Source organism: Schistocerca nitens, chromosome 1 (genome assembly GCF_023898315.1).
Source record: "Schistocerca nitens isolate TAMUIC-IGC-003100 chromosome 1, iqSchNite1.1, whole genome shotgun sequence".
In the NCBI taxonomy this organism is placed as follows: domain Eukaryota; kingdom Metazoa; phylum Arthropoda; class Insecta; order Orthoptera; family Acrididae; genus Schistocerca; species Schistocerca nitens.
Genome location: NC_064614.1, coordinates 396364079 through 396652436, shown reverse-complemented (window position 1 = coordinate 396652436; position 288358 = coordinate 396364079). Strand labels below are relative to the sequence as shown.

The 288358-nt window shown below is 39.8% G+C and overlaps 2 protein-coding genes across 3 annotated transcripts; one reads left to right on the top strand and one right to left on the bottom strand.

Annotated features, from left to right (window-relative positions):
- Positions 1 to 20133: 20133 nt before the first annotated feature.
- On the bottom strand, positions 20134 to 20571 carry LOC126249582 (uncharacterized). The gene has a single exon (XM_049951281.1). It carries the CDS (start codon positions 20569 to 20571, stop codon positions 20134 to 20136), a length of 438 nt encoding a protein of 145 aa, XP_049807238.1.
- A 54446-nt stretch (positions 20572 to 75017) lies between these two features.
- Positions 75018 to 276772, top strand: LOC126249490 (mitochondrial Rho GTPase). Of its 2 annotated transcripts, XM_049951145.1 has the most exons (15): positions 75018 to 75519; positions 105774 to 105967; positions 113973 to 114178; positions 134557 to 134607; positions 155113 to 155214; positions 181098 to 181139; positions 181240 to 181405; positions 181559 to 181679; positions 192089 to 192281; positions 195132 to 195267; positions 240454 to 240584; positions 240663 to 240875; positions 240960 to 241156; positions 266981 to 267052; positions 276389 to 276772. In XM_049951145.1, coding segments are annotated over exons 1-15 (1953 nt in total). In that variant the 5' UTR covers positions 75018 to 75517; the 3' UTR covers positions 276516 to 276772. The 2 variants fall into 2 exon arrangements, with proteins under 2 accessions (XP_049807102.1, XP_049807109.1); XM_049951152.1 differs by lacking the exon at positions 266981 to 267052 and having other exon boundaries at positions 276389 to 276771.
- The last annotated feature ends 11586 nt before the right edge of the window (positions 276773 to 288358 follow it).

The window sequence follows — 288358 nt, the reverse complement described above, 5'->3', positions numbered from 1 at the left end:
TGCACTAAATCGTCAAACGCGTATACAAGACAACAATCAAATTCAGAGAAAAAAAATACCATTAGAAGAATGACAATTACCAAATCTACACATGCAAAATAGACTACAATTACTAAATTACAAATTACTACAACAATACTACTGTCTACTATTTTTACAATCAGAAGAATTCCAAGGGACGATCCGAAGCAGCGGTCGCCACGTGCATGGGGGCTTAATTAATATATAATGAAAATAATTTTAATTTTTTGTTTTTAGTAGCTGTTTGTCCGATTACGAAGTCTCGTAACGGTTGGCCCTGACTAGTATTATTACGCTATCTGACTGCATAGAACAATAACAAAGAATGAAATGGAAATTTTCATTAACACAATTAATTAATTAAGTCCCCAGCAACTATAAAACCTACGAAACCAAAGCACAAGTGTAACTGTTCTGCGTGTGGAAGTATAACTCAACGTACGCATCTGGCACGGTTCTTCTTCAACAACACAAGAAATTTTAAATATCATTTATACTGAATTAATTAAAGAAAATAAAAATACCATAATTACTCAAGAGAACCAGAATTACACTCTAATCCAAGAACACAAGCCAGATGCTTTGTTGACTGAACCTGTAATGACGCATTATTTAAAACATGGAAATAATGAAAAATAAATCAAGTTTCGTTACCTTCATATATTGACCAAAATCACTCTAATCATTACAATATATCTCCACACCGACTCGCTATTACCACATCTCAACAAGAACTTTTCAGTATCACATCTCAGCAAGCACTCCCTACTAGCACATCTGAACACGAACTGACAACTACGAGTCCTCGACAGGCACTCCCACTACGACATCTCAATAATCACCGCCAGTGGAGGCGGCAGAACAATGCTCTCTAGCGATCTCTGGCGCTGTGGCTCAGTGTAGCCACCTTTCACAGTTCACAAGACCTTACTATATCAGTACGTGTGTTCTCGACCCCTTCAAACTCGACATGTACCGCTTTCACAGTGACTTTGCTAAGCCAAAATTCTCTGATCCTAAGTTGCTTTATATGGATGCAGATAGTTTCATCTACATCTACATCTACATCAATACTCCGCAAGCCACCTGACGGTGTGTGGCGGAGGGTACCCTGAGTACCTCTATCGGTTCTCCCTTCTATTCCAGTCTCGTATTGTTCGTGGAAAGAAGGATTGTCGGTATGCTTCTGTGTGGGTGAAAGAGGCAATCCATGTGAAGTACTTAGGTACAGTTACGAAGAGTTCGACGTGTCTGATTATGCAGTCGATAACAGTTTTGAAATAACACCTCAGAACAAAAAGATTATCCGCCTGATGAAAGACAAGGAGGCGAATGGTTCGCAGATTGTGGAGTTTGTGGGGGTCGGATCCAAGGTGTATGCCTACCATATAGATGCAGGCGCCACCCAGAGGTGGTCTTAGGTGTGCATCATATCGTCTCAAAGACTTCCACGATCGAAGATTACAAGACGTGTCTTCTCGAAAAAGTAGGTGCAGCTAGGTAATCGTTGTTTCGTGAGGTCATGAAGTTCATACCACACTGCAATTGAAAGCAGGACCGGTAAATAATCAAATGGTCGTTGCTTCGTTATGTCGTTATGAAAAGACACTTAAATTGTGTGTGTGCGTGTTTTACACCTTCTTTCGCCGTTTGCAAGAGCGTGAAAACTATTTTTGCGGCCAGCTAGAAAGCTATGGAGAACTATTGACCATAATTTCCAGTCTGCAAATCTACATTTCTCTCTGTGCTCACTGAAGGAAGATGTTTCTACTTGATGATTACTCAGCGGGATAGGGAATTATGACTGTAAATGAAAGTTTTGTGTTTTAACTGATCGATATATTTAGCAAAAGTTCATACATACCAAATATAGGTTATAGTATTCCAACTAATATCTCTATCGGAAACAACACTATTAATTTCTGCATTTATGTGGCCATATTGTCCATAGCTGCCTTACAATTCTTGAGGGTATTTTCGTTCTATCATTGCAACTACTAAGAAGGTTTTTTTTTTGTAGTTGCAACGACAGAACGAAAATACCCTCAAGAACACTATTAACAGTTCAGAGGCAGCCTCTATGGGAAGTTTCAAGTAAAATGGTGTATCGCCCTGACATCTAATCACCAAAAGTTAATTGCTCACCTTAAAAGTGGAAAATAATGTCGCCACTTGCCATGCGGTTTTGTGAACACTACGGGCGGCACACAAGCAGTTGCTTCTGTGAAATGTAAGCGATCCAGGACGGTGTACAGTCCTCGCGAATTCACTTCCTACTTTAACGGAAAATATTCAAGTCTGCCCAGCTCTGACGTCATCCGAGGCACAACGCACAGGGCGTTTGACTGAAACGGACAAATTGATATCTCAGTATGCAGGGTGTCCTTCCACAGACTCTCTAGCATTATTTATATAGGGGCGCAGCGGCCGCCAAACGGAACATCTGCTATCTACCACCCTAGGCACGGGTAGCAGTATCCAAGTGGCCCCTTTCTCAGACCCGTATTAATTAATAGCTCTATCGTTTAACAATTTACAATCTTCTTAACTTTTATGTAAATAGAGTTACGTTTCCTTTAGTTCCTGAGAAAGTTTTAGTTCGACTACATATAAATTTTGCCAGCTAGAGTATTTAGAATGGGACCGACAATAGAACATGATGTCTGAGCTGCTTCTTTAAGATTCCTTGTAACCACTGTTTAGTTGTAATTAGAACTAATATACAGGGTGTTACAAAAAGGTACGGCCAAACTTTCAGGAAACATTCCTCACACACAAATAAAGAAAAGATCTTATGTGGATATGTGTCCGGAAACGCTTAATTTCCGTGTTAGAGCTCATTTTAGTATCGTCAGTATGCACTGTACTTCCTCGATTCACCACCAGATGGCCCAGTTGAAGCAAGGTAATGTTGACTTTGGTGCTTGTGTTGACATGCGACTCATTGCTCTACAGTACTAGCATCAAGCACATCAGTACGTAGCATCAACTGGTTAGTGTTCATCACGAACGTGGTTTTGCAATCAGTGCAATGTTTACAAATGCGGAGTTGGCAGATGCCCATTTGATGTATGGATTAGCACGGGGCAATAGCCGTGGCGCGGTACGTTTGTATCGAGACAGATTTCCAGAACGAAGGTGTCCCGACAGGAAGACGTTCGAAGCAATTGATCGGCGTCTTAGGGAGCACGGAACATTCCAGCCTATGACTCGCGACTGGGCAAGACCTAGAACGACGAGGACACCTGCAATGGACGAGGCAATTCTTCGTGCAGTTGACGATAACCCTAATGTCAGCGTCAGAGAAGTTGCTGCTGTACAAGGTAACGTTGACCACGTCACTGTATGGAGAGTGCTACGGGAGAACCAGTTGTTTCTGTAGCATGTACAGCGTGTGCAGGCACTATCAGCAGCTGATTGGCCTCCACGGGTACACTTCTGCGAATGGTTCATCCAACAATGTGTCAATCCTCATTTCAGTGCAAATGTTCTCTTTACGGATGAGGCTTCATTCCAACGTGATCAAATTGTTAATTTTCACAATCAACATGTGTGAGCTGACGAGAATCCGCACGGAATTGTGCAATCACGTCATCAACACAGATTTTCCGTGAACGTTTGGGCAGGCATTGTTGGTGATGTCTTGATTGGGCCCCATGTTCTTCCACCTACGCTCAATGGAGCACGTTATCATGATTTCATACGGGATACTCTACCTGTGCTGCTAGAACATGTGCCTTTACAAGTACGACACAACATGTGGTTCATGCACGATGGAGCTCCTGCACATTTCAGTCGAAGTGTTCGTACGCTTCTCAACAACAGATTCGGTGACCGATGGATTGGTAGAGGCGGACCAATTCCATGGCCTCCACGCTCTCCTGACCTCAACCCTCTTGACTTTCATTTATGGGGGCATTTGAAAGCTCTTGTCTACACAACCCCGGTACCAAATGTAGAAACTCTTCGTGCTCGTATTGTGGACGGCTGTGACACAACACGCCATTCTCCAGGGCTGCATCAGCGCATCAGGGATTCCATGCGACGGAGGGTGGATCATGTATCCTCGCTAACGGAGGACATTTTGAACATTTCCTATATATATATATATATATATATATATATATATATATATATATAATGGGGTTTTCTTATACAAAACAATTCTTTTCTTATATATAGTTTCTGAAATTTTGTGACTAGCATTAATAAACAAGTAAAATACTATGTTTCCCATTTTCTTTCTATGTACACATTAATAGAATATTTACATTTTTTCTGGTCTTTTTACAGTGTAGACAATTCTTTCAGTTTACCCACTACTTAATCAATAGTTTTGGACCCACAAACGTCCTCACCCATCCACATACCGACACCCACTCTCCCACCCACAACTGTGTGTGTGTGTGAGAGAGAGTGTGTGTGTGTGTGTGTGAGAGAGAGAGAGAGAGAGAGAGAGATAGAGTGTATAACAAAATATTTAATAACAAACTGAGTCTAACGAAACTATTGTAAATATAAGGGAAAACTGGTAACGAAAAAGACTGTCAGTAAACTTTGAGTTATTTTTTTACATCATAGTTATTATTTGCAAACCCTTTGACTACAGTCTCTATTCGAGTTATGTAGGGAAAACTGTTGCTCTTGTTTATAACAAACCTACACTTCTCCCCATGGAGGTCAGGCCTCGAATGCAGAGGCCCATGCAGAGTTGAGCTAGTTATAAATCTGATAAGGGGGACGAGTGGGGGGAGCAGTTGCCACCAATTTTAAGTCTCATGACACTGAATATAAGTAACACAATTGCTTGTGCGATATCCCTAGGTGACCTTGATGAATCCGGGGAATAGGGAGTGGGGGAAGCAGGCAAATAAATCTGTAACCTGACAAAGGATGTGTAACATGACACCAGATGCTAAAAGATTGTCGTCTCATCCACAACCACCCACTGATAACTACTGATGTAGACACGATTCTTTGTGTGGCTTGACAAAGAAGTGTTCCATAAAGAGTCCAAGGCGATGAATTGCGGCAGTGAGTCTCAACAATCCATCGCAATGTGTTATAAGTTTCACAAGAGGATTGCTGTAACATTAACTAAACGTGTTCACTATGGAAGTCTATTCTTATTTTTTTCTTTTATTTGCACCGCCTCAGCCAGCCTCTGATACATACTGAATCACTCACACATATATAAACCCATGCTTGGCTTACAGTGTTTATGCTGATTGTTAATATACTACTTACATCATCATGTGCTCTCATCATTGTCTTGATATGTCGCTCCAAATGCCGCTATGTAACACATAGCAGTCAGGCCTCCTGTCAAAGTTCCTGCCATGCACTTCTTACATGGCTTAAGTTATAAGAAAATTATGATGCACACTTTTACTTAACGTTGTTCTCTGAATTTTGTTCATAGCTCTAAGCAGTGACCCGCTAACCTGTTGTTTGGCCATAGATACTTTAAGCTACCTGTGCGATATTTTAGAACGTTTCTAAAGATTGTCTTCACACAACGTTCAGAAAGCTATTAAGTGTCTCTATGTATCTGAGTCTGTGGGCTTATTTATCGGGTGGCCATCTTAAAAGATGGCGTGAGTTACCTGGTGAAAGCTGTTGCTCTTGTTGGGAGCTGTTGGAAAGCATTCTGGGCCATTAACTGGCCTGACACATAGGTCGAGGGTACCCCCCCCCCCTCCAATCCCTCCCCCCATTTATCAGTTTGCATAGGATGATTTCCCAGAAGTACTTGGAACAAATGACCTGGCTCCTCCCTGGGACCAGCAGGCGCTTATACAGAGATGTGATGGATGACCGCAGTGGTCAGTTTTCCCAGGGCTTCCTCCAGGCTCACAGTGTCTATGTCAGTGCTCTTTACCCCTGTGGTCCACTGCTGTGGCAGCACAGACAGAGACATGCAGCCTCTCATCACAAATATTGTAGTGACTGTACTGTTATACAGCAGTCATAGTGCTTGGATTGTTCGCAATTTTAATCCATATAGTGGTTCGTAAATTACAACTGAGTCTTTGGAGAATCAGTTTATCAGCATATGATGCGCGAACTCCGCCCCTCTCTAACCTCGTATTTTATAGTATAGCGAGAAGGTGTAGTGGCTTCTGTGATTCTATGTCTTTGTAGAAATAGTTTATTTTTGCTGCACTGTGGTCATTGCAGAGATGTTTTTGTGTGTGGTAGGGACTTATACACCTTGGATTTTTTCTGCATCTGTTTACTAGTCTTAAGAGCATCGTCAGAAACTAATGATAATGTGCATGGTTTATTTGTAAAGATATAGTATTGTAGTAGGCTAGTAGTAATGCCTTGGGTTTCCATTATTACAGCATACATACACACAGTTTCCCAGAAATGTTGCGACAAACTTCGAGGGGTTGCAGAGAGTGTCTTGAAAAACAAATCGAGAACAGGAGTCCGTGTCCAGACATGTCATCTAACGACACTACAGAGCACTGAAGTTATAGGCTCCAGCGCCTGCCACTAGGCCACTCCTTTGGCAGCAGGTTTTTCATCAGTAGTTTATTTTCACCTGAAATCTCCAATGTCTTTCGGTATACGGGAGAAAAATAAATTGCAGATGGAAATCCATGTCCAAAAGCACCGTCCACAAAGGTAACAGAGCATCATATTCATAAAAGACAAGGCCTGTCTACGCAGCAGTTAGCTCCATCTTCTCCACTGGCGATCGTGGTAATCAGTAGCCATCACTGAATAATGAACAACAATGCGAGACGTTCCGCCTATGGTCCGTCTGCATACAGTCACATTTGCAGGGAGGCAGCCTAGTGGCAGGCGCCGGCACCTGTAACTTCGATGCTCTGTAGCATCGTTGGATGACATTTCTGGACACAGGTTACTATGCTCGGTTTGTTCCTCAAGACACCCTCTACAATCCCTTAAAATTTGCTGCAACATTTCTGGAATCTGCTGTGTGTGCAATGTCGTTCATTGGTGTATAAAATGCACGTTTGACCATCAGCTGCTTTTTAATTTAAAACTCAAATATCGACTAGTTTCAGTGACAGACAACCTTCACGGATTAGGGTTAAAACAGTTTAAGCCACATCACATCTGTCATTACTTAAATAATGGCCATGCCTCATGTATAGAGCATGTCATGAATTCCAGTAAACACCAGAGGACTTTACAGGCAAATGCACTAATAACAAGTGTAAACAGAACAGTACTGAAGAGAAGATCAGAGGTGCAAGTATTCACAATATAGCTCTATTATATTATACCTCTGATCTTCTCTTCCGTACTGATCTGTTTACGCTTGTTATTAGTATGTTTGCCCTTAAAAGTCATGTATTGTTTACTGGAATTTATGACAGGCTCTACACATTATTTAAGTAATGACAGATGTGATGAGGCTTAAACTGTTTTAGCCCTAATCCGTGAAGATGGTCTATGATTGAAACCAGTCGATATTTGGGTTATAAATAAAAAAGCAGCTAATGGTCAAACATGCATTTTATACAATACTTGACAGCTGCTAATAGTCACCTTCCAAAAATGTCCTTCATTATTAATCCACAGATGAGCTTTTTGTAATAACAGTTTTTTTTTAATACAGTGGTGTGTTAACTGTCCAGCTTGTGTCTTTGGAATTCTATCGATCAGTCGAAATTTTGTCGAGTTTTAGAAGCATGGTGATTGGGGAGGAGGGGGATTTTGTTTCTTATTGGCCCAGAGAGAAAGATGGCAGTGTTTGCCACTTAAACAATTAGCAATATTTATCTGTAAATGTCTCAGACAGATACGTCTGATTTGCTATGGCAGGAAGCTTCCTCTCTGAATGATTGACCGCCATTTCTGACAGCCACCACGTTAGTCGAGTCAGAGATGATTACATATATACACTGTTTACATATGGCAGATTTTTCTACCACGACTGGGGAGAAGGTCTGGCATAGTGTTCAACAAAAATGTTGTGCTCTTTCATTCGCGGCCAGGGACTGGGTCGCGACGGTGGCCACCTGAGAAGTTCCACACCCTACTGGCATATCATGTGGCTCATTCAGCCTGCATTGTCGTTGTAAGCTAGGAATGTATTTACAGCAGTATTTGACATTTTCACCGATGTGTTGGAATCTGTTTGCTGTTATTACTATGGGCAGGGAATTCCTTGGCAAGAAATAATGCAGGAGTTGTGCCCTTTGTGTCAGTCACCAGACCAGAGGGAATTACACCCATAATTACCCATCTTCTTGGCCATTGCTAGCGTGATGTTTCTAGCTATACACCACATGTCCGAATTTAAGGACTGGGCTATCCTGTGGGTGACATGATTTTCACTGGGGTGTTTACAGTTATTCAGGTGCATACTTTCTGTAGCGCTAGCTAGAAACAGGATCTTTGGTTGGAAGCATCAAAATTTACCTATTATGTCACGCAGTCTAGTGATATGGTGGTGTTGGCTTGGCAGGTGATTTATTTATCACAGTGTGTACTTCTCATACATACACCATCTTTGTTTGGAGATTATAGAATTTCCTATGACTATCATTAATGTCATGTGACATCATTATTCCTACATAGGTGTTCACTTCTAACACTGTGATGTCATACCCCCCCCCCCTCCTCCCCACACACACATACACCACTAATGAACTGGTGGCTTAGCAGTGATAAACAATTCACACCCATGCTGCATTGTGATTAACTTAGAGCTTCTTGACATCGAGGTGACATTACCAAATGTTGACATGGTCTCAGGAGAAATGGAATGGAACTCATGTAAGTGCATAAAATTTTGGGAAAATATGAAAAAGTGTAAAAATATGAAATCTGTAGAAAATATGGGGAAAATACGAATATGGGTGCAAAATGTGTAAAACTTGGGAGGAACTGGGATACTTACACATTTGTGTGCGTGTTGCTTCTGCTGATGTCTCGAATGATGAAATATTACATTTTTATTACCAAATAGACGTCGAGTGACGTTAATTAATGAAATATGTTATTAACAACTAGACACAACCTGATCCTCTCCCTATGATGCGCAGCTCCTTTGTGAACAGCATCCACTGAAGAATCCCAGTTATGAAAATGAACGATTCTGAAAACACATAAAATTGTGGAAAATCCAGAGGAAATATTAAAATGTGTGAAAACCATTCGAAATGGAAAACATGGATAAATATGTAACACTGCGCAAAAATGAGAGTACTTACACATCTGCCATGGTGTGGCCTCTGCTGGCGCCTCAAATGACGTAATATTAAATTGCTACTAACAAACAGACGTAAAATGATATGACTTAACGTAACTTGTTATTAACAATTAGACACAAGCTGATTTTCTCCTTATGCTGGCCACCTCTAGAGCGAATACCTCCCACTCGAGTGTCCCTGTTACAAAAGATGATGATAAGGATAGGAGGATGGAGGAGGGGGTGCTTGATCCTCATTGGTCCAGGGTAGGGGATTGGTTTGCCGCGATTTTATTGTGCTGCCACCGGCTATGCGAGATAGGGAGGGATTTTGCACCTAATTTATATCACGTGACCTCTATCGCACAATTGCCTAAGATGTTTGAGGGATTTCTCTGGGAGACCATGAACAATTCCAGTGGTTACCTGGGAAGGGGGGGGGGGGTGAATGGGGATCACCTGGGACTCGGAGTGTGTAACCAAACACAGAATGTATACCGTGACATTGGATGTAATAAGATCATTTTCTCATTCAGAACTATTGCTGATGACCTACTTTCCACCAGTCTTCAACTGGTAGAAATCGGCTGCCTTCAGTCAAATAGCATATTTGCTTCAGCATCAGCTCGTCATTGTCTGAAATTCTACAAGATGGTAACGAAGATGCCGAAAGAGCATGAGCATGACATGTATGCAGTAGCTGTATGAACCAAGTGTACTATTGCCACATAAATCATGTTACCGGACGTCCATTCGGCAGTAGTCGTTTGTTCATCATGATGCTTGGACGAAAAATTGGAAATTTCCGGTAAGATCTTATGGGACCAAACTGCTGAGGTCATCGGTTCCTAGGCCTACACACTACTTAATCTAACTTAAATTAACCTACGCTATGGACAACACACATACCCATGCCGGAGGGAGGACTCGAACCTCCGATGGAGAGTGGACAAAAAACAGGCTTCTTGTAGGCAGGAATTTGAACGCAAGGGGTAGGGGAACACACGTACTTCTACTTGTTAATTTTTAAATCCCAGTTTTTTTTAACTGGTCAGATTTTTGCCTCCTCTGCGCCTGCATCCATGGTGGAGGCCTGTCTCGCCGCCCCTTTGGTTCAGCCCAGTTCATGTGCTACCATGCACGGACTCTCTAGTAAGTAAATTATATTCATGGGTGGTATGATACAATACGATGTATCACATGTTCCCAAAATTAATTTTGAAGTTTTCTTAACAACTTTATCACTGGAAGTTTCTATGAGGTGAAAAAATTCATATTTCGTTACACAAGCGAAACAGTTTCACAGCTCACATGGTATTTCACTTTTTTCACAATGAAATATTTATATCATGCATCTATAAGCTACAAGGAGAAAAGGACACACCACGAAGTAATTATCTGAATGAGTCGGAAATCAGTAGATTTAATGTACTTGTGCAGACAAATGAATGATTACGTTTTCAAAAAAATTGTTTGATTTATTCAAGAGAAAGAGCTTTACAAATTCACCTAGTCAATAACGCATTGGTCCACCTCTGGCACTTATGCAATCATTTATTCGGCTTGGTATTGATTGATATAGTTGTTGGATGTCCTCCTGAGGTTTAGTGTGCCAAATTCTGTCTAACTGGAGGGTTGCTACTTCAAAATCCCCATATGGCTGGAGAATCCTGCCGATAATGTTCCAAATGTTCTGAGTTGGGGAGAGATCCGGTGACCTGGCTGGCCGACGTATCTTTTGGCAAGCAGAAGACAAACAGTAGAAACCCTCAGTAAGTGCAGGGGGCATTATCTTGCTGAAACGTAAAGGCAGGAAGACTTGATATGAAGTACAACAAAGTGGAGAGTAGAATATTGCCGACGGACCGCCGTTCTGTGTGGACACCGTGGATGACCTGCTATGAAAAGAAATGGCACCCCTGACCACCACTCCTGGTTGTCAGGCCATATGGCAGCCTTCCCACAGCTGTCAAGGGCGCCTCCAGACACGTCTTCAGCCTGGAATCTCATTGACTGGAGTAGACATGTCTTCAGCGCTAAGTCTCGCTTCAAACTAAACCCCAATGGACAGCGAAGACATAACTGGAGACACCCAGACAGCGATCAAATACCAAACTGACTGTTGCCTGTTGTACAGCCCAACAATCAGGAGTGATGGTCTGGGGTATCATTTCATAGCAGGATCCCTTTGATTGTCATCCACGGAGCCCTTACAACACAGAGGTACGTCGACGATATTCTACGTCCCTTTTTGTTGCCTTTCGTGGCAAACCGTCCTGGGCTTACATTTCAGCAAGATAATGCCCCCTGTACACATCGAGACTTTCTACTGCTTGTCTTTGTGCTTACCAATCCTTACCTTGGTCAGCCGGGTCACCAGATCTCTCTTCAACTGAGAACATTTGGTGCACTATCAGTAGGGTCCTCCATTCATCTCGGGGTTTCGATGATCTAACACGCCAATAGGACAGAATTTGGCAAGTATTCCTGAGCAGAACATCCAACAACTCTGTCAATCAATGCCAAGCCGTATAACTGCTTGCATAAGGGTTAGAGGTGAACAAACGTGTTATTGACATGCTCGATTTGTAAAACTCTTTCTCTTGAATAAACCATCCTTTTTTTTTTTTTAAATTGTAATCATTTTATTGTCTGTACATGTAAATCACGTCTACCGATTTCCGTCTCATTCGGATAATTCCTTCGTGCTGAGTTGTTATTTTTTGTTTTAGAGTCTATTTTTCTCAGCCCAAATATGTTAATGTTTCTGTTTTTTCCGTTGCTTGAAGTAAAAAGAATACTTTTCTTGAAAATCTCTTAACGATGGTTTTTATTTTTTAGTAACAACTGACAAGAAATTTCATTTGGCAATCTACGCCTAAATCTACACCGGGTTCAATTCCCGGTCGTGTCGGAGATTTTCTCCGCTCGAGGACAAGGTATTGTGTTGTCCTCATCATCATCGACACTCAGGTCGACCAATGTGACGTCATCTCGAAAGACCTGATACTCGGCGGCCATTCTTCACCAGGTAGAAACTCCAGACCATAAGTGCCATAAGATCATTTCATCTATATGATTACTCTGCAATTCTGCCTGGCAGAGGGTTCATCAAACCACCTTCAAGCTATTTACCTACCGTGCCACTCTCGAAAAAATCGAGGGTAAAACGAACACTTAAATCTTTCCGTGCGAGCGCTGATTTCTCTTATTTTATTATGATAATCATTCCTTCCTATATAGGTTGACGCCAACAGAATATCTTCACACTCTCAAGAAGAAGTTGATGACTGAGGTTTCATGAGAAGATCCTGCGGTAACGGAAAACGTCTTAGTTTTAATGATCGCCACTCGAAATTCACGTATCATGTCTCTGGCACTTTCTTCCCTATTTCGCGATTGTACAAAACGAGCTGCTCTTCTTTGTACTATTTCGATGTCCTCCATCGCTACTATCTAATGCGCGTTTCACAGCGCTCAGCGATAATCCAGATGAGGGCGGACAAGCTTAGTGTAGGCAGTATCTTTAGTAGCCCTTTTGGATATTTTAAATGTTATGCCAGTGAAATGCAGTCTGTAGTTTGCTTTACCCGCAACATTACCTATGTGATCATTTCAATTGAAGTTATCCATAATTGTAATCCCTAAGTTTTTGGTTGTATTTACAGCTTCTAGATTTGTGTAATTTACCGTGTAACCGCAATTTAGCCAATTGCTTTCACTACCCCTGAGGATGACTTCGCACTTTTCGTTATTAAGAGCCCAACCACTTTTCTCGCCATCCAGATATTTTGTCTAAATCGTTTTGCAATTTGTTTTGATAATCTGGTTACTTTATAAGGATGTATTTGACGTCGTCCTCTGCAAACAGTCTAAAAGGGTAGTTCATATTGTCTCGTAAATCGTACAGCAAAGGGAAGCGCCAGGTATTATTTCGGTTTTATTCGGCGACTTTCTGTCATTTATTACGACCTGTGACCTTTCTAATAGGAGATTATGGACCCAGTCTTACAACTGAGACGATACTCCACAGGCAATCAGTTTGACTGGAAGTCGTTTGTGAGGCATGGTGTGGAAAGTATTCTGAGAGTCTAAAGATATGAAATTAATTAGACATCCCTTCTCAATAGCACTCATTACTTCGTGAGAATAAAGAGCTAGTCGTGTTTTTCAAGAACAATATTTTCTGAAGTACTGGTTTTCAATAAATCGTTTTCTTCGAGATAACTCATAATGTTAGAACACAATATATGTTCCAAAATCCTACTGCGAATCGACGTTAGTGATACGGATCTCCGATTCAGCGGGTTACTCCTGTTTCTTATTTGGGTATTGGTGTGAGTTGTGCAACTTTCCAGTCTTTAAATATGGATCTTTCGAAGAGCAAACGGTTGTATATCACTAAGTATGAAGCTATTGTATCAGCGAACTCTGAAAGGAATCTGACTGGTATACCATCTGGATCGGAGGCCTCGCCTTTTTTAAGGCATTTCAGCTGCTTCACTACCCCCGGGAGAGCCTGAAACCCCTAGAGGGCGCATCTCCAGGTGGTGGATCGGGGAACACCTCCCAGATATGGGTGGTAGGAGGGAAATCAGATACCTCCTGCGAACCAACAGGCAGATGCAGTGTCTGACTCAGAGCGAGCGACTGCAAATAGCGTCTGACCCAAAAGTGGGCGGCTGATATCATAGGTGGAACACAATGTAAAGCTACCACATTACTATTCCCAAGGCGCGCTTGACGCCACTTCTATGTGCAAAATAATGATTCTGGAGGTAAAACATCCCCTCCATCGGATCTCCGGGAGGGGAGTAGATTAAGGCTAATTGAAAGTGTGAAGATAAAGAAAAAGAAGAGGAAAGAGGAAAACCTGAGGATTGGTACATGGAACGTTCGCACCCTCTTACAATCTGGCAAACTGGAAAATGCGTAAAAAGAGATGAAGCACAACAATATAGATATTCTTGGAATGTGCGAGGTGAGATGGGGAGGCAATGGTGCGTTAGAGAGTGAAGATTACAAACTATTTTATTCAAGCAAGGAAAAGAATGGAATGAATGGAATAGTTATCACGGGAAAGAAGAAGGTAAAAACCATGATAATGAAGTTGGAATACATAAATATCACATCGTTGATGCTGAGGTTGAAAGGCCACAAGAAAGACATAGTTCTGATACAGGTCTACTTGCCAACCAGCCAACACAGTGACGATGAGATTGAAGAGTGCTACAGCAGAACTGAATAACTGGTGGAGAAAGAGAAGAAAAAGGCATGCATCATAGTAAAGGGAGATTGGAACGCGGTGGTTGGCGAAGGGAAACACAGAGATGTGGTTGGAAAGTTTTAATTGGGTAACAGAAACGAAAGAAGTGCGAGAATGGTCAGATTTTGTAAGAAAAACTCATTGGTTGTTGGAAAGGCGCTTTTTGAACGTCATAAAAGAAGACGGCACACATGGACATCGAATATAGAAATAGCAGATACCAGATCTATTACATACTAATACAGAGTAGATTCCAGATATGCATGAGAAATGCCAAGGCTTATCCAGGAGCAGATATTAACTCTGACCACGACTTGGTCGTAGCAGATGTGCATGTTAGATAGAAAAGAATGTTGGTAGGTAAGGTGAGAGAGAAATTTAACTTGGATGCTCTAAAGGAAGAAGGAATAACCAACGAGCTTGAAGAAGAGTTCCGAGACAAGTGGAAAATTAGAGATAAGACAGAGGACATAAACGAACAGTGGAACCAGTTCAGAGACACCCTGAAAGCAACCGGTAAAGATGTTGTTGGTCTGGTGAATTGCAAGCACAGAAGGAAACCATGAATTACCGATGATATGATCTTGAACATGGCACAAAGGAGAAAATGGAAAAACGGAAAAACTGATGAAGGAAAAAGGCAATACAGAAGACTGAACAATGAGCTGAGAAGGATAACTGAACAGGCCAGGGAAAAGTGGGCGAGAGAAATCTTCTCAGAAATTGAAACACTGGAGAAATAGGGCAAGTACGTAAAGGTTTATCGAGTACCCAAGGAAATAGTATTTCAGGGAAGGAAGAACAAAACAAATATGGAGATAGAAGGTGAAGATGGAACTCTTTTAAGCGACCCACACGCTGTTCAGAAGAGATGGAAAGAATATATTGAAGCTCTCAATGAAGAGGATCAAATACCTTTCGATCTTCAGATTGAGACGGATGAATCAGTAAATGAAGATGAAGAAGGAGATTTTTCCTAGGTTCGGAGTTAAATAAGGCATTGGGAGAACTTAAAACAACAAATCTTGTGGTGTAGATGACATTCCAGCAGATATCTTAAAGAGTTTAAAAGAAACAGGCGAAAATGAGTTGACCTCTCTTTGCAACTACATCTATTACAAAGCGGAGTGGCCAGAAGACTTTCCCGTAAGTATAATAGTCCCAATTCCAATGATTAATAATCAGAAAAAGTGTGAAGACCACAGGACAATCTGCCTAATATTGCAGACAGAAAAAGTAGTTTTTCGAATTCTGAATAGGAGGCTATATGAAACGTTGGAGGAAACATATGGTGAAGAACAATATGGTATCATAAGGGGACAGGGAACTGGAGATGCCATTGGACTTCTAAGAACCATCGGCGAAAGGTACATAGAGAAGGGCAAAGAAGTGGACGCTGTCTTCATAGACCTCGGAAAGGCCTTTGATAGAGCGCAGAGGATGTAAGAGGTATGCGCTGCCTGCAATAGGCAAGGCATAGGAGAGTCTCTGACCAGAGAGCAGTATGTTGTTGCTTGTCGCTAGTCTGGAGTAGTCTGCAGTAGTCTGCGCGTGTCTGCAGTCTGCTCTAGTCAGGACTCTGGAGGATGAGTATTATTGTATAAGGTAAAGAAGCATATAACACTCCCTTATAATTTGGTGTATCCCGTTCGTTTGGGATCTGAATAGCAGCCCAAATAAATAATTAATTAATGTGACCGTGTACCTAATGGGGCTGGAAATCGGGTTGGACTGCTACGGAGATGTTACATTCCATATTGTCCTTCGCAAATACTGTAATAATGAAATGTCTGGTGGCAAGAAGAACAACAACACAGCTTCGCTAATCAAGACCTATATTCGTATCAAAAACACCAAAAGAAGGAGACAGCCACTGCCTTCGTCATACACTGTTAATAACGGCTAATCTCAGCACAGGTTTCTTCGTTATTCATAATCGTCACACGCAAAATCCAATCACTGTAATCCAACACTGTAATCCAAATAATGCCGGCGCGGTAGACGCGGAATCTCAATAACGGCACACAAATATCACTGATCACACTTGTAATTAAACTTCTTCACTTTCCCGTATAATACTAACACAAAGGGGTTAAACCGCGGCGATGGCCACTCCCTTTGTCGATAATTCTAGTAATTATTACAACTGCTGGCTTCTGCACAGCTCTCTGCCCGCCTCGCGGGAACCCACACACACCGCACACTGACTGACTCTCGCTCTCGCGACCCAACACACTATCGATAGTTGCCCTGTCGACCTGTGCTGATGCAAACTTAGTAGTAAGGGCCTGCGGACCCCTTACATCCCCGCCCTCGAAAACTTCTTTAGAGCCGCAGGCGAAAAAGAATCGGCAGGGGAATTAAACATTGCTACATTTGAACAAAACACACAGTGTAAATAATGAAAGAAATTACAATTCATTAAAATAATCCCTCGACTCCGGTAGTGGACTGCCTCCACAATAATTTCTACAAAAGGTTATTACATCACATAAATATGGCATTGTCCAAATTACAATTTTTTATCAAGCAGCAATAGTCCTCTCTAGTCCAATATTAAATGAAACACACAACATATACACTCAAAAATTATTACCTAAACACATGACATGTGAATTACTATACTACAAATTAGTTATTACAGGTTTTATACTCATTCTTAGATAATATTCGATATGAAATATGCAATTCTAATTATAATACATCACCAAACACAATGTAAATAAACATTTCGTTTTTCAAATGTCCTTTTAACAACTAAATGTTCTAAACATGTCCTGCCCAACTACATCAAGGAGCTTGAACACTCTCAGTTAAGACATTTGCCCTAATCGAGTTCCTCTTCCTCATCTGGGTTATCTCTGCTCTCGTGTGAGTAATACCTTTTTATGTTCTCCACATGCTCCTTACCATGCACTCTCTTTGTCCGTGCATATTCCAACTCCACAGTGTTAGGATGACCAATTTTTATAATCCTGTACGGTCCCTTATAAACGTGGTTAAACTTATGTATTTCAGAGTTTATTTTCTTTGATTTAGCATGAACCTTTACTAATACCAAGTCTCCCACTCGGTAAGTTATCGGTTTCACTAGCTTGTCGTGTCTTTCCTGTCTTTTCCTAGCCTTCTCCTTCATACTTAATTCCACTAGCTCCAATTTCCTTTCCCAGGTCAATGAACTTCCTGGTGGGTAGACTACCAACTCACGAAAAATACTATCAGGTTCTTGATTGAGCAATACTTCACATGGTGCAAACCCTGTAGAATCATGTGGGAGGTGATTCCTAACCCGCTCAAATTCTTCCAGATATTCTTTCCATGAACCATGCTTCCTATGACAGTAGGTTCGGCACAAACGGTTCAATTCCTTCATTGTTCGTTCTGCTGGGTTAGAAGCTGGCCTATACCTTGAAATGGCAGTTTGCTCTATTCTGTGCTCATTTAGCATCTCCGTCCACTCCTTTGACCTGAACTGTGACCCATTATCACTCAAAATTCGCTTAGGAATACACACCTTTTGAAAATAGTCTTTCTCAAAATGGTTAATGATGGCTCTACTAGTAGCTTTCTTCAATGGGTAAAATTTTATGTACTTCGAAACCAGTTCTTCCACTACTAAGATTTGTGTGTAATTCCCTCGTGAGTCAGGAAGTGGTCCAAAAAGATCCACTGCAACTATGTCCTTAATTGCTGTTGGTACAATTGGATGCATATATCCTTTGTGCTGTACTGTAGTCGTTTTAGATTTTTGACAGGTGTCACACGTACTCAGTATTTTACGTATACGCCTTCCCATGTTGTTGAAAGCACAATCCAACTTCAACTTTTCCAGACACTTCTTCGGTCCATAATGCGCATTACTATAGTGTGTATACCAAATTAATTTCTCTACCACATGCTCAGGCACACAGAGTTTCCAGTTCTCCTCACTCTCCTTGTTCCTTTTATAAAGTATCCCATTGTGAATATAATAAAATGTGCGAATTCTTTGCTCTCCTGCACACCTGTATTTGTTTTTAATTGTCTTTAATTTCTCGTCCTCGTTCTGTTCCCTGCGCACATTCTTTAGGAACTTCCTTATGAATTCTTCATACTGTACTCCCTTCATCAGGTTAATCCTAACTCCTCCTTCTGGCCTGTCCACCAACATTCCCCTCGAGTCAGCTGGTAATCTTGACAAAGCATCAGGTATTATGTGTGTTGCTCCTGGTTCATAAATTATCTCGAAGTCATAGTCCTGTAATGCCAGGGCCCATCGCGTTAGTCTTTTATGCCTCAACTTGCTTGTAGTTAGAAATGTAACGGCCTTATGGTCAGTCACGACTTTCACATGCCTCCCGGCCAAATAATACCGGAAACGCTTAAACCCCCACAGAATTGCCAATGCTTCCCTTTCAGTAATCGAATATTTCCTCTCCCAAGCATTTAAACTTCTGCTACCGAACGCTATTGTTCTCACACTCTCACCATTTCCGCTCCTCTCTATTTGGTACAAATGTATTCCTAGTCCATAGTCAGAGCTGTCTGCTCCTAAATAAAAATCCTTGGAAAAATCCGGGTGGTACAATATATCTGCATTATATAGTGCTTCCTTGATATTCTCAAACTCGGTTTGGCACTCTGCACTCCAATGCCACGGCATCCTCGCCTTGGTCAGTTCCCTCATACTCGGGGCATTAAGTACAGATCCTTTGACAAATTTTCTATAAAACTCACAAACCCCAAAGAATGCTCGCAACTGCTTCTTACTATGGGGAGTCGGAAAATTTCTAATAGCCTCCATTTTACTAGGATCAGGATAGATACCCTCCTCAGATATTATATGGCCCAGAAATTTTATCTTGGATTTGCCAAGTTCCGACTTGTCCAGGTTTACAGTTACCCCTGCCGTTTCAAAAGCTGCCAAGATTGCATCCAATCTACTCAAATGTTCTTCCCATGATTCGCTTGCTATCAAGAGGTCATCCACGTAGACGGTGACCTTCTTAAGTAACTCCTCACCTAGTATCTTATTCATCGCTCTTATAAATTTGGACACTGACACATTAAGCCCAAATGGCAACACTCTAAATTGATAGCACCTTCCTCCATAAGTAAATGCTGTATACTGGCGAGACCCTGTGGCCAATGGTATTTGCCAGTAACCAGCAGTCAAGTCGATACTACTAAGCACCTTTGCTCCTCGGAATTTTTGAATCAGTTCTTCTATAGTCTCTGGTTTGTCCCGCTCCGGTTCGATGATTTTGTTCACTGTTCGTGCATCCAAAACTATCCTCACCTTTCCATCCTTCTTATCTACAACAAATAGGGGGTTGTTATATTGACTGTTGGCCCTTCCTATAACACCAAGGTCCATCATCCTCTGTATTTCTTCGTCTACTGCTCTTCGTTTCGCCTGGGGAATGGAATACTGTTTTATATTGAACGGTTTATGGTTCTTTATCTTTAGCTTACACTCCACCCCTTTCATGATACCTGGCCGTTGAGAAAATACTTTACAACGCCTGTATAATACGGTGGCTAATTTCTTCTTAGTCCTCTCATCTAGGTGTGTCATCTCCTCCAACTTTTTTCGGATCTAATCCTCTTTATGTCTATCCTCTTGTGCTAATCCCTCAAGGTATATCAACATTTCTCCTCCTAGTTCCTCTTGCCCGTATCCCATATTGGGTTACTCTTCATGACACAAATTTATCCTTCTGAATTCCTCCTCTTCTTCGATTGCACTCCTCTCAGCAAACTTTAACCTCTTCTCTTCTCCCTTTCTTCCTTTGACCTTGATAGTACCTTCATCAAAACTCACTACTGCATCAACTTCATTCAACCAATCTATCCCTAAAATAATTGATGTGTTCAATCCGGCCACCACCAAAAATGTTGCCTCGTATTCTTCTCCCTCTATCTCGAAGGTAATCAACACTTGTTCTTTAATAGGTTTACTCCTTGCACCCAACGCGTTCACAATTCTCACTCCACTCACTGGGGAACTAGGCAAGCTAACATTTGCTTTTAGTATCTGTTCATATAACCTTTTGGATACTGCACATGCTTCACTTCCTGTATCGACTAATGCCTCGATATTCAGTCCACATAACTTGATCCCTATCATGGGTAGCATGGGTTCTTTGGGAATCCCACTTCTTTCCTCCAGTAGATCTTCTCTCAGGTCTCCACCATTGTCGTGTCTTAGTAGGTTTACCCTGGTCCTTGTAGCTCTCACTCCCGACCGGACCTCATCTGGAGTGTCATTCAGTTTTCCGGTTCCTCCGCCTCTTCTATATGCACTGTGTCATTCATTCGCCTATCCCATCTTCTCTCATGATCTCTTGGTTCTTCACTCCTTCTCCAATCATTTCTCCATTGACGTTCACCACCATGGTTCCTGTACCTATGGCCACCACCTCTTCCTCTATAATTAGATGAATTACCAAAATGATTCCTTGGATCGTTACTTCCCCCTCGGTTTTGATCGTTAGCTTGATTGTGTCCCTGTGATCGAACAGATTCCAACTGTTCCAGTATTTCCATCAAGGCCTCTCTATCTTTAATTAGGCTCCCGGATACGGTTTCTTGCATTCTCTGATTCAATCTTCTTTTTATCGCAGATATCATTACGTCATCACTCAGGGGTTGTTCCAAGGTCTCGTTCAATTCCCACAAATGTTCGGCAAACTCTCTCAACGTTCCTCTCCATGTACTAAGTGACTTGCGGTGTAGCAGGTTCTCAATTGCCGCACACTGATGACTTTTGGACCAGTATTTCTTCAAGAATTCCTCTTTAAACTGATCATAACTAGTAGTCCCTTCCTTCTTCCTGACTCCCCAAGTGAAGGCCTCACCTTCCATTCTATCTATTGCAAATTGAATCTTGTCTGAGTCCTTAAGATGTGCTGGGAAAACTCCTTTTAGCCATTTCATAAATATCATTGGGTGCAACCCTCCTTTCGGTCTAAATTTCTGCCCCGTATTATTTTGGACGCACCGATTATCACTGCTCATCAAGGTAACGACCTTACCTCCCCCAACGGTTAAAGTGGCATTGCTAATTCGTTTATCAATTTCTTCTGTCTTGCTCTCCAATTGCTGCACTCTCTTGTTATCCTCTTCTCGTTGCACGGCTATAGCATTTCTCAGATTGATAGCCAGTTGGTTTTGCCTATCTCCTATCCCCTTAACCGCATCATTGCATTGTTTCTGCATCTGCGTCACCTCGGCGATTCGATGATTGCAATTCGTTTCCACTTCGTTGATTCTTTCTCCCAAATCGGCTTTCGGTTCTTCAATATCGTCTTCTATCTTTTTTGTCAACTTTCCTTCCATCTTCTCCATTTCGCCCTGGATTTGGTCTTCGTTCTTCTGTAGCTTCCTCTCTCTCTCGTCGATGTCCATCTTCAGTCGTTCTTGTAACTCCTGCATCTCCTTCTTCAGATTATATTCTATCTTCATTTGCGATGTTTGGATCTCTTGTGCTATAGTTTCCTTAAATGACTCCAGGCTTTCTTTGGTTTCTTGTAAATCTTCCTTTAATAATTTGCAGAATATTTCTTCCCTTTCTCTAGCTTCTTGTGAACTCTTCTCTAACGATGCGTTAGTTTCTTGTAAACGTTTCTCTAACGATTCTCTTGTTTCTTGTGAATTCTTCTCTAACGATGCGTTAGTTTCTTGTAAACGCTTCTCTACTGATTCGTTAGTCTTCTTTATCAAGTCTATCAACATCGACCACCTATCAGCATCCTCTGAAACTAGCCTAGCTCTCGTCGTTTGTCCCGGTGTCTCGGGATAATTAGTGGAATGTGCTAATGGGCTATCCAATGACACTCCATAATCACTGATTCCCGAATCCTCTCTGTCTTCCTGTTCTATCCCTTTCCTTTCAACTACTGCCTCACAGACCTGCTTATCTTCAGTAGACATGTTTGGTTTATTATTAATGCACAGGCAAGTAATACAAAATAACCTCTAATAATCCAAAACACTCCTAACTATCATGAAACTAATCAAACAGTACCTGCAGTCTTTTCTGTTAATCCCAAAATTGATACAACATGCATAAGTACTGAACATAACAACCCTCAAAACCTAATAATTTCAAATAACAATTTCCACATACACAGTTTATGTAAAATGTTTTAAATAAGATAAATCACAACACTCACAAAATCTATAAATGCAAAATCCCCAAAAACAATAAGCATATCTGTATAGTTACCCTTTAGACAGTGCAGTGTGCATAAATAAGTATGCTATATTTCAGAGTATGTTTCGCAAATTTTTCGGAAATTACTGTAATTGGGCACTTTTCCTAATGTAAATATCAGTTAAAAACTGTTTATTTATCGCGAAGACTGCACACTGCAATTTTAATGTTAGGTCAACCAGTCGTCTTCACTCACCAACTGACGTTACCGCGAGTCACGATGTTTTGACGTTTGAGGTGGGCGTGGCGCTGTACTGCTGCTGGAGCTGCGTGAGGTTGCGCTGCTGTTGTGAGTCGTCGTAGTTCTCCGTCGGCCGCTCTGTGGCGCTGCAGGCGGGCGTAGTTTGTAGTTCGGCCGCTAGATGCCGGGACGGCGCTCGGTGTCTCGAAGTCGCGTCGCTCGCCGTGGTGGGATGTCGTGTGAAATCACCTCGCAGAACGAAGCTCTTTGGCGCCACTGCTACACGGGTCTGCGTGACGTCACTCAATAATTGCTTTGCCACAACACATTGTCGTCCGCATAACAGTTTATGGGTCCACACGAAGCTGTCCGATTTTCACTGTTCAAAAAGCAATTTCAGTCACAATATTACTATTAAACACTTCTTTAAGGCTTTCGTGACGAATTCTCAGTTCGTTTTGCTATTTCAATGTTCACACGTGTCTTTCTTTAGTGTTCATTTCTCACAGTTTTTCGCGCGAATTTACGCATTTGCACATCATAACACAGTTTATTGACACTATATTACTATTTAATATGGCAAAAAAAAACAGTTTAGTCACAATCGTAAGATATTATTACTTCGTATTGTTCAAAAATGCACTGTTCTTGTCGCGATTTTAAAGTTCCTACTCTGTCTCAATCCAAATTGAAAAAATATTTTCTTGCGTTAAGTAAGGTAAAATTACCTATTGTTCATTACGATTCGTCCGAAAATTGCACTTGTCCTTTCACGGTAAGGCAAGGGAGTAACACTCCCTTATAATTTGGTGTATCCCGTTCGTTCGGGATCTGAATAGCAGCCCAAATAAATAATTAATTAATGTGACCGTGTACCTAATGGGGCTGGAAATCGGGTTGGACTGCTACGGAGATGTTACATTCCATATTGTCCTTCGCAAATACTGTAATAATGAAATGTCTGGTGGCAAGAAGAACAACAACACAGCTTCGCTAATCAAGACCTATATTCGTATCAAATACACCAAAAGAAGGAGACAGCCACTGCCTTCGTCATACACTGTTAATAACGGCTAATCTCAGCACAGGTTTCTTCGTTATTCATAATCGTCAGACGCAAAATCCAATCACTGTAATCCAACACTGTAATCCAAATAATGCCGGCGCGGTAGACGCAGAATCTCAATAACGGCACACAAATATCACTGATCACACTTGTAATTAAACTTCTTCACTTTCCCGTATAATACTAACACAAAGGGGTTAAACCGCGGCGATGGCCACTCCCTTTGTCGATAATTCTAGTAATTATTACAACTGCTGGCTTCTGCACAGCTCTCTGCCTGCCTCGCGGGAACCCACACACACCGCACACTGACTGACTCTCGCTCTCGCGACCCAACACACTATCGATAGTTGCCCTGTCGACCTGTGCTGATGCAAACTTAGTAGTAAGGGCCTGCGGACCCCTTACAAGCAGCCTCGCGCATATCTAGTAATGTATGTGAACTGTCATCCAATTTCTTTTAAAAAATGCCCTAATAATAATTTTTATAATATAAAGTAATTTTTTAAATAAAGGCATTCATTTCAATTTAAAGAATTTATCCAATGCATGATCATTCCTTTCACGAATCACAAATGTATAGGCCAGCATTGCACGGAGCTGTGCCGAAAATTATTTAGGTAAGAGCAGATATATTCGCCGTTTTTATTGAGGTAAGAATTTTTGCTTTTTTATTCAGAATACAGGGCCGTGGCGCAGCGCTGCTGTCGTCCTAAAATTTACCAGGTTACTGAATTTTTTTTATTTCGGGCTTTAGGAATTTTTCTGTTTCGAACTTAACATTAAATGAGAAAAGAATTTTGTGGGTACATCAAATATGAATGCATTTCTGCACGGAGATTATAAATGGGAACCAATTTTGTTCAGAGGTTACATTAAATTAGAATCACATTCATTATTAATATTTAAAATTCATTAAAATATTTTTGTGGGGAGGTTACAAGGAATAACCTGCTACACATCTTGAAATAAAAGGGAGTAAAGTGGAAGGACAGAAGATTGATCGCAAATCTGTACCTGGATCAGAAAACTTGGGTATGAATAGGTTATGGGATTTCTGAAGACAGCAAGTTTGGGAGAGGTGTTAGATAGAGCTGTTGTCTCTCGTGCGTTTTGGAGGAAGTACCGGAGAGCTGTTTGGATGGGACAAGAGGCGTCAGGATAGGTGGGCGGAAAATTGAATGCATAAGATTTGCAGATGACATGGCGATCCTCACAGAAAATCAAGATACGCTGACTCAAATGCTAAATGGCCTGAATGAAGTCTGTGCAGAGTATAGTATGAAAATTAGCGAAAGAAAACCAAAAGCTTGGTCATAGGCCTAAAGAAAAGAAAAGTGAAAATCAAGTTGGGATCAGAAATCATAGAACAGGTAAGAGCATTCAAGTATTTGGGAAGTTGGATTAAAGAAGACATGGATTTCCAACAAAATATCAAAGTGAGAATGGCTCTGGCGAAAGAGGCATTTCAAAAGCAGAGAAGATTACTAACTAGTTGTTTAAACAAGGAATTAAGGAAGCGACTGGTTAAGTGCTTAATATGGAGAGTGGCCTTGTATGGAGCAAAAACGTGGACTTTCAGAAAGCAGGATGAGAATAGAATTGAAGCTTATCAAATGTGGGTATGGCTTAGAATGGAGAAGATCAGCTCGACTGATAAAGTCAGGAATGAAGAAGTACCGAGGAGAGTTGTAAAAGAACGAAGGATGCTGCTGATGGTGAAGAACAGGAAACTAACCTAGATAGGCCACAATCTAAGAAGAGATTGCCTTCCAGTAGAGGCAATTGAAAGTTTCGTTCTGGGAAAGCAAGGGAAGGGCAGAAGAAGATTCCAGATGCAGGATGATGTCAGCAAGCCACAATGAGAGTACCAAAGAATGAAGAGGAATGCAGAAGAGAGAGAAGCATGGAGGACTATGCAGTCAAAACCTGCCTCAAGGCAGACAACCCAATGATGATGACTACACCAAGGATGTCTATCTCTAAGTTGCTCGTGCTGGCAGTTGCCCTAGATGAGAATTGTGGAATATTTACTTCGTCTTCTTTGGTGAAGGAGTTTCAGAAAACCATGTTAATAACTCTGCTTTAGTGGCACTGTCATCACTATTGTTATCGCACAGTGAAGGTATTGATTGTGCCTTTCCACTGGTGTGCTTTATATATGACCAGCATCTCTTTGGATTTTCTGCCAGTTTTCAAGACAGAGTTTCGTTGTAGAACCTACTAAAAGCTTCTTGCATTGAAGTTCGCTCTAAATTTCGAGCTTCCGTAAAACTTTGCTAACTTTGGGGGGTTTGCCTTCTTTTAAATTTGGTATGCGTTTTCGTGGCTTCTGCAACAGTGTCGGTTGGTTGGTTGGTTGTTTTAGGGGGAGGGAACCAAACAGCGAGGTCATCGGTCCCCATAGAATTAGGGGAGGATGGGGAAGGAACTCGGCCATGCCCTTTAAAAGAAATCATCCTGGCATTTGCCTGAAGCGATTTAGGGAAATGACGAAAAACCTAAACGCAACAGTGTTCTGACCTGTTTTGTGTACCATGGGGTATCAGTACTATCTCTTATTACTTTATTTGGTATACTTCTCTCATCTGCCATCGATATTATTTCTTCGAATTTAAACCACATATGGTTAAATAATCAGACTGTCTCTTAGAAAGGCATCAAGAAAATTTTTATCTACTTCTTTAAATACATGTATTTTGCGTTTATTTTTGGTGACATTGGATGCTACAGTATACAGTCTCGCTATGACAACCTTGTGGTCACCAATCCATGTATCCGTCCTGATGCTTCCTATTTGCTCAGGATTATTTGTTGCTAAGATATCGAGTATGTTTTCGCAATCATTTACACTTCGAGTGTGCTCTTGAACAAATTGTTCAAAATAATTTTCTGAGAACGCATTCAGAAAGATTTTGGACACGTTTTCTGTCTACCAGCGACTTTAAACATTTTATTTACGCCAACATATCAAGGGTAGATTTAACTCACTGCCAACTATAATTGTATAAGCGGGGTAAAGCTCTGAAATGGGAGTGAAGTTTTCTTTGAAATGCTCAGCAACTGTATCACCGGAGTTGGGAGCTCGGTAAAGGAACCAATTATTGATTTATTTCGGTTGTCATGTGTAACCTCCACCCATAATAACTCAGACGAACAATCTACCTCATCTTCACGAGAAGGTAAACAACTTATGACAGCTATAAACACTCCACCACAAACTGTATTTAATCTATTCTTTCTGAACACGGTTAGGTCCTCTTTAAAACTTTCGGTGAAGTGATATCCGGCTATAGCCAGCTTTCCACACATGTAGTGATTTGAGTTACAGGGTTTTCTGTTAGCGTTTGAAGCTCTGGTTCTTTTCCAGCACAGCTACGACAGTTTACATCTAGAATACCGATTGTTGCTAGGTCTGGTTCCCTGTCTTTCTCCAGCATCCTTTTAGACTGGCGCCCTTTCTGTTGTTTCCCAAGAAAAAAATGGCTCTGAGCACTAAGGGACTTAACTTCGGAGATCATCAGTCCCCTAGGACTTAGAACTACTTAAACCTAACTAACCTAAGGACATCACACACATCGATGCCCGAGGCAGGATTCTAACCTGCGACAGTAGCGGTCGCGCGGTTTTGGACTGTAGCGCCTAGAACCGCTCGGCCACTCCGACCGGCGTTTCCCAAGATCCTCTAACCTAAACATTGCCCGGTCCCCTCCACACAGCCTCCCACTAACTGTGTAGCTGCTGCCTGTGTGTAGTGGACCCCTGACCTACTGAGTGGAATCTGGAAACCCACCACCATATGGCGTAAGTCGAGGAATCTGCAGCCTACAAGCTCGCAGAACTGTCTGACCCTCTGATTGAGACCCTCCACCTGGCTCTGTACAAAAGGACCACAGTCGCTTCTGACTTGATGCTACAGATTGTTAAATCTGACAACTAGCTGTCTTTACCACATCAACTAGCCACAAAAAACTAGTGAGAATCTCTTCTCATCCAAAGCGACGCACATTGTTAGTTCCAACATGAGCCACCACCCACTGATCCAACTTAGCAACTGATATTTCAGTCCACGAGATATTGTTTCTTTGCCAAAAGGGTCTTGCTCAAATACTGTGTAGTAGCGATCAACATCTGATGCTATTTCAGGGGACAGTCCTTGCACGTATTTAGTTCGACATCCACGGGGGATGGACATTCTAGAACATTTGTTCGCAGCTCTTACGAAACGATCGTATTGCTCAGGGTATGGGCTGTTACGTGTTACGTCTTGATCAAGAATATTTGTAAACTTCTTCCAATTTGCTTTTTTGAAGTTATATCGGCCACAAAATGGAACAACTGTGGATGTATTGCAGGCAAGATCTGACACATGATTGGTCTAGGTTGAGATTTGGGGATTGGCGAGCATACTATCTTTCTGCACAGCTGGGTGATAGTATCACTGGAAAATATGAGGTCAGGATTGTATCCACCTTTCCATCGTGCACAATTGAAAGATTGTGGCAGCTTACTATCGTGTATAAGTGTCATAGACCCAGAATCCACCCAGTTTAGAACTGCATCTACATTGTCGTCATCTTCACTATAACCCCAACTGGTACTACGGCTGTTAAAGTCGCCTATTACACACTTAGCTAGCTGGCTATGGACATTAGGTGTTTCTTGAAAAATGAAGGCTTCTGCAGGAGGTTTATAAACTGGTGTTACCGTGACACCATGCAGCTCAACTGTTATGATTTAAATATTGTTCTTTGCAGTAATTCCAGTAGAGTTAATATCTAAGCTGGATTTTGCAAAACTGGCGCTGCCATACTGAATGTGAGGTCAATCTGCGACAAGTATCATGCCAAGTACTTTGGGGCGGCTGTCTTGAAAGCCCTGATGTGTCGCCTGAATGCAGAGTATGTCACAACTGCTGCGCTGGCACAGCTCCTTAAGGAGTTCCTCCTTATGGTTGGTTAAGCCCTCTATATTGACAGAGACTATAGTCAAAGCTGGCCCTGATATGGGCAGTTTTTAAACACGCTGGGTTGCCATTTTAATGGCTGATGCCTTTGGAGTGGAAGGATTAGCCAGTTATTACACTGTTACCAGGGGACGCTCGGATGTGCTCTAGATCAGATATATTCACGCCCGGCGGGGAGGCTCCTTCCGTGTCCCTCAAACTGAAGTGATAAACAAGACTGACTGTTGTTGCATGCTACTTACAAACTTTGAATAAGTGTGCTCGTAGCATACCAAGGGGGTATATAACATGCCCTTATGAACCATAGATAATAAATAGTGACATAAACCTTTTTCTAAGAAACATCTTTACTGGTTGCTTTCAGGGTGTCTCTGAACTGGTTCCACTGTTCGTTTATGTCCTCTGTCTTATCTCTAATTTTCCACTTGTCTCGGAACTCTTCTTCAAGCTCGTTGGTTATTCCTTCTTCCTTTAGAGCATCCAAGTTAAATTTCTCTCTCACCTTACCTACCAACATTCTTTTCTATCTAACATGCACATCTGCTACGACCAAGTCGTGGTCAGAGTTAATATCTGCTCCTGGATAAGCCTTGGCATTTCTCATGCATATCTGGAATCTACTCTGTATTAGTATGTAATCGATCTGGTATCTGCTATTTCTATATTCGATGTCCATGTGTGCCGTCTTCTTTTGTGACGTTCAAAAAGCGGGTTTCCAATTACCAATTAGTTTTCCTTACAAAATCTGACCATTCTCGCACCTCTTTCGTTTCTATTACCCAATTAAAACTTTCCAACCACATCTCTGTGTTTCCCTTCGCCAACCACCGCGTTCCAATCTCCCATTACTATGATGCACGCCATTTTCTTCTCTTTCTCCGCCAGTTATTCAGTTCTGCTGTAGCACTCTTCAGTCTCATCGTCACTGTGTTGGCTGGTTGGCAAGTAGACCTGTATCAGAACTATATTTTTCTTGTGGCCTTTCAACCTCAGCATCAACGATGTGATATTTATGTATTCTACCTTCATTATCATGGTTTTTACCTTCTTCTTTCCTGTGATAACTATTCCATTCATTCCATTCTTTTCCTTGCTTGAATAAAATAGTTTGTAATCTTCACTCTCTAACGCACCATTGCCTCCCCATCTCACCTCGCACATTCCAAGAATATCTATATTGTTGTGCTTCATCTCTTTTTACGCATTTTCCCGTTTGCCAGATTGTAAGAGGGTGCGAACGTTCCATGTACCAATCCTCAGGTTTTCCTCTTTCCTCTTCTTTTTCTTTATCTTCACACTTTCAATTAGCCTTAATCTACTCCCCTCCCGGAGATCCGATGGAGGGGATGTTTTACCTCCAGAATCATTATTTTGCACATAGAAGTGGCGTCAAGCGCGCCTTGGGAATAGTAATGTGGTAGCTTTACATTGTGTTCCACCTATGATATCAGCCGCCCACTTTTGGGTCAGACGCTATTTGCAGTCGCTCGCTCTGAGTCAGACACTGCATCTGCCTGTTGGTTCGCAGGAGGTATCTGATTTCCCTCCTACCACCCATATCTGGGAGGTGTTCCCCGATCCACCACCTGGAGATGCGCCCTCTAGGGGTTTCAGGCTCTCCCGAGGGTAGTGAAGCAGCTGAAATGCCTTAAAAAAGGCGAGGCCTCCGATCCAGATGGTATACCAGTCAGATTCCTTTCAGAGTTCGCTGATACAATAGCTTCATACTTAGTGATATACAACCGTTTGCTCTTCGAAAGATCCATATTTAAAGACTGGAAAGTTGCACAACTCACACCAATACCCAAATAAGAAACAGGAGTAACCCGCTGAATCGGAGATCCGTATCACTAACGTCGATTCGCAGTAGGATTTTGGAACATATATTGTGTTCTAACATTATGAATTATCTCGAAGAAAACGATTTATTGAAAACCAGTACTTCAGAAAATATTGTTCTTGAAAAACACAACTAGCTCTTTATTCTCACGAAGTAATGAGTGCTATTGAGAAGGGATGTCTAATTAATTTCATATCTTTAGACTCTCAGAAGACTTTCCACACCATGCCTCACAAACGACTTCCAGTCAAACTGATTGCCTGTGGAGTATCGTCTCAGTTGTAAGACTGGGTCCATAATCTCCTAATATAAAGGTCACAGGTCGTAATAAATGACAGAAAGTCGCCGAGTAAAGCAGAAGTAATACCTTGCGCTTCCCAAGGAAGGCCCTCTGGTGTACGATTTAGGAGACAATCTGAGCTGCCCTCTTAGATTGTATGCAGAGGATGCTATCAAATACAGCCTTATAAAGTAACCAGATTATCAAAACAAATTGCAAAACGATTTAGACAAAATATCTGGATGGCAAGAAAAGTAGTTGGGCTCTTAATAACGAAAAGTGTGAAGTCATCCACAGGAGTAGTGAAAGCAATTGGCTAAATTGCGGTTACACGGTAAATTACACAAATCTAAAAGCTGTAAACACAACCAAAAACTTGGAGGAAACTGACTTCAGCACGAACAGCCAGAAAGCCTGGAAGCTTCTCAGACACCTTAATAATGATCCTGCTAGCGCCAAAGATATTGCCCATCGACTATTATTAAATGGGAAATCGGATAACCGAATCATCAATCCTAAGTCTAATGACATGCATACTTCTGTTACCGACTTGTCTATATCGTTCTGCTCAGAAGAGCTGCAGAGGAAAGGCTGCTGGGTTGGATAATCTTAGGACTGAGCAAATAAAACGTTTTGGTCCTGCAACACTAAAATGGATTCTAGATCTTTTAAACAACTGCTTATGCTTTGGTAGGATCCCCAGAGTCTGGCGGCAAGCTCATGTCATCGTTATCCTTAAACCTGGTAAAGAGAACAGTGATCCTAAGAACTACTGTCCCATATCTCTTCTTTACCATTTGTATAAAATCTTGGAGAGAATGATTCTGAACCGCTTGACAGAAGCAATTGACTCCGCGCTCATACCTCAACAGGCTGGCTTTAGACCAGGTAAAAGCTGCATATCACAGATCCTCAGTCTCTCCCAGTACATCGAAGACGGTTTTGAATCATATATAGTAACTGGTGTGGCCTTTTTTGACCTGCCTGCTGCGTATGACACTGTGAACCATAAACTCTCCTGAAAAAATTTTATGACATCATTGATGACTCTACTTTAACCACCTTAATAGCCAACTTCCTTAGCAACAGGAGGCTTTTCGTGGAATTTCAAGGACGGTGCAGTAGATGGAGGCTACAGAGGAATAGGCTACCCCAGGGCCGTGTTCTGGCCCCTATACTCTTTAATATGCACACGAATGATGAACCACTCCCGCTGTACACCAAGAGTTTTCTGTATACGGATGATCTCGCATTAGCCACCCAGGGAAAGGTTTTCCATGACGTGGAAAACAAGCTGTCAGGAGCACTGGAAGAACAAGGACGGTTCTACAAAAATAATAAATTAAGGCCTAACTCTACGAAAACGCAAGTCTGTGCTTTCCACCTAAAACATCAGTCAGGCCAACGGACAACTAAATATTTCATGGAATGGCACTCAACTTGAACATTCATTCTCCCCAAACTATCTTCGGGTGACCTTAGATCGGACCCTAACGTTCAAAACACATTGTCAAAACACCAAAATGAAAGTGTCTGCAAGGAATAATATCATACGAAAACTAAGGGGATCTAACTGGGATGCATAGCCAGTCACTGTTCAGACTTCGTCTTTATCGTTGTGCTACTCTGTGGGCGAATATGCAGCGCCTGTCTGGCATAACTCCTGCCATGCTAGGCGCGTGGACACGGCTCTGAATGAGACGTGCCGCGTAATCACTGGGTGCCTGAGGCCCACTAAAGGAGAGCAGCTGTATCATCTAGCTGTATCATCTGCCCGACATCAGATTTGAAGCAGCTACTCAAGCAGAAGGATGTAGAGCCTTGACATCTGACACTCACCCATTATTTGGCCATTCGCCAGCACCGTCTGGCTTGAAGTCCAGAAACAGTTTTGTAAGGGCCTATGTAAACAACAACAACACAAACCAAACGGTAGACATGTGGAGAAAAAGAGTAGAGACTGCTCCTCTAGGCTGGAAGCAACCTAAAGAAGAACAACCTCCCGATGATAATGAGAGTTGGTGTACTTGGAAGTCCCTCAGCAGATTACGAAATGGTGTTTGGCAGTGTAAAGAAACTCTTGAAAAAATGGGGATACGCTAGAGGACCCTCAACTTGTGTGTGTGTGAAGAGGAGTAGACGAGGTCTCACCTGCGCAACTGCTGTCTGTGCCCACCATCATGCAGTGAAGAAAAGTTGAAGATGACCACTTCTAACGCCTTGGACGTTGCCCGTTTCTGAGCGAAGACAATATAATTCAGTGTCTGTTAGTCTACAGTTAACTGTATTTATGAATGTTAATTTATGTACAATTACTTCTAACTGTATGGTAACTGTAATGCTTTGAATGTAGCTCGCTTTTGGGTAAAAGCAAGTTAATAGTGGATTTCTTTGTCCTTTTTCATGTTTACGTGTTAATGTCCATTGTCTACTTACATGTTTTATAACTGTTAATTTCTGTTAATTCCCTTGTAATTGATGCCTTTGACACGAATAAAAAAACTTCAATTCAAACTTCATTTTTTATCAAGAGTTTATAAGTTTGTTGCTCATTTTTGTTGTATGATTTTATGTAAACTGTCATCAGACATGAGTACATACATAACAAAAAAACTGTTAACAGAACTACATTAATGAGCAAATATATACATTGCTTTCTCTCACAATCACTTTGTCATTTATTGTGTTATTTGCGGATCGACACATCATTTGGGATGGTCTGCACTATTCAGTACTTTGAAAATTTAACTTCTGCTCCCCCATCCAGTCAAAGGTCACTGGGAAACCAAGGAATACCAGGACAGAGCCTTCGACTAACCTTTTTTCAATTTCGCTTTAAAATATTTGTGATAACAACAAGTGAAACATCGTTTATGAGATGCAATTTTAGTTTTGTATAAAATAGTTTCCATAGTGAAACTCGAGCTACTGTTTATGTTTCACTTCATATCACAGTTCGCAGTACACTCGCCAAAGGTTCATATTACACATTCAGTTTTATATCAGTTTTTCATACAATGTTCCAAAATTTCGAAAGGTTTTTATAAAGGTAAACTTATAGCATTCTGTATTATACACATGTGGCCTCATTAAGCTCATTTATGTGAAAAAGATAAACATATTTTGATGTGAGTCGTTTCTTGTGACCGCTGTGGAAGATGTCGCACGCTACCGCCCTGCGTCGTGTCAGGAACACGCCGTTATCGGGTAGGTAGCGCCCGGCTGGAACAAGAGTCGGGCGTCGTTCTCTTAGGTCCCAGCGCTGAGCCTGCGTGCCTGTAAGATCCTCTGCCCATCTCTGTCGGCGCTTCCTCATCTTCGGTTGTTCGGCTTCGCTGGACAGCTCCTCAGCAGTTGCATGAAATTAATCCACAGCAGCATTACATTTCCATTCATTAGCAGAGGGTTTGGCGGCGGGGAGAAGTCGCTAAATGGTTAGTTTTTATTGTCAAGTGCAGAGCCATTTCTGTAGAGATTTATCACTTCATTTTGTAGGATCACTCTTGTTACACTTAATGTGACACTGCCTAGACAGTTCGTAATAGAGTTTGCATCCACCTGTCGATTATGAACAGCTATGGCTATGTCACTAACAAGTACATGGTGAATGTCTATTAATCGGTGGCTGACCGTTGAGACATGCCATTCTAATAACATTCCTTGTGGCGTCTGTTGCGCATCCTTTATTTAGCGTCCAATACACACACGAAATTCAAATTGCTGCTTGCACACACTTAGTATTCACCCTAAAAATATTGACTGTGGTATGTTGCCTTTTATGTCACTGTTACGTAGGTTGTATCTGTCTCAAAGTTAGTTCACACTTTTTAGTGTCCACACTTCCTATGCAAATTTTACTGCACATTCTCACAACATTTTCACTATAAACCTTTAAGCTCATACTGAAGTTATTGTTCAAAGTGATTTGTTACTTACAAAACGTTCAATAACCACACAAGCGCTTTATCATTGTTCATAAACAGTCACAATTTTGTTCCTTCATTGTTTAACAGCTTGTTTACGAGTCCATAATAAAAGGTATTTACATTTTCAGTTTTACTTGTCTACAGATTGTCTTTATTTGCATTGACATTTTCATATATATCTATATCCTGAGTATGAACACATTATATACATATTTATGATGGCTATACAGCCTTCTACGTCAAATGTTTCTCTCAAAGGGATCCTTATGACCTTCTGTGCAGATTCTGGTCTGTCATTAGAATAGTATTTACATTTTATATAATATAAGAGATCTCCTCTCGTAAATTTATTTCTCATCTACTTAGGACTGCAGTAAATGTTCTCTTCAAACAAAAAACAACACGCAAATATCGATTCCAAAAACTTGGAAGAAACAAATCCAAAAATGCTTCAAATAAGAAGCAGGAACGCTACGACACAATGAGTTAGACTCTTATTATATTAGTGGCTTATACAACCTCTAAGAGCATACAAGATAGCTTCTGGTGCCTCAAAACGCTGTTCTTATTACTTTATGGAACTGTTTTTCTATCGTAAGGTTTATTTCTAGCTTAACTTTTACTTTTTATGGATAAATCTATTACGTTATGGAAAAACCGGTTATAATTAAAACATTAAAACATCATAAGATTCTATTCCCTGTATAGAATATACTTACAGGTTTCTCTTTTAAACAAAATTATTCACTGACATCGTTTAGCGAAATAAATATTCAAGAATTTACATATATACTAGACATAAATATCACACACATGTTATTGTTGTTGTTAAGGTCTTCAGTCCAGAGACTGGTTTGATGCAACTCTCCATGCTACTCTACCTGTACAAGCTTCTTCATCTCCCAGTACCTACTGGAACCTACATCCTTCTGAATCTGTTTAGTGTATTCATCTCTTGGTCTCCCTCTACGATTTTTACCCTCCACGCTGAACTCCAATACTAAATTGGTGGTCCCTTTGTAAGAGGTATGCAATGTATGCGCTGCCTGCAACAGGCAAGACTTAGGAGAGTCTCTGTCCAGAGAGCAGTATGTAGTTAGTTGTTGCTTGTCGCTAGTCTGCGTGAGTCTGCAGTAGTCTTCAGTAGTCTGCGTGAGTCGGAAGTAGTCGGCAGGAGTCTGCGCGTGTCTGCGCTTGTGTGCAGTCTGCTCTGGTCGGGACTCTGGAGGATGAGTATTATTGTAGAAGGTAAAGAAGCAGCCTTGCGCATATCTAATAATGTATGTTAGCTGTCATCCAATTTCTTTTAAAAAAATGCCCCAATAATAATTTTTATAATATAAAGTATTTTTTTTAAAAAAGCATTCATTTCAATTTAAAGATTTTTTCCAATGAATAATTAATTCCTTTCACGAGTCACAAAGCATAGGCCAGCATTGCACGGAGGTGGGCCGAAAATTTTTTATGTAAGAGCAGATATATTCGCAGTTTTTACTGAGGTAAGAATTTTTACTTTTTTTATTCAGAATACAGGACCGTGGCGCAGCGCTGCTGTCGTCAAAAAATTTACCAGGTTACTGAATATTTTTTATTATTTCCGGGTTTAGGAATTGATTTTTGTGAATACATCAAATTTGAATGCATTTCTGCACAGAGATTATAAATGGAAGCCAATTTTGTTCAGAGGTTACAATATTTAAAATTCATTTAATTCTCATTTCCGAGGGGAGGTTACACTGGGTTCATTTTAATATTTTTGTGGGGAGGTTACACTTGGCGACATCCGGCCAGGATCGTATTTCTTTGTGAATCTTCTGATAAGTAGTCATATATCTGCTCTTATTTACTTAAATGTAGTTTGCATCTGGCGCAATGCATTTACTAATTTGTCACTCTTACTTTCACAGATCATCGGTAATTTGTTGCTCTTTGTTGAAATTGTGTTTGTTGCATTTTTGCATTGTCCTTGTTTCATTTGTGCTTAATTTTGATTTGTGAAAAATGCCGCGAAAAACTGTTAACAGCACATCGCGATGTGCAATGAGTGAAATAGCCGACTCGAATAATTTGACCGATAATATTTGCGACACTCAGTGTAATGATGACAATCCTCCATTTACAGACAATCAGTGCGTACCGACCATTAATATTGATTTTGATCTTAGTGATGAGCAAACAAATTCAATTGTGTCGTCTGTCAATTTAACAATTGATGACGCGGCACGTTTTGTTACAATGAACGCTGCTCAGCTTGACACACCCGGTTTCCAAAATTTACGTAATGAACAGTTAAATTTTTCTAACGAAAATGAACAATGTACTCAAAGTACGTCAAATTTATTTGATTCCGATTTAGCGACCAATAGTGCACATCCGATGGGCAGACCTTTTTGTGAATTACAGAACGACCAAATGGTTACAGAAAACGTGACAGAAGCAGATACACCAACACACAGTATAGAAAATAGAGTCGCTAATTTTGACTTGGATCAAATTATGGCAGTATTGCTACAGTTTAAGAAAGAATATGACAACAATCACAAACAAATTAATGAAAAACAAGACAACAATTTCAAACAACTAAATGAAAAACAAGACAACCTTAATGAAAATTTCAAACAACTTAATGAAAAACATGACAACCTTAATGAAAAATTAGACAACAATTCCAGACAGCTTAGTGAACAGATTACAGCCGTTGCCGCACAATGTCATGATACTAAAGAACAATTACGTGAGGAAATTAAGGCTTGTGCTAGGAAAAGTAGTGAAGAAATTAAATCTGTTGCTCAAGAACTAAGGAATACGCAAGCAGCTACAACAGAATCACTTAGAGACGAAATTAGTGCAGTTACGCGACGAGTTTAAATTAATGTCAGCAGAAGTTTCGCGCACACTGGATGCAAAAGTAGACGCGAAATTCGGCCAACAGAATAGTCAAATTGACGAACGTTTTAATCACCACCTACAAAACATTGAAACGCGTTACCGTAAATTTATACAGGAACAGAATAAAGTAAAGCGACAAGTCATGGAAACAATTACCGCACAGAGACAGGAAGATAAACGTAAATTGTTTACGAAAGCAAAAACATACGTAGACAACAATATTGCTACAGTATCAGACGAAATTAGTACTATCAAACAGTTGAACACCGAATTGCGTAATGAAATTTCCGATCTTAAATCAAAAACAGATACACACACAGTAGACTTTCAGACAGTGACCGACAGACTTGAACAATTAGAACTAATACAGGATTCCGATGTCATCAAAGCTGACGTTAAAAAATTGAACGAAACCACACGTAAAAGGCAAAAACAAATTAATGCTTGTGACACTAAAAACGATGATCAGGTAAAAATACTGACTGAAAAATATGATGAATTGGCCAGTCGTATTGATGTTATCGAAAGTAATAATGACAGCAAATCAGACGATACTTCACCGATTTCGTTTAATCAAACACATGAATTCCAAAATTTACAGCAGATGATCAGTGAGATAAAATCGTCCAATAATACATTACGTAAAAAATTGTCAACTTTACAGCAAGAAGTGACAGAGATGAAAAATGTTTCGGTCAATAACATGTCACAGCATACAGCATATTCCGAACAGCCAGTATAACTTAAGTAATTTACAGAGACTACGCGACTTAGAATCCGAAAAGACACAGACAAACATTCTCATGCAATCCTGAACCTGTTCAGACATACAGAGACGATAATTTTGATTACAAGCATTTGCTATCCGTAAAAAAATCTAAGGTATTTAAAAATGACAGAGCACAGGTACACGCTTTGAACTGGATACGACAATGTATTTTTGTACTTTCACCAGCTTGGCCTGTAATGCAGAAACTGGAAGTGGACTGGATACAACAATTTTCTTTTGAATTTTCACCGGCATTGCCTGTAACGCAGAAACTAAAATTTATTTGTAGCGCGTAATAAACCTCAGGGGATTCATTACGCTTCAATGAATATGTGCCGTAGCGTGCACAGGGCCCCGAGCCGTAGTAGTGCTATTTCATCTTTAGTTTTCTGCACTGCTGCTTTCTCTTCTATTATCCTTTATATCTATCAAAACAGCACTTCAACTATCGATCTATCTAGGATTAAGAAGGAGTAAAAAAAAAAAACCTGATATGACAAATTTTACCGAAAGTGACATTTATCATTAGACGCTCCAGAAATGACAACCACCAGAACTTTAATAACAGACAAAATTTTAATTATCAGTATCGTCAAAATTATCAACAACAGGAACCACGTTTTGGTAACAATAGAGGTTTTTCTCCGCAACAGCAACAAAACCAACCGGTTAGCATACCTAACCAAAAATGTAATGTACAAGGTCAACCAAGCTTTAATGTTTCGCCGCGTGCACGTATAGCATCAGCTCCAACAAATAGTAACGCACAGTAACAAGGGAATCAGTACGTACAGAAAACACACTATATCAATTCCTATCGCAGTGCACTGTATAGAAATGACTATCATGACAGACGTAAAAATAATGAGCACAATTTTCAGCGTACGTTTAATAACAGTCGGTCTTATCAGCAGCAAAATCATTCGCAACAACATATTATCATGAATGAACCAGACAGTAGATATCATCCCGAACCTAATACGTCAGGAAGAAATAACAGAACAGTTCAAATAGTCGAAATGCCACAGCATCCTCCCGCAAATAATAGCACGTCAGATAGAATTTGACTAAATACAGTACAGGTTGCATCTTCCAGTAACGCAAGCAATACTTTTGACACAGAGAATCATGTTCACGAAAATGTTATTACTTTTGACGACATCCGAGACACTCTTTTGCAGCAAAGACCAGTTATTCAAAAAACCATTTCACACCCTGTCATCGAAGTAAAAATTGGATCATCCAAATTTTCAGCAGTAATTGATTCTGGATCTCCTATGTCAGTTATAAATGAGGAAACTTTCAACGAATGTAACAAAGAGAATAGCTATCCTACGTTACCATTACGCAAAACTAAAGTAAAAGGAGCAGTATCTAGTAAAGGATTAGATGTAAAATTACAGACACATTTATCATTTTGTATTGCAGGTCATACATTTCACTCAAATTTTTGGATTGTTCCCTTATTGACGACAGACGTTATTTTAGGTACGAATTTTCTGGTACAACACGACGCAATTATTGACTTTCAAAACTCCTATTTAATGTTAAAGGATGAAAATGTACAACTGGCTTTAGAATTTCAGCACTCTTTATCTGCAGAAGAACAAACAATTAATCGTACAGAGGTCATTTCCGCATCACGTAACATAGACTGTCATTCCACATTGTTAACAGATACGTACGTACACACTTACAATACTCCAGACGAAGCCGACTGTGACGTTATACAGATGATTTCTGATAAAGTTAAGTTACGCACATTACGGAACCAGAACATGTTTTCTTATACTGAGACAGAACTGTTATTTTACCAACATGGAGAAACGTATTCGACAAGTTTTAGCGTCATGTAAAATCTGCCAGAAAGCTAAGTCAGATACGACTTCACATATTTCTCCATTACATCCCATTGTACCTGTTAAATTGAGACACATGGCCGCTGTAGACATTTTTGGTCCGATTCCCAGAACTAATAGAGGTTTTTGCTACTTCTTTGACGCTGTTGAACTCAGTACGAAATTTGTTACCTTCACTCCGTTACGCAAGCTACTGCTAAAACTGTTTCGAAAGCATTTTTAAAACATTTTCTATTTCATGTAGGGCATGTATTGAAAGTAATTTCCGACCATGGGTCACAGTTTCGATCTGCTATATGGACACGTATGTTACGAGCTAGAAACATTTCTCCGATCTATATATCCAGGTACCATGCTTCTTCGAACCCTTGTGAACGATTAATGAAAGAAATTGGTAAACTGTGTAGAATATACTGTCATAAAAAACATATTGATTGGGACACACACATACTCTCATTCCAGGATGTAATTAATTCCATACCAAATGAATCTACTATACTATCTCCGTCTGTTATACTGAAAAATGTTGAACCACCTAACAAAATTAAAGGATTAGTAACCTTTCCTACATCTCGTCGACTACGACACCATGAAATAATTGACATTGCGCTGAACAACGTCAAACGTGCCGCAGAGCGCCGGAGAAGACAGCAAAAACAGGTTTGTACACGCCGTGACTTTCACATTGGACAGAAGATATTAGTACGCACACATTATTTATCTAATAGAGGAAAAAGTAGATGTAGTAAATTTGAGCTTCCATATGCAGATCCATATCGAATTCGCAGCATTCCTCACCCCAATGTAGTACATGTCGAAACTTTGAGAACCAGAAAAACCAAAGGGAATCACCATATCTCCAACATCAAACCCTTTATTGAATGAACATACTTTATGATTTATCACACTGTAATGCCATTTCCTGATTTTTTTATGACCACTTATGCAATTGTATTTACATGAACACTTACTGATGATTATCGTATTTTTTCTTGGCAAGTGCCTGGCAAGGTAAGGTTAGCAGGTCGCTCTTCTTGTCGTTACACCTCAGACCGTGCACATTTTTCCAGATAAACTTACACATGTTATGACCACTTATGCAATTATATTCACATGAACACTTACTGATGATTATCGTATTTTTTGTTGGCAAGTGCCCAGCAAGGTAAGGTTAGCAGGTCGCTTTTCTTGTGGTTACACATCAGACCGTGCACATTTTTCATTCTTCATGTATGTATGATTGTTTTACTGTTTTGTTTGTATGCACTATGAAATATTTAAGATATAACAAACACCAGTTGACTTTGACATTTTGCCTTATGATATCTCAACATCGTGACTATTTTTACACTTTTTTTTTTTTTGCTGCTACATTGTGATACTCTGTGTACATTTTTGCATCTGAACACTGTCTATGTTTTTTGACATATTACGTTTTCTGTCATGCTATGCTGTATGCTCAATTATATCACTAGAAACCAGCTTTTATTTAATGGGTATATGATTTAAATGCAAGACATTAATCAGTGTTCATCATTTTCAGAAAGAAATAATGTGTAAAAGAAATAAATTAAACAGAAATGGGAATTTCACGTTCGGAATGAACGAAAGAAGATACAATACCTCGTTACGAAGAGTAAATGGATCAGAATTGACAAGAATTTACTATACACATCGTATGATAGCAGTCTTAACTAATTTTTTCTTTCAGAATACGAGGCGATTGATGTAGGCTGTCAGACAGAACTACACATCTTAGTTTTAGTGATGAAATATGCTAGAAATAAGGAACTTTATACTATGAATAGTTGTATAATGAAGTGACGTTTTTGCAGATGATAATGAATGATGATGAATAGTGATGAAGAATATGCTACTACGGATAATGTAGTTTTTCTTTACAGGTGATGATAATAATGGAATTATGTTGATATAGATAATGAAGTTTCTTTGCAGGTGATGATAGTAATGATAATGAAGTTTTTCTTTGCAGATGAGGATCATGTTGAAGTTTATGTATTAATGCTATGTAGTTATTTAAGTATTTGTTGCAGTTCGTTTCGACAGTATGTCTTATGTCGCATGGTATGATGACTGAAGGTTTTGGAAAGGACAGCTAGAGAACATATATATTTAATACACATTTCATTACCTGTTAATTCGAAGTTCATTACTTTTCAGCATAATATGCGTTTCTTCTTTCAGTTTATTAATACATTTTGTATATTTTGCAGGAGAAATTGACAATGTTAACTGGAATACTCTCTTGCAAATTCTGAAGGTGGCAGGGGTAAAATATAGGGACCGACAGGCTATTTACAATTTTCAAAAAACCAAATGGCAGTTATAAGAGTTGAGGGGCATGAAAGGGAAGCATTGGTTGGGAAGGGAGTGAGACAGGGTTGTAGCCTCTCCCCAATGTTATTCGATTTGTATATTGAGCAAGCAGTGAAGGAAACAAAAGAAATATTTGGAGTAGGTATTAAAATCCATGGAGAAGAAATAAAAACCTTGAGGTTCGCCGATGACATTGTAATTCTGTCAGAGACTTGGAAGAGCAGTTGAACGGAATGGATAGCGTCTTGAACGGAGGATATAAGATGAACATCAACAAAAGCAAAACGAGGATAATGGAATGTAGTCGAACTAAGTCGGGAGATGCTGAGGGTATTAGATTAGGAAATTAGACACTTAAAGTAGTAAAGGAGTTTTGCTATTTGGGGAGCAAAATAACTGATGATGGTCAAAGTAGAGAGGATATAAAATGTAGACTCGCAATAGCAAGGAAAGCGGTTCTGAAGAAGAGAAATTTGTTAATGTCGAGTATAGATTTAAGTGTCAGGAAGTCGTTTCTGAAAGTATTTGTATGGAGTGTAGCCAAGTATGGAAGTGAAACATGGACGATAAATAGACAAGAAGAGAATAGGTTTCGAAATGCGGTGCTACAGAAGAATGCTGAAGATTAGATGGGTAGATCACATAACTAATGAGGAGGTATTGAATAGGATTGGGGAGAAGTTTGTGGCACAACTTGACTAGAAGAAGGGATCGATTGGTAGGACATGTTCTGAGGCATCAAGGGATCACCAATTTAGCATTGGAGGGCAGCGTGGGAGGTAAAAATCGTAGAGGGAGACCAAGAGATGAATACACCAAGCAGATTCAGAAGGATGTAGGTTGCAGTAGGTACTGGAAGATGAAGAAGCTTGCACAGGATAGAATAGCATGGAGAGCTGCATCAAACCAGTCTTAGGACTGAAGACCACAACAACAACAACAATCTATTTTCTAAGATAAGTCGTAGGGTTAGTATTGCTTCACGTGTTCCAACATTTCTATGGAATCCAAACTGATCGTCCCCGAGGTCGGATTCTACCAGATTTTCCATTCGTCTGTAAAGAATTCGCATTAGTGCTTTGCAGCTTGACTTATTAAACTGATAGTTCGGTAATTTTCACATCTGTCAACACCTGCTTTATTTTAGTGATATATGCCTCTACATCCTTACATTTGTCCTCTAGCCATCCCTGCTTAGCCATTTTGCACTTCCTGTCGATCTAATTTTTGGGACGTTTGTATTCCTTTTTGCCTGCTTCATTTACTGAATTTTTGTATTTTCTCCTTTCATCAATGAAATTCAGTATCTCTTCAGTTACCCAAGGATTTGGAAATACAGAAGCGTCCGATCTTACCCGTCGGCTTTGACCCATGACGTCACAAATACCGCGGAAACGACCATAAACAACAATTCCAATATGGCGGATATAAAAACATCGAATACGTATTGTAAACAGTGAAATACACAAGTTTCACAAAAAGCCTAATGACTGTAACGGGACAAGCGTGGGAAATTGGGGGTTTTTGGGTGGGGAGAAACTAAATATGTCGTTATGCGGTGGGGGGAGTCTGCAGTGCCCCCCCATCCCCCACAGGCTTCATTAGTGTCAAATCAATATTTTCGAATCATAGGCGGCCGCTGCCGCGGCCGCATTCCAAAAAAAAAACTCCCAACCTAACCTCAAGTGGGCTACGCTACAGATCAATATGTTCATCAAATTGCTTCATATTACGTATACATGTTCTTTAAACAAGAGTACATCAAACCATGTATTAGGTTTTCCGCGCCGTAATGACGTCACACACCACAACACGCTTACGTCACGGGTCAAAGCCGACGAGTAAGATCGGACCTTTCTGTTGACCCAAGGATTTCTATTCGCCCTCGTCTTTTTACCTACTTGATCCTCTGCTGCCTTAACTACTTCATCTCTCAAAGCTACCCATTCTTCTTCTACTGTATTTCTTTCCCCCATTCCTTGTCAGTCGTTCCCTAATGCTCTCCCTGAAACTCCGTACAACCTCTGGTTTAGTCAGTTTAACCAGGTCCCATCTCCTTAAATTCCCACCTTTTTGCAGTTCCTTTAGTTTTAATCTACAGTTCATAACCAATAGGTTGTGGTCAGAGTCCACATCAGCCCCTGGAAATGTGTTACAATTTAAAACCTGGTTCCTAAATCTCTGTCTTACCATTATATAATCTATCTGAAACCTTTCAGTATCCTCAGGCTTCTTCCATGTATACAACCTTCTTTTATGATTCTTGAACCAAGTGTTAGCTATGATTAAGTTGTTCTAGAAGGCGGCTTCCTCTTTCATTCCTTACCCACATTCGTTATTCACCTACTACGTTTCCTTCTCTCCTTTTCCTACTATCGAATTCCAGTCACCCATGACTATTAAATTTTCGTCTCCCTTCACTATCTGAATAATTTATTTTGTTTCGTCATAGATTTCTTTAATTTCTTCATCATCTGCAGAGCTAGTTGGCATATAAACTTGTTCTACTGTAGTAGGTGTGGGCTTTGTGTCTATCTTGGCCACAATAATGCGTTCACTATGCTGTTTGTAGTAGCTTACCCACATTCCTATTTTTTTATTCATTATTAAACCTACTCCTGCATTACCCCAATTTGACTTTGTATTTATAACCCTGTATTCGCCCGACCAGAACTCTTGTTCCTCCTACCACCGAACTTCACTAATTCCCACTATATCTAAATTTAACCTATCCATTTCCGATTTTAAATTTTCTAACCTACCTGCCCAATTAAGGGATCTGACATTCCTCGCTCCGATCCGTAGAATGGCAGTTTTCTTTCTCCTGATGACGACACCCTCTTGAGTAGTCCCTGCCCCGAGATCCGAATGGGGGACTATTTTACCTGTGGAATATTTTACCCAAGAGGACGTCATCATCATTAACCATACAGTAAAGTTGCATGCCCTCAGGAAAAATTACGGCTGTAGTTTCCCCTTGCTTTCAGCCGTTCGCAGAACCGGAACAGCAAGGCCAGTTTGGTTAGTGTTACAAGGCCAGATCAGTCAATCATCCAGACTGTTGTCCCTGCAGCTACTGAAAAGGCTGCTGCCCCTCTTCAGGAACCACACATTTGCCTGGCCTCTGAACAGAGACCCCCTCTGTTGTGGTCGCACCTACAGTATGGCTATCTGTATCGTTGAGGCATGCTGGCCTCCCCACCAATGGCAAGGTCCATGGTTCATGGGGGGTGACCACATACATTAGAAATGAAAAGCACTTGTGACTATTATATACAAATACTAACCTACTATTTACAAATAGTTCTCATTGAACACTTTTTTTTTAGATCCTTGTATTTTAGATCCTTTTATTTTGCCAGTTTCCACATCGGCCAGTAGGCAGCTGCTTCCATGTGAAATACGATATCTTATATGGTCTGACATAAATTAATTGCCACTGTTTGTTTCTCTTGTCTAACATTGAAGACTTGGTGTGTGTTTTCAGTAACACAAATTCTCCTTGTAGTAACTGTGTGTTATGCTTACTTACTTGCTTATTGTATTTCATTTTTCTAGTTTGGATACTTTGTGTCAAGTTATCAAATACATCCTTTACTATCTCCTCTTTAGTTTTTACTAATTGAGGTAGTTTAGGTAGTTGTACTGACCATTTGTAAAATCTCCTATACATGATGTTGGTATACAGACAAACACACCATCTACCTGAATCCTTTACTATCTCGTCTTTAGTTTTTACTAAGTGAGGTAGTTTAGGTAAATGCATTGACCATTCATAAAATATCCTGTACGTGTATTTGACACACACACACACACACACACACACGATCTACCTGAAATTATATCTTTCATGTCAAATAAAATGTTATTTTCCACCTTGCCGGCCGGTGTGGCCGTGCGGTTAAAGGCGCTTCAGTCTGGAACCGCGTGACCGCTACGGTCGCAGGTTCGAATCCTGCCTCGGGCATGGATGTGTGTGATGTCCTTAGGTTAGTTAGGTTTAATTAGTTCTAAGTTCTAGGCAACTGATGACCTCAGAAGTTAAGTCGCATAGTGCTCAGAGCCATTTGAACCATTTTTGAACCACCTTGAATTGTTTATATTGTTCACAAGTGGGTTCTGATTTAAAGTTAATTTTATGTTACCCATGTCTGGGTCTGGCTCCTGCAAGGTTGTGATGTTTCTGCACATTTTTAGGAATATCTGCTTACATGTTTGTTCCTTAATTAACAGAACTTCACATTCCAGCTATTACCCCATCAATTTTGTTAATTCTAATAAGCCTCTGGGTAACCTAGATAATGTGTCTGCGACGATGTTATCCTTGCCCTTAATATTTATTATTTGAAACTGGCATTCTTGCATTGCTGAAGCGCATGTGGCTAACCTGTCATGCAACAATTTACATGTTAATAAAAAGCTCAATACCAGATGGTCGCAAAAGACTAATTTGTCTTCAATTTGTGTTGTAATGGAATTTCCTCACAACAGACTACAGATAAGGCTTCTAATTCTATCCCTGTGTATGCCTGTTCTCAACTAGAAAGGACCCTGCTTGCAAAACCGATTACTCGTATCTCCTTCGTATCACTCATTTCTTCTATTTGAAACAACATCCCCCTAACCCACAAATGGTTGAAATGGCTCTAAGCACTATGGGACTTAACACCTAATCCACAAGAGGATGTGTCTGTGGTAAGGCAAAAATCATTGTCCATGTTGAGGTGATACAAGGTTTCTGTATTCAACAACACGTGCCTCATTATCTCAAATTCTTTTCGGCACTCTGTTGACCAAACACACGGTGTGTATTTCCATAACAGGTTTCATAGTGCATCGGTATTCATTTCTTGATCTGGCATAAATCGCCAGTGTAATAAAACTAAGCGAATGAGGTTCTTTTTAGTATGAGGTCGAAGAAATTCCTCTCCTGCAATCATTTTCTTTGGGTCAGGTACTATCCCAGTTGATGAAATAACTTGACATAAGAGTTTTAGTCTTTCCCTGCCAAACTTGGATTTTTTCTAAGTTGGCAGTGATGCCAGCGTCAGTATTTTTTTTTCTCAACACTCTTGTTAATATGTCCATGTGTTCTAGCTTGAGTAGGTCTGAGTAGGAATATCATCCACATACAGTGTCAGTTTATATAAAATCTCTGTACCCAGTACTGAGTCTAATGCAGTTATACATACTCCTGGCCTAATGTTCAACCCAAATGGCAACACTCAGACTTTACAGCTCCTACCACTAAAAATAACAGCAGCATATTTCTTTGAACATTCTGATAATGGGATCTGCCAATACGATGCTGTAGGTCCAGTGAGATTTAATATTTCACAGGTTTTCTGGTCTAGTATTCACTGGAACTATGATTTTATTAATATCAAGAGAGTCTAAAATAAGCCTAATTTTGCCCCCTGGCTTAGATACAGCGACTAGAGGATTCATATGATGATAATGATGGTTCAATTTTCTCTGTGGTTAAATATTCAGATTCCTTACATTTGGAGCTAATCGTTTGCAGCTTGGCAGTTAATTCCTGTTCTGTGTCTGAGTAACAATATTCTCATTCATGCAGTTCATGTGTGATACGCAATACCATCAGCCATTCATATTTTACTTGAATCCTCTGGCAATATTTACCATGGATTTCTTTTGTCCGAACCATTTCCAGAACTACTCTCCTATCCCTATTCTCAGTCCCCAGTTGGGGGATCAATTTTTGCTTTCCTCTGCCACAAGACCCTTTACCACAAGAAAAGAACATATAATTGCTTCTTCTCTTATTTTAATCTCCACCTGTACTTGGTGCTTTATAAGTTGTGACTGGATGCCAATAGCACTGGTCACTTTACAGTTGCTAACTGGAAATGTCGGTATTTTGTTACCTTGGCTTATCTTTTTGAAGAATTGCATATCCATAACATTCACTTAGGCTCCAGTATCAATAATTAATGATTGCATTTATGGTGTTTGGTCAATAAAACCTGTTCTGTTCCGACACCCTTCTTGTAGTGAAACATACTAATTTCGTTTTCTGTGTAACTGCTGGTGCTCTCACTCCATCTCACAGCCAACAATGGAGAGCAAATTATGGCTGTCTCTAGTTTGTTCGAAGCGAGTGTCACTAAAGCTTCATCCTTCTCAATTAGTTTAAGTTGCCTATTGTAGCGATGCCAGGGGTTACCAAATTTGTTATAATAGTCAGGAAATTACGCAACGGACAGTATTTTTCAGTACAGGTATTTCGTTCATTCCAAGCAAGTGTCGATTCGTGATGTCACTGTCCAGACACGAGTTGACTGTAATCTGAAGCTGTTATAGCAAACTCATAATTTCTCTCAAGAGATAAAAATTTTATTGGTGTGAAATACAAGTTCTTGAAGTTTATTCAGAATCGGAAATGTTTAATTAGTAAATATATGCCATAACTTATTTGTTTAATATAAAGGTGTTTTGAACTTTGCATGCATAAAAAAGTGTGAATTTATTTGCAGCATTTACTCTGAGCCGGCTGCGGTGGTCTAGCGGTTCTAGGCGCTCAGTCCGGAACCGCGCGACTGCTACGGTCGCAGGTTCGAATCCTGCCTCGGGCATGGATGTGTGTGATGTCCTTAGGTTAGTTAGGTTTAAGTAGTTATAAGTTCTAGGGGACTGATGACCACAGATGTTAAGTCCCATAGTGCTCAGAGCCATTTGAACCATTTTTTTTTACTCTGAGACGAGCTATCACTTAGAGTGCTAAAAGTGTGCGTGTATAGTTCGCTGACCTATGTGGTGAATTTTATTTTGTGATTTTGACCCGAATGGAGAGTAAATCCAGTTTCATTTAAACTTTACATGAAATAGACACATCATGTTATTACAAAAGAGTCGTTTAGCCCACTAGGAAAAACTGTAAACTGTACACTTGATTTGAAATACGTTATGGGAGCCTTTATAATTTATGAAGTAACAGCTTTTTCATGAGATGAGAAAACATTTTATTTTCCAAGCACAGATCACAAAACCAACAAGAATAAACAACTCGTAACCAAGCCGACTACGGCAAAGATAAATATCTATCAGCTGCAGCTTTCACCCGTTGTTTTTGGCGCAGTGGATAAATGACGTCGCCACATCAGCCCCACTCCTTTTGAAACCGGGTGCACCAGGTATGTGGGGAAACTTGAACTTGATTTTTCTACCAGCTCTCGTAAAAACATCTGGTGTAGGCAATGGCTGCTCCTGTTCTGCACTTGCTGCTTCGTTGTCCTCTTCTGAAACCGAGGGCTCGGCGAGACTATCTGCTGTCTCTTTGGCCTCCACGTTTGAGGGTGATTTTGCAGACCGAGGAAGGAGTGTACCCTCTTTGGTGTAAGCAGGTTTAAGCCGCTCAATTGAGACTGTCTCTTCTTTACCATCCTTATCGATTTTGAAGCTGTGACTTTCTCTTGTGATTACCCTGTATGGTCCAGAGTAAGGCGAAACAAGCGGCGGGCGCACCGTATCATCCCTAAGCCACACGTGGGACGTTGCTTGCAGGTCTTTATGTACAAACACTCTCCGGTCTCCATGTCTGACAGGGTTAGTGGGTTTGATATTTCTCATTCTAACGCTGAGTTGTCTCGCGAATTGAGTGCATAGCTCAGGGGCGAACGGCTGTGTAGATGCTGGAACGATAAATTCTCCAGGAACCCTCAATTGCTCGCCATAAACCAATTCTGCGGAAGAGCATTGTAAGTCCTCCTTCACGGCCGCCCTCAATCCGAGTAGGACCAGCGGTAGTGCTTCAGGCCATGAAGTGGAACTACACATTAATGCAGCTTTGAGCGTGCGGTGTAGTCGTTCCACCATTCCATTACTAGATGGATGATAGCTTGTGGTGCGTAGGTGGTTGCACCCGCACAGTAGTAAAAGTTCATTGAAAAGTTGGCTTTCAAACTGCCTTCCACGATCTGTTGTTATGTTCTGCGGAACGCCAAACCTGGAGAACCATGAATGCAACAGTGCTTTTGCAACCGACTCCGCAGAAATGTCTTGTATTACAACTACTTCTGGCCACCTGGTAAAACGATCAATGATTGTGAGCAAATAGCGTTGTTCTGAAGAGCATGATAGCAGGCCCACAATGTCCACATGTATATGTGAACATCTTGCAGATGGCGTCGGGAAGTCAGCAATAGGTGCAAAGACATGTCTGCTGATTTTATTACGCTGGCATGTTAGGCATGCACGCGCCCAGGCACGACAATCTTTTTGTATTCCAGGCCACACTACTTTGGAGGAAACTAACTTGGCTGTAGCTCGTACTCCTGGATGTGATAGGTTATGTAGTGCACTATAAATCTCGCGACGATATTGTTCTGGTATGTAAGGTCGCTCCTTTCCTTTTGCTACATCACACCATATTCCGTCTGGAACATTTGGGACAGACACACGTCTGAGCTGCAGCGCAGTTCTCTGTTCCTCTATTAGACGGCGCAAGAAAGGATCTTCTCGTTGTTTAGACGCTAACTCGGTCCGACGAATTGAATTTAAACTGGCACAATTCCTAGACAGGCAATATGCGACCAGGTTGTCTTTTCCTGAAATGTGACGCCCGTCAGTTGTGAACTATGCAATGTACTCGACTTGCCTGCACTGACGTGGTGAATTGAGCTCTGTGTCTCTTTGAAATATAGCTACTAACGGCTTGTGATCGATAAAAATTGCAAAGTGCCTCCCTTCGACAGACGTGCGAAAGTGCTTTATTGCTAAGTAAATAGCAAGCAACTCACGGTCAATAGCACTCCATTTTTGCTGCTGTCGAGTCAGGTTTTTAGAGAAAAATGCGAGCGGCTGCCATCTGCCATCAACTTCTTGCTGTAGCGCTGCACCCACTGCTGTTTGGCACGCATCAACCATGAGCGCTAAAGGAGCGCTCAGTCTTGGATGTACCAGTAGTGTTGCCCGCGAAAGACATTCCTTTAAGTCATGGAAAGCTGCTTCAGCATCTGGACTCCATGGAATTTTACGATTTCCTGTTGTATTTTTACCTGCAAGTAACGTTGTGAGTGGCTCTTGGGCGGCAGCTAATTTAGGTAAGTGACGTCTGTAATAGTTGAGCATGCCTAAAAATCTGCGAAGTTCTTTGTAAGTTGTGGGAAGGGGCATCTGTTGTACTGCTTCAACCCGCTCAGGCAAAGGTGACAGGCCTGCTGCTGAAACCAAATATTCCAGGAACTTAACCTCGCATTTTCCAAACGTGCACTTTGTTTCGTTAATAATTATGGCATACTCTGTCAGACGGCGGAAAAGCTGCCGCAGATGTTCGACATGCTGATATACAGAACCAGAGAATACTAAAATGTCGTCCATATAACAAAATACGAATGGTAATTCTCGAAGCACATCATTCATGAATCTTTGCTATGTTTGGGCAGCGTTTCTGAGGCCAAATGGTATAAAATTGTACTAAAAAAAACCGAATGGTGTGATAACTGCTGTTTTTTTAATGTCAGATGGAGGCATGGGAATCTGGGAAAATGCTTTGGCACAATCAATCACACTAAATATTTTGGCATTGCTAATCGTACTGTTAAAATCAGTCGCATTGGGTACTGGGTAGCGGTCGGGAATTGTGCGGGTATTGAGCGCCCTGTAGTCTCCACATACTCTCCATGAATTGTCTTTTTTACCGACCATGTGAATTGGAGATGCCCATGAACTATCAGACCTACTTACAATACCTGTTTTTAGAAGTCTGTCGAACTCAGCTCGCGCCGCGAGCAGCTTCTCTGGAGGCAGACGCCGCGGGCGGAAGGCAACGGGTTGACCTTGTGTCGTGCTCATGTGGTGTTGAGTATTGTGTCTGCATTTCCTGGTTGCGTTGACGGGTTCGGTAAGTGATGGAAAGTCTTGAAGCAGTTTACGAAAAAGTGATTCCTCCGACAGTGCTCTGATATTGCCTACAGTATACGAATCGTTACGACTGTCGGGTGTCTTCTTGCGTGACGCACACGTGTGCGCCCCGCTTAGTTGCGGATACGAAATCGTATCGCAATATCCCGACGCGGATGACGCGGTAGAGGAGCCGGAAATCTTCGTGCGGAAAGACACGGGCACATCGCACTGCACTTGAACCGACGCGGAAGACGCCGTAGGCAATATCCCTTCTGTGGGAACTGTCACCAAACGACGGTTGACCAGGTCGGGCATAAGTCGGTAGTTCCGTAAAAAGTCCGCTCCAATTATAGGACTCGGCACATCAGCAACCACAAAAGTCCATTTTGGTTGGAAGTTCAAATTCAGATGAAATGCCAACTGTTTCTCACCATAGGTAGATATTCTGGAATTGTTTGCCGCAGTCAGCACATGTTGCGTTGTTGTCGTGAGTATATCACCTCTCTTTCTTGGATAAACACTGTCTTCTGAACCTGTGTCAATCAGAAACTTCTCACCTGAAGAGAGGTCCAACACGAACAATCGGTGTGATTGGTTGACTGCAGATACCGTGGCGTTTTCACCTCTTTGAATCACGCTATGACTCGGGCGCCTATGTTGTTGTTGACGAACGTTAGCGCCCTTTAACGCCCGCCTTTTAAGTTTGGGTAGCTGCAGGGTTGAATACATTGACGGGCAGTGTTACCGAAGCGTCTGTGGTACCAGCACCATTGATCTGTCAAATCCTGTTGGATAGCATTTCTTCGTCTTTTCCAACTGCGACTTCGTAGCTGGTGGTGGTGTGAAGTTACTTGCACGTTGAGTTTTGCCACTTGTGCTGCCAGTTGCTGTATGGTGGGTTCGGTCGATGAGCACTGCTGTTTGGAAGTATTACTGCATGTTCCTGGCTCAATGACGTCAGATTCCATCACACTACACGTTCTTGGGCCTCTATCCTGGCTGTAGTTGAATTCGGAACACGCAGAAACTTCGGTTAAGGTGTTTGCGATGGTGTCTGCCTTTTTTGCTAAGACTTGCAATGGTAAGTCTGTGTCTGCTGCAATGGCGGCACGGATGTTGGCAGGAAGTTTACGAAGCCATATTAGACGTAAAGACTCTTCAGGTAGGAGTTCCGGGCCGGCTAATGTACGTAAGGCTTTGAGTACTTGTGACGGAGTCTTGTCGCCCAAATCTTCGTATGCGAAAATTTTTTGTAGTCGCAAATCTGGTGACAACGTATAATGCTGTATGATAGCTTCCTTTAGCACAAAGTAATTTTGTTGCGACAAGGTTTCTTCTACTTGCTCTATCACTTCTAAATTTAGATGTGAAACCACTATATTAAATTTGACAATGTTGTTAGACACCCCACGCTGCCGAAATATGCATTCAGCCTGCGTAAACCAAAGCTGGGGGCGCGTCGGCCAGAACGCAGAAAGCTTAACATTTCCGTGTCGCGCGTAGGTACTCCCATCTTTTGCGTTAACATCTGTCGTTCCGTTTTGTGGCGAATCTAAGAGCGTGGACCGCGATTCTTGGTCGAACAGACTGTAGTCTTCAATCTTGATTCCATTGCCCCATGCTTTTGTCTCTGAATTCATTATTCTCGTCGATATATATTTTTTCTTTATGCTTCTACTACGATTTTTCGGGGTCACCACTATGGGAGCCTTTATATTTTATGAAGTAACAGCTTTTTCATGAGATGAGAAAACATTTTATTTTCCAAGCACAGATCAAAAAACCAACAAGAATAAACAACTCGTAACCAAGCCGACTACGGCGAAGGTAAATATCTATCAGCTGCAGCTTTCACCCGCTGTTTTTGGCGCAGTGGATAAATGACGTCGCCACACGTTACACACCAGTGCGTGATCGAGCTTTCCAGTAAATCGCGTATAATAGTTGAAAATGCGTTTGGACTTAATTCACGAAATTGTAAATTGATTTTGAGACATGTGCTGGTTTTGACAAAAAATGAACCGAAAGTTTATTCAAAATATCGAAGTCCTGTTTTAATTGAGACACGTATCACCTTGTTGATTATGTTGCCTAGCAACACTGTAAAGCAGCTTAATTAATTCATTAGAACGATTTGTCGCAATAAGTTTGAAGACGTTACACTATTATGCTCTTACAACTTGAGTGCAAGTTCTTTATCGCGTTCTTTACCACGCTCTTCTAGTTTGAGTGCAACTTGCCTATTGTGTTCTTCTTGTTTAAGTGCGAGTTGTCTATCGCTTTCTGTTTGCTTGCGTGCAAGCTGTCTATTTTTATCTTCTTGTTTAAGTGTAAGCAGCCTGCCACATTGCTCTAATTTGCTTAAAAACTCTGCAAATGGCTCTGGGATTGGTGAAGATATTGATACTCTATCAACTCTCTCAGTACATGTTTGTTTCTACCTAGTAGGTGTTGTTTGCTCTAAACTTCCTAATGCTTGGTTACTGGGTCCCATTTCATGTGCTGTTTGACTTGAGCCCCCTACTTCGGGCTGTATATTTGCCATAACAGCTGCTATTGCATGACTTCCGTCAGTATCTACATCATGAACATTTTCTCTTTGAAATAGAGTTGAACTATCTATGCTTTCCATTTTCCCTTCTATCTTTACCAAAACTGACTATGTCAGCGTATATACAAACTCACTAATAACCCACTGTTACACACAAGATTACAGCAACACTCAAAATGTACAATGAAACTGCTAAAATTATTTCCAGGCTTCGTTTTAGCGTAATTTCAATCGTTCAACAAATCAGTCTGCACCACAAGTCATCAAGCATGCTTTCTTCACTGTATGAAACGCGAAAGCAAGAGTCATGCACTGTGGACCTGACCTAATTTACTTTAACCAGTATTTCGTTTCCTGATTGAGCATAGAATTTTCCTCATGGTCAGATTTTACATCAATTTCTTCCATCATGGTAAATATTTGTTGTCTTATTCTCACACATATACATGTAAGAGAAATTATGGTTTTAATTAATACATGGAATAGATTTATACATCCACATGTACACTCCTGGAAATGGAAAAAAGAACACATTGACACCGGTGTGTCAGACCCACCATACTTGCTCCGGACACTGCGAGAGGGCTGTACAAGCAATTATCACACGCACAGCACAGCGGACACACCAGGAACCGCGGTGTTGGCCGTCGAATGGCGCTAGCTGCGCAGCATTTGTGCACCGCCGCCGTCAGTGTCAGCCAGTTTGCCGTGGCATACGGAGCTCCATCGCAGTCTTTAACACTGGTAGCATGCCGCGACAGCGTGGACGTGAACCGTATGTGCAGTTGACGGACTTTGAGCGAGGGCGTATAGTGGGCATGCGGGAGGCCGGGTGGACGTACCGCCGAATTGCTCAACACGTGGGGCGTGAGGTCTCCACAGTACATCGATGTTGTCGCCAGTGGTCGGCGGAAGGTGCACGTGCCCGTCGACCTGGGACCGGACCGCAGCGACGCACGGATGCACGCCAAGACCGTAGGATCCTACGCAGTGCCGTAGGGGACTGCACCGCCACTTCCCAGCAAATTAGGGACACTGTTGCTCCTGGGGTATCGGCGAGGACCATTCGCAACCGTCTCCATGAAGCTGGGCTACGGTCCCGCACACCGTTAGGCCGTCTTCCGCTCACGCCCCAACATCGTGCAGCCCGCCTCCAGTGGTGTCGCGACAGGCGTGAATGGAGGGACGAATGGAGACGTGTCGTCTTCAGCGATGAGAGTCGCTTCTGCCTTGGTGCCAATGATGGTCGTATGCGTGTTTGGCGCCGTGCAGGTGAGCGCCACAATCAGGACTGCATACGACCGAGGCACACAGGGCCAACACCCGGCATCATGGTGTGGGGAGCGATCTCCTACACTGGCCGTACACCACTGGTGATCGTCGAGGGGACACTGAATAGTGCACGGTACATCCAAACCGTCATCGAACCCATCGTTCTACCATTCCTAGACCGGCAAGGGAACTTGCTGTTCCAACAGGACAATGCACGTCCGCATGTATCCCGTGCCACCCAACGTGCTCTACAAGGTGTAAGTCAACTACCCTGGCCAGCAAGATCTCCGGATCTGTCCCCCATTGAGCATGTTTGGGACTGGATGAAGCGTCGTCTCACGCGGTCTGCACGTCCAGCACGAACGCTGGTCCAACTGAGGCGCCAGGTGGAAATGGCATGGCAAGCCGTTCCACAGGACCACATCCAGCATCTCTACGATATTCTCCATGGGAAAATAGCAACCTGCATTGCTGCGAAAGGTGGATATACACTGTACTAGTGCCGACATTGTGCATGCTCTGTTGCCTGTGTCTATGTGCCTGTGATTCTGTCAGTGCGATCATGTGATGTATCTGACCCCAGGAATGTGTCAATAAAGTTTCCCCTTCCTGGGAAAATGAATTCACGGTGTTCTTATTTCAATTTCCAGGAGTGTATACAATAATTGGGTCTACAAATAGATAGAATTTTTTTGTTTTCAAATTGTTATATAGTTGTGCCTCATGTTATAGGAAGCCAGTTTATGCCACCGCTCCATTTATGTATTATTGTTTCTATAAAGTGAGATTTGAAAACTGTTAATTGTTGTCACAGATTATCTTTAAAAATAGTAATGAAATAACTTCTGTCTATTTTGTTTGACCACAATAATGCAGTTAATAATGGATATTATTGCTTACCAGCTAAGCTCAGTTATATTACATTTAGAATATTTTGTACTACAGTTTTTACGTAAGGGGGAGAGAGGTGTAAAGATTCGCAATTTCTTGCTTAGACTTTTTTAGCATCTGTAGTAATATTGGCAGGGAGAGAAATATTTTACTCTCATATTAGCTAATGCTTTCATTGACTTCCTATAGCACAATTCTTTACCATCGACAAAAATGTTGTGTGTGTCCGTGTTAGTCCATGTCAAGTCTCAAGTTGGGCTTTAAGTCAAAATTCAGTAAGAAAATGTTTAGAATTGTACTGCTGAGCTTCTTTGCTGCAGGGTGTGCGCCTTTTGTATGGTTAGCTCAAACTCATATTTGCAGCATAATGGCTGTGACTGCAGCTCGTTTGTGATGATGCTCAAAAAGCTAAAAACGCTAAATGATGAAAAATCTTGATGAATTCGACATGGAATGGTTATTTACAGTACTTAAATAATTCCAACAAATGCTCTATAATCATATATTGAACTATTTAAGAATTTACATGTGCCTGATTACTCAGACAGATAGTTTGACCATGAACATCGAAAGCAAATGGAAGAGAGAGCGAAACCTGTAATGGCGCTCATTTAATTGTGGAAAATTAGATGATCTCAGATATTATTGTAATGTCACTCTAAGATACATATTTTTAACATATAGTTATTCTTTGATAATTACATTAATTACAAAAGTAATGATTAATAAATAAAATACATATTACATTTTCAACACACAATGATTCTTAGAATTTCGTGAATGTTTGTTAGAATAAGGTTTATGTAAGTATTTATTATTCATCGTTTGTTTGGGCATGTTGTAGTTTCAAGGCTTGTTCGACTTTTACAGGGATGACAGAAAGATGGCATCAGTCCCTAAATGTAGCTCTCATGTGCCACAGTGGGAAATGGACAGAGGTTCTTCTCTTGGTACTCTAGGTCAGACATTAGAGCATCATTACCAAAAATGCTGTATGGGGAGCTGTTACACATCCAGCAAACTTCCTCACACCTGCACCACTGCCATCTGCATAGTTAGTACAACAGCTCTCAGAGTGCATCGCCAAGTTCCATTGCCCACTTCCTTTGCACCACAGTGAACACTCCATTTTCTTCCATAAAGATTTGCATGACTGTACTCATAACATGCTCTAGGCACATCTCATCAGATCGCCACTCAAACCACCATACACTGATCCCTTTTCCAGTGTTGCATCGAGTAGACTAAAACATAGAGATTTTACAAAACAACATAACCGCATAGATCCCTATGGAGTGGATCAAGCCAGTATGGGTACTACCTTCATCACTGCAAGACAGCATACCGACACTACAAGCGTCACCACGCCCAGAGACACCTGTGCAGGCATCAGCTATGGTTACCACACCACTCCATTAACCAGCAGCCATCAGCTAATACGACACTAGAGACAGCAGGCTGCACAAGAGCTGGCTGGCAAATAAAAGTTAATTTTCTGAATGAATTTTCACTCTTGAATGGAATGTGTGTTTTTATGAAGCTTGCTCACAGATTAAGCATGTGTGCTGAACTGGGACTCGAACCTAGGACCTTTCTTTTGCCAGCAAGTGGTCTACTAACTGTGCTCTAGTAACTGAGCTATCTGAGCACTGCTCATAGCCCATCCTCAAAGTTTCACTTGCACCAGTATCTCATCTCCTACCTTCCAAATTTCACCTGTAAAACTAGCACTCCTGGAAGAAAGGATATCATGGGTACATAACTTAGCTACAGCCTGGAGGGATTGTTTCCACAAGGAATTTTCATTGTGCTGCAGAGTGTGCACTGATATGGAACCTTCTGGCGTATTAAGCACAGCTCATCACCACTCCTCACAGGCCTACTTCCACCAGTATTTCATCTCATACCTTTCCAGTTTCACAGAACTTTTCCTGAGAAATTGGCACTACCACTAATAGAGGACGACTTGAAAGTCGTACTTTGGTAGCTCAGTTGGCAAAAGTGCTCTGTAATATATTGGGGAGGGGGGCAGGAAGAGGGAGAAGTCGTGTAGAAATAATCCATTCAGCTACCAAGAGTAGTGCGTCTTGTCTCTGGTACAGAGAAATTACTCTCAGTGTTGAGTTATAAGTGTTCATTTATGAATGTGTACTTGTGTGCCAAAAACACAAAATAATTCTGTATGCTTAAATTCAGTGTACATTATTTTATGTGGTATGTAAACGTTACATACGAAGATATAGTCTCGTGAAATTAAATGAATGTATACACTATTTGAGCAAAAGTATCCAGACATCTATTGTGCACATTAATACATCGTGTGTCCACTTTTCACCGTTATGAGGCTTTTACTCTGCTGAGAACGTTTTCAACGAGGTGTCTGAATTTTTGTGGAGGCAAGGCAGCCCATTCTTCCTCAAGAGTAGCTGGGTAGGGAGTGAAGATATGTCACAATCTTATTTTCATGTCTTACATTCACTCAAATACGTCTTTAATTTGGTGTATAACTTGTATTGCACATCTTTTCAGTATTCACGTATAGCTACTAAAACCATAATGCTTCTCCTCGCCAAGTGCTATTTTATGGAGAAGAATATAATTTATGAGGTTCTACAATAGAAAAATATAATTGACGTTATTGGTTTTTTATTTCACTAGATGTATTGTGGACATCTTTCGATCTGTTCTATGCCAATTCTTGTTGATTTCTTCAATTCCTTTCCAGTTAACTACCACTGGAGCTTTCCTGTTATTTTTATTTATATCCTACACCCTGATATTGTCCAACTCTGTAGCTGGGTGGTCAATGTATCTGCCTGCCAAGCTGATGGCAGTCATCATCATATGATCCTCTTGGTCTGATCTCTGAGTGTATAGTTGACTATAGCATCTATGAATACGTACTTGAGTGAATTACGCTATGAATTTACAGTCTCAGTGCATCTATATAAATGTCATCAGACAATGTTGCTGGTTCTCATGGTTCTTGTTGCAAATTGTGTCGGGGCAGCTAGATTACATAAAATGGCAAGTGAATCAAGTATAGCTCTAAAATAACTTTGCTCTAAAAATTTAAATAAGTGTCTTTACCTCATATCCAGCTGATAGTCAAGAAGTTTAATACAGTGTCAAATGGTTTCATAGAACATTCAGAATAGCCCTGTATGTTAAAAGAATCATAATGAATTTTCCATGGTTGGTTAGTTTAAGCAGGGAGAGGACCAAACTGCTTGGCAACTACTCCTTTATCCATACTTGACCTGCAGTAACTGGACATTAAATTATATCCATTCAGACTTAGCATTCCCATATCAGTGGTGAAATGATGTTCAGAAACATATATTTCATGTACATGATATATAGGCAGCAGTTCATCTAAACCAGTTGGAGGTTCATTGATTTTATTTCTTAATCCTCTAATATTTTGATGTAATAATGTTACTTTAATGTCTTTTATATTTTCACATGTTTAGACTAAAATTTTATATTTACATCCTTTAACACTAATAGCCTGAAATCAGAATCTGCACTATAACAAATACCATTTTCACACCTGTGACTGCAGTGTCCCCCTTAAAAAATTTTGTATCAACCAAGTCAATTTCCCTTTTTGATTCCGTTTGGGACTTAGACCATAACCTTGTAAAACACCATCTGCTAACAGCACCAAGAGAAACTGAACCTATGTTCAACCCCACACCTAAGAGAAGTAGTTGATCCAGCACAGTGATCTACTCATAGTTCATTGGAATATTTTCAGTAGATTGCAGTAATGTTGAGGTTGACTACTTTAAATTGCTCCACTGGCCTGAGCTCAGACTGCACTCATGACAAGAATTGCTTGTTTCTCATGTACAATTTCGATTGTCAGTCAAGAATGTTAATTGTCAGCCACATAGTTGATTGTATATGCACGAAGTCGTCCACATTATGTTTTTCCTATGTATATCAGTCATTTGCTAATGTGGATGGTTTGAGTTGTTTATTGATAAATGATTTATTCTAATGATGTCATGTTCAACCAAAATCAAAGAGCTTGCACATTCATTCACAAAAGAAAATCGATTACTTCTTTACCCAGGTAAAGCACAAGTGTTTGTGTTTACTGTGCTGTGCAACTCTATCATTTGAGAAGAAAGGGAACGTCGAACATCATTTCAAAACTATTCACTCAGGGACTGAAAGGGATTTCCCACTGGATTCAGCTCTAAAGAAATAAAAGATAAGGCACCTAAAATCCAAAGATAATGCTCAACAGATATTTTAAGCCATTAGGCGACAATAAAGCAGCATCTGAATAGTCATACTGAGTTTCAAATATTATTAAGAAACCATACGAAGACAGTGAATTACACAAAAATAGTTATAAATCTCCAGATTCATTATTATATAGTTTCAAAAAGTGAGATAATGTCTGCTATTAAACTGGTATATCTTTCTGAAAATATAGTAAGAGGAGGGTTGAGGTTATAAGTTCTGATGTTATTTCACAACGTAAAATTGATTTTAATCGGTGCAGCTATTTTCCCTACAACTTGTTGAATCAACTGATACAGTCGACACAGCTTAGTTGGCCATTTTTGCAAGAATAGCTTTTGATTATTTCGAAATAAGAGAGGAGCTGGTAAGGATTAAACCACTAACGGGATGCTCTGAAGGACGGGACACATTTTTAACAGTCAAAGATCTTATCAATTCTATAAATATTCTTGTGAAAAAGTTGGTGGGTTTATCAAGTGATGGAGGCAATATCATAACCACAGTTCCTTTCCGAAATTTCTCTCTTACCATTGTGTAACACATCACCAGTCCCTGTGTGGAAAGTTTTTGCGTATGAACAATGTAATGGAAACAGCCATAACAGTATTGAACAAAGCTAGAGCACATGTAATTCAGAGACGTTTGTACAGAGAAATGAGTGATTAACTAAGTTGCCACCAGTATGATGATGTACTGCTTCATATGGAAGTTCATTGATTTAGTAGAGTCAGAGTTTTACAACGTCTTAAAGAGTTGCTTCCTGCCTTAATAGAATTTTTGAAAGAATGAGGCGAATCCTGTGAACTAGAGGATCCAGTTTGGTTACAGGATGTTACTTTTCTTGCGGTCATCACAAAAAATTTAGATATCTCTAACTTGCAATTTCAAGGTAGGTAAAAAGATATTAATGGAACAATTTCAGATGTTGATTCATTCTCTAAAAAGCTGAAACTGTGGGACAAATCTCATTCAAGGGGAATACAAAGACTTTGCTTATTTGAAACAAAACGTTGACAAGCAAGGCTCTTCAGCACTTCCTTACAACAACAAATAATACGCAGTAGTTCTTGCAGGTTTGAGAAATCAGTTCAACAAACGGTTCCAAGATTTCGAAAGCATTTCAGCTGTTGCACAGTGTGTCAAGTCGCCTTGTTTACAGATTGAAGGTGAAAAATTCTCTGCTTCTGTCACTGAGCATTTTGATTTTCATAAAGACACTGCTCGAGAGATTTTGGAACTGTTGATTTTCAAAATGATTTGGCTTTAAAATCGCTTTCTTCAAGCTCTGATGATACCTGGGTTTTTGTTCCTAGAGAATAATATCAAATTTTGGTCCAAGTTGTTCATAAAGTTAAGGTAATGTACAGCTTGAAATGTCTGTGTGAGGTTCCTATTCTAGTATGAAATCTGTATACACAAATAGGCACAGAAACAGACTGACTGATGAACACTTGGAATACTGTACACAAATGACAGCTGCTATTAAAAACTTATTGATGACAAAAAAGGCTGCCATAATTTTCATTGAAGAGAAAACTACCTGTTCTTGCATTTGTGTTTTATTACAAATTACAAGTCAGTTTCTTTCTTATGTAGAGTTCAATTTCAATTTCTTTTTCTTATATACAGTTTCAGCAAAATTTGTTTCCTATTGACTGGAAATGTAAGTTCACAAGTTAGTTAGTTAGTTGGTTGCGTGTTCCATTGATCAATCAACGGTATGGTAGCCATTATGATGTGGAATGTGTCAAGTGCACATGAAATGCACATATGAAACAAGAATTTTTAATATATACCTCATTCCCTTAAATGGCACAAAATGCATATACTGTATTTATCATTTATTTATTGTTATTCAAGAATTCATCTATGGTACAGAAGGAGTTGTCAAGGAGATACGATTTCAATTTATTTTTGAAGCTATTACAGCTGTCTGTCAGACACCTTATTTCATCTGGCAATTTGACGAAAATTTTTATAGCAGCATATTTTACCCCTTCCTGCGCCAAAGATAGGTTTAGCAAAGGATAGTGTAAGTCTTTCTTTTTTCTGGTATTATAATCATGAATATCTTTGTTGTTTTTAAACTGGTCCATGTTGTTGAAAACAAATTTCGTTAGTGAGTAGATGTATTGTGAGGCTGTTGTAAGAATTACCAATCTTTAAAAAAGATGCCTACAAGATGTGCGACTATGAACCCCACACATTATTCTAACCACTTTCTTTTGAGCAGTGAATACTTTTTGTCTCAATGTTGAGTTACCCCAGAATATTATTCTGTATGACATCAGAGAGTGAAAGTATGCAAAGAATGTTATCTTACTGATTTCTATATCCTCAAAATTGGCAGTTATTCTGATCGCAAAAGTAGCTGAACATAGTCGATTTAGGAGATCCAAAATATGAATTTTTCAATTAAGATTCTCATCTATATATACACCCAAAAATTTAGTATGCTCTACCCTGTCTACTGACTTCTGTTGATGTGTTATATTTATTGAAGGAACTGAATTCTCTGCAGCTGAAAACTGGATGTACTGTGTTTTTTCAAAGTTTAGAGTAAGCCCATTTGCAGAAAACCAATTAATGACTTTTCCAAAGACCTTATTTATATCATATTCAACTGGACTTTCTTTTACTGGATTAATAATGATGCTTGTATCATCAGCGAACAGTGTCAGTTCAGCTTCCTGTTTCAAATAGGAGGGGAGGTCGTTCACATATATCAAGAACAGAAGGGGACCCATGATTGAACCCTGTGGAACACCTAATGTAATTTCACCCCAGTTAGATGAAGTGGCAAAATTATTTAAATCACTTGACCCATATAGGTATACTTTTTGCTTCCTGTTCTATAGGTATGACTTAAACCACTAATATGCAATCCCATTTATACCATAGAATTGTAATTTCTGTAACATAATGTCATGGTTCACACAATCAAATCCTTTGGACATGTCACAGAAAATTTCTATTGGTGACATTTTACAGTTTAAAGACTCTATTATGGGGACAGTGAAATTGTATATTACTGTCTCAGTGGAACAGCATTTTTGAAATTCGAACTGTGATTTACTAAGTATCCCATTACTGTTGAGATGGCTAGCCAATTTTGAGCACATTACTTTCTCGAAGATTTTTGAGAATGCTGTAAGCAAGGATACTGGCTGATAATTATTGACATCTGTGGTGTCCCCCTTTTTGTAGAGAGGCCTGACAATGGCATATTTTAACCTGTCTGGGAAAATACTTTGAGTTAGTGATGCATTACACATGTGACTCAGAACATCAGCTGTAATTACTCCACATTGTTGTAATATCTTATTAGAGATGTCATCTACTTCAACAGAACATTTATTTTTCAGAGATTTAATAATTATACTTATTTCACAAGAGGTTGTTAGGTGAAACTTAATCTGACTAAATTTTTTTCAAAACAGACTCTTCCATGTACTGACTAGCTTTTTCTTTTGAACTGTTCTCACCAATTTTTTCTCCTACACTTAAGAAATGATTGTTAAATACATAAGCTACTTGTGTACTGTTGGTTTGGACGGTCTCATTATCTTTAACAGTTATACTACCTACCCCAGTGGTTGCTTTTCCTGTCTCCCTTCTAACAACATTCCATATTGATTTAATTTTATTGCCACAGTTGTTAATTTCTTCTCTAACATACATATTTCTTGATTTCCTTACAACTTGTCTCAGTATGTTACAATAATTTTTATAGTGTAAAACTACTTCTGGATCTTTACTAGTTCTTGCTCTCTCATACAGTTTTCTTTTTCTTTCTGAAGACACTTTAACACCTGTAGTAATCCAAGGTTTCTTTGAAAGGTGTGTGGTGTTACGCTTAGTAATTTTCTTTGGGAATCAATGTTCAAAGAGGGATATAAATTTATCAATAAATATTTTGCACTTATTATTAGCATTTGGCTCATTATATACATCTCCCCAATTAACATTTCTTAAGCTTTCTCTGCAGTTCTGTATAGATACCGGGTTGAACGACCTCACACTTTTACTTAATGGTTTCTGAACTATACACCCTGTTAGGTTTTGTAAGTTAATCAGTTGTGCATCATGGTCTGACAATCCATTTACCACAGGGAAAGCACATGTTTGTATTACATCCTCTTTCTGTACAAATACATTATCTATTCTACATCTACATCTACATTTATACTCCGCAAGCTACCCAACGGTGTGTGGCGGAGGGCACTTTACGTGCCACTGTCATTACCTCCCTTTCCTGTTCCAGTCGCGTATAGTTCACGGGAAGAACGACTGCTGGAAAGCCTCCGTGCACGATCAAATCTCTCTAATTTTACATTCGTGATCTCCTTGGGAGGTATAAGTAGGGGGAAGCAATATATTCCATACCTCATCCAGAAACGAACCCTCTCGAAACCTGGACAACAAGCTACACCGCGATGCTGAGCGCCTCTCTTGCAGAATCTGCCACTTGAGTTTGCTGAACATCTCTGTAACGTTATCACACTTACAAAATAACCTTGTGACGAAACGAACCGCTCTTCTTTGGATCTTCTCTACCTCCTCTGTCAATCGGACCTGGTACAGATCCCACACTGACAAGCAATACTCAAGTACAGGTCGAACGAGTGTTTTGTAAGCCACCTCCTTTGTTGATGGACTATATTTTCTATGGACACTCCCAAGGAATCTCAACCTGGCACCTGCCTTACCAACAATTAATTTTATATGATCATTCCACTTCAAATCGTTCCATACATATACTCACAGATATTTTACAGAAATAACTGCTACCGGTGTTTGTTCCGCTATCATATAATCATACAATAAAGCATCCTTCTTTCTATGTATTCGCAATACATTACATTTGTCTATGTTAAGGGTCAGTTGCCACTCCCTGCACCAAGCGCCTTTCCCTTGCAGATAGAGCATCATCCATGAAAGGATGCATGGAACTTCCGACACTATCTACTAGGTCATTTATATATACTGTGAAAAGCGATGGTCCCATAACACTCCCCTGTGGCACGCAGAGGTTACTTTAACGTCTGTAGACGTTTCTCCATTGAGAACAACGTGCTGTGTTCTGTTTGCTAAAAACTCTTCAATCCAGCCACACATCTGGTCTGATATCCTGTAGTCTCTTACTTAGTTTACCAGGCAATAGTGCGGAACTGTATCGAACACCTTTCAGAAGTAAAGGAAAATGGCATCAACGTGGGAGCCTGTATTTAATATTTTCTGGGTTTCATGAACAAATAAAGCGAGTTGGGTCTCACACGATCGCTGTTTCCGGAATCCATGTTGATTCCTACAGAGTAAATTCTGGGTTTCCAGAAATGACATGATACGCGAGCAAAAAACATGTTCTAAAATTCTACAACAGATCGATGTCAGAGATATAGGCCTATAGTTTCGCGCATCTGCTCGACGACCCTTCTTGAAAACTGGAACTACCAGTGCTCTTTTCCCATCATTTGGAACCTTCCATTCCTCTAGAGACTTGGAGTACATGGCTGTTAGAAGGGGGGCAAGTTCTTTCGCGTGCTCTGTGTAGAATCGAATTGGTATCCCATCAGGTCCAGTGGACATTCCTCTGTTGAGTGATTTCAGTTGCTTTTCTATTCTTTCGTTCGTGTGAGGATTTAGAGAAGGAACTGCAGTGCGGTCTTCCTCTGTGAAACAGCTTTGGAAAAAGGTGTTTAGTATTTCAGCTTTACACGTGTCATCCTCTGTTTCAATGCCATTATCATCCCAGAGTGTCTGTATATGTTGTTTCGATCCACTTACTGATTTAACGTAAGACTAGAACTTCCTAGGATTTTCTGTCAAGTTGGTACTTAGAATTTTACTTTCGAATTCACTGAACGCTTCACGCATAGCCCTCCTTACACTAACCTTGACATCGTTTAGCTTCTGTTTGTCTGAGAAGTTTTGGCTGCGTTTAAATTTTCAGTGAAGCTTCTTTGCTTTCGAAGTAGTTTCCTAACTTTGTTGTTGAACCACGATGGGTTTTTACCGTCCCTCACAGTTTTAATCGGCACGTACCTGTCTAAAACGAATTTTACGATTTCCTTGAACTTTTCCCATAAACACTCAACATTGTCAGTGTCGGAACAGAAATTTTCGTTTTGATCTGTTAGGTAGTCTGAAATCTGCCTCCTATCACTCTTGCTAAATAGATAAATCTCCCTCCCTTTTTTTATATTCCTATTTACTTCCATTTCATGGATACTGCAATGGCCTTATGATCACTGATTCCCTGTTCTGCGCTTAGAGAGTCGAAAAGTCCGGGTCTGTTAATTATCAGTAGGTCCAAGATGTTATCTCCGCATGTTGGTCCTCTATTTAATTGCTCAAGGTAATTTTAGGATAGTGCACTCAGTTTAATGTCACTCGATGCTCTGTCCCTACCACCCGTCCTAAACATCTGAGTGTCCCAGTCTATATCTAGTAAATTGAAATCTCCACCTAAGACTATAGCATGCTGAGGAAATTTATGTGAAATGTATTCCAGATTTTCTCTGAGTTGTTCTGCCACTAATGCTGAGTCGGGAGGTCGGTAAAAGGAGCCAATTATTAACCTTGCTCGATAGTTGAGTATAAACTCCACCCATAACAATTCACAGGAAGTATCCACTTCTATTTCACTACAGGATAAACTACTACTAACAGTGACAAACTCACCACCACCGGTTGCATGCTCTCTATCCTTTCTAAACACCATCTGTGCCTTTGTAAATATTTCAGCAGAATTTATCTTTCTGTACCTATAACGATTTCAGCTTTGGTGCTTTCTATCAGCGCTTGAAGCTCCGTTACTTTACCAACGCAGCTTCAACAGTTTACAATTACAGTACCGATCGCTGCTTGGTCCCCGCATGTCCTGACTTTGCCCCGGACACTTTGAGGCTGTTGCCCTTTCTGTGCTTGCCTGGGGCCATCTAACCTAAAAAACCGCCCAGTCCACGCCACACAACCCCTGCTACCCATGTAGTCGCCTGCTGTGTGTAGTGGACTCATGACCTATTGGAGCGGAACCCGAAACCACACCACCCTATGGCGCAAGTCGAGGAATCTGCAGCCCACACGGTCGCACAACCGTCTCAGCCTCTGATTCAGACCCTCCATTCGGCTCTGTACCAAAGTTCCGCAGTCAGTCCTGTCGACAATGCTGCAGAGGTGAGCTCTGCTTTCATCCTGCTAGCGAGATTGGCGGTCTTCACCAAATCAGATAGCCACCGGAAGCCAGAGAAGATTTCCTCCGATCCATAGCGACACACATCATTGGTGCCGATATGAGCGACCACCTGCAGATGGGTGCACCCTGTACCCTTCATGGCATACATAAGGACTATTTCCACATCTGGAATGACTCCTCCCGGTATGCACACGGAGTGCACATTGGTTTTCTTCCCCACCATTGCAGCCATATCCCTAAGGGCACCCATTACATGCCTGACGTTGGATCTCCCAACTACCAGTAAGCCCACACTCCCGGACCGCCCGGATCTTGCAGACTGAGGGGCAACCTCTGGAACAGGACAAGCAGCCATGTCCGGCAGAAGATCAGTATCAGCCGGAGACAGAGCCTGAAACCGGTTTATCAGACAAACTGGAGAGGCCTTCCATTCAGCCCTCCGGAATGTATTTCGCTCCCTGCCACACCTTGAGACGAACTCCCACTCTACCACGGGTGAGGGGTCAGCCTCAATGTGGGCAGTATCCCGGGCAGCCACAGGCGTAGTCTGTCGGGCGATGCGTGGGATGAGCTGGCCGTCCCCGACAAATACCTATCCAGACCCCCACAGTGATGCCCATTGGTAACAGCCTCAAGCTGTGTGACTGAAGCCAAAACTGTCTGAAGCTGGGAGTGAAGGGATGCCTCCATCCGAACACAGCAGTCGCCGTCCCTATCCATGCTAAATACTGCTGCCCAAAGAACGTCTGAACTAATCCACAGAGAGCACAAACAATTCGACACAAAATTCAAACGATTATTAATTACAAGACTGCCTAGTAAATGCAGTAATAACGCTACTTGCGCACTGCTGACACACTGCTCGGTGGCAGAAGGCTAACTGTACTGTCAGTAACGTACAAAGACTATTTGAAAGAAATAAACAAATGACAGACGACTACGAGACGTTACAAGTCACAGATTTTAAAATGCAAATCTGCCCCTACTAAATACAAAATTATTAGCGTGCTACTCTCCTGAGCTATACATGTAGGAATATTGATCACTGATTCTAAGTTATATGTTGTTAATAGCACTTCTAGTTCACTTTTCCTACCAGAATTACTTAGAAAGTTTACATTGAAATCACCACAGATTAAAAACTTCTTCCTTTTGTCTGACAGACGGCATAATAGGGGATCAAACTTTTTTATGAACATCTTCCAGTCTCGTAATGGGGACCTGTAGACTGTTGCTAATATCAACACTACATTGTCTTGCAAAAGTTCACATGCACAAACCTCAAAGTGCTGATCAACACAAAATTTGCTTACTTCTACAGTTTTGCATTTATACCCTTGTTTTATGAAAATGACAACACCTTCTTTATCCATCCTAGATCTACAAGTGTAAGATGTTAATTATACCCACTTATACTGACACTATCAAGCAATAAATAAATGTAAGATTTTTTTAAAAAAAGAAAGTTCTTGTTTCTGTCCTAGTTTTTTAAGATTTCATTGGGGTTTAGAAACAGTAGATTAGCTCACAAACTTCATAAGTTTGGCGACCCTCGACCTAACTCCATATTGACTCTACCTACTGAGCTGATCAATAGAGACTGATGATAATGTCTGAAAACAGAAGCGAACTCTAAATTGGTAGACATGTCTTAAGGCCCAACTAAACTTTTTGTACAAAATCTTGTTTTGGCCCCTTAAGATGAGCCTATGCATGAGTACCAATCTTAACAGTTGGCATCATTCTCTTACAACATTTCAGCACACATTGCCTTACTGCTCGATTTTTAGATATATTTTTATATACCATCCACACCCTCTGTTTCACTATACTTTTTACCTTACATCTTTTTATTCTGATGCACTGTGTCATGTTGGATTTTATGCATTTTTGCCGAATACTTATATTTATATGGTATCATATTTATTCTCATATTCGTAGTTCTATTTTGTATCGAGGTTACATATCACACTCATGTAAGCAGCTCGGGTCGTTAGACCCTGTTTCCAACTCTTTTTTTTTTTGTTGCCTGCTTTGATTCCCTACCTCATTCCCTCCTAGGTCAGTTGCTTCTGATGCCACAGTCAACTGGCTTCTGGGCATTCTGCACTAGTCACTGGTGTATTGTGCTGTCAGGTGGGCACTGTGGTAGCTCGTCCTAAGAGTGAGTTCATTTACTTATTTATTTACATTATTATTGAGTTCATTTCTGTCCAAAGCCCTCCCTCAATGTTATCCTCTTTGTTCCAGTACTATGCATTTGTTTGATGTGGGCATAGCTCCTCCATAACTGACTGGCTCGACCACAGCCCATTTATGTTTTCATAATAATGTGAGTACACCACTTTTCAGAACTTTACCTTTCGTTTTGTATGTCAACCCATATCACTTGTACGCTAGTAGCCCCTTCTCTAGCTCACAGGTGGTGGCACCTGAAGATTAAGCTTTAGGCTTCGACACTGTCATGAAATACATTAAGAAATTACTAGCAAATGAACCTACTCTCGATAGTGTATCCCTGTTCTGTGTCAGTACAGGTTTCATTTTCAACCCTGTATCACAACATCATTATCCTTTCCAGAATCCTTGCACAAAGAACCTATGCCCCCTACTTCTTATTTGGAAGACATCTGTGACCTTTGGGTAACTTGTTTCCCAGTTCTTCCTGCAATCAATCACTGCTGAAATGCTAGTTAATTTCGAGCTTTTTCGTCTTCTAAATCATAGTGAAGACTGCATGAGGATTTTGATATTTTTCTGATAAGTGTTGTTACTCGAAAGAGATCAAAGCACAGAAAACTATAAATGATACAGGTTTTATAATACCTGGACAAAGAAGAATTCGAAACGTTGCATTAATAAACGAGTTAGACACATTCCTTAAAACTGGAGTTTTTAAATAGTGAAAGTCAGCACTATTGAAGGAGAAAAATACAATATTGTGACGTTTTGTGACACTTAGAATAAAAATATGAGTTAAAGAATAAAGTAAAAACTCCTATGTATGACCTTTTAAATTTTGCTTTATCTGTTTGTCTGTGTATATTTTCTCAATAAAACTAATTCTGTTGTTTTGAAATTTTGGGCTACACTTTCCCTACACTTTCAGTTCTAAGTTGATTAGAATAATCGCCAACTTTGAGGATACAGAAGTCAGTAAGGGGTTATATTTTGTGTGCTTTCATTTAATGATGTATTATAGGATAATATTCTGGAGTAACCTCTCACAAAAGAAAGTAATTAGAATCGTGTATGGGGTTCATGCTCACGTATCTTGCCGCCATCTCTTTAAATAGCTGTACTCTCACAGTACCTTTATTCAATTACCGAATTTGTTATCAATAATACATGTGGGTTTCAGTACAACGGAAATATTCATGAGTGCCACACTAGAAGGAATAATTATCTGCATTACCCTTTACTGAATCTAACATTGCTACAGACAGGGATGAAATATGCAGTTATAAAGCATTTGACAATTTATCCATTGAAATAAATTCTCTGATAGATGGAAGAAGTATTTTAAGTGTGGATAAAATATGTAATTTCTTAAGAGCTCCGTCTATACCGCAGAGAAATTCTTGCATAGAAATAATTAGTCATGTATACATAATGAAATTGTAAATAGCTAGCTTATGCCACGTAAGCCCTAAATATGTCTTCATCCTTTCTTTAAAAGTTTGTTCAGCTGTCGCAATTCACATTGCAACATTTATCATGAACATGATCTAAGGGATATACAACTAACTAAGTAACTATCTGGAAAATGTACTGTATAACTACTGTCAAGAACATTTGTTATGAATGTAGTTTAACTGTTAATGGACTCTACTATCAATGCTAGTTTGTTAATTCTGACAATATAGTCTGACATTTTATATCATAGATTGTAATACACATCGAATTTAAAAATTTAAAATGCTATCATAATCTACTCATTAAGAGGTATAATGTTACGTCAAAAGTTTACACATTAACATAAATATTACATCTAGAAGCTGTACATTATTCTCGAGGCAACATAACTAATGAGACACATATGCCCATACCTTATTCATCCAGTAGTCGAGAATGAGAGCACTTAGTGACTTCCAACAAACCTTACACATAACTCAAAACATTTTCGAAGCTTTTTCCCTCTGACACCTTCAGAAAACGACCAGAGAAAAAATGAATGTCGCTTAGAACATTTTCACTGTTCATTCGGTAAAACGGCAGCAGCAGTCATGACGTTTTAATTTGTTCCTTCTTTACTACCTACGTTTATATCGTTGTACTACATGTAGTTTAAAAGAAATGATGTCATAACAATTAATTTGTGATAAACTAGCTTTTGCTTAAAATGCAGTGCACTTTGCCCAGTTTATATTTATCCAGTGCTTCATAATGAGAGCTCTTAGCTACTTCTAAAAAACTTTAAGAATAATTTCAAACCTTTTGTAAGCTTTTTCTCACTTACATGGTACTCAGATGTTTTAAGCTGTTTTATACATGGAAATTAGGCTCTTTGGTGAATTGGGCTTTACTGGTTATAATAGAAAATAAAATCCAATGCGTTTACGCTTCAGCTTGAGTTTTCGATTTGTTTTGTTGCTATTACACATGAGCTGTCCTCAATGGCTTCAATTTCGTATTGATTTTCGGTATTTGTGGTTTTAATATATTTCTTCGAATTATCTAGTTTTACAACTGAGCTAGTGGGTATTTATTTGACGGAGAGATTTTTTAAGTTAATCTATTTACGCTGATTCTAGGAACAAGAGTAGTTAATATCTCTGACTATTCCCCTGACAACATTCATAATATTTGTGTACTGCAAAGAATGTGTTTTCAGGAACAATTCATTGTAAATAAGTATGCATTTTTGTATTCCCTGCATTCGTTAGTTAATAATATAATATTAATGGGCAGACTACTAGAGGAGGCTAATTTCCATTTTCGCATTACACGCCATTTGTTAAATAATACTTTTGATGTAAACCACTAATGAACATACCCAAGTCCGAGATTGTGTACATGCTTAGCATTCTTTTGTTTTGTTGCGACTGTTGTATTGGTTCCGAAATTGCTTTTCCACTTCTTGTAAGTTGTTCTTTGAAAGTAAGCAGCAATGGCTGAACTTCGAATAATGTGCTGGTATCAGACTTGATCTCTCCTAAATCTATCATTACAAAACCACATGCTAATTTCGAGCCCGAGACAGTATCAATCACACATTGTAATGGCAGGACGACACATTAAAATATTGTGCAGTGTTGAAGGTCCCAGAACTCCTACATAGCAGAAGGTATTTGACCTCTTGTTTCTATCCAAATGTCATTCAGTATTGAGTTTTCTTAGCCTCTCCCCTTTTCTTGAACAATATATTCTGCATACTATGGTTTTTTGTGTATTTTTAGGTGATTGTAACAATCATAATTTCTTAAAGTCGTCTGAAGGATGACCCAAAAACGTTGTGTTCGTTTCTGTCTTGACTCTAGTTTATAACTTATTTTATTCGTTCTTTCGTGTACCGAATAAGTGATGCGTATTTTACGCTGTAGAAGAATTGGTCTATTTCGTTTTTACGACATTTTATATGAAGATATTGACTCATAGTGTGATATTTGTACAGTTTCCTTTCGACTGATTTAACTCACCTCCAAATTAATTGATTTCATTCTAGCACATTGATATTCTCTGTACTTAGATACTGACTACATATCTCAGCCTAAATATCAGCGTATTAAAAAAATCATTCTCACAGTTTCAAGTTTAAAGTAACCCACAGACATACAAATCGAATGCTTATGTGCGCAAAGTACGTCACATACCCTGTCTACCTGCGGCTAATAAGATACATACATTTTGTCTAAATGATTGTTACCTGGTTGTATGTGATGGTAACATTATATACTGCAGAAAATACTGAGTCAATATACACCCACTTATAACTACTTGCACATGTTTTCTAAAATATTTAGTAAGAACTAATTTTCGAGGGTCGTGTCATTGGCTATATTTACGTCGGTCGAGAATGTCTCAGTGCACCGTTTGTACTTACAGGAATTGTATACTCGTCTCTTACTTCCCCATTCTTATTGCAAGCTAGCGCTTTGTTGGTTACATTTTGTTTTCGAATTTTTATGTCTATAATTGATAATCTCTGACGTTTGACGAAAGTTGCAGTGATGCGTCGATAATGACATTGACAAAAACAGGACTATCGATATATGCAAATTTTCGCCGGGGAGGGTGAAGGATTAACTAAATTTGTTTTGGAAGGTTGGGCGAGAATAGTGTGTTGTGACAATAGTTTTTGAATTGTGCTTTATAAACTGTATTTTCTTTAATGTGGTTTTACCCACTGAGGACCTTGCAGTTCTGCACGTTATGACATACTTAGCTACAGTTGTAGGTGTAGTGGTTTACTACAGCATCCAGTGTTGAATGTATTGCGTTAAGCCGCGAAGAGAAGTTTTTCGAACGTTCCTTCACGTCTTCTAGTGTACGGTGGACAGACTGAATCATCATGTCAAGTCATTGTGTTAATAAGTTGTGACACTTTGGACGTCAAAGTATATTGCTGGCTTCATGAAAGCCTGTATAGGTGTTATCAGAATATCATGAGGACCATTCATCCTGAAGAAGGAAACGAAACATTACTTTACCCATTACATACTTCAAGAAGGAGAACTGTCTAGCAAACATTCCTATTGCTGAAGCTAACATGTGAGTATTAAGTGTTTGATAGAGGTCACTAATAACCGGGGCAGGGATAACAAACGCATGGATAAATAACTTACCTGATTTCAAAGTAAATAACAATGAATTGAATTTAGCACATGAAAGTAACGTGAAAGTGAGATGGAGATTTATACCCTTCCGCAATATCCATTCTTGGATGAGTTCGTAGTCATGGTGTGTATAACACAGTCGGTAAGTAAACGCAAGGGCACACTGTTTAACAGTTCGGCAATTTGCGAAACAGCTATGTAGATTGAAAGATTCATTCCAAAGATTTAAGCCTTTTGTTTTAAGTAGTATCATAAACAGGAGTCGCGTTTTTCTGTGACATAGTGATTATTACTGAGCCTTGCGATACCAGACGTCGGCTGTTTGACTCCCGACGTCAGGCATCCAGAGAGAACACAATACAGACTATTTTGCTTTATTTTTTTTTTTTTAATGTAGGTTCTGGTAACAAACTGTTCTGTAGCATACCAGTGATTGGCTTAGCTTGGGAGTTTATTCCACTATTCATATGGATAGCAATTTGTCCTTTCCTTATACAGGTTGTCCAGGTTCATATGTGTAGCAATTTGCCCATTCCTTATGCAAGGTGTCTAGGCTACAGGTATACAAAAGCACATTCTATATTTCAGTACCTATTAAGCTTTGTAAGTTTATTTTTCCAACATAGTACCAAGAGCTCAAACATTTTTATGCTTGTTGGTACAGTTCAAAGTTGGGCTTGTTTGTAGTTTGACAGGTATCAAAAAGGTACTCCATTTCTCTCCAGATATTCATAAGCATTGCATTTGTCATGGTCTGTACTGCGGTGTAGGTCTGTTATCTTAAGTCCACCAGATCACAGAACCCTTGTTCTGTAAACAGTGCCCTTGATATACCTCCATTCACTAAATAAAATCGAGTGTCGTACCAGGAGACCAAGAGGGCCAGGCAATAGGACAACCTCCTCCCCCTCCCCCCCCCTTTCTGATCCAGTGCTCAAGAAACATCTTGTGGAGAAATCTGGTAACATCCTCATGAATGTGGGGTGGGGTCCATCATTTTTCTGGAAAATGTCTGGAGGCATTTGTGGAACTGGCTAGTTTGCAAAACATGTTGAGACAAGTATGCCCTACCACTGGTGTGCATGTGCCTCAGGGTTGCCCATGAAATCATGAGGATCAGATCTTGGAAGAGTCGCTATCAATTGTGTGTTTACACAGCAACATAAAATGTTGAGTTCTTTCGTTATAAGAATTTATTTGTGAATTCCTCTAGCCTGGACATCTTGTACTATGATCACAGTAATGGGTTTCAATTGTGTCCATTCAAAATTTGTGAATTCCATATCATTTTCTGTTACATTTACTACAGCTGTAGAAATACATTTAGTTTCTTTAGTTTCCTGAGTAAGATAGACTATTTTTACTACAGTACTTACTTTTTCTGTCCTTGGATTGACACCTGTTGTCACGTCACACACCATTCCTGTAAACAAATTATAACACTTCTGCTGCTGATTTTTTTATCACTAGGCTAATCAAATATGGCGGCACTTCAAAATCTCAATGATCTTTACAGTGTCAAATGAAACATCAGTTACTAGCTAATTATTTGCATAGTCTTGAAGAAATATTCTCAGTAAATATTATGATACCATTCTTCACAAAAAATTTTTTTTCAATTTCTTAGAGATAATGTAGAAGACTAAGGGGCTTTCGTTTTTTTCCGCTACAGACCCCAATGGTGGTAATGTGCCTGTAGTCATTAGTCCAGACATATCTGATTTACAGAATGAGATTTTCACTCTGCAGTGGAGTGTGCGCTGATATGAAACTTCCTGGCAAATTAAAACTGTGTGCCGGACTGAGACTCGAACTCGGGACCTTTGCCTTTTGCGGGCAAGTGCTCTATCAACTGAGCTACCCAAGCACGACTCACGCCCCCGTCCTCACAGCTTTACTTCTGCCAGTACCTCGTCTCCTACCTTCCAAACTTTACAGAAGCTCTCCTGCGAAACTTGCAGAACTAGCACTCCTGAAAGAAAGGATATTGCAGAGACATGGATTAGCCACAGCCTGGGGGATGTTCCCAGAATGAGATTTTCGCTCTGCAGCGGAGTGTGCGCTGATATGAAGGAAGTTTCATATCAGCGCACACTTTGCTGCAGAGTGTGCGCTTCTATTCTCTTCTTGTCCAAACTATTTATCGTCCACGTTTCACTTCCATACATGGCCACACTCCATACAAATACTTTCAGGAACGACTTCCTCACACTTAAATCTATACTCGATGTTAACAGATTTCTCTTCTTCAGAAACGCTTTCCTTGCCATTGCCAGTCTACATTTTATATCCTCTCTACATCAACCATCATCAGTTATTTTGCTCCCCAAGTAGCAAAACTCATTTACTACTTTAAGTGTCTCATTTCCTAATCTAATACCCTCAGTGTCACCCGATTTAATTCAACTACATTCCAGTATCCTCGTTTTGCTTTTGTTGATGTTCATCTTATATCCTCCATTCAAGGCACTGTCCATTCCGTTCAGCTGCTCTTCCAGATGCTTTGCTGTCTCTGACAGAATTACAATGACATCGGTGAACCTCAAAGTTTTTATTTCTTCTCCATGGATTTTAATTCCTACTCGAAATTTTTCTTTTGTTTCCTTTACCGCTTGCTCAGTATACAGATTGAATAACATCGGAGAGAGGCTACAACCCTGTCTCACTCCCTACCCAACCACTGCTTCCCTTACATGCATCTCGACTCATAACTGCCATCTGGTTTCTGTACAAATTGTAAATAGCCTCTCGCTCCCTGTATTTTACCCCTGCCACCTTCAGAATTTGAAAGAGAGTTTTCCAGTCAACATTGTCAAAAGCTTTCTCTAAGTCTACAAATGCTAGAAACATAGGATTGCCTTTCCTTAATCTATCTTCTAAGGTAAGTCGTAGGGTCAGCATTGCCTCATATGTTCCAATATTTCTACAGAATCCAAACTGATCTTCCCTGAGGTCGGCTTCTACTAGTTTTTCCATTCGTCTGTAAGGAATTTGCATTAGTATTTTGCAGCCGTGGCTTATTAAACTGATAGTTCGGTAATTTTCACATCTGTCAACACCTGCTTTATTTGGGATTGTGATTATTATATTCTTCTTGATGTCTGAGGGTATTTTGCCTGTCCATACATCTTGCTCACCAGATGGTGGAGTTTTGTCAGGACTCGCTCTCCCAAGAATGTCAGTAGTTCTAATGGAATATTGTCTACTCCCGGGCTCTTGTTTTGACTTAGGTCTTTCAGTGCTCTGTGAAACTCTTCATGCAGTATCATATCTCCCATTTCATCTTCATCCTCTTCCATTTGCATAATATTGTCCTCAAGTACATTGCCCTTGTATAGACCCTCTATATGCTCCTTCCACCTTCCTGCTTTCCCTTCTTTGCTTAGAACTGGCTTTCCAGCTGAGCTCTTGATATTCATGCAAGTGGTTCTCCTTTCTCCAAAAGTATCTTTAATTTTCCTGTAGGCAGTATCTATCTTACCCCTAGTGAGATATGCCTCTACATCTTTACATTTGTCGGGTCGACAGAAGCGTCTGATCCCACGCGTCGGCTTTGACCCATGACGTAAGGGTGTTGTCGTGTATGACGTCATGACGGCGCGGAGTTTGGTTTGTGAGTGTGACGTGTTTGTAGATGTCATCGTGTTGTAGTTTGTTGTGCTCTCTGGTGGTATTTTCGGGGTTTTCGTTTGTGTGGTGTAATGGGCTCAGTTTGCTTCTGCTCATTATCCAGAATTGTTAGTGTGTCGACTGTGTTTGTAGTGGAATTCATTTCAGTGAGTTAACGATTTTGTGTGAAGGTTAATTTAGTGTTGTTCGCTGTACATCGTGTGGTAATTTTATTAAAATTAATCAGTTGTTTTTTTTCGGGAATGGATATGACGGATAAAATTAACAGTGCGCAGGTCAAGGGAAGTGTTCGATCCCAGTGTGTGGCTGTGTATGTTGATATTGGTATTGGGAGATGTTTTTGAGCTGTATTGGCCAAGGGAAGTGTTTGATCCTAATTTATGGGATCGGGAGCTGCTATTGAGTTATATAGGTCAAGGGAAGTGTCCGATTCCAGATGATATTGTGTTTAATGATATTTGGGGAATTTTGTGATGTCGGTTTTTTTCGTCATTTTGTGTGGTTTTGTATGGGGGTGGGTGTCTAAATTTGTTTATATTTAGTTTTCCCCCACCCAAAAACACCCCATTTCCCGCACTTGCCCCTTTAGTGTCATTAGGCTTTTTGTGGAAAGTGTATGTGTTTTATTTTTCGATGTATTTTCGTCCTCATAATGTGTACGTACCAACTTTATATCCGCCATATTGGATTCATGGTTTATGGTCATTTCCACCGTATTTGTGACGTCATGGGTCAAAGCAGATGGGCGGGATCGGATGATTCCGTGTTTTCCATTTGTCCTCTAGCCATCCCTGCTTAGCCATTTTGCACTTCCTGTCGATCTAATTTTTGAGATGTTTGTATTCCTTTCTGCCTGCTTCATTTACTGCATTTTTATACTTTCTCCTTTCACCAATTAAATTCAATATATCTTCTGTTACCCAAGGATTTCTACTAGCCCTCATCGTTTTACCTACTTGATCCTCTGCTGCCTTCACTATTTCATCCCTCATAGCTACCCATTCTTCTACCACTTTATTTCTTTCCCCCATTCCTCTCAGTTGTTCCCTAATGCTCTCCTGGAAACTGTCTACAACCTTTGGTTCTGTCAGTTTATTCAGCTCCCATCTCCTTAAATTCCCACCTTTATGCAGTTTCTTCAGTGAAAGTATGCAAAATTAATTATTGTGCCATTAATAAATAACATAAGTCAAATAATACTGCACTCGCACAAATATAGCTCACTTTGTATATGAAGGAAGACACACTGGCATTCACTCATGTGGAACTTGCTCACACATGGCCACTATCCTCTCCAGGCACTGTAGCCCAGCTGCTGGGGTGTGTAGCAGTTTTGGTTGGGGTGGCTATTAGGGTTACAGAAGAGGTGTGTGATGGGGAAGGGGAGGGATAGCAGAATAGAGGAGAGGGGAGATGATGTAGTGCTCCCTGTGGGAGTGTGCAGGTCATGGCTGAAATTGGATGGTGGTTTGTTAGGTGCGGCATCAGGAGACTATTCTGGAGTAGAAGGGGAGGGATAGAAGAGAGGCAGAGAAAGAGAAATTCCTGAAGGCTGAAGTGGGAGAAGGCAAGGGGATAGAGGTGAGAGGAGGACAGTGACTAACAAAGGGTGAAGCCATAGGTTGTATGAGAGAGAAGGATATGTTGCAGGGAAAGTTCCCACCAACACAGTTCAGAAAAGCTAGTGTTGGTGGGAAGAATCCACATGGACATGGGCTGTGAAGCAGCCAATTGAACTTGATCACACGGTGTTGTGTCGCATGCTCAGCAAGTGGATGGGCCAGCAGTCTCTGGCTACAGTTTGCAGTGGCCATTCATATGGACAGCTTCTTAGTGGTTATGCGCACATAGAATGCTGTGTAATGATTGCAGCTAAGTTGGCAGATTACATGGCTGCTTTCAAAGGTGGCTCTGTCGTTGAGAGGGTAGGAAATTCCTGTGACAGGATTAGAGTAGCTAGTATTAGATGGATGTATGGGACAGGTTTTTAAACTAGGTCTTTTACAAGGACATGAGCAATAAGGCAAGGGGTTGGAAGCAAGGACAAAACAGGAATGGACAGGGATATTGCTTGGGTTGGGTGGGCAGTGGAATGCCACTGTGAGAGGAGTGGGGAGGACAATTGTCATTTCAGGGCAGAGAGCATAACTCACTTGCTCCTGTCCTTTGTGGCCAGTCACTGGGTATCTGAAGAATTATAGCTGACATGTGAGAAAGGGACAAGATGGAGAGTGTAATAATTTCCATCTGCCAAGGCCTCAGTCAGAGCCTCAGCATTTATTCACTGCAGATGTGATGACCACTTGTAGCCGGACTGTTGGAAGGGTCTTATCAATGTGGAATAGGTGGCAGATGTTGAAATGGAGTTGTTGTTGTTGGTTGACAGGTTTGATGTGCTTGGGGGGTACTGAATGAGCCATATTTGAGGTGGAGACTGACACTGAGGAGGGTGGCTTTGTGGGGTTTGAGGAGGGTCAGTTGAACAAAATGGAAGAGAAGGTATTGAGAATCTGAATGATTGTGCATAGGATGTCCTCACTCATAGTCTTGATTAAGATGATGTCACCAAAGAACCTGAAACAGGAAATTTTGGATTGTGGGTGGCTAGGAAGGATTTCTCTATGTGGCATAATAGTATTTGGTACAGCTTTGCCCCATGCAAGTGCCCATGGTTGTTCCACGGATTTGCTTGTTAGTGGTACCTTAAAAGGGAAGCAATTACAGATAAGGATATAGTTGGTCCTGGTGTCCAGGAAGTGTAATGGGAAGTGGCATCAACAGTAACAGGCAGGATGCTAGATCTTTAAGACACAGGAATTGTGGAGAGGAGCTAGATAAAATGATAAGTGTGTTTTTAATAGGGGGATAGGTTACTGGTAATAGGCTGAGGGTGTTGGCCCACAAGGGCCAAGATTCTCTCTGTGATGTTGCAATATCCAGGGAGTCTTGAGTGGTTTGGTTTGTGTGTTTTAGGAGTCACATTCTTCGACAGGGTTTTGATCACCACTTGTCATGCTCTGAAGTTAGATACATCCTCCTCACAGTAATATCCCGCCACCCACCCTATACACACAACATTTTTCTGATGAATTCTTCTCGGGTTATCAGCTGAGTGGTGGCGTTGTCTTGTCGCAATGTTTCAATGAGTTTCGTACCCACCATCTTCTGGCAAAATGTGTGTGGGGGGGGGGGGGGGGGGGGGGGGGGGGGAAAGCACGTGTGCATCCAATTGATTTCATTTGCTATCTGAAGTTTCCTTGGTTCCAGTTCACGTAAATAAGATATTTACCCATGAATGAATAAATGAATGGGCATTCAAGTATTCGTGATTAAATATGTTATTTGTGTGAATTGTAGCAGCAGATGGACAGGCTGGAAATCAGAATGTCATATTCAGATCCAGTTTTACATTTCTGAACAACCACAACACCCAATATCATCTCGTCACTACAGAGGAAAAAAGCTAATTGCATATCACAGTGCGCACAGCAAAAGAACAGAACCAAAATGAGTCACAGTCCATGTTTACTGAGTGGAGACAAATTGTGTTATGAAATTTTAACCCTCGATAGCTGATGCCAGTAGGAACCAAAATTATTAATATTGTGTAGGTCGACAACGCACCGTTTTTTAACTATGGAAACTATGTGCTCCGATTGGCTGTGGGATTGCCCTGTTGCTGTTTGTCGGTTGACGGGCAGCGCTATGGTTGTTGGTTTACACATACAGACGTCCCTCACCCCCATCACTGCCCCAATGTGATATGCACACGAGTCGAATAGGTCTTGCTGTTTGTCTCCACCTCATGTCAGAGGTATTCCCACATAAGCTTTTCTTTGGAGCATGCACACGTCACCTGCAATTTAGTCATACAGTAAGCGTGGCAGCACAGCATTCTTTTGAAGAACAACGAGGTATGGTTTTTGTTTATGGACTAGCCGACAGTAATGCACATGAAGCTCGACAGTTGTATGAGGAACGGTATCCAGCAAGACACCACCCACACCTGCAAATGTTTACAGCAATTCACCGGTGACTTGGCGAAACAGGCTTGTTAGTGGGGTATCGTGGTGATGCTGGAAGACTTTGAACACAACGGGATCCTGCATTGGAAGAGGCTGTTCTCGAGCACTTCAAGGAAGCGCCTATGACAAGTACTCGAGCGGTTGGACACGACATGGGGGTCACTCATTGGTTAGTCTGGGAGGTTTTGAGGGATGACGGCCAGCATCTATTTAGTTTCTACTCTGTCCAAGACCTAAATCCTGTGGCAGACTATGAACAGAGGCTAATGTTTTGCTGGTGGTTTCTGTGATGTGTAGCAAGAGATCCCGACTTTCCTGCCATTGTGTTCTTTAGCGACGAGTGCACCTTTCATCTGGATGGCCTTTACAACACTCGAAACGTTTATTCCTGGGCAAGGGGAAATCCTCACGTCACGTATGTCCACAGACACCAGGAACGATTTTCGCTCAACATTTTGGCAGGCATTGTGGGTGGCCATCTGATTGGGCAGGTCCAACTACCTCCTCAACTTACCAGGGCAAATTACCTTCACTTTTTGCAAGAAACTCTACCCGGCCTGCTGGAAGATATGGACATACGGCTACGCATGTGGTTACAGCATGATAGAGCGCTCGCACATAACAGTCATGCTGTGCATGGATATTTAAATGAACTCTTTAGCGGCCAGGTAATTGGCAAAGGTGCTCGCAGGGTGTGGCCCCCACGATCACCAGACTTCACGCCACAGGCCTTTTTCCCTTGCGGATTCTTCAAGGTTCTAGTTCACCCACCCGGATGCAAACCACCTAGAAATGAAGAGGAATTAATGGATCGCGTTTATCGTGCCGCTAGTCACAACAGAGCAATGCCAGGAATCTTCGAAGGAGTTCGGCAAAACACTGTTTGATGTTACCAAGCTTGTGTCATGTCAGAGGGTCACCAGTTTGAGCACCTGCTTTAAGTAAACAATGACCTAACTACAAAAAAGGCCCTTTTCAGGGCCGACACAATTTGTAAAAGACTTCCTGTATGCAAACTAACAGTTGTTGACGGGTTTGTTCCTGGTATGTCTTATCATGAAACTACAATGGATGTGTCAGGACCCCAGCAGATTTGCTCCCAGAGTGGAAGGCTGGCGCACTACCACAGAGCATGCGGGCCGCCTTGGGCACATTGCTATCTCCGGCAGGTGAAGCATTTGTGGTCATGTGTTGCCTAGAGCATCCGGCAACAGGGCAATCCCACCGCTAATCGGAGTGCATTGTGCTAAGTTTCTGTAGTTTACAAACTGTGCGTTGTCAACCTGTACAACATTAGTAATTTTGGTTCCTACTGGCATCAACCATCCAGGGTTAAAATTTGGTGGCACAGTTTTTCTCCACCCTGTATAAATGGTGCACAGTAAACATCGTTGTCATTAGAGAGACAATGCTAGCCAAAAATTTCATATAACTGAATTTCATATTGGGCATGTAGTATCATACAGCATAATTCTCTTTCTGATGGCTCTTTGGATTTGAACATGAAAAAATACACACATCAAAAAAAGTTTTGCGTCACCTCGGTTACGAGAGTTCTGGAACCTGTACAGAAAATTGGAATAGAGATCAACATAAACATCATTTCTGCCTTTTTTATTGCTGATGAAAACCACACATTGCATGCTGTACCACCATACAGTGAGAACTTCAGAGGTGGTGGCCCAGATTGCTGCACACACCGGTACCTCTAATACCCTGTAGCATGTCCTCTTGCATTGATGCATGCCTGTTTTTGTCGTGGCATACTATTCCCAAGTTCATCAAGGCACTATTGGTCCATATTTGTGTTCTCTCTCTCATTACCATGATGTTTATGGTGCACCATTGACATACATGGACTGTAATTGAGCATTCCAGGCAACTTGTTTGTATTTAATTAAAAAAAAAAAAAGACATTGAATATAATAGTTTTGGTTCTGTACTTTTGCTACTGTATGCACACTGTGACATGCAGTTAGAAGATGGATTGGTGTGGGATCGTAGCTTATGCCCTCTGTAGTGAGGAGATGATATTGGGTGTCGTGGATGTTCACAAACATAGTATTCGATTTAACATATGACATTCTGAGTTTTAGCCTGTCTATCTGCTTTTACAATTCTATGTAGCCAGTCATATTGCCTGAAATCTACTGATGAGTTACCTAAATCTACCAGTACCAGACAGCAGCCTAATATGTTGATGTTGTGCCCTGTGATGCCATATTTGCCAAACAGAAATAGAACAGAACACTAAAATATTTACTTTGCTTCTACATTATTTTTTTGGAATGTAGATTGTGATCCCAAACCTATCTGTAGTACACCTAAGGTGTAGCATAGGTTAGAAGATGGCAGTTTGTTGTGAGATAAGATGCTGAATCCAACAAATGTGAATACAAAACCTTAGTTGTGGTGATTTACTGATTATAATGTAGCCTGAGGTTGAGAATAACTGAGAAGGTGACAGCATGGTTGTGAGTTGGCAATACAACCTGATAACAGCTATAATTCTTGTGGAGTATATTCTACATATTTGATTTTGATGAGTGGCTTTTGTCCGCTATCTATCAGCAGGTGCAGTATTTTGTTTATTGCTATGATCATGAAGCCTCTTGACAGGTGATTTACCTCATCTGAGATATTCAGTGTAGATATTTGACAGAATTACCCCAGTACCTTCATCTGTTTTTGACCAGTCACTAAACCAGACCATGTCACCTGAAAGCTGTCGTGGTTCATTCTTCCACTGCCCCTTTTTCCAATTGTTACATGTATGGTTTATTGAAGCAGCTGGAACTTATTGTATGGTCATGCGGCATTTTTCTGACCATTCCTATACCCTCGTTGCATGAATGCGAGATTCTGTATATCCTAAAGGAATTCAGTTATTTCCAGTTTTTAACCTGTGTGTCCATGCTTCGGCAGATGTGCTGCTTATTCTGCCAGTTATGGGTAAGCAGACCAATCTGTGCACCGTGCTGAGCCCCTTAGCAGCCACCTTCTGTTCTGCTTCATTCCACCATAATTTAGTCCTATAAATTATCATAGGTCTTATTATAGCAGTGTATATCTGGTATATACCCCTGGGGTTTGGATCCCAGTTTTTACCACAGGCCCATCTAGTTCTCGTAAGAGTGCTTTCTGCTCTGCAACATATGTTCTGCATATATGATAAATCTATGATAGTTTCACAACCAGGATTATCCCTGGATATTTCACTGCCCCTTCTACTGGTAGAGTGTAATTGAAGAGCATGACATTCCAGTATGTGTGCTGAATTTGCTTCCTTGTTGATGGTACTACAACAGTTCCCTTGGGACCAACCCTTATAGCCTGTTTTCTGCACCAGTTTTCCACAGTGTTTTGTGCACATTGTGGCTGTGTTCCAACAACACTAGCAAATTTGCCAGGTAGTACTAGGCCTATGACGAAATCATCTATGTATCCTTGGTAAAAGTAACCTGTAGTATTTAACTCTAATGAGTTCTTTCACCACTAGGTTCAACAGTAGTGGGGCAAGATCCCCCCCTGTGGAAACCAGCTGGTGGTGTTCATAACCATTTTCTCATTCATCATTGTGGCGTCTACCTTTCTTCTACTTAGCATGGTGTTAATCCATCTGCATATGGTGATCCCAGTGACATGCTCTTCTATAGTTCTAACCATGGATTTGGAGGTTATATTGCTTAAAGCCCCCTTGATGCCCAGGAAGACGTAGAGAGGTACAAGGTGTACAACTTTGCTTCTGCCGTTTTTCCCCAACATTTGAGGCTTTAATTAAACAAATTGGTTACACATGTATCATTCAGAGTATTTTCCACCTCTGGCCACTACTTTCTCCCATCTTTTGGGCGGTGTAAGAATCTCGCATCGAAAAAATTGTTTGTCTTTTGAAGCGATCCACAAATCAATCCAATTTGTGACTTCTTCATGAGATCGGAAATGTTGGTCAACCAGGCCGTGCGCCATTGATCTAAACAGGTGATAGTCAGAGGGAGTAATGTCAGGAGAATACGGCAGGTGGGGTAGGGCTTCCCATTTTAACGTTTCCAAGTGTGTGTTGACCTCTTTCGCAACGTAGGGTCGAGCACTGTTGTGCTGCAAAATCACTTTATCGTGCCTCTTGCTGTATTGTGGCCATTTGTCTTTTAATGCTCAACTCAGACGCATTAATTGCATTCAATAACAAGTACCTGTGATTGTTTCACTTGATTTTAACACATTATAGTACACGATGCCGAACTGGTCCCATCAAATGCAGAGCGTGATCTTGGTGCTGTGAATATTCGGTTTGGCCGTCGACGTGGAAACATGGCCAGGATATCCCCACGATTTTTTGCATTCAGGGTTATCGTAATGAAACCATTTTTTGTACACGGTCACAATGTGATGCAGAAATCCCTTCCGTTTTTGCCTCTGAAGCATCTGTTCACAAACACACAAACGCCGTTCAATGTCTCTTGGTTTCAGATCACACATGACCCAAGTTCCTTCTTCCTGAATCATGCCCATAGCCTTGAGACGTTTTGAAATGGCTTGCTGTGTCACTCCCACTAATTGTGCCAATTCTTCTTGAGTTTGACGCAAGTCTTCTCTCAGCAATGTCTCCAATTCTGCATCTTCGAAAACATTCTCTCTTCCACCACTATGCTGGTTTAAGGTGTTAAAATCACCTTTCTTGAAGTGTTGAAACCACTCACTACATGTTCTTTCACTAATAGTGTCCTTAGCATACATACTTGAGAGCATTGGATGAGACTAAGCTGCTGTTTTCTTCATATTGAAACAAAACACTAATATCTCCCACAAATGACGAGAATTAGGCTCGTAAACTGTCATTTTCAATCAAGAACAACTTTATGATGCAGACCCAAATCGACTAATGTTTGAATGAACTATGTTGACCGAGGTCCATGCTACTGCCTGACGTCTGCAATCTGTTTCTTTTGACCGCTACTTATCGCTGTCGTCACCTATTGGCAAATGGCGGAAGCAAAGTTGTACACCTTGTATATCTTGAAAGTGTAGAGCTTTTACACCTTTCCAATAAGTTTGTGCTGTTTCGCATCATTTACCTGGTTGGTATGCGTGTTGGTTTACATGTAGAGGAACCTCAGTTAACCTCTTCTTCCTAATGTGCATGTTCACGTGTTTTTCTAATCTCTTCAGAATAAAGGAGGACGGACTGATCTATTTGACATCCTTGGCCTTGGTATGGTCAATTCTTCCCGGCTTCATAATGAAAACAACCCTCACTGTCCTGCAAGCATTAGAAACGATTCCTGCTGCTAGACTGACATTAAAAACACATGAAAACTGGAAAGATACCATCTGGGCCAGGTGAGTTGAATGCTTGATAAGTTCCCACAGTCCATTGGATATTTTTTTTTATTTTATTTATTTATCAGTACATTCGGTGGCAGATTCCCAGTTTTCCCTTTGATTACCTGTAAACCAATGTCTCTCAGGTACTGACTCATGGTCTGTGTTATCTGCCATAGTTCATTGAGAGAATTGAGTCTTGGGGACTAATGAGGACTTTATAAAATCTAGCACAAGTAGCTGTACCTTTCACGAATGCAAGGCTGTATTTTACAAGGGGTTCCTGAATTTTTGCCCATTTTCCTTTCTGCCTTGCTAGGCTGAAAAGTCTTCTTACCTGCTTAGTTTGTTCTTCCAGATTGTTGTTCCATCAGGACACATTCATATCTGTTCACTTCTTGGTAACTGGGCAGTTTCTAAATACGAGGTCTTAATGTCAGATGTCACTGCGTTTGCCATTTCCTCAAAATCTACTTGGTTCCTTATTGAAGTTCTGACTTCAAATAAGCATGAGTTTAGATCTTTCCCGTATGGTTCCCAGTCTGTTTTATAGCACACCTATAGGCCATAGTCTGTTTGACACCCATTTTAACCTCAAAACTTAACCTTCCTGCCACAAGGTGAAATATCAGGACTCGTGTCACAAGGCTGCATCGAATACGACACTTAGCTAAAAACTGTTTTTCCCTTTATAAATTAGGTTTGTTTATTTAATAATATTATGGACAAATTACTTTCTTGTGTTCCCCACACACACTTTTCTTACACTTGGCGCATAGATGATGCCCTCTTTGAGTCTTTAAAAGGAACATTTTCCTGGCCTTTCTGATGTTGGAAGAGTTAGTGATTGTGCATTTTCAGGCATTTCTATTCCTAGGATGTTTCATATTTCTTCTCTTGATGTTTTACTAATGTGAGAGTTTGTTCCCCTACTCTTCATTTGTGGTGTAACCAACTCAAAAGAAAATTCATTCAAAAACTCGACCTGACAGATGTTGCTTTCAGTTTTGTGTAGCATATTTACCTTTTAGATTACCTAAGTATTTACTGTGACTGCATCTAAAATACCATAGAAGTATTGCACAGCCCAGCGATGTGACATTATTTTGACAGACTTTGCAAGATGTAACGTCTCGGAAACATTCAAACCCCCTTCAGTCAGATTATAGAATTCGACTAAGGCAGGTTTTTGGGTGATTTGGTCAATTTCGCCAGTGAAATGCATGAATGATATGAGGACAGAAAGAAACGAGCATATTCTGATCATCATACAGAAATTTTAAATAATTCATATTACAACCTTTGGGTTTACCATGGATGGAGGAATCTCTTTTTGGTTCTTCTGGAGGTACTGAGTAAAGTGAGTTTTCTTTCATTTAATTTTTCAATTAAGTCACAGGAGCATAACAAAAAGTCAGTTATCACATTTGTGTTGGTTCCTCTCAGTGGCTCAGTGTGATTTAAAACATACTGTTTTGGCAGGAGTAAGATACTTCCGTGTCTATTCTTTCTACCAACATAAGGAATCCCATCACAAAAATTAATCGTTGCAATTACCTTTGGACCATACATATCTGATTTTAGGCTATATATGTCTGAAAAGGGAGTCCGCCCCAAAAGCTCAAAAGGATCTCGTCAACAGTGACATATTCTGAAGGGCTGTACTATTCCAAACACATCCCAAAATTCCTCGGATGCGGCAAATTTATCGCTTTCTTTTCTATGACCCTTTGTACTTGTATGAAAATGTACTGTACTCCGTAGAAATTAAAATCTATTTGTTTCATCATACACTGAAACAAAAGTGCGCTGTAAATGTGAGAAAACATGTCTGCTATGGTCAATCCAGAATTTTTAGGACCCCAGACAGGAACAACAGACCTATAACAGCTTTGATCTCTGTTGAATCAATTTTCCTGGTGCACCATTGTGTCGACATGTACTTTTCTTTTCTGCTTTACAGTCAATTTCTTCATTGGGTTATTTCACCAATAGGTCAGTTATTCCATCAGTGATAAATAGCGGAAATATTTCATGCTCTTTGACAAGGCCTTTTACCCTCCCTTTAGGTCCTGGAAGATGCATAATTGTTTTTCATTGAATATGTGGAAACATACAACAGGCTTATCTTACCAAATAGTTTTGAAATCTCACCCAAATTCAATATTTCCCATGTCATTAGTGGAAATATTTTATCTGTATAAAAATCTGACATAGTGCCATCAGAGAGTGAAGCAGTGTGTTCCATATCATCATCATCATCATCATCATCATCATCATTATTTTATAAGATTACACCAGTCATTTCACTACATGACTTGTGACACTTTTGCATTTGTCATTTGTATCTTCAGCTGTTTGCTCCAACAGTTCTTGACAAATTTTGTATTCTGTAGTAAACTTTTGTTATTCGCCATAGTAACCTTTAAAACAACAGTAAATAATCATGAAATAGTTCTTTAGGCTTTTCCTACATGATGAAAAATGGTAATGTAGATCACACCAGAGTGTCATAACCGACACTGAGGTATAGTGTGCCCTAATTGTTCCTAAATTATGGGACAAATTGAATGCCAATGATGTACCTTTCCAAGCTGGTGTCTTGTGAACTGCTACCTGATAGGATAATTCAAGGTTGCAGGCCCCTAATACTAGCACTGTTTCCTGTGCCAATGAAAACAAGCAAGACATGTTAGATGTGACACAGCCATTTAGGAAGGTACATACGGTCAGGTACATGTGGCTCCTATGCCACATGCTGTTTTTTGACATAATTACCCATTAGACTGGACCTGAGAGTTTTGTGAATTACGTTTTCTCTTCATCTGTTCCTGAAGGTAGGTTCCCTACCCTGTTCAAGATTTCCAGACTATTTTGTGGTAGACACTTGAGTAGATGCTCACCTCTGCTGTTGGTGTCAGTGCCTCCCCACACCAGGTTTGGGGCATTGGCATCACAGCCAAACATCAGTTGTTCAGTCTGCTCTGAGCAGCTATCTATGAGTCTCCTCACTTCCTGGGAAGGAGGGTTAATGTCCTCCTAAGGAAGGTAAGCTGAGGCCAATCCAATTTCAGTCTTGCTTCATTCCTCCTGTTTTTTCATCCTGATTGTCACAAAGTCCCTAGAACAGAAGTCCGCCATTGTTTTGAATGAAATTCCTTTCTTAACATAAATTTGTTTTCTGAAGTTCTTTAGACTCCTATCATAAATCAACTTACCTCCAGATACTTCCGAGGCCTGAAACACCACACTTATGTAGATAGGGTTCCTTGATCAGGGCTGCGTCCATCTCCTGTCTTCCCAGATGACGACTCAGGGTGCCAGTTGTCCCTTTACTGTGTTGCAGGTTTATCTTCCAACAGTTGCAGCCTCCAACTTTTCACATGTTCACTTCTGATGTCTTCGATTATTCTGATGGCAACCTGTGAGAATCGTAAGTACAGTTTTAGGTCCTATTCCTGCACTGCCACCAGGGATTTTTCACCAACATCCACCATAAGGGTTTGGCCATTGGATACATCTTTTTAGTTGATTAACCTCCAATCCTCTGTTGAGATCTTCTTGTTCTGTGCATTATTTTCTCAAACTGAGTCTTTGGAGAAGTATTCATAAGAAGTTTAGGTATTCAAATTGACACCTTTGAGATCTTAAAAAGCTCAGCCTGTGTCTTTACCAGCAGTTTCGCAACATTCCTCAGAGATATTGTGGGTACCATCTCCTTAATCCACTCCATTGTTCCCAACCCCTCACAGACAAAGGTAAGATTATGTTTGTCCTGATAGACCTTCCTGAATTTAGGTCCTGGATTTGTCTCCCCCCCCCTCCCCCCCCCCCAATCTCCTGGAAGAGAGCCATCTGAACAAACTCCATCTGCTGTGAGGTGATGTTGACCATGGATGTCCATGTTGGATAACCACCATCCTGAAAACTGAGGCTGCAGTACGAAAAGTCTATTTCCCTTTTTCCTGTCTCAGTTTTTTGTGGGTCTGTTTAGCCTGAGAAGTGATAGCATTAAAATTCTCCCTTGTCCTTGTGTTCTCTGTTGTAGAGGTAGAAGGGGTCTGATTACTCCCTCACTCTGAGATAGTTTTTTTTTTTTTTCAGGTGTTAGTTTCACGACATTTTAGTTCCTTTTACTTTTAGGAAGCCATTCTTTAGCTTCCTTTTCTTCTTGTTCTTTGAGGAGTTTCCTCCACTGAGCCCCAGACAAGGATTTGATGTTGACTTGATCCAAGTTCTCAGTGACAGTTTCCATTTCTAAAACTGTATTATCGCCCAATACAGTTGCAGAAACAGCTTTCACCTGTTCCAACCCTGATGCTAGGGTGTATGACGTCTCATCAAATCCCTCAGTTTTTGTTTTGTTTTCTGTGTTGACCATTTTGGACACACGAGAATTAGGGATCAGTTTGGTTGGCACAAGGGGCCCCCATGCAGTGCAAGGCTAGTTACTCAGGGAGGTCGCCCAGTATACCGGAGACTCTGTTAATGATACATCTTCCCGTGTGCCATGCATCACTCGACACACCTTGGGTTGGGTATCTGGGGGATTGGGGAATGACTGTGGGGGTGAATAGGGGAGATATGGGGCTTTGTGGGGAAACTTCACATGATTTATACATAGAGGCCAGTCCGGCGTGGAAGACCTTGCCAGTAGCTGTGCTATTGCCAACATAGTCCTCAGCTTATTGTGAACATGCAACCCCTCTCTGCCTGCAGTGACAGTGTTTCTATAATGCGTTGTCTCCTAGAGAGGGATATTGTCAGGGCCAAAGGCACTGAAATGTTATATCTTGCCTATCCTGTGTTGAACTTTCACTCTGATGGCCAGTAGGAGACATGACACCATCACGATCATGTGCCATGTAGTTTACAAGTTTCATTGTGACACCATAATAGTTTCTCACTTGATTGGTCACCAGAGTTTACTTATGCTCTGTTGCCAATTATAAATGTATTAAGTATTTTACACCTAAAAGAGATGTATTTCTCTGTCACCATCAGACTAACACACTGATAGCAAACCAAGCTATACAGATTAACTGATGCTACATAATTAATGTAGCAATCAAGACAGATGTTGAATGCTGAAAGAACTATGGAACTAATCATCTTGTTGTTTCCTTTCCAATTTTATTGATTGAAGAACCAATAGAAGCCTCAAAAAACTTGAAAATTGTGATCCAAGCATTGATTTACTTACTGTTGACACTTCAAACATAGCCACATTTATCTGTGCGCTCTTCGATTTAATCTCTTACCAATGTATTCTGTGTAAGCAGTTTATGTTCAGATGTGAAAAAAGTAACATTGAAGACAACAGGATAAAGTTAATAATTTGATGTACAAATATGTAGGAAAGTTCTGTAGAATGTGAATAATTTAGGAGTAAAGGAGACCACTCACCAAAGAGCTGATGGGTTGAGTCCTCAGCAGTCACACACAAAAGAGAAAGGAAACTTGCTGTATGTGCTCTTCATGCCTAGGACACAGGGACCCGGGGCAACAGTTTACTTGCCGAGTAACCATTGCTGTGGCATCTGTAGGAGAGCCCCCATTCTGAGTGGGTGGTACCAGAGCAAAAGTTTTGCACATGAAGTGAATTAAATTTTCTTCCAGTGGTGGCTGAAAGGCCACTGAAGTCTCTTCAGATGGGGAAGATTATTATAATGCAGAGAGATAAGGCCTCATGATGTTTCCTTCCCTGACTATGCTGCTGGGAGGAGGGACAAGCCAGATGTCGTAGTGCAAAACAATTCACCCAGTACTTGGTATGTATTTGGATTGATGGGCATTCTTTCACTACAATGAAACCATTATCTTTTGTCAAAAACATTGATGACAGATTTTGGGAAAAATATGAAATAATTCGTTATTAATTAAAACTTTCTCTCCTGTCCAATTTATAGCTCTTGAGGCATGTGTCATCTAGGTGACATACCTGTGACCATTGCCCTGCATAAAGCTTTGAATCTGGTCTGAGGAATCATCTTCCTCAGAGATCTTATGCGTCAAAACATATGAGGAGTTGTGGACTAATCTCCAGCAGTGAGGCGTACATTTTATCTGACATATACAAAAAGTGCACAAGGATAATCGTACAGGTATAGATGCCTTTATCATAGTCTTTGCAGTGTATGTCCTCATAGAGAAAGTTAAGATCTTGGTGTAACATATGATGTGAAGTCATTATGTGTCACCAACTACGAGGTGCTTCAGATGTTTACCCTTTCGGCGTTTGTCATCCCACTGCATGGAGGGCCCAAAATGCAGCAACTGGAATGATCATTCATGACGGTTGTATTTGTGAACATCCACCTTTGTGTGTCAACTGTACAGAACATCACCCTTCACTCTCGCTAGTTTGTCCAGATTGCAAGAAAGAATAGAAGAGCCAGGAATACAAATCTATTGACTGCACGTCTTATACTGCCACACGGAAGAAATATGAAAGTGTACATCCTGTGGCTGTGACAATCAATTACACTAACATCATTACCATCACCTCCCCTACCTCTACCTTCCCCAAACCAGATCTCTTACCAGCCTCCTCAAGTGTGGTTCTGGTTCGTGCTGTACCTTCTTCAGGAACCAATTTCTGCACCCGGTCTGTTCTCCTTCTTCTTCAGCCTCTACTGATGACAGGACTGCCTCTCAGGATCCCTCTCACTGGCATCCTGCAGACCAGAGGCCCGACACAAACAGTGGCTGAATGAGCAACAGACTGCAGGTCTCAGGGCTGTCCGCTCATCATCTACCCCTGCACTCAATGCAGATAGCCCCCTTGAACGAACCATTCCCACCAAAGGTAATGAAGGAAAATAAAAAGAAGAATGTGTTTCGGGACAAGGCTCCTCCAGTGATTCCAGAGATGCTAGATCCCCAGACAAATTTGGATTCTGAGCTGATGTTTGTGGATGTCGTTCCATCCCTACTTGTGACAGGCAGTGACCCTGCAGCTTTACTGGTCCTCCTGCCTTTGCGCACCTAACCTGGCCTCGAGTCATTTGATCATTGAGTGGAATCATAATGGTTACTACTGTCACCTGCCACAACTACAGCTTATTTCCACTTCTTCTGCAGTTTGCATTGCTCTCCAAGATAGGCACTTCATTGATGACATTTCTCCAATGCATTGGGGTTATCCTGCTTTCTGCCAAAACCATGCTGGTCCCAAGATGATGTCTGGAGGAGTCTGTACTTTGATTCGTACAGATATCATCAGTGAATAGCTCTTCATACCTCATTGGAGGTAGTAGCAATGTGGGTGCAAATGACCTCAGCGATTACCATCTGCAGTTTTTACGTACATCCAAGCAGGCCACCTACTTGTGTTGAATGGACCACATTACCCTGACAGCTCGCCTCCCCCCCCCCTCCCCCCCTTCATTTTTTCCTGCTTGGTGCCTTCAAAGCACATCATCCCCTGTGAAAGAGTACAACTTTATCTGGTAGGGGCCTTCTAAATGACCAGCTTCTCATGAATCATGATCTGTGCCGCCTCAGTGTTGGTTCTCCTATGCACTTCAGCGCTGCTCATGGCGCCTTTACAGTTATCGATCTAATAGTCTCTTCCCTTAATATTGCAACTTTGCTGCATTTGTCATTACATGATGACCTTTTGGACAGTGACCACTTTCTGGTGATCCTGTCGTTTCCTTGCCACAGCTGACAGACCAACTACCATGTTGGGCACTTCACATAACCAACGCTGCTGTTACATCTGCCGCCTCTGTCAGATTATATTGATGAAGGTGTACGAGGAATCTCAGATGTTATCATCCATGCTGCTGGAACTGCTATTCCCCTTTTTACAGGTACCCTTGTTGGCCAGTTCCATGCTGGACCATAAACACTGAAACAGCTATTCAGGATCGCTGATAAGCCCTGCAGTGATTCAACAATATCTTTCAGAGACCAACCTTATCACTTTCAGGCGATTTTTGTGTGGTGATGTATGCCTCTTCATCTCATGTATGGATCAGGCTCCGTGGTCTTATGGCCACCACCAATTAACAGCTGTTCTGGGTCTTGCCCTAGGGGGGGGCTTTGTACCATTTCATCCGTTCTTGAAGAATGCCTTGCGACCCACTTTGCGACTGCATTAGCGTCCTTTTCCTATTTGGCCATCCTTCTACTGTAGAAGTGACAAGTTGAAGACATCCCCTTACGTTTCACTTCCCACAAAGCTGAACCCCTTAATGAACCCTTCACTGAGTGAGAACTACTGCAGGCTGTTGCCTCATCCCAGGACACAGCCCCAGACCCTGATTCAGTTCACAGTCAGATGATCCAATACCTGAATGTTCCCCAGAAGCACATCTCTTCAGCATCTTCAACCATACTTGGCTCCAAGGTGCCTTCCCCTTGCAATTGTGGGATAGCATAGTTGTCCCAATTCTTAAGCTAGGCAAGAAACCATCATCTCTCAACAGTTATGGGCTTATTAACCTTACCAATGTAGTCTGTAAGTTGCTGGGTTCTTGAATCTCGGGGTGTTCCCCCCAATTCATAGTGTGGTTTCAAGGATTGACAATCCACAACCAACCTGCTTAGAATGGACGCGTCAGTGTGACAAGCTTTTTCTAAATGCCAACACCTTATTGCAGTCTTTTTTTGACTTGCGTAAGGTGTAGAACACCTCTTGGCGTTATCAAGTTTTATTTATCCTCCATGACTGGGGCTTTTGAGCCACCCTACAGATTTTTACTCAGCAGTTTTTATCCCACCAGTTGTTGGGGGTCCCGGAAGCCTCTGTGTTGAGTGTCACTCTTTTCCTCATCACCATCAATTGGCTAGTGATCCCTGTTGGGCTGCTGGTCAGCCCTATGTTGTATGTCGACCGATTTTGCTTCTGGTACATCTCCCACTCACTAGCTTGTGCTGACTCCAGCGGGCCACTGTGTGGGCTCTTTCCCAAGGTTTCCAAGCCTCTCATGCAAAAACAATGCTCACATATTTCTCCCTTTATATCACAGTCCATCCTGACGTGGAACTCTGCTTAGCACCTGGATGTTATAGCTCAGTCACATTTCTTGGTCCTCCTTTTTGATAGAAAGCTGACTTGGCTGTCCTATATTTGTCACCTGAAGGCTAGCTGCATGCAGATTGTTCTACTCTTATCCATGTTTACAGGACGCTGTTTTCGTCGCTACTCTACTTTGGTTGCCAGATTTACAACTCGGCAGCTCCTTCAGCTTTGAAACTAACACCCCATTCAGGATCGTAGTGTGCATATAGGCCACTGGTGACTTTCCGCCTACTCCCATAGACAGTCTCCTTGCCTAAGTGGTGACCTTCCATCTTCAGATTTGATAGTACCAGCTCTTGGTCACCTATGCAACCACCATTTGACATCATTCACATATCCCATTCTCTTTGCGTACGATGGGTGTCATCGTCCCGATACACTCAAGTTGGATTACCAGTTGAAATGGGTCCCGCTTCCCTCTGCCAAGATCTCCATCTCTCCTCTCTGGATGTGCTCTCTGTGTTTTCTCTTGTATTCCCCTTTCGATGGTGTCCAGCCACAGATTAGGACAGAACTCTTCCAAGGTTCTAAAGTCTTGGTCACCTCTATGAAGTTCCGGCCCTTGTTATGTCCAGTTCGTCAAGAGTGCCATCTTTTACTTCAACAGCCATAAAAGTGTGTACCAGATGGGATATGCTTTTACACCTCCTGCGTACATGGAATGCCATTCGCTGCTGGGAACAAGTAATGTGTTTATGGCAGAGCTGACAGCAATTAGCAGAGCCCCCCATTTTATTAAACGGGTCTCCCTTGACTGTGTTGTTCTTAGTATTGGCTCACTGAGCAGTCTTCATACTGAGAAAATTAAGTCCCCTCTTGTCCTGACTATGTTAAGGCAGGATGATGGAACTATGACACATAGGCCATATCCATCGGAAACATTGTGCCAGGTCTCACCGCAGATAACTCCATATTTAACAAATCTATTAAATGGTGCCCTGAGGCTGGGACTGGTGTCTCTAGTCCGGGAAACAGCGAACACTGTAATTATTAAAAAAGTCACAGATAGGGATCCGTCAGAACCAAAATCATACAAACCAATTTGATTGTTAAATACATTGGCTAAGGTCCATGAGATACTTCTATGTAACCGCCTCCAAGCTCACAGGAAACTCTATGGCCTTAGTCAGTACCAGTTTGGCTTTAGAAGGGGAAAATCTATTAATGATGTGATTAATTGGGCTTTCAAATTTTAGAAAAGACATTACAGAAGTACACAGTTGTGATTCTTATTAACATTGCTGGCGTCATTGATAATCTTTGGTGGCCAGCAATGTTTGCATGATTTCGAGAACTACAGGATCCCTGTAGTCTTTGAGACTATTGTAGGAACAGAGTGGCTGAGTGGCAAGACGGCAACCACAAGGTTGTAAAATGGATGTCCACAAGGCACTATCTGCAGACTCATCTTCTGGAATATCACGATTGAACCACTCTTGAATTTAATCGAGGGAGATGGATGTTCAGAAGGGATTGTTGTTTATGCTGATGACCAGTTATTTGTGATATCAGCCAACACAAGAGCACGGTTGGTAAACAAGGCCAGTGGTATGTTACACACAGTACAACAATGGTGCATCAAAACAAATTATGCATAGCAGCACAAAAAAGTGTACATAATGCTTTAAGGATCACTACAAAGACACCTGACAATTAAAATAAACAACACTAACATAAAATACGAAGTAGTAACTAGATATCTTGGGATACACATTGACAAACGACGTAGCTTCAATGAACATGCATGACTAATCACAAAGGTGAAAGTATACTTCACAAACTAGTGACAGTAAATTCAACATGATACAGACTACCACTCACATACATAAGAATGTACCATGTGCACTTTTTGAGTCGGTATTAGGCTTTGCAGCTAGTAGATGGACACACAAACTCACTCTCGTCATGAACAGGATAATTGTTAGACAGGAACAGAGGAGTGCGTTACTTAGACTATCTGGAGCATCAGTCGATTCGCTGTACGTGATGCTTTGAATATGTCTGATCAATATAACCATCAGATATTTCGTTGCAGCATACTGGCTGAAGACGGGTAGACCTGAGAGAGTGCTGCAGAACATGAGGCAGCCCATAGAAGACGGGTGCCAATGGGTAGACACTTGGCAAAAAGCATGGGACGAGAGTGATAAGGGCCGTCGAGTGTTCATTTATGCCCCATACCAGGGAGCAGTTATGGTTGCACCATGTCAACTCCAGCCGAGGCATGGTTCATTTCGTCACTGGACTTGGCCCTTATCCCACGGACTCGCACCGCAGGTCACTTTCAGGAAGTGATCGTTGCACATGTGGGGAAATTGGTTCCCCAGAACACTTCCTTTTGAAATGCATTACATACAGGCACTAATGCAATAACATAATGGAAACAACACTATATCATCATCTCAAAAGCAGAATATGACATATACAGAAGGCGCAGAAGTGGAAGACAGGCCGACATAGATAGCTCGAGTAGCACATGTACTGACAGTCATACGAGTGACAGTGACAACACTGACATAACATACTCACACAAAATACACATAATGTAAAACACGTGAAACATGCACATCTACTCATCTGAACATTAATCTTATTGTGAAATAATCTAATTAAAAGTAGGAGTAATTAGAATAGTCCGTGGGTAGATATTATTGTAGAATCCACATTACACCTGTACCCAACATTGTTACAAATTAACACACAATTGTAAATGTAATAATATGTATGCAATATAAATTTAATATAAAGTAAGCAAACAAAAACAAAGATTGTAAATACATGATATAAACAGATCTTGTGTATTACACAATTATCCCTTTAGTGACCAGTGGGAACTATAGTTCCCACTTATTTGTTTTCGCTGTAAGTTCAGTGGTAATCTGTGTTCCCACTTCTAATTTTGCTGCCATCTCTGTTAGAGTGTGCTAACTGCATGTAGATTGTCAAGGTGCGCAAAAGCGGTTGTATTCCTACCTTGTCAGTCAATCAATGGAGAAGCGCAGTTCCCCCGTGAAAACTAGCCACTGTTTCGACCGCTACAGCGTTTTTTGTATAGTGTGCTTTCCTTTTGGGTGTGAAGTGACTTGTGTTGTATTTATCTACTTTTATACTTACGAGGGAGATAGTATTCACGTATATTTGCTGGATTTGTCTGAAAATTACATAAATATTACAAGGTAAGTTAGTGGGAACTATTCTTCCCACGGAACTTGTGTGAAGTGCAATGCATATGGCTGCGCAATCTGCATCGTAGTTATTGTTTGTTTCTTATTGTTTAGAATTCCTGGACTGACGCCAGAAGAAGTTTTCAGAATTTTGTACGCATTCCCAGAAGATGTAGAAGATTCAGATATTGATGCTGACTCTGATGATGATTTTGAGTCACTAAATACTTCACATATTTTGAACAAAAATAGTGATAACTTATTGTTTCAAATGAAGACAACTGTTTCAATTTGACAATAGACACTAGTGAAATTGGGAACATGTCTCCTTGTTAGGCAAGTGTATCTGATTTAACCCCAGAAACAGCTGCTGCAACATTTTCTTCTAGTGATAAAATGTGGAATGAAAATATTTCTTATTTTGAAAATCTTCCACTGAAATTAGAAGAAAGTGCAGAAAATATTGCAAATTTCTCAAAGTCTGATAAAGAAATAAAATATTTCGAGTCTATATTTACAGAAGAGCTGTTGCTTCATATTTGCAATCAGACGAACTTACATGCAAGGCAGGAAAGGTGTGTTGTGAAGTCTAGGAAGAAAACAACTAAATTATCTTCCAACTGGCAGGACATTACTGTTCCTGAGCTAAAAGCTTTTTTGGGAATGCATATTTTGATGGGTTTTCATCAGCTTCCACAACTCGGAAATTATTGGAGCAGTGATCCTATTCTTGGAGTAACTGCTATCTAACCACTCAAGACAAAGCTTTGATACAAAAAAATTGTTGAGAACCAGCATTGCAATGACAACAGCACATGTGTCAAAAAGGGAAAACCAGGTTATGACAAGTTACACAGAATTCGACCTATCATCAGTGCAATATCAAATAAGCTTTGTAAAGTTCTGTTTTAGCAGTTGACGAATGTATGGTGGCCTTCAGAGGACGGTCAACACTCAAACAATATATGCCAATGAAACCAGTGAAGTGTGGATATAAAGTGTGCTGCGTGGCTGATGCTAGTACTGGGTACATCAATAATTTTTGACAGCTACACTGGAAAAAGAAATACAAATGATAAGTCTGAATTTACTTTGGGTGAAGAAGTTGTGCTTATTCTAACAAAGGCAATGACTTGCAGCAAAAGGCTGGTAGCATTTGACAATTATTTTACAACAGTACAAATAATGGAAGAGTTACAGTCTCGTGGACTTTATAGCATTGGAACTGTTCGTTCAAACAGGAAGGATTTGCCTGATATGCTGAAAAAAAATTCTAGACTTAGCAGAGGAGAATTTTAATTTGCTGTCAGGTCATGTGTTGCAGCAGTGAAGAGGCAGGATAGTAAACCTGTTTGTATACTATCAAATTACCACAATCCCAAACACATTACGACTGTTTTGAGAAGAAACAAAGATGGAAGCAGAAGTGAAGTATTCTGCCCACTGGCCGTGGCAGAGCATAATAAAATAATGGGAGGAGTGGATAGGTTTGATCAGCTCTGTGAACAGTATGCTGTAGGCCATTGTTCATGGAAGTGGTGGCACAGACTATTTTTCTTTCTTGTAGATTTGGCAGTTGTCAATTCCTACATTGTGTGGAAGCTACAGAAGACAGAAGCAGACCAGCTAACAGAGGTGGTGCAGTGGTTAGACACTGGACTCGCATTCGGGAGGATGACGGTTCAATTCCGCGTCTGGCTATCCTGATTTGGGTTTTCCGTGATTTCCCTAAATCACTCCAGGCAAATGCCGGGATGATTCCTCTGAAAGGGCACGGCCGACGTCCCTCCCCCTCCTTCCCTAGTCCGATGAGACTGATGACCACGCTGTGTCTGGTCTCCTTCCCCAAACAACCAACCAACCAGACCAGCTAACATTTAGATTGCACTTGGCAAGGCAGCTTATCTCTCTGGCTTTTCAAGTCGTAAGCAAAGAGGAAGGCCCATTCATTTTCAAACACCAAAAAGAAGTGTGTCTGGAGTACCAGATGAAGTTCGTCTGGAGAAAGTTGGAACTCATTTGCCTACAAAAGGCACAAACAGAAGATGCAGCCAATGTAGCATCAAGAACAAAAGTAATGTGTAGCAACTGTCATGTACCTTTGTGTGTAGCACCATGTTTCTATAAATTTCATAGTACATCACCTTAGTGAACTCAAAGGACAATATGAACGAATACAAATATAAATGTAATGTTTAACATGTTTTTTGTACTAAAAAATAAAGGATATACATTTTTGAAATTATCAAGTGACGTTACTCCGGAGTTCGGTGGGAACAATAGTTCCCACTAATTTTTTTACTCGCAGGCGAAACTCTCACTTTCAAGATTTAAACTATGATTTTATGAATGGTTTCCTAGCCCAATAAAGTATTCATAAAAAGTCTACAACTTCTGGAAATAATTTGGTCACTAAAGGGTTATACAAAATTAGAGGGTCCACTACCCACAAAGTCCAGTTTTATTCTACAAAAATGTCTTTACAAGATTAATAATAGATTAGTGGGGCTTGTTATATCTCCTTCAGCTATGTAGGGACAGTGTACAACTTAATTAGGTTACATTGAGACAGGATATTGTTCCAAAGCCATGCAGAATTTGTTTACTAACTAACCTAGTGGAAGTAGCTGCTATGTAACTTAACAAACATCAACTCATACAGCACTCTAACAAAAAAAGATTATATCCACATTGAATGAACAAATTGAGTATTCCCGAAGAGAGATGTTCATGTGCATAATGCTAAAATGGGTAGACCATATGTGGACGCTAGATTTGAAGTTCAATACAAAGTTCCCTTCCTGAGGTGGTGTTGGTGAAGGGTTATCTATATCTACTCTTTCCTGTTTCCTTTTATTCTCTTCTTAAATTGTATCATAAATTTGTAATTGCCTACTTCCAAATTCATGCATTTTTCTTTAAAGAATAAGTTTAATTGCTGTAAGTAAATAGAGGATAACATGAAAATGCAGACAAAAGAAATGCACGCAGCTCCACCTGTATGTAGTGCTGCATGGGCAACAATGCCCATGGCCTCAACTGCTTAGCACAATTTTGCTGTGCAGTGGTGGCCATGGGTATTGGCTAAGAGGTCTTGTGTCGAGCACTATAGCCCGCATAAAGTAATAATTTGCAGGCCCTAGTAGTCATACTGCAGCTTAAAAAAAAAAAAAGTCTTCAGGTTATTGACTGATGCAGTTGTTGCCACCATTTGGTCTCCACTAATTGTGATTATCACGGTGAGCTTCATTGTGCTGCCTTCTCAGTTGCATTTCTTGCATCCCAACTCGTGCATTTTTCAAGAAATGAACCAACCGACTGTTTGGCTGGAAGAGCACTTACTTGCTCCCTATTCGCTTCGCTAATCCCAAGTGAGGATTTGCGGGTGCACATGAGATTTCTGCTCACCCAGAAATGGATTTACACTTGGTGTTCTACTGCCCCCATCTAATATACCTAGCACAATCGTGGAGACTACTGGAAGGAAGGAATCCACAGTCCTTTGTTGTCTTGGCATCGGTCATACCAAGTCAACCAATAGTTTTATTTTCTGTAACTAGCCACCCTGATATTGTGGTTTTGGAGCCTTGCAGACAAATGCTCATATCTTGGTGGAATGCCCCTTCATTTTTGGCCCCTCACGTCAAGTATGGACTTCAGGACGCATTGCCTCTAATATTGGGTGATTCATGGATCGTTGACCTGGTTCTCGGTTTTCTCCAAGAAAGTGGATTTTATTCTCAGCTGTAAGGTTTTAATTTACCCCCAGAGCAGGGGCAGGGTGATTGGGGATGGGGTCCCGAGCGAGTTGGCGCAGTCGTTAGCACACTGGACTCTCAATCGGAAGGACGACGGTTCAATCCCGCGTCCGGCTATCCTGATTTAGGTTTTCCGTGATTTCCCTAAAACGCTCCAGGCAAATGCTGGGATGGTTCCTTTGAAAGGGCACGGCCGACTTCCTTCCCTAATCCGATGAGACCGATGACCTCGCTGTTTGGTCTCTTCCCCCAATCAACCCTGGGGATGGGGTATCTCCCACTGTGTGCTAGGTCTGTGGGTTCCCTTAACCATTTCCTTGAGCAGGCTACTCTTTCATCCCTTTTACTCTGTTGTAATTGTTTTTAGATTCGGTTTGCATTCTTTCTGCCGCATACAATTTTCTATTCTAGTTGTCGCACTCTATTGAATAGTGGGTGCTCTTGCCTGTAATAGATTAGGGGTGGGACTGCTGTGGGTGAGACATTTCTTGTTGCATGCTGAGCCCCGGGGTGCTCACCTGCTGACTTCCTTATTTCCTTAATCTTCCTTCTGTTCTTGGCAGAACAAGAAATGCACATTATGTTTTTAGCTTTCCCGCTTTGTTGTTATGAATCTCCTGACTAGATCAGGAAAGGTTCTCAGCAGATGTGTCTATTTCTGGATGCATCATTCTTGTATCAGGTGACTGATGACCTTTTGTATGGTCACTTCCCACCCCCACTCCCTCTCCCTCAGTCAGTCAAACAACCAACCAACCTACCTCCGAATCACCTTAATCGTGTGCCACACCCCGCCGACTCTAGTACCTGTGCATCACGTGCCCAGCCTGTGCACCTGCCATCCCTCCCTCCCTCCACATTCCTAACCAACAAACTTGCTGCCTCCCTGTGAATGGTTAGCTACCCCCCTTCCAGCTTCTCTCTCTCTCTCTCTCTCTCTCTCTCTCTCTCTCTCTCTCTCCCCCTCTCTCTCTCTCTCCCTCCCCCCCACCCTCTCCTTCCCTCTCTCCCTCCTTCCTTCCTTCCCTCCCTCCCTCCCTCCCTCCCTTCCTTCTTCCCTCCCTCCCTCCCTCCCTCCCTCCCTTCCTTCTTCCTTCCCTCCCTCCCTCCCTCCTTCACCACTCCATCCAACATAAACCCCATCCCACCGTAGCCCACCTGCCGACATGCAATCCTGACATTGTGTGTCCAACTGGCACACAATATAGGATCGCTTTGTGTTTGAATTTGTCAGAGTTATTTGAAATTTGTGCCTGCAGGATGTTCCGCTCTGGGATGCGTCGGAATGTTAGAATGCTTCTTGTCGGTGAAAGAGGTGTTGGAAAAACATCGCTTATCCTCTCACTCGTCAGTGAAGAATTTCCTGAAGACGTACCTAGCAAGGCGGAAGAAATTATAATCCCACCAGATGTTACACCTGAACAAGTACCTACACACATTGTAGATTATTCAGGTAAGTGGATTTAATTAAAGCAATGTGATACTTGACAGACCAGTTTGTCTCATTGGTGTTCAAACATTAACATTTGATACATCTCTCTATTGGACATGGAACCGTAGCTATGTCAGTTATTCTCAGACATTAACTTTAGCAGTATAAACCTAGATTTAAGCTTTTTATTTCTTTTGGATAATAATGTAGTATTTCAGAGTTTGGTGTGTAAATATCTTGATACACATGTATTTGTATAACATTACTGTTTGATTTCCTCTGAAATGCATCATGCACTACTGTGTTGTGTAGAAGAAGGGGAGGATGTATAACTTCATAATTTGGACTTGTTGTTTTGAGTGTCAGCTTGCTGAGTGATTTCCTTCACAGGGTCTCAGCTCAGATAAAGTTATTTCCTTTTATTTTTCAGTATTCTGTATTTTGGTGATGCAGTATTTGGAGTAACATTTCTTTTCCTTCTTCACTTCTGAATGTAAAGTACCTTTTCTTTCCCTGTTCAGATGTTTTGTCTGCTGAAAGAATTTCGTAAAATCTCTTGAAGTTGAAATTCAACTACCGTATTTACTCGAATCTAAGCCGCACCTGAAAAATGAGACTCGAAATCAAGGAAAAAAAAATTTCCTGAATCTAAGCCGCACCTGAAATTTGAGACTCAAAATTAAAGTAGAGAGAAACGTTTTAGACTGCACCTCCAAACCGAAAGAAAGTTGCTCCATTGTAATATGAGACACAATTTAGGTCGAATGAATGACGATACAGCTACAGTAGTTTGGTTCGTGTGGTAAGCTTAGCATTTAAGCTTTTTCCAGGTAGTCATTGCTACGCGTCAGACACTCCGTCCATATTTATACGGGTGCGCTTCCTTTTTCACGTGCTTCGTCTGGTTTGAATTGATTGCTTATTTTTCTTTGATCTGATTAGTGCCGTTCTCTTTGTTATAGGTGTTTCCGTCACTCAAAGCTCAAAATGCATTATTGTACTGTGTCGTGCATTGTTTGTTGCATTCTGATGATAAGTGTTTACGACCTGTCGCCGTTCGCGGCATGGCTTGCTTTTGTCTCATTTCGTTTTTGCTTTTTCGTCTCATTAGCAAAACAATGGCAAGAGACTGCTATTTGTTGTTACTTACACTGCTGCTTTCTTTGATAATGATCAACAAGAACCAAATAATAGACTGCATATGATAGAAGTTCTGAATGAAAGTTTAGCGAAAATTTTTCTCCATTTGAAAATCTTTGCAGACACCGCTTTAGTACATTACATTCTGCACAGAAATTAGCGTCATCTTAGATTTAAAAATCTAGTCAGTTACCGTGCTTCATTTCTGACTATCACTATTCAGCATAAGAATAATACGAATATAAAAATGACATGATATATTCTTCCACGTTTGCTGTTGCCTCACTCTAGTTTCGTAGTTTATTAGGCAGACAGGATTTAAATGAGATAGCACAAAACACAAAGGAGTACATGGAAAAATGTTTACATTCGTATTATTCTTATGGTGAAGAGAATACTGCAAGTGATTCACAATTCATAAAAGTTCCTATAAGCAACCATCTCTTCCCACAGGTAAGAAAAAATTCAGAATGTAGAGTTGGCCATATTGACAAGTAGAGTTGGCCATATTGACAACCATTCCAAACAGTCTTGCCAGGCGGATTTTCGTAGTACGTTGAACGGCTGCTACATTCAAAGATGAACAATACAGAATTTGTATTTACTTCGTTGGATAATGTATGAAAATGCAGTGGTCGAAACTCGGGGCGGAGAAAAAAGCTCGTCTTCCACATTTTTTTTTTTTTGTAATTTATTTACTGACGCAGACGTTTTGGCGCCAGTATTTATCTTTGTGCCTGCAAAGCATGCCTGTATAGCGTTACATATATTCGACATCAGAAGTTAGTTGTGGCGGCACCTACCAATATTTTTCAGAACTTCTGCTTACTTTGCACTCGATTCTAAGCCGCAGGCGGTTTTTTGGATTACAAAAACCGGAAAAGAAGTGCGGCTTAGATTTGAGTAAATACGGTACTCTTCAAATTTTTATACCTGTTGATCTTGTCTTACAGCATTGGCCATTAATGAACAACTTAAAAAATTACCCAGTTTACTCCTTTCAATTTTTACAGTGGATTTTGTTAACATAGGATGTGATATACTTTTGAGATGGTTTGTTAACAAGCTCCTAGTTTATTTTCAAGAAAGAAAGCTATATTTGAGATCACTAATGAGTTCTTAAAGAATAAAAAAGAGAAACTATTCTTTTAGGGTTTTCTGGAACCTTGCAAACACAATAAAGTTTTACTTCAAACACTGTAATCAATCTGAGATCCTTTATTTTTGTCTTGAAAGCACATTTTCATCGAGCTTTGGCCGTCTACAACAAATGTGGTAAAGAGATGACCCTGTATTTCATTCCTTACTCTGTCTCCCACAGTTTGAATAATGGGTTGCACTCAAAAAATCAGCAGAACCAAAACAATAGGTTTAGTGTTGAGCCAAAAAATTCCAGTAGTCTTACAAATTGAAAACGAAAATGTGGACATTGTGGTAAACTTCTAGTACTCGGGTACTTTTTCTCTCTTCAGGTAATACCATACATCTCTTCAGGTAATACCATTCACCAAGTGATTAGTAGTAGAATACAAAAAAGTTTCATTTTACTTCGTATGTTTTTGATACTTCAGGATGAAAAATTTCCACAGATTTCCAGCATTATGCTGTGTGAAATACATTTTGTATCTATGGGGTATCATTGATTACTGAACCAGCAAAGAGCCATTTCCAGGTAACAGAAATGAAATTTCTCCATTCTTGCAAACAAAAGGAAAAAAAGTGAGTAAAATAGAGATTTAGCATTTTCATTTAAAAAAAGGTATAATTTTTATGTAGAGAAAGTATTCCTACAGTACCCCTTGAGTTTGTGTGATGGAAATGTTGCTGGGAAGGGACCAAGAGGAAGACCTCTTGATAATTGGGATGAGATCTTCAAGAATCTCAAAACTGGGAACCTCAGCTGGCATCGGTTATAAAAACAAGAATTGTGCTGTGACAAAGCATTGTAAAGGACATTCTTAACAGGCTCCTAGAATAAAGAGGTGATGGTGACACAAGCATACGAAAACTTTTCAAGCTAACAATACCAGGTACAGCCAGAGTATTAACTGGCACACTTAGAATTTGTTCTCAGTCAACAGCTTAACTTTCAATCTCACAAAAACTCATTTATACAGTTTAAAACTAATAATGACTATTACAAGATCCATATACATGTGTATCATTGATCATGTAATGGATGAAATTTAGTGAAATTTTTCAACCTCTTCTGGCATATTGATTGTTCTAAAAAAAATTGGAAACACTGTCAGCAGTCAGTTACGTGCTTCAGTCCACAATCTTCTCACTTTCTTCCGATGTTCACTGGTGAAATACCCTGAGTTGTTCTATTTAAGCTTCCATAGAAATGTGCGGGGTGTTCTCCCACGTTGCTGCATGAGCCGTACTTGAGTTTGTGCACTATTACTATAAGTTGGTAGGTTGCTCCAGGGACCCTCTGTGGTAAAGACTCACCATTTCAGTACCAGAGTAATCATCTTTGTTCATTGAACTAGAAGTATATGGCTGATTACATGGAGAATAGTGTTTCCTAATGACAGGATTCTGTGTGATATAGAACTAGAGACTGGTGTTCTGATTGAAGATATCAACTTACAAATGAATTTCCCTTAATTGCATAATGATAAAGTGTCGAAATTTATCTGTGTGGGCATCAAATTTCATTTTATCGTTGTTCGCCAAATAATTTGTAGAATTGTGATTTTTTTCAATATTGTGTTTATTGCCTTGAATGATGTGATTGTTGCTGGTCTTCCATAGGTAGCACACTTCTAAATAGTGCATAGTATTCACCCCCATGTAAAAGTTGCCTCATTCACATGAAACCCTATAAGCAACAACTTATGTAGGGGTCATTTGCTGTTTGCCAGACACAGAAGTGCCATGGTTTTAGCTGGGAGACCAAAGACAGTTTTAAGTTATTGTTTTCTCTGTCACTATTCTAACTTTTGTGTGCTCTTTGTAGCACCGGACATTCTCCACTTTATTTTTTATTGCCATTTCCTAAATCAGTATAGTAGGAAATACTGTGTTGTTGTTGTTGTTGTTTCTAGAATGAATTTTCAGTCTGCAGTAGAGTATGCACTGATTTGAAACTCTCTAGTAGATTAAAACTGTGTGCCAAACCGGGACTAGAAGTTGGGACCTTTGCTTTTGACAGACAGGTGCTCTTCTTACAGAGCTGTCCATGCACGATCCATGACCTGCCCTCACAGCCTTACTTCTGCCAGCTGTGATTTATAATTGAATAGTTCATTTCTTAGAGCACTTGCTTACGGAAAGCAATGGTCTCAGGTTCAGGAAGTTGTTGTTGTGGTCTTCGCTCTAAATATTGGTTTAATGCAGCTCTCCATGCTAATCTATCCTGTGCAACCCACTTCATCTGCTGCTTACATACATTTGAACCTGCTTGCTATAGTCAAGCCTTTGCCTATCTCTACAATTGCACCCCACACCCCGTCTTTCAGTACCAAATTGACTATTTCCTGATATCTCAGAATGTATCCTGTCAGTATCTCTCTGCTTTTAGACAAGTTGTGCCATAAATTTACACATTTTGATTCAGTGCCTATTGATTAATTATCTGGTCTACCTGTCTCTGTTTCAGCATTCTTCTGCAGCACCACATTTAAAAGGCTTCTATTCTGTTCATTGCTCACCTTTCACATTTGTGCAGTGGCACGGTCCAGACCAACACCTTCAGAAAGAACTTCCGATTATATAAATTTATATTCCGTGTTAACAGTTTTCTCTTTTTCAGAAACGCTTTTCTACCAGTCACCACAATGCTGTCCATATACTTATCGTTTAGGCCACTGTAACTAATTTTGCTGCCCAAGTAGCAAAACCAATATACTACCTTAAGTGTCTCTTTTCCTTATCTGATTCATTCAGCATTGTCTGATTTAATTCGTTACATTGCAATATCCTTGTTTACTTTTGTTGATACTCATGATATAACCTCTTTTTCAGTACACTGTCTGTTTTGACTGAAATGTCTCGTTTTGAGAATTGTGAAGGAGCAATCTACTTTACTTGGTAAAAAAATTTCTAAGGCCAAGACCACATAAATACTTATTTATTTTCCCCAGCAAACAGTTTTGACAGTCTCTGCTGTCTTCAAAAAATTTGCATTATGCAAACGTTTGACAAAAATGCAGCATTTACAATCAAAAAGCACCTTGTGCATGTGAGCATGTCTGTATATGTAACACTGACAGATGATTCTTAAATCTTAAAAAAACACAATATACAATACAATGTGCACTACTGGCCATTAAAATTGCTACACCAAGAAGAAATGCAGATGATAAACGAGTATTCATTGGACAAATATATTATATTAGAACTGACATGTGATTACATTTTCACACAATTTGGGTGTATAGATCCTGAGAAATCAGTACCCAGAACAACCACCTCTGGCCGTAATAACTGCCTTGATACGCCTGGGCATTGAGTCAAACAGATCTTGGATGGCGTGTACAGGTACAGCTGCCCATGCAGCTTCAATACGATACCACAGTTCATCAGTTGCTCGGCTACCATTGACCTGAAATTTTCAATTGGTGAGAGATCTGGAGAATGTGCTGGCCAGGGCAGCAGTCGAACATTTTCTGTATCCAGAAAGGCCCGTACATGACCTGCAACATGCGGTCGTGCATTATCCTGCTGAAATATAGGGTTTCGCAGGGATCAAATGAAGGGTAGAGCTACGGGTCGTAACACATCTGAATGTAATGTCCACTGTTCAAAGTGCCGTCAATGCGAACAAGAGGTGACCGAGACGTGTAACCAATGGCACCCCATACCATCACACCGGGTGATACGCCAGTATGGCGATGACGAATACACGCTTTCAATGTGCATTCACTGCGATGTCACCAAACGTGGATGTGACCATCGTGATGCTGTAAACAGAACCTGGATTCATCCAAAAAAATGACGTTTTGCCATTCTTGTACTCAGGTTCGTCGTTGAGTACACCACGCAGGCACTCCTGTCTGTGATGCAGCATCAAGGGTAACCACAGCCATGGTCTCTTAGTTGATAGTCCATGCTGCTGCAAACATCGTCGAACTGTTCGTGCCGATGGTTGTTGTCTTGCAAATGTCCCCATCTGTTGACTCAGGGATTGAGACATCGCTGCATGATCCGTTACAGCCATGCGGATAAGATGCCCGTCATTTTGACTGCTAGTGATACGAGGCCGTTGGGATCCAGCACGGTGTTCCGTGCTGAAATCTGAACATTCTTTTATGTCTTCTGTACAATGTGGAATAGTTTTCTCACAGTATGTTCTATGGATATCAGTAATACCGAAGGAATGTTGTCTCTTCCTGGTACCTTGTTTTGACTTGCGTCTTTCAGTGCTTTGTCAAATACATCATCCCTCCCATCTTATCTTCATCCATGTCATCATCTCTCCCCATAATATTGTCTTCATTCCACTTCTCTTGTATGACCCTTCTATATATCCCTTCCATCTTTCAGCATTTCCTTCTTTGCGTAGTACTGCTTTGCCATCTGAGCCCTTGTTATTCATACATCTGCTTTTCTTTTCTGCAGAGGTCTCTTTAATTTTCTTATGTTCGACACCTATCATTGCCCTCATTATGCATGCTTCTTCAGCTCTGCATTTATCCTCTAACCATACCTACTTTGCCATGTTGCGTTTCCTGTCAGTCTAATTTTTAGATGTCTGCCTCACTTGAGGCATTTTTATATTTTCTCTTTTCATCATTTAAATTCAATATCTTGTATGCTATTCAGGGGTTTCTACTTGGCCTTGGCGATTGAACCCTGTGCTGCCTTCACTATTTCATCTCTCAAAGCTACCCCTTTGTTTTCTCTTGCATTCCTTTCCCTATTTCATTCAATCAGTTTTCAGTTTATCCAGATTCATCTCCTTAATTTCTTACCTTCCTTCAATTTATTCGACTTTAATCAACAGGTTGTAACCAATAAATTGTGGTCAGCATCAGCTCCTGGCAGTGTTGCTGAGTTTAAAATATTATTTCTGAATCTATTTCTAATTATTACGTCATTTTTCTGAACTCTTCCATTGTCTTCATGTCCATTCCACAAACACTAATGTTTAATGGTCATTAAATCAAGTTTTAGCAATGATTAAATTGTGCTTTGTGCAAATTTGTACCAGGTGGCATCCTCTTTGATTCCTTTCCCCAGTTTATGTTCTCCCACAGTTTTTCCTTCTACCCAGTTTTCTACTATTGCATTTCAGTTCACCCATTACAACTCAGTTCATCATCTCGGATCTGATAGGCAACTTGTACTATTGTATTAAACAATGGAAACTCCAGGATGGAATGTATCAATATTATGAAAAGGATAGTTGCTACTCACTATATAGCTGAGATGCTGACTTGCAGATAGGCACAACAAAGAGACTTTCAGAAAATGAGCTTTTGGCCAGCAGGGCCTTTATCGGAAATAGACATTATACCCATACACACTCACGCAAATACAACTCACACATGCATGACCACAGTCTCTGGTTGCTGAGACCAGATGGCAGTTGTTGTACTATAGTATGCTTGTACTTGCAACAAACTTAAGCTTCCACATCCCATCTTTCCCTATATATTTGAAAGAATGTTGGCTGAGGAGGGGAGGGATGAAAGATAGTGGGGACATTTTAGGCAGTTTGGAAGGTTTGGAAAGATTATTCAAATGTGGGCTGACAAACCACATAACAGATGTTCATAGCGGCCCAAGAGCCTGGCTTGTTTGTTAATTCTCTGATGAGAAACTTTAACCCAATGCTCTGGTTCTAAATCAAGTCTTTTCGATGTAACAGTGTGCTACTCAGTGCCAGTATTATCCTCGCATCAGCATTATATTAAATTTCCTTTTTACTTTCCAGCTGCTGAACAGTCAGAAGAAATGTTAACTGATGAAATTCAACGTGCCCATGTCATATGTATTGTGTATTCCGTGGAGGATGAAATATCATTTGAGAAAATAACTACATATTGGCTACCACTCATAAGAGAATGTAATCCAGATCGTCGCTGCCCTGTGGTTCTTGTTGGCAACAAAGTCGATTTGGTAGACTATTCCACGATTGAAGTAAGTTGTTTACTTGAAAAATTTGCAGAATTAATTTTTTAATATTATTTGAGATTGTCACATTGAAGGGTGTAGTGGTCCACTGTTTGATTTTGTATCATTTGAATTACTCTCTAATTGCAAAGCTTTTTTTTATTTGGTTATAGTCTTAATCAGTTATGATCAGCTTCAGCTCAGTTTGTGTTAGTAAAATGATATTTAAAAAATATGTTTTTTAAACTTTTTCATCAATACTGGCTGTTTTGAAGATGATCATAATTCATTGAAATCCTGGTTATTAGAAACTGGTATAAATTCAATAAATTAGAATGTTAAGAATATTTGGATGTATCCGATATTAATCAAGTGATTTTCATTCTTGATGCGAAAAAAGTGTCCATGATCAAAAACAAATAGTGCACTCATCAGTCATTACGAAAGTAATGTGAAAAATATGTACTGGTTCTGTTTCCATTGTAAAAACATGTACTTCACATTTCCAAAACATTACTGTGTGTTATGTGAAAACAGTTTTACAAAGTGAGTATTTAGAACATAGTTGTGTAGTATTCACAGAAATTTTGAAGAAAGGCTTTTTGATTGGTCTTCTGTTTGTTATTTACCTTGGATACGAAGTCTTTTGTGATGGAGACCATGGACGAAAAGTTCTCGGTTAATTTGCCATGTCAAGTCTGGTTAAAATCTCGAGCTTTCATTATCATCATCCTCATCATAAGCTAAGTCTGATTGTCACAAAACTGGCAAGGTACCCACTTTTACATCTAACCAGTGGTATCTGATTGGCTTAGCTGCTTTTGGTCATTACTGATTATTTATTTAAAATTTGTGTACTTTAGGTGGTGATCTTCAGTACAGCATTTGCCATTTGTCTGCATAGGGGACAAAAATCCATGGTACACTCAGGTCAAATTATCTTAAGCAGGTTGCAACATCACTTTTCCTGTATGGCCAGAAGACTGCTCTGATTCCTTGTCTGTTTAGGGCTCTACTTATTCACTAATTGTTGCAGTACAGAATGGAAACTGTGCTGTGTGTTGACCCTCCTGGTCTGGTTGAAAGGCATCATATCTCAGTTCCCTTGACAGTGTTGACCTAATCTCAGGGACAGAATACCCATTCCTTCTATGGCAATCTATAAAGACTATTACAGATTGCTGTGTTAAACATAGGTGTTGTTATTTGCGCAGGTAGCTGGATATTGGTGCACATGTCAGAATTCTGGAAGAAATGGAGAAACGGAGGAAGCTGCCAGATGGGAGAGCTGCGTGCAGAAGAGTAACCCTCTTTTCATTTATTTTGTTATTCATCATTCTTCTGACAGTTTTGATGCAGCCTGCCACAAATTCCTATCCTGTGCCAACCTCTTCATCTCAGAGTAACACTTACAAACTATGTCCTCAATTATTTACTGAATATATTCCATTCTCTGTCTTCCTCTACAGTTTTTACCCTCTACAGCTTTCTCTAGCACCACGGAGGTTATTCCCTGATGTCTTAGCAGAAGTCCTCTCCCTTCTTTTTGTCAGTGTTTTCCATATATTTGTTTCCTTACCAATTCTGCAGAGAACCTCCTTATTCGTTACCTTATCAGTCCACATAGTTCAGCATTCTTCTGTAGCACCACATGTCAAAACCTTCAATTCTCTTCTGTTCCACTTCTCCCACAGTCCATGTATCACTGCAATACTGTGCTCTGAAAGCACATTCTCAGAAATTTCTTCCTCAAACTAAAGCCTATGTTTTATACTAGTAGCCGGCCGAAGTGGCCGTGCGGTTAAAGGCGCTGCAGTCTGGAACCGCAAGACCGCTACGGTCGCAGGTTCGAATCCTGCCTCGGGCATGGATGTTTGTGATGTCCTTAGGTTAGTTAGGTTTAACTAGTTCTAAGTTCTAGGGGACTAATGACCTCAGCAGTTGAGTCCCATAGTGCTCAGAACCATTTTTTTTTTATACTAGTAGACTTGTCTTGGCCAGGAGTGCCTTTTTGCCAGTGCTAGTATGCTTTTTATGCCCTTCTTCCTCTGTCCATTATGAATTATTTCACTGCCTATGTAGCAGAATTCCTAACTTCATCTACTTTGTGATCACTATTCCTGATGTATGGTTTCTCACTGCTCATTGGTCTCATTTCTGCTTTTTCTCATTACTTTCATCTTTCTTTGATTTACTCTCAATCCATATTCTCTACTCATTAGACCGTTCATTCCATTCAACATATTGTGTAATTCTTCTTCACTTTCACGGATGATGGCAATGTCGTCAGTGAATCTTATCATTGATATCCTTTCACCTTGAATTTTAATTCCACTCTTGAACCCTTCTTCTATTTCCATCATTACTTCTTTGATGAGTAAATTGAACAGTAGTGGCAGAAGACTAAATCTTTTCTTACACCCTTTTTAATAAGAGGACTTTGTTCTTGATCACCTAGTCTTATGTTCTCTCTTGGTTCTTATTCGTATTGTATATTATCCATCTTTGCTTATAGCTTACCCCTATTTTTCTCAGAATTTTGAACATCTTGCACCATTTGCCAAATGCATTTTCCAGGTTGACAAATCCTTTGGACATGTTTTGATTTTTCTTCAAGTGTTGCTTCTATTATCAACTACAACATCAGTACTGCCTCTCTGGTGCCTTTACTTTTCCTAAAGCCAAACTGATCGTCATCTAACATATCCTTCATTGTCATTTCCATTCTTCTGTATACTATTCTTATCAGCAACTATCAGACAAATCCTCCCCCTCATAAGAGGCTTTCAATGTAATCTTTCCACTTATCTGCTCTCACCTCTGAATTTAACAGAGGAATTCCCATTGCACACCTAATGTTACCACTCAAACTAATGGTAGGCGAACAAAATATGACAGACAGGCTGCAGACAAGACGACAGACCCAGTAAGGATGACAATGAAGTGCTACATGAAGCCATCACCACAACGATCACAAGAAGGCCAAGAGCAGCAGAGAGATAAATCTGAGATGCAGCCAAAGAGAGTAACTGGATAACCAGCAAGGTGGCAATTAAACAGCCTAGCACAGCAAGGATAGATCCAGAAGTATCAAGCATGAGCACTAAACTGACCAGCTGTGTGCTGTACCTATATACTGGCCGCGTGAAAAGCCATTAGCCACCATACTCATATGGCAAGATGGTGAAGCTCTTGCAATGCAAGCACGGCGCAGTGTGGCCATGGTGTCACCTAACAGCTATCTAAGTCAGTCTCCGCAGACAGGTATTCAACTTCTGCAGTGCCCTGTGCCAAATTTGCCCCTCCCACTGAAACAAATGCACACAGGTGGAAACAACCTAGACTGTGCATAAGGGGCACAAAGTAGGTATGAGGTTTGGTGAAGACTCAGTCCCTTTGACTGCCACTTGAGAGAATGGAGGGTGGTTTGCTGTGTCTGTAGTGACATCGCCGGAAGGTTCCGCTGATTCTCGTGGGTGCAGAAGGTAGTGCTGACTTGTCCATGGGGAGTCATTGGCAGTTGCCAGTGGTGCCAACCCTTGGATTTCATGGTCACTGAAAAGCAGAGGGGGAAGAGTGACAGCGGGTGTGCCGCCTGTACTCAGGAATGGAGCTGGTTGTGATGGCAGCACTCGAGCCCCTTCTATGTTTTAACAGACATAAACTGTCACATCTAGGTTTCTACTATCATCACTGGCATCCAAATCACAGTACTCCCTTAGGAGTCCCTAGGAGAGAGTCCCACATGGTTGCACCAGGTGTGTAAAACTAAGGTGGCCAAGAGTGGAGTGCAGGAGGGGGCAGTGTCACAAGATGAAGCAGGATCCACCATTGCCACCTGTGCAACAGCTCAGCAGGACTGCGACTGCCATTGAGCGTTGTGTGATAGGTGCTCAAAAACAGGGTGAACAACAAAGTAGGGTCAGAGGATTCAATAGCCTCCTTTGTTTGTTACTTAAAGGCCTGAACAAGTCCTTCCACTTCAGCAGAAGGAGAATGGAACAGAGGGCTGAGAATGTTTTATGTCAATGGTCACAGAGAACTCTTCGAAATCAGACCCTGTGAATTGGGGCCCAGTATCAGAGACCATAGTATGAGATGACCCTTTGACAGTCAAAACATGGACCAAAGTAGTGATAGTGGTGTTGGTCGTGGTGAACACCATGTGTACCACATGAGTAGGCATCAATGACGAGCAACCACATTGATCCCAAAAAGGTGCCTGTGAAAATCAAGGTGGATGCAGTCCCAAGAACGACGGGCTGTAGGCCAGGGAGAAAATGATTTGGTGGTGCTGACGCACACCGTGCAGCCACAGACAATTCTCTCGATGTTGCTATTGAAACCCAGACAATACACATATTGATGAGCCGATACCTTCATACAGGACATCCCCAGTATCCCTGGTGCAGTAAGCTCAGGGAATTATTACGCACTGCATGTCAGTCCTAGTATCCAAGAGAATGATTTCACCGACAACCGAGAGCCAGTGAGAAATGTGTTTCCAGGTATTGGGGAATAAAATTAGTTTTGACCGGAGATTGAGCATTGATGGGAGCCTTGAAATCATCACATAATTTAAGAGAATCATTAGTCTTCCCTATTATGACAAGTGGGATGGCCCATGCACTAGTTTTCACAGGCTCAGTAACTCAAGCAACCTGGATACAATCAAACACTTGCTTCAACGCCATACCACTCAAATGGGTCTGGCATGACAAAAATGAGATGTGGTGTCTGGCTGAAGGGTGAGGTGCACCTGCATATCTGAGGCACACCTCGGATCCAGCTTAAATAGAAATGCAAATGTCAAGCAAATATTGTCCAGTTTCTGGAAAAGGACTGTGGTGGATACAATCTTAATTTTATTGGAGATAGGAAACTCAAAAGGTGTAAAGACACCAAGGCCAAAAATTTAAGGTCGACAACAAACAATGGAATGAGTTGCGTAACAAGATTAAAGGCTGCCGTGAATAAGAACTGCCCACAGAGAGGGACTAGAAGTGTCCCCATAGGTCACCAAACACCTCAGTGGAAGAGACAACTTGGGCCCAGACATGAATAAATTCCCAGATGTTGACCTGAAAATGGATGTCCTCATTATAAATGTGGAGCATGAGAAATAACTTCCGCATTGTGAGATAACAATTGAGTGGTGGTGCTGGGGTTTACAAACATACATAATGAAATTCTAGAGAACAAAGTTTCATGCTTTTATTGGACACAAATATTTTAACAGAAAACTCAGGAGCTGAACCCCCATTTAGCCTTAGAAGAGAATCAATAAAATAATTTTGCCACACAATTTATTTATTTTTAGTACAGCTTTTAAGAAGCATTGAGCAGGGATCTCACCAGCAATTTACAAGAAAGATTAAAATTTACGCACTGAGTTCACCGTCCTGCATTCCAAAATAAATAATTCCGGAATAATAATACTCAACGACCACAGGTAATCCTTACACAATAGACAAGTCTAATATTACTCTGAACTGATAGCTCACACATTAACATTATCAATATACAGCCCTCCTTCCAAAATGTGAACGACACCTTTTTCAAAACAATCAAATAAATAACAAGATACAGAGTACTCAACATAATGTATTTTACTACAATGAAGTCGCTCAATTATGTGAGCAGTAAATGCACTTTTACAAGCTGTAACAGCCATGTGATTCCACATAGGCTAACAGTTGCAAATGGCCATCTCGACCAACATCACCTTTTTTTATGTGGCTGTTTAACTTCACTCAGTCCACAAATAGGCAAATGGCAGTAAACAGCAGTTCCAATGAAATTCTTCATGCCCATTTGTTCCAATAATGGCTTGGAAACTCCGAATGACCAACCATGTGCCCCGACTAGTCCAACGAATCACCAAGGCAAAGACTGCAGCCAAAATTCATCCACTGTCTGTTGCAGCGGAAGTTTTTGTCATCCCACTCCAGAAGTTTCTGTCCACACACTCCAGCAGCACAGACATGACCAATCCCGGGAGCACCTTCTCAGTTGTTGCGGCTGCTGGAGGCGCCACTCAGCAGGAATTCAAATGGGTGGCCATTGGTGCTGGAATCCAACTGCAACCTCCCCCCCCCCCCCTCTTAGAGTGCAGAATACTGAAACACGTACACTGGCATTAGTCATGGAAAAGTTTAATCTGAGAAATATGGACCCTAAAAATTCACTTGGTCTTTGGGTTTTTAATGAGCAAGATGACCAGTGTTACAGAGCAAGGGGTTCGGACACAGCTCAAAAATCTACAAATCTGGGTAAGAGTTTTCCCATCACCCTATCGCTTATCACGTCTCTTCCCAACTCACTACTACAAAATTTTTAACCCAAATCTTGTCACCTGGCCTTAATGAGACTGGCCATCTTCCAACATTGTAGCGGTACTCTAACCTCTTATGTGCTACCTTAAGATTTCTCTTGCCACATTTCCAATTCACCTGTATTTCCGCAGCATCAACTTTCTCCCGCAGTAGGTCATCCAACACCCACAAATTAGATAAGGGAGAATTGGGCTTGAATGTGAACACCAGGACCATTGGGGTTTGCTTGTGAGCCTCATGTGCAGCCGTATTAAAAGTTTACCCCCATCAGGGCAGTGAGCTGTCCCACTAGGTATTGTTTGCATTATGGAAGACGATAAGGGCCACCTGCAAATTTTGATTTACTCTCTCAGCAAATGAGGGATTGGGGTAGCATGCCATTCTAGTAATATGACTGATTCCAGCCTCAAAACAAAAATTATGGAAGGCCACTGAAGTAAAGTTAGGAGCATTATCCATAACTTTTATGCTACATAGCCCAAAGGTGCCAAATATTGACTAAAGGCATCTGCTAGTAATCTGGGATGTCAAGCCATGCGTCGGGATGAACCAAAAAAATCGCAAAAATGGGCCTACGCTTACAAACATATAGCGGTTCTCATCTCGTGACCACGGGAATGTCCCCACAGTCTCCGTGCATCCTCTCTATAGGCCAATTTATTAAATCAGATGCCAGGAACCCTTAGGGGGTATTCAATGCTGGTTTGTTAATGGTGCATGTCTTACAACATGCCACCAGGGCCCTTATCTCTTTGTACATGGACTTCCAAATAAAATGCTCCCTAATCTTCTTTCTGGTCTTGAAAACACTGAGATGACCGCCCACCAGGCTTTCATGAAAGTACTGAAAAACCAGAAGTACCAAATTCTTGGGCAAGGCAATTTGATGTCTGCTCCGTCGTACTGTGTCGCACAGAATGTTCCCTTTCAGACAGTGTAGCTTAATCGATTTCCCTTTCTCTTTAAAGAGAAGTGAACACCACTTAAGATCAGACAAATTATATGATCAGATCCATCTGATCCACCTACTTCCTCAACTGGGAACCGATCTTGCTCATCTCCGAACATTCTGCTCACTGTCCACAATGATATTCTCCGTGCCTCGTATGTGCCTTACTTGCAACAGGAAAACCAAAATTCTCACTGCCCATCTAGTGATGCACCCAATACGCCTTGGTCATGCCAACATCCAGCTAAGGGCCTGGCTATTCATTTCTAACACGAATGGACGGTGTTAGAGATAGATTCTAATTATTCAAACGCAGATAACACTACCAGTGCCTCCAACTCATACGTGGAGTACTTTGTTTCTAGCAGGGAGAGAGCACATGAAGTGTACGCAGTAGCGCAGAACCCTCTGTTCTCCTCGTGCAAAAGGATAGCAGGGACACCTGACATTAAAGCACCAGTCGGCACCATGAACTCCTTGTTAAAACCAGGCATTACCAATACTGGAGCGCTCAATAAAGCTGCTTTCTAACACCTCACTTGCAGCTTCTTGGGATGGGACCCACTCAAATTTTCTCCCTTTCTTCCTAAGATAATTTAAGGGAGCCACTAACTGGGTAAAGTTAGGTATGCATTTCCTAAAAATAATTTAGCATCCCAATATAACGTGCTACTCCTTTTGTATCCTTTGGAGGAAGAAACGAGTGAATGGCTTCCGTACAGCTTTTATCTGCCTCTACCCTCTAGCTGGAAACTAGGTGTCCTAAAATGGAAATTTCAGGTTGGGCAAACTTGACTTTGGCCAGCTAAACAGTGAACCCAGCCTTCCTTAGACACTCCTAAACCTCCCTAATATGCTCAAGATGATGTTCGATATTCTCACTAAAGATCACTAGGTCATCAAAGCAGTGATAAATACATATAAATTTTAACCCGGGAAACACATTACCTAAAATTCTAGATAGGACTGCGGCACTTATGGAAAACCCGAATGCCACTCTGTTGTACTCACAAAGATTCCAGTCGTAATGAAAGCTATCACGGGTAAAATAGGCTCTATTGGCTCGTATTAATCTCTGGTTAATTTCATAGGAGGTATCATTTAGATGCATAACTGTCGAGCCCAGGTACTTGAAATGTTCAACTCTCTAAAACGTATAATTGCCCATTGTTATTGCATTTGGTATAATTTCTTTGTGTGCTGTTCCAGCTGCCATACATTTTGTTTTTTTGTTCATTAATAATTAACCCCATGTTCCTACTAGCCTGTTCAAGAGCTGTAAATGTCTCTTCCATTGCTTTTTGGGTTCTTGCTATTATATCTATGTCATCTGCATAGGCCAGTATCTGCACTGATTTATAGAAGATCATTCCTCTATTCAGAAGGTTTGCATTTCTCATCACCTTTTCCAGGGCAGCATTAAAGAGAAGACATGCCAATGCATCCTCTTGTCACACTCAGTTTTTAATACTCAATGTGTTGGACATCATTCCTCCTATTCTTACACTACCTTGTGTTTTGCTCGTTGTCATTCTCACCAGCCTTACCAACTTTCTAGAGATTCCCAGTTCATCTAGAGCTTGATATAACTGCTCTCTATTTATGCTATCATGACTATAAAGAGGTGATGCGTGCCAACCCCATATTCGTTTGTTTTTCCAGGATCTGTCTTAGGGTGAATATTGCATGGGGGCTTAATTATAAAATATAATGCAAATAATTTTAATTTTTTGCTTCAGTAGCTGTCTGTCCGATTACGAAGTCTCGTAAACGGTTGGCCCTGACTAGTATTATTACGCAATCTGACTGCATAGAACAACAACAAAGAATGAAATGGAAATTTTAATTAACACAATTAATTAAGTCCCCAGCAACTATAAAACCTACGAAACCAAAGCACAAGTGTAACTGTTCTGTGTGTGGAAGTACGACTCAACGTACGCATCTGGCACGGTTCTTCTTCAACAACACAAGAAATTTTAAATATCATTTATACTGAATTAATTAAAGGAAATAGAAATACCATAATTACTCAAGAAAACCAGAATTACACTCTAATACAAGAACACAAGCCAGATGCTTTGTTGACTGAACCTGTAATGACGCATTATTTAAGACACTGAAATAATGAAAAAAAACACAGAATATTTTACCTTCATATATATTGACGAAAAGCACTCTGATCATTACAGTATTTCCATTCGAACCATCTGCTGTCTAGCCCATCAAACAACTGCATAAAACATGGAACAACATCTCGACAAACACTGCCCACTAGCACATCTCAACACACACTGACTACTACGAGTCCTCGACAAGCACTGCCCACTACGATATCTCAATAATCACTGCCAGTGGAGGCGGCGGGACAATACTCTCTAGCGCGATCTCTGGCGCTGTGGCTCAGTGTAGCCACCTTTCATATGCCCTTCCTCCACGGGCTAGAATTTGATGGTATTTTTGCCAGCATTGGTGGTGAAAATACCACCAAATACAGACAAAAATAAAAGATAATATTAATGCGTAAATATCATATAACTAGATAAAATTTTGGCTTTGCACTGACCTTTCAATAACCTAATATATAAAATACAGTAAGCAATACAAATTCTTTCATACATGTGACTTTACATAATAGTTTACACAAGTATTATGTGGTTAAACAGTTCAATCAATAGTGTCAGCAATGACGAATATGTGCAGGTAAGAGTCTCATAACTTTTCACAAACAGTAATACACAAAAAATCAGTTTATACAAATATTCACATAAACGCTTTCCATAGCTCAAGAATAAGCAGTTGACAGTTCCAGCAGTAGCACCCAGCAATGGTCAACAGGTGCAAATACCAACAAGTAACATTATTTCAATAGAAGCAGTCCATCAGTGGCACCCAGCAATGTTGAACAGGTGCAGACACCAACAAGTAACATCTTTTCAGTAGAAACAGTCCATCAGTGGCACCCAGTAATGTTGAACAGGTGCAGACACCAACAAGTAACACCATTTCAGTATAAGCAGTTCCATTAGTGACACCAGCAATGTTGAACAGGTGCAGATATCAACAGGTGACATCTTTTCAGTAGAAACAGTCCATCAGTGGCACCCAGTAATGTTGAACAGGTGCAGACACCAACAAGTAACACCATTTCAGTATAAGCAGTTCCATTAGTGGCACCAGCAATGTTGAACAGGTGCAGATATCAACAGGTGACATCTTTTCAGTAGAAGCAGTCCATCAGTGGCACCCAGCAATGTTGAGCAGGTGCAGACACCAACAAGTGACTTCATTTCAGTATAAGCAGTTCCATTAGTGGCACCAGCAATGTTGAGCAGGTGCAGACAGCAACAAGTGACATCATTTCAGTAGAAGCAGTCCACCAGTGGCACCCAGCAATGTTGAACAGGTGCTGACCGCAGTCCGTAATATTCACTTTCACTAATCACACTGTTCATCAGCAGAAATTAAACATGTCCTAGTGGCACCAGTCATGTAGAAAAAGTGCAAATAACAGTCCATAATATTCCCTATCACTAATCAGTCAGTTACTCAAAGTTCATTAGCACAAATTAAACATTTCCAAGTGGCACCCATTATGTTGAACAAGTGCAGGTAACAGTCCATAATATTCACTATCACTAATGAGACAGTTCAGTCATGAACAATAGTTTGAGTGCACACACAATTAACAAAATTATTATCAATGCTCTTACACTAAACATACAAATCATAATAAACGCACAAATGATATCAGGTAGTTGTCATATTAACTATTACAATACATAATATTTATGGGTGTCAGTGCAAGCCACAACAACAAGTAAAATAATATTTAGGAGATAGGTTGGGATCACTTCTCTGGGATTATAAAAGGAAAACACACTCACTCATCTTTCATCCACATTTAGTGCTCCTGTGTAGTTGAATAGTGTTAACTGTGTAAATGCAATTCTGTCAAAATTTTATGTTCATCATGTGTATCAAGTAGTAGTGGCAGCAATGTATAACAGTCAATAATAGTTAGTCAACGTCATAGTCATCATGTCAAGACCAATGTTTGCCAAGCCAGATCAAAATGTACGGTTGCTGAACAACTGTCAGTGAGCCAAGATATGCAAATGCTTCTTCTCTCAAAAAAAAGTATGTACTGCTTAGTGATTTAACAAAGGGTGTGTAGACAATCTTCCTTCTACTTAAGTGTTCTAGTCTGCCATCTTCATCCTCCTTGTTCCATATAAACCAACAAAAAAAAAAAATATGCTCCTCACTTACTTTACCTCTTATCCACCAAAACTCCAATAATCATCAGCATCACATAATCTCAATACTTCAATAATACCTCTTCAATACGTCGATACATATAAACCTTATCATCAATATCATTTACCTTACCTCTTGTCCATGAAAACTCCAATAATCATCATCGTCACTTAATCTTAATACTTCAATAATACCTCATCAATACGTCGATACATATAAACCTCAGCACCAATATCATTTCACTTCCATAACAACTCTTTCCTCCAGTCAGTCTCCTCGAACAAGTACAGACAAAATCCTAGTGCAAACTTCAATTCGGCATCCCATACAATCTGAAGACACAGTGTCCACACACAACCTCTGTATAATCCATCTGACCCAAATCTTCTACTCATTATAAATTATAAGATACATTTTGGTTCCTTGTCCATCCTTAAATAAAAGAAATGCATACATGACCTCTAACAGCCTTTAGTTCGAATAACTCTCAGTAATTAAGTACGATTACGAAGTGTTAATGATCGTGATATTTCAGTGTGTACACCACTTCAAAAATTATGGCAAACAGAAGCAAACATGTGGAGTATTTCTTGTGTCAAGTGTCACTTCCTATTTCAACTGCTCACGAAGAATGCAGTGTAATAACTGTCAATGGTCTAACCTAGTGTTGGTATGTCATGTTGTTAGCTTCCTTCCTATTAGCATAAATTTATACAGCTTCCATAAAACCTCCAGCTCATGTGACTTCTATGAAGTTTCTCGTACTAATGTCGTTCGTCGAATTATAGCAGTTCATTTTCTTATCTTAAAAATATCAGGCACTGAGCGTAAGCAAAACATGCAATAGCGAGTAAATATACCAGTAGAGAACAGAATGTCAACAAGTGGATGCAACACAATTCCTACAACAAGGCTCTGCCAAGCGAACAATCTATAATTAATACCATAGTGTGACCCAAACTCCATGTTCGTACACCTCATATCAGCATTTCTATATACCAAATTAAAGAGTAGTTATGACAACAAACAGAAATGTATAAATATGCAATCCATACGCACAGCAGCAAACATATATTTTACGTAATAAACAAGTCATTAGTATCATATCAGCATAAGCAAATAAATGTTCATATGTAATCTTAATAAGTAAACATGAAGGCGCAAACAAATACATCACAAAGTATAATCCACATACATAACCATATCAGCACAACTAATCAGGTGACAATTATAATTTAAATAAATAAGCACAGCAGGCACATAATAAAAAAATATGACATCAGTGAAAAAGCAGTGCAGCCAAGCGATGCATAGTATACACAAGTAACAACCCTTTTCATTAATCCATCATTGTCAAAATCAGTTAATGTACGCAAGCACGTCGCTTCACAAGTAAATTCATAGAACATGAAATTTAACACAAAGTATGAATCACGTAATCGCGAGCAGCAAATTACGTCTAAAGTACGTACCTAAGTGGAAATATGTTACCTGAAAAAGAAACTCAATTAATAGTTACCCTTTTTAGTTTATTACTTTTTTTCTTCGAAATTACATTCTTCCTTAAATTTTCTCCATAGCAAGTCGTCTTAACGTCGGACACGCACAGAATTTACCTGAAGTTCTTAAATATTTTATACAACCGTATCCTGAAAAATACTGAACGTTAATAACATAATTCATCAAGTCACTATAGCTTTATACTGAATTTAATCCGAGAATTTAGACTGTGTATTTGTTTACGTCTGTCAGTGCATTCACACTGAGCGCTCGATCAGCTGTAGACGCGTGACGTAGAAAGTGATTGTTTGCGGTCAACGACTGCCTTGTGCGGCGCGCAGACTGACTGTTGCTTTGAGTATGTGCCGCCGCCAAAACACAGCGCGGTATCCTTGTATTCTCTGCATGTTTACATGTAGCTGTTAGTTTCTCTAAAGTATGTCATTCCACAAAAATTTTAACGTTAGATATATGATGTATTCCCTTAGAGCGTCGAGATTTAAGAGTTTCTACTTCAATAGTGTTACCATGAATGATTTTGCGAACTCTATATGGACCGTTATAAAGCAGAAAAAATTTGCGACACAAGCCTTTTCCTTTGTGAGACAAACGGTGAGACTTAATTAACACCTTCTGACCAACTGAAAAAGTTTTTAAACGACCAGGACGTTTCGCTGATTTCTCTCTTCTAGCAGCCGCCGATGCAATATTTTGTAGAGCCAGGTTGACAACTTCAGAATGCCGCAGCTTCCATGAAGGCGGAAAAGGAACGATTTCAGAAATGCGATTTGTTGGTACTTTATTTTTTAATATCAATAGAGGTGGTAAAGAAGTTGAGTCATTAGGAAGTTCATTCAGAATGTTTTGAAAAATATGAAGATACTGATCCCAAGTTCTGTGATTCTGATGACAATAAAGACGGCACAATTTATTGATTTCCTTCATCCATCTCTCTGAAGCATTAGATTGAGGGTGAAAAAGTGAAATAAAAATTGGTTTAATCTTACGATGCCGTAGAGTATGAAGCCACATTTTAGAGCGAAACTGTGATCCATTATCTGATATAACCTTATCAACATGACCCACTTCTTTAAGAAAATGTTTGATGAAAGCGTTAGATAATGAACGAGCTGTTGCTTTGCGTAAAGGTGTAAAACACACATATTTTGATGTCAATTCCACTGCTACGAAAATGTTCGCAAAACCATTAGTAGAACGAACCACTGGACCGAACAAATCGACTGCAGCCATGTCCTTTAATTTCGCTGGAATGATAGGAAACAACGGTGCTCTGTGAGAAACAGTTGGCGGCTTAGCCTTTTGACATAATTTGCATTTGGCAAGAACAGATCGAATACGTTTTTCCATATTACTGAAGTAACAATTTTCTCGTAATTTATGAAAGCATTTTCTGGGACCAAAGTGTGCATAACTGAAATGTGTAAACGAGGTGTGGCCAAATCATCCAATCTAACAAAGTGTCTAAGAAAATTACAGACACCAAGGAAACTACGAACAGCACGTTTTGTGGAAGGAACAGCATAATTGCGAATAGCGTCTAGTTTCTCTGGGTCAGGAAGAATACCTTCTGTAGAAATAATGTGACCGAGAATTTTCACCTGAGAATGACCAAATTCAGATTTTTCCAAGTTCTCTGTAATGCCAACTCTTGCAAAAATACGTAATAATGAATCCAAAATTTTGTTGTGCTCACTCCAAGAACGTTTAGCAATAAGAATATCGTCAACATATGAAGTAATATTGTCACGAAGATAAACAGGTAAAATTTCGTTTAAACTACGAATGAATGCTGCAGAAAATATAGTAAGTCCAAACGGTAATTTCCAAAGTCACTTTTGGGTAAAACAGTCAAATCCGGTTAATCTTTACCTACTGTCTAGATAGATTGATAGTAGAAGAGTTGTTTTTATAGATGCAAAGAATAGTGAAAGAGTAGGCAGCGGTGCAGAAAACTAAAAGGGAAATAGCACCACTACAGCTCGGGGCCCTAAGCACGCTGCAGCACATATTCACTTAGTGTAGTGAATCCCCTGAGGACTTTAATAGCTGCACATAAATTTTAGTTTATGACTTAGTGGCAAATTTGGCGGAAGTGCGTACGTAAATTGATCTATCCATGAACATGGATGTATGTCATTCTTAGAATTGCGGAAGATCTTAAATTTCCGAACAGTCAAAAAGTGTTTATAGTCAAAGTTTTCGCCTCGTGGCGACAAAGACCTACCGCGTCTGTCCCAGTCCCAATGTCGATTATTGTAAAGTTCGCGCACCTGGCGCTCTCTTGTTGCATCCCGTAAATGAAACAAATTATTTACATCGAACCCCTCTGGTATCTGTGATTCCAAATTTCTTTTGCTGTCTTTTCTTACAATTTCGCCTTCGATTTGTTTGACTTGCATTCATAATGCCTCAAATTCCTTTTTAACGCGTTCATTAAATTTTGCCGGATTTTCAACATGCTTATTTATGTTCTGGTACTCTTCAGTTTCCGCAAATGGCAATGGTGCTGTATCATCTGAATCTCTGTCCCCATTTAAACTAAGACTTGTCAGTTTATCTGAAATCTCCTCAACTCTTTCCGATGAGTCACCTAATTGTTCATTCTGATTATTTACGTCTTCCGTCAGTGTCGCGACTCGGTTTTCGGTATTGTCACATTTAGTAGTTAGCTGTTCACACTGTTGCGTTAAGTTATTTATTCTGTCATTTGGTACGGATTCCTCGATTCTTTCAAGTATTCCTTCCTTATCGTTTGCACGTTGTAAATTTAATTCTGAAAATTTTTGTACTATCACGCGATCTTTTTCTTCCTGTTCCCTGTCCTGTTCCTCTTGTCTAATTCCTGTTGAAATTAAACTATTATTGTGAGCCTTCAAAATCGGTTGTACTTCTTCTCTAATTTCTTTATCTGATTCGTCTTTCATGTATTTGAAACATGTCCCTCTTCGTGAGCCTAACTGTGTTTCCATTGTTCCCATATCAGTTTCTAATTCAGATCGTAACTGTGATCCCACTGCTTTCATCTCGGTTTTAATTGTTCCTATTTCTGTTTTAAATTCAGATCCTAGCCGAGTTTCCATTGTTCCTATTTTTGAGCATAACCGTGTTGTCATTGCTTCCCTCTCGGTTTTTAATTCAAATCGTAACTGTGATCCCAAATTTAATATTGCACTCATCAACTGCTGCATCTCTTCTGTCGTTAATCTCGCATTCTGAAAATTTTTCGATTGTGAAAAATTTTGAACTGATTCCGGCCTATTTTCCCGACTTATTAAATTGTTTTCAACTCCATTATTCATCATCCCTTTCTCCTGTGTTGGCGAGTTCGCCATGTTAACAATTTCGTTATTCTCACTATTCATCATTTTTTCCTTTTTCATCGATCGCGTAATCATTTACAAAACATACAAAACTCGTCACAATAACATCACAATAGTATAACACGTTGTCACCAACAATACCATTCACACGAAATGCTTCCCTCAAACACGATTAACGAACAATTGAAATAATTGCACTAAATTATCAAACCCGTAGACAAGACAAAAAAAAAAAAATTTGAAAAAAATACCATTAGAAGAATGCCAATTACCAAATCTACACATGCAATATAGACTACAATTACTAAACTACAAATTACTACAACAATACTACTGTCTACTATTTTTACAATCAGAAGAATTCCAAGGGACGATCCGAAGCAGCGGTCGCCACGTGCATGGGGGCTTAATTATAAAATATAATGCAAATAATTTTAATTTTTTGCTTCAGTAGCTGTCTGTCCGATTACGAAGTCTCGTAAACGGTTGGCCCTGACTAGTATTATTACGCAATCTGACTGCATAGAACAACAACAAAGAATGAAATGGAAATTTTCATTAACACAATTAATTAATTAAGTCCCCAGCAACTATAAAACCTACGAAACCAAAGCACAAGTGTAACTGTTCTGTGTGTGGAAGTATGACTCAACATACGCATCTGGCACGGTTCTTCTTCAACAACACAAGAAATTTTAAATATCATTTATACTGAATTAATTAAAGGAAATAGAAATACCATAATTACTCAAGAAAACCAGAATTACACTCTAATACAAGAACACAAGCCAGATGCTTTGTTGACTGAACCTGTAATGACGCATTATTTAAGACACTGAAATAATGAAAAAAAAACACAAATATTTTACCTTCATATATATTGACGAAAAGCACTCTGATCATTACAGTATTTCCATTCGAACCATCTGCTGTCTAGCCCATCAAACAACTGCATAAAACATGGAACAACATCTCGACAAACACTGCCCACTAGCACATCTCAACACACACTGACTACTACGAGTCCTCGACAAGCACTGCCCACTACGACATCTCAATAATCACGGCCAGTGGAGGCGGCGGAACAATACTCTCTAGCACGATCTCTGGCGCTGTGGCTCAGTGTAGCCACCTTTCAATACTTTCAATATTTGATCTATAGTTGACTTTCCAGGAAGGAATCCGCATTGGTATGGCCCCGTCTTCCTCTGTATGATCGGGAGTATTCTGTCGAATAGTATATTAGAGAATATTTTAAATCCCACATTAAGTAGTGTGATCCCTCTCTAATTGCCACTCTCCATCTTATCTCCTTTCTTATATATGGGACATATGATACCCTCTTTCCATTGGTGGGGCATTTTCTCCTCTTCCCATATTCTGGTGACCATTTTCAGGAGGCTTCGTTCCAGTTCTCTGCCTCCTTGCTTAAACAATTCTGCTGTAATACCACCTGTCCCTACCGCCTTGCTGTTTTTCAATATCTTCATGGCAGTTTTCACTTCTTCTATATTTGATAGGGTAGTGTTGTTGTCTGGGTCCTCTTCACCATTCGTGTCAGTTGGATTCTCTGGTATAGTTATTCTAGGGTTGAGGAGACTATCAAAATACCTGTGCCATCTTTTGCATATTCCCTTCTCTTCACTTATTTTATTCCCTGTCTCATCTTTTATTAAGCTTGTTTTACTGCCAAAAGGCTTCCATGCCGCATTCACCTCTCTATAAATTTTTCTTATTTCATTTTTGCTTCTCATGAGCTCCATTTCTTGGACACTTGCTTTCATCCATTCTCTCTTTTTTTCTTTGGTGAGTCCTCTTTTCAATCCTCCGTTTTTCTTTGTATTCTTCTACTATCCTCCTCGTACAGTGTGATCGCAGTGTCCTTCTATATGCTTTGTTCTTTTTTTCAGTTACTATTTCACATTCAGTGTCCAACCATAATGGTCTTACTTTTCTTGTCGCAATTCCAAGTATCTCTCTCGCCGATGTCTCCACCGTCTTTTTTATAGCTTCCCACTGATCCTCGATATTGTTATATTCTCCAGCGTTTTCCAGAATCTGAGTTATCTTCTTCTGATACTGTTTTCTAACTTCCACTGATTCTAAAGTTGTTATATTATATTTCTGTGCCCTGAGTCAGTCTCCTTTTGCTGCATTAGATATCCTTGCCCTCACTCGTACCCATACCAGAAAATGATCTGTATCTATGTTTGGGACTCTGAGATTACTCACGTCCAATAGGTTAGATTTGTGTCTCAAATCTATCAACACATGGTCGATCTGGTTTACTGTCTTTCCATCCGGTAAGTTCCATGTTCCCTTATGTATTTCTTTATGTGGGAACAGTGTTGATCCTATTACCATATTTCTAGATGCCCAATCTTGGACTAATGGGTGTAAACGCTATTACCAAATGCTGTAATTGATGGTGCACAACAAATCCTGTCCCCAGCTCATGATTTCTTTTGCTGCAGCTATAGAATATAATCGCCTCTTTCTTCTCTAAAACTTCACTCCCTGTCCACCTAATTTCTTGTAGTGCTATTATATTTTGCCTCAGATTCATTATTTGATCCAGCATTACTTTCAGTGCTCCTGGTCGATATAGGGATCTCACATTCCAAGTAGCAACATATAGATCTGATCTACACCTTATATTTCTCTTCTTCCTTGTTTTCCCTCCTTCATTTACTTGTATTCCATCATCTTTGTCCTCTTCCATGCCAGGCCTGTCTTCCTTCATTCGTTCGACTTTACTTTGTAGAAGTTTCGCCACAATTGTTTTTTACAGAGCAGTGTCAACCCTGCGTCCAACCCCTACTGGGGAATGGGTGAGTTTTAATCAGGGTTTTCTTCCTTTAGCCTTTGGAGACCCAACTCCCAACTGCAAGGCAACAATTATTGCTTTGCTAGTTTTGGTCCACCCCGGGTATTTTATTTCCCCAATGTCCACCATATCTGGTGAACATTCCCAATCCTCCACCTGGGGAGGTGCCTGATGGGAGACTAGCAACTCCACATGGGTAAATGAAATAACGCATTTGTAAATTATAGATTGCAGCAATCAGTCGTCCTTTTTAAATTTTATTGTGCAGGTCTAGATTTTGGCTAGAAGCTAGCCATTATCAATGCACTATTATTTTCGCTCAGTGCATGTAATTCCCTGTTGGTCGGGCTTCATCCACAGTTCATTGAATACTGACTGAGTATTCAGTGAACCGTGGATGAAGCCTGACCAACAGGGAATTACATGCATTGAGTGAAAATCATGGTACATTGAGAATGGCTAGCTTTAGCCAAAATATAGATCAGCACAATAAAATTTAAAAAAAAAAATAAATTAAAAAGGATGACTGATCGCTGCAATCTATAATTTACAAGTCAATAACAGTCACTGAGTGCAACAACTTTCTGAATGGAAGACAACCTGATGAAATAACGTATTTTGTTTGACAGGTGTGCTTTTAGGTCAAAAATTACTGCCTAGCACTCACCATCAACACAGTCGTATTCTGTTCCATGTTTTATAGCATAATACCACTGCAAACTGAGTTTCTTGGTGTAGTTCAGTATTGTACGGCACACTAAATCGGCAAAAAGGAAAATTACAAATTATCCCATGTAGCAATAGAAACAGGTGGCATTAAAAATCTGCTAGTAGAGCAACTTACTTCATCTGCCACTTTTCATTGTACTGATAACTGGGACTGGCAGTCAAGATTACCTATTGCTCTAGTCTGTTGCCCTGTTTATCTTATTCAGCCTCACTCAGTAGCCCTAATCTACTTTTATCTGATAAAACAAAACAAAACAAATGAAATCCTCTTAATTTCTAGCATACTCTGCCAGAAAGTATGGCGGAATAGAAGTTAAAATTGTTTTAATACTAGTTGTACAGTTCATTTACTATGACATTGCAAAATGTGTGTGTATAATTCATATCATGACTCATGTGCCTCAGCTGAGTTGATGTTCCGCTCATGTATTTTTCTTAATTAGTTCTTACTGTCTCTTTTCCAGAGTAGTATCGGTGTTATGGATGAATTCCCAGAAATTGAAAGCTGTGTTGAGGTGAGTGCCTTTTTAATTATACTTCTATTATTCAAATGAAAATGAAATCTTAAATTTGTGTCACAATTTCAATTAAGGGAAAACTTGACTGTGACTTAATAAAGGGAATTACACAATGACCACACTATGGGTTAAGAAGCTTTAATGTTTTGCTCTCAGATTTTATTTTTAACAAATCTTTTTGTATTAAACTATCTAGGCTTAAATCAAAGCATTGCATACATTTAGATCAACTTTCATCGTATAATAAAACCTGTTTAGGTCTGCTGCTATCTATACCAATAATATAATCATCATATCCGTCTGTTTGAAACCTCAGATCTCCAAAATTATTAGATGAGTTTTCATGGGCAATGTATAGGCTCTGTTTCATCAAAATGGGATCTTGGAAAAAAACAGGTATCGTGATTTAAAGTTTTTGTCTAAAATGGTCTGCTCAGTTTAGTGGTTTGCATGTTTAATCATGAAGGTGTAGTGTACCAAAGAACCAATAGGAGGTGCTGTTTGTTTCATAGTACACCAAAGAACCGAAATATGGTGCCATTGGTTTTTCTTTTTTTCTCCACTCAGTGACAGATGTATGTTTGGAAGTTTATGTTGGTGCAGAATTACACGCCATAATATTTACAAATAAAAACTTGTCTGGGATATGTGGATTAACTGAGTGTGCTTTGTGTATTAAGAACTTGATGAGCACTAATGCACTGCTTGCTGAACTCGGGTAGGCGCGTCGGCCCAGGATCGAATCTGCCCGGCGGATTAATGCTGAGGGCTGGTGTGCTGGCTATCCTGGATGTCGTTTTTAGGCAGTTTTCCACATCCCCAGGTGAATCCCAGGCTGGTCCCCACATCCTGCCTCAAAGTTACACGACTTGCAGACATTTGTAACACATTTGCACTATTTCATGATTATTTACACTAGACGCAGACAGGGGGGGGTACACTCATTCCATGGGGTGGCGGCAGGAAGGGCATCTGGCCACCCTTTATAATTAACCATGCCACATCCATACTTAGCCCTGCCGACCCTGCGCATGATGCGGGACACAGACAGTAGCAAAAGAAGAAGAAAAGAAGAAGATTAAAAACTTAATGAACTTGCTTTGCTTCTTTCAGTAGGTTTTATCTATATTCTTTGCTAGGAAAAACGAATTTATTAAGTTTGCTTTGTGATTTGGGTGCCTAATGATTACATTTTAATTTCATTTTTGTTTATGAGTAAAAATGTGTGGAAAATGGTAGTCTTCCTTAATACACCAGAAGAGCTAAAAGACTGAGGACTGTGTGGTCTCAAGAATCTGAAGAAGATCGTGAGGCAAGACTTGCTGTGGCTCGAGAACTTCAGGTCTTAATTCGCCCTTTGGAAACTGCTTTCGTAATTGTGCCACATTATCTTGCTCCTCAGAACATTTCACTCACAGAGTCTTGAAGTTACTACTTTCCAATGTATTATCATGGAATCAGAAATTTTGATGGAAAGTAGTGCAGACAAGTGAGTTTTTGTGCTCCAAATCCCACTTATTTGTAACAATTTACGATTTCGCTTAATTGTGTACAATTCCCAGTGAGGTTATGTTATGCCATGACCATAAACAGAGCACAAGGTCAGATGCTGTGTGTTACGGGCGTGGACCTTAGTTCGTTGCTTTTTGCACAGCCATTTCTACTTGGCTCATTCCTGTGTTAATGAAGAAAACAAGCTCTTCATTTGTGTACCCAATTATACTACTTCAAATGTTTTGTACAAAGAATATTGATAAAGTCAGAATTAAATTCCGAGCGTATGAAGTTTTGGGCTCAGCTATAAATACCTGGGCAATGCCGTGTTTCTCAGCTAATCGTATAATAAACTTCTGTATGACAGAAGAACTGAATGAGGAGCTGCAGTGGATAAAACATGGGATTCACATTTGGGAGGATGACATTCAAATTTCCATCTGGCCAGCCTGATTTGGTATTCTTTAGTTTCCCAAAATTGTTTAAGCAAATACCAGATTGGTTATACCACGAAGACATGGCCAATTTCCATCCCCTTCATTCCTCCTCCTGAGCGCATGATGAAGTCATTTCCCTGCTTCAGACTTATTTTTTCATCTAGGATTTCATTTCATTTTAAATTAACTCATTTTAACCCCCGTGGACAGTGTCAGACAAACTTGTTGTAAGAATAATCATAAAAGCTGTTAGCAGCTTCCAGAAAACAAGAATTAACAAAATGAATGCCTCAGTTATCTGCATCACACAAAAATACACGATATGACAAGAAAAAGAAAAAAAAAATAGATGCACCTTGAAGGAATTATCGAAACGGGCGAAAATTGATAGATGTGATATCCATGCACAGACAAATACATGGTTACAGTTTCAGAAAAATTGGATGATTTTTTCAAAAGAGCTTCACAAATTGAGCAAGTTGGTAACACGTTGAGCCACCTCTGGCCCTTATGCAAGCAGTTCTTCGGTTTGGCATTGATTGACAGAGTTGTTGCATGCCCTCCTTGGGGATATCGTGCCAAATTCTGTCCAATTGGCACATTGGATTGTCAAAATTTGGAGCTGGTTGGAGGACCCTACCCTTAATGTTTCGAATATATTCAGCTGGGGAGCGATCTGGTGACCATGCTGGCCAAGGAAGGGCTTGGCAAGCACGTTTAAGACGAGCAGTTGAAACTCTCGCCATGTGCAGGTGGATGTTATCTTGCTGAAATGTAAGGTCAGAATGGCTTGCCATGAAGGGCAACAAGACGAGGCATAGAATATTGTTGATGTACTGCTGTGATGTGCGAGTGTGCTGTGTGTGTGCGCGAATGTATACCTGTCCTTTTTTCCCCCTAAGGTAAGTCTTTCCACTCCCGGGATTGGAATGACTCCTTACCCTCTCCCTTAAAACCCACATCCTTTTGTCTTTCCCTCTCCTTCCCTCTTTCCTGATGAAGCAACCGTGGGTTGCGAAAGCTTGAAATTTGTGTGTTTTTTGTCTCTATCAACATAACAACGCTTCTGTTTGGTAAGTTACAGCATCTTTGTTTTTAGATATGACTATATAAACAAAGTACAGGATTTTTTCACAGCTAACATCACTGAAATTAATAAAAATCCTACCAACAAATATACTGCACAAACCAAAAAAGTGATAAAAAGCTGCCATACAATTCTCACTGATTTTGAGAAAAAAACATACATAGGAAGGAAACATAAAAATTGATTAGCAAATGCCTCGAAATAACACATGCATGGTGTGGTCAACATATTATTCACTTGGCATAATCAATATATAACATACATCATGATCATCACTTCAAGATCAAATTGCACGAATGTTTATGTACTCAGGAGCAAAACTTTATTGTCCAACGTACAAAAATCGGCAATGCAAAAAGTGCGTACATACATGGTCAGAGACCACAATACATAGATACCTAATCCTATACAGCAAACCTCATGTAAGCAAAGGCATAATTACATCTTAGGTATATATAGTGGGTGGAAAGATGATGTGTACAAACTTTATTGTATATGTAAGGTGCAAAGAGCTGCAGTGTCAAAATTACAATGAACAGAGTAAATGCAGCAGAAAGTCAGATGACATCTCAGGCCCAAAGCTATTTTAAATATTGGTACAGAATCTAATCTTAATTCTCATTCTTTTCTCCCCCCCGTCTTCTAATAATGTGATATGTAAAGAGCATCTCTCTGTCAGTCGCATGCCAGTTGCAACCATGTATTATAAACTTTTGAAGACATAGTCAAAAGAGAGTGGAGAGGGGCATCCCAACCTCCTCCTAATACTAATGACAGTTTTTGTACCTACAATATTTGGTGGTATTTATTTTACTTTAGTTTAACGTTACTGGCTGTTTGCTCATCACATACACTATAAAGTGCGTACATTTCCCCTATGTCCAGGCCTCATTTTTTTTCCTCGCTTTATATGCATATGATGTGGTTTTGTTTTTGCTTACAAGGTGCTTTTTGTATAATTAAATTTGGTATGTTTGTATAATAATGCATTTGACCAACTTTGAGAGTACGGTTCTGTTCTTCAACTCAGACGCATTCAGGCCACTTGATTATATTATGTTGCCCCTGCCATCTGTGTTTTATTGCAAGAAATGTACCGCTGACAGTATTATGAAAATGATACATTGTACTCACAGTATAGAGGAGGCAGATGCTACAAAAAGATTGCTGCACAATGCTTTAGGATTAAGGGAGATCACTCAGGAAAAGCAGAAGCATTGAGTTTTCGATAGGTACACACAAAAGAAGAAAAACTTGCTAGCTTTTGGATTTATCCTTAGATGACCCAGAATAAAAAAAAAAACACACACACAAACAAACATACATGTGCGCGCATGCGCCTATGTCCCTACATGGTGCCGGCTCGACTCACAACTCAATGTCTCCTTCAATCCTAAAATATTTGCGTTCTACAAGAACTTTCCTACAACATTTAGATTGCTATGCAGTTAAGCTTTTGGCAACATGACTTCCACAGATTTTTTTTCCCATCAGGTGCAGTTGCAGTTCACAGTCAGGCCTCAGCGCCCAGAGACAATGTGGCCTCAGCGACCAGAGACAATGTGGTGTGTGTGTGTGTGTGTGTGTGTGTGTGTGTGTGTGTGTGTGTGCTTTTTCTACTTCAGATGAAGGCCTTTGGGGTGAGAGCTTAAATATGTAGCAGTCTTTGTGTTGTGCCTGTCTGTGACTAAACACCAGCTCTATTTGGAGAGTAGCGATATATCCTTTTCATAATATTGTTGTTATTCCATTCTGGACTTTCATCTACTACTGACCTTTTTAACTGTAATATACTGTATGTACTGGCACTGTGACTAGACCTACATATTCATTGTAATTTTTCTTTCCACATATATACCTTTGATATCGACAAATTTATGGTAATTTATGGCTGGAACATGTATTTTGTGTTCTGTCATGTGAAACGTGTTATATATCGAGCTACATATGGATTTACCCCATACTAAGTATGCTCTAGCTGCTTCTTATTAGAGATGCTGTGACATGTTGTTCTATTCCACACTTGTGTGGTTCATTTCATTCACAAACCAAAACATACAATGTATTATTTTGTGTGATGTAGGTAACTAGGGCATGAATTTTGTTACTTCTTATTTGTTTGAATCTGCCCATAACTATCTTATTGTTTTTATGACCAGGTTACTTGACAATGCCCAAGGATACAGAATTACCTGATTGCCAATAAAATAGTGTTTTTTTTTTCTATTATGAAAGCCAAATGTCCTAATACAAGAAAAGTTTTCTTTCAAGAAAATTTATGTGCTGTGGCCCCAAGAACAAAGAGGCCTCTCGACATTTTGCATGATAGCAAAATTGTTGCATGCAGAAATAAGCACAGTAGTAATATGCTAAGATGTTATGTGATCATTTCATTTCACTGTGATAAAATTATCTTGTGCAGTATAATTGGTTGTGTAGCGGGGAGAATTTTGGCAGCTGAAAATTCAAACTGAATGATTCTACATACAGGAACTTGCAGATGGAATCAGTCCTTTTATCTATCGTGGATAGTATCAAGGGATGTAAACTGAACTTGATGTTATCTATGTCCAGATTTATCAAATTAAACTGCTGATATAATATGTTAATTGTTCCTGTATGTTAAATATTCAACGGACATTATTTGCTTATTCTAGGCAATAGATTATACCACACATGTTTCATATTAATTTGTAGGATGTGTTACATACACTACACAGACTTGAAAAACTCAGTGTAGACAATAAAATACCCAGAATTTTTTCTGTCATTGAAGCTTTAGGTAAGCTTGAAATTCAATTGTAGCTCATACTGTCTTGGAAACTTCGTCAAGAGGATATAGGATCAATTTTGAGACCAGGCAAAATGTTATATATAATACAAATAAAAGTATGCGATTTATTCTAGTATTATCCATGTAATTTAAAGTGCACTATATTACATAGAAATATACTGATTTTTATGGTTAGTATTCAAGTCAGTGACTCAAGGCATCGGAGAAAATCTTTGATATCATTGGTGTTGTGACTTGGCAAGACAGCCAAGTCACTATGAGAGGAAGCCGAAAGGCACGCGTTTAAGCTCACGCAGGCTGGCGCGAGGTCTGGAACAGTTAAGGGAATTAATAGTAGCAAATAAAGTACGTAGTTGATATAATACTTAACTTTAATCCACAATTGGTGTACATCGCTCTTGACGGTACATGTTATAATCTCAATATCAAATGCTATGGCGCCTTGCTAGGTCGTAGCAAATGACGTAGCTGAAGGCTATGCTAACTATCGTCTCGGCAAATGAGAGCGTAGTTTTCAGTGATCCATCTCTGTCTAAGTTGGCTGTACAACTGGGGCGAGTGCTAGGAAGTCTCTCTAGACCTGCCGTGTGGCGGCGCTCGGTCTGCAATTACTGACAGTGACGACACGCGGGTCCGACGTATACTACCGGACCGCGTCCGATTTAAAGGCTACCACCTAGCAAGTGTGGTGTCTGGCTGTGACACCACAATTGGAATAGCTGAGAAAATCAAAGTAGTCATAACTCCTATGTCTTAATCTGGAGTGTGCTCTTCCAGGCAGATAACACCAACGACCTGTGTGGCTGGATTCACTTAGCATTGTCAGTACCTGAACATGTCTTCCCAAAGAAGAAAAACTACTCCATTTGAGATGTCCCCATATGCAATAGTTCTCCACCAAATGTCTTTATATTAACAATGGAATGTCTGCCTCAGACCTGTGATTAGAGAAACCAGTTCCACAAATTACTACACTCAGTTTGGATTGGTGTTCTGCATTCTTCTGCTGTTTGAAAGGCTAGCTTCAGTTGACTAGCATTTTGCTGTCTATTTCAGAAAGCTTTGAGCAAGAAGTAGTAGTTATTCCTGTGTGTTGTTGTTCATGGGTGAGCTTTGAACATTTAATGAAAATCAGTAGACTACCATCAAATTAAATTTTGGTACATTTCATTACTATTTGCTTTCTTACGCCAAGACAGAGCAATTTCTACCCTGCGAGTGGCTTGCCTTTGTACACTCTAAATTCCTGAGACATTGCACTAACTTTTTCACACTAAAATTTAGGTGCTCCAGCAACCACCGTTGAGTCTTCTTCAGTATTGCAGTACCCTATTTAGCAATGATTTTCAGCTGTTGGAGACACCAAATTTCCATAAGACCACTACGAGATATCTTGACAAGTACTATTAGTATTTTTAGCCATGGAAAACTGCATCCAGTTATTTATCTTAAACTGGATCTGGTTTTGCACCTGAGTATAATGCAATTGCCACTGTAACACTAATAATTACTTCACTTACCTGGTTTTATGGCTTTCTTCTTCAATCTTCCTCATGTGGTTATTAAATGTGGTGAACTGTTATCAACCCTTATATGCATGACCCATATCTTTCGCACATTTACATACTGTGAATCTGTTGCACCCGTTGTATCTAATAAAAGATTTCTAAAGAAAACCAGTATTTTGTGGATAATGTTATTCACGAACATTTTGTTTTAAGGTTTTATTAGTACAGCATGAGACAGCTGAGATCATTTTTAATAGTTTCATTAAGTTAAAAAGAGTATATTTTTAATTTATAAATCATAGAGCCCAGCAATCAGGCGTCTTTTTTTTTTTTTTTTTTTTTTTTTTTTTTACGCAAATCCAGATTTCGGCTAGTGCCTAGCCATTACCAATGTTAAAAATACAAGATATACACGGTCAGGTGATGCAATAAAATGTTAAAACTCTTGACATAACCTCTATGGCTTATATATTAGATTACATACCACTATTTTCTAATCTTGATGAATGTTAGTTCCCTGTTGTTCGGGCACCAGTCACAGTTCTTTGAATACTACTGAATAAAGAAGGTAGGCTGTGCAGAGAATACATCGATTGGTTGTATTGCGCCCTCTATATGAACTACGTGTATAGCATTTAAAGGAAAGTAAAAAAATTCAAATACACGTGGGAATTACATGAAATAAACCATAAATAAAATTCTTTACATTGCTGTCCGACTTATTTCACATTTGCCAGTAAACATAGAAAATATAAGGTCGCTACAAAAAATGCACTGTTCTGAGAATTGTTTGAAAACTTGTTGTTGGGAAACAGTGTAAGGTTTGACCCAGGGGGAACGAAGTAGCTCCTGCTGTCTTGCCAATATTTAGCAGCCATTAGCATAATACTGTACGATTGTAATGGTTATAACATTGAAACTACAGAACTTTCTCCATGGTATGTTAGCTTAGATTCATGACATCATTAATAACAGCAATTCAGTATATTGATTTTATTGTATGTATAAGTAAAATCTGTTTGAAGTGACACAGTCTAGTACTCTCTACATCTGTAATGGAATACCAAGTCAAACCAACTATCCATCTGGCTGACATTTGGCACCGTCTATGAACTATTCAGTAGATAAGCGGAACAACATACCTGTTGTGATGTTTAAATAAAGAGAAAAAAATAATACAAAGATGTTTAAATAAAGAGAAAAAAATAATACAAAGATAAAAACATTTAAATCAAATCAATTCTAATAGTTGCACATAGCATGTGCCTCCTTGTGTCTTACAAATAATTTTTAATTTTAAAAAATAAAACAACTAACTCCCAAGGAGTGAACCTTGAAATTTTCTTATATTTTCTATGTTTACTGGCAAATGTGAAATAAGTCGGACAGCAATGTAAAGAATTTTATTTATGGTTTACTTTGTGTAATTCCCATGCATATTTAAATTTTTTTACTTTCCTTTAAATGATATATACGTAGTTCATATAGAGGGCGCAATGCAACCAATCGATGTGTTCCCCACACAGCCTACCTTCTTTATTCAGTAGTATTCAAAAAACTGTGACTGACACTCGAACAACAGGGAACTAAGATGCCTCGAGATTAGAAAATAGTGGTATGTAATCTAATATATAAACCATAGAGGTTATGTCATGAGTTGTAACATTTTATTGCTTCATCTGACCATGTATTTCTTGTATTTTTAGCGTTGATAATGGCTAGACACTAGCCGAAATCTGGATTTGCGTAATAAACCTACAAAAAAAAGGACGACTAATTGCTGTGTTCTATAATTTACAAATCACATAACGGTTGCTGAGTGCACCCACTTTCCTAATGGAAGGTAACCTGATTTATATTTTTAATCCTGAATAATTGTCTTTCACTGAATTATATTATTAAAACTGAAACATAAGCCACCAGTATTGTTTATCACTAACTGTCCACAAATTGATGATTATGGTATTGACAAAGAACAAATCATTGAACAAAGAAGTATCTCAAGTTTTGCAAATGTTGCACATCATACTGCTCTGATTCTGGCACAAGTTTTATGCACTTGAAGCACACTTTCTTTGTTTTCTTTCCATTGGATCAGGACAAAGTGAATACTTTCTCTCCTGACAACCCGCCATGCTGTTGTTACTGCGGTTCTGTGTTTGACGGTTAGTGATGAACTTCTCAATATCCAGGTATATGGAATTGTGTAGAAAAGGATTAGAAGAGTTTTTGATTATAAATGGTTGGATCAATTCCATTGAAAGTTCCTTGATGAAAAGTCTCCTCTTGTGCAAAAACCCTTCATGTTCTGTTGTGTTAAGAATAAAGATGATTAGAATGCATACATTCATTATGTTGCTCCAGAGAGCCATGGGCCAGCTTTTAGTTTGTCTTTTGCATGTATAATTGTACACTAGCTGATCTATAACATCCACTCCACTCTTCATTTGGTTGTAAAATTTCACAATATTAGGTTTCTATTTTGACTTCTGTTTTGGATGTTGTTCATCTATAGAGTTGCATGATGCATGGTATTTAGAAGTATTACACACTTGTTTTTCTTTGGAAAAAAACTAATCACTGTACTTGTTTCCTGAAGCAAATAGACTTGAATTTCATGTCTACTACTATTTGGATTTCTCTCTTTAGGAATTTCTCTTTTATTCATTCTCATGTTCCCACAGCAGTTAGGTATTTACTCAAGAAATATTCTGCCAGTGGCACACTTGTGAAACAATTATCTACAGTAATATTTCTGGCTGCACCAGCAATATTGCCTGCAAACGTCTTCATTGTGATCAGGCCCGAAGTTTTCTCGGGTGGCTCAGCTGGTTCTCTTCCTGTACACACAATCCCATCAGTGGCATAACCAGATTCAGCTTTGCACATTCAGAATATTTTCATTCCATGCTTTCGAGGCTTATTTGGCATGTATTGCAGAAATCCAGAAAGTCCCCTAAATGGCAATAGTTTCTCATCCACCGTGACATTAATTTTAGTTATAACTGCTTTCGTGCGCAGTTCTGTAAATACATTGCTTGGAGAAAAATTAGTGCACCTGGAAAGACGACATTGATTTTGATCCAGTGATGATGTATGCCACCTGGGGGGGGGGATAGTAGATGTACTAATAGTGGTTTCATTGTCATCCACCAACTGAGGGTGTAGTGACATATCTAGTAGAGCACCATCTGTGTCTACTCTTTAATAGGGAATGCTCATAGCCAGAAGGCTGTGTTGTGCAAACTTGTGAAGCAAGTAGGCAACCATGCCATGGGGATGCACTTGTGCTTCCTGCTTCCAACTGAGCAAGTTTGAAAGGGGTCAAATTGTGGCCTTCAGAGTGGCAGGATGGTCTTTTTGGAGAATTGTCACACAAGTTGGGCATGCTGTGTCAGTTGTGCAATGATGCTGGTATCAGTGGTCACATGAACATGCTCACATCCGTAGATGAGCTTGTTTATGTCCATGCAGCACAGATGCCCTCCAGGATTGTTGTATAGTAACAGTGGCAGATCATACAGCTACCACAGCACATGTAAGAGGTGTGAGACCAGACGTGTCATCAAGAGCTGTTGAGAACCGGTTACTAGCAGTGGTACTACAGGAACCCACACCTCTAGCCTGTCTTCCACTCACACTACTGCATTGATGTCATGGCTTAACCAGTGCCATCAGAGGATCACTTGGAAGATGGCATGGTATGCTGTGGACTTTGGCGATGAAACCAGTTTCTACCTGCATGCAACGGATGGTTGTTCACCCATACAACGCAGACCTGGTGAGCGCTTCTTCCTAGAGTGCATTCGTCCAAGGCACACCGGCCATACGCTAACCCTGTAGGTCGGGGGTGCAATAAGCTGCAGCTCTTGTTCCTTTTCAATGTTTCTGGATGAGACACTAATCAGTGCGTGGTACATGCAGAATGTTGTTAGATCTGTCATTTTGTGTTTCTTGCAACAGGAAGGTGATGTGTTGTTCTAATTGGATAATGCTCACCCACACACTGACTGTGAAACTCAACACGCTCTGCAAGATGAGCAACAACATGCTTAGCCAGCACGATTTCAATCGTGCATGCATGGGATATGATGCGATGAGAAGTCAATACCTTGGACTTCAGAACCATTTGTTCTATTGATGTGTAAAAGTTAATCATTTCACGTACTCCATATGCACTGTAGCAACAATATATGTTGAATGAATTGGAAACCTCTAAAAGGGTGTACTAATTTTTTGGCCGGCACTGTATTTTCCGTACACAAGATATAACAACAAGCGAATCGGTTTGTAGGGGCTTCTCATGTTCTTTTGTGATCAAATCTAATTAATCTTTCTTTCTCCAACATCTACTCATTGACACTGTAACTCTGTGTATGGATTGGAAATCTTTCCCAGAAAGAGATCCTTGATTGGAACATACCAACCTCTGTCTGTTCCAATATGAACCAAAATTCTCCAGAATTTCATCTCTAGTTACATCATGCCAGTTTATTTTTCTTGGTACACAAACTCTTGTTGCCTCTAGGTTTGTGCATTACCCAATTTCATCAACAATGGTTAGAGGGTTAAATAAATCCCAAGCACCTTTGGGGGTGTAAGTGATTGTGCCCTTTGCTGGTCCTGTTATAAATTTCACCAAATTGTGTGCAGGCATTTTATTTTGCACTGGGGGGGGGGGGGGGGGGGGCTTTTATTCCATACCATTAGGAGCAATACACATATGTTATCAGTCTGCTTCCTTGTTCAAAGGTATTAGTACTTACATAACCACTACCGCCACCACCACTATTACTTTATTCTTCATTTAAAGAGTTGCATGGTGCTGCCTGAGGAAGAACTTCATGGTTTTTGTCGGAAGCAGTACTTAGATCTGAAAGGAAATCGTCATTTTCAGTTATCCATTAAATAACAACTGACACAAAATTTGGGCTTCAAAAACATATGCTATCTTCTTCCTTCTCTTGTCTTTAAATAGTGTGTCTGACATTTTATTTAAAAAAGAATAATAATAAGAAGTAACCTAAATACCCTCTTCTTCTGTGGGCTGCAGGAATATAATTGCTGTTCACGCTATTGTTTAGTTTTAAATATGACTCTTACCATCTTTCAAAACAACATTAAATGCCAATCACAACAGTGCTGTATTGAAAATTCCTACAACATTTTACACTGATTCAAACACTCCTAACCATCTACTGCAGTATTTCGTCCTCTTACAGTAGTATGATATGTGACAGTTGAACAGAATTGCAAGTTGTAAGAATACATTTCCTGCAGTCACAAAAATGCCTGTGTGTGAATTCCAACAAAAAGTAATTGACTACAACCCAGACTAATTTAATGAAAATGCACCATAAACCACAGAGTTCATTAGACACAGCTTTTGTAAATATGTGGTACATTGAAGAAAATGTAAGTGACACTTGATACTAATGATACAGATTTCTAATAGCACATTTACTGTGTTTTTTAACATTACGAGAGAGCATATCTGACAGGTGGAGGCTCAGTTTTAAGTCTTCCATACAGCATTAAAAATTTGAAACTCTCTCTGGGTCCACTGGACCCAGTGTATGCGTACTAGGGTTCAGTAGTGTACAGAACACTGCAGAATTTGCTTTCCATTCTCTCACATTTATTAGCTCTGTTTCAATGATCAGCTTTGTTAGAATGTGTGAACATCAGTGTAGTAACGGGTTCGTAAGCTACACCAAAGAGTAGTACTTTCAAAAAGTTCACACTGCTCAACAAATTAACCACAAATCTTCTTGGTGATTGAAAGCTAAACCAAAACTGATGAAAACCATATACTGAAAGTAGATTTTGCCGTTGTAGATGGCTGCATATTGAATCCGAATGTACACACGTTTAAACATTTTGACCACTGGGTGTTGAGTGAATGATACATTGACTGTGCCTTTGTGCTATAGACACACACATTACAGAAGTCACAAAATGTTAAAATACAGGGTTACTGCCATATGGATATTAACATAAAAGATAGAAAAATAAAAGATACAGTAGGCAGTAAAGTAAATTCAGGGTGTATACGACCCGGGACAACCGGGAGATCCGGGAAAAACCCGGGAACTCTTTCATCCGGGAGAGAACCGGGAAAAACTCGGGAATTTTTTAGAATTCCTGGAATTTTTCAGAATTCTGGGAATTTTTCATTTTTTTGTTTTTAGTTAAATTTTTGTAACTGTTACTGGTAAGAACCAATCCTCTAACAAAGAATATTACTGTATCTCGCTACTGCAGGATAATACTAAAGCAATAAAACACGAATAAGAGAAAAAAAATACGAAAATAAATTTTAAGTTGCAAATGAAATGCACCATATACAAGAATAAAACACAGTGCTCATACAAGCGTCTGCCAACAGCAAAATGTGTCAAAGGCTTTAGGAAGACTATGCAGTGTTTCATTAACAATAAATTGCCTCCGATGATCGTTATGTCACAACTATTCACATTAAATTCGTAGGAGCGGTTGAGAGTTCGCTTATGCGCATGTGCAGATGATTCGCATATGAGTAGCACCTTCTCCCACTTCTGGCTACAGAAGTGTGGCAGTTAGGTGTATAAGCAATAGCAGCAAGCAGCCAGATGCTATCCGAAAAAATTTTACTGTCGCGTCTAAGCTGCCAGATTCACGTATGCGCAACAGGCCCAGAACTATGGGGCGGGGGCAAACTAGGATTTCTGCCCCTACGGCAATTTCAGGGGGGGGGGGGGGGCGCACCAAATTCATATTATTGAGGAAAAAGACCTAGTTTCAGAAAGCGCCAAGCATCCAGCGCACGTTTTACATCTACATCAACATCTACGTCCATACTCCATAAGCCACCTGACGGTGTGTGGCGGAGGATACCTTGAGTACCTCTATCGGGTCTCCCTTCTATTCCAGTCTCATATTGTTTGTGGAAAGAAGGATTGTTCTATCAACCCTATCTGGTACGGATCCCACACTGCTGAGCAGTATTCAAGCAGCGGGCGAACAAGCATACTGTAACCTACTTCCTTTGTTTTCGGATTGCATTTCCTTGGGATTCTTCCAATGAATCTGTCTGGCATCTGCTTTACCGACAATCAACTTTATATGACATTCCATTTTAAATGACTCCTAATGCGTACTCCCAGATAATTTATGGCATTAACTGCTTCCAGTTGCTGATCTGCTATATTGTAGCTAAATGATAAGGGATCTTTCTTTCTATATATTTGCAGCACATTACACTTGTCTACATTGAGATTCAATTGCCATTCCCTGCACCATGCGTCAATTCGCTGCAGATCCTCCTGCATTTCAGTACAATTTTCCATTGTTAAAATCTCTCGATATACCACAGCATCATCCGCAAAAAGCCTGAGTGAACTTCCGATGTCATCCACAAGGTCATTTATGTATATTGTGAATAGCAACGGTCCTACGACACTCCCCTGCAGCACACCTGAAATCACTCTTACATCGGAAGACTTCTCTCCATTGAGAATGACATGCTGCATTCTGTTATCTAGGAACTCCACAATCCAATCACACAGTTGGTCTGATAGTCCATATGCTCTTACTTTGTTCATTAAACTACTGTGGGTAACTGTATCGAACGCCTTGCGGAAGTCAAGAAACACGGCATCTACCTGTGAACCCATGTCTATGGCCCTCTGAGTCTCGTGGACGAATAGCACGTGCTGGGTTTCACACGACCGTCTTTTTCGAAACCCTTGCTGATTCCTACAGAGTAGATTTCTAGTCTCCAGAATAGTCATTATATTCAAACATAATACGTGTTCCAAACTTCTGCAACTGATCAACGTTAGGGATATAGGTCTATAGTTCTGCACATCCGTTCGACGTCCCTTCTTGAAAACGGGGATGACCTGTGCCCTTTTTCCAATCCTTTGGAACGCTACGCTCTTCTAGAGCCCTTCGGTACACCGCTGCAAGAAGGGGGGCAAGTTTCTATGTGTACTCCGTGTAAAATCGAACTGGTATCCCATCAGGTCCAGTGGCCTTTCCTCTTTTAAGCGATTTTAATTGTTTCTCTATCCCTCGGTCGTCTATTTTGATATCTACCATTTTGTCATCTGTATGACAATGTAGAGAAGGAACTTTTGATTACTCATATAATTTTGAACGCATCCCTCTTGGTTTTTGAACATTTTTGGTCAAATTCTAAGTTGATTTCTTAATGAATCGTAAGTTGATTTTTGAATGTGTGCATAGTGTAAGTGATGTGTCGCCAGAGGAATCCCCATCGCATCTAGAAATAAACTTTCGTGCAGTCAAAAGGGGATGGGTCTATACGAGCTGAGCGAATAAAGCCAAAAGGGTGAATGACAATTGCTGTTTATGTGCTTGATTGGGTTCACAAATGATCAGCGTTGTTATAATTACTAGCGAATTCCATAGATTCAGACTACCAGAGTGGAAATAAATGACTAACAGGAATAACAGGCAACAAAGATTACGTATTGTCTTCTCCGTGTATCCAAGAAAATGAAATTTTGACAGAAAATTTTTGGCCAGACCGCCACACTACTAAGGGCAGTTAAACAATCCACGTCTAGCAGCCGCTAAAGTTCTATTCTGGAAGTAGCGCGGAAAACGTGCTATACGAACACGTAATAACGTCTAACTGGAGAATAAATGCGGGATAACTAAACTGGCGATTGTGGCTGGGTTAGTGAAGTTAATCAGAGAATAAATGTAGACACTGGCAGGAATAGTTACAGAATTAGTGATGACAAGATTGTTTATTGGAACGAGGAATGAAAAGAAACGGGGACTCTCACAAATTACGGAAGAATATGACAATTGCAAATTTATATAAAAATTTCGTACTACTGCTTTTCGATCTCATGCTTCAGAATCTAGAGAGTATGAATGAAATGTGAAACTATTTTCTAACATGAAACTTTTTGCTTGTAGTAGGCCTAATAGGAATTTGATATTGGTACTTCGTGAATTATAAACTGTCGTGTTATAAAAATGACCATTTGTGCCAAAACAGTCTCGTTTATTTGGTGTTAGTAACAACTGCTGCAATATTAGGCAGACCTATTTTGTTTTATCTAGCAGACAGTGACAAAATACACGTAATCAGATATAGAAACCACACCAGTCTTTGATTCTATTTGTATTAACAGCTTTTCTAGTATTAGACAACGACATTTTGTTTTTCCATATAACAAAACATTGACATACTTTGATGAGGTAATAGATTCTTTCCCAGAAAGGAAAGTACGCCATATAAAGCTGTGGCAAGATTAGAGAGGAAAAAAAGCTAGGACTTAAGGACTGAAGAAATGTGTACTGTCTTGCTTGTCTCTTGTCTTTACTCGTTTTATGTATCATATATTTAATTTTATGCCACACACAAGCAGCAAGTTATTAGCTAATAGGCAGTAAAGACTGCAAATTTTCTGAAGAGTTCTTGTTCTGCCAGTTACAAATAATCCCATCCAGTATTAGTTGAGAATTTTTTTTAAGAGGGGCAGGATGTCAAACCGAGCAGCTGGGAGCAGGAGAGGCACCACAGGACATTTTAATTTCAATTGGCCTGAATATAGTTTGATGGCACCCATTACAAAATACTACAAGTTTGAATTCCACAGAGCGAAATACAGAGACGTGCGATGGAAGAATGCTGTGTGAAGAGGCGTGGCACTGCACTTCGGCACACTTTAAGACCAAATAACATGTCTTACATTCCCTCGAACATATATGTTTTATGTATCAGACTCTTCAGAAAGATGTGCGCTACAAAATGAAGATATTTTTGAAAAGTCGATTTTTAAAATTTTTGGTGTCCTACCTCAAATGCTCGAGGGAGGGGGAGCGCTACTATCTAATATTGTCCCGGTTCGGAAATATCGTAGATCCGGACCTGATGCACAGAGCAGTCTGAGTTGTAGTGGGGAGGTGGCAGTCTCCACATGACCCATGTGACAGTCAAGCGTTAGTCGCCTTGCAGAACAATGAAGTTATTTTTGTCTGTTTGTTAAAGAAACTTGACTTTTATTAATCTTTTCTGCTGAGGCCAATTTATTTGAAACAATATGTTTAATTCCACACTATTTGCTAGTTCCACCTGTTCGCTGCATTTCAAGTTCACGTTTTCATCTTTTGGCACATATGGTATTATGCCATAAAAAAGAATGAAACTTGAGATAATACGGTACTGGTACTCCAAGAAAATTTACATCTGAATCTGGACATACGAATGTGCATTTTAGTATGGTTCACAAAATTCCCATGCTCTTGGAGTATCCTCTCATGTCTTGTTTCTTTTATGACACAGTGTAAGATCTTCCAATGTTTTACACGTACAAACGTATGGGTTTCCTGCGTCATCGTAGCTGTGCAAGCGCAGAGACACCTGTCATCTGGTGCAACTGCTGAAACGAATCTATTTCTATGGTTTTTTGAAAAGCGTTATTGTCAAGTAAAGTAAATTTCCTTTTACGCAAGATGAACTCTGTGTGTGACTGTCCGATAAGTTTCTTAAATCACAGAGCGTTTGACTCTCATTCAAAAATCAAAGCTTTGAGGACGACCATTTAGAATATTTTCCAGCTCAGAAGATCAGACATTTGTGTCGTCGTTAAAAATTTTACTGGCACATTTGTGTGATGTATCTTAAAGTGTAACGCGCACAAAAAAGATCAACATTATGTGTGAAAGCTTAGTTTCTCTTGCAGCTTATTAATCTTAGAGACAAATATTATATGTGAAAGCTTTTCTTTTCTTGTAGCAACACTATGTATAGTGATTTAAACCATTACCTTTTCCTATTTGTGTGTTCGCGCTGCTTAACAGTGATGTTGCTATTGGCTGACTACATCACGTGTCCCATGCTCTGAATATCCGCTGTCATCGGTTGGCGAGATCACTTGATATGAGCTACGACTGGCTTACAAAACCGCATCGCAATCTTGATTTCAATTCTTCGGAAAGTAACATGCGGTGTTTGGTGGAATTCGAATTTATACTTTCGTAATACGAAAATGTGCAGTGTACATGTTGCTGTGCATCAGACATCTTTCCAAAACGTGTTTTTTCCCCGAGTTTCGTTTTCTAAAGTGCTGGGAAATTCTACGCCTGTGTATAAAACCACAACCATTGAAAGGATTGATAAGTTTTACAGTTCCGAGGAAAAGTGTACTGTCACTTAACACAGAAAAAGTGTATTCTCATGTGGGAGAAAGTGTATTTTTAACCGGGAAATCCTGGAAAAATCCGGGAATTTTTTGTTCTCGTCCACGTATGCACCCTGAAATTTTATCAGTCAGAAATTGTATACCATAATTAGAACATGATAAAATAGTAGATACTACTTTATGGATGGTAAGCTCTGATGTGTATGGAGGTTCCCAACGTCTGCTAAGAATCTTCGAGAAAGTGGAAATTTTATACTTGGAATAATTGGTAAACTAACATATTACTTTAGTAAAAGTGTATACTTTTGAAAACAGAAGAATTGGAGCTAGTGTTACAACACTGGATCTGGAAAGAATTCATTTTAAGATTGGAATATTCCGGAACACAAAAATTTTGAATACTGATAGCTTTTGAAGTATTCAGTTTCCAGAAAAAGTAGCATGTTTTCCTAAAAGCAAATAATGAGGGCTTTCAAATAAGCTAAGTTAACAATTTCGGGATGGGCCCGAATCTCGTGGGCTCTGGCTCATAACTGTAGATGTCATATCTGCAGAACTGTGTGTTGTATACTGATAATTTTTCAGGTACATTCAGTAGTAAAGACTGTGAGACTCTGCTGCCTCGAAAGTATTAATCTTAAAACCAACAAGTTTTGGCAGGGTAGAATTTTGATGATGTGCAAATGGTTTACAGGTATCATAAATTATAAATGTTCTTTTTAAATAAAATGTTTCCATTTTTAAATATGAACATTCGAGTTTGCAAAAATATTCTTTATTAATCAGTTTCGGCTTATCCACAAATCATCTTCAGAATTTTTTGGCCTGCTATGGCTGGTGCCAGCAGCTGCTTGGATTTTTTGTCATACCGCGATCGTACATGCTCTCCGTGGACTGTGTTGTGAAAATTTATGAAAATGTTTCCACATGAACTAAATATACTATTGTCATCAGCTATTGGTAAACTACATGTATTGTGACTAATAAAATCTATTGAAATACTGCTTGAATAAGAATTGTTAATTTTGTGTACTATGCATTACTAATGAAAATAGTTAAGAAATGGAGAAGCGGTAATATTAATCTCTGGAGTAGTATAAGAGCAAGTAGAATAATCCCATATTCTTCTGTTACACTTGCAGTGCTCAATAAATGACCAAATGTATAACATCTCCAGTACCTAAGACATGAAGTGAAGTGCATTGATAACCTTATACTGTCACGTGCATTTGCATATGTCTTAAGAATGGAACCAAGCTAAGTACAATTATACAAATTTATTGAGTGTATTGGGTACTAGCTATGACTTGTTATAGGTATAAATCATAATGACACAGGCCTTCTCCTTCCCCCTTCATTCTATTTATTCCGTCTGTTGTGACCAGTTTTGCCAAGTGTAAGGGGGGGGGGGGGTGCGTGGTGCGTGCGTAGGGGGTGTGGTATATATCAGGTGCCTGTTCCCTGACATTTGGACTGATTTTAGGTTTTTTTTCTCTCTCTCTCTCTCTCTCTCTCTCTCTCTCTCTCTTCCCCCCCCCCCCCCCCCCCCCAGCTGAATATAAGCAGTTAATGGTTTTTATTGTGCAGTTTGCAAAATGACCGCTGTGGATAGATATTCAAAAACTGGTGTTCATCTTCATGTAGTTAGTTACAGAACAATAAACTTATCCCTTTGTGGGCTGTTCATTGATAATACTGAGGATTGAACCCGTATTCTTCAAATGATAACCAGACATGGTGCCCCTCTAGCTGCAGAGGCAGACGGCAGTAATCATGTGGAAATTATAAATAAACCATGACTTGTAAAATGCAAGCAGTTTGTTCTTCCATACAATTATCATTAGCATGGTAATAGATGTAACTGATGATGCTAATATAATAATAAGTGTCCATATTTGTAGGCTTGACAGATGTTTGAACTATGAATATATGTGTACAGTATGTAAGTCGCCACAACAGCAATGTGAATCTAGGTATGCTTTTTATTTAGCTATGTTTCTTCTCTAACTTGTTTTAGTGCTCGGCGAAGACCCTGAAGAATATCTCGGAGATGTTTTACTATGCGCAGAAGGCCGTCCTGCATCCAACTGCTCCACTTTACACCGTGGAGCGGCAAGATGTGAGTGATAGAGCACTTAGTTGAGAACTTGATATTAAAATCCTACTGTGTAAGAGTCAGTATTTTACACACACACACACACACACACACACTAAGGAATATTGGTAGAATAAGAAAATGTATTTGGAGTCACAACTTTGTGAGTGACATGAGAAGGAATGATGAACACAGAAGTCGATAGTAAGAGAGAAATGCATGAAGATTATTGCAGTGTCAGGGAAGGAACATAATTCAGTAATAGAGAAGTACAAGCTGAAATAAAAATAGGCTTTTGTAGATTACAATGAGGGCAAGAGAGAGGGAAAAAGTGATCATTAGAAAGTAACACATTGTAATAAAGGAATAGTATGTTGAGATGGATAACTGAGCAAGTAACAAAGAGTATGGGGTAGTTTTACAAGTTCGGATAAATGTAATTTTATTTTTATCTTCACTTTTGAAATGCTGGTTTTATCTCTCAAACAGTATTACACTGTAGCTATACAGTTGGTCCAGTGACTTTCCAGATTTTTTTATCCCTTCAGTAATGTAGGTCTTGTTGAAACTTTTCAAAATCCTGCCTTATTGAGGTGACCACTTTGTTCTTTATTTTTCTTCCCTTCAAGTAATATTTTCAGATTCACTGCCTTTTCAGTAGTTGCAGTGGCATCAGTCTGATCTGGTCTTGTAACATTAGTGAACATTGACTTGCTATACTGGTACTATGAACAGCTGAAGGGGAAACTATAGCTGTTATTTTTCTGGAGGGCATGCAGCTCTACTGTATAGTTAAACGATGATGGCATCCTCTTGTGTAAAATACTCCAGAGCTAAAATAGTCTCCCATTTGAATATCCGGATGAGAACTGCTGAGGGGCAATGTCAGGAACATGAAAACAAAACTAACGTTGTATGGGTTGTAGGGAAGGTAGGTTAGAGAATTTAAAAAGGAAAATTATTTGAAATTTGTTATAAGAGACTGGAATTCACTAGTAGAAAAGGGAAGAGGAGGAAAAAGGGTAGGAGAACATGGACTGAAGAAAGGGAAAAAAGAGAGAGCCTCCCTAGTAGTATTTTGCACAGAGCATAGTTTAATCATCACTAACAGATCATTTAAAAATTGTGAAAGGAGTTTGTATATGTGGAAGATACATGAGGACACTGCAAGTTTTCGGATTGATTACATAATGGTATGAACAAGATTGTGAAGCTAGATTTTAAACTGCAAGTCATTTCCATGGACAGATGTGGACTCTTGATTATTATAATCAATATATATATTCTTTATGAACTGCCAATTAAAACAAAGGAAACTGTAAACAGGCAGGAAGTGAAGGATATGCGACCTGGATAAACTGAAGGAACCTCAAGTTGTTTAGAGTTTTGGGAGCACTAGGCAACATTGGACTGAAACAGGAGGAAAAAGCATTAGACAAACAGGGGAAAAGAATGCAATAGAAGATGAATGGGTAGCATTGAGAGATGAAACAGGGAAGGCAGCAGAGGTTCATACAGGCAAAAAGACAAGGCATAGTACCAATCCCTTAAAAAATAATTGCAAAGCAAGACTGACTTTTTTCTATAAGACCGAACTTACCTTTAAAATTCTCGAAAATCATCATATGAACTTTTCTTCTTCTTCTTCTTCTTCTTCTTTCTCTTTCTCTTTGTCATCATCGTTGTCCTCTTCATATACAAGCAAGCTCTGTATTTCCCTGTCTGTTTGCCTTTCACTGACTTTTTCAGATGACTGCTGAACTGATCTACCACAAGAAGAGAACTCTTCTTCAGTAAAGCATATTTCCTTCTCTCTCCCACACTCTGTTAATCCATAATTTCATACCAGCCTTGTCCATCTAACCTTTGTCATGTATGTGAACAACCTGGTAGTATTTTAGAAGGTTTTGGCATTGTTTGCACTTGAAAATGATATTGGATTATCTTTAGTACTGTAAGGACATGAAAGGGCAACAGTGTAGTCAACTTGTTTTTATAGTTACAGTTTTAGCACCTTTCATGGCAACAGTTCTGTTACCCTGCACATCAAATGTCAGAGGAGTTTCTTCCATATTTGCTATTACGCTTAGTTCCACACAGGTTTTCTTTCGATGTTGAATAATAAAGTGTTGGAGAGATAATATTTTCTCTTCATACACTTGGGGCATTTTCTGGGATATTTTTATTTTGGTGTGCATGCTAAGTCCATGGTGCTTTGTAAACCTATAGCACCAACCAACTCCACCCTTATAGTCTGTTAAGTTCCACTGTAGTGTTAGCTTACAAGCATGTATTTGAATCAGTTTTTTATTGATTCCAGTGCCATTTGACGGTGTCCTTAAATCCATTTCAATATGTGATCTTCTAGTTTGGGCCATTTTGTTTTCAGTCCTCTATTTTTTTCAGCTCTTCTTTACCAGCTCGCCAGTCGTGAAGGGCTTTCTCTGTTGGTGGAGGATCGAAATGCCGCTCAGCTGCACTGTTTTATGTTCTTGTGCATATGCCATTACTTTCAATTTATAGCCCAAAACATATGAATATGCCTTATTTTTTTCCATTATGAAAGTAGCTACTAACAAAAATATTGTACTGTGACCGATAACACAAATCACTTTCAATTCGAGTTCACTGGCACCGTAGACTGCAATGACGCATGATAGGCTAGACAGTGTTCTGGGTTTGTGACGGCATGGCAAGAGGGAGACAGTGTTAGCAAGCTTATGAATCCCCATAACTCATGTTTGTTGCATTAATGTACTGCTGCTGCCAGTTGAATCCACTGTTGCCAGACAGAGATAGGTCTCCCATGGGATTGAATATATGGCCATTTTTAAGTTGGGTGGGCATTTTAAATCAAACACTGGACATTTTATATCAATTTCAAGTATAAAATGCACCTGAATTTGGAGGTAATTTTTCGAAGATAAAAGTGCATCTTATAGAAAGTGTCTGTGAGGCATCATGGAGCTGTCCACTCAATGTCATTGGCCTGCATGGCAGGCAAAAAAGTGGTCTGTCTCTATTACATGGCGGTAAAACCCCAGTCGGCTGCAGCACTTTCTCATGTCACACGAAATAAAAAAATAACAATAACCAATAACTTGGGGAAGAAAACATAAAATTTATAATAGTCCATTAAGAGCAGACTCCAACTTAAAACTTCTGGTATTTTCAAAACAAAGTGATCAAGATAGTACCTGTCTATAAGAGACTTGCCTCTGATGTACTACTGGCGGAATGCACTGATATCAAGACACAAAGTGCAAATGATAGTTATCACAGTGTCATTTGGTCCAAGTGTCAAAAAAACAACTGGGAAAAAGATAATTTTGGGTCTAATAAGGATTGTGTCTCAGTTCAGAATGACATTTTTGAAGATTGGAGAAAGCAGTAGTCCCAAAACACCTTCATCGCCCTCTCAGAAGATGATTTGCTTATTTTGAGGTAAACAATGAATCAAGCAGTGCCTAGATAAGGAAAAGTTGAGTAAAAAGGCTACCTTGGTCTTGAAATTTGTCGAAGAAGAAGAAGAAGCCTTACAGGAGCAGGAAGGGAAAACATATGATGTTGGTGAATTTTAATGGATATATGTCTTGCACTAGTATTTATTCTTTGATAAAATTTTGAAAATGATTTTCCTGTTAGTTTCTTTTTCTAAGTTAAATGCCAACTTTTTTATACTAAGACCTGTAATCACCCTAGGCGCAGTGAAAGAAGATACAGAGTTAGTTGTTTGTTCCAGTAGGTTATAAGCAGTGCCTTGACTCGCTGTTGACATCAGCCATTGATGCCCATCAGAGAGTGGCGCTGTAAATGACCTTGAGCCTACTTGAGGTAGCTCATGCCACACTTGTTGTTCCTGGCCGGCCACTGCTGTGGTGGTTTGCCACCCAGGTGGCTCCAGTGCTGGCTGCACCGCTGCAGTAAGTGAAGGTGGCACATGTGTTGGATTTTACTTAACACAATGGATTTGGTAGGTGCTCTGTCCCCTCCTCCTCACCGTTGCCCTTCTTTATCAGTTGAACTGTGAAAACTGTTGCTGTGTAGCCATGTAATATGATAGTCTTGGCCTGCTGCTCAGGTAGGCAGTGGTCAGTTTGCCAAAGTATCAGAAAGGTTGGTGTCCTGACCTGGGACAAAAGGGAGATCCCCGGGTCCCCCTATCTGCAACAGCATCAGGCTGTGCTGCTGAAATCAGCAACAGGTGATTATGGCGAGGTATCCATCTCACTCAGTAGCAACTGTTGTTGCTCATTATCGTGCAGGAAATCTACACAAGACTTGTCCCATACATCACTTCTCTGTAATCAGGGAACGAGTGTGAATGTCATGTACACCATCAATCCATCTGACTGACTGCCTTACGAGCTAAAATGCTAGGGTATTTATGGAGTAAAGTAGTGGCTAATGTTTACATGACATCACTTGTCGTGATCGCATAGGTCTTACTATTATGATGGTGTCAACAATTTTCACTCTGCCTTTCTTGTTAAACAGGTTTTTTATAGTACAGACCTGGTCATAAAAGCTCTTGTTATGCATTGTTGCATTAGCAATAGTCATTCTTTCATTGCATAATAAAGGTGGTGTGACCCTTTATAAAGGTGATGTGATACTGTTTAGCTGCCTTGCCATATTACATTTCTGCCAAGGTCTGCTGCCTGATTTGCCAGAAGCAGCAGGTTGTTTTTTACCCTGACCCTCTCTCAATGGTGAAATGTTATTTTTCATGCCTGCTTCATGTCAGCACCGCCCTTCGCTCTGGGACTTTGAAGATTTTATCTGTTTGCTGTCTTGCACAAGATTGACATACAACATAGCCCTCTCCTCTAAAAAAATTCGTCCTGAAGTTTAGGAAAATCAAAAAGGAAAAAATCTTAACCTGTAGTAAGAAAAACTTACTCCGCTTACAAAATTCTGTGTCACAATTTCTGTTTCTCTCTCTGGTACAACTCATTACACAGGGATCTCGTGTGGTCGTCTGCTTGCATTATTTTGTGTCTTACGAAAGGATAAACTGCACAAGTGGCTGCTAGTACTGTGGGTATGATAGTGGCTGGTACACTAATGGTAATCGTGTTCTGATTTCATTCATGATGATGATGTTCCTGACCATGTCTTAACATTTGATCAGAACAATTTGCCCATTTTCTGCATCAATTAATTTATTATGACCTTTAGAACCGTAGCATCTACTGTATAATTTAGAAAGGAAATATTCTAAATAGGTAAAATGCTGAAGGAATTTTCTGGACAATACAGTGCTAGTTGTACACTAAGAATTACTGTAGTACTTGTGATTGTTGGTGGTAGATGAAGGTTTACTCCTGCTTTATTACATTGTGTTCTTTTGATTAATATACCACTAAGCTGCAATTCTACTCTTGCCATTCATGTAAAAGTCTTGTTTTTGTAACAGTTCATTATCCTCATTTGTGGCTTGTACCCACCAATAAATACAATGATTTCTGACCCACTGAAAATGTGTTTGTGGCTACATGACTGCCTTCTTACACTCTGATGTATTCGTATTCCCCCAAAAATAGTGTACTTCACTTGATCATTTACCCATTTGAATTACTCGTGCAAGACAAATAGTAATAATTTTGTTAATATGATTGCAAAGATCTTCTCCTGACAGAAATATGTGCATTTCCTGTTGTTTAGATGCAACTAATACTTCATTAACTGAGAATTTAATCCATCTGTCAATAAGACTCCATCCAATTAAATATGCATGTATCGTATAACATTCAAATTGTGACTTAAGGCTAGTCACTGGCAACTGTACATTAATATATATGTGTTCTTTATCAGGGTAAACTTTTAACTATGGAAACATGATAGTAAAATGCTGTAATCCTCTTGTTTATGGAAATAATGTGCTGCAGACCTGCAGGAAATTGCTTTTCTGCTTGCAGTAATTCTTGAAGAAACCTTCTTGGTGTTAACGGCATAGTGCTTCATTGTTTATGTGTAGCATGGTGGACAACTTTTGAATTCCTCCTGATTCTATTCTAGCACTACTTTAAACTGTTCACTAATTTTCTCCCCATACTTTGTTGCCAAATGTTTTTGGATTAGTCTGTATTATACATAAAATCTTAATCATGGTAACTGTTGTATCATTAGCATATTTCTGTAATTGATTTGTTATTTTATGAATCATTTTACTTATATTTAACAATCTCTGCTCCATACCTGTAATTTGGATTTATGCTGGTCCACTATTGTTTCTGTACGTCTTGCTACTTCTTGCACTTGACGTATTGTACTATTGAGATCTGAGATCATCATTATTTTCTGTGTCAGACACAGTTTTTAGTAGCTTACCACCCACACTCAACTATCTTCTCTTGCTCCATCCTAGAGAATATGGGATTGTACCTGTTACTTGCTGCAGCTGTTTTCTCAGCTTATCATAGGAAAACTTAAGTTCATAATGCTCACTCCATATACTCTGTATTGTATAGCCCCACTTTGCTTCCATTAGCACTTCTAAGAACATATCTTGCAAACCTCTCACTTCTTTCCTTAGCTCCCAGATGTCAAAGGTTAGTCTCAACGACCAGCTGCGATTCGTAACGACTACATCTGGCTGCTGCGCATACAAAAACCCATTCTGAAAAGGTTGGTTGCTGTGAAGATGGCCAAAATCGCAACACCCACCGAACTCCATCTAGACATGATCCTCGCCATCACCTGGAGGAAATCCTGTACATGTATTCCTATCCCCCTAAAAAAAAAAAAAAAAAAAAAAAAAAAAAAAAAAAAAAAAAAAGAAAAGAAAAGCTGGAATTCAACAAAAAGAAAAGTACCAAGTACCTATTTTCTTAAATACACTATATGAATCAATGAAAATAAAGCAAAAATCCTACTAGTACTCATGTATTTCTCCATCTCTGACTATGTATTCCTTGGTCTCAACTCATACGGCCTATTCTGTGCTATTTCTTTACCCTTTTGCTTTGTCATTCCAGTACATGGCGTTTGTGCGGGTGCTTGTGGAAAGAAATTTGTATTTAATTCTACTGATATGAACTACAGAAGTTCATCCTGGTAATTGTAGTTTTACATTTACAGGCAACTTTACCTAAATCACTTGATCAATACCCTGAAACTTCATCAAAAACTTTGTCTTAGGTTTCAGAGTGTAGGGGTTCGCAAGTAATTCCACTGACCTGTCCAATACTGTGATAAATTCCTCATACTTAATTTCAGACGCTCTTGACGTTTTTGTGCTTTCTTGTTGAACAGTTTTACTTTTTGCCAGACTTCCTTTAGAGTTTTTGCAAATAGCTTAACGTGTTCACCTTCTCTTCACACCTTTGGTTGAATCATATCAAATGGCTATGGCATTTTGCAACCAAATACAACCTTGTAAGGTGATAACTAGAGTTATGTGAAATTCACGTGCTGCAAATGCAAAATGTTTTGAAAGTGAAAAAAATGATACTCCAACACTACCTGAGTATAATGCACGATGATCTCAGTCAGCTTCAAAGTGCAATAAAATGTGAAAACAACATATTTCAGTGAAATTGCTAAAAGTTGAATATACAGGCACTAGACTTGTACTGTTTATAATATATCTATGACTGTATGTGATATCAGTACATAAAGATACAAAAGAGTGAAAAATACGAACACTTGTTGCATAGCTATATATGTGCAAGATATGACTTACTGCTAACCTGTAGAACACACACATTTATGCACTACAGAGTTACTATGAGTAGATAAAACAAGATACATCATTGAAAAGTGAACACTAAGCCAAGGATGTTTTATTTATACCTGGATAGAATAATGAACAAATAAAAGTGAGGCAAGAAACAAACATCAAAGTTAAGATACATAAGAAAATCACCATCTGCAGCTTACAAAACTTTACTAGATGATTTCGAAGAGTACATTTTCTTGCTTTGTTGCATGTGAAAATATAGTCATGTAGACTTTTTGAATTTGATTCTTATCAGATTTTTTTCTTAACTTTTATTCGCTTTGTTCCCTACCCATATACGAGGGTGAGTCAAATAAAAACTTTAAATTTGTAATAACAAATTGAAATTTTGCGCTGTTACCCTATAAGTTGGTAAGCGTGCTACAGACAGCGTGCAGAATGGCCTGCAGGTGGCAGCATAGTGCAGATGCACACATACCGTCGCAGCATCAGTATAAAAGTGGCTGCCCCACTTGTACCAGGGAAGAACAGCGTTCTGTTATTTGGTTTTTGCATAGTGAAGGTGTGAAACCTATTGAAATTCATGAACGAATGAAGGTTCAGTACGGTGATGCATGTTTGTCACAGCAGCAAGTCTACGAATGGAGTAGGAAGAACGCAAATGGTGTGACTTCAGTGGAAGATGCTCCTCGTCCAGGTCAGGCAAAACGAGTTGTGACTCCACAGAGCGTTGCAGCAGTTGAAGCCATAGTGAAGGAAAACCGCTGAGTGACACTTAATGACATTGCAGCATGTGTACAGATTAGTCATGGGTCAGCACACCACATTGTGCATGATGTGCTCCAGTTTCACAAAGTGTCTGCAAGATGGGTGCCACGGCAGCTGACTCCTGAAATGAGAGAACGACTTGTTGATGCTTGTGAAGAACTTCTTCAGCACTTTGAATGGGAAGGTGATGGCTTCCTTGCAAGATTCATTACTGGGGACGAAACCTGGGTTCACTTCCACCAACCGGAAACAAAGAGAGCAAGCAAGGAATGGCACCATTCCTCATCACCAAAACCAAAGAAGTTTTGAACAGAACCATCAGCAGGGAAGGTTATGCTGCCACTCTTTTGGGGCGAAAAGGCATCATTTTGGAGCATTACATGCCTAGAGGGACAACTGTCACCAGTGCATCATACACAGATCTCCTAAAAAAACATCTGCGGCCTGCAATCAAATCAAAGCGACGTGGATTGCTGTCAGCAGGTGTCCTTTTGCAACATGACAATGCAAGGCCCCACACTGCCCATATAACAGTTGCAACAATCACAGACCTGCATTTTGAGTGTCTTCCTCATCCACCAAACTCACCAGATCATGCCCCCAGTGATTTCCATATGTTTGGACGCAATGGGAGGAAAGTGTTCTGATGAAGAGGTACGCCATGCGGTGCATGAGTAGTTGCGCGAGCTACCAAAAGAATTTTTTTCTAAAGGAATTTAGGCACTTTGTAAGTGCTGGAGGACTTGCAATGAGTGTGGGGGAGATTATGTTGAAAAGTGATACAGCTTTGTACCACGTCTGCACGGTAAATAATATTTAAAAAAATATTTAAGGTTTTCATTTGACTCACCCTCGTAAATACAGCTCCTTGCACAAAACACGGAAATGTTAGTGAGGAAAGCAGCAAACAAACTTCTTGGGAATTATAGCCTGGCGTTGGGGACTCCCCAGTTGTGATAAATAGCAATTGGCAACTTTGTGCCATAGTGATATGTAGTGATATATAGTGTGCAGTGTACTGTTAGCTGGTGCTGACTGCATTGTCATCTTGTTTTGTCACTGAGCTGTGATGTCGCTGCCTGTGTTTTGCAACACTTTTTTTGTGTGTGTGTGTGTGTGTGTGTGTGTGTGTGTGTGTGTGTGTGTGTGTGTTTGAAAATGAGTGATGTTGCGGATGTTGGCCCACTGTGGAGTTACCTTCTGCTTCAGTTTGGAAAAGGAAGCCAATTATCAGGAGCTCATGGAAACTCAAAACACAGGTTTGTGTTACCTGCTTCTTACCCCCACATCCCACCACTCCCCATAGCAAATTCTCTCTGCTCTCTCTCCTCCCCACACTCCCTGATAGCGGGATGCCAAGTTTTAGTTCACAAGTTTGGTTTGGCTGTTCTTTGGCTGTAAATTTTTTTATGTGAAACCCAGCTGAGAGGAGGAAGGACAAATTAGAAAAACACATTAAAAGTGCTAGTCACAAGGCAAAAAGAGTGTCTTCTCCGGCTGCAGGAACTTCATTTAAAAAGCAAGCTGCTATTGGTGAGCTGCAAGATGACGCAAAAAAAAAAAAACTAAAAAAAATTGAAGAATGAATCTATGTGCGTACAACTTTGTTTCTGCCGTTTGCCTATAAGTGCGACAATGGTAAGTAGCGGTCGAAAGTAACAGATCGCAGACATCGGGCAGTTAGCTTGGACCTCGGTCAGCATAACCTCATTCAAACATAAGTACATTTGCGCTGCATCATAAAGTTGTTCTTGATTGAAAATGTCAGTTTACGAACCAAATTTTCGTCATTTGCGGGAGATGTTACTGTTTTGTTTCAATATGAAGAAAACAGCAGCTTAGTCTCATCAAATGCTCTCAAGTACGTATGCTAAGGATGCTATTAGTGAAAGAACGTGTTGTGAGTGGTTTAAACTCTTCAAGAACAGTGATTTTAACTTCGTAGGCCGGCATAGTGGTAGAAGAGAGAATGTTTTCGAAGATGCAGAATTGGAGAAATTACTGAGTGAAGACTTGCTTCAAACTGGAGAAGAATTGGCATGATTACTGGGAGTGACACAGCAAGCCATTTCAAAATGTCTCAAGGCTATGGGCATGATTCAGAAAGAAGGAACTTGCATCCCATGTGAGCTGAAACCAAGAGACATTGAACGGCGTTTGTGTGTTTGTGAACAGTTGCTTCAAATCAAAAACTGATGGGATTTCTGCATCGCATTGGTTCATTACGGTAACTCTAAATGCAAAAAATCATGGGGATATCCTGGCCATGCTTCCACGTTGACGGCCAAACCGAATATTCACAGCTCCAAGATCACGCTCTGCATTTGGTGGGACCAGCTCGGCGTCGTGTACTAAGAGGTGTTATAACCAAGTGAAACAATCACAGGTGCTCGTTATCAAACACAATTAATGCATCTGAGCAGAGCATTAAAAGATAAATGACCGCAATACAGCGAGAGGCACGATAAAGTCTTTTTGAGGCACGACAATGCTCGACCTCACTTTGCTAAAGAGGTCAAAACATACTTGGAAACATTAAAATGGGAAGTTCTACCCCACCCACCATATTCTCCAGACATTGCTCCGTCTGACTATCACCTGTTTAGATCAATGACGCATTGCCTGGCTGACCAACACTTCCGATCTCACGAAGAAGTCACAAATTGGATTGGTTCGGGGATCACGTCAAAAGATGAACAATTTTTTCGATGCAGGATGCGTACATTGCCTGAAAGATGAGAGAAAGTAGTGGCCAGCGATGGAAAATACCTTGTATGATACATGTATAACCAATTTGTTTCATTATAGCCTCAAATGTTGGGGAAAAAACAGCAGAAGCAAAGTTGTACACCTTGTAGTTAAAATGTGTTTGTAGGCAAACATCCCATTGACTAAACTAGACAATCTTGAAGTTAGTTTATTTTTTAATAAATACATATCTGGTGCTGAATTGAGATAGATTTCATCGAGAATATGTCAGACAGTGTAGTGACGAAATTAAAGAAGAAATCAAATATGCTGTGAAGGATGTTCCTATTGTGATTATTACCAATGAAAATTGTGATGAAAATGGTAGGTGTGTAATTGCAGTTTTATTTCGGACAATGACTGTAACATCAGAACAGAAACTGTATCTGGCTCCCTGTAACTTTTTAGATGCTCCTAACAGAAGTACTTCTGCCCAGGCCATAGTAAGCACCCTAAAAGACTACAACAATGTTAAATATGAAAATGTTGTGGCTTTATTTTCAGACTCTGCTATGTACATGGGATCTTCTTATGATGCCCTTCATATATTGACTGGAAATCTGTTTAATACATTTCAAACACTCGAGGCACAAAATGAACTTAATTGGTAACATCTTCACGAAAGAATTACAATTTTTATTGTTAGTGAGGTGAAAATGGCATTTCTGCACTCACTAAATGAAGAGCACCTACCTTCAGTTCAGTTTCATCAAGAGAAATATATTCAGCTGCCAGAAAAACTTTTTCCCAATCCAATAATCAAGATATGGAAATCTTGGTTCCATGCAGTGCAGTACTTTGACACACTAACCAGCAATCATCAAAATTTTCTGATCATTCAAAAAGAGAAATGTTGCCATTGAGCTCATTCTTGATCATTTAAAAAATAAAGCTCATCAGATTTAGTCATCTTACAGTGCAAATTTGTGATGTGAGAGTATCAAATTACTATTGAAAGGAAATTGTGAACATTGTTCTTCAACAGACACTATTAACTGTTTGTGGTGCAAACGTGTGTTTGAATGAATCTGCTGTTGTTAATATATCAAAAAACAGTCCACAATTTGAAAGGACTGCATGTGACAATTTTTTTAAGCGTATTTGTCATTCCATCAACACTTTGTTAACTTTTTGAGATGTGATGAGAAACCTGATATAGTGCAACGTCTTTTCTGTGCAGAGCTTAAATGCTTAAAATAGAGCTTTCTGTGCGACCATTTGCCTGTGGGTGGAATGGACTCATACGTAATTTCTTAACTTTCAGTAAGTGATACAGCTGCTTAATGAGTTCAGACAACAACATATTATGAGCTCAAACATAATGAGATATCTTCTACTGAATGGCCACCTCAATGTTAACTAGCATGGATGCCGAAAACATCAGTCATATGAAACCCAACTCTCACTTTTCTCACATTACATACTGAAAGCTTTGGATCATGGCAGCCAGGTAGATGCTGTATTTCTTGATTTCCAAAAAGCATTTGATTCAATAGCACACCTAGGCTTATTGTTAAAAGTTTGATCATATAAGTTATAAAGTGAAATCTGTGACTGGCTTGAGGACCTTTTGATAGGGAGGACACAATATGTTACCTCGGATGGAGAGTCATCATCAGATGTAGAACTAACTTCAGATGTGCCCCAGTGAAGTGTGGTGGGACCCTTGCTGTTCACATTGTATATTGTTGGCCTTGCAGACAATATTAATAATAAAATCAGGCTTTTTGCAGATGATGCAATTATCTGTAATGAAGTACTATCTGAGAGAAGCTGCATAAATATTCAGACAGATCTGGATAAGATTTGAAAGCGGTGCAAAGAAGATGGGCAGCTTCCTTTAAATGTTCAGAAGCGTAAAATCGTGCACCTCACTAAACGAAATCCTATGGCTTTAATATATCCTGACTGTAAAATATCCTATGACTATAATATCAGTGAGTCACTTTTGCGATTTGCCAACTTGTACAAATACCTGGGTGTGACACTTTATAGGGATGTGAAATACAAGTATCACCTAGGCCCAGTCATGAGTAAAGCAGATAGTAGACTTCGGCTTATTGGTAGAATACTGGAGAAGCGCAATCAGTCTACAAAGGATATTGCTTACAAATCAATCATGTGACATGTTCTAGAATATTGCTCAAGTGTGTGGGACCCATACCAAATAGGACTAACAGGGGATATTGAATGTATACAGAGAAGGGCAGCATGAACGGTCACATGTTTGTTCAGTCTGTGGGAGAGTGCCACAGAAATACTGAAGGAACTGAACTGGAAAATTCTTGAAGATGGGCGTAAACTATCCTGAGAAAGTCTACTAGCAAAGTTTCAAGGCTTTAAACAATGATTCTAGGACTACACTACAATCCCCTACGTATCACTCACATAGGGATCATGAGGATAAGATTAGAATAATTACTACATGACAGAGGCATTCAGTCAGTCAGTCAGTCATTCTTCCTCCACTCTGTATGTGAATGGAACTGGGTGTACACTTTGGTGTGCACCTTACAGTGGTTTGCAGAGTGCAAATGTAGATGTAGGATTTGGAAGAGCTGCTTTATCTGCAATTTGGGCATCTGTCAGTAGTGTGTATGCAGAGAGATACTTCTCAACGTACAATTTAGTTGTAAGTGACAGGTGGTCATTGAAGCCAGACACCATTGAAACAACTTCAGTGATTGCATTCAGTAGATAAACATTTGTGTGTAGGCCTATAATGTGTGTTAGAATGAAAATTAACACTATGGTGTTGTTTTACAAAAACAATCAGTTTCCTTTTTTTTTTTTAACTTATTTGAGTGAAAAAGGAAAAAAGTCAAACTATAAGATAAGAATTATGTATGTATGTGTTGTTTAGGGTTGTTTTAATGCATACACTCTGAAAAATGCTAAATTTTCAAAGTTTAAGTGCTAATTTCATGTAGATCTAGTGATAACCCTGTTCCTGTAAGAGTTTTTGAATTTCAAGCACTAACTACAAAATCTAAATGTGTGACCCAGTCCAGGAGTTGAGAATTCTCATAATGGCTTGGCATCTTTGATATAGTCGTATGAAATCTTTCCGTGCGATCATTTGCCTGTGGGTAGAATTGACTTGCATTAATTTCTTAACAGATACAACTGCTTAATGAGATTAGACATGAAATTTGTTCCTTGTTCCGTAATAATCGTTTGCAATACCCTGAATTTAAGTATCCAGTGATTTACCGTAGCATGAGCTACTGTCCCTGGTTTCTGATCCAGTATTGCTGTTGTTACTGAAGACGTTGAGAAGTGAGCAATAATTGTTAATATACACTTTTTCCCTGTTGTCTCCTCTGAAACGGTCCCAAAATATTGGCTCCTATCATTGGAAATGGGTAGCAGGACTCCAGTAGTGTTTGTAATTGTAACTTTTGATGGCATAAATCGGCACATTCCGTACATGGAATACAGGTATTGACTGACCTACTGTTGAACATTGGCATGCCTGGTTCTCTAAGAACCTTTCTGCTGCTCTTCTATCCATTGTTCTCTTACTCTCATGACATGATAACATATGATCATGTGCTTGCTGTAATATTTCTGTCTGCAAAGCTGCTAGAACTACAACACATGGTTGAGCCAAACAATATCCCATGTTGTATGACAAACTGTGGCTGTTTGCAACACACCTGAAACTCTCTTATTATTTGCTTCCACTTCCTTTAGATCTTTGAGATACAAGACAGAGACACACAATTCCCTAATCTTCTTACTAAGTGCGTTAGCATTTGTGTATTTAATACCAGTTTGTGGATTACATCACAAAAAGATGATTTTTCAAAAATACGATGAAAAATAATGTTAAAAATTTAAAACTAAAAAAACCAATGAAGTTTTGACTTCAAAGCTTGGATATTGCTACATCTTTACGTGACATGCTGATTTAACGACAAAGTAGAAGAAAATTTTTTCGGTGGAATCAACCCTTAAACGAAACATAATCAAATTAGGTATTACCTGCAATTTCACGAGCAGCAGGAGTATGAGTGCTAGTGTCAACAATTTCATTACATTTCACTAAGCGTTATTGGCAGTAGGTATAGGTAAAATTGTAGTTTTTTGACAAAGTGTAGACTTTTGTTTTCATTATTAGCAGCATAGCAAAATATATTTTAGATCCCTTCATCCATATTTTAAGTGAACACTGCAACTTTGTCTTTGTGTACATTAATGGGTAGAAACTGAGGGATTCTATTGTCTACTCAGCTGCAGTCTCTGAATATGTCTTCAAGATTTTTATACCAGAGCGATTTGCAGCCCGTAATACTACGTGATATACGATCGTAAGGCCATTGGAACAGATGAGATGACACTATGCCAAGAAATTCTTCGTCTGCTCCGTTTTACTGAGTACATTAAGCTGATACCGTGTTTGTATACAGAAGAAAAACAATTACAGAACATACAGGATTCCCTCCTCCTTTCCTTAGAGGTGGGGTACTTGAGTGTTTAAGAATTCAAGGAAGTGAGCTAGTTGATTTGGGAGCACCAGTTCGTGGCTGATATATATATCTACAGAGTAGAAAGTTAAAAGTTATCTTTTTCTGTATTTTCGCTGTAGTATATTTATTACATTTCATGTGTGTGTTTGTGTCTAAGAGGTATAATACCTCTTTTTTTTTTGTAAATTCATTCACTCCACAGTGCAGTTTAGAAAAACAAGTCAGTCAGGCCGCAGATGTTGCCTGATATATATTTACGGAGCGGCAAGTTAAGTGTTTTTCTTTATCTGTGTTTACCTCATAGTATATTTATTAAATTTCATGCGTTTTTGTTTTGTTTCTGTTTATGAGGTTTAATCTCGCATTTTTGAAAGGATGAATTCATTCTTTGTGTAGCACAATAGCTGCTCCTGAACAGCCGGCTACATAGCTCATTAATGCATCAGCATCCATTGGTGACACATCAGGAGGATAGCAAGTTGCGTATCTAGGATTCTGTCTGCTTTTCTAGTCTACTTCTTCAGTTAGCCTTGCTAGGATGGTTAGGATGTGTGAATGCTATGTGTGAATCTGGGAGGAGCTGGCTGCAGCGGAAAGTGCTTTTGGCTATGATCAATCACCTTCAGGCTGCTGCCTTGGGGTGTAGTGGTGGAGGAGGTGCTGGCACGTCAGATGGGACACCTCAGGTGTCGCTTGTTTTGCCCACGGGCTCTGCTTCTGAGGCATCTCCTAGTGTACACGACATGGTGGATCAGCCCTCACAGCAAGGTGAGTGATGGTGGTAAAACATTCGCATCATTCAAGGCAGAGGGCCAATGTGAAGACTGGCCGCCAGGCCTTGCCCAGTTACCATGTGAGTGGACAGGTGGCTGCTCCTTCAGCAGGGTCCGAGCAGGCACTCGGAGGAGCAGGGAGATTTCCTAGTTATTGGGAGCTGCAATGTTAGGCGCATTATGGAGCCCCATAGGTAAATAGCACTCTGGGCTGGAAAGAAAGCCAATGTGCACTCTGTATGTCTGCTGGGAGGCTCATCTGAGATGAGGAGGCGGCCTTGTCTGCAGCTATTGAGTGTACAGCGTGCAGTTGTCTGCAAGTTTTGGCTCATGTTGGCACCATCAGTGTGTGTCACATTGGTTCTGAGGCCATTTCAGTTCATACAGGCAACTGGAGGAAGTGGTGAAGACTGCTGGCCTTGCGTGCAGGGTGCAAGCTGAGCTTGCTATTTGCAGCATTGTTCCCAGAGTTGATCAGGGTCCTATGGTTTGGAGCCAAGTGGAGGGTCTCAACCAAAGGCTTCGTCTACTCTGTGACAGTCTTGGCTGCAGATTCCTAGATCTTTGTTTCTGTGTGGGTATTTGTAGGGCTCTCCTCGATAGGCCAGGGATGCACTACACAAAGGAAGCAGCTACTCTCACAGCAGAGTATTTGTGGAGTGCATATGAGGGTTTTTTAGACTAGGTAGTTTGGGATGCCCTGATGAACACTTGTCAGTCAGTACGCAGCATGGTAAGTCAGATGGCATTCAGAGTAAAGACACTTCAACTGTAAAAATTTTGTCAGTAAACTGTTGAAATATTAATAATAAAGTTCCCAGATTTAGTGTCCTTGAGGAAAGTTCTTATGCTCAGATTATTCTTGGCACTGAGAGCCGGCTGAAACTTGAAATGAAAGGCTCTGAGATATTTAGCAAGTTGTGGAATGTGTATTGGAAAGAAAGATTAGAGGCCATAGGAAGGGGAGCATTCATTGCAGTTGACAAAATATTGTCTCTATTGAGATCAAAGTTGAGTGTGACAGTGAAGTTATTAGGTCATGTATAACAGGTGTAGATTATGTTTTCACTGACCACCTGACTCCACTGTTACAGTTATATAGTCATTCAAAGAAAGTCAGCGGTCAGCAACATGGAAGTACCAGATCATCCAACACCAGTTGGAGGCGACTTTAACCTGTGGAATGTAGACTGGGAAGTCTGTGGATTCATTACGGTGTTATAGAATGACAGTCATGTGAAATACTTTTGAACACATTTTCTGAAAACTGTCTTGAGCAGCTGCACCAAATCCAAATATCTTAGGTCTTGTAGATACTTATAGGCCGGACCATATCGGCAATGTCAATATATAAATGGGGATTAGTGATTGTGATGTCATTATAGCAACTATGGTTATGAAACTTAACAAATTAGTCAAGAAAGCTAGGAGAGTGCTTCTGCTAGATAGAGCAGGTAAGCAGTTGTTAGCATCTCACTTAGACAGTGAATTGACATCACTTAGTTCCAGGAAGCTGAACGTAGAGGAATTATGGGCAAAATTTAAGCTGATTGTAAATTGTGATCTGGGGGCAGTACATGCCTAGTAAATGGGTAAAGGCTGGAAAAGGCCCACCACGGTTTAATAATGAAATTCGAAAGATGCTGAGGAAGCAGAGGTTGTTGCACTCTTGGTTCAAAAGAGTGTGTACAAAAGATGACAAGCAAAAGTTAGTAGAGGCTCATGCGTGTATGAAAAAATTTATGCACAACGCATACAATAACTACCACTGTCACTCATTAGCAAAGGATCTGGCAGAGAACCAGAGTAAAGTTTGGTCCTATGTAAAATCACTAAGTGGGTATGAGGCTTCCATTCAGCTCTTGTCTGGTCTGGTGTGATAGTTAAAGACAGCAAAACAAAAGGCTAAGTTTTAAATTTCACGTTCAAGAAATCATTCACACAGGAGAATCATACAAACATACCATCATTTGACCATCGGTCAGACTCCCTTATGGATGACATGGTAATAAGAATCCCTGGCATAGATAAACAACTGAAAATTTGAAAGCAAATAAATCACCAGGTCCAGATGGATCCCAATTCAGTTTTACGATGAGTACTCTACAGCCTTGGCTCCTTACCTAACTTACATTTATCGTGAATCTCTCACCCAGTACAAAGTTCCAAGTGACTGGAAAAAAAGCATAGGTGACTTGAGTGTATAAGAAGTGTAAAAGACTGGACCTGCAAAATTACAGTCCACTATCCCTAACTCATGTTTGCTGCAGAATCCTCGAACATATTCTCAGTTTGAATACAATAAACTTTCTTGAGACTGAGAAGCTCCTGTTCACAAATCAGCATGGTTTTAGAAAGCATCACTCGTGCGAAACTCAGCTTCCCGCTTTTCTCACATGGTATACTGTGGACTATGGATGAAGGGCAACAGGCAGATTCCATATTTCTAGATTTCCAGAAAGTATTTGACACGGTGCCCCATTGCAGGCTGTTAACTAAGGCAATTGGCTCAAAGGCTTCTTAAGTAATTGAACCCGGTATGTTGTCCTTGACGGCGAATGTTCATCGGAGACAAGGGTATTGTCAGAGGTGTCCCAGGGAAATACGATGGGACTGTTGTTGTTCTCTGTATACATAAAGTATTTGACGGACAGGGTGGGCAGCAGTCCGCAGTTGTTTGTTGATGATGCTGTTGTGCACTGTAATGTTTCGACATTGAGTGACTGTAGGAAGATACGAGATGACTTAGACAAAATTTACAGTTGGTGTGATAAATGGCAGCTAACTCTAAATATGGAAAAATGTAAGTTAATGCAGATGTGTAGGAAGAACAAACCTTTAATAATCAGTCTCTATTATTAGTGTCCTGCTTGACACAGTCAAGTCTTTTAAATATCTGGACATAATGAGCAGAACGATATGAAGTGGAACAAGCATGTGAGAGCTGTGATAGAGGAGACAAATGACCGACTTCGGTTTATTGGGAGAATTGTTGGAAAAAGTGGTTCATCTGTAAAGGAGATCACATATAGGATGCTGCTGTGACCTATTCTTGAGTACTGCTCAAGTGTTTAGGGTCTGTACCTGGTCAGATTGGTGGAAAACATTGAAGCAGTTCAGAGGCAGGTGCTAGATTTGTCAGTGGTAGGTTCAGACAACACATAAGTGTTACAGAGATGCTTCGAGAATTCAGATGAGAATCCCTGGAGGAAAGGTGATGTTCATTTTTGACAAGCACTATTGAGAAAATTTAGAGAACCAGCATTTGAAGTGGCTGCCTTACGATTCTACTGTCGTCAACCTATATTGTGCATATGGACCATGATGATAAGATTCAAGAAATTAGGTCTTGTACAGTGGCATATAGACAGTCATTTTTCCCTAACTCATTTGCAGGTGGAACAGGAAATGGAATCGCTAGTAGTGGTACAGGGTACTGTCCACGACGTGCTGTACAGTGTCTTGTAAAGTACCTATGTAGATGCAGATGTAGAAAATGCCTGTAATAGAAACATAGTGACATAATGTGTGATCAGCCTTGGTCCCATCAGCTTGCTTTCAAGGTACAGGATCATGCATCCTGGGAGGAAGAGTGGCAGGAAGAGAGGGTTGATTAGGTTACAATTATTGTAGCTGACTTTCTGGCTGTGGCTTAGTTCTCTCTTGCAGCTACTATGGTGAGGTGAACTCATCCTATATAAATTGTTTGCCATATTGTTCAAGGTTTGTCTGAGGACTTGCTATTTATTTCTTTATTTTGGGAGATGACCTTAAGTCTCTAAGCTGTTCAGGAACTTTTAAAATTTCTTTTGAAATTCTTGTCTCACTATAACCCCTCTTTCCCCTCTTCCCCCACCACCCAAGCCTTCTAATTATAATTATCTGAACTCATCAAAACAATTCCTTTGAATATCCATTTTATAGTTCTTTACTGTACTATCTTTCTCTAGAATGTTTTACCCCTCTTTTTTTACTACTACAATTTCCATTGAATTAATCTATAATGATTACATTATAATCTTGTATATGCTTTAATTACCATGTTCCCTTGTGCCCCATTCCACAATACAACAGCAGTCATCATCCTGAAAATGGAGTACAAGCAAGATACACACCAGGGTAGCTGCAGAATTGTCCATGTCTGTCTAAGTGCTCAACTTCGGTAACATGTGTCATTTCTACCCTCATTAGCAAGTGGTTTCACCCAGTCTTTTCAGTAGCAGCTAACAAAGCATTGTCCATATCTCTGCCCTAAGCTCCCCGACAAATATTCTGTGTGCACAGTGGCTTTGTTTTCTGATCTTCCAGCTGTTTGCGGAACTTTGAGAAGGTGAACCATGCTAGTGAGAAAAACTTCCAGCAGTGGGTAGCATCTCATGTTTGTTATTAAGATATAATTAGGTAACTATGGGACTAGTATCCATATTTGCTGTGCACCCTGAGATTATAAACTTGATACAGTTCACCATTCACCCTTCGGTGAGGATGAACTGGACAGGCCAGGTACTGTGGAAAACACTGTCATGTCAAGGACTAAGTTAATGCCAGAGGCTTCAAGTGTACAGTGAAGTGATAAAAAGTCATGGGATACCTCTTAATATTCTGTCAGACCCCCTCTTGCAGGGCGTAGTGCAGCAACTGGACGTGCCATGGACTTGACAAGTCGTTGAAGTACCTTGCAGAAATACTGAGCCATGCTGTTGCTATAGGTGTCCATAATTGCAAAAGTGTAGCTGGTGCAGGATTTTGTGCACAATCTGACACCTCTCTATTATGTCCCATAAATGTTCAATGGGATTCATGTCTGGCAGCATGGGTAGTCAAATCATTTACTTGAATTGTCCAGAACATTCTTCAAAACAATCGTGAATAGTTGCGACCCAATGACATGGCGCATTGTCATCCCATCATTGTTTTGGAATATGAATGGCTGCAAATTGTCTCCGAGTAGCTGAACATAACCATTTCCAGCTTGCCCAGTGCCTTGTCGACAACTTGAGTCCGTAGCTTCGTGGGTTCTGCACGGCACTCAAAGTCTAGCATCAGCACCAACTGAAATCAGGACTCATCTGACCAGGCCACAGTTCTCCATTTGTTTAGGGTTCAACTGATATTCTGACGAGCCCAGGAGAGGCGCTGCAGGCAGCGTCATGCTGTTAGCAAAGGCACTTGTGTCGGTTGTTTGCTGCCATAGCTCATTAACACTAGTTTTCACTGTGCTGTCATAATAGATAAGTTCATGGTATTCCCACATTGATTTCTACAGTTATTTCATGCAGTGTTGCTTGTCTTTTGGCACCGACAACTCTACACAAACACTGCTGCTCTTGGTTGTTAAATAAAGGTCTTTGGCGCCTGTGTTGTCCGTGGTGGGAGGTAATGCCTGAAATGTGGTATTCTCAGTGCACTCTTGACGCTGTGGATCTTAGAGTATTGAATTCCCTAATGATTTCTGAAATGGAATGTCCCATGTATTTAGCTCCAGCTGCCTTTCTGCATTCAAAGCCAGTGGCTATAATCACGTCAGGAACCTTTTAACATGAATCATCCGAGTACAAATGACAGCTCCGCCAATGCACCTTGTGTGCTCAATTCTATCGCCATCTGTATATGTGCTTTTTGCTATCCCATGATTTTTATCACCTCGGTGTACAACAGCCTCTGCCACAGTGCTGCCACTGCGCAGGACAGCAAGCTAAAGCATGTGAACCATGTCTAACAAAGGTCTTTTCTAGCCGATGCCAGTGATCAATCAACCCTCAAAATCCTCGCATAATGGACACAGTCCACATCCTCTTCTCACCAAATACAACTATATAACAATACAAAAGAAAGTAGTAACCTGTATACAATCAGAAAGGTACAGTGAGACAGTTTTGGCAATATATTGGGCTACAAAACAAATGCTTCAGGCATTACAAGCTTCTTTACACAGAATACAAACTACAGACGATGAATATGGGAGAACAAAAATTAGCACTGGTGCCTTGTAGTTCACCATTCACAGTGATTAAACTCTTACAAGCAAGTCAAATGCAAGCCACTAGCTAAACACAGAGTACAACTGACTTTTCACAGTCAGGTGATAGAAAATTTGTATGACTCCTATGAGTGGCATTTATTTGTAAATGTTTGGATAAATCCATAATGTTTCCAAGCTAAAGACCAATATACTCTGTATGTAATCTGCTTTATCTGCATATGATAGAGGAAAGGAAATAAAGAGGAAGCTGCCTGATAGAGTTCTGCACAAAGCATAATTTAATCATTGCTAACACTTGGCTTAAGAATCACAAAAGAAGGTTGTATACGTTGAAGAGACCTGGAGACACCAGAAAGTTTCAGATTGTTTATAAAATGTTAAGACAGAGATATTGGAACCAGAAGCATTAGGTATTGATTGAACAGTGGAAAGGGATGCGATAAAGACAAGTTTTGTGATTTGTAAAGAGAAAATAGTGAATGCATCAGAGGATCAGATAGGTAAAAGGACAAGGTTATCCATGGATAACAGATATTGAATTTAGTTGATGAAAGGAGAAAATATAAAAATGCAGCAAATGAAACAGGGGAAAGGGAATACAAATGTCTAAAAAAATGATGTTATTAGGAAGTGCAAAATAGGTAAACAGGCATGGTTAGAGGGCAGATGTAGGGATTTAGAAGCCTATATCGGTAGGGGAAAGATAGATACTGCCTATAAGAAAATTAAAGAGACCTTCCGAGAAGAGAGAAGCAGCTGTTTGAATATTAAAGAGCTCAGATGGATAATCACTCCTAAGCAAAGAAGGGAAAGCTGAAATGTGGAAGGAGTATATAGAGAGTTTATACAAGGTAGATGAACTTGAAGGCAGTGTCATAGAACTGAAAGAGAGCATAGATGAGGATCAGAGGGGAGATATGATACTGCGAGAAGAATTTGGTAGAGCAGTTAAAGACCTAAGTCAAAACAATTCCCTGGGAGTAAATGACATTCAGTCAGAACTACTGATAGCCTTGGGAGAGCCAGCCATGGCAAAACTCTTTATCTGGTGTGCAAGTTGTATGAGACAAGCAAAATATCCTCAGACTTCAAGAATATAGTAATTCCAATTCCAAAGAAAGAAGGTACTGACAGATGTGAATATTACTGAACTACCAGTGTAATAAGTCATGTTCACAAAATACTAACACAAATACTTCACAGAAGAATGGGAAACTAGTAGGAGCCAATTTTGGGGAAAATATAGGAACACATAAGGCAATAGTGATCCTAAGACTTGTTTTAGAAGATAGGTTGAGGAAAGGCAAGCCTACATTCACAGCATTTATAGACTTAGAGAAAGCTTTTGTCAGTCTTGACTGAAATATTCCCTTTGAAATTCTGAAGGTAATAGGATAAAATACAGAGAGCAAATGGCTATGTACAACTTTTACAGAAACCAGATGGCAGTTAACAAGGATCAAGGGGCATGGAAGGGAAGCTGTGGTTGTGAGAGGAGTGAGACAGGGTTGTAGCGCATCTTCAATGTTATTCAATCTATACGTTGAGCAAATAGCAAAGGAAACCAAAGAAAAATTTGGTGTAGCAATTAAAGTTCAGGAAGAAGACTCTGTGGTAGACCATTTTCCTGTGTTAAACATATGTTTTAGGAGAGTTAGCATAAGTGATGAATGTTTTTCGTACTTTTTGTACTAACAGTTTAGCTATTTAATGATGGAAAATGCGTGTACACCTTTTAAGTAATAATAGAAAGGAAGTTTTTGAAGGCTTATTGTGGAAACCTTCTGAAAGTTGATGTACTTATGATCCCTTCTTTCTTCAAAAACAACTTAGATGTTCCGGAAATAAGAAGCATGAAAACTTCATTGGTGACTGGAATAGAAGTAGTGTGACATAACAATAACTCACAGAATTTTATAAAAACTGAGGAAATCTGGAACTAGATTATTTGCTTGGACCATGAGTCTTTCCATGGAAACACGTGAAGGGCTGTACAATAAAAAATAGTGGCAACTATCTTTAATAACTCGTTTGGGAAGAATAATGTGCTCAGAAATTATTAAAGGGTTTCTCAGACGCTTTAGAATGAGAGCTACATCAGGCATGAAATAGTTTCTTAACATCATCCTTGTGATTCATCTTAAACTGATTAAGTGTAAAATGAAGCTAACAAGTAAAAATATTTATTAGAGTTCAATATACTATAGAAATTAAATCTCTGAAATAACTGTATTGTGAGGAAAGGAAAGGAAATGTAAAGAAGATAGTAGTATGAAAAGGGGGGGGGGGGGAGATGGAACCTCGTTCTGGATGAGGTTCGGCCTTGCGAGTCCAACAAGCTACCTATTAACGCTAAAAGCAACAGCATGGTCATACAGAGTGTTTACTTACATCAAAATGATTCTCTCAGAAATAAATACATAAAGAGACCACTATCTCATTTGGATATTTACGAGAAAAAGTTGCAACAACATTTTACACATCCTTTCATTCTTTGGAACAGTGAAAAACAAATTTTCTGTAGTTTTGATAGCTGTATTTGTACAGTGTCATACTACTCACCATTTGTAACCCTTTATGCGAAATGTGAATTCCAGAATAACAAGATATCACTGTGAATGTCCTTTACGATACTGCAGGCAGGATCCAAACCAGTGATGTCACAGGCTTCACATGACTCAAATGGAGCATTTTAGCAAGTTTTCAAATAATTTGAATATCATTTCCATTTTGTTTTAAATACTGAAATTCATGAGGGGCAAAAACATGTCATAACCATAAAACAACATAACTGACCACTTAAGATGATTTCTGCAAAATGGTGAAAATACCCTATTCTGTCAGAGACAGCAAAGGACTTGGAAGAGCAGTTGGACAGTATCTTGGAAGTAGGATGTAAGATAAACATTAACAAAAGCAAAACAAGGATAATGGAATGTAGTCACATCTACCAACATTTAATAACAATGAAACCCGTACTAATGTCTTATGATGCAGGTGTCTTAACATTAATTCGGTTGCTAGTATTTGCTTAAAACAATTCATTCCTTTTTTAAAAAAGGGAAAGTAAGTTTCATCTCTCTCTTTTGGAAGGAGTTACTATCTTTTGTAAGGACTTAACTAATTTGAGGTGAAAGTCCCAGTTGCCCACTCCATTGGTTTTCAGAAATCTAAAAACTAAATTTCACTGTAGACTGAGATGCATTCCATTCAGTTTTGCCATTGGGGCACTTTGTCATGGATTGAACATTGGCTACTATTCAATTAACATTATGTAAATTGTGTCCAACAGTATATTCTCATATGTACATAATTTGCAACAAACATCTGTACAGTTAATATTTGTAAGTCTTCTCAAAACTGGAGGATGCACTGTCTTATACTTCTTTTTCTCTCTAAGCTATTTTTTTAAGTAGTCACCAAGAGAAGCTATTTGTGATGGCATAAACTTTATTTAATTGTGTATCTTTTCTTTGCAGCTCACAGAAGAATGTAAGGCAGCACTAACAAGAATTTTTAAGGTACATATTTCAAATAATTGGGTTTAACATTACATAAATTCAGGTAGCTTTCTGTTAATTTGGTGCTTTCATTTTTTAATGCTTAGTTCTTCAATCACAGATCTGTGACGTGGACAATGACGAGTTACTAAATGATGAGGAGCTGAATTTTTTCCAAAAACGGTGTTTCAATGCCCCATTGCAGCCACAGGCATTAGAAGATGTAAAATCTGTCTTAAGACGCAATTTATCAAATGGAGTTTCAGGAAATGCAATCACAAAAAATGGTAAATTTATGATATGTAAGATCTACTTAAGATAAATGAAATTCCATTTATGTGATATGCAGATACTCATTAAAAATATATATTTCATGTGCTAAGTATATCTTGATGTCCTTGAATACATTTTGTATAAAAAAAATTCTATCACTCTTTTAGGTTTTCTGTTTCTTCATTGCCTCTTTATTCAGAGGGGAAGAAATGAAACAACTTGGACTGTGCTACGCAAATTTGGATATAATGATAATCTTCAAATAGCGCAAGAATTCTTGCATCCACCGTAAGTTGATCACATTTTTTATGTCTTTTCCCCTTTCGTCCCCCTTGAGCAGCTCTACTTTTCCATTTTGAATCAGCACCCAAAACATCTAGCCCCCTCCCTCTCCCCCTCCCTCTCCCCCTCCCTCTCCCCCTCCCTCTCCCACTCCCCCTCCCTCCCCCTTCTCCCCCTCCCTCCCCCTCTCTCCCCCCTCCCTCCCCCTCCTCACTCTCCTCATCCCTCTCCCCCTCACTCTACCCCTCCCTCTCCCCCTCCCTCTCCCCCTCCCTCATCCCCTCCCTCTCCCCCTCCCCCCTTATGTCTTCCCCTCTCTCCCCCCCTGACGTATTCCCCTCCCTCTCCCCCTCCCTCTCCCACGCCTTACGTCTTCCCCTCCCTCTCCTCCTCCCTCTCATAATCACTTTGATATAAGGAAGATGATAAGAGACATTAAAGTCACATAGACATGTCACTTGGACTCTTAAGTGTTGTAGGATGGACCATGGATTGCAGCTCAGTGAGTTATTAATGTTCATTGGTTATCCATAGTTTTGCCTTTACAAATGTCTGCTTGTGTCTGCATATGTGCGGATGGATATGTGTGTGTGTGTGCGAGTGTATACCTGTCCTTTTTTTCCCCCAAAGGTAAGTCTTTCCGCTCCCGGGATTGGGATGACTCCTTACCCTCTCCCTTAAAACCCACATCCTTTCGTCTTTCCCTCTCCTTCCCTCTTTCCTGACGAAGCAACCGTTGGTTGCGAAAGCTTGAATTTTGTGTGTGTGTTTGTGTGTCTATCAACATGCCAACGCTTTCGTTTGGGAAGTTACAAAAGCATTGGTATGTTGATAGAGACAATAAACACACAAACACACACACAAATTTCAAGCTTTCGCAACCATAGGTTGCTTCATCAGGAAAGAGGGAAGGAGAGGGAAAGACGAAAGGATGTGGGTTTTAAGGGAGAGGGGAAGGAGTCATTCCAATCCCGGGAGTGGAAAGACTTACCTTAGGGGGAAAAAGGACAGGTATACACTCCCGCGTGCGCACACACACGCGCACACACACACACACATGCACACACACATACATGTAAGAGGGTTAGGTGGATGGCGGAAAGACGGAAAGACACTCTTCTTCATGAAATCCTCACCACTCCACCAAGAGTGCCATCCACCTAACCTTTGTAACCTCTTGGTTCATTCCTATGAAATCCCCAAACCACCATCCCTACCCTCTGGCTCCTACCCTTGTAACCGACCCCGGTGTAAGACCTGTCCAATGCACCCTCCCACCACCACCTACTCCAGTCCTGTAACCCGGAAGTTGTACACGATCAAAGGCAGACATGCCTACACTGTGAAGCGTTCTATGTGGGAATGACGAGCAGCAAACTGTCCATTCGCATGAATGGACACAGGCAGACAGTGTTTGTTGGTAATGAGGATCACCCTGTGGCTAAACGTGCCTTGGTGCACGGCAGCCACATCTTGGCACAGTGTTACACCGTCCGGGTTATCTGGATACTTCCCACTGACACCAAGCTACCAGAACTCCGATGGGAACTTGCCCTTCAATATGTTCTCTCCTCCCGTTACCCAACAGGCGTCAACCTCCGCTAATTTCAATTTGCCACCCCTCGTACCTCACCTGTCATTCAACAACATCTTTGCCTCTGTACATACGCCTCGATTGACATCTCTGCCCAACCTCTTTGCATATACATATGCCTGCCTGTGTCTGTATATGTGCAGATGGATATGTGTGTGTGTGTGTGTGTGTGTGTGTGTGTGTGCGTGCGTGCGTGCGTGCGTGCGTGCGTGCGTGCGTGTGCGCGAGTGTATACCTGTCCTTTTTTTCCCCCTAAGGTAAGTCTTTCCACTCCCGGGATTGGAATGACTCCTTAACCTCTCCCTTAAAACCCACATCCTTTCGTCTTTTCCTGTCCTTCCCTCTTTCCTGATGAGGCAACCCTGGGTTGCGAAAGCTTGAAATTTGTGTGTGTGTGTTGTGTGTTTTTTATTGTCTCCTATCAACATACCGATGCTTTCGTTTGGTAAGTTTTTCAATGATGTGACTTACCAAATGAAAGTGCTGGCAGGTCGACAGACACACAAACGAACACAAACATACACACAAAATTCAAGCTTTCGCAACAAACTGTTGCCTCATCAGGAAAGAGGGAAGGAGAGGGAAAGACGAAAGGATGTGGGTTTTAAGGGAGAGGGTAAGGAGTCATTCCAATCCCGGGAGCGGAAAGACTTACCTTAGGGGGAAAAAAGGACAGGTATACACTCGCGCACACACACACATATCCATCCACACATATACAGACACAAGCAGACATATTTAAAGTTTGGGCAGAGATGTCAGTCGAGGCGGAAGTGAAGAGGCAAAGATGATGTTGAATGACAGGTGAGGTATGAGTGGCGGCAACTTGAAATTAGCGGAGATTGAGGCCTGGTGGGTAACAGGAAGAGAGGATATATTGAAGAGCAAGTTCCCATCTCCGAAGTTCGGATATGTTGGTGTTGGTGGGAAGTATCCAGATAACCCGGACGGTGTAACACTGTGCCAAGATGTGCTGGCCGTGCACCAAGGCATGTTTAGCCACAGGGTGATCCTCATTACCAACAAACGCTGTCTGCCTGTGTCCATTCATGCGAATGGACAGTTTGTTGCTGGTCATTCCCACATAGAATGCATCACAGTGTAGGCAGGTCAGTTGGTAACTCATGTGGGTGCTTTCACACATGGCTCTGCCTTTGATCGTGTACACCCTCCGGGTTACAGGACTGGAGTAGGTGGTGGTGGGAGGGTGCATGGGACAGGTTTTACACCGGGGGCGGTTACAAGGGTAGGAGCCAGAGGGCAGGGAAGGTGGTTTGGGGATTTAATAGGGATGAACTAAGAGGTTACGAAGGTTAGGTGGACGGCGGAAAGACACTCTTGGTGGAGTGGGGAGGATTTCATGAAGGATGGATCTCATTTCAGGGCAGGATTTGAGGAAGTCGTATCCCTGCTGGAGAGCCACATTCAGAATCTGATCCAGTCCCGGAAAGTGGACTGGCTCTCCAGCAGGGATACGACTTCCTCAAATCCTGCCCTGAAATGAGATCCATCCTTCATGAAATCCTCCCCACTCCACCAAGAGTGTCTTTCCGCTGTCCACCTAACCTTCGTAACCTCTTAGTTCATCCCTATGAAATCCCCAAACCACCTTCCCTACCCTCTGGCTCCTACCCTTGTAACCGCCCCCGGTGTAAAACCTGTCCCATGCACCCTCCCACCACCACCTACTCCAGTCCTGTAACCCGGAGGGTGTACACGATCAAAGGCAGAGCCACGTGTGAAAGCACACACGTGATCTACCAACTGACCTGCCTACACTGTGATGCATTCTATGTGGGAATGACCAGCAACAAACTGTCCATTCGCATGAATGGACACAGGCAGACAGTGTTTGTTGGTAATGAGGATCACCCTGTGGCTAAACATGCCTTGGTGCACGGCCAGCACATCTTGGCACAGTGTTACACCGTCCGGGTTATCTGGATACTTCCCACCAACACCAACCTATCCGAACTCCGGAGATTGGAACTTGCTCTTCAATATATCCTCTCTTCCCGTTACCCACCAGGCCTCAATCTCCGCTAATTTCAAGTTGCCGCCACTCATACCTCACCTGTCATTCAACATCATCTTTGCCTCTTCACTTCCGCCTCGACTGACATCTCTGCCCAAACTTTAAATATGTCTGCTTGTGTCTGTATATGTGTGGATGGATATGTGTGTGTGTGTGTGCGAGTGTATACCTGTCCTTTTTTCCCCCTAAGGTAAGTCTTTCCGCTCCCGGGATTGGAATGACTCCTTACCCTCTCCCTTAAAACCCACATCCTTTCGTCTTTCCCTCTCCTTCCCTCTTTCCTGATGAGGCAACAGTTTGTTGCGAAAGCTTGAATTTTGTGTGTATGTTTGTGTTCGTTTGTGTTCGTTTGTGTGTCTGTCGACCTGCCAGCACTTTCATTTGGTAAGTCACATCATCTTTGTTTTTAGATATATTTTTCCTATGTGGAATTTTTCCCTCTATATATATATATATATATATATATATATATATATATATATATATATATATATATATATATATATATATAAACAAAGATGATTTGACTTACCGAACGAAAGCGCTGGCAGGTCGATAGAAACACAAACATAGACACAAAATTCAAGCTTTCACAACAAACGTTTGCTTCATCAGGAAAGAGGGAAGGAGAGGGAAAGATGAAAGGATGTGGGTTTTAAGGGAGAGGGTAAGGAGTCATTCCAATCCCGGCAGCGGAAAGAGTTACCTTGGGGGAAAAAAGGACGGGTATACACTCGCACACACACACACATCCATCCACACATATACAGACACAAGCAGACATATTTAAAAACAAAGAGTTTGGGCAGAGATGTCAGTCGAGGCAGAAGTGCAGAGGCAAAGATGTTGTTGAATGACAGGTGAGGTATGAGTGGCGGCAACTTTAAATTAGCGGAGATTGAGGCCTGGTGGATAACGGGAAGAGAGGGTATATTGAAGAACAAGTTCCCATCTCCGGAGTTCGGAAAGGTTGGTGTTAGTGGGAAGTATCCAGATAACCCGGACGGTGTAACACTGTGCCAAGATGTGCTGCCCGTGCACCAAGGCATGTTTAGCCACAGGGTGATCCTCATTACCAACAAACACTGTCTGCCTGTGTCCATTAATGCGAATGGACAGTTTGTTGCTGGTCATTCCCACATAGAATGCGTCACAGTGTAGGCAGGTCAGTTGGTAAATCACGTGGGTGCTTTCACATGTGGCTCTGCCTTTGATCGTGTACACCCTCCGGGTTACAGGACTGGAGTAGGTGGTGGTGGGAGGGTGCATGGGACAGGTTTTACACCGGGGGCGGTTACAAGGGTAGGAGCCAGAGGGTAGGGAAGGTGGTTTGGGGATTTCATAGGGATGAACTAAGAGGTTACGAAGGTTAGGTGGACGGCGGAAAGACACTCTTGGTGGAGTGCGGAGGATTTCATGAAGGTTGGATCTCATTTCAGGGCAGGATTTGAGGAAGTCGTATCCCTGCTGGAGTGCCACATTCAGAGTCTGATCCAGTCCCGGAAAGTATCCTGTCACAAGTGGGGCACTTTTGTGGTTCTTCTGTGGGAGGTTCTGGGTTTGAGAGGATGAGGAAGTGGCTCTGGTTATTTGCTTCTGTACCAGGTCGGGAGGGTAGTTGCGGGATGCGAAAGCTATTGTCAGGTTTTTGGTGTAATGGTTCAGGGATTCCGGACTGGAGCAGATTCGTTTGCCACGAAGACCTAGGCTGTAGGGAAGGGACCGTTTGATGTGGAATGGGTGGCAGCTGTCATAATGGGGGTACTGTTGCTTGTTGGTGGGTTTGATGTGGACGGACATGTGAAGCTGGCCATTGGACAGGTGGAGGTCAACATCAAGGAAAATGGCATGGGATTTGGAGTAGGACCAGGTGAATCTGATGGAACCAAAGGAGTTGAGGTTGGAGAGGAAATTCTGGAGTTCTTCTACACTGTGAGTCCAGATCATGAAGGTGTCATCAATAAATCTGTACCAAACTTTGGGTTGGCAGGCCTGGGTAACCAAGAAGGCTTCCTCTAAGCGACCCATGAATAGGTTGGCGTACGAAGGGGCCATCCTGGTACCCATGGCTGTTCCCTTTAATTGTTGGTATGTCTGGCCTTCAAAAGTGAAGAAGTTGTGGGTCAGGATGAAGCTGGCTAAGGTAATGAGGAAAGAGGTTTTAGGTAGGGTGGCAGGTGATCGGCGTGAAAGGAAGTGCTCCATCGCAGCGAGGCCCTGGACGTGCGGGATATTTGTGTATAAGGAAGTGGCATCAATGGTTACAAGGATGGTTTCTGGGTGTAACGGATTGGGTAAGGATTCCAGGCGTTCGAGAAAGTGGTTGGTGTCTTTGATGAAGGATGGGAGACTGCATGTAATGGGTTGAAGGTGTTGATATACGTAGGCAGAGATCCGTTCTGTGGGGGCTTGGTAACCAGCTACAATGGGGCGGCCGGGATGATTGGGTTTGTGAATTTTAGGAAGAAGGTAGGGGTGCGGGGTGTCGGTGGGGTCAGGAGGTTGATGGAGTCAGGTGAAAGGTTTTGTAGGGGGCTTAAGGTTCTGAGGATTCCTTGAAGCTCCGCCTGGACATCAGGAATGGGATTACCTTGGCAAACTTTGTATGTGGTGTTGTCTGAAAGCTGACGCAGTCCCTCAGCCACATACTCCCGACGATCAAGTACCACGGTCGTGGAACCCTTGTCCGCCTGTAGAATGACGATGGACCGGTCAGCCTTCAGATCACGGATAGCCTGGGCTTCAGCAGTGGTGATGTTGGGAGTAGGATTAAGGTTTTTTAAGAAGGATTGAGAGGCAAGGCTGGAAGTCAGAAATTCCTGGAAGGTTTGGAGAGGGTGATTTTGAGGAAGAGGAGGTGGGTCCCGCTGTGACGGAGGACGGAACTGTTCCAGGCAGGGTTCAATTTGGATAGTGTCTTGGGGAGTTGGATCATTAGGGGTAGGATTAGGATCATTTTTCTTCGTGGCAAAGTGATACTTCCAGCAGAGAGTACGAGTGTAGGACAGTAAATCTTTGACGAGGGCTGTTTGGTTGAATCTGGGAGTGGGGCTGAAGGTGAGGCCTTTGGATAGGACAGAGGTTTCAGATTGGGAGAGAGGTTTGGAGGAAAGGTTAACTACTGAATTAGGGTGTTGTGGTACCAGATTGTGTTGATTGGAATTTTGAGGTTTTGGAGGGAGTGGAGCTGGAAGTGGGAGACTGAGTAGATGGGAGAGACTGGGTTTGTGTGCAATGAGAGGTGGTTGAGGTTTGCTGGAAAGGTTGTGAAGGGTGAGTGAGTTGCCTTTCCGGAGGTGGGAAACCAGGAGATTGGATAGATGCCTTGGTGCACGGCCAGCACATCTTGGCACAGTGTTACACCGTCCGGGTTATCTGGATACTTCCCACTAACACCAACCTATCCGAACTCCGGAGATGGGAACTTGCTCTTCAATATATCCTCTCTTCCCGTTATCCACCAGGCTTCAATCTCCGCTAATTTCAAGTTGCCGCCACGCATACCTCACCTGTCATTCAACAACATCTTTGCCTCTGCACTTCTACCTCGACTGACATCTCTGCCCAAACTCTTTGTTTTTAAATATGTCTGCTTGTGTCTGTATATGTGTGGATGGATATGTGTGTGTGTGCGAGTGTATACCCGTCCTTTTTTTCCCCCTAAGGTAAGTCTTTCCGCTCCCGGGATTGGAATGACTCCTTACCCTCTCCCTTAAAACTCACATCCTTTCGTCTTTCCCTCTCCTTCCCTCTTTCCTGATGAGGCAACAGTTTGTTGCGAAAGCTTGAATTTTGTGTGTTTATTTGTGTGTATGTTTGTGTTCGTTTGTGTGTCTGTCGACCTGCCAGCACTTTCATTTGGTAAGTCACATCATCTTTGTTTTTAGATATATTTTTCCTGCGTGGAATGTTTCCCTCTATTCTAACCATATATATATATATATATATATATATATATATATATATATATATATATATATATATATATATATATATATGGGGGGGAGGGAGTAAAAGTTACAGGAGGGTGACTCGTAATAAGGTCTATGAGACAGAGTTTGTACTTCAAGGCAGGAGTAGGAAGTGGGCAGGATAGAGATCTTTTTGAGGTAGTGTTGTGCATGTTGCTCTAGTTCCTGGAGGGCAAGAGTTTCAATGTGTGTTAAGGGTTCCAGCTATTTAGGATTGCATAGTAGGAGAATTTTGTGTGTGGAGAGAAGGTTTGGGCTTGGTTGATATTGTTTTGCAGGACTATGTTGGTGTGGGTTAATGATTGGCCTAATCTGAATAGGTGGAGGCCATTGTGGCAACCGGAGATGGGTAATTTGATTGTAAGGCCATTTGGAGGGATTCCATGAGCCGAGCAACAACACAGGAACAGTATGTGGGGCTGGGTTCTGGCTAGAGATAAGGAAAGTTCTCTGTATTGATGCAGATGGAAAGAGCAAGGATCCATGGTGGTGGAAAAAATGTGAAAAATTACTCCCAAAAAAATTCGCAAAAATACACCAAATATGAGTGAAAAGTCATGAGAAGGATGAAATGGAGGCGAGATGGGGAAAAAAGATGGAATTTGAGGGAGTTAATATAGCCAAAGGTGGAAACTGACTAAAATTTGTGAGAAGTCACAGTGAGATCAAATAAAGATATAAATAATAAATCTGTATTTTACTGTGGGTGGCAGGTTTGTGGTCGGATAAGTATGAAGAAGGGGGCTGGCAGATGTGCCTGGATGAGGTGGAATTAGTGGGTGCGGTTTGGGATGGAACAGAGAAAGAGTGCGGAGTGAGGAGGGGTTCATAGGATGAGATCCAAGATCGTGCGGCACCAGAAAGGTGCAGCAAATAACATGCAAAAATACAGGAGAGTGATGCAGGGAGAGTGATCAGTTAGAAGGTATGGATTAATGATATCAGTGGGAGTGATGTGTGACATAAGATGCTGCACTAACAATCAGCGTGGTCTTGTAGCCGTCTGTTCCATACGGCCGAGATGGTTGATACAGTGTGGCTTGTAGGTAGTGCCAACAATCAAGTGGACCACACTGTTGCTGAACATGCTGCCAAACATGACATCCTTCATTTCAGTGATTGCTACACAGTCCGTGCCATATGGATCCTTCCCACCAACACCAGCTTTTCTGAATTGTGCAGGTGGGAACTTTCCCTGTGATATATCCTACGTTCCTGTAACCCTCCAGGCCTCAACCTTCTCCCAACCGGCCCCTTCTCTGTTCCCTTTCCAGCACGATACAGCCCACATCCTCCATTGCACCCAGTCTTTTCACTTCTCTCCTTTTCCGCTATCTCCCCCCCCCTCCCCTCCCCACCTCTCCGCTGCCCTCCATCTAACCTCTCAGTTGCACATAGCGGCCCTACCCTCTTTCCATCTCGTCCCTGCGTGCTCCCCAACAGCACATCACTGTCCGCCACCCCCACCCTACTGCCCCTCCCCTTCCCCGCCCCAGCCTCCTCCTCTGAGACTGCAGTCATGTGTATGTGAGTTGCATTTGTGCGAGTATGTATGTGTGGGTTTGTCATCTAATTTCGACAAAGCCCTTACTGGCTGAATGCTATATTTGTGACTGTCATTTTGTTGTGCCTATCTGCGATTCAACATCTTATGTAATTAATGATTACAAGATATCATGAAAATAAGTGTATTGAAAATGAACAACAAATTACATTAAACATTGAAACTTGAGACCCTCCACAAAATTAAACAAGAGATCTTGAAGGGCAGTCATTTCAGAAATCAGCATCGCAGTTTCTTGTAGCACAGCTGAAATCGAGACTACTGAAGTAACATTTATTCCATGTTTGAGTTCCCTCAATTCATATTCAACAGTGTGTAATGATTTTAATTTCCCCTTTCAACTGAATAACATTTTTCACTTCAGTGTGTTTGCATAAACTTCAGTTAAGAAAATCTAATTCTTAGGCTTCATTACAATCGCATTTATGGCTCAAGAGTGACCGATAAGTGTAGGCTGCATCACCCTAAGAAATAACTGAACGACACTTGAAAAACTGCAATCTTAAATACTGACTTTACCTCGAACTCTCACTGTAAATTGTTCCTGACATCAGTTCCCACTGCGTAGATACTGTTGTCTGTTGCAGAGGTTTCTTGGGAAATTTCACTAATCCTCTCCACAGTAGATATACCCAAGTGATTTATAACAATTTAATTCCTTTGGTATGGGCTGACGCAGCACAGCAGACAGCCACATCCTTGACTGCCCTGAATATACATCTGGAAATGTTGTTGCTACTATTTGACATTTTTATTTTTTATATTCAAACTTCGAATATTCATCTTAGGTAAAGTCTATTTTACATAACTATTGGAGCCAATGGCAGTATCAGAGGTGCATTTTTAGACAGAAGCTCAAACGTTTGTGTGTCAAACGTGAAGCTGCTTTAAATCTCAAATAATCTTCTTTCACAGTGTCTTTACCTCTGCTCACAGTAGTCTAAAACACAAGTGTTTCTTAACAGTAAACTCATTCATACATATTGGCATATGTCATATGACACAGATTTGTCATGGTTTGAGAGAGCTCAGCAGTGCATAAAACTTGAAGGAGAGCTCTTTCAGGAGAGCTCCAGATAAGTTTTTGGAATATTTGGGATTTAAATTACTTCATTTACTTGTTTGGAGTTGCTGTTTCACATTTCATTTGTTGCGTGATTACTTAATGTTTGATTTTCAAGTGAATGAAAAGTTTTTATCAGCTAGAATTGTTGTATGCTAAAGCTTATACTTTCAGTTTTATTTTATCAGTCTTCGAGTGCACAGTGGCTGTACTACGGAACTGAGTCACAAGGGTCAACAGTTTCTTTCTACATTATTCAATCATCATGACAAGGACAAAGATGGAGCCCTTTCACCCAAAGAATCTGAAAGTCTCTTCTCAGCGTGTCCTGTTCCCCTTTGGGGCAATGACGTATGCAACACTGTTGTAACAAATTCTCAGGTCAGTGCTATAAAATTATTTCTTTTTTCTCTTTTTTCAGCCATGGAAATAATAAAACTTTTCCCTCTTTATTGTTAATCCTTTGTCCGTTGACAGTAAAGCAAGTATTATCATAAGAAAAAAAAGCTTATTGTTCAGATTTTCAAAACCAAACATATTATATTTAGCTTTACCATATTATCCACGTTTCTGACTAAATATGTTGTGCTGTGTGTACAATTAGCTATAGCTCTGTGTTACTTTTGCTTTGTAACTTTTGAAAAAGTGGAGGTTTAATAACAATCTAAAGTTATGACATTGTATGTGTTGCTGTCAGGCTTACTACACTGGTATCCAAAATTAAAGCAACAAATGGAAATTTTGCAACATTGCATTTATTTTGCCACAAAACAGTACAAACAAGTGGTAATAAGTAGAAACAGTGTAAAGAATACAGAACATAAACAGCTGCAATATGCATAAAGCTAGGCAAAACTGTTCTTCATTTGTTCCAACTTAACAGATATGCACTCATATTCCAACAACTGGCTAATGTGCTCAGTATCCGTGAGACCATCTGTGGTAGCAACACAGGCCTGACAACGATGGGGTATGCTGTGAATGGTTCCATCACTCTCATGATGAGGCAATAACACCCATTCTTCCTATAGAGCTGCTCACAAGTCTTGGAGGGTGGTTGGTGGACGCTTATGTGATGCAACCCATTTCTCTAATGCGTCTCCAACATGTTCTATGCAATTTCTTCCATTTCCAAGAAAACATCAATCACGCGTGCTCTATGACGTCGAGCATTATCGTCTGTCAGTGCGAAGACTGGGCCCACAGCACCTCACAACAACTGAACATGAGATCCCAAGATCTCATCATGATACCTGACAGCTCCAGATGCAAATCCATCGAGAATCATTCTCCAGACCAAATTGGGAGTCATCTGTAAAAAGAACATTGGCCCACTGTAGGATATCCAGGCAGCATGTTGACGACTCCACTGTACATGTTCTGTTATGTGAAGACACGTCAGAAGTACACATATAGCAGGTCTCTGGCAATAAAGGCCACTCTGCTGAAGACTTTTGTACTGTTTACCTCTTATAAAACATGTCCAGTGGATGCTGCGAGGTCAGATTCCAGTTGCCGTGCAGTACTAAGGCGGTACCGTCGTGCCCTTACAGCCAAAAGTGGTCTTCCCTTCCTGATTTCACATGTAGTGGGCCCTGTCCAGGTCTCAGGGATACGGTTTCGGTCTCTATAAACTGTTGCCACATCTGAGAAATAAGAGCGATTCAACATCGGGCTACATCAGTTTCCTACTGTCCAACTTCCATTCTTCACATGGCCCTCCACTGCAGAGTGTCTGGTAGGCTTCCTCTCTATACCATACTGCACTGAGTGTGACTGTGTATGTGGGATTACCTGGCAAACACTACCCCCTTTGATAGATTCCCCGACATCATCGTCAGCGTGGTTGTCCATTAACTGGAATGCCATCTTCCGTCAGAACACAAGCATATGAATATCTGTTGACAGTTTGCATGAGTCTATCATGAATTATACACAGTATGGGGAAATTGCAGTTTATCGCTTTAATTTTGGACAACAGTGTATTTATTTATCCTGTGTATTCATATATATGTATATATATAAAGGATGCCAAACATTTCAGAATTATGGCTACAGCTATGCATCATATTCCCTTTCAATATGCAATGGACTTACATTGTAAAAACTATCCCATTCACGAGGTGATCGTTGATACTGTATTGCAACCATAGCAGTAAGTGATCATTATCATCACACTTAAATGGTGATGTGAAGAACAGACTGAGCAGCCTACAGCCTACTTCTACTATAACAGGCCTAATATCTATCTGCAATCACTATATGATGATAACCTTGTGTACTTAGTATGTAACATTAACACTTAAGAAACATTAACATGTTTATTATATCTTTGTTGACAATAGTTTTGAAGACTTATCGCATATACTTTATCCTTAATTTAGTGCCATTACAGAACCTTCATGTTTCTTAATGTATATGTCTCCAAGAAATTTACTGTAATGGCACATAACATCATAAACATGTGTCAGTTTATAAGGCAGTTTCAAACAATCGAAAATCCAGGTTGGAATATCAACAGTTCCACAAAGGATAGATTGCTCTCACCATAAAGATGACATGTTGAGCTGCAGAAAGGTGGACAAAGCCTTCATCAGAAAAGAAAAACAAAAACTGCTATCTCTGGCCAGAGCAGGCAGAGATAGCACTCATGTGTCTGAGGTGTGCTTGCTTGTGTGAATGAAGGCTTTGGCCAAAACCTTAGTATATAACAGTCTTTTCATCATACCTGTCTGTAACTTAATGTGTTGTCTTTATGGTGAGTAGCAATCTATATTTTCTATAATCGTTAATTTCAGATTTCAGTTGGAGCATTAGCTTTTGTCATTTTTGTTTTGTTTACTTTCTTAAAACTGCTGCAAAATCTCCTCACAATCTCCAGCCATATGTTTTTATGAAGTATAGATAGAAAATAATCAGCTGTTGTTGAGCTTCTTTTTCTTCTGTCTTCTTTAACCACAGAGCCCAGGTGACATTTTCTCTTAATCCATGTTTGTTCTTGTTTTCTCAAACCCTTTCCTTCCTTTGGCTGATGAAGGAGTCTGTGGCACCTAAAGGTAGCTTTCTTAGTCACTTTTTTTGTGGTAGTCACTGCCACTGGGTAGACAAGCTTCTTTCTATTCACATTTAAGTGAAGTTTCCTTTTGATGGTCATCATTAGTACATTTCCTGACAATAAACTAAGTTTATGTGATTCTACATCACAGTTAATAATTCCGAATTTTCTTACAGGGTTGGATTACCTTACAAGGTTACATGTGTCAGTGGACATTGATCACATTGCTTGATGTGCAAAAAACATTTGAGTACTTGGCTTATCTTGGATACAACATTATTGAAAATGAAAGCCAGCTGTCTGCTGTAATAGGTAAGCAATATATTTATGTGTACTGGGGAAATGTATTTATTATTATTATTATTATTATTATTATTTTACTAGTCTAGTTTTGTAGAACCAAGTTGAGGAACAAATCTCCAAGGTCATGAAATGTGTCAGTACATGAAATTACAACACAAGTAATAACAGATAAAATAAAATGTTTATGAACCCAAAAAAGTACAAGCCATAAGTTTGTGTAAATGCAGTCAACAATATAACACAGGACTCAGATTAATTTTTCAAGGAACTCTTCGACATAGAAAGAGTGACCTATGAGGAAACTCTTCAGCTTTGATTTGAAAGTGCATGGATTACTGTTAAGTTTTTTGAATTCTTGCGGTAGCTTATTGAAAATGGATTCTGCACAAGGGTCAAGAAAGTGCGATCCAAATGCAGATTGGATTTCTGCTTAGTATTAGCAGAGTGAAAATTGCTAATTCTTGGGAATATGCTGATATTGTTAACAAGAAATGACAGTAAAGAATATATATATATTAAAAGCCCATGTCAGAATACCCAGACTAGTGAACAGGGGTCGACAAGAGGTTCATGAACTTACGCCACTTATTGCAAGAACCATCCATTTCTGTGAAAAATATCCTTTGAGAATGGCAAGAGTTACCCCAAAATATAACACCATATGTCATAAGTGAACGAAAATAAGCCAAAGTAAACTACTTTTCATGTCGAACTGTTGTTTACTTCAGACACCATTTGAATAGTAAAAATGGCAGCATTAAGTCTTCGAACATAATCCTGAACGGGGCCTTTCCATGACAGTTTACTATCCATCTGAACACCAAGAAATTTGAACCATTCAGTTTCACTAATCATATGCCCTTTCTGTGAAATTAAAACTTTGGGTTTTGTTGAATTGTGTGTTAGAAAATGTAAAAACTGATCTTACCATGATTTAGCGTTAATTTATTTTCTACAAGCCATGAACTTATGTCATGAACTGCGCTGTTTGAAGCAGTGCCAATGCCGCACACAACATCCTTTACTACCAAGCTAGTGCCATCAGCAAACAGAAATATTTTAGAATCACCTGTGATACTAGAGGCCGTATAAGTTATATAAATAAGGAACAAGAGTCGCCCCACCACTGATCCCTGCAGCATTCCACAATTGTCCATGTTCCACTCAGACCCCACATCATATCACAGTCATTCTCAACACTGTGGATAATGACCTTTTGCTGTCTGTAAGAGGTGAACCAATTGTGAGCTACTCACTGTATTCTATAATGGTCTAACTTCTGGAGCAATATTTCGTGATCAACACAATCAAATGCCTTATTTAAATAAAAAAGATGTTTAGTGTTCGAAATCTTTTGTTTAATCCATCCAGTACCTCGCAGAGAAAAGAGAATATAGCATTTTCAGTTGTTAAACTACTTCTAAAACAGAATTGTACATTTGATAGCAAATGATGTGAAAGAAAATGATCAGTTATTCTTACATACACAGCTCTTTCAGTAACTTCAGCAAATACTAATGGCATAGAAATAGGTCTAAAATTGTCTACATTATCCCTTTGTCCCTTTTTATAAGTAGGCTTTACTACTGAGTACTTTAATCGTCCAGAAAACTGATCATTCTTAAAGGAAAATAGCTAAGTACAGGGCTAACACGTGCAGCACAGTACTTTAATATTCTACTAGGTACTCCATCATGTCCGTGAGAGTTCCTAGTCTTCAGTGATTTAATTATTGACTCAGTCTCCCACTTATCACTATCACAGAGGAGTATTTCCGGCTTCAGTCTCAGAAAGGCATTTTCCCTTGCACTCTGGTTGGAAAAAACACAATCTGCATCAGATAATATGAATTTAGGTGCCCTTCCAATATCCTTTTTCTAGCATAGTCATGTACAAAATTAAAATTGAAGTCACCACATATAACTATTTTTTGGTACTTCCTATAAAGTGAACCAAGAACCATCTCTAACTGGAGCAGAAATGCTGTGAAGTCAGAGTCATTATTGGTGGTTTTGGAAGGTCTGCAGCTATCATTCATTATTTAAGTAATGAAATGCTGCTTCAGTTTTTTCATGCTTAGCACAGTGCGTTTTGAGAATTTTTTCTTGATATCAAGTGCAAATATTTACATAAGTGTTTTGTGTTGTGTTTGCATATGTGTTGTTCTGCATCTCTTGAACTGTAGTAGTCTTTTTGAAGTTATCCAGTACTGTGCTTCCTCAGTTATGAAGAAAACAACACACATGCGAACTATCACTCGTGTTGGTTTTTTTTGTAACATGACAAAAATGTATACATAAATATTGCACTTAACAATGGGAATAAATCCTTGAAACACGTTTTTCTCAGCATGAGAGTATACATAATTCGTGTAGTGTTTAAACCAAAAACATTTGAGCAATGCACACTGAATAAAGGTGTCAACTAGAGCTACAAGCAGCCAAAAGACAAAACACACTAAATATGGTTCAACAGAGGTGTGACAATGATTACGACAATCACAAAACTGTGAATGCGCTGTAGAGAATGTAGTTACTCCTGTCGGCCACCATTCAGAGTAAAGTTTGGCAGCGGCAGGAGATTCAGCATGAATTGTTCCTACTTTTATATATTTACCAGTTTAAATCTGCTAAGTAGAGCACCCTCATGTCAAGAAACTTAACCACATAATGTTTGTAAACACTACTTGATGGCCAACATCATGCCAGCATCATTTTACATCAGTTTTTTTCCACAAATATTTTTTGATAATGCGTAAACTACGGAAAAATTATAAATATGTTGATGCAAAATTGGGTGTGAATTAACATTGTAAACATAGGAAATTTGACAGTAGCAATAAAAAATGTTGTAAACGGTGGGAAAACATTAACTCTGGGAACGTAAAAGAGGGGTTATACTGTACAGGAATTTTCCCACAAGTGATACCAGCACCACCTGCTACACTGTCGCCTATAAGCTTTGCCAGCCCCCCCTTTCCATATCTATTGAGGTCCAGGCCATGTCTAGTGAAACCCGATCTGTTGACAGATTCAACTGGCACCACTGCAGTGTGAGCCATGGCCTCTGCCATCAGTGCCTTCTCCAGCCCTATGTTAACACACCTAACAGCAGCATTAAGATGAGGCTGATCATGACCCTGAAACAGTTACATGAAGTGCACAATAGTGCCTCCAGTTTGAGTAGCTATCTTTACCAGGTCACCCTACATAACTCCCCTATGTTGTTAGTCACCGGAGCCAACCCTGCACTAGGCTTCACAATGCTGGTGACCTGGTACTCACTCCCCAACACTTCCTGTAACTGCTGGTCCACACCTATGCCATGCGAGCTACCTAACAGCAGAACCTTCGTCTTTCTGTTAGAAATTGTAACTGATTTAGGCTTCCTAACTGCTGAGGACTGTTGCATGTTTCCTACACCTACAGCTACAGGAGGCTCCTCTCCACTAAGCTCTGACAGTTGGTCAAATCTATTGGTTGTACACAAAGTACAATTGTCTGAATATCTCCTCCTCCTAGCTGCCATCTTAACAACTGCCAGTTCCCATTCCCAAGCACCCTTCACTCTCCTCATTCTACCTAGTTCCTCCTTTGCTTTCTGTAACTGCACCGGAAGGACACAGATCTTACCCCCTGCTCCTCTATCAACTTATTTCTGCTACAAATTCTGCATTTCCAGGAGAGGATCCTGTTCGAATACCCACTGGCTTCCCCACTGCACTGCCCCCCATGAAAATACTTTGAACAAATCTCACACCATAACCCACTACTCTCAAACCTATGACAGAGCCCGCACTTCTGACTCATGGTAAAATATTAACAGCTACTGAAAACATTAAAAGTCTACATTACCTAAGTTCAGTTATAATGGTAGAACTATTTAAAGAATGAATAATACTGATCTTGAATTTCACTCTCTACTAAGAAAGCAACTACTTTTATTAATCCTATTAAACCACAATTAATACCAATACCACAAAAACTTCACACAATTTCTTATCTAAAACCAAAATCCAAGTGACCACTGGAATACTCAACAAAATTAGATACAGTGAACGAAAGTTTTACCGAAATATTTCACTACAAACAATAAGAAACATCAGCTGAAAACTATCATACTGAATTCAATAAATGACTTCAGTGCACAAACAACTCTATAAACTCAGTAGGCGAAAGTTTCTGAAAGTTTTTTAAACTGTTATTTCAGAAAAAAAACAGCATGAGACACCATTGAAAACTATTAAATTTAATAACTAAATAATAGTGCACAAACAACTTTGTCAGAACTTAAGAATCTCTACAACTGCAGCTCCACTCCGCGAAATGTAAACACACTGCTTATGTTTGGATGAACAATTGAAAACTGCTAAATTTAATATTCGTATACAGTGCACAAACAACTTTGTCAATACTTAGCCTTACAACTGCTACAGCTGCAACTGCACGCTGAGAAATGTAAACACATTGCTGTGACTTGGATGAATGACATAAGGACACTCACAAATAACAGACCACTCACAACAACAACAACACAGAGACAAAGATTGAGATGGCCGGCCGCGGTGGCCGTGCGGTTCTAGGCGCTGCAGTCCGGAACCGCGGGACTGCTACGGTTGCAGGTTCGAATCCTGCCTTGGGCATGGATGTGCGTGATGTCCTTAGGTTAGTTAGGTTTAAGTAGTTCTAAGTTCTAGGGGACTGATGACCTAAGATGTTGGGTCCCATAGTGCTCAGAGCCATTTTTTTTTTAAAGATTGAGATGAGTGAAAATTCACTAATAAGTTACTTTTAAATCAAATTTTAACACAAATAATACTTTATAAAATATTGGTGAGTGATTTGAACAGCAGTCCAACACGTGACATCACACCAAAGAAGGTGTTATCTCTTTTCTCCTGCCCTTTTTTGTCAACATGTGTTTGTTTGGGGGTCGGTCGGGCGGTCTCTCTCTCTCTCTCTCTCTCTCTCTCTCTCTCTCTCTCTCTGTGTGTGTGTGTGTGTGTGTGTGTGTGTGTGTGTGTGTGTGTGTGTGTGTGTACGCTGGCTGTGGCTCTCTCTCTGTTGTACTCATTGAGATTTCTACCATTGCACACTAACACACTGTAGTGTTACAGTTGTGGCGAGTGGGCATCGTAGAAAGAAAAGTCACTTGGAGGTAACAGATTGGCTTTAGATTGGACATAGCATTAGCTCTCTACTGGGAGGGGACTACAGCTCAGTAGCTTTTTTTACAATAGCAGTTATTTATATGTGCATCTGTCATAAATGTTTCACTTGATGTGGTATTTAATTACAACTTGATTCAAATTGTCATTGTTGTTACAATATTTGAGAACATAGACAGTTATTTAGATATTACTATGCAACAAGGTTAGTAGTTGCTGCTAATCAAAAAATATTTGTACTCAAGAACAGCTGTAGTAATGCTTCAAGAAATGGTAAAAGTTAAAGGAGGTGAATTGTGTGGCAGAGTTGCAGGTTAGTTAATTGTTCATCACCTCACTGTGAAGGCAAGAAGAATGTCAAGTTCATAATAGGAAGTAATAGTCCTATGTAGCACAACCACTGTTGTAAAAGGTTAGATACCATGAAGTAGAAAAAAAAATGTATATTAATATAAGATGAAAATTTTTGCGGAAAGGATTGATTTGGTGGGAGTGTGAAAGCAGGCGTGGAGACTTACCTTGGGATAACTGCCTCGCCGGCCGGTGTGGCCGTGCGGTTAAAAGGCGCTTCAGTCTGGAACCGCGTGACCGCTACGGTCGCAGGTTCGAATCCTGCCTCGGGCATGGATGTGTGTGATGTCCTTAGGTTAGTTAGGTTTAATTAGTTCTAAGTTCTAGGCGACTGATGACCTCAGAAGTTAAGTCGCATAGTGCTCAGAGCCATTTGAACCATTTGATAACTGCCTCAAGCAGAACATTTGTCTTTTGAACAAGGAACAAGTGATACATAGTGGCATTAGCTGTTGGCCTCTCCCCATGATTGCTGTATCAGGCATTGCTCTTAGCAAATACATTTCAAATTGTAATCTGATCATACAGGTTAGGCTTTCTGTACTGCACAGTTGGATCTATTGAGAAGACCGTCTTCAGTTTCCTGTGTCAGTCTCTCCACTCTGAGCTTGTTCTGTATCTATAAAGAACAGTGTCCGTGGGACAATACTCTCTAATCTTCCTTTCTTTTCAGACAATGCTCAGTGGCAAGATGGTAATGAATGAATGCCATTACAGTAATCACTTCCTAAAATATAATCACCTGAAGAAGAGCACACTCTAAAGCAAACTACCAGGTGTGGTGGCACAGTGGTAAGATACTGGATTCATATCCAGAGTTAGTTTTTCCATGTCTGCCCTAAATGCCTTAAAACAAATGCCAGGATGATGTCTTTGAAAGGACATGGCCAACTTCCTTCCCTACTCTGAGCCTGTTTTCTGTCTCTAATGACATCGACCTGAAGGGGACTTTAAACCTTAATCTTCCTTCCTTTTTTTTCTTCAAAAGCAAGTTGCATACGTGGGCATTCAGTGTGGCTAATTGGGTACTGTAAAGCCAACTCCCTGTCTTTAACTTTCACAACATTCAGAGCACAGCAGATCAGATTACTAATGTGATTCGCCAAACCAAAGCATTTATTCCAAAGTGTTTTGGCCATGTTAGAAGGCAATATATTGCATGGATTTAGAACTGTCGCTTTACAGTTAGGATGGGCCAGATATCAAGGGTGGCTTCCAGTGCAAATACCTGCTTTGAAAACTACACTAGAATAAAAGATCAAATATTAATTAAATAAAACAAGAGAGAGTTATGCCAAGAGTTCATGTAAACAATCAGCTGTTCCACAGTAACTACTGTAGTATTAGAGTGTGTAGTGAAGGAAGTTCAGTACCATTTACCGCTAATTGAGGGATGGTGCAATAATTAAGGCAAAGGTGTAAGTTTTTGAGGCAATGCCAGAATCATTCCTCGAAATGCACATGATCAATTTCGTGCCTAGTCCTTGTCTAGTCTGAGCTTAATTGCCCCCCCCCCCCCCCCCCCGCCGCCCCGATATGATCTTAAAGTCTACTGTACCTTAAACACTCATATACTAGCCTTTGTTTTCTAATATCTTGATGTTAATGGGACACAAAGCAGCAACCTTCCTTCATGAGGGCAGTGTACTACTGTTTCAGTATCTTGGCTCAGGAAGAGCCAGATCTTATATCAGCAGGAGACTGTAAGAGAAGATCTTCTGTTTCCAACCAGGAATCAAATATTTATTTGGGGGGATCCAGAGCCCCCCCCCCCCCCCCCCCCCAGTCTTGTATGATCAAAGACTGTGGGCCATCTCTGCTGACATCATCCTTGATGGGACATTAAGTCCTGATATTTTTGCTTCTTTGACAGAGTACCTTAATTTTGGCCAGTGATACAAAGCCAATCTCAGACAAGAATATCTTATTGAGTTGGATACATGGCTTTATTGCAATACATGTAAAACAAGAATGCTGACAAAAGTGTTAAAGGATGCCTGCAGGGTGTACAGCATGTAAAGATGGGGCTTACCTTTGCTATCGAGTAGGAACACCTTCTCAAGCCCAGAGAATTGATTGTACCTGCAAAATAATAAATTGTGGGTTGATATGCTAACTTCCCAGCATTTCTAGATACTATTGATTCCTCAGATCTTAAGAAATTTCACTAACACAAGTATAACATATACATGGGGGAGGGACATAGTGGTATACACTGTCCATCCAAAAAGTTCCAAGAGTATTTTATTTTATAAGCACTGCCAGTGCAGTAACTGTGATGGCAGCTCCAACTAACAACTGTACACAACAGAAGTGCATTTGACCAGTCAGTTGTGAGCAGGCAATGTTAAGTAGTGGATGTCATCACTCTTGTGTTGCAATTTGCAGTGGAGCAACATCTAGAAGTAAAGTGTTCCAGACATTCTCCAGAACATTTTGAAGAAGACAAAAGTGGTGTGCAAAGTTTGTCCAACACACCTTGACTTTCTATGTAGTGAAATGTGAGATTTTATGAAATAACATTTTCCACTGTTATCCTCCTAGGCTGGCAAAAGACATTCGTGGGAGCTGAAAACATATGTTAGTATCTCTCAAGTAACGTACTGCAGATATGAAGGAAGAAAGGTGAGCACAGTGTATTAACGAGACGTGATGAGAAACGAGTGGTTGTATTTGCAATAGGGAAGTTTGTGGTGGTTTGCCATCTTTATTTCTTTGTTGTCCTCGGTGTTGATGTACTGGCTAAAAAAAATTTGCACTGGAAGTGCAGTACTGTCTACAGTAAATGATGTAGCCTACAGGTGCACATTTGCGTTTCTCAGTTGTTTACTTTCACTTTTCACAACCCTCCATATACACATTTAAGTGTCAGTTAGGCAATGCACTGCTATCAGGTTCCTTGGAGGTGGTTCTCCTCCACCACAGTACATGAAAAAATTATACAAAATACCCTACTTTGGTACTTTTACTTTTACTTCTGACTTAAGTCTAAGAAAAAAAAAGTTTAAGATTAATGGCAACTGACAGTCATTACTTTGTAAATAGATATATTACACGGTTCTCATAACATTACAATAATTAGCACTAAAATTGAATATAGTACAAAAGATGTGGACTAAAAAAAATTTTAAATCAAGTGCACATTACACTACAAAACATTACTCTAAGTCATAACTGTCTGAAACTGGTTAAACTTGAAAGACTTTTCTTTCCCATTTGCAAAATAGCAAAAACTCAAGATTTGCAGTAGCATAGCATCATTATGTTATGAAAAAAGAAAAGAGTCCCCATCAAATAACTTAATTACTATTCAAATCAAGATTAAGGGGATGGAAGTTGTACCAAATCATTGCCCTATTCCTGTACTCAACTGTGAGCACTATTCTCATTCAACCAGAAACTTAAATCCTCACAAAATGTTACCAAATAGTTGACCTGTCGGAATATTCAAATCACTCTAGCATCACAGTTATCAGTTAATCAGCAAAATTACTTTTCTTCATCCCAGTATTACCACTTTAAGCCCATAATTCTTCAGAACACAAACATAAGTTTTTAGATAACCTATAGATCCAGTGATGCAGAATTATATGACTTGCAAATATTGCTCTTTCTGCTAATCTCTCAATCCAGCTGCAGTATCATGAATTGCACAATATAAACAGTACCCAATGTTGCCTAGTTCACAATTAGATCATCAATATAGTTACACCACATTCGTTTGTATACCGTTATCTGTTGCATTAATTATGTCTGTCAGCACCATTATTTCACTTACACTTCACTTCATACCTTCTTAGCCAGTGGACTGCATTCTCAAAAAATATTCATACTGCAGAGACAGGTTCCCTAACCATTAAGACCCTAACATTACTCATTATTTTTATTATTTCATTACTGTTTCATTATCTAATAAATGAACACCTGCTCTGCTTATGTAAAGCAAAATTGATTCTACAGAGACACACTCCACAGTAACAGATCCTTAGGCTAAGCCAAACTTAACTCTCATTACTGACCACAAAATAATCACTTAGAAAAACTATTACTTGATTGACAATCTAGCCTGAAGGGTGATGTACATACAAATCTTGCGTATTTTTTCCACACATTACTCCAGGCAACTATGTTTGAAGTTGTAAGTCCTTAATATTAGAAATGGCTGTACCATGACAGAGATAGTTAGTTACCTCAATATACTGATGGCATTGAACACAAATACTTCTATTATACCACAATTAATATTAAGATCTAGTATTCAAGATGATTGTTACTGCTCATTGCTACTGCTGCTACACCCATGAGTTGATTACTTCAGATGTTAATTATCCTCCACATATGCTGACACCTTTCATTTCCAGTTTACCTTAACTCTTTGTCTGACAGAAATTCTTTAACCACAGTACAAATTTACTTTCTTCCATCCTCTTATGATTACATTACTTATCACTAACACAACAGAAAACATATATAAACATAGGAACACTGGAGAAACCTTTTCTAAAATATTCCTATACTAAAGCATCCTACTGTATAATAATTCTTATTCACTTACAAATTACAGATAGGATAGAAGAAGAGTTTGACTGCCTCAGGAAACATGAAAAATGAGACAGACAGCTGGGGTAAGCATTTTCGTCACATAATGAATCCAACACAGAATGTTTAACCCCCTACTTGCTAATTGCACAAGGAACTAGTCCCAAATATTACACCAATGCTGAGATTTTGGATCACCAAGAAATTGCACTCCAACAACTGTCCTGCCAATTTCACAGTTAATATTACCTCTTGTTTCACACTCTCTGATAGCTTAACAGTAGCACCAACAATTTTTATTCCAGAAACATGCATCACTACTATACCATCTGTGTTCTTAATAGATCCAGAAAATGCCTATGAAATGCCATTCAAATCAACACTGTCCAATAAACACTTAACATGTATACCTTGTACACTTGCTGTTATTACAGGGTGCCACACTTCCTTTTTACTTACCATATGATCTCCTTCATACAACAAATCCTCATTAATCATTTTCCTGGAAAAACTGTCATCCTGCTTATCAAAATGATTATCAGACACAGTCAAATGACAGATAGTATGGTCCTCTTCCTCATTACCACTCTTAACTCTTCACTAGGCCTAATATTATTCTCCTTTATTCTTCCTTTACTTACCACTTGGCCATCATTATCAATAATGAATTCAAATACCTCGTCCTCATCACTACTGGATTTGTAACTGCTATCATCATTACAACTACTGTCAGAATCAGACCCACTGTCACTTTCACTGTCTTCAAATACTTTGCTAATTGGTTGATCCTTGTCTCCAGTATTAGACCACAAAGCAAAACACCTGAATTCCTTATGTTCCCTTAAAAATCTACTATCCATTTTGGCACTTTGGCCATCCTGAGCAAAATCAACACACTCTGTTTCATCACTCAATTTTATTATAGCAAGTCCCTCCTCTCCTTTTACGGGATAAACATTGCTACCCACACCATCATTCAACATCTCACTAGAATTAGAAATTACTCTCGTCTTACTACTATCATTTACATTACCCTTACCTGTGATTACAGCACATTTATATGAAAGTGGTTCTTCATCACTACCTTCTCGAGTGCAAGCCAAAACTGGAGCATTAGCCAGTTTAAATGGTTTGATCCAGAATTAAAGTCATCTCCTCCCTTTCTTTTACTTGAATTTCTCCTAGCATTTCCGTGCCCATTCTGACAATCCTCCACCCAACCATTCCTTCAATTTCTACTATAATTAGTCATGTTCATCCTATTTACCTGAAATTCTCTCCCAAGTTGATTATTGTCATCAAATTTCCTCCTATGATCTTCCACTGAGGGCTTAACCCTCTCCACTTTATCATCACAATTCAAGAAATCACTACATCTACATCTACATCTACATCCATACTCCGCAAGCCACCTGACGGTGTGTGGTGGAGGGTACTTTGAGTACCTCTATCAGTTCTCCCTTCTATTCCAGTGTCGTATTGTTCGTGGAAAGAAAGATTGTCGGTATGCCTCTGTGTGAGCTCTAATCTTTCTGATTTTATCCTCATGGTCTCTTCGCGAGATACATGTAGGAGGGAGCAATACACTGCTTGGCTCCTCGGGGAAGGTATGTTCTCGAAACTTCAACAAAAGCCCATACCGAGCTACTGAGCGTCTCTCTTGCAGGGTCTTCGCCTGGAATTTATCTATTGTCTCCGTAACGCTTTCGCAATTACTAAATGATCCTGTAATGAAGCACGCTGCTCTCCGTTGGATCTTCTCTGTCTCTTCTATCAACCCTATCTGGTACAGATCCCACACTGCTGAGCAATATTCAAGCAGTGGATGAACAAGTGTACTGTAACCTACTTCCTTTGTTTTCGGATTGCATTTCCTTGGGATTCTTCCAATGAATCTCAGTCTGGTGCTTTACCGACAATCAACTTCATATGATCATTCCATTTTAAATCACTCCTAATGCCTACTCCAAGATAATTTATGGAATTAACTGCTTCTAGTTGCTGACCTGCTATTTTGTAGCTAAATGATAAGGGATCTATCTTTCTATGTATTCGCAGCACATTACACTTGTCTACATTGAGATTCAATTGCCATTCCCTGCACCATGCATCAATTTGTTGCAGATCCTCCTGCATTTCAGTACAATTTTCAATTGTTACAACCTCTAGATATACTACAGCAGGGCTTCACAACATACGTGCTCGCGGAGCAAGCTGTGAGCAGCAAGGCGCGAGCACGGAGCAGCGCGAGCACGCTACCCCCACTACCGGACCAGAGCGGAGAGTGGGGAAAGTCACGTGGTGCACACAACAGCTGCCGCCAGTCAATGTAAATCCGCGGCCACCTGCAGGGATATCACTCACGAATTATTACTGCGACAAATGAAACAAATAAAGGAGAATGTACACGTGCCACATAATTTTATTAGCTTAGTGTATGCCTCTACATTCGCATTAATTTGTGAACTGTTACACAATAAAAGGTGTCACTGAAGTGTGGGATTCTTGATTATCTTGTACTTTTTGCCCTTTACAATTGCGTCTATGTTCGGAGTAATTGTTCTTGTGCATTTTAGGCGCAGCGTGCAGTTTAAATTTCGATCAGACAATGCGTTTCTCAGGCGCGTGTTGTTACATTTCATTGCAGAGAACAGTTGTTCACAAACATACGTGGAACCGAACATTGATATTATTGTAGCCGCCAGTTTGTGCAAACGAGGAAATCTATCCTGAGGGAAGTGTCTGTAGAATTCCAAAATGTCTTGTTCTGAAATTTGCCTCTGTAATCTCTGTCACACTGCAGGTCAATAATTTCTTGCTGCAGGTCAGGACGAATCTCTTAAATATTCGCTGAATATGGAGAGAACAGATCAAAATCACTGTCTAGTGCTGTCAGATCTTGAAAGCGCTGATCAACTAAACTATGTGAATAACGTTCACAGTCTTTTTGAACATCTTGCACGGATTATAATTTAGGAAAATGAGCTAGGTTTCCTGTTTCCAGCTGACTCACCCAAAGTGTCAATTTCATTTTAAAAGCTCATATTCGATCTATGAAGTGAGTAATTAGCAGATATTTACCTTGTAGTAAAATGTTCAAAGCATTCAGATGGCTAGTTAAATCTGCTAAGAACGCGAGATCACATTCAAACGTGCGCGCGCATTTCCCCTCCCTCCCCTCCCTCCCTACTCCGCGACCTTACACCTGCTCGCGAGCACGTGCCTGAGCAGACGCGAGTACTCGCGCTCAAAATCGGCCAGTTGTTAAGCCCTGTACTACAGCATCATCCGCAAAAAGCCTCAGTGAACTTCCAATGTTATCCACTAGGTCATTTATGTATATCGTGAATAGCAACGGTCCTACGACACTTCCCCTGCTGGCACACCTGAAATCACTCTTACTTCGGAAGAATTCTCTCCATTGAAAATGACATGCTGCATTCTGTTATCTAGGAACTCTTCAAACCAATCACACAATTGGTCTGATAGTCCATATGCTCTTACTTTGTTCATTAAACGACTGTGGGGAACTGTATCGAATGCCTTGTGGAAGTCAAGAAACACGACATCTACCTGGGAACCCCTGTCTATGGCCCTCTGAGTCTTGTGGATGAATAGCACGAGCTGGATTTCACAGGATCGTCTTTTTCGAAACCCGTGCAGATTCCTACAGAGTAGATTTCTTGTCTCCAGAAAAGTCATTATACTCAAACATAATACGTGTTCCAAATTTCTACAACTGATCGACATTAGAGATATAGGTCTATAGTTCTACACATCTGTTCGACGTCCCTTCTTGAAAACGGGGATGACCTGTGCCCTTTTCCAATCCTTTGGAACACTGCGCCCTTCTAGAGACCGACATTACACCGCTGCAAGAAGGGGGGCAAGTTCCTTCGCGTACTCTGTGTAAAATCGAACTGGTATCCTATCAGGTCCAGCGTCCTTTCCTCTTTTGAGTGATTTTAGTTGTTTTTCTATCCCTCTGTCATCTATTTCGATATCCCCCAATATTTTCATCCGTGCGACAATCTAGAGAAGGAACTACAGTGCAATCTTCCTCTGTGAAACAGCTTTGGGAAAAGACATTTAGTATTTCGGCCTTTAGTCTGTCATCCTCTGTTTCAGTACCATTTTGGTCACAGTGTGTCTGGACATTTTGTTTTGATCCATCTACCCCTTTGACATAAGACCGAAATTTCTTAGGATTTTCTGCCAAGTCAGTACATAGGACTTTACTTTTGAATTCATTGAATGCCTCTCGCATAGCCCTCCTCACACTACATTTCGCTTCACTTAATTTTTGTTTGTCTGCAAGGCTTTGGCTGTGTTTATGTTTTGTGTGAAGTTCCCCTTGCTTCCGCAATAGTTTTCTAACTTCGTTGTTGTACCATGGTGGCTCTTTTCCATCTCTTATGATCTTGCTTGGCACATACTCATCTAACGCATATTGTACGATGGTTTTGAACTTTGTCCACTGATCCTCAATACTATCTGTACTTGAGACAAAACTTTTGTGTTGAGCCATCAGGTACTCTGTAATCTGCTGTTTGTCACTTTTGCTAAACAGAAAAATCTTCCTACCTTTTTCAATATTTCTATTTACGGCTGAAATCATCGGTGCAGTAACCACTTTATGATCGCTGATTCCCTGTTCTGCGTTAACTGTTTCAAATAGTTTGGGTCTGTTTGTCACCAGAAGGTCTAATATGTTATTGCCACGAGTCGGTTCTCTGTTTAACTGCTCAAGGTAGTTTTCAGATAAAGCACTTAAAAAAATTTCACTGGATTCTTTGTCCCTGCCACCCGTTATGAACGTTTGAGTCTCCCAGTCTATATCCGGCAAATTAAAATCTCCACCCAGAACTATAACATGGTTGGGAAATCTACTCGAAATATTTTCCAAATTATCCTTCAGGTGCTCAGCCACAACAGCTGCTGAGCCAGGGGACCTATAGGTACATCCAATTACTATGTCTGAGCCTGCTTTAACCGTGACCTTCACCCAAATTATTTCACATTTCGGATCTCCGTCAATTTCCTTCGATAGTATTGCACCTCTAATTGCTATAAACATGCCTCCCCCCTTCACTGTACAGCCTGTCTCTACGGTATACATTCCAATCTGAGTTTAGGATTTCATTACTGTTTACATCTGGTTTCAGCCAACTTTCTGTCCCTAGTACTACACGGGTGTTGTGACCGTTTATTAATGAGAGCAGTTCTGGGACCTTTCTATAGACGCTCCTGCAGTTTACTATTAGCACATTAATATTGTTATTCCCTGTTACATTTTGCGTACTCCTACCTTGCCGCGTCTCAGGAGGCATCTTGTCTAGCCTAGGGAGGGAATTCTCTAACCTAAAAAACCCCCATGTGCTCTCCACACGTACTCCGCTACCCTTGTAGCCAGTTCCTGCGTGTAGTGCATGCCTGACCTATTCAGGGGGGTGCTACATTTCTTCTCCCGATAGTGAAGGTTGAGAAATTTGCACCCCAGATCTCCGCAGAATCGTCTGAGCCTCTGGTTTAAGCCTTCCACTCGGCTCCAAACCATAGGACCGCAATCAGTTCTGGGAACGATACCACAAATAGTTAGCTCAGATTCCACCCCACAAGTGAGGTTCTCCGCCCTCACCAACTCCGCCATCCGCCTGTATGAACTGAGGATGACCTCTTAACTCAGACGGCAGGAGTAATTGGTGCCGACACGAGCAACTATTTGCAGTCGGGTTCACCCAGTGCTCTCTATCGCCACTGGCAGGGCCTCCTCCACATCTCAGATGAGACCCCCGGCAAGCAGACAGAGTGAACACTGGCCTTCTTCCCCAACCTTTCCGCTATTTCCCTAAGGGGCTCCATCACCCGCCTAACGTTGGAGCTCCCAATCACTAATAAACCCCTCCCCCCCCCCCCTCCCTTGCCTGCTCGGACCTTGCTGAAGTAGCGGCCACATGTCCACTCACAGGCCAGCCTCCACATTGACCCTCCGCCTCGTGCGCCGCGAACGCCGCTTATCCTGCCACTCCCCTTGGGGAGAGGGTGGCCCAACTGTGCCCGGTACCGGCGAAGATGTCTCGACAGCAGGGACCATGGGATAAGCATGTAACACCTGGGGTATACCATGCAACGCACCGGACTCCCCACTGCCGTTACACTTCGAGGCTGCAGCCTGAAGACGGCAGACTGCGGCCATCAACACTTACAGCTGTTCACGAACAGTGGCTAGCTCCTCCTGCATCCATACACAGCAGTCACACATCCTATCCATCCTAAGAAATCAACAATTTACTGTAGAGAGTTAATCAACTTTTAACTAGACTGCTAATTCACTAAAGGCAGCTGATAGCTGACTAAACTGTGGTTAGTAGACACTTCTTGTTGAAAACAATGAAAATAAGCACTACCTGTCTCTGGATTGTATTCAAAACAAACACTAGGACTACTGGCACTACAGCTGACTAAAGGGACTCTTTCTGACTGTATTCAAAACAAACACAAAATCTATGGAACACTATTACTAGTACTCGAAAATTAAAGCTTCCTAAAAGCAAAAACACACGGAAGAAGAAGTTACAAGTAAGAAAAATACAGTTAATACTTAAATTAATGTAGCTCGCTGCACAGCAGATGTGAAGCAGATGGCAGCTACGATGACACTAATATTACCCCTAGGTGCAGGTACAAGAAAATCTCTAACTTTCTGAGGCAACTTAGTTTCTAAACCCATAATTATTGATTCACTACCTAGCTCTTTGTCCAAATATTTCAGTTTGTTTATGCAAAGCTGACAGAAAGCCTACACAGTACCCTTCCTAGAGTCAAATCTCTCTCCTCCGCAAAATTCACTCAAAATTCTCTGCTGTTTCTGTTTGGACTAATATTTGCCTAAAGATTCTTTCTCAAAGCTTTGCTACGAAGTAAAACTATCAGTTGTCTGAGCTGCCCATCTATAAGCATCACCTTTCAAAAAACCTCTCACAGATGACATTTTCTCTTTGTCATTCCATGTTTCTGGCAGATTATGAAATTCACTAATGAAATCCACTGGATGCACTTCCCCACATGGTTCAAAATTATTAAATTTCTTACAACTAACAAATGAAGAACTGTTTGGGACACTACATACTATATGCTTTTGATTTTGTACCTCTTCCATCTTTCTCCATTTCATCCAATTTGGAATCTACTTTTTTATTTACTTTTACCAGTTTTTCCTCTACCGCTACTGCACACTTGGTTTTTACGTCTGTTTCTAAATCATTTTTAATCTGATTGATTTGATTCTCAAGTTTAACCCTGTTTTCAGCACAAAATTTCCTGGCAACTTTGACTTCATCTTTACATTGTTTTTCAGACGCCTCCACCCTCCTCCTATAGTCATCACAAAGTTTCTTCCTCTCTTCTACACATTTACTACTTATTAATGTTAATTTCTTATTAGTATTCTGCTTCTCCTTATTTAATTCTGAAAAGTTAGAGCTAACTACCTTAATTTCCTTTTTAATTTCTTTTGTCAGTTCATCTTTTAGGCTAGTCATGACAGTTTTAATTCTACTAATTTGTACTTTCGTACTCATATTACTCAAGCAACTCAAACTACTCATAATTTGCCTTAACATTGCTTCCAAATTTCCATCTGCCATAAACTGTTGCCCTTGCTGACTTTCGCTACTAGATTCCTCCTCCTTAACCTCAACGATCTCACCCACTTCAATAATGTTTTTGTCCATTTCGCTCACATCACCACACAATGTAGATGACGCTTTCATCATTCCATCTAGAATAGGATTTTCATCCCCATCATTCAAAGTTACATTCATGTTTGATTTATAATCACTGTCGTCTACAGACCCAGTCTCCTGTTGTCCCTTGTCTCCCATCACACTGTCTTGTTTGTTAAGGTCACTCATTATGTATCACTTAATACAAAACAGCTTTTGCAATAAATTACCTTGTTTTTAATCACTCATCGTCTGCTGCAAGTTGTAATTCTCTCAGCGAGGCGTCTTGTTTATCTCGGTCAGCTGTGTGCACCTGGGTTCTGCTTGGCTGCTCCTGTACTCAGTGGCTGCTTCCATAGAACCTGCTTGCTGATTCGCTGCTGTCCTACGGTGGCCATGAAACCCCAGCAATTGAGTGGCTGTAGCATCTCTTCCATTTAAAATTTACTGTAAACCACTCAAGTTCACACTTCACTTTCAAAGTTCGTGAGTTCTAATTTATTGTACCCACATACAATAGACCTCACATCAGGGCACCAAATGTGGTGGTTCACCTTCTGTATTTCTTCGTTTGTTGTCCTCGGTGGATGAAAAAAATAGGGGCTGGAAATGCAGTACTGTTTGCTGTAAATGATGTAGCCACAACCCCCCCCCCCCCCCCTTACACATTTAATATGGCCAGTGCACTATTGTTTAACTTTCGAAAAGCCTCATTAATAGTTTTGAGGCGAACATCCACGTACTGCTACAATAATGTACTATTGAACATCTATGAGCAGTAAAAACCTAACCACAAAGTTCTTGAAGAATAGAAAGATACGTACGGAGCAGACAATGTCATTGTTTGAACACATGACCTAATTGTGTAACACTTATTTCACAGTTAGGTTGAAGCATTGTTCTTGTTTTGACCAACACAGGCTTCTCGTCTGAAACTCAACCATGGACTGACTGTCTCGGGACCAAAAATCGGGCCCTTTTATATCCTCACAATAATAGGTACTGAAACTACACATTGCTTGAAGTTAAATTTAAATTCATTAAATTAATTGAATACATAAAAAAATTGTTTCTTTTTAACAGTTTCTTCTACTTCAAGGGCTAAGCTGAATTATTTGTTTAAATCATGAAATTAACATATATAGTTACGCAAACAATACTTTGAAAAAAAAACTGTTAATTACTTTGGAATTAATTAAGAGCTGGCTTTGCTAATATGTTTTTGAATGGAGCCAAATAGATCATTTAAGAATAGAATTTGTTGTTCCTCCAAATGTTTTTAATTAGTACAGAATTTATATTTGTTTATAAGTCAGCAATAGAATTTACGTTGTGAAACAATTACTGATTTCTCCCTATAACAAAAGATACTAACTGGGAATAGTCAAAATACATTATAAAATCAGTTACATACATAAAACTAAGCAGAAAATTAGATCTGGTGTTATATTCTTTAAAACTGAGGGCCAATCTTTCTCTTTTTATGAAAATGTGGATTATATTCACGTATGTTAGTGGTAATTAGTGAAAAAACGAATATAAGGAGGCAGATGGCAAAACGGGGGAAGTAAAATTATCACAGCTTGCTTTGTCAGAAGTTGTTTACACTTTGCCATCACAGCTTGAGGTGCTGTGAACTCGAGAAAAGAGGTGGTCTGGATGATAATGGTTTTGCACCGGAACAGAACAAGCTTGTTATAATAATCTCGGACTGACTTACTGTCTCACCAACTATGTATCATACGATGAAGTATCATGTAGAGCCTAGCTATGAGCTTATTGTAATAATTGATCTGTTCACTCTGTGTTGTAACGAGTTGTGAAAATAGTGAAATACGGCAGAGTTCTATAAGTCATGGTTATGTGATTTCATATCGAGTTGCTAGAAAGTATGAGCTCTCTTACAGCCCTCAACCATCTGCAGATGGAGTTAGTTAAGTGGTCAAAATTTGTGGCTTTGCTTAGCAGGACTACAGCATCAAGAAAATACATAAAGCTGACTGTCAAGATATAAGAAGGTAACTTTTATTACGAACCCTCTGTTAAAACAATTCATTTGCACCCTAAGTGAAGGACAAGGATGAGAGGTGCTAAAATCAGAGGAGCTTCAACAGAAAATAAGAAGAAATTTTATGAAATAGGAGAAAAATGTGCAATGTTACATACAGCAACTGAGATAAACAATGAAGAAGATATAGGCGAACACATGCTGCATAGTGTTGTCTAATATGATTGCTATACCCAAGAAGAAGTTATTTCGCGATTTAATGAAAACCATATATGTGTGAATTACCGGAACTTTGGACATAAAGAAAATCAGTTTAACGTACTAAACTGGTCACCAACCAAGATTATTTATGTAGTTGAGTAACCTCTCAGCGTGTAACTTGGAAGAAATGTTATGGTAATGAAATGTAAGATTTCTGTTTGCTGTTCTTGAGCCTATGAGTACAACTGCCATTTCCGACACCATTGGCAGCTGTCAGACTGTGCAACAGCAGTGCCATTAAGCGTTGCTTGCTGCAGGTGGTTAGCTGACTATGCATCGGCTACACAGTGTCTCATCAAGACATCACTGATTGTCTAGTGAGTCATTTTGTAACAGTTTGCCAAAATGTCATACTGTGATGCTGTTAATACATTTTTACTGGTAGAGAAACGCTGTTGAGTGAAATTATTACTAATTAGATCATACATGCAGCCTGAATAGCAATACGTCAGAAATGTTAAAGAAGGTAGAGGAAAGGTTTAACAGTCTGTAAACCGAAGGGAAAGAATTAAAAAGTAGCATCCGCACCCAGGGACAGGCATTAAAAGAGGTATCCACAAAAGTCAACAAGATTTCTAGTCTGGAAGCTACTTTAGCAAAATTGCCAAAGGATTTACAGTTGGAAATAAATAGCTATTGTGAAATAATTAGAAAGGAAATTATTAAAATATTCAAAGAAGTAGACGGTAATGCAAGAAATACTGGTGGGAGTAGTCCCTCAAGAATTAGAAGATACACACAATCAAATCACAGAAACACAGGGCCGAGTAAATGCATTAGAACAGAAGAGAATCCTGATAACATCACTAACGATCAAAATACTTTGACTCATTGGGAATAAAGATTAAAGGAAATTGTTGAATTAAAAGTACAAGGAAAGGTACAATCAGCTAGTGCTGCACTTAATTCCATGGACCACACAATAGTTAGCTAACAAGGGGAGGCTGCCAATTGTGAAATTCAGATTAGATTCATACTACGCATAATACACTCCTGGAAATTGAAATAAGAACACCGTGAATTCATTGTCCCAGGAAGGGGAAACTTTATTGACACATTCCTGGGGTCAGATACATCACATGATCACACTGACAGAACCACAGGCACATAGACACAGGCAACAGAGCATGCACAATGTCGGCACTAGTACAGTGTATATCCACCTTTCGCAGCAATGCAGGCTGCTATTCTCCCATGGAGACGATCGTAGAGATGCTGGATGTAGTCCTGTGGAACGGCTTGCCATGCCATTTCCACCTGGCGCCTTAGTTGGACCAGCGTTCGTGCTGGACGTGCAGACCGCGTGAGACGACGCTTCATCCAGTCCCAAACATGCTCAATGGGGGACAGATCCGGAGATCTTGCTGGCCAGGGTAGTTGACTTACACCTTCTAGAGCACGTTGGGTGGCACGGGATACATGCGGACGTGCATTGTCCTGTTGGAACAGCAAGTTCCCTTGCCGGTCTAGGAATGGTAGAACGATGGGTTCGATGACGGTTTGGATGTACCGTGCACTATTCAGTGTCCCCTCGACGATCACCAGTGGTGTACGGCCAGTGTAGGAGATCGCTCCCCACACCATGATGCCGGGTGTTGGCCCTGTGTGCCTCGGTCGTATGCAGTCCTGATTGTGGCGCTCACCTGCACGGCGCCAAACACGCATACGACCATCATTGGCACCAAGGCAGAAGCGACTCTCATCGCTGAAGACGACACGTCTCCATTCGTCCCTCCATTCACGCCTGTCGCGACACCACTGGAGGCAGGCTGCACGATGTTGGGGCGTGAGCGGAAGACGGCCTAACGGTGTGCGGGACCTTAGCCCAGCTTCATGGAGACGGTTGCGAATGGTCCTCGCCGATACCCCAGGAGCAACAGTGTCCCTAATTTGCTGGGAAGTGGCAGTGCGGTCCCCTACGGCACTGCGTAGGATCCTACGGTCTTGGCGTGCATCCGTGCGTCGCTGCGGTCCGGTCCCAGGTCGACGGGCACGTGCACTTTCCGCCGACCACTGGCGACAACATCGATGTACTGTGGAGACCTCATGCCCCACGTGTTGAGCAATTCGGCGGTACGTCCACCCGGCCTCCCGCATGCCCACTATATGCCCTCGCTCAAAGTCCGTCAACAGCACATACGGTTCACGTCCACGCTGTCGCGGCATGCTACCAGTGTTAAAGACTGCGATGGAGCTCCGTATGCCACGGCAAACTGGCTGACACTGACGGCGGCGGTGCACAAATGCTGCGCAGCTAGCGCCATTCGACGGCCAACACCGCGGGTCCTGGTGTGTCCGCTGTGCCGTGCGTGTGATCATTGCTTGTACAGCCCTCTCGCAATGTCCGGAGCAAGTATGGTGGGTCTGACACACCCGTGTCAATGTGTTCTTTTTTCCATTTCCAGGAGTGTATATATAGATTATAAACAGTTTTGGTGGTTGGTTTGTCTATGCATAGTAATAGTTTAAATTCTACTTACAGGTTCCGTGGATGATTTTCTACATGTTGTAATTTTAGTTCTTTGTACATGTTGTATTTTCGTTCCGGTTTTGGCGTTGTTCTTCTTCTTATAATTGCCATTTGAGTTTTTGTTTTCCACTCTTTGCAGTACTAGGAACTGTGAACGCTTGTTTTGATGTTGTGTTTTGGTTTGTGTCTTCGACTGATGGATGTTGTTGCCAGCTTTCAAGCGTAATTTTTTTGAGATATCTGTGATCTGTGTGTGTGTGTGTGTGTGTGTGTGTGTGTGTGTGTGTGTTTGCGACCAGAAGGCAGGAGGGTGAGAGACAGAGTAAAGTATGTATTTGTTTTAATTTCACTGCATGTGTCAGAGGGATAATTTTCATCTTGTCATTTCTTTTATTAAGTGTGGTAGGGAGTCTGTATTGATCTGTGTTTCCTCATTTATTACATGTTTGTTTTCAGCAGGGGCTTTCTGGATGTGGAAGTTTTCTTGCATTTGTGTGAAATATTTGTCGTGGTTGTTTATTCTCATTATTTTCATATCTTGTTCCATGTTTGTAGAATGATGGCTATGGTGTTTTAAGTGTTCTGCAAATGTGGAATGCCACTTCCAACACTTTCCAAGAGCATTTTTTTTTCTTTTTCATGTAGTTCTGTGTCTGTCTGATTAATGAATGTGGGTGGAATGTGTATTGGTGTTCTCGTGATTTCACATTCCAAATGTAAATATATTTTTTGTCTTTTTTAATGTTAGTTTAATTATTTTCTGTTTATGCTTGTATTCTAAATATTTCACTGCTGTGTATGTGTTGTGTTAATTTGTTTCTATCATTTCCGTGAGAACAGCGGGGTTTCCTATGCTCTGTGCTAATTCTAGGTGAATCTCATAGTGTGTCGTGTTTAGGTAATATTGTTTCGAATATAGCATCTTAATTTCATTTAGAAACCAGTACCATTCTGCAGTTGATTGTGCAACTGTAGAACTGTATTTAACCTTTACATTAATATAACTTGGAAAAAGGGTTGGAAACATTGCACCAACAGCAAGTTAAACAACCAGTACATGGAAAATCTCATAGTAGAAACAGAACACATCCTCACAGGTGAAGAACAACAAAATAATTGTGAAATAAACATACGACTGACAAGAGAATTAGTAAAAAAGGTAATAAAGGGCAATAAAACAAAGATATAAGACACATAATAGGAACAACCAAACAGAAACAGCCACTATGAAAACGTTAAAACAATAGACAATAACATTATAATAAAAAGGGCAGACAAGAGAAATTTAACAGTACTTATGGACAAAGAACACTACACCTCAAAAACCAAGGAATACATAAATGCCAACACTATACAGAAACTGATGTCAGACCCAACTGCACGATTTCAAGCAAACCTGAAATGAACACTGAAAAACATTGAACATGCACACACAGATAAACGGAAATACTACTAACACATGAACACCTACAAGCAGCCAACTAAAGATACATAAAGATGGTACACCTATGTTAGCCATTATTAACTTGAGGAAAGCCCCAACATACCACATAGCCAAACATCTGCAAAAGTTAATCACAAAACACTATAAAACAGAAAACAACAGAACAGTGGTAAACACTGGAAACCTAATAGAACACATCCAGAACATACAGGTACCACACCCAGTATCACTGATTTCATTCGATGTAGAAAACATGTGTTGTACCTCCATCCATGTCACAGAAACAATAGAAATCATAGACCAAATCTCACATCCCACAACAACCTCACTACAGAAGCAATAACAGAAATATCAAATTTGCTCAGACTAGCAACTGAACAAAACTACTTCCAGTTTGAGAATGAATATTATCTGCAAAGTGATGGACTGCCCATGGGATCCACAATATCAGGAACATTAACAAACATTTTTATCGGTCATCTAGAAAATCAGATATTTGAAAAGATAACCACTAATGATAGATATAAATCATGTATTGATACAGATCTTCAGAAAACCAACAGCCAAAGACACAGTTATTCATTCCATCTCTAATCATCCCTATAACCAGAAGCTTGCTGTGCTAAGAGATTTGTTATATAGATTAAATGGGATCCCACTCAACAAGAGAAACTATGAAAAGGAAATGAGTACAGTCAGACAAATAGCTAGGAACAATGGGTCTGACATACATGTAGTACACAGGCTCAATCAGAAAATAAAATCTCAAATACAAAACAAAAATAACATTTTCAGAATACAAGATAACTCACAAGGTTCAAACTCACGAACACACTCAAAACAGACACACAATGACAACATCACATAGAAAAGAAGCAGATGAACTTACACACATAAATTAACACTAAGGGTGCAAAAATACTAAAGAAACAGGGCTTCCAAATAGTATATGAAACTGTGCAAACTCTCCAATCAAACTTAAGCCAACCAATAACCAAGAGGTATAAATTCCAGGGATCAGGAACATACAAACTTGAATGTCAAAGTTGTGATGCATTACACATAGGCATGACATGCTGGAATTTTAAAACACGATACAAAGAACACATCAGGTGTTGGAACTTGAAATAAACCATTCCACATTTGCAAAACACTTTAAACACCATATGCATTATCCTACAAGCAGGGAACAAGAAATGAAAATAATGAGAATAAACAAACATGACAAATACGTTATCTACATCTACTACATCTACATCTACTTCCATACTCCCAAGCCACCTGACAGTATGTGGCGGAGGGTACCCTGAGTACCTCTATCGGTTCTCCCTTCTATTCCAGTCTCGTATTGTTTGTGGGAAGAAGGATTGTCGGTATGCTTCTGTATGGGCTCTAATCTCTCTGATTTTATCCTCATGGTCTCTTCGCGAGATATACGTGGGAAGGAGCAATATACTGCTTGACTCTTCGGTGAAGGTATGTTCCCAAAACTTTCAAAAGCCCGTACCGAGCTACTGAGCGTCTCTCCTGCAGAGTCTTCCACAGGAGTTTATCTATCATCTCCGTAACACTTTCCGCGATTACTAAATGATCCTGTAACAAAGCGCGCTGCTCTCAGTTGGATCTTCTCTATCTCTTCTATCAACCCTATCTGGTACGGATCCCACACTGCTGAGCAGTATTCAAGCAGTGGGCGAACAAGCATACTGTAACCTACTTCCTTTGTTTTCGGATTGCATTTCCTTAGGATTCTTCCAATGAATCTCAGTCTGGCATCTGCTTTACCGACGATCAACTTTATATTATCATTCCATTTTAAATCACTCCTAATGCGTACTCCCAGATAATTTATGGAATTAACTGCTTCCAGTTGCTGACCTGCTATTTTGTAGCTAAATGATAAGGGATCTATCTTTCTATGTATTCGCAGCACATTACACTTGTCTACATTGTGATTCAATTGCCATTCCCTGCACCATGCTCAATTCGCTGCAGATCCTCCTGCATTTCAGTACAATTTTCCATTGTTACAACCTCTCGATACACCACAGCATCATCTGCAAAAAGCCTCAGTGAACTTCCGATGTCATCTACCAGGTCATTTATGTATTTTTTGAACAGCAACGGTCCCATGACACTCCCCTGTGGCACACCTGAAATCACTCTTACTTCGGAAGACTTCTCTCCATTGAGAATTACATGTTGCATTCTGTTATCTAGGAACTCCTCAATCCAATCACACAATTGGTCTGATAGTCCATATGCTCTTACTTTGTTCATTAAACGACTATGGGGAACTGTATCGAACGCCTTGCGGAAGTCACAAAACATGGCATCTACCTGTGAACCCGTGTCTATGGCCCTCTGACTCTCGTGGACGAATAGCGCGAGCTGGGTTTCACACGACCCTCTTTTTCGAAACCCATGCTGATTCCTACAGAGTAGATTTCTAGTCTCCAGAAAAGTCATTATACTCGAACATAATACGTGTTCCAAAATTCTACAACTGATCGACGTTAGAGATATAGGTCTATAGTTCTGCACATCTGTTCGACGTCCCTTCTTGAAAACGGGGATGACCTGTGACCTTTTCCAATCCTTTGGAACACTGCGCCCTTCTAGAGACCTACAGTACACCGCTGCAAGAAGGGGGGCAAGTTCCTTCGCGTACTCCGTGTAAAATCGAACTGGTATCCCATCAGATCCAGTGGCCTTTCCTCTTTTGAGCGACTTTAATTGTTTCTCTATCCCTCTGTCGTCTATTTCTATATCTACCAGTTTTTCATCTGTGCGACAATCTAGAGAAGGAACTACAGTGCAGTCTTCCTCAGTGAAACAGCTGTGGAAAAGACATTTAGTATTTCGGCCTTTAGTCTGTCATCCTCTGTTTCAGTACCATTTTGGTCACAGAGTGTCTGGACATTTTGTTTTGATCCACCTACCGCTTTGACATAAGACCAAAATTTCTTAGGATTTTCTGCCAAGTCAGTACATAGAACTTTACTTTCGAATTCATTGAACGCGTCTCGCATAGCCCTCCTCACACTACATTTCGCTTCACGTAATTTTTGTTTGTCTGCAAGACTTTGACTATGTATATGTTTGCTGTGAAGTTCCCTTTGCTTCCGCAGCAGTTTTCTAACTCGGTTGTTGTACCATGGTGGCTCTTTTCCATCTCTTACAATCTTGCTTGGCACATACTCATCTAACGCATATTGTACGATGGTTTTGAACTTTGTCCACTGATCCTCAATACTATCTGTACTTGAGACAAAACTTTTGTGTTGAGCCATCAGGTACTCTGTAATCTGCTGTTTGTCACTTTTGCTAAACAGAAAAATCTTCCTACCTTTTTCAATATTTCTATTTACGGCTGAAATCATCGATGCAGTAACCTCTTTATGATCGCTGATTCCCTGTTCTGCGTTAACTGTTTCAAATAGTTTGGGTCTGTTTGTCACCAGAAGGTCTAATATGTTATTGCCACGAGTCGGTTCTCTGTTTAACTGCTCAAGGTAGTTTTCAGAAAAGCACTTAAAAAAATTTCACTGGATTCTTTGTCCCTGCCACCCGTTATGAATGTTTGAGTCTCCCAGTCTATATCCGGCAAATTAAAATCTCCACCCAGAACTATAACATGGTTGGGAAATCTACTCGAAATATTTTCCAAATTATCCTTCAGGTGCTCAGCCACAACAGCTGCTGAGCCAGGGGACCTATAGGTACATCCAATTACTATGTCTGAGCCTGCTTTAACCGTGACCTTCACCCAAATTATTTCACATTTCGGATCTCCGTCAATTTCCTTCGATAGTATTGCACCTCTAATTGCTATAAACACGCCTCCCCCCTTCACTGTACAGCCTGTCTCTACGTTATACATTCCAATCTGAGTTTAGGATTTCATTACTGTTTACATCTGGTTTCAGCCAACTTTCTGTCCCTAGTACTACACGGGCGTTGTGACCGTTTATTAATGAGAGCAGTTCTGGGACCTTTCTATAGACGCTCCTGCAGTTTACTATTAGCACATTAATATTGTTATTCCCTGTTACATTTTGCCTACTCCTACCTTGCCGCGTCTCAGGAGGCGTCTTGTCTAGCCTAGGGAGGGAATTCTCTAACCTAAAAAACCCCCATGTGCACTCCACACGTACTCCGCTACCCTTGTAGCCACTTCCGGCGTGTAGTGCGCGCCTGACCTATTAAGGGGGACCGTACATTTCTCCACCCAATAGCGGAGGTTGAGAAATTTGCACCCCAGATCTCTGCAGAATCGTCTGAGCCTCTGGTTTAAGCCTTCCACTCGGCTCCAAACCAGAGGACCGCGATCGGTTCTGGGAACGATACTACAAATAGTTAGCTCTGATTCCACCCCGCGAGCGAGGCTTTCCGCCTTCACCAATTCCGCCAACGGCCAGTACGAACTGAGGATGACCTCTGAACCCAGACGGCAGGAGTCATTGGTGCCGACATGAGCAACAACTTGCCGTCAGGTGCACCCAGTACTCCCTATCGCCGCCGGCAGGGCCTCCTCCACATCTCGGATGAGACCTCCCGGCAAGCAGACAGAGTGAACACTGGCCTTCTTCCCCAACCTTTCCGCTATTTCCCTAAGGGGCTCCATCACCCGCGTAACGTTGGAGCCCCCAATAACTAATAAACCCCTCCCCCCGTGTGCCTGCTCGGACCTTCCTGAAGGAGCGGCCACATGTCCACTCACAGGCAGAGCGGGCGATGCCACACAGCCAGCCTCCACATTTACCCTCCGCCTCGTGCGCCGCGAACGCCGCTGATCCCGCCACTCCCCTTGGGGAGAGGGTGGCCCAACCACGCCCGGTACCCGCGAAGATGTCTGGACAGCAGGGACAGTGGGTGAAGCATGTAACACCTGGGGTGTACCATGTGATGCACCAGACTCCCCAATGCCGCTACACTCCGAGGCAGCAGCCTGAAGACGGCTGACCGCGGCCATCAACATGCTCAGCTGTTCGCGAACAGTGACCAGCTCCTCCTGCGTCCGTACGCAGCAATCGCACATCCTATCCATCCTAAGAAATCAATATACTGTAGAGAGTTAATCAACTTTTAACTAGTCTGCTAATTCACTAAACTGTGGTTGCTAGCCACTTCTTGTAGAAAACAATGCAAATAGTACTACCTGTCTCTGGACTGTATTGAAAAGAAACACTAGCACTACTGTGACTATGGTTGATTAAATACAGTTAATACTCAAATTAAGGTAGCTCGCTGCACAGCAGACATGAAGCAGACGGCAGTTACGATGACACTTGCATACAAATGCAAGAGAATTTTCATATCCAGAAAGCCATTGCTGAAAACAAACATGTGATAAAGGAGCAAACACATATCGGTACAGACTCCCTTCTACACTTAATAAAAGAAATAATAATAAGATAAAAAATTATCCCTCTCGCACATGCAGACACATTAAAACAAATACATACAACCCCCCCTCCCCCCCCCCCCTCTCTCTCTCTCTCTCTCTCTCTCTCTCTCTCTCTCTCTCTCTCTCTCTCACACACACACACACACACACACACACACACACACACACACACTTCACACACACACACACACACCAAAACAAACATCATTTCATGTTCACATACATATACATGCATACACAATCAGACCACCGATACTTCAAAAAAATTACACTTGAAAGTTGACAATAACGTTCAATCTTCGTCAATGACATCCGACAGTCGGCAGCACAAACCAAAATGTAACATCAAAGTAAGTGTTCAGTTCCTAGTGCTGTGAAGTGTGGAAAACAAAAACTCAAATGGCAGTTATAAGAAGAACAACAGTGCCAAACCCAGAACTACAACACAACATGTAGAAAATCGTCCACAGAATCTGTAAGTAGAATTTAAAATATTACTACACCATAAAAAAACAACCACCAGAACTGTTATAACCTATATATACATTGTTCCAAAATGTAAACCAGGCCACTGAAGATGCCTTGCAGAGAATAAAGGGGAAACACGTATGGCACGAAAATTGTGTTTCGTTCAGTTGTAGTTAAATGGTCAGCAAATAAAAATTAACAGTATACAGTAAGGAAGACAGGACTACAAAAGTTGAAGATGCATCCTACTTATTTTCTAAGGGATTTTCCAGCCATTAACAAAGAAATGATATGATTTTAAGAAAATATATTTTGTACTTAGTTGTCTGGTAGGGGATGCCTCAGAATGGGGAACAGGCTATTGAGAGGAATTCACATATTGGGACATTTCCAAGAAAAATTTAAAATGAAATATCGGTCAACTGTTATGCAAGAGAAACTAATGCTACAATTTTTAGATCTTAAATATTCTAATAGCTCATGGGGTAGTTATACGAAATATATGGAGTTTACCTAGATCTAAATATTTAGACAGTCCGACAGAAGATTTTAATACATTATGCAAGAAAGAAAATCTGGTGCAGAGGAAGGATGACTGTTGACTATTTATTGACCTGCATGAAAGGATTACACACTTTAAATAAAGAATGTAATGCAGATGTTCAAGGAGATAATAGGGGAAATACAAATTCAGAAAATAGACTTTTTGCCAATAATTTTGAAAGAAAGTGGGAAAAATTTATGTCATAAGTAACAGAGGTAATAACTAAAATAATTTACAAGGGAGAAAAAGAATTAGGAAAGATCGGAGAGTAATGGACTATAATTTTTTTCCCCCTGTTATTGCAGCTGTAATGTTGAAATTTCACGATGGTATAATTTGAAGTTTGTGTACTGAGGGTATTTTTGTTTTTATGTGCAACTCTATCAAGAGAAGCCTGAACTACAAAACAAACATGGCGCATGTTACTGTCCTCAGCTGGTGGAGAGCAGTGAAGTGTAGGTCGATATTTGTGGGCCAAAGGCCATAAACTGGATGAGATTCACAGGGACATGTGTGGCGTGTGTGTGGGATGATATGAACCATAGCAATGTCTCCATGTGGCGTGCATTCTTTCATTGCAACCCCACAGATTGTCAGAGCCATTGAGGCATCAAGTTTAAACAACCAGCATGTGTAACTGCGCACCTTATCTCAGCAGTCCCGTGGTGCAGGGTACAGTACTGTTCATGACATGTTGAAATTTCAGAGAATTGTGACTGATGCTCGAACAACAGGGAACTGACATGTACCAAGACTAGAAAAAAAGTAGTTCATTGATAATGGCGAGGCACTAACTAACCGAAATCTGGATTTGCCAAAAAGAGAGAGAGAGAGAGAGATGACTGATTGCTACGCTCTAAAATTTATAAATTATTAAATGAAGTTGGTGCTCACTGGGTGTCTTAGAACCTGACAGACAACCACAAGGTCCAGCAAATGATGACAAGCTTGGATAACTTAATGTGTTATGCTGCGAGTTGAGATCAAGAGACACGAATTGACTTGATGTACTGTGATGTAATGGAGAGTGAATACACCACGACATGATGGTGCCATGACAGCCAATGTGAATTGGCCTTTACTTTCCGATCTTCCCTAATAATACACAATCTTAACTGGCGGTATCAAGAATAGATGATAACAACAACACTAATCATTTTACATGTGAAAACAGGCCTCTGGGAAGTTTTTGAAACGTGCCCTTTCTATGCTTTCAACATTTATGAATTGGTTCAAACTTTACGTGAAGGTAGATAATTCAATAAAGTCAAAAAAAAATTTTTTTTAATCCAATAATCTTTATCCATTGCCAGGATATAATAGTTTAAATTTGAGCTTTAGGTAGCACATAAATTTCATTCTTACGTGCATTGAATGTGCGGAAATGGTTTAAAGTGAATCAAGTAAATAAAAAACGCATTCTTTTGATAAAATTGAAAACTCACTTTCAAAAATCTACCTTCTTTAAAATTTTACATGCAGAAAACACGTTTTTGGTGAGCTTTTTTATGAGTGCCACTCCTGTACTTCAAGCCTTTGCAAATCAGTTAAGATTTTATAGAAGGTAGGCAAGTATAGGTAATGATTGGACATCCTGTTGTTTTGTGATAGCTTTAACCATTGCCATGATATAACCAACATGATTCAGAAGACAATAAAAAAAAAAAAAAAAAAAAAAAAAAAACATACTGTATCAGTCATCGCCCAAGTCAACAAAAATCTACATAGATTGTGAAGCTATTGCAGTCTAATGTCAAAATTATGTTGGAGTAAAAGTTGGGAACGAGAATGAAAAACCCTATCATAGCACAAAAGAGGCAAATATGTCCTGAGCAGAGTTAGGGATGTAAAAGAAGGGAACTTTTTGACTTGTCTGGCAGCATTTGAGACATATAAATCAAAACATTTTGATATTTTCGTGCTGTTTTATGAGTTAACCCTACTTTCCAGTGCAGTGAGCTCCTCTAGCTGCACATATACATTGAGAAATTTTTGAGGGTAGATTTTTTTCCTTGGGGCGAAACAAAAACAATTTTTTTATTTCTTAGTGGGAGTGAGTTGACCTTTACACCCCCCCCCCTCCCCCCTCCCTCTCAAGGGGACCATCATTTCTTCCCCAAACCTACCCACTGTTATGTGTATGGTGAGGGATGTAAGCACAGATAGACAAGAATTTATGTGCTGCCAGAGAGTGGGATGCACCTACAGTAGAAGTATCCCAGAGTGAAGATGCATGCATCCTAAACTTTAATGACACATTGTGTCATATTGCATGACATGGTAAATGCTGTGTTGTATGTCATGATGGCATGCGTCACATTATATGACGTGACATAATGTGTCGTGTTCCTTTACTTGACATGTGCGTTATATTACATGTTGTGAGTACTACAAGAAAGTTCATATATTTCAAGATATCTTGATTTAAATATCTTTGAAGCTGCCAGGTAAATCAGAAAGCTAGTTCTCTTCTTTTACATCCCTGACTCTGCCCAGGGCACATACACCATTTTTATGCTATGATAGACAATGTGATTAAAACCAAGAAGCTGAACATAGTGTAAGTGTCTATAGCAATCGGTTATTGGTTGTTAAGAAAGCCACAGGTGAGGCACGTGTGCATCTAAGATAAGACATGGAGACTTCAAACATATAGAAACTGAAGAGAAGACTTAAACACATTAATGATTTGCTTGCTAAATTTCAACAAGCAGATATTTCAGTTCAGTGGAGTTAATAGCTGGATACTAGCAAGTAAAATCACTGAAAATTCAAAGCTGTACACAGCTTTCTTGTTTAATGGAAAGTCAAATCAGTTCAGGGGGTTATCCTTTGGCTTGAATATTTTTGTTGCAGTGTTTATTCGTGCATAAGAATCTTTGGGGAAAGAGTTACTGTAGAAATTGATTATGTATGTAGATGACATATTATTAGTACCTAAAACATGATAGGAACATTGTACTTCATTAACAAAAACTGTACAGAAGTTCTATGAAAAGGGTATTACCATTAAGATAGCAAAGTGTCATTTTGGCAGGGAGGAACTGAAGTTCTTTGGACATCCGGTCAGGGTTAATGATATTAAACCCGATCCTGACTGGATAAGAACCAGGAAGGGTTGTCCAGAACCTCAAAATGTAAAACAGTTATACTCATTCCTGGGATTGGCCATATTATCTCATTGATATGTCCAAGGTCAAATAAAGAATGATCCTAGATTATTATCATTATTAATAGAGAAAGCTAGATGGATATGGGATGAAGGAACGGCAAAGTTTAAAAATATAAAAGAAGCACTCTTGAAAGTGCCGATACTTAATCATCGTGTAATACATGAACCGTTCAAGTTAGCCACAGATGCATCAGAATTGTGTCAGGGAAATGGGATCTGGAAATTGATGAACACAAAACCATTGCTTTTGCAAGTAGAAGCCTCAATAAACAAGAATTAAATTACACAGCAGAAAAAGAAATACTAGCTAACGTTTGGAGTGTACAAAAATTTGAAACATTAGTTTTGGGATCCAAGATAAAGCACTGGCACCTTTAATGGAAAGTAGACCATCACATAACCTTCTAATGAGGCAGGCTTTATTTTTACAAGAATTTCAAATAGAAATAAATTACATAAAGATTTCAGGAATTGCTGCAACCAATCACCATTTTTTCTTCAATTTTTATTCATTCATGGCTGGTTTCATATCGCCTGGTGATTCATCATCATAGGATACAATTTAGTTTGGAGTATTGTGGGGGTTTGCATCTGTGGCAAATATAGAGACGAAAAAGTGAGCACTGTATGTGGGAAGAATATTAAGATTGTAAGATTAATGTGATGGTATTAATCACTGTTTTTATTTTTGTGGCAAGCACTGTTCTGGAAAATGTAATGTATGCTTTCCAGTATCGTTAAATATTAAGTGAAACAGGCACTTTTCCACGGATGGCAACTCCTACATACTTTACAAACTATAAACAAACCAAAGAGTGTGTCTGTTGTTGTCTCGAAAGAGTTTCGTGGACGCAGAAATTTTCTTTGCTCATTTTTCGTTTTGTGTAGCATTTGTAATAAAATATATATTTGTTACATTACTTTCTTTATAAAAATTAGTATTATGTTTTTACATTGCAATTTTTTTTTCTTATGCTATTTACAAAATCTACAACAAAGTGTTCAGGACAATATTTCTGGTAGTGATTTTGGATTCCCATATTAGGTGTGTCAAATTACATAAAGGTTTCTCAAAATCTCATCCCTGATGTCTGTTGAGACAACCTTTCTGTATAAATGAAGTGTAGTGAGGAACCTGGTGTTATTTTTGCATGAGGGGCCTGGTGTTATTTTTGCATTTTCTTGACCTTAAGTTACATCGTTAATGAGGTAATTTTAAGAATAAAGCAAGGGGAAAAAAACAGATGATTACTTTTGTGTTAAATTGCAGCATTGCAAGAATGTTTCCAAAGGAACAGGATTTATGAATCATTATTGATGGAATTTTGTTCTGAAGATTAGATAAAAGGAAAGTGTACAACATGTACCTATTTTAAAATACTATCCGCAATTGAACCCGTGTGACCGCGTAAGAAAAGAAATTAAGTGTGCAATTGGAGTGATACATCTAGATACCACTGTGACTGGTGACACGTATGCAAGCATCCTGTCTGATCACCTGCATCCATTCATGTCCATTGTGCATTTTGACAGACTTGGATAATTCCAGCAGGACAGTGCAATGCCCCATACAACCAGAATTGCTGCAGATTGGCTCCAGGAATGCTATTCTGAGTTTAAATACTTCTGCTGGCCACCAGACTCTCCAGACATGATCACATAATTAAGAATATCTGGGATGCCTTGCAATGTGCTGTTAAGAAGAGATTTCCACCTCCTCGTACTCTTATGGCTTTATGGACAGCACTGCAGGATTCATAGTGTCAATTCACTTCAGCACTGCTTCAGACATTAGTCGAGTCTGTGCCACATCATGTTGCGGCACTTCTGCGTGCTTGTGGGGGCCCTACACGATATTAGGCAGGGGTACCAGTTTCTTTGGTTCTTCAGTGTATTTGCCTTACCATGAATCAGTTTCTTCCTCTTCAGCTATCCTCTTGTCTATGATTTACGTCCCTTTCTTACTGTCTTATCATATGTAATAAAAGTAACAGGGGAACATGTTATTTGGAACATAAAGTGTATAGTTTATTAAATAATGATTATAAGCTCTAGTTGAGAACATGAAGTAATGTTGCATATTTTGTAGGAGGGATTTTCTATATTTTCCTTTCCTTTTATGAATAATGTAGAGTTTTACGTATCTTTTATAGGGGAAGTTTGGCCGTATAAGGTGTTGAAATATGTATTGTAACCCATTAGATTCAGAGCTATTTATAATCTGGTACATATGTTTGAGTGGTCAAATACTGTGAGCAAGCATTCAAAGATTGATTGATACTGACAGTTGACATGTGATTACCCAATCTCTACTGGTCATCCACAGAAGAATTTTAGGGTCAATTTTTGGGTCCTGTACAAGTGAATCCATGACAAGTCTGTACTGTAGGGCATGTTGACCACTCTTTGGTCTACATGGCGTCACAGTGAAGTACTCATCACAAAAGGAAACTCGTGGTGGGCGGGATGGGGTGGTAGGGGATTCTATGTCTTTCTTTCTTCGATACTAAAACACTCATTCCTATGTTTTATTTTTCACTTTTCTCCAAGAGAAGTACAAGTTTAACTTCCCTCTTTCCATATTTACATGTTTCTATCAAAGGAACTCTTCCTTTGTTCATATCACATTGTGATAAATGCAACCTGTTTTCGCAGATAAAGTTAAGAGATGATTTCGGGTGTCACATATTAGGTGTATCAACATAGGCAATGATTTTTTTTACTATTATTAATTTTTTTGGACAGTCAAACATTTGTGATTGTAATAGTAAGGGGGGGGGGGAGTGAGAGAGAGAGAGAGAGAGAGAGAGAGAGAGAGAGAGAAAGCAAGGGTAAGTGACATTCTAACAAGTACATAGCAATGTGAAGATAGGGCGCATCAAATATTTGTCCAATACAATGATAGGTGGCATTAATATTTGCAAGAGTATGCTTCTCAGGTTAACATATGAGGTGAGAAATCACTCTAACAAAAAACCTCACATGAGCTACAGGAAGTGTGTGCTGATGTATAAAAAATTTAAGTATATGTAAAAAGAAATGCAATAATTAATCATTTCTCATTTTTGGTGTAGTAAAAGAATCAAATTGCTTTTAAGTAAAGGTTTTGTATCAGGTGATCATTAAAAGAAATTAATAGCTAACTATGAAATGTTCTTAATGGGATTTAGTAAGCTAGATTTTCATATATATAGATGGTATTATTTGCCCAATAGTTGAAAAGAAACAGAACAAATCAAGCAAAGAACACGTGATTTCTACCTGATTTTTACCACCATATTAAAAACAATAAAATATCGTAATCTAGTAACATCACATAGGTTCTGAATGAACAGATCCTCAATGACAAGTATATGGAAGGAAGAGGCTAGATTGAAATATGTTAATAATGTAAGCCATATTGTGTTGCAGAGTGCATAAAGAAAGTAGAACAAAGGAGTCAGGAAACAAATGTTTGCAAGAACTGAGCAAAATGAGTAGACTGTGGAAAAACTTCACCAGGAAAAATTGTAAGAAGAAGCTGTGCATATATTTTCAAAGATTAAGATGGGGTGGACCTAATTTTGAATAGATGTTGGATAGGAAAGGCTAGGCACACTGGTAGAAAGGGAAGGGTCTAATCCGTGCTCAGGTGCATCCGTGGAAGGAATGGCCTGTAGTGTATTATGATTGTGGGAGAGTGAAAGGGTAGGTGAACCCAGAGGAAGCAATGACCTATGTCTAGGTCAGGTCCATCCATACAGGGAATGACCTGGACCGTTTAGCCGGCCACTGTGGCCGAGCGGTTCTAGGCCCCCTCAGTCTGGAACTGCGCTGCTGCTACGGTCGCAGGTTCGAATCCTGCCTCGGGCATAGATGTGTGTAATGTCCTTAGGTTAGTTATGTCTAAGTCTAGGGGACTGATGGCCTCAAATGTTAAGTCCCATAATACTTAGAGCCATTTGAACCTGGACCGTTTATTTTATGTAGAGGAGAAATAAAGGAACACCAGCATTGCAAAGGTGGCAATATATGTGTAGAATATATGTCCAAAGAATGAGTTGTAAGCACAGCTACCACAAGCATAGTAAGTTGCAATGTGACAATGAGTCACGAAAATGAAGTGTTCTCCAAAATAGCCAAAAGCAAGTAGACTTACCTTGGCTACTCAGGGATTCTTTAAATCTTGTTTCCGTATCAGTTGGCTTATCACAAATCTGAAATTACAGATCCTATAAAGTATATAGTAAAATGTATAAAAATCTAAATTGTAATGAAAGTGTATAGCAAAATGCCAGCATGAAACTCTAAGGTAGATGAAAACATGTTCCTTTTTTTGTACCTCAATAAATTTGGGAACCTGATGGTGATGTATACAAGGATTTAAAGATAGCATAAAACTATTTGCATTTCAGAAGGATGGGGGGGGGGGGGGGGGGCTTAGAAAAAAATCAGTAAAGCTTGATAAATCAGGATAAGTACTTTGCATAGGTTTTCATAACAATGTAGTGAAGTAAGAATAAAATAATGAGCTTTTAGTAAAAATGTAATAAAAATCATCATTGACTAGATGAAAACACATGAATTACCTCCATATTGAAATAAATATTTGCTATTATGGGAAACACATTATGTTAAGAAAGAGAGAATATTAAAAGGATATGATGCTTTTCTTTTATCTGTTGAAATAAATGCTAACTACTACTATGAAAATGAAATTGTTAACTATGGTACTTCCAGTTGGTAAAGTAAAAGACTAAGGATTGAAGTTGACTGACTTAAAAGATCAGTCATATTTTTGTTAAGTGAAAAAAATTGAATCTCTATCACAAACATTAATTTTAGTACAGATATATTTTATCAATCCTAGTGGTTTATAAAGACAGATTGTAATTAAATATGTACGTTGAGTTTCACATCATCTTCTGTCTTTGCGGGGAAATCTGTAGTGTAACATGAGATTTTCTGGAATAACATGTTCCACTATTATCCACTTAGGCCAATGAAATAGGTTTGTGTGAGTTGAAAATGTATCTTAGTAGCTATGAAGTACTGGGCTGCATAGTGTGCATGGATTTATATTCATATGTGAATGGAGAAATGTGAGCACAGTGCATTAACGAGACATGTCGAGGACTGAGTGGTGCGATGGAGAGGTTGGCTACATTTTGCCAGTGCAGCTTGAGGGTGCAGTGGACTCCAGAGAGAAGTAGTGGTTTCCCAATGGAGCAAAAGAAACTTGTTAAAGTAATATGGGACTGACTTGTGGTCTTACCATCTACATGTCATGCTGTAAAGTATCGTGTAGAGACTAGCCACGAGCAGGTTTTAATGAGTGATCCCTCTATGTTGTAATCAGTTATGAGAATAGTAAAATACAGAAAAGTTCTTTCAACCATAGTTATATAATTTTGTGGTTAGTTGCTAGAAATTACATGCTCTCTTACAGCCCTCAACCCTCTGCAGATGGAGACAAGAGTTCAGCAGTCAGCACCAGGATTACGGATCCATATATGGAGTTTTTTGGAGGTGTTCTGTCACAAGTACCTTCTATTAAAACAATTCACTGAGCAAAAAAAAGGGAGTGGGGGGGTGGCATGGACATCTGCAATGAATTGATTGAGTTGCAAAACACGGACAGTTCTTTTCTGACAAAAATCATAACAAGTAACAAGACTTGGTGTTATCAGTCCAAACCTTACACAAAACAACAAAGTGATGAAATTCACATGAAGGGTCAAAACTTTGATGACATAACCAACATTCAAGCCATGGTGACATGTGAATTGAATAACATACCGAATAAGAACTTCCTTGACAATTTCACATGGTTATATGAAAATTCCGTGCATTGTATTCAAATGGAGGGAGACTGAGCTATATATTTGAAGCACTAAAAGTATCGTCTTAATGTTTCTCAAATTTTTATTAAGCCAGTCTTGAAACTTTTTGGACTGACGGGATGGCTGTGAAACTGTCTAGTGTGCTACATTTAATGTAGGCACAAGAAGACAACTGTTGACTATCACTATTTAAAGTCATGGTGACATAAGTATGCTACAGTCTTTCAGTTTCTATATGGCATTGCTAACATAATAGGAACAAGTTTTATTTTGCTTCATAGTAAGTGGCTTATCCAGTTTTTTGTGTTCAGTCAGCTGCAAAATATTTGCATACATTTGCAATTAAGGAAGGGAGAGAGGGTGCATGGTGAATAATGTTTTTGGTAAATAATTCTCACATACATTGAGAATTTGACTTGATAGTAGGTCCAGACACAAGTTTAAGATTCAAAAGGGTGATAAGTGGGTCTCACATACAGCCAAGCTTTAACTTGTAAGAATTTCGAGATTTGCGTTCTACGTGGTGCTGTGTACTTCACTTTTTTGCATGGATAACCTCCAACTGTGCAATGGAATGAAGACATTGAAAATTTGTGCCAAGTTGGCACTTGAACCCAGATTTCGTGCTTGTCACTAGCACTTGCCATAACTGTTTCAGCTGGCTGTGCACACTTCACAGCCAGACCCCAACTTCCATATTTCATTAACCTGCATTTGTGCACGTACTGTAAGTCCTGTACAGGGTAGATATTTTAATCAAAACTCGCTATCCTGGTGTCGACGTACAAGTAGGTATTCTTGAAACTTTTTGGACTGATGGGGTAGATGTCATCCACCCAGTATCATATGAGAAATACTTCTTTTAATAGAAAATGCCATCTTGTAGTGATCCACTTCTGTCCATCTTGGTTTACAATGTGCTGTAAGTCCATAACCAACATAACGGTACATTACTACAAGACTTTGATTCATACATACTTTGTACCTGTTTTTCTTTATTGCTTAGTTAAAATATTTTGCCTCTGTGCAGTCTAAAATAATCAAATGCTAAATTGCACTTTTCAGAAAAATCTGTGGAAGAACTGTAGTTTCTGCTTTGTTTTAGGGTAGTAAGAAATCTATTTTTTATCCATTTAAGAGTTAGTATTGTGAATCAGTGGATTAAGTTAGCAGAAATTACAGCTCATTTCTATGTACCTTATAATATTGAAAGTTACTGACCATGGACAAATGATTTGTGCAGCAAGAAGTATTATGCTTAGAGGAGTTTATCAAAGCTATTTCTGTTGGTGTTGTCTTTCATGTGTTCGGAGACACTAGTTTGATGGAGAAGTCTTTCTCACAAAGAAGTAGGGTAGTGGATAAAACTATGGGTATTTAGAAAGTTCATCAATAGTAAATGACCACAAGTACACACTATAGGTGTGAGAACATAAACCGACTAACATGGACAGTAGAGTCCAGCGTACTCTGAGTATTGTCCAACCCAATGTTGTTATTTTCCTTCTATGTTTGCATGACAGTTTAGTCTCTTTCCTACCTAGTTGTAAAATCATTTAAGAATTAAGTGAATTGAACAAGAACCTATACAGTCTTGTGAAACATTATATCACATTATTCGAAACAGTTGTTATCTTTGTAAATGAAACCAATTTTCCTTTTTCTTCTTCTTCCTTAATAGTCATGTTAATGAACAAAACTTTCAATATTGGGCTGGAGCCAGTGCTAGAATAATGTGTCAAACAATGGAAAGTACAGGAAAAGGGTAGATTGCTACTCACTGTAAAGATGACACATTGAGTTGCAGTCAGGCACAGCACAACAAAAAGGCCATTACACAGGAGCCTTAGGCCAAAGCCTTCTTCAGAAAGAAGGGAAACAGACAAGCAAGCACACATTACACACACATAACTATTATTTCCAGCTGTCAGAAGGAACTGCGTTAAGTGGCAGCAACAATCTGATATGGGGCGGGGGAAGTGGGAAGGATAGCAGGGTATGGGTAGGGGGAGAGAAGTAAGCACTGTGTGGCAGAGCATAAAGAAATAGACTAGATTGTTGTGGGACAAGACTGCCAGGTGCAACATTGGGAGCTACGTGGGAGGGAAGGCAAAGTGGAGAGTGGAAAAGGAGAAGAGCAGAGAAGGGGAAAAGACTGGTGGGTGCATTGGCAGAGAGTGCTGCACAAAGAGGGTGAGGGGACTTGAATTGGGAAGAGGTGATAGGATAAAGGGGGCAGAAACTGTTGGGTGGAGAATGTGGGGACAATAGGTTGCCATAAATTAAGTCTGGGATCATTTTGGAAGTGGAAAGTGTGTTGTAAGGATGCTTCACATCTGCACAGTTCAGAAAAGCTGGTGGTGGAAGGGAGGAGCCAGGTGATCCGGGTTGTGAAACAGTGATTGAAATCAAGCATACTATGTTCAACTGCATGTTCTACATGGACACTCTGCAATTCACATTTAAGTGCTGGCAGAGGGTTCATCGAACCACCTTCACAATTCTCTATTATTCCAATCTTGTATAGCGTGCAGAAAGCACAAACATCTACATCTTTCTGTACGAGCTCTGATTACCCTTATTTTATTGTGGTGATCATTTCCCCTATGTAGGTCAGTGTCAACAAAATATTTTCGTTGGTGATTGCAATTTCATGAGAAGATTCCATCGCAACGAAAAACGCCTTCCTTTTAATGTCCACCCCAAATCCTGTATCATTTTTGAGACACACTCTCCCATATTTCGCGATAATAGAAAATGTGCTGCCCTTCTTTGAACTTTATTGATGTACTCCACCAGTCCTGTCTGGTAAGGATCCCACACCGTACAGCAGTATTCTAAAAGATGACAGACAAATGTAGTGTAGGCAGTCTCCTTAGTAGATCTGATACATTTTCTAAGTGTCCTGCCAATAAAATGCAGTCTTTGGTTAGTCTTCCCCACAACATTTTCTGTGTGTTCCTTCCAATTTAAGTTGTTCGTAATTGTAATACCTAGGTATTTAGTCGAATTCACGGCTTTTAGATTAGACTGATTTATCGTGTAACCGAAGTTTAGCGAATTCCTTCTAGCACTCACGTGGATGACCCCACACTTTTCACTATTTAGGGTCAACTACCAATTTTTGTACCATTCAGATATCGTTTCTAAATCATTTTGCAATTTGTTTTGATCTTCTGATGACTTTATTAGTTGATAAACCACAGGGTCATCTGCAAACAACCTAAGACGGGTGCTCAGATTGTCTCCCAAATTGTTTATATAGATAAGGAACAGCAAAGGGACTATAACACTACCTTGAGGAATGCCAGAAATCACCTCTGTTTTACTCGATGACTTTCCGTCAGTTACTACGAATTGTGACCTCTCTGTCAGGAAATCACAAATTCAATCACATTACTGAGACAATAATCCATAAGCATGCAATTTCACTACAAGCCAGAAATCCAGAAATACAGTATCGATCTGAAATCCCTTCTCAATAGCACTCAACACTTCATGTGAATAAAGAGCTAGTTTTGTTTTACAAGAACGTTGGTAGTCAAACCAGTATAAAAAGCTGTGCATTGTTTGCAGCATAGCTGGTATATGACATGGCTGCTTTCACAGGTAGCCCATCCTCTGGTGGTGTAAGATAAGCCTGTCACAGGACTGGAATAGGAATTGTTGGGTGAGTGGATTGGGCAGGTCTTTTACCTGGATATTCCACAAGGATATGATTCCTGTGGCAAGGTGATGAGATTGGGAGTGACATAGGGATGGACTAGGATGTTATGGAGGTTGGGTAGACAATGGAGCACCACTTTAGGAGGGGTGGTATTAGGTGACAAAGCAGGCGTTCTTTTGTATTTGATTTTTGAGGTGGTGTGAAGTTTGGGATTTTGTAGGGATATGGCATGGGAAATCTGTTTGAGAATGAGGTGGAGGGGGGATATTGCCTGTCTGTGGAGGCCTTTGTCCTTTGTGAAACCTTGAGCATTCTGGGCATGGCAGTTCTTGTCACTGCAGGTACACCATCTCAGTTTGGCCAGACTGTATAAAAGGGATTTTTGTACATGGAAGGGATGGCAGCTGTCAAAAAGCAGGTACAGTTGGTGGGTTAAATGTGGACACAGTTGTAGATAGAGCCATCTGGTAGTCATACAACCAGACTACCATCTGGAAGTCAACATCCAGGTCGGTGGCATGCTGGGTTGCAGAGGATCAGGTGAAATGGCTGGGAGAGAATGTGTTGAGGTTGGTGAAGGAATGAGGATATGATGTCTTGGCCCTGAGTCCAGATCATGAATATATTGTCTGTGAACTGGAACCAGACCAAGGTTTAGGTGCTTTGGGAGGCTAGGAAACTGTGCAGTGATGGCAGCAAAACTGGTATATGACATGGTTGCTTTCACATGTGTCCCAGGCACACCTGTGAAAAGCAACCCATTGGTAAAAGTAGCCATGTCATATACCTGCTCTGTTGCAATCATTACACAGCTTCTTATATTTGCGTGACCACTAAGCAACTGTTCACCGAGGTGAATGGCCACCGCCATCACTGTGGACAAGAGTGAAGTGGACCACCCGATAGTGTAACATCCAGCTGAACATAACACACTTGATTTCAATGGTTAAATCAAACAATGGGAAATCCAGAATGGAATAATGACATGCATCAGCCGTGTGTTTTTATTTTGCCTTTGATTTCAGTGGCTGCTCCACAACTCAGGCCATCTGGATCCTCCCCTCCTCCACCAGGTTTTCTGACCTGCACAGACGAGATGTATCATTGAACACATTCTCCAGTCCCAAAATAATCCAGCTGCAACCTACATAACCCATTGTCCCCGTACCTTCACTCAGCAATTTCTGCCCCATTTGTCGTATCGCCTCCTCCCAGTTCATGTCCCCTCACCCTCATTTTGCACCACTCATTGGCAACAAACCCACCAGTCTTTTCCCCTTCTCCGCTCCTCACATTTTTCCCCAGCCTCCCGACACTGCACCTGGCAACCTAATCCTGCAACTGTTTAGTCCCTGCAAGCTCCACCAGGCAGCACTCTCTTCTTTGCCCCCACTTGCACTCTGCTTTGCCTCTCCCTTCCCTGCCTCACTGTGGACTGCTGCTTTCTGGCCCAAACAGCTAAAGATAAAGGTCATATGTGTGGGGGGCATGGTTGCTTGTGTGTTTACGTTCTGAAGAAGGCTTTGGCCAAAAGCTCAGTGTGTAACAGTCTTTTTGTTGTGCCTCTTTGCAACTCAAGAAGTCATCTTTATGGTGAGTAGCAACCTATCCTTTTTAGAGCAATGTGTGAAATATTTGTTTATGGTGTTTATATTACAGGAATTTCTATTCACATAGCTCTTTTGTTGGAAATTCAGTTGCATAACATCTGATTTCAACAGGATGACACCTCACCACATATAGTTCATTAGAGTATGGTTACATAATGCACACTTTCTCTTTGAGAAACAATTTCAGATGACATCCCATGAATGCCTAATAATTCCAGACTTGCTGCCCTTCATTACTTCTTCCGAATCTGTTCAGTGAACAAAAAAAAAAATTCTTGTTCGGCTTGGTCACATCAACATATGAACATTATAAAATCATATATTTGAGAAAAGTTTAGAACATCATATATTTGAGAAAAGTTCAGAACATTGCTCTGCCACTTACAGACAGAGAGAGAGAGTGAGAGAGAAATGTGTATATTCCAAAAGTGGTTATAGTAATGTATTCCAATGCAGCTCCCCTCTTGCTAGTATTGCACATGAAATTATAATTATGCATTGCAGCATTTAAGCTCTCATCTTTTTTCCTTGTTTTCAGTTACAAGAGAGAAACGTCTAGATCTACTGAAGAAGCAATCTGGACGCAATGTGTACCAGTGTCATGTAATCGGTCCCAAAGGATCAGGGAAATCGATGTTTTGCCGAAGCTTTATAGGACAAACAGTTGAAGTAAGAAAATAGCAGATTATATTTTAAATGTTTAGTGACATTTAATTTAGATCTATCTGATTACATCTTTATTTACAGATAGTTACTGAGACAGGGTTGCTTGATAATCCACAATGCACAATAAACACTGTGCAGGTATATGGGCAAGAGAAGTACTTAATGCTGCGTGATATTGATGTGCGGAATGTTTCTGAACCATTAACACCATCAGAAGTACAATGTGATGTAGCCTGCCTAGTTTATGATGTCAGTGATCCAAAGTCCTTTGAATACATTGCCCGATTATTTTTGGTAAGTTACCAGCATGTAAAATACAACTGTAACATTTTGAAGGAAAATTTAACTTGGCTCATGGTTTGATATTTTGTTATTCAGAAATATTTCATCGATACAAAGATCCCAGTTCTGATAGTTGCTAACAAAAGTGATTTGGAGGAGGTACATCAAGATTATTTACTACAGCCTTCCAGCTTCTGCAGTCGATATAAATTACCGCCTCCACATCCATTCACAGCATCAAAGAAAATTAAACGAGACATCTATGTTAAACTGGCAACAATGGCTGCATTTCCGTAAGTTTTACACACATTTTATTGTACATGTAAAATTGCGCCTAACTTCCAAAATTGAGCTCATTAAAATTAGAAAATATATTCACAATATAGAACCAAATACTTGAAGTAAGGAAGCATAATATCTGTAGTTTGCACATGATTTGTTGATAGAACACTGCCACAGAATGATTCTGGAGTATGGTACCATCTTGTGACATTATTGATTGTGAGAAAATCAAAATTCAGTGGCTTTGCTTTATTTGAATTTAGAATTTTTATTCACATAAGAAGACACATTTTTGAAATATGAATATTGATGCAAATCATAAGCAGTGTAACTAGGACTTGCACAAAAATTGAAGTTGTGTAGAGAACAACAGGAAAATGTGGGCACTGATTTGTGTGAATTTTAATAGTTACATGAATTTATAAGATTCATTGATGTCAGTTGTGATCAGCTTTATAGGAACTATTCAGAACAGTGTAGGAAGTTCGTCCCCCACCCTTCAAATCTTAGGTCTTTTATATCTTGCTTCAAAAGTAAGTGAGACATATCTATATTGCTAAATGGTTAAAAGAGTCAGTTGCACGGTGTCTAACAGCCTACAGGGGCATCAAAAATTTTGTGTACAAGATTTCATATAATTACTGACCAGATATAAAACGGTAAAGGCTCTCATAATATACTCATTTAGAGGTATAATCTTAAAGTAAAAGTTTAATACAATAAGTAAAGTATTTAAGTAAGAAAGTGTGTATGTATCTTAAGGTAGCATACATAACTCATCATGTTCAAATTAGCCGGATTAATGGAATGCCCTATCCCGACAATGTTAAATTTAGTGACTTGGCTTCCCTGTATTTCAGGAACCACTGTAGCCATTGGCATGAAACTTTTACAGGGCATTAAACTGTATGTTCTGAGTCTGCTGAACTACAATAATTGCATTTCATCCACAGCTTTGGGAAATACAATTTTTTCATTACATGGTTAAAATTTTGTGTACTTTTTGTACGTTATCATTTTAATTGTCCATAACATTATGAAAAATTTGAATACTCTACTCGAAGTGGTTTGTGAGATTTAGGGGAAAATGCAACAGAAAATGTAAATTTTGAGGAACGGCCTCTTAAGTTTCAAAAGACTGTAACTCACTTAATGTATGCTTAATTTTTTTATTTTTAGTCACTCGGAAGCACCTTTCACCATACTGTATATCATCCTCTTGATCTTTTTCCAAGTTTTTTCTTCTTTTCTTCTTTCTGGACTCCTTAGTGGCCAACTGTGCTGTGTACTCTGCTTTAATAATGTGAACGTTGTCCATCCGTTCAAGTTCTGTGATGCAGTTTGCTCCAGGATTAATTCCCATATGCTGTAGCACTTTCACCCTACCAATTTTGCCATCATTAAAAACAATAACAGCATCACTGACGCCCCACACTTGAGTGTCTTCATTCCAACAAAAACATTTATTGAGCGACTCATTGGGATTTTGAGTCTGACCATGCCGACACTTCTTCAGTAATTTGGTATTTGCCAGGTCTCTGTAAATGGGTTTTATGATATCCATGACTGCTGCTGGGATGGAATGTTTATGGCTGTATGAACTCTTTGAGTACTGACCATTGCGGTAATTGCACCATGAATCAGGTCCAGGAGGGCAAAAATGGTTTACTGGTTTTTCATCAGTTGCCAATCTGTGGAAGAAGGTAGCCCATACTGCCTGCTTCATTTTCAACAAATCCTCAGTGTTATTTCTAATGGCCGCCCATAATACTGCTGTAGTTCATCAATCATTTTGTCTGTCAGCCTGCCTCTTATGGTTTCACAATCAGAAACGTTCTTGTCTCTCAAACTTTGTTTCAACTTCCTCAACCTGGTACCCATCCTCTTCTGGACACGACCAACACATTCCATATTTGTGATAATCTTCTCACCATAAGGCTGAGCGGCTACGACACTGTTGTTGATAATTCTTCCGGGTTATATGGCCGTGGTCCATGGAATTCTTCTATTCTATTGGGAATAGAAGAATTCCATGGACCACGGCCATATAACCCGGAAGAATTGTCAACAACAGTACCATCCGGTCGTGAAAGCCTTCATTGTATGGCTACTACACTGTTATATGCTTTTGAGTCTCCATCACCTAAGAGCTTAGTGTAACACACTCCCCTTTCTTTCACAGATCGACTAAAAATTTCAATAGCTGCAGAGGCCTCCATACCACCACTTGTTCCTTCATAATTTCTGACGCAGATATGACCTTCTTCATTCCCCAATTGACACTTATAACAATGTTTGGTTAAAATCTGGAAATCTATTGCCTTTCCAGTATCCACACCGGTTACTGTAGCAACAGAATTCTTAGAACTGTAGGCGCACTTCTGCCAAGTGTCATCAAAAGCTACTGGTATGTCAGTCATAGTATCATTTATTTCAACAGCATCGTTTGCAGCACCCTTCATTGACTCACCTGCAACAGATTCCACAGCAGCTCCAATAAATCCTGCATACTTGTCGATTTTACAAGCTGAGCGTGGTATATTCATCACGGCACACATCGTTTCTACTGCAGTGTGTACTTTGCCAATAGCTCTCAATCCATAAAACCACCTAACATTTACTTCAAAATAATTATCTTTACACTTATCAGAATTCCAAAATGAATGAGTATATTTACAACTGGCACAATTAATGATAAGTTTCCTGGCTATTTCATTTGATACCTCACTGTCTTCATGTAAACTAATTGGCCCTCCACATATTTTACAACACACATATTCACCTAACACCCTTTTTAGGATGTGTAAATCTATCAGAATATAACCTAACCTACCATTTACATCACTTTTGTTTTGAGAAAACTGTATATCACAATGTTTTATTTTAGTCTTCAAAGCACTAATGGGTGTTTCTCTAGATACTGATGAGTTTGCCTGTATTTCACTGCCTGTAACTTCACACGCCAAATGTTGAACACAATGTTTCCTTTATTCACAAATCTATTACCATGAAACCCATGTTTGGTAAAAACACTTCGTTTTGGCGTCATACTTTACTTTTTGAGAGATTTACCAATCCATTTGTTACTTTTCCTCAGAAAAATGTTAGCATTTCGACATACAACGCATGTTCATACTATGAAATGACATGATACTGTTTTTGACAGTGCTACCACTACAAACATGTAATTTAACTTCAATAACACATCAATCCACAGCCTTCTGTATAAAAAAATACTGATTTTATTATATCGTGAAGTAATGCACGTAAAAGTCGTAACATTTCCAACCAGTGTAGATTATATTTTAAAAAATAAAATAAAGTACTTCCCATGTGAGTTTATAAGTTATATATATATATATATATATATATATATATAACAGAGGGAAACATTCCACGTGGAAAAAATATATCTAAAAAGAAAGATGATGGGACTTACCAAACAAAAGCACTGGCAGGTCGATAGACACACAAACAAACACAAATATACACACAAAATTCAAGCTTTCGCAACAAACTGTTGCCTCATCAGGAAAGAGGGAAGGAGAGGGAAAGACGAAAGGATGTGGGTTTTAAGGGAGAGGGTAAGGAGTCATTCCAATCCCGGGAGCGGAAAGACTTACCTTAGGGGGAAAAAAGGACAGGTATACACTCGCACACACACACATATCCATCCACACATCCACGTGTGGATGGATATGTGTGTGTGTGCGAGTGTGTACCTGTCCTTTTTTCCCCCTAAGGTAAGTCTTTCCGCTCCCGGGATTGGAATGACTCCTTACCCTCTCCCTTAAAACCCACATCCTTTCGTCTTTCCCTCTCCTTCCCTCTTTCCTGATGAGGCAACAGTTTGTTGCGAAAGCTTGAATTTTGTGTGTATATTTGTGTTTGTTTGTGTGTCTATCGACCTGCCAGCGCTTTTGTTTGGTAAGTCTCATCATCTTTCTTTATATATATATATATAATTTTATTTGGGAAATTGCAAATTTTATAATGAGATAAAAATTCAAAAACGTGAAAAAAATTTTTTTTTTCCTTTCTAACTCCCTTTAATTTCACCCAGTATTTGAGAATGAGAGGAGTCAGTGAATTCCAACACATGTCAGGCAGTTTCAATCTTTTTTGAAACTTTTTCTTGCCGAGACTCACCACACAATAATTACAGGAAAAAAAGTGTATCGCCTACCAAGTTTTTCTATTCATGCTGTGGAACATAGGCAACAGGCATGAAGTTTAAATTTATTACTTTTTTACTGCTATGTATATTTGCATATACTATTGTGTGTCCCTGTAGAAGTATATCTTACAAAACACACAATTCAGGAGATATTGCAAAGTCATAAACTTCGAGAGGCATGAAAAATTAGGAATTTATACCTTCAGCTGTAAATGTTTTACATGCTTGATGTCATATACTTGACATATTAATGCATTTTTAAAGTAGTCAGACATTTGTGGCTGTTTTATTCATGAGAGTTTGATTCTTTAAAGAATTGTGTGTTTGGTTACTGGTAGATAAGAAAACTACGATATTTCACAGTGTCATTAAATGACATTTATCTGATTTCAAAATAGACATTTATTGAATATATATGGCAAACAATACCATCAATGGATATTTGAACCTGTCTTAGCAAACCTTGTCACTTGGCTTTGATAGCCTTAATGTAGTAGCATTTTATGTATATAAATGTAGACTTCCAAAGTGTATACTGCTGACAAATTCTTGGATTTCCATCTAGCAAATATGATGAAAGTGACACTCTTTGAAATGTAGCAGAATTTCGACACATCCATGCAGATGGAGGCCCGGGAAGATCTTGTTAACTGTATGTAGTTTGGAAGATTGCTCTATTAGGCCATGTCACGTAATTTAAACTGGTTGTGGATTCTAGGGTCAGACAAAACGAATACCGTTCCATTGACAGTGTAGTGTAGTTTTTACAGTAAATCCTGTATCTAGACCAAGTGCCTGTTAAATTTGCATCAGAAAAACTAAGAATCACATGAGAATGTAAGGAACTGTTATGAAGATACCTTTCTTTGCGTAAAACATGAAAGAAGAAGTGAATATTGGGGTGTGAAAGTGAGAAAAAGAAAGATACAGGAACTACTTCTGCAGCAAATTACACTGCATAGAAAATAGGTGTTCAGGAAAGGTCATTAGCTGAGGACTATGAAGCTCTAGAAAACAGTGAAGTGTGACAGGAAGAACTGTGATACAGAACACAGCTATCAGGGTAGTGTGCTCGAGCAATTATGCTTGCATGTCATGCAGTCAATCTGATGTACATTTTGTATAATTTTTCCTCATAATTTTAGGCATATATCAGCATACTTACACTCACAGTCATTTGTTAGACAGATTCTGGCAGCTTAAAACTGTATACCGGGTTAGAATTTCAAACTAGACCAATGCCTTAAGGGACAAAACAGAGCTCTTTCAGCATGCCTCATGGTGTGACTCAAAACTACAAGCTGCCTGTACCTCTTCGTACTTCTCAAACTTACCAGAGGCTGTCTTAGACCTCATAATGGACATACAAGGTCTGTTCAAAAAATTCCAGAACATTCGTAGTTCAACGCCAGTGGTGTACTGGAGCAAAATTGGTTGCCATCCCTGCACATGCCAGTGTTTAATGTATAACTGCCAGAAGTTTCGTTGTTGTATGTCTGTTAGTTATTGTTCACTGCTACATTGAGTAGAATGTTGTGTTGCACAGTTTTTGAATTTCGAGATGGCAGAGTTAGAGGAGCAACGTGTCTGCATTAAATTTTGTGTGAAACTCAAGAAAACCTGTACAGAGACACACCAAATGATGCAGAAAGCCTATGTTGATGAGTGCTTAAGCCATACTTGGTGTTACGAATGGTTCACGCAGTTTAAAAATGGCCACAGGGAAGTTGGTGGTGATCCTTGTTCAGGGCACCCTTTGAAATCTACCCACGATGCTCGTGTCAGGAGTTTCAACTAAATTGTGCATGTCAATCTAAGACTGACTGACTGAGAGATAGCATACGAATGTAACATTTCAGTTGGATCATGTCATGAAATCTTGTCACAGCATCTTGGAATGCATTGTATTGCCACTAGGTTCGTCCCACGCCTCATGGATCAAGACCAGAAAAACATTCATCTCCCAATCTGTGAAGAGATTTTGGATCACACAGATGAGAACTAGATGTACCTTAAGGGAATCATAACTGGTGATAAGACAAGGGTCTACAGTTATGTTGTAGAGACTAAGGTTCAATCTTCACAATGGGTCAGAAAAGGTTCTCCAAGACCAAAGAAAGTTCATCAGGTCAAATGCCAGAGCTATGCTGATTGTTTTCTTTGACTTTGAATGATTGATTAATCATGAATTCTTACCACAGGGACAAACCATTAATCGATGTTACTATTGGGATGTGTTGGCGATGCCTGTGAGAAAATGTTAGAAGACAAAGGCCTGAAATGTGGCAAGATAATTCATGGCTCTTGCAACATAATGCACTCACACATTCATCCCTGTTGGTGTGTGATATCACTCAAAAATACAAAATCACTATGCACTACGCTGCCTCATCCTCCATACTTTCCAGACCTGGCCGCTGCAGATTTATTCTTATTTCCAAAGTTGAAAACCCTGTTTAAAGGGCATAGATTTGCAATGATAGATGAGATAAAAGAAAATTCGCAGATGGCACTTCACACAATCTAGCAAGAGGCATACCAAGACTGCTTCCAGAAGCGGAAATGGCATTAGGAGCTGTGTATCAATTGTGGAGGAGAGTATTATGAAGGAGACCATGCGCAATAAGTAAAAGGTAAGTGTAGAAAAAGTTTTTGGACAAAGCTTGGAATTTTTTGCACGGACCTCGTATACCTGTGTATGAAAATGTATAATGAAGACTGGTTTTGCCATGATCTCTTTCTGGAATAAATCTTGCACTTTAGATGCTGAAAACTTCTCGTAAATGATGAAAATATGGTATTTTGCAGCTCTGATCTCTTACCAGATACACTGTCCAGTATAACAGTGAAGCATTCAAAAAGGGAGGAGAAGACAAATGAAACTTCTTGGGATGAGTGGGTATGTGGTGGTGTTTCAGTGACAACAAAATCGTGCAATAGTAACATACCAGTCCACTTGTCGTATGATGTTGCACCCCCTCTTGTCTGGATCACTTCATTTGGTTGGGAGACGTGTCATAAAGCCATTGTATCCTCTTCTGAGGTAAGCTGGCCCACAGCTGTTGTAACTGGTCCTGGATACTGGGACTGGGATTGAGTTGACATCAGAGTTGACCCCCACAAGTTCTAATAAGAAGAGAGCTGGGGGTCTTGCTGGCCACGTGAATACCTGAACATCATGCAGACAATTCATAAAGACACGTTCCATGTTTGGCCAAGCACTGCCGTGTTGAAAAATAGCAGAATGATACTGTCACATGTGACATCAGAGTAACACAAGAGGATATATAATATCCATGTCATATCATTGTGACACCGGAGTTCTCTCAATCACTAATAGCGATGACATGAAGTCATACGCGATGCTGCCACACACTGTGACACCAGGCATAACACTGTTGTGCCTCTCCAAAACATAGATAGAATGGGACCTCTCCCCAAATTGCTGCTTTACTTGCCAACTAAGATCATTCAGGGTAGTGCAGAACTGTGATTATTTGCTGAATTCAATGCAGTATCATTCATCAGCAGTCCATGCTTCCCGGCCACTATACCATTTCAAACTCTGCCATTTGTGTTATGGTGTTAATGGCGGCCTATGCGTGGGGCAGTAATTCTCTTGTCTAGCTGCTGATGGTCTTCAACCAATAATGTAGGATGACACAGAATGTTGCGGGGAGTCCATTACTTGTTCTTGGATGGCAGGTGGAAATGTGAAGGAGAAACAATGTGCTTGGTGCACAATATGGCATCCCACCCTTGCAGTGCTCAGACATGTTTGACCGGAAGCTTGACAATGAGTTTGCTTGCTTTCTTCTCGTGCAGTCCAACATCTGACCACTATTACATCCAAAAGCCCCACAAATCTGGATATTGCATAATTCGATCGGATGGCCAAATGGAGACCTACAGTTAGGTCATTTTCAAATCTTGTCGGGTGTTGATAACACTGTACTACACAAGTACTTGGTGTCTCCGTGTTCTTCACAGTGATCACACAACATCTGATGCTGTTCACATCCCTTACATATATGCTGACAGGCCTGTTAATGATGCTAAACAGGAATGACAGTAATACACTCTGGTGGCCACTCTACCTGTTGCAGAGAATTGCAGTTTTTCGTTTGCATATCTGCTGATGGTGCTTACAAATATGAAGTTACAGTGACATCAAACCACTTCTTCTGGTGCTTCACTTTTTTGTCATGCAGTGTATTATCATAGTCATAGCCATGAGGTTGTTCGGACAGTAGTCAGTTTTGGATTAAAGACATAAAGGATAACATTGATAGTAATCTGTTTTATACAGGCAGGATCAAAACAAGTTGTAAAATCTAGAACGTTCATGGTGATTCATCTAAGCTTCACCTCAGATATTTCCTGATCATTTAAAAGATCATAATTCTGGTTTCACCGAATTGAAATGTGAAGAAGCCCTTACTAAAAGAGAGAATTTCAGTGTCATTTCACTCTTCAAAATCTGATTAGTAGTTTTGGAGTAATTACAATATTAAGAACTTAGGATTTGTGTGTTTTGAACATGAAACCAATAGCTGTCTTACGTGAAAGTTTGTGTTGTACGAAACTTATCGAGTCCATCTGATGGGACTCTCAGGCATGGCTGTGTGTCGTTGAACCAGCACATCAACTGGAAACTGAATGCTGTGGTACCAAAGGGTGATTCACCAGTTAACTGCAATAACAGTTCTGCTCTTTAAGAGAAATGAGTCTTGGAAAAAAGGTTCAAGTTAAATATTCAGTGCATCTTTGAAAAGGAGATTTGAGGTACGAAAATTATTAAATAATAACTATGTGTCATGAATGTAATGTTAAGATACACCAGGATTGACACAAGTTCTGGAAATCGGAGAATATCAGGAAATTTCAAATGTGTCGGGGAAATTTGAAGAAAACACTGGAAAAATCTCATTTTTGTCTCAGTAGATGAAATGGTTCATTTGCTGAGATGTAATGCATTGTTGCTGGGTGGGTGCAGCCTAGTACATGTGCTGCTTCCCTAGTCCCTCATTCTTACCAATTCTCCCCTTCCTACTATTCCCCTCAGCTTGCAGTCAGTGCTTCCACCATTTCTTGCTGCTAACCTAGCTGCTGCCAACAAGAGGCAGGAAGGTAGGAAGAGTGGTTTGTTTGAATCTGATTCTCAGAGACTGGTGATGCAGTGGCCGGAGACGGCTGTCATGTGTGCATGATATGTGTGTGAGTGATTATGTGAAACTGTGTGTGCTCTCATTTTCTGACAAAGGCTCTGGCTGCAAATTTAGTTGTGATAGTGTGATTGTCTTACCTATGTGCCTGTCTGTGGCTCAGTGATCATCTTCATGCTGAGTTGTTACCTATCCTCATTAGTATTGTTCTCAGTGTATTCGCGCAAGTTATCTGTTGCATGGATTGATCACCGTGGTCTCATTTTATCAACATGTTGTTTGTGACACTTGAATAGCTGGCCACATGAGTGGACTTCAACGATGGGCGAAAACCGCAGGCCATTTCTGCGTGTATCTCTTACAGATCAGGCCTGCCAATCTGAAGCCCATTGTTTCCTGCTAATGTACAGGCTCTGCCTGACGGATCTAGCCTCATCGATCTCCCCACAGGGTAGGTCTGTTCGTGTGTGGCATAATGCTATGGATTTCATGGTTTATCAATGGACCCAGACCTTTGGTGCCACTCAGGAAGCCAGAGGCCATGGGTGATGAATTTCAGGAATTGCGACTGTCTCACCGCAAGTACACTGTACAGTGCAGTGTTTGATAGACATTTTATTTATTCTAGTACATTTGGGCATTTTGAAAGTAGTTCATATATTAGAAAGTATGGATGATAAGCAGAAGGAAATTGTGGCACACACTTTCGGCTTGTACATAATGTACTTACATATTTCTCGAAAGAAAAATCACCCAATACCTGTAAAATGGAATGATTGTGAGGCATTGATGGCCGGAAGGCCCAATTCAGGGAAGTTTGGCCACCGGGTTGCAAGTCTTCGTTCAGGTGATGCCACATTGGGCAACTTGCAAGTCAGTGATCATGAAATGATGGTGAGAACAACACAACACCCAGTTCACGAACGGAGAAATCTACAACCTGGCTGGGAACCCAGGCCCGCTGCGTGTTAAGCAAACACATTACCACTCAGCTAAGCAGGCGGACACACATACCCCTAAAATAATAGACCTAACACACTGAGTAATAACCAACATTTTATTGGCGGCCACGTATAGTGTTGGGTTACACAACTCTTCCCCGCCTTATACACTTCTTTCAAGAGGCCTACTTTTTTCTGAAATTATTTCTGAAATCGGTGAAGGTATTTAAAATGTCTTGTGACTCCAAGGAAATGCATATTTTTGTCACCAAATGTGTTTCGTTTTATAGAAGTAAACTAAAATCAGTGGTCTTAATGAAACACATGTACCATTTGGTTTGCTTTCTCCATCCAAAACCAGTTCATTACAAAAGACATTTATGTTAGTACTTAAGATTTTTGCTCACAGATTTAGAAATACAGAAGTCCTTAAATTTTTTGTCAATCTAAGTCTTTATCCACACTTGAGATCTCAAAATTTGTCAGGTAAAAATGCTAAAACTCGCCTAGAAATCAGGGAAATATCAGGGAATGTCACTTGGGGAAACTTGTACCAACCCTGTACGTACCCACATTGCAAAATCTTGTGAGCTGTAGAAATGAATTGCCAAAGAATGTGGTCATAAATACTCACTTAAAATTGCATTTATGTTATCAAAGTGTTTGAAATACAAACAGTAGGTAAGAAACAAGTCTGTAATGTACACAGCAAGTGAAGTAGACATTCTGGCAGCTGTTTATATTTGTAATCCACTTGTTGGCTCCAGAGAAAATGCAAGTGCCTCTGGAATAAATCAGCACAGCAATACATATTTGCAGTCACTGGTGCAAGAACTTCTGGACAGACTGAAGAGACTCGTTCAATATCACTACACATGTTGCAACAATGATTTTTTAAAAGTTTTCTCGACTCATAGGAACTTGTGCTTAGGCTTTGTCTTTGAGTTCACCCCATGAAAAAAACGTCAACTGGCATCAAATCAGGCAAACATGCTAGCCAACTTACTTTAACGAAATCGTCGGAATATGAATGGAATTGATTGTTTTTTCGTTAAAGAATAATAATAAATTTTATCTTTTGCTTTTAAGTTAATTTTCTTTCGTGCGAACTTTGTTTGTAGAACCACTCTCTTATTTTCGTGTGGTAATAAAAAAATTTTACTTTCTTAAGAATTACGTACATTTAAAGAAAAAAATATTTACGTGAACTCATATGAACTGGTTAAGAATATTTAGTTGAGAATTGAGTCCTTTAAATCATTCGGCCTTGGCATACACTTTCCAGATGCAGTGGGTTTTTTTGTTAAATATTTTTACTGAATTTTATCCCGGCACTAGCCATAGAACACAAGATTATCTCTATCAGCAGAAAATGTTTTAATTATTGCCAAGCCGATCTTTATCACTGATCAAACCTACTTTACTATGCATTTGAGTTATTTTAAAGAACCGAACTGTTTAAATTTCAATGTTAACTAACATTAACTATCCGCCTACGAATGCACAAACGTATAATTAATTCAAATTTTATCAGCCACGGGATCACTGAAAAGGAAAACAATTTCTTAATTCACTATTGATTTTTATGCATCTGTTCCCGATTTACGGGTTTGATAATTTTTTAAATGTGCCGCCTCTTCAGATCTGCGATTGTTGGTCGCGGCACAGCCCAGCAACACCGCTAAAAAATGCTGAAAAATTCTTAAAGAAATTTTATAGATGACGTGGGCAAGCTAATTTACATAAATAATTCACACCTCTGATAAATACTGATATATTTAGCTCAAACAACAATTCAACTCACATTAATTCGTAACGCATCGTCTAATGGCGGCTAAGTCCAGACAGAGACAAAAGAAGTCTACACATTCGTTAAAAGGTTCTTCACAGTGACCTACCTCGATAACGTCTAAACAGAGAAGAGCAAAGAATACATAATGCATTGTCCTTAAATAGCAGTACTGATTATTAACATTTCTTTGTAAATTAACGATATTATTCTCTTCTGGCAAATTTTCATATCTCTGATACCGCAAATATTGACACATTTTACAATCACATAATAGATACAGAAAAATTCCTATCCTAAATACAGAGAAATATTACAACAAAAAATATAAGGAGAATAACAAATGTCTTTTACACCACATTCAGTAATATTTTTGTTCAATAATTACGATATATACAACTTGCCCAGAGCGGCGTATATGGTACAAATACACTCTTGTTGTTTAATAACGTGAAAATGCCAGGGAACGTTACATTGCCCCCTGGCAGCATTTGGCAAAGAGTTTTTACACTTTGACACAATGGTGCCAGTAACGTTCTTTACACTTCTGTATGTTTTACGGAATGGCTCTTGTATTTAGTCCCAGGGTTATATAAGTTCATGGCTCCCCCATTTGGGCGTAGGCAAACAGGAAACCTGGGCAAAACTGTGCCGGAGCCCAGCCATCCCAGTTGGTTTATAGTCACTATTGTCTTTTTAACAGTTATTCATTTGAATTAAATTAGCAGTTTGTCACAAACGGGGTTATACAATTACACAATATCACAGTCAGATACAGTTCAACGGAAGGTTTTTTGTGTGTGATACTATTATTCTTGTAATACACTACAAGGTCACTTGTCCTAGGATATATCACTCACGGACATACATAGTAAATGTTCAATGTTTATCGAAATGAAGTCATTGACATGTTATTCAGTTTATGTGAACATTTCAAAAAAGTCAATAATGTTGTATCTGGTGAGCGGTGCGGAGTGATTGTTGGGCGGCGCGCTGACTCCGTGTAGGTCACCGCCCCCGGCGTTGACAGCTACGGCGCGGAGGGGCGTGGCTGCTGGTCTGCTACGGGCTGCTGCGGTCGCTGCATAGCTGATGTAGCCGGATGCGCGTTGGATATCAGCTCGCCCGTGCGACGTCTTCTTGCAGTGCTCCAGGAAACATGCAACAAGTTCACAAACAGTGTACTATCCTTATAGGCATTTTTCCTGCTGTGGGAAAGAACGTACACAGTTAGTGGCAGTTATTACTCAGTAGGCCTTCACTAGTCTGGTTTGCACAATGTATCGTTGTCACAGTAACACGTTTTATGGGCACACAATATTCTTCACCATGTCATGACTTGTCATTAGTCGCACGCAAGTTTTCACCTTAGGACAAAATCAAAATGTATTTCTGTAGTCAATGCGCTTTCCTAGCGTCCCTTGACACACAAAGAGTTAAAGTTTGACACTAAGTTGATCCACCGTCCGTTTTCGGCTCACTGTTCGTGTCGTGCTAGTTCCTTGTCCACTTGCACACACGGCGATGATACAGTTTTTTATTACTTATACACAACTACTCCGTGACGTATTGCTGCAGGTTTAACAGTCACTGTCTGTCTCTGCCGCACAATACTGCACTTTTGTTAAAGTTCCTTTATTTTTATTTACAATGTCCGCTGCTCAATTTTGTTTGTAACAGCACATTTGTAACTCTTTACCAAGGTGTGAGATTTGCGTACATGGTAACAAATATTCAAAATTCGGTATTAGTTTGCCCAAAGTCATCTATATTCGTGTTTGATTAGATTTTATTTGTGCATTCCAGCCGGATTCAGGCATATTGTTCAATAACTCCTTTGTACTCATGTCACACTTTACTATCAACGTCCTACGTAACTACAGTGTAGTCTCTGTAGGCAAAAATTGACTTGGACTGTATCTGGCTAGCTCCTTTTAACTGATTGAATATGCACATGCTTCAATTGAAGCTTCTTTGTGCGTAACTTTGCGTTACTTAAATTTGCAACAAGTTTGCCTCCCGTGGTGCCCTCGGGTCACTATTGGGTGCATTATTTTCTCTGATAATATTGGTGAGATAATAAAGTTCTCAGGGCCTCATATTACTGATATTATTCTGGGTTCGAGTCTGTCAATCTGACAGCTACACATATATACATACATACACATAATAGAAAAGATTGTGCCAAGAAATATTTCAAATTTGACACACATATTGGAAATTATGTAGTACACTAACTAATCCTTACTAAAATGTTCTTCTCAACTGAACTTTGTCACAGCTTAACGCTACAAATAATTGCACTAATCAGATTATCTGTGCAAACATTTAGAGCATGGTTTAGATAACACAAATTAAAAGAGTACATAACATAAATATCCATACACATGAGAAAATCAATCATATACTTATAACAAAATACTTCTACACTAGTACACACACTATTAATGTTCATTATTTACAAAAGAGTGGTGTCCACATAGGACTATTAGTCTTTTACTGTAGGAATGCTTTTACATCCTTACGCGGATACAGTCCCCGTACTCTCCCTGAGTGGGGATCTGCTACGAGATAGCTACTATTTTCTTTCTTCGACTAAGGAATGGAGTATGAGGCTCGACAGTAGGTTTTGTGAGGTTTCACCTCGATATTGTACTGATATCCCTTAACAATTCCTGGTCGTTCTGAAAATACCTCTGCATAATTAAATAATAACTGTACCAAATCCTGCTGTTGCATAGAATTCAAATTTTCGGACTGTGATACTTTGTTTACTAATGCGTCCATATTTGCTTTTGATTGATCACATTGTACGTCAGGATAATAGAGATTCTGTCCTAGACAATGATTGTCTAAATGTAGTATCGACTGATTGCTACATTTTATGTTAATAGCGTTACAATTAGGTACAGGTACCTCTTCAGATCTGAGCATGGACAATTCTATTCTCCTACCAGCATTCATCAAACTTAATTTTCCCCGAGAAAGGTCGATTATTGCGTCCCTTTCTCTCAAAAAATCTACCCCCAAAATGCAGGCTACCTTTAAACCCTTTACTACCAGGAATGAGCACGCTATGGCTTCTTCCCCTATATACATCTCTACCCGCACTTGGAGTTTAATTATTTGTCGCTGTGCACTTATGGCTCCAGTGACTCTACAATTATTCACGGGAAAAGTTAGCATACGCCTTTCCTTCCCCAGTACTTTGAATAAGTCCATACTCATAACACTGACAGTAGCACCTGTATCTATGACCGCCTGCACATCAATATTGTTAATTTTGATCTCTATTATCGCTTGTACCTTGTCTTTGTGCTCCTTTATGCACGTGGATGGTTCAGTTATTAATTCATCTCCCATCTGTACCCCGTCATTATACCTAAGGATACAGATTTTGTTTGGTGTCTTGTTCTGTGTCGGGCTGCTCTCACTCCAAACCTCAGCCGACGATGGAGAGCGTATCTCGGCTGCATCTAGTTTGTTGAATTAGTGCTAGTGGATGGGTGTGGCTGCTCTGTGTCACTGACCTCCACTATGTGCACGTTGTGTTGCGTCGGCCGCCACGGTTGCGCAATTGGCGCATTTTGTGGTGGCGGTCGGTTATTGTCGTATCTTTCACTGTTTTGCCGGTCCGGACTGGGCCTCTGGTTCTGTGGCCAAGTTCGGTTTGCATCATTATAAGTATTAGTGTTGTACGGCCCCCTGGCATTTTTCCATCTATGATTGCTTGGTGGGCCTGTTTCATACCGGTCATCAAACCTCCTCTTCCGGTCATTATTCACCGGCGGACTATTGCCGTTCCGGTCTCTACCTCTATTTCCGTTTTGTGCATACTCTTGTCTCCTATTATTACCTCCGCCGTTTCCATTACTTGGTGGAGGCGTGTTATTTCTACCATTTCTATAACCATTTCCGTTACTTCTAGCCTGTTCAGAGGCTGCCTTAGCGTCCTCCTGAATCAGGTCAATTGAGTCCAGAACAGACAAGAAATGTTCCATATCATTTTCAGGCACGTGTATAAGCTTTTCCTTTACATGTATCGGCAAGTGTGATTTCAAAAGTCTGATCAAATCCCGAGATAAAATCTGTTCGTCCCAGTAACGGGTCTTATTAATGTACTTCTCAAAATATTTTCGCAAATTGCCTAGTCGTGGAGAATACGGCTCTGGATTATATACCTCCTTCCGTAATCTCTCTTGAATACATGTTGACCAATATTTGGCCAAGAATGCCTTTTCGAATTGCTCATATGTATCACAACTGTCAGCTGCTTCGGTTGCCCATAATGCAGCATCTCCTTGTATGTAAGACATAACGAACTGTATTTTCTGGGTATGACTCCAAACGCTAGGCAAAATGTTTCTAAATCCCTTGATAAACACTACAGGGTGAACAGATTTCTTCTCCGTTGTAAAGATCTGAAACTGTCGGTTCCTAATCAGGCTTTCTTCAATCACTACTTTGGAATGACATTTATTTGTTTCGCTTACCGTGGTTGCCTGTTCTGTCTCGCAGTCGCAATTTTTTACTACTGTATTTATATGCCTATCATTGTTGGACCTGGCTGGCGTGACGTACGCCTGTGTCTCGTCCTGCCGCAGGCTAAGCTCCATCTCGGCAAGACGACGGTCCACACTCCGCTGCCACAGCGGAATGTCTTTTTGCACAATCTTTTTAAGATTCTGTACTGCCGCTTTAGAGTCCACATCTCTGGCCTCAATTGCGGCGTGCACTTTCTGATCTATTTCCTTTGTGAATTTACGTTCTACTTTGTGCACTTGTTCGATCACTTTGTCCTCAATTACTTGAGTTGTGTCCAGTTCTAGTTTTTCGACCCTATTAGTCAGGACACTGATTTCCTCTACGATATTGGCGTTAGCCACTTGAATACTATCTACCCTTTCGCTTAATTCTTGCACCGTTTTGGGTATGGTTTCATATTTTTGTTTGAAACTGACTATCTCACTTTGCATAACTTCTAAAGTTTGCATCAACTGTAAGTCCCTCTCATGCAGGCGTCGGTCACGCTCTGCTTGTTTAGCATCACGTTCTCTATCGCGCTCTGCTTGTTTGGCATCACGTTCTTTATCACGCTCTGCTTGCATACGTACGAATTCAACCTGGAAATTGAGCATGCGCTCGACCATAACTCTTAATGATTGCACTTCTGACACCTCACCACTCTCTGGTCCGTGTCCAGTGCTTGCGGGTGGCACAGAATTTTCGCTATCAACTGAATCACTGGGTGGCAGTGGCAACATTTCTTGCCCTTCTGCCCCCAGATTCTCACATTGTACTTCCTGAACTACGTCACTAACATTACTTTGTGTCCCACTTTCCAACTCGGTATCACTACTTACTGACTGTTGCTCATTATCCATGTTGATATCTTTCTGACTACGCAATCTAACCATAGTAAACAAAAGAAATAAAATCTGAACTAAATATCCTAACACTCAGGTTTCACTGACATAATCACACAAGAAATGGACATTAACTAATACACACTTACTATATACTACCATGACTAACTACCTAAATGTCCTGTTATTTTAAAACAAAGTACTAACAACAAGCACACCACTAATGATCCGAGAACACTGCACTGAGGCTACTTTACTACCCACAGGACAACTACACTGTAGCTTTACCTTTGGTGATCTATCTTGGGTGCAGCTGCCCCCTGATATTGTGGTAGGTAATTAATTTTTCGAAATATTGAGCTCTCTTCTTCAGCTTGCCTCTGGGTACATAGTGTTCTCATGCAAAAAATCATACACAGGTATTACCACACAATATTGGTTATGAAATACATACAATACATAGAAAAATTATTAAATGTTCTGCAACAAAGTTCAACTATATTAATTCCCTAGTTATCTCACGGGTATTTAGTGGCCACTGCATATTCGAGCCCCACGTTGGGCGCCAATTTAACGAAATCGTGTCGGAATACGAATGGAATTGATTGTTTTTTCGTTAAAGAATAATAATAAATTTTATCTTTTGCTTTTAAGTTAATTTTCTTTCGTGCGAACTTTGTTGTAGAACCACTCTCTTATTTTCGTGTGGTAATAAAAAAAATTTACTTTCTTAAGAATTACGTACATTTAAAGAAAAAAATATTTACGTGAACTCATATGAACTGGTTAAGAATATTTAGTTGAGAATTGAGTCCTTTAAATCATTCGGCCTTGGCATACACTTTCCAGATGCAGTGGGTTTTTTTGTTAAATATTTTTACTGAATTTTATCCCGGCACTAGCCATAGAACACAAGATTATCTCTATCAGCAGAAAATGTTTTAATTATTGCCAAGCCGATCTTTATCACTGATCAAACCTACTTTACTATGCATTTGAGTTATTTTAAAGAACCGAACTGTTTAAATTTCAATGTTAACTAACATTAACTATCCGCCTACGAGTGCACAAACGTATAATTAATTCAAATTTTATCAGCCACGGGATCACTGAAAAGGAAAACAATTTCTTAATTCACTATTGATTTTTATGCATCTGTTCCCGATTTACGGGTTTGATAATTTTTTAAATGTGCCGCCTCTTCAGATCTGCGATTGTTGGTCGCGGCACAGCCCAGCAACACCGCTAAAAAATGCTGAAAAATTCTTAAAGAAATTTTATAGATGACGTGGGCAAGCTAATTTACATAAATAATTCACACCTCTGATAAATACTGATATATTTAGCTCAAACAACAATTCAACTCACATTAATTCGTAACGCATCGTCTAATGGCGGCTAAGTCCAGACAGAGACAAAAGAAGTCTACACATTCGTTAAAAGGTTCTTCACAGTGACCTACCTCGATAACGTCTAAACAGAGAAGAGCAAAGAATACATAATGCATTGTCCTTAAATAGCAGTACTGATTATTAACATTTCTTTGTAAATTAACGATATTATTCTCTTCTGGCAAATTTTCATATCTCTGATACCGCAAATATTGACACATTTTACAATCACATAATAGATACAGAAAAATTCCTATCCTAAATACAGAGAAATATTACAACAAAAAATATAAGGAGAATAACAAATGTCTTTTACACCACATTCAGTAATATTTTTGTTCAATAATTACGATATATACAACTTGCCCAGAGCGGCGTATATGGTACAAATACACTCTTGTTGTTTAATAACGTGAAAATGCCAGGGAACGTTACATTACAATGCTTTCACATTGTATACAGCAACAAGGAAAGAGTTTAGTGAGCACCCTCATAACCACAGGTTAGTAGTAAGTGGGGTGTCCATTGGGCCATTTAAAGTGGTGTGTCCCCTGAGAGCTGGTAGTAATTTGCTAAAGAATCTTATAAATCATTTATCCATTAAAGTTTCTTCAATGAAATAAGGACCAATCACATATTCTCCAACAATCCCTTACCACATGCTCACACTACACTGCGTCTGACGTTCAACTTGTCTCATCCAGTGCGAATTCTCAGCAGCCCAGTAATGCATATTTCTTTCATTCATTTTCTGTTATTTGTAAAGGTGTGATTGGTGAAGAGATTTCTTTGAAAGAAGACCCTATTGTCCTAATGACCCATCAGAACCTAGTGACAAAATTCGATGCGTCCTTCTCCAGATCCACTTGCTACTAGTGAAGTGACACATGATAGAGATGGAAGCTGTTTGTGTGCAAAATGCGAACAATGCTGGGCTGATTTATTCCAGAGGCACTTGGGTTTTGTCTGAAGCCAACATGTGGATTATGATGCCCAGAACATCTAGTTCACTTAACTGTGCTCATTATAGGCATGCTTCTTAACTGCTGTGTAGTATTCCAGTGTCCTTCCAATAACAGTTTTTTGTGCTTGTTCTGAATTGTCATTCTTGTTGGACACCGTCTGTCATGATACATTCGTGTATACTACCCAGCTATTCTCTTTGTATTCCTTCTGCATTGTTCTTAAAGGACTAGCCTATCGCATTTGTCTTGCTTTGTGGAAGACAGTTTGTGCCTGTTTTATACCGGCATTGGGGTGGTGCGACACATTGTTTCCTACGTATCCAATTTCCTTATTTGGATATGATATCATGAGCTTTCATATGAGGCAGCAATATTAAATTAGATGGGTGCTATTAGCAGTAAAAATTACTATAGTTCCATCTGGAAAAGTGAAGTTGATACTAATTTCTCTGTAATTAATATATCTACAAAAAGAGTGTATATGTCGTTTGCTGAAAGTTCTCTCTCAATTTTTCTGAGTTAAAACAAAATTACGATACCTTGAACGGTTCCAGGAATACTTTATGTGAACAGCTTAGCTCAGTCATCCTGTGTAGCCAAAACCAGTGGAAAGTCCAGGATGGAATAGCAACAGTACAGAAATGATAGGTTGCTGCTCACCATACAGAGGGGGCACTGAGTCACTGACAGGCACAATCAAAAGAATACTAGAAATATCTAAGATTTCAGACAAAGTTCTTCTTCTGAAGTATAAGTCTCACACAACAACAACAACAGCACACATGGCTATGTTTGGTGTGCAGCCTGTATCCTGTGCATATTGTTGTTGTTTCACCCTGTTTTTGAAGTTGCCATGTAATATTTTTGAATGAGTGATATTGAATTGTGGCTAAGAATTGTGGCACTAAATAAAGCAAATATTTAAATGCAAGAGAACTGTGGGAAAATAAATAAGAACACAAGCATCTGAAAACTAGTGGAAAAGAGCCATAAAGCCCAAATAAATAAATTAATGCCAGTTTCAAAGTCTGAATGAAGAGACGAAGAAACATGTTATATAAACTCAAAACCTCAGCTTCCACAGGCATCATGAAAGAAAGAAAAGGGGAGAGGTACGTATTACCAAACTGAAAATTGGAGTCAGCCTGTGAGGTCAGTTACAATGGATCATTTGCTAGAGCATTGCCCACGAGAGGCAAATGTGTAGGATTAAGTCTTGCTCTGTTAACACTTAACCCACATAACATAAATAATGTGAGCGTATTAGACGTATGTGAAATATATGTTAAAACTGTATGTTCTTTGACAGCCTCAACACTTTGCTATTTGAGATTGTCAGAGTTAGCAGGATTATTTATTGAATCTTTGGCATTATCATTATGTGGCTATTACACCAGTTTAATTCTAATGCTGTAGATGTGAACTGTTTGTTGTTAACAGTTTGAATTCATGCCAATGCAGTGGCCTTCTTCCTGTGACACCTGCAGATGATTAACATAAAGTAGTACATCAGAACATCTGCAGTGAGAATGTGATGTAATGACGTATACAGTGAAGAAGATAATCCTTCACATGAAAATAGAGACTCACTGACCAATGATTACAGTCCAGTTTCACCCAAAAATTCTTTTGAAGTTTTAAAAGGAAAATAAATACAACACCAGTACTGATTCAGCCCAACAGATTTGGCATAACATATGCGCTCCCTGGCGATTTCTGTCAAAATCCCTATGCTAACTGAAAAGTCATAATCTTTTCTTTAGTTGTTTGGAGAAAATTACATGGAAGGAAAATAGGACAATGGTATTTTTGATAAAATTCAAATTAATCAAAACATACAGCAGAAAAAGAATGTCCTATTTTATGCATCAGGATAGCTTATATTAATTATAACCACCATCTAGAGATGACTTGACATTGCAGATTCTCCTCACAATAAAAATTATTATTATTTCTTTCCTTTCTCAGACATTATTATTATTATTATTATTATTATTATTATTCTTTTTTTGTACATTAGCTCTCTCCGAGCAGTCTTCATTCTTTTTACTTTACACTGTTTTTTGCGACGCATTGTACATTGTACTTCATTAACGTCTTGAGGAATGGGTTCACAGCCTCTGTAAACTGATAAATGACATTATTTGTGTATATAGGCAAGGGAAAGGCTGCCTGTTTTTTATATTTATATTTTTCTAGATCGCTATCAAACTGCACAGAATTTCTGCAGATAAAAATGAAATACCGTTACACTAATGATGAGCATATGGCTTGAGATTATATATATATATATATATATATATATATATATATATATATATATATATATATATATATATATATATATATATATATATATATAATCAAGCAACTTTGCCTGTATAAAAATAAAGTCATTTATTAACTGCATGAAGGCTGCAGGACATATTGCATAAAAAAAACTCTATAAATTGTTTAAAAGATATCATTTTCATTTCTGCCATGGTTGTCTGTATTTTGTTATGCACTGTTGCAGTTTCAGCATTACACCATTTTCAAACACAATCAATCTGTGCCATTGGATAGGGTAAACCATAAGAACTATGATATGTTATTTCCTACATGTAATTAGAAGAAGCAATAGGTGGATCTAGACCAAGCAGGAGGGCAAGAAGTCATTTGTCTACCCTCAATTCACCACAGCAGCACAGAGACCAGTGCTGGTAAAAACCATGATTTCACAATTCATCGACTTTGAGCAGTTCAACCTATTTGAACATAACCCTGAGTTGATGAGCTGTTTAAACCAAGACAATGAGTGAAAGAGGGAGAGGGAAGACTACATGAAAAAAGTGTTTGGCTAACTGGGGCTGGGCTAGAATGAAGTACCAAGTACTTGAGTCTCCAGCAGGAAAATTTGTTATAGTATTAGCAGAACTCAGCCATTGTTGGTGAGAAATGGGTTAAGATAAATTTGGCATTGTTTTACACCACTACCTTGAGAGATTTTACTCAGGAGCAAGAATAAAAAGCATATTCATTATGACTGGCTAAAGTGACTTGGAGAAAGGATGAGATGGTTTCTGCAACAATTTTTCAGTGGCAGTAAAACTGGACATTATAACTTGCTACAATATATGTTGCCCAGTCTTGATAGCTGGGGAAAATGTAATGTGATCTAAAATTTCACAGAGCTATTGTCACACAAAGGAATGTGGTTTGTTATGGACTCTGGAAAGTCCAAGTACTGCTTCACATCAGCGCTTCCTTGAGAAAGTTACGTAGAATAGAACCGTTCAGCATTGGGATGGCCAGTGCTGTCATTGTTCATTACCTGTGACGTCACACGGTGGGCAACAATAGTGGGAAAGTCTTACTTTCTCATTTTTCACACGTGTGTCTCATGTAATTTCTGCCTGTATGTCATATTCAGCTTGCAGAACAGTGGTTTTGACCTCCAAGAGCTTTTCACAATCTTTTTATTTATTTATTTATTTATTTATTTTTCTGAGGAAAACACTGCCACAGTGTCTCCTTCTGTGTCTTTCATTCTCTCTAGCATTTCCCCCTTTTTTATGAGGTCGGCTCATTATTTTTTATACGTTTTGGGTATTGTTAGTACACTAGTTGGCCAGTTCCATTTCTGGCCCCTACTATCCTCACCTCCCTTCTTCTCAGGGAATATAGTTGTGTATCCCATCTGTCTGTGGTTAGTGACATTTCTGGTTATTGTGTAGAAGCATTTTAATTTCTGTGCATTGTGTAACTGAAGGAGAGCTGGGGAACAAGCCCAATGTTTCCTTAGGCAGATTTCGGCTGCCTACAAACCACATTAAGTGACAGGCTGACAAGTCGAAACCCACATGCAAGCAAAAAGTTTATTTTGTGGAGGGTAGTTAAGCTGATGTTCACCGACAAGAATCCTTGTAGTGACCATATAAATCAAGAGATTGAAAAAGCTGTGTTATCGTAAGGTTCAAAGGAAGGTACAGACAATGTTCTCTTTATCCGCAAAGTAACTTAAGTTTCAAGGACATTTAATGTCTGTAACATACCAATAAACGGTCAGTTTTTAAAGGAGCTGTCAAAATTATTAATAATGTTTTCATTGAGCCTTTTTGTCCATCTGTCTATGTGCATCTGTTCGTCAGAATGTTACTCAAGATTGGCCTGTTTTTTAGTTTTAATCATGTGTAAAAAAATACAAAAGAATTCAGTTTTATGTATTTTTACCTGACAAGGGGGGGGGGGGTCATGTCCATCCAAATCTCACCAAGGGGGAGTCAACATTTTAAAGGAAACCCCTCATGTAATTAATGAATGTCCCCTCAAGGAAATCCAGTTCGAGGTCCTGTATGCATTGGGAACCTCGTGTTTCAAATTCAAGTTGAACATTTGTTATCTTCTTCAAACAAGGTACCCCAATTGAGAAATGTCATTGGCACAATCAAAGCTGCAGCAGCCTTTTTTTGGCAAACACCAAAAACCTCGAACTCCACTGCTGTCAAAGTTACGTGCTTCTCTGAAGTCTTTGTATGGACACAGGTGGGTGTAGTGTGATGAAGCTGTTCATCAATTCACAAAGCTAAAAGGAATGCTTCTTGTCACAGGGCTGTAATCACTGCAGGACATCTTTGTAGTCATCGGACCCAGATGTCTAACCATGTGGCTACTTTGGATTCAGAATATTTTGGAATACCTTTATACATACCTAACAATGTGCTGGATGACATTGTGTAGATATTTCCACATGCAATTTTGTAACTTTAGAACATTCAAGCCCCTGCCTCAGATGTAACCATTTTGTTGTTACAAGAGGAGCTATACTACAACAATATGGGGCTCTCATCAACCTTTTCCAATATCCTGGTAATTATGGGCAACAACAGCGTTTGAGAATCCTGAAACCATCATGTGGCAACAGAAATGGATTGACTGGATGAATGGTCACCCCATTGAGAAGTTTCTGTCACCACCTGTTGATACGCTGCAGTCCTGCAGCAGAGATGTCTACCAGCTTGTATGTGATTCCTTCATTTGTTATTGATGCTACCACATAGCAATGCTTCAGCTGAGATGTCATTTTCTTCTCCCTGTAGGCAAAATACTTCTATAGGGTCAAGTATGGGCCACGGCTTGGCTTAGCTTAGCTGTGCTCTACATTCACAGAGATATTAATGCTTAATAATAACTGAGAGATTTGCCAAAAGTAAAAAAGGAACGCATCGCATTAATCAGTAAGACAATCTTTTGATTGCCATTCTTCTAGAATTTAGGCAGAAGAAATTTCTGATGTTTTTATTCAACTGTCTTTTATTCAATTCCTGAAGAATTATTATTTCTCAGATTACTAGTTTTATTACTAAAAATTTCTCCAACAGTCCTAAATGTCCTAAATCTGGTATTGTTAATGAAAAGCACCATTAACAGTTTAATCAGGTAATGAGGTACAAGAGCTTTAGATTATTTGAAAAATTTTTCGCTGGACTCCTCATGGAGTCCATGCTGGATCCACACCTGCATAACAGACATAAGTACTTTATCCATCTGTTTTATACTTAAATAGTATTTTGTTGATATGTATTCCTGACATGCGTTTTAAAATTGCTTTGCACAAGAAACTACACAGTAATGAAAGCTATATTTCATCCAGATACAGCCCATTTTGTGAAGTGTTAATATTCAGAGTTAAAGAAAGTGTCTTTAAAAACATAATTCATGTATTTCATTTAGTTTCATTCCATATGTCATAAGCAGTGTGCTGTGCATCATAAAAGTATCCCACTGTACAGATTGTTAATGTCTGTTTACATTTTTGACATATTTTGATGAATATATGGAATTTTTAAATTTCTTTTGTTGGAGTAAATTATATTGAACCACTCTAACAGTATTATTTCTAATATTTAATGTCTCTTTCAGTCGATTTCAGGCAGCTTGGATATTATTCTACAAGACAAGGTTTGTTTGGCTGTGTTGTTCCACCAGCGTAAATCTTTGTTATATTTTCTCATTATTTTCATTTCTTTAATTTCTGTTGCTATATTTATTAAATTTTTCAGCAACCTACGTCGCTTGGTTCATGTTCTTTTATTGCGATCACAACCCAGTGAATGGTTCAATCAATACTTCAGGTTAAAATTTTATATTTGAATTTTTGTGCACAACATTTTACGTATCTCAGCATTTACTAATGAATTTGAGAAGTAACATGGCATGCTCTCCTCTGCTTGTGTTGCATGCATAATAATTAAATCTCTAATTTTGTAGAATATGAAGACACATCAAGCATGTGTTGCTTGTCTGTAAATATAATAGAAATGTGCAGTATTGGCCACTGCTCAGAGAAAAATTAACATTTTTCCTCCTCTCTTCATATAAATTTATCTTGCATCTTTGTTAAATGCTTATTGCTTTAATATGTATTTAAACTTAGAAAGTTATACAGAGTAAAAGCTTCCATTTGCAATGAGTTCTGCTTTGACTTTAGTGTTTGTAGTTCAGTGTTATGTCACCTATAGCCCTTTAGCAAATTTGTCTGTCAGATTTCTCATAGCTACCAGAAATTTGAATACTCTTCAGCTTATCCTCACATTTGGGGGGAAAAAAAAGGAGAAGAAGAAACTGCTGTTAATCTTCCTAGGAAGACATGAACCCAGATTTCACATGAATGTAATAGAAAGAGGATGAAGACGTTAGAATTTAACATACAACCTACAGAGGTCACAAGAGATGGACCTCAGTTAGATAAGGAGAGCAAGAATACAGCTTGCATCCACTGTAAGGGATTATACTAGCATTCTTATTAAATGATTTTAGGATGTAGAGCACCAATATCACTGTAGTAGGACAGATTTTAACTCTTTTGTGAAAATGATAAGGGGAAGTCGTAGGTGGAATATGTCCTTTGGAATAAATAAAGGTAACAACGTACCACATATTTTTGTAAGGTTTTGATATAACCAAGGACCAGTCACAAGTATGGTTTAAAAAGTTTATTTAAAACAAACTTTTACTGGTTTTGATGATGTATTCCAGGTATCCTTGCTTTCCTGCTGGGGCCTTGTTTTGTACTCAGTACTGGTTTTGTGCACAAAGATAAACAGCAAATTTTTTTGTTCACAATTGGTAATCTTAGAAGTTTTTTAGCTTCACAGAGACATTCGTGAAATTATTTTAAAGTTAATATAATGTGAAGTGTGGTGAAAACTTGCACATTGCATACCTCTGTGTGACTAATTTGGCCTTTATGCATTTTAAATTTACTCCATTTTTGCGCCTGCACTTTGTGACCATTATGTTCTATGGCAGCACACGCACTCAAAATTTACATAAAATGTGGACCAACTGACATAACAAAAACACTAGTTTCAAAGATGTTAAGTAGTAAGGATGTTACGTTACAGGTGCTGCATAAAGTAATGGGCACAGGAAAATGCATCTTAGCTAGAACGAGGAAATTAATTTTTAAACTCAAAAAGGGAAGTAAAATTATGCACAATAAATTCCAACATGGAATTCTGTTGAAAGGTTTATAGGTGTGAACTATCTAACCAGAATTTTGTGTTACATTGTGAAAAGATAAGGGATTTGTACATTGAAAAATGAATATCAAATTTAAAGTCCATTGTATAATATAAATACTAGTATGATTTTTTTTAAATACTGATTACTCAGTTATAATGTAAGAGATAGGTGTAATGTTAGTTTGATGAACATGGGCATTACATAGCCAACAGTGTGTACATGTCAAAAGCACAATAAGAGATATTTTTTGTTACAGTGATAAAACTAAGTTTGAACGTCAAAATCTTATAGTTGTATTACAGCCACATTTCTCAAAAAGTTAACTTTTGCAAGATGACGTATTCACCATGTAGCTGAAGCATCCATTGGTCAGTAGACATATAAACAAAACCGAGTCATTGTAAGCTTTTGGAAAATGTCCTCCTTCAGAGCTAACTATAGTAGGGAGCAGCTAAAGTGGCGGCTAGAGGGGTAAGTGTAGAAGGTACCCCCTCGACAATTTCTTCACACTACCCCATTCATGTTCTAGCTGCACACCTCAGTTACCACCATTTGGAAGCCTTCAGCCCGTACACATCAAGCCAGTCACAGCAATGTATATGCCATCGGACAATGCTGTCTCTATGCTTCATACATTATGTGGGTCTCACTTGAAAGTGATAAGATTCCTGAAATTAACACACAGCCCATTACGATAATGGTTTTAGAATCAGAAGGGGCAATGGCTTGTTTTAAATAATTTATTATGGTCGCAAAGTCATGTTATTGTTATTGGTATTGTGGTCTTCAGTCCAAAGACTGTTTTGATGCAGTTCTCCATGCTACCGTATCCTGTGCAAGCTTCTTCCTCTTCAGGTTACTACTGAAACCTACATCCTTCTGAATCTGCTTACTGTATTCATCTCTTGGTCTCCTTTTAAGATTTTACACTACACATTTCCCTTTAGGACTAAACTCCTGACCCATGATGTCTCAGAATGTGTGCTATCAACCAATCCCTTCTTCTAGTCAGTTTGTGTTATAAACTTCTTTGCACACCAATTCTATTCAGTTCCTTCTCATTACCATAGTTATGTGATCTACATATCTAATTCTCAACATTCTTCTGTAGCAACACATTCAAAAGCTTCTATTCTCTTAAAGTCTAAATTGTGTATTGCCCATGTTTCACTTCTGTATATGGCTACTACAGCTACTTTCCGAAGAGACTTCCTGATGCTTAAATCTTTACTCAATATCAACAAATTTCTTTTCATCAGAAATGCTTTTCTTGCCATTGCTAGTCTGCATTTTGTATTCTCTCTACTTTGGTACTGTCAGTTTTTTGCTGCTCAGATAGTAATACTCATCTACTACTTTAAATGTCTCGTTTCCTAATCTAATTCCCTCAGCATCACCTGCTTTAATTCAATGACATTCCATTATCCTCAGTTTGCTTTTGTCGATGTTCATCTTATTGGGGATAGGTTGCAATTCTGTTTCACTCCCTTCTCAACCACTGCATCCCTTTCATAACCCCCTTGACCCTTATAACTACCATATGGTTTCTGTACAGGTTGTAAATATCCTTTCACTCCATGTACTTTACTTCATGCTACCTTCAGAAGTTCAAAGAGAGTATTCCAGTCAACCTTCTCAAAGCTTTCTCTATGTCTACAAATGATATAAACATAAGTTTGCCTTTCCTTAATCTGTCTTCGAAGAGTAGTCCTAGGTCCAGTATCGCCTCATGTGTTCCTACATTTCTCCAGAATCCCTACTGATCTTCTCAGAGATGGCTTCCACCAGTTTTTCCGTTCTTTTGTTAAGAATTTGTGTTAGTATTTCGCAACCACGACTTATTAAACTGATATTTCTGTAGTATTCACTCCTGTCAGCACCTACTTTCTTCGGAATTGGAATTATCATATTCTTCTTGAATTCTGAGAGTATTTTGCCTGTCTCATACAACTTGCTCACCAGATGGAAGAGTATTGTAATGGCCGGCTGTTCCAAGGCTATCAGTAGCTCTAAGGAATGTTGTCTACTTCTGTGGCCTTGTTTCGACTTAGGTCTTTGAGTGCTCTGTCAAATTCTTCTCACAGTATCATGTATCTCATCTCATCTTCATCTGTGTCATCTTCCATTTCTGTTAATATTACCTTCAAGTTCACCTCCCTTGTGTAGACCCTCTATATACTTCTTCCACCTTTCAGCTTCCCCTTCTTTGCTTAAGACTGTTTTCCCATCTGAGCTCTTCATATTCATACAAGTGGTTCTCTTTTCTCCAAAGGCCTATTTAATTTTCCTGTAGGCAGTATCTATCATTCCCCTAGTGATATATGCCTCTACATTCTTATATTTGTCCTCTAACCACTCCTGTGTAGCTGTTTTGCTCTTCCTGTCAATCTCATTTTGTAGACTTTGTAATCCCTTTTTCTTACTGCATTTTTGTATTTTCTCCTTCCATCAGTTAAATTCAGTATCTCTTGTGTTACCCAAGGATTTCTACGAGTCCTCATCTTTTTACCTACTCAGTCCTCTGCTACCTTCACTATTTCATCTGTCAAAGCTACCCATTCTTCACCTGATGTTTTCCTTTTCCCTGTTCTTGTCAATCATTCCCTAATTCTACCTCTGAAACACTCAACAACCTCTGGTTCTTTCAGTTTATCCAGTCCCATCCCCTTAATTTCCTACCTTTTTTGCAATTTCTTCCGTTTTAATCTACAGTTCGCAACCAGTAAATTGTGGTCAGTTCACACCTGTCACTGGAAATATCTTATAATTTAAAATCTGGTTATGAAGTCTCATACCATTATAATCAATCTGAAACCTTCTGGTGTCTCCAGGTCTCTTCCACATATATAGCCCTCTTTCATGATTCTTGAACCAAGCTGAGCTCTTGATATTCATACAAGTGGTTCTCTTTTCTCCAAAGGCCTATTTAATTTTCAATGATATTTCAATGATAAAATTATGCTCTGTGCAAAGTTCTAGCAGGTGGCTTCATCTTTTGTTTCCTTCCCTCAGTCAGTATTCACCAACTATGTTTTGAAAATACTGTAGTGAAACAGCAGCCTCTTCATATTAATGGATTCTCATGTGTTTTACAAGGTAGGAACCAAGTACATTATTTCCACAATTGTGTTAAATTATAAAGCTATTTCCGTTTTGATAATTTAAACATTTAAGCACTCCTTAACTTTGCATTTTAGTCCTATTCTGGAGACTCACTATTTGAGGCGTCATTTGGAGCAGTGACAAAGCTTTCAATGAACTAACTTTCCTCAGATGCCTTCCTCCAGAAAGATGTTTCCTTGTGGAATTTCATCCTTGCAAACAAACTTAATCCAGTCATCCGCTATCTCATCATCAGTTACTTCCTCAAGTAAATTTTGCACAACATTAATTCTGGATGGAAATTTGTGTATGTGGCCTTTTCTTTCAGTAGGGCTTAAACATTTTCTGTTGGATTGTATTAGCTGTGGTCTGTGGGGTTATATTAGCAGTGGTAAGGGGGCAGACTCGCAAGCACATGGTCCAGGTGTTGGTGGTGCCTGAATTTCTCCAACATTTCCGCTTTTGTATAGTGGTCTGAAATTGAAATACTTTCTTCTCGCCACTGTACTATTTATTCCTTCTCTGTAGTTGAATTAGAAATTTTCTCTTTTTTTTTTTTTTTTTTTTCTTGGATGATAACTGACATTATCCTTGACAATCACACAGCCCTCTTCTAAACTAGGTAATAAATCTAAAAACTAGTGTTTAGATAAATCACTGTTCATTTCTTCATGATAATCACTGGATTTGCGATATGTGAATATTAGCTTTCCGCTTTTGATAAAGCCATATTCATCCATCCCACATGACAGAGATTAAGTCTGTTTCCTTTACCAGTCAATACTTTTAACTAGCCAATGTCATTTGAATCTTGCAAGAAGTGCTTTCTGCAATGATTTTGAGTGAGCCAGGTCTCATCAAGATAAGTAATAGGCCAATGGTGATTTTCTTTCCTGGTGTGTGTGTTTCTCACAATATTAGCCCTATCCGCTTCAGTATTGGATCTCTCCATCTGAATGTGCCTTCCATCATTGAATTTTCTTTACCTAAATCCCGAATGTTTCAGAATTTCACTAGAGTGGCGGGCACCTGTGCAAGCAATCAATCTTGTCATTTAAAGCATCTGCTACCTTTTGCCTTATACAATACTTGCCATGATCATAAAATTCTAATACATCATAATGAACAATGTTTAGAAATCGTGCAAATCAGTGACAGTTCTTCTTCCACTAATACCTTTTCTCAGAAACTGAAACTTTATTTCCTGGCCACAGGTGTCCGTTGCCCATGCTTCTGTAATTGTTCGCAATATGATTTGTAGGGATATACCACACACCTGTGCTGCTGCAACCACTGGTGCCAATAAGATTTGATCTCTTCTGCCTTTGTCTTTAAGGTCATGAAGAAATTTGTATACCTTGTTTCTCTCTTACTGTCTTGAAAATCAGTCATCTTAACTCACAAACACAATATTTCCTGATGCAAATCAATGTCCTCTTCACAAATGTACACTTCCATTCAGCACACACAAAAACAAATGTTGGATTGTGAGTGGCAACTTGCCGTGCCAGCAACTGCAAGCATGAAGTGCATTGTTTCCCACAAACTCTTGTCAGTGGTAGATATGCATTTAGTAGCCATTGCTTCTTACAATGCTACCTGGATGCACTCATGGTGGAAATGGCTCTGTGGCAACATTATGTGCTTCGAATCGCAGACCAAGCTGGAGTAGGCCAAAGGCTTCTCATTGGCACTTAGAAACGGAGGGAAGACAATTGGTGGGAGAACTGACATACTCCTCTCAGACGCCACTCTTGCCCATTCCTACTAGTGTAGAACAGAATATGCATACACCTCTGCTGGTACATTGTAATCAGGCAGGAAAATTTAACAATGCAGATGTATTTGTGCTAATTGGCTTTAAAGAAAGACATCATCCAAAAACTTAGCAAAGTTTTCTGTCTTGTTGCTCATGTGCCTGCCAACCACTCAACCTCTCAACTATATGGTGAGCTTTCAGATTTTCTGCTTCCATTATTTATCTATTCTGCAGTTAGATTCTGGTCCTTCCTTTCCTAGAAAGAACGCGTTAATCATATTACCAACTAAAAGAGTGACCTGAGAAAATTTTGCTCTGTTGTTCTTCCTGCCATAGTTCATTCTTCTGCTGGAAACTTTCCTTTCCAATGTAAGTCTTCTACAATTAAGGCAAACCAATGTAATGGCATTAAGATGAATGTTTTGATCAAAACACAGTGTAGTACTATTGTTGGTCAGTAAAAAATACTGAACCTATATGAAAATTATAAATACGCAGCAGGCAGCAGTAGTAACAGTACTAATAGGAGAGGAATAATTAACATTTAATCTGTGCCAGTATACTTCCAGCCGGCTATCATCTATCATTCCACGTCACACATCTACCTTCTGTCCCATCTTGAAAAATATTATTTATCTTTCCTGTAGAAAATGTAGAAAACATTCTTGTTGAGACCAATGCAATAAATATGGTGGTGCTTTTTCTGTAAGATTGTAGGAAAATTATGATAGATAACTGAAACAGTGTTATATGTTGACCATGTAGTAAATAGTTTCATGTTCAACAAGGGAAATTTGCACTGTAAAAAAATGGTTCTATGCAGTATGTACCCAAAGACTGTGTCAAGTTCTAACTCTTAGATATTCAAAATGTAGAACATATCATGTCAGTTGTTGGTTCCTGAGAAGCTCATATTGTATCTGGAGATGGATATGAAGTCTATGCAGATTGAATTTTGTAATGAAAATGCTTATAACTGTGTGTGACATTGGACTTGTGAGTGAGTTTACGTTTGTTGTGTAAGTTTTATCTTTCTCTGATAATCATTCACTGGCTTTTTTAAATTATTTCTTTTTCTATCTAGCTGTTTTTCTCTGGATTTAAGGGGAGGAGGGCTTGAAGGAGCAGAAAGGCTTAGGAGGTAACTGGGTCATGGAGTGGGTAGTGTACTATTGTGGGCAACAGAGGGAAATATATATGACTTTCTCTGATAGTGATGGAACACATTAATTAATCGGGGTAACAATCACAAAAACTGGGGGTTATGAACATAAGGGAAGAAGGAGGGGGCTACAATCTCTTTATAGGAGAGGAGGTAAGGAATGAGGTAGAAAATGAAAAGATGGAAGGGTTAGAGCAAGGGAGTGGGAAGGAGACATGAGTTCGGAGAGGAAGGACATTGCCAAGGATGAGGCTACCACAAGCTAGGTCAAGGGGACTGCACAGACAGAGGGTAGGGTAGAAGCTATTTCTCACCTGTGCTATTTAGGGAAGTTGCTGCTGAGGGGAGAAGTCATCTCTTAATCAGGAATCTGAGTAATCTGCCCCTACTTTGTAACCTTCTCTGGCTGATACCTCGTTGCTTGATAAGGAAGTAACTAATAGTTTCCAAAGCCAGGATAGGCTTCATATTGCTTCAGACCTAATCCTCCTGAAGTTAAGTACTGATGAGCCATTCTGTTTTTCATTTTAATTTTATAGTTTTCTCAATTGAATTTACATTTAAAAAATATTTGTTGAATGTGTTGTGATTCGGAGATACGTTCAAAAACATTTGCAGTCATTCTAACGTTTAAACTGTTTCTTGCCCATGAAATAATAGTTATAAGATAACATGTTCCTTATAAGAAGGAAAAAAGTAGATTACTAAAGATAATCAATTACCTGCATTCTTTTAGTTAGTGCTAGACAATCCAACCAACAGTTCTGCTATGCAAAAATGTCTTAACTGTTTTCTAACAATGGAAACTCCAGGTAGGAATATCAGCAATGTAGAACAAGACAGATTGCTTCATATTATAAAGAACACATGTTAATTTGCAGACAGGCACAAGATCAGCAAGTAGCAAATTCTGTTGTTCAAAATTTTTGACACGCACGCGCCCCCTTCCCCCCTCACCACACACACACACACACACACACACACACACACACACACAGTCTCCAGCTCGAGGTGCTGGAGTTACCGGTCATGTGTGCTTGGTTATGTGTATGAATGGTGTGTGTTTGTCTTTTGCTGGTGAAGGCTGTGGCCGGAAGCTTTATGTAAGTGTGTTTTATTTGCGTCTGTCTGCAACTTATCGAGTCTTCTTTATGGTAAGTAGCAGTCTGTCTTTTCCTACATTGTTAAAATGTTTTCACATCTTTTTCGTAACATGCACTGAAGAGTCGACTCTCATTTGTATTGACAACTTTTTGAGATCGAATTTATGTATATGGTTAGCACAGAACAGTTACTGCTTTTATTCTTGGAATTCTGGTATTTTCATTAACTCAGCGCATTGTATAGTCTTGGCCTTTGCCTGTCTTACAATCTCTTATTTCCAAACAGAATCGCCTGTAGGAAATCGGCTGCTTTGTTATTTAATACTGTGTGAACTAAAAGTTTCTTTGGGTGCCAAACTTTATTTTTAACACGGCACTCTGTCATAGCATGAATGTCAAGATTAATCATTTCACTTTGAGCTAACAATCGGTTTTTCTGAAATAACTGCAAGCAAAAATCTACATAAGCAATCTGTAATTATTTATAAGATAACTTTACTACTCAGTCTGCTAAAAGTATCCGATTTTTTTGCCATCTTAGTGTAAATTTCAAAGGTACTTGCATTACTATTTATTATTATTGGAGCAGAAAATTAATCAAGCAGATTGATCCTCAAATAGCATTATGTTTCTTGTATTGTGATAACCTCATCACACATTAATTATAGTAACTGAGTTAATGCAATGTATATTCCCTCAATGACTTTACAAAATATTCAAGATCACTGAATGTTACTTAATATACCTATAACAAAAATAACTGTAATTAATTGTTATTTCTGGAGCATACCACTAACACCTGTTAATGACCTTGCAGGCATTTGAAACATTTGAATATATTCAACGGTGATTCAGCCGTTTGGTGGAAGGCGGGACTTGGGATTGCTGCAGCTACTGCTGTGGGACTGCTTGTCGTTAAAGTTCTCAAAGCTGAACGAAGATAGTCTTCCAGTTGCAGATACAATAATGGAGAAAATTCTCTTTGTGCAATAAATTTTCTATAATCATTATTTAACAGTAATTTATACTGTGCATATATTTTTGTACATTCATATTATAAATATGCTGGGCCAAATATGCAAAGGGGAAGAAAAAACTACCTTTCAAGAGTACAAAGCTCATAATTATTGCACCTGTAAATTTGGTGTAAAGATTATCTGGCTGTTGCAATTGATTATTAGTTTTTGTACATATTTAATACAAATATCAGAAATCATCAATATTATTAACATGCTGTGTGTATTTTATTAAAATCATTAACATTTTCATGAGTAAATAATTTATGGCATGTGTGTATGACAAACATGTCAGTTTATCATCATTGTGAATATGGTTTTTTGGACTTTTAGCAAGTAGCTATCAAACAAGTAAGTGCTCATTCACTTTAAGTGACTGAATACTGTTTTCAAGGCATATGTGTTGTTTATTGCTAAAAAGGTAAGAGTCATTTTCAGTTATAAGTGGATGCTGCAGTGTCCGTAAATGAGTATTATAAATGAAGAATCTAGCTACAGAACTTAGAGTCAAAGTGTATGAGAAAAATACTCACTGAAATTACAACAGTTGTAGTACAACCAACAAAAACACTGGAAAGTAGATATGGACCTCAGATATAATGTAACCTGAGACTGGTATCATAGAATCTGTTGTGGTATACAGAATAATATGTGGATGAGAGTAATAATTAGCAGCAGAAAGGAAAACTTTGTCCCTGCCTTAGTGACATTGGATGCTGGTTTACTTTTTACTGTCCTTTCTTTATTCCGTGGCCTTTCTATCCAATAACAGCATTTGATGTCATCTGGTTTGTGTCTTTCAGAGAAGAGAGCTCATTTTCTCAAAATGGGAAAGACAATTTTTTCTGTGTAGTTCTTTTGCTAGTTACACCACAGCAGTTGTTTTTCTGAGTATAACTTTTCTTATTTGAGGTTTTGTTTGTTTATTTAATATGCTGATGGTAATATGAGTGCTGTATACTTTTTTGTATATGTGGTAAAGTGACAAAATTCTAGAGATTTTCATTCTTCACACAATAGGGCAGATGACCCCTCTGAAGCACATGATCTTGACATACTGTGTACATTCAGTATAGGTAACTAAATGATAAATGTAACACGAGTGAAAAGTTCACTAGCCACTATTACTTGTGTTTGCATTCATGTGTAGTCTTACAGTTTTGTAAGATAGGTTTTAAATCAAACGAGACACTGAAAAACTAGTTTAATTTTTTTCTGTATTTCATAATTGTATGCATATATGACTGCATTACACACTGTACCTTGAGCTCTAAAAAGGAGTATAAGTCTACCTTGCTTGGAATTGAAACTTAAGCATACACTCAAATCCTTCTTTAAACATTTTATTTCTCAATGTATGATATGTATATGTGCATCGGAGATGTGTAAAACAATAGGTGCTAAATTAACCCAGTAAAGCTTTACCCTTGCTGATGATAGTATAGTACGCAATTAATGCTCAGAATATAGGTTTTGTAAGTCATAGGACTCATATTTTAATTATTATGCTCAAGTCACATTTTTCTGGTATTTATGAGGGACAGGCACATCTACAGCAGTTGTACTTAATATGTGGTTAATTTGTGTTCGCTGTAGTATTGAATGTAACAATAAAAGTAATACTGTTTTTTCCCGTACTAGTCACTTAATGAGAATGTTGTGTAGGTTATATTTATTTATAATTTATTATTTAAATTATTTGCATATATCTAGTAGTTTCAGTCTATAAAATTATGTTCATAATTTGTTGTTAAATTTTTATGAGTAAATTATTTTATATATAGTGGTTAAGAAAATATGAACTTGTGGCAAGAGGCAGAGACTGACTGACTTTCAATTATTTCTTGTCTAGCAGCATAAAAGATACTGCAGCTCTTTCAGGTTAATTATGCATTTTAGTTACAATGGTGCTAGTGAATAAATATGTTCATCCAGTGTGGAGTATTATAACAAATATCAATTCTAAGTGTTATTGTTAACAATACTGGCAACATAATCTAGTGATTTACGAACCTATTCAACTGACAGACGTTTATCTGTCAGCTAGGGGTCATTATTTCGAGGGTCAGTTTACACGTGTAGATAAGTGTCTGTTAACACAACTGACATTTATAGTATGTTTGCAATGTAAAAGTTAATGTACTCGCAGTTATGTTGAAGACTGCATGAGCATTGGTTCTAAGATTTTTGTTTCTGAGGAAAGCATAGTTAATAACAAAGGGATATGCGTAAGTAATGGTAAAAATCCGTCACGTATGGTATCCATGTAGTGAATCCATGTATGTCTCCATATTCTTCAAAAACCATTTCCCTTTGGTGAGGTAATTAGTTGCTACAGTTTGGGAAGAAAAAAAATTATAAAAGTTACTTGTGTAGTAGTGCAGTGAAAGCAGATAATAAAATTGCTTACAAACCCGTGTGTGTTGTTATGGTGTAATCAGTGAGAAGTGGGCATTTAGGAAACAGAAATGACAATGACTTGGTGACAATCATTACATTGCTGAATTCATTGAGGATGAAATATTACTTTCTGTTCTTATCAGGGATGAATGGCATTTTGAGATGGGGATAAATGGTTAGAATAAGCAACATATCGGACAACAAAGGTGTTTTTTAGATACATATCGTAGAACTGCCAAGTTTTATGCGTAATGACATTATTGTTTTGTGTTTGGGGGGACATTCTCATATACTTGACAGAGTGCTCATATCACGAGCATCACCGAGCGAGGTGACGCAGTGGTTAGACACTGGACTCGCATTCGGGAGGACGACGGTTCAATCCCGCGTCCTGCCATCCCGATTTAGGTTTTCCGTGATTTCCCTAAATCGCTCCAGGCAAATGCCGGGATGGTTCCTTTCAAAGGGCACAGCCGACTTCCTTCCCCATCCTTCCCTAATCCGATGAGACCGATGACCTCGCTGTCTGGTCTCCTTCCCCAAACAAACCAAAATCACGAGCATCAGATCACTGAGAAACCAGTCAACAAGGAAATAACTCATAATCACTATTGTATTTGTAGCCTTATTGACTTTTTGGTCATGTGAATGGGATTAACACACAAACTGTTTTTCTCTCTTCCTTTCCCCTAGTCCTTCTCCTTTCCTTTCCTTTGTCTTTTCAACATGTTTCTTTTTTCTGTGTACTTGTCAGTAACAGTTGATGTGGTTATGGAGGAGTAAACTTTGTGCAGGACCTTCTGCCTTCTTAATTTCAATTTTGATAGAAAGAGGGACTTCCACATTTGAAGTAGTGGCTAAGTTTCAATATCGCAGGCATCGGCTTGTCTGGTGTGTGACTCCAACCTTCCCCTTCCTTGTTTTTGTAGCATTTGACATGGTATCTGCTCCACAATGTGTTATTACCTGTTTTAATGACACAACAATGCTCTTGTAAAACAGTTAGTTGTGACAAACTGTTAGTTTGGTTATTACAAGGGCTATTCAGAAAGTAGGGAACGTTTTGACATTTAAAAAAACAAAGTACAAGAAATACATTTTTTTATATACATCTGAAAGAGCAACTGACATACTACTTTTCCACGTAGTCACCGAACACATTGAGGCACTTACCATAGTGGTGGACAAGTTTTGAAAGACATTCTTCGTAAAATTTTGCTGCCTGAGCAGCCATTGAGTCACGCCCGCCTGGAGTTCCACGTCGTCATCAGAGTGCTGCGTTGCAAGCCAGTTCGTCATCTTGGGAAATAAATGGAAGTCGGTTGGTGCAAGATTGGGGCTGTAGGGCAGTTGAGGGAAAATTTCCCATTTGAATGAATTGAGGAGTTCTTTAGTGTGGTTTGCCATGTGAGGTCGGGCATTGTCGTGCAAAAACAAAATTTTGGATGTTCCTCAGCATTTGTTCTGAACTGCTCTTCTAAGGCTGTGCAAAGTTTGACAGTACCGGGCAAAATTTATGGTTGCTCCACATTTGAGAAAATCAATAAGAAGCACACCTTGCCTATCCCAAAACACTGTCACCGTCAACTTCCTTGCCAACAAGGTTTGCAAACATTTTCTTGGTTTTTAGGGGGCCTTGGGTGCCCCCACTCCATGGGCTGTAATTTTGTCTCTCATTTGACGTGTTTCACCCAAGTCTCATCGGGAGGACGACGGTTCAATCCCGCGTCCGGCCATCCTGATTTAGGTTTTCCGTGATTTCCCTAAATCACTCCAGGCAAATGCCGGGATGGTTCCTCTGAAAGGGCGCGGCCGACTTCCTTCCCCATCCTTCCCTAATCCGATGAGACCGATGACCACGCTGTCTGGTCTCCTTCCCCACAACCAACCAACCAACCAAGTCTCATCACCGGTTACAATTAAGTCCTGTAATGAATCACCACGTATGTGGTAGGCCTCCAGAAATGTTAACATTGCCCCCATTCGCTGTTCTTTATGGTGCTCTGTTAGCATTTTGGGCACCCATCATGCACAAAATTTGTGGTAGCCTAGCTTTTAGTGACAATTTCAGACAACAAAGTCCTTGAAACTTGTGGAAAAGAAAGCGAAAGCTCTGTTATTGTGAAGCGAGGGTTTTCACTAATCATTTCATCAACTTTAACGACAAGTTCATCAGTCACAGTTGCTCGGGCGTCCACTCTTCTCTTCATCATGAACGTTGGCTTGGCCATTTTTAAACTGACTGCAGCATTTCCAGATGGAACTTTTGTTCATTACATTGTTTCCATACACTTCACACAGTTCACGATAAATTTCTATACGTTTTAGGTTTTTTGCCACCAAAAACCATATAACAGATAGCACCTCACAACTGGTGGGATTTTCAATTGCAGTGTACTTTTCAAATTCGAATATAAAAAAGAACCAGACGTGCAGAGATGTGCCCATTGTCACGGATGGATGCTGACTGAGCTGCCGAGCACGCACATACGCAATACGCAATAGGTGTGCGCCTAGCATGTTAGATGGAAACATTCCCTACTTTCTGAATAGCCCTCATATAAAGAGATAGCTTGGCTGGTCAATATGTCTCTGTAATCATCATATTTTTCTGAATGAAATTTTCCTTTTGACACAATACTTATTATTCGTTACAGTCAAAGGAGAACATATAGTGCTTCCCTCTCAATTAAAATATGCAAATTTTACAGGTTATGCATAAACTTATGGAATGTAGATGTCGAAGGTGGTGTTGAAAAGGAACAGATAATTCATACCATCTAATAATATTGTTGGGTAACTCTAAATGATGACATTGTTGGGTAGTTATATAATTCTGCACTTTAATTCTCAGTGAAAGTGATTAATCATTGTATTCCTGTTGTGTGTTTGGATGGTGGAATAAATACACTCTAATGCAAAAAGAGAGAGACAAGGTGGAGGAATTATCCAAATGGGACAAAAATCAGTAGATGGTATACATATTTACAGGCAAACGAATGATCACAATATCAGAAAAATTGGGTGATTTGTTCAAGAGAAATTTACAGGCAAACGAATGATCACAATATCAGAAAAATTGGGTGATTTGTTCAAGAGAAAAAGCTTCACAAATTAAGCAAGTCAGTGATGCGGTGGTCCATCTCTGGCCCTTATGCAAGGAGTTATTCAGCTTGGTATTGATTGATACAGTTGTTGGATGTCCTCCTGAAGGATATTGTGCCAAATTCTGGCCAATTGGCACATTCAATCATCAGAATCCCGAAATGGTTAGAGGCCATACCCATAATGCTCCAAATGTTTTCAGTTGGGTAGAGTGTCGGCAACCTTGCTGATCTGGGTAGGTTTTGATGAGCACGTAGATAAAATGTAGAAACCCTTGCCACGGATGGGCGGGCATTATCTTGCTGGAATGTGAGCCCAGGATGACTTGCAATGAAGGGCAACCACAGGGGCATAGAATGTTGTCAACATACCACTGTGCTGTAAGGTTTCTGCAGATGACAGACTAAAGGAGTCTTGACATGAAAAGAAATACCACCCCAGGTTGTTGGGCTGTATGGCGGACAACAGTCAGGTTGGCGTTCCACCACTGTCCAGGGTGTCTCCAGGCATGCCTTTGCTGGTTATCGGGGCTCAGTTCAAAGTGCAACTCATCACTGAAGACAATTTTATTCCAGTCAAGGAGATTCCAGGCTGAAGACATGTCTGGAGACACCCTGGACAGCAGTGGAATACCAGCCATACAGTGCAACAGTCAGGATTGATGGTGTGTGTGTGTGGGGGGGGGGGGGGGGGGGGCTATTTCATTTCATAGCAGGATCCCTTTGGTTGTTATCTGCAGCATCTGTACAGCACTGTGGTGCGTTGTTGATTTTCTACATCGTGTTTTGTTGCCCTTCACAACAAGCCACCCTGAGCTTAAATTCCAGCAAAGTAATGCCTGCTCACGCACGGCGAGAGTTTCTACTGCTTGTCTTTGTGCTTGCCAAACCCTACCTTGGCTAGCAAGGTTTCTGAATATCCCCCCAGCTGAGAACATTTGGACTATCATGGGAAGGGCCCACCAACAAGACCATTGAACCTATATAACTCTTTATAAATCAGTGCCAAGCCAAACAAATGCTTGCATAAGGGCTAGAGGCTGATCAATGCGCTACTGACTATCAGAGTTTGTGACCCTCCTTCTCTTGAATAAGTCGTCCAATTTTTCTGAATTACAATCATTCGTTTGTCTGTACATGTACATCAGTCCTACTGATTTTCATCCAATTCAGATAAGTCCTTTGTGGTGCATAATTTTGTTTGTCTTTAAAACTGTATGATGTGGATGACTAATGTAACTGTTTTTTCACTGTTGTCAAGTATTTTTTATATAGTAATTGTGGGATATGCTGTCACATTGCTTCCTGCAGTCAAAAAATTTAGGAATTTTGTTTGGCAGGCAGAACACAAAAGCCACACTATGCCTTGCCATCACTTATAGAATATTCTGTTCTTAATTTCTTTCATGCTGAAAAGTATTTCCATTGCCAAGCACTACTAGATATCACAGGTTCATCATATGTAAGCACTAATTAAACAATGTTTAACACTACTTACATTATGATCACTTTGGGTTAAAACAGCTCCATGGGGATTTCGCTCAATCTAATTTACTTGACTTCTTTGAGTTTGTTACAAATTTGGCCTGGAAACTGTAATGCAGACTGGGTGCAAAGTAGACAAGTACAAGTATTTACTGAGAAATATATATCTGAATGTAACATTCTAAGCCTCTTTGTTTTGCCTTTGTATTGGGTTGCTTGCAACAGACCAAGAGCTGGTTGTACATGATTTGTTAACAATACAATATATAATTATAGTTAACATCAGTAACTATTGTATTAGTTATTTCCTGTTTGTGTTGGCTGACCTGGTATTTGTCACCGTACAAAACGAGATCTGTTTTTCAACCCTCAGTTCTTTCTAGAACTTTTTTTTTAAATTCATAACTTGACTTCTGAGACAGTGATTTGTTTATGTGAAAAAATTCGTGCTGTGGTACAGATTTTATGATAGTTGTAGGACACTTATACCGGATAGGTTAACCAATTTGAAAGAAAGCTGTGACAGGCAAATAGGACTATGCCTAATAAAACACCGTAGCACTCAGAACAACCTTAGAGTTTATTACAGCTTTGCTATTACTACTTGTAGATTACACTGAATCATGGCTTACTAATATGCACCCCTTGATATTTCAAGGTGCTATTACTGCTGAAATCCTATTTTACATACTGTTTACAACAATCATAGTTAAGGAAAGCCAAACACTCTTGTACAGATGATCAGTGGATTTTAGATAGGCACATGCAACCAAATCAGAAACTCGGATTAGCTTTTGAAAATTCAGTGTTTCTGCTTGTCTAAGAAGTAGTACACTGTGTGTGTGTGTGTGTGTGTGTGTGTGTGTGTGTGTGTGTGTGTGTGAGGGAGAGAAAGAGAGGGGGGGGGGGGGGGGGACTTAGACTAGAAACGAACATGAAAGCTAGTGTGATTTTCTGATCTTTTACATGTGTCTGTTCATCAGATATCTGCAAGTGAATTTTGGGGTTTTCTCATTTTTGTTTGCAGTTGCTTTCCCAGAATGCCAGTTCATGCTATGTACACATGACTATTTTTCACTGAACGTGCTGCTGTTAAACACACACACACAGCCCAGAAAAATTTGTTTGGGAAATTTGAAAAGGCCTCCAGAGAAGCATTCTTCTGTTTTTACTTTTATTTAATCCAGTGTAAATTCATATCCTGATTAATTGTCACACTAAGGAATAGAGCCATTGACACATTCAATATTACTAGAAAATTCATGTCCTACGGTAGTATTTGTGATAATGACAATCAGTTAAATGTATGCAGGAAGAGCTGTGAAAATAAGATGAATACTATCTGAACGCACTTGCATCAAAGACAGACATTTTGAACAGTGGCAAACGTAAGCGAATGCATTTCATTCCTTTTAAAGTTAGACAAGGAAGGAAGCAGAGAAAATAGCAGAGCATAAGTGAAAATGACTTTCAGCCTACGAGAAGCAGTGCCAGTCTTGAAAGTAATAATTTGTTGCTTAAAAATTAGTAACATATGTCTAATTAGCCTGTAGGAACATTGTAAGTATTTTTCTCACTGCAATGATGGACCTTATCAACAGTTAGATTTGTAATATTATGAGAAACTCTGCTTCTCACAGTATTGTCTTGCAGTTTGTGGCCTGTCAGTGTAAGAGCTCTACTTACCTTCTGCCATTCATCGACATGATCATGGTGTTATCAGTATTGTTGTTGACTGTGATGCTGCTGTCATATTTATTACTTTGTTTACTCTCCAGTTTGTTGTGCTGCTTATTTATACTTCCTAAAACCTATAAATACAGGATATTGTTTACTTGTTTATGTAATTTTGTCTTCTTCATTAATGTGTTGTGTGAGTAAAGTCAATCATTGTTTTTTTTTAAGTTTTTTGTGGTGTTCTATGCATTTAAATGTCTTTCTTTTATATGATTTCCACTGTAATTGTTACAGCCTTGATCTTTTGAAATGTATTCTTGAGTGTCATGCATGTTTTTAGTAGTAAGAAAAAAGGCCACAGTCTGTTTCACTTAATGCATTTATTCCAGTTTTAATTTCTATTGACTGAGATTTATATGTATAATCTCAGGCTCTATTTTAAAATTTTTTCAACTCTGCTTTGTTCCCTCAAAAACAAACGTACTTTAGTCACATCTCTAATGTCTTTAAATATGTCTGTATTTGTGATGGTTTTTGAAGGGGAATTTGGCATTGTCATTAACATTGCTGGGTGGTTTCATTTATCCTGGTAAATCTGTTGAATGAAGTCTAAACAAAGTAATATACAGATTTGCCTAAACTGTACCTGTGTGTTCATTTATCACAATATGATTATTTTTAAAAATAAATTAAGGCTTAATCAGATTCAACAGAGTTTATTTTACCCCCTCACCCCTTCCTCCAATCTCCATACCCCTTCCTAACATCCCATGTGTTGCCACTAGAATTTCTCTGCCCCACATTCTCATTCCTTTCTTCTGTCTGTAATTCCAAAATTTATTTGTTGTTATTTTAGTTGTTTTTTAATTTTTCCAATTCACATATTGTAACCACTTGCCCAAAGGACAACACTACAAGTGGTCATAGAGGGTAGCGAAGTCTGTAAATTCATATGAAGTCGAAAACATGCAAGTAATGATGTGGCTACTGGGAGGGTTTTTGAAGCGTGTCAAGTTTGCAGAGGAACAATATGTAGTTATGTAGTACATCACATGCTGATCATGAAACAGAGGGAATATTTGAGGAATTGATGAATCAGTGGGGCCGGCCGCGGTGGCCGTGCGGTTCTAGGCGCTTCAGTCCGGAACCGCGTGACTGCTACGGTCGCAGGTTCGAATCCTGCCTCGGGCATGGATGTGTGTGATGTCATTAGGTTAGTTAGGTTTAAGTAGTTCTAAGTTCTAGGGGACTGATGACCTCAGATGTTGAGTCCCATAGTGCTCAGAGCCATTTTGAATCAGTGGGAAGGTATGGACAGAATATAAATATCTAATTGAAAATTTGTCACTGTTCACCAGAGATCTGTGAAGAGCAAACAAGCTGGAGAAAAAGGATTGGAAATAGCTGAGAATGCATGTTTTAGCTGTCAGAAAAACAACCCCCAAAAGTTAAATAAATTACCATTCTTTTCTATGTCTCCCTGCTGCTCCATGTACAAAGTGAGAAAATAATAAAATATGTGAAATGGGGGAGGGGAGCAGGGGGGGGGGGGGGTCGCTCATGCGTAAGAGTAGTGGACAGCATGCAGAAATTCAAGGAATAAGTAAAAAGGAGGCTCGTATGAATATCAATGGTGCATGAATGAAGTCGAAATATTCTGAGGCCTCAATCATTGCATTAAGTAAAAGAATTAAGCTAGTTCAGTAAAAAAAGAGTGAAATATTAACAAAGAAGTAAATAATTAAAACTTGATGGCCCTTATAAGGACGATAAGGACATAAAAAGGTGTGAATGCCTTATAAAATTATATCAATGGTTGAGGATAAATACAAGTATGTGAAACTAGCAGTATAGAACTTTTGGAAATTAGAATAGATAATAGGACAAAAATTTAAAAATAAAGCTTTCAAAAAAATTTGTACTAGTTATAAGAATATTAAAAGTTATTTCAGGATAGTAAAAAGTGTAGTGTAAGTCATAAAACAAGTAATGGAAAATGTGTGATAGGAGACGTCAAAACTCTTTATGGTGAAGAATTGCCCCATAGTCTGATAAAGACGTCTACATCTCTCCTCTGCAAACCACCATTAAGTGCATGCCAGAGGATACATCCCATTGTTCCAGTTATTATGGTTTCTTCCTGTTCCATTCACATCTGGAGCATGGTAAGAATGATTGAATGCCTCTGTGCATGCTGTAATTATTCTAAACTTGTACTCACAGTCCCCATGTGAGCAGTACATAGGGACTGTAGTATATTCCTAGAATCATCTTTTAAACTTGGTTCTTTCTTTGGATAGTTTGTGTCTGTCTTCAAGAGTCTGCCAGTTCATTTTCTTCAGCATCTGTCTGACACCATCTCATGGATCAAAAAATCTGTGACCATTTGTGCTTACCTTTTCTGTATACATTCAATATCCCCTATTAGTTCTGTTTGGTACAGGTCCCACACACTTGAGCAATATTCTAGAATGGGTTGGATGAGTGATTTGTAAGCAACCTCCTTTGTAGACTGATTACACTTCCCCAGTCTTCTACCAATAAACTGAAGTCTACCACTTGCTTTACCCACAACTGAGCATGTGTAATCATTCCATTTCACATCACTACACGTGTTACACCTGGATATGAGTTAGCCGATTCCAACAGTGACTGACTGATATAGTCACAAGATGCTATGTTTTTTCATTCTGTGAAGTGCATAATTTTACACTTCCCAGATTGAAAGCAAGATGCCAATCTTTTCATCACTTTGAACTCTTACCAATATCTGACTGAATATTTATTCAGCTTCCTTCAGACAGTACTTCTTCATAGATAACTGCATCATCTGAAAAAGTCTTAGGTTACTATTAATACTGTCTGCAAGGTCATTAATATACAACATGAGCAGCAGGGGTCCCAACACGCTTCTGGGTCACACCTGAAGTTACTTCTACATCTGACGATGACTCGCCATCCAAGATAACGTGCTGTGTCCTCCCTATCAAAAAGTCCTAAATCCAGTCAAAAATTTCGTTTGATATCCCATATGATCAAACTTTTTACAGTAAACATAGGTATGGTATTGAGTCAAATGCTCTTTTGAAAAAGGAAATACTACAT

Coding starts and splice junctions, on each gene's coding strand:
- LOC126249490 (XM_049951145.1), top strand. Junction 105,968..113,972: donor ACACATTGTAGATTATTCAG/GTAAGTGGATTT, acceptor TTTACTTTCCAG/CTGCTGAACAGTCAGAAGAA. Junction 240,876..240,959: donor ACATTGCCCGATTATTTTTG/GTAAGTTACCAG, acceptor TTTGTTATTCAG/AAATATTTCATCGATACAAA.
- LOC126249582 (XM_049951281.1), bottom strand. CDS start 20,571: ATGATAGGGATCAAGTTATGTGGACTGAATATCGAGGCATTAGTCGAT.